Source organism: Coturnix japonica, chromosome 2 (assembly GCF_054131305.1).
Source record: "Coturnix japonica strain WE chromosome 2, WE-NBRP24, whole genome shotgun sequence".
Classification (NCBI taxonomy): Eukaryota; Metazoa; Chordata; class Aves; order Galliformes; family Phasianidae; genus Coturnix; species Coturnix japonica.
This window is the reverse complement of record NC_140664.1, coordinates 44742152-44982669: the sequence shown is the minus strand read 5'-3', so window position 1 is coordinate 44982669 and position 240518 is coordinate 44742152. Positions and strand designations below refer to the sequence as shown.

The 240518-nt window shown below is 40.5% G+C and overlaps 2 protein-coding genes across 51 annotated transcripts; both read left to right on the top strand.

Moving 5' to 3' along the window:
- The first annotated feature begins 49288 nt into the window (after nt 1-49288).
- Nucleotides 49289-197166, top strand: EPB41L3 (erythrocyte membrane protein band 4.1 like 3). Of its 50 annotated transcripts, XM_085539653.1 has the most exons (25): nt 101367-101460; nt 130747-130958; nt 135564-135761; nt 155755-155859; nt 157973-158015; nt 160940-161015; nt 162214-162432; nt 162522-162609; nt 165863-166015; nt 168015-168112; nt 169068-169243; nt 171819-172039; nt 175244-175810; nt 180417-180470; nt 182369-182404; nt 182572-182637; nt 183118-183309; nt 186192-186266; nt 188709-188831; nt 189370-189747; nt 190522-190653; nt 191062-191160; nt 192844-192924; nt 193189-193305; nt 194624-197166. In XM_085539653.1, exons 2-24 carry the CDS (start codon nt 130758-130760, stop codon nt 193297-193299), a joined length of 3492 nt encoding a protein of 1163 aa, XP_085395779.1. In that variant the 5' UTR covers nt 101367-101460; nt 130747-130757; the 3' UTR covers nt 193300-193305; nt 194624-197166. The 50 variants fall into 50 exon arrangements, with proteins under 50 accessions (XP_085395810.1, XP_085395789.1, XP_085395815.1 ...); XM_085539684.1 differs by lacking the exons at nt 101367-101460; nt 175244-175810 and adding an exon at nt 49289-49420 and having other exon boundaries at nt 130768-130958; XM_085539663.1 differs by lacking the exons at nt 101367-101460; nt 186192-186266 and adding an exon at nt 49289-49420 and having other exon boundaries at nt 130768-130958.
- Nucleotides 197167-222551: 25385 nt separating this feature from the next.
- Nucleotides 222552-229325, top strand: ZBTB14 (zinc finger and BTB domain containing 14). Its single transcript, XM_085539652.1, has 3 exons — nt 222552-222775; nt 225334-225417; nt 225886-229325. Exons 2-3 carry the CDS (start codon nt 225415-225417, stop codon nt 227227-227229), a joined length of 1347 nt encoding a protein of 448 aa, XP_085395778.1. The 5' UTR covers nt 222552-222775; nt 225334-225414; the 3' UTR covers nt 227230-229325.
- Nucleotides 229326-240518: the final 11193 nt, after the last annotated feature.

Genomic DNA, 240518 nt, shown 5'->3' with positions numbered 1-240518 from the left:
TTAGCGCACACTTGAGATTACTTTGATTTTAGTAGGCATATCATTTATGCAAACAAAAATCATTCTTTAGAAAAGACTTGATCAGTTCTGATGCACAAGAATCAGAAATACCAGGATCAAAGTAATAATTAAAAGAAGATACAGTTATACACAATTAATTGCTCATCAGCAGACCTAGCAGGTCTGTCCTGTGTTGCTCCTTCACAAGGAAGGCTCCTAAGCCTATGCTAGAAGGACAGATGGGAATCACCCATAGCCAATTTGGAAGCCCCTCCCGACTCTGTAAGCAAGTTTTCCTCTACACTCGGTCAACCCCACCTGCCACCATCTCAGCCAGACCAAGCAATGCTATAACCATTTCCATGTGACACAGAACTACTGTAGCACCCATGCAACAGCTTTCCCATCACTAAGCCATCCCCAATGCAGTAGTTACCTCCTTCCCCCTCCCTACCTGCTTGTCTTTCTTTCAAAGCCATGCAAAAGCAACACTACCAGCTTTACACCAAACTGTGTAACTGTGGCTATGATAAAGTGCTGTCCAGATACTGTCCCATTACTCCATTACAGACAATTTCTCATGTATTCCTACAAATCCCATCATCTCAGCAATATCTCACAAGCCAGAACACTATTCTAGGTGTTTGCTTTCCAGCTGTCCATTAAGGAGATAATCTTTAATCAGAAATACAGTTCATCACATCACTCCTGCCTCTACTTATAATAGTCTGAAGCAATAACCAGCCACAACCTTAAGGATTTGATTGCCTGCAACATTAAGAGTTTACTCAGACTAACAGCTCTTCCTAAGTACCTCATATCCACTTTGAAAAGCCAATATTGATTATTTGCTCCTTAAAAAAAAAAAATTAAAAAAAATTCTCCAAATGTACTGCAGTACCTGGAAGTCTCCATCATAAATGATTTAGTACCAAACTCCATAGAAGGTCTACAGCTAAGCATTTATTACCCATTTTAACTTATGCATATTTCCAAACAGCATAAGCATCCAGGTCACTTGCCATCATGTGCCAAGTTCATGCCTGCCAATAGCCTCACTAATTAGTCTGACAGTTTGTGTAATAAGAACAAAGCACTCAGTATACAGTGTACTTTAGGCTAGAAATGCACATGGCAGAATGCGGACTGGACAAATCAACTCTCAGGCTGAATTTAAAAACTATCCAATCTTCATTGTTTTCACTTGCCCAGGAACCAGAGTTGATTTTTTAGAAAAACAACCTGCATCTATTCTGCAAGTTACACTCCAGATGTATTTACTTTACTAACTTCTTTTACTTCAAGCTCAGCTGTTCAGTTTCTAATTGCCTGAAAGAGGCAGCAAGGGTCATCATTTAACCAAGTACTTTATACATAAAGCCTGTTTCACAAGTTCTGTGTCACCAGAAAGTAACAATAAGTATGCAGCACTCAAACTGTTCTGAGAACATCACATTTGTGGTATACGCACAGAGGTTTTATGCCAGTTAAGTATTGCTTTGCAAAAACACCCCTGTTAAACATGCTCCGATTCTCTATTGAGGCATCTGAAACAGTATTTTCTATTCTTCAGCCGGAGCAATGCATCAGTCTGTACCTGGCAGGATAAGATTGAATATTCTTTCAATAAAGTATAATAATCTATGTTTTTACATATCTCCTTGGAATATTATAGGCTTGAACAATAAAAACTGATCTTGTGTATTGGTATAAATACAAGTAACCACTAAGTTGCAACTTGGATGACTCTTCTGCTGTGTAAACAAAAGCTGCTGCAGAGTCACACTCCCATTGCAGTTTACCCTGCTCTGCAGACCTATTAAGACAGGAAAATGAATGCTTTTTGTTTTTTCCCCAGTCCCCTTACACAATGGGACCCCAGTAAAATTAGTGCTTGAGTTTAGTACACAAAAATGCTGATGATTCATTAAGCAGCTCATATTATGCATACCTTCTGTTAGAGCAACACAGATCCTTCCTTCAAATGTGATATAAAAGCAGGAGAATGGAAACTATAATGCAAGAGGTAGCTAGTGCAAAGCCATATGGAGGAAGAGAAATAAAGATATCAGCACTTGGCAAATCTCCTCTTACATATCACATTCATATGCTCACCACATTTAGACATAAAGAGTGTATGTAATACTCCAACACCAGAAGAGAATGTTTTGGTTGTTTTTCCCACCATTCTTTTAAGAAACATGCCTTTACAGACATGTCTATGTACAGCAATAATAAGCCTTCCTTAGCAAATTAGCAATGATGCACTGATAATACCAACTTTGGATTGTAGCCAGAAATAGTAACATACCATGTAATTTCACTACAGTACAGTGAACTGTCACGACTGTGAAATTATCAGCTGGTGACTCTATTTATACACTATCTTTGTGTCCTGTGAACACATAGCAGGGCAATTGAACAGAGCAAGAAGTATTTGGGATTCTTGTCTGTTATCGAGAAAAATAATTTCCTTCTCAAATCGAAGAATAGTTATGAGTATGTAGGAAACAGTTATCCTTGAAGCTCCTTTCTCTCTATTCACTGTAAATGATGTCCATTAAGTTTTCCAAGTTTCCCTTGAGCTTTTCTGTTTCAATTTTCTTTAGAACATTTCCACTTGCAATACTACAGTATGTTCAACAGAGAGAGTCAAGAACTACTGCTCGTATGTCACCAATTGCATCCTGTAACATGCTCCTGTAAAACTCTTATTAAAGTTCTCACCTTTTCATCTGGTGGCAAAAAAAGAAGACATTCCCTTCCCTGACAAGGGAAGGGTAAAGAGCAGCCTATTCCCAATTACTACTGTTAAAGCATTTACTTACATGTCAAGAATAATAAGGAAAAGTTATACTGCTTTCTTGGATTTCCACTGTTGCAGGATGCATTGCAAAGGAGTAAATCCCCACAGAGGTTTACACAGGGAGAAAGAACACACAGCATTTGCATCACCTTTCTCAGGATGGAAAAATAATGGACTTTGTGGTAGGATAAGTTGTCTCATGGAAACTGAAGTTTGTTACTTAAATTCAACCTGGTACTGGGCAGCAAGAAAAAGCTTTCACAGACCAGCCATCTCTAACTCAATGCACGGTGCTACATACACAAAGTTCAATACACAAAAGGATGGTAGAAAAGGCAGAAAAGGAAGTTACAGCACTTTTTAGATTGGATACTCCAATAAACAAATAAATAGGTACTCCTGAAATGACAAGATTGTTTATAGAAATAGGACAATATTACTCAAATATTCAGAAGAAAGGAAAAATACTACTTAATGCTTCAAGATAAGCAATTACTTACTACACATTTGTAGAACACACATCCAGCATGTATATACTCATACTTTCTTTAGAAACTGCCTTGGGTTTTGCTCAGTACCAAAGACAGAAACAATACTGCTCAATTATCAGTTCAAATACACTATAAAATGTTATTTATAGGAGTTTAGCTTTTATTATGGATTTTTAAGAAGTAGTAATTTACCTTTCTATACAAAGGAGATGAGAGAGTACATCAAACTATAAATACTGTTAATAGCAGAGCAAGGCATAATGCCATTAGAAGTTATGGAAACTATCCCACCTTTATTTCTTCAGTTTCTGACAAAGATTTTTAAAAGAAAGAGTAATTGAACTTTTCCATCAGAATTCTGGTGTGGATTACATCTTTGCCAAGAAGGAACGAGCCCTGATTACTTGCAAGAACTACCAGTTACAGAGCTACTTTAGAGGCATGGAATAATCCCAGATCCTCAAAAGTCAGGCTTCTAATGAACAAGCAGCTGTGCCATCAGCACAGAGGAGACAAAAGCTTATGATCAGTAGCTTTAGAAGCAATTCAAATAGATCGAGACATCAACTGTAGTTGATCTATTTAAATTCATGAGATCATATTTGGAAACACAGAACAGAGCTGCAGGAATATAAAACTGTTTGAATTAAGCCTTACAGAAAATGTATCTTTTTTGAGCCTTTTCAACATCTTAGTGCAGTCTGATGCCATTACGTGCAACATCAGTATGTGAAATATAGAACACTACAAACCTAGCAATCAGTGAACATTAATTACTTTAAAATGCTCTAGGTTGAAAGATGGCCATTTCTCAGGATTAAGAATACAGCAAAAAGGGCCTTAAATTGCATATTGTACACATACGCATATAGAAATAGTATTTGTATATGCATAAGCATTCCTATACACAAATAACCTAAACATGAGTTTTACTCATGCAGATTACTGATGTGTTTTCTACAGCACAGTATAAATCAGCTCATTTACACCCCACATTCATATGTTTCTTTCAGAATGAAAAGGATCCCAAAAGACATCACAGACACTCGCAGAGACCAGAAAGCACTCAATCTCATTAGCAGGTTGCTGAGGACCCACCACTTCACTCTAACAGATCAAGGAACTTCAGAGCACTTCCCAGCTCCCAATATCCTCTTTTTGGCTGCCCAGATTAGGATGCCTTCAATACCATGCAGGTACTGAAGCAGTTAGAAAGCCTAGGGAAAGTCACTGTAGACTTCCTGCATACCTAAGTGAGAAAGTAGCAGATTACAGGCAAGACAGTTATTCTATAAGATAAAAGGGAAGCAGATTCAAACAGGCAGCAAGGCAAAATAGGCTTCCACAGATAAAGAGAGGGACAAGGGCAAAGAGAACTCCTCATTATATACTCAACCAGCACTTCCCCATCCAGCAGCAATACTGTTAATCCGCAAGGCATCACTCTGGAGGTTATTAAGTGTTTTCATCTACAGGCCACCTTCCCCTGAGACATGCTACAAAGTACTCCAGGGGCAAGGTAAACCTGCATTACCAGTGCTCATCTGCACTTCTTGGGAAAACAAAACAGGAGATTTACACTTCAAAGCTACTGATCTGGCATTTAGCCAACAAATACAAAGTTCAACTTGAAGTCGTTATCAAAATCACATGACAAACCTGAAGAACAGTCTTAAGGCTAATAGGAACTAAGCTGCTGTTTTCAGTTTTGTTTTTTGTTTTTTTTCTTTCAAGAAAGTTTCATGAAAGCAAATACTGAAGTATTAACAAAAATAACATGCACAAATCACAAGCAAGTGGGACACCATCATTACTATTCCCAGAAGTGGTGGCTTATTAGGCCTATTACCTGAATTTGATGACATTACCTACTGGCTATTATTTGAGGTCTGTATTTTTAAAGACCTAGTACAGACAACAACAGAATATCCCAGACTATTAAGTAGCTCCACCTTGGACTCCGATGCTTTCAGAAACATACATTATGCAATAACTTTGTGTTTGAAGCCAATTTATAATAAAAACAGACATTAGTGAAATATTAATATAAAACATTTATGGTCACCCCTCACCTCCTTATAAAAGGTACCAAGTATTTGGCTCAAATAGGCAGATTCTGCTCCTTTCAAGTTCTCTAATTGCTTTGGAAGTAGAAGCAGTTAAAAATATTAAGAGCAGGGATTTAAAATAGGAAAGATGTAAACAGTTCATAGTCTAGAGCCATAGCAAACTGAAAGTCCCTGCTATATATGAAGTCAGCACTAACAGGCAGTAACAAAGTACAACTAATACCTGAGAGAAGGAATCTTTAAAGGAGATACCCTTAAAACACGGGCAGGATCATAAGCCACAGTATAAGCCTAATTAGCAATTAGACTTCCTGCATGTAAGTTATATACTTCACTCTCACAAAAACTATATTAAAACAAGCCACAACTTTCCCATTTCTGCTTCTTAGCACATGACGTCTTATTACCCTTAACCATTTCCCAAATACAGTAGAATAGGCCCTTACTCTAAGGGCCACAGATAAGTATAAAAAAACTACAGCTCTACAAAAAAAAAAACAAAACAACAACAAAAAAAACCCACAAAAAACAGACCCTCTAGATTAAAAAAATAAAGTGTAAGCAAACTAAACAAAATACCTATTTACCCAGGAATTCCTTAAAACAGGACAAATGTTTTTTATTTGTATTGCCCTACAGGCAATACATTCTTTAAAGCTTTCACTACAACTTACACCAAGCATAGGCAGAACTGTGTTCCTGACATGAATTTCTATACCAGGTCCTATTCACACAACTGAACCTTCCTTATGAATGTGAGCTACCTGCACCTGTGGTGAATAAAGCAGTCATTCAGGAGAAAAACACTGAAGCTCAGCTACTGAAGCTTAAAATATATCTGATAAACTGGGGAGAAAATAGGACAAACACTCACATAGCTGAAATGAGTATTTCCTTTGAAGACTGACTGCTTCAGACTGTTTTCCTTATTCAGAATACCTGGGGCTCTTGGATACTCCCAGGTAAGTGTTAATGAATAAATGCCTAGGGCTGGTTACAACCTTCTTGTATAAGAGTTTTTCTTTACATATTCTTTCTTTTTCACTTTTGTCCTTTATGTTCATTGAAATTTGTTGGAAAGTGACTCTTGGTGGTGTTTAAAGACACAGTCAAACTGAGAAACTGCATGTGATAAAGCTTTACAGAAATGGGAGGTCTCTAATGCATTGTAAGGTGAGGAAAGTCAAAGAGAATTGCTCTGAGGCTTAGTCCAGCATTCTGATATTAATATATTTGCAAATGTTAAATACACGCCCTTTAGCAAGCAATAAAATTAGGTAGAATAAGAAGAGTTTAGAAAATGATTTTTACAAGAGTTGACAGACCTTTGAAAAGATAAGAATGCTAGGGCTGTAAATAACAGCTTTGTGTGAATTGCTGGTACTACAGAATGTTGCTTTCTCTAATTGTAGTTCAAAGGAAGAGTGTAGATTATACTGCAGGAACTATGAAACTCTGCATTGTAATTCTCTCCCTAGTATGTTATGAAACTTTTTTTTTAATCATAAAAGATAAATTGTATCACCCCACTAGGACACATTAACTAATGCTGTTTTTATATAGTGGCAGGGTATGTTTTATGGAAAACTCTTCATTTGAGCTTTATTAAAGGTCAACTAAAAAATGAATTGGCAAGTAAAGCAGGAAGATCCAGAAATCTTACACAATATATCCAGAGGCCAAGCCTATCTTTTCATAAGTAAATATGGTACAAGCATTCATCTGCAGCAGTAGGCCCAGCTGACTTAGGGAGGCCTAGAGTTCTTTTCTCTTAGGTAACTTTCTCTCTGCCTTAAATGTCAATGTAAAGGATGCTTTTTGTGGAAGGATTGTTTGTGCTGTCCCTTGGTACTTCATACCTGATACAGGCAAGGGCCGGCAACTGGGTAACATCATCAAAAGCCACCACAGGAATGGGTGAACCACAAATGATGAAGCACTTTATTATATGGAGGAAGAATGGAGAGTTCTGGAGACCTCTGGAAGGTCTCAGACCCTCGTTCTCATTGTAGGATATGGGATGAAGATAACTGTGCTTAGTACTGTGATTTGTGCTGTAGTTGGTACAACCTCATTCCCACGGGTAACTTCAACCAAACAGGCTGTCCTCACCTAACTCCCTTTCAAGGCAACTTGTGAAACCCTGACCTCCATAGGAATGTACAAAGGCAGTAACTGTAATGGTCTGTATTTGAACCAGATGAATCTGTATGGTGGGCTTTTAGAGCTACCAGTGGATACTGAAGTCAACTTTTTTTTTTTTTTTTTGTATTACTGTTGCTGCTTTTATGAACTTTTATTATTATTTCTCTGTTAATTTAGTGAACACAAACAAACTAAACAATTAGACAAAGGTTCATCCTTATCTCTAGTGCAGTCACAGGCCTGTTAATGGGTCTCCTGATGGATTAAAAACTAATGAAATTTGGTGCCTCCCATGTGGGCAGAAGTTACTTGTGGTTATGCAAGGTGGTCAGTGAGTATCTGCCCTGTGATGGATTTTCTTCTCTGAAGTCATCTAGACTTTTCAAACGCTATCACAGAAGGACAAAAACTTTTCTATGTCTTTTGTTCTATGGCATAAACATGTTCCTGACTTTGGTCTAGGCCAGCTATAAAATATTTTCATGGTAATCAAAAGGCATTGTTTCAGAATTTAATCACTCACTGAAGACTCATCTTTTCCCCATGGTGAGTGCTGTCTCTTGAATAGCTGACTTGATTACATTTTCAGAAAGGTAGTCTTGAAAAAAGCAGTGGTGTTAAAGTATTGTTCCTCTTCCCCGTTTTAAGTTTGGATTAACTACATAGAGAGACTCTCCAAGCAGCCTAGAATGATTAGCTGTTTTGTTGTACTGCCTTTTCAAAATGTTATCAGAGAAAAAACACTCTTTTGTGCGGAAACTGTATTCCCTTTACGGATTTGATACCTTTCTTTACCATTTATAGATGGTGTGGTGAACGTTTAATCTCAGAAATGTTACTCTTTCTACACTTTAAAGTACAAAAATCTTCTAAGTCTGGACTCTCCACAAGAAAATCTTTAAGATCTTGTATGTCGGTGCCCAAGCTGACACTTCTATCCAAATCAATATCTCATGGGTCCCAGCCAGGAGGATGTTGGTACCTTAGCTTATGTGAGCACTATTAGGTCACACCTTGAGCTGGTGATGGAGCACTTGGTGAAGGGGTATGCCTGGCCCTGAGAGCATAGGAAAATTGTTTGCACCTGTGCTCCCCATGTGCTCCTAAGGGGTGGGTCCATGGCAGAACCATGCTGGGCTCATATAAGGGCCAGCCATGGAAGGGAGAGCAGCTCCTAGGCCTAGGTTGCTTCCTGAGAAGGGATGATGTATAGCCAGCAAGCCCCTTTTACCAGTGGGGGTGGGTTTGACTCTTTTTTTCTGTACATGATCATTGGTCTATCTGTGAATTCTTTATCTGGTATCACCAAGAACCTGTCAGAAGCAGTTTTGCTTCGTTGTGGGTGAAACAGCCCCAGTGACTCTCTTCAGTCGTTGGGTCAGTTACATAAAACCAACCAATGGCTGGTAGGCAAGTAGCTCTGACCCAATAATCCCCTTTTTTGTTATGTATCGGAGTTAGGTATTTCTTCTCTTAGTATGCACAAGGCAGAGGTTGTGCTAGTAGGTCTCTGCTTCTTTATGCAGAATATGCAATCTGGGACATGAACTTGGACATAGGCCTGCACTAGTTTTTATAAGGTGCATGATAGAGAGTCTGTAGCATCATTTCTGAGAGAGGATCAACGGTTAGTTTTTCCTTGAGGAGAGGCTGAGAGAGCTGGGCTTGTTCTTCCTGGAAGGGCATCAGTAGGGTCTTATCAACGTATGTAAATAACTGAAGGGAAAATGTGGAATAAATGGAGCTAGGCTCTTTTCAGTGGTGTCAATGCTAGGACCAAAGGCAATGGGATCAAACAGGAACACAAGAGGTTTCTACTGAACTCCAGACAGCACTTCTGTGCTGTTGTGGAGGTAATGGAGCACTGGTACGGGCTGTCCAGAGGCTGTGTGGTGTGCTCCATGGGGATCTTCAGAAGCCACCTTGCTGTGGGCCCAGGTGCCGTGCTCCGAGTGGCCCTCCTGGAACATGGCTAAAGGGACCCAGAAGGCCCTTCCTCGTCAGTCATTCCATAGTACTGATTTTTCTGAGCATTTTCCCACTAAATCCTTGTGAAGCACATGTAAAGCTTTCAGGTTAGATATTTCCTACCCATAGCTGGCAGTTATTTAAACAGCTGCATGAGGAATAAAATAATCAATTATTTACTAGCTTCTAGAAGTGGCAAGGCCATTTATTATAGAGTACGCAAGAGATATTAATAATGCTAATGTAATTGACAAGAAAGTGCTAGGAAAAACAGATTTCTAGCCCCCATTCTTCTCCTCAGAATTTTGTTCTTTTCTTAACTAGCACCTTGTGGGACTATCCTTTAACAAACATTCTAAAACCGACAGCTTGTAGTACTTAGTACCTTCTCTTTTTATCTGCCTGGCCTTAGTCCGCGCACACAGCACTCTTCAGACAACAGTGTATTCTCTGATTTGGCTAACTGGGGAGACATGTCAATGACCCTGTGTGCTAACTGGCCAGTCATCTCATGACCTGGTAGAGAGAAGAAAACATCTGAGGCTACAAGTGAAATACCTAGGAACTGCTGTATTAAATGGCTTTTTAAAAGAACCTCTCAAGTCTGCCTTCCAAATGAATAGCCAGAAATCACATAGGAGATCTAACAGTTAATTTTTCTTTAACTTTCTGTCTCTAGGAATATTGTCCTCTGATATTTTCCAGTTCCTGAAGGATAATTTGGCTGCCTGTGCAAGCTCAGTTTGAGTGTGATTCCACAGCTGCAGAAGCCCATTGATATGTGGTGGTGAGCAAATCATTGCGTTTTTTTCAGGGCTCAGCTGTTTAAAATATACTGAATGCAAAATCACTGGTAAGTTACAATATGTTTAAATTACTCTAATTAAAGCTTCTGTAGTATGGCACAGTTCATGATATTTCATTGCAAATTATAGCTCATGCACCTAACATGGCAAGCAGGCATTATCCCTCTTATCTCTTGATTCAAAGTGTAGGAAGAATGGGAAGAAACAAACTTTTCAAGCTAAATTGCAGACTTGGTAGCTGAAGTCTTTTCACAAATTCTTTAACACTTCAACGGTGAGACAAACAGTTAAATTATGGGTCTGAACTGCCTTATACATTGGTGGGAGAAAGAGAAATTCCTCCTCAGAAAGGCTTTAGTCTGTTTCTATTTTTAACAGGTGGGCTATACCGTATGAAAAGGCACTCTTAATGTCAAAGACAGCTAAACGTCATATGCTTTAAGCTGTGTATCATATGGTGAAGTTTGCAGTTCTTCATGTTGCAGTCAGGAATGAGTTGAACTTGCTGTAGATGTTAAACTACTAGGGAAGGATGTTTGGGAAGCATTGGTTTGGGAATATTGCATTACAACAAGGACTAACAGAGAGCTTAGAACATTGTGCTCCTTGGCTATATGAAACTAGAAGATGTCACTGAATTTCTGCAGTGCCTTTATCAAGTTCCTTACTAAAGCATGAATTGTGTTTCCTGTCTCAGCACAACCAAAGATGGGCCTATGTAAAGAATAGTTCACTGTAAAGAAACATCCAAAGAAGCACCAATAAAGGCTTCCATCCAGAGACACTGGAATCACCCAAACTGTTTATGAACTTATTCATTGCTGTTAGAACCATTCCCCATGAATCTGCAGAGATTAACTGCATGTTTTACCATGCAGCTTAACTACTGGTCTCAGAAGACTGGCAATCCTGCGCTGGACAGACAGCATCCTGTCCTGCTGGGTGTGTAGGGTACAAAAATGACATGGCCACGGTGGTTCATGGTGCTCCATCCATGATGACAGGGTAGGACTTACTAGCCTGGACTTTGATTAACAAATACTGCATCTGTGCCTGGTTTGACTTAGAACTGATTTACACTTAAAATTATTTGGGTTGGAAAGGAGCTTTAAGATTGTCTAGTTCCATCTCCCCTGCTATCTTAAGGGACACCTTCCTCTAGACCAGGTTGCTCAAAGCCCCATCCAGCCTGGCTTTGAATGTTTCCAGAGAGGGGGCATTTACAGCCTTGCTGGGCAAGCTATTCCAGTGTCTCTCTACCTTCACAGTAAAGAATTTCTTCCTAATATCTAATCTAAATCTACCCTCTTTCTTTTTAAAACCACTTCCCCTTGTCCTGTTGCTATAGGCCCTTATAAAAAGTCCCTCCCTAGCTTTCCTGTAGGCTCCCTTCAGGTACTGGAAGGGTGCTATGAGGTCCTGCTGCAGCCTTCTCTTCTCCGGGCTGAAAAGCCCTGGCTTTCTCAGCCTGTCCTTGTAGTGGAGGTGCTCCAGCCCTTTGATCATATTCCTGGCCCTCCTCTGGACCTGCTCCAACAGCCCCATCTCCTTACATTGTGGGACCCAGAACTGGATGCAGTACTCCAGGCGGGGTCTTACAAGAGCAGAGTAGAGGAGCAGAATAACCTCCCACAACCTGCTGGTTGTGCTTCTCTTAATGCAGCCCAGGATACAGTTGTCATTCTGGGCTGCAAGCACACATTTAGTGTCACCTGCAAACTTGCTGAGGGTGCACTTGACCCCACTGTCCAGTCACCTACAAAGATGTTATTTGGCTTGGGATGAGTGTATAGAATCTTGTACCTGGATATGTGCCTGCTCTAAGATAGCCTCTTACTGAGTCTACGCTCAGGCTTTATGGAATATGTTTCCTTTAATAAACTGAATGTAACAAAAAGAGACCAAAACATAAATACCATAGAGGAGGAGGTAGTTGGAGTCCATGAGCAGCCCCAGAGCTATCATGTTGGGGGTTGAAACTAGATGATCATTATGGTTCTTTTCAACTCAGGCCATTCTATGACTATATTGTTAGGACTAGAGAGATTAGATATTTTGTATGACTGTAAGATGAAGGCAGGAGTAAGCTACGCAGAGGCAACACAGAATTACCACCCAGAATTATTCCAAAGAGAAGCCCAAAGCACAGTTGGGTTCAACACTGAAGAGATGTGAAAGGCAATAAGATATAGGTACTTTGGAGAGGAAAGAAATGCCAAGAGAAGTGTTGACTTTATAACAATATAGAGCAGACAATGTAGTGACAAAGGACATCAGATTCTCAAGGTCTCTTTCTTCAGCCATTGTTGGCAAGGTTCACCTCCCACCTCCCAGTCTCTATTCTTAGTAACAGCATCTAGAAAAGTAAAGTAGAGGGGATATAGGCATGTACCCCCTCCATGACGGAGGAAATTTGTGTTCAGGAAGGGAGCTAAGGTGAGATAGTCAATGTCATGCAAAATTTCCTTCAATCCAAGGCAAGCTTTGCTATGACTGATAGAAGGCAAATATTCTGTCTACTTCCAAAGAAGTAATGAAGTAAAAAACTTTCAGCTAGTCTTACCTCACTAGATGGGAATGTCAGGAGCAAATACTTGCAGAAGTCATTTCCAGGTACATGAAGAACAAAGAAGTGTTTGGAAACAGCTAGTACAGCTTTACCATGAGCAAATGGAGACTGACCAGCTTTGTTACATTCTGCAGTAGAAGTAATGGGCTTTGGGGATAAAAGGAGAACAATGGCTTTAATTAATCTTCTGCCTTGATGAGATCTCCCATAGTAAACTTGTAGGCAAGCAGGCACACAAATAGATTGTATGGAAGTACTGTAAGGTAGATTAATAACTGTCTGGGTTGCTGGAGTAAAACAGTAGTGGTCAGTAGCTGAAATTCCTGGCAGCCATATAGAATCAGTATTGGACATGGCTTATAACATTTCATGACTTTACTGATCATCCGGATGAGGAGATGGAGTGAACTCTAAGCAAGATGAGGAGCCTCAGGACACTGAAACAGTGGGATGACAAACCTTTTCATGCCAAGCAAAGATAATAGTGAAGTCCTACAGTTAGGATGGTGTAACCAGTGCCTGCGCTGGACCCTGCTGTCTGGGCAGCAGGGAATCTTGATGGAAGAGTTTAATACAAGTCAGCAATGTACTTTTATGTCAGTAGGAATCATCTGCATTAGTGCATCATGGATAGAGAAGATGCTGAGCAAAGTATTTCTTCCTTTCTTCTCGGCACTTGTGAAATCACATCTGGAGACCCATGTCCTATTTTGGGCCCTAAGCTCTGTAATTTTTTAATATACAGGTGTGCTGGAGCATGCCACAAAAATGGCTTTGGGGTTGGAGCACAAACTTTTTCATCTTTAAAAAACAAAGAGTAAAGAAGATTGAATTGCTGCCTTCCTCTTACATGGAGGTTAATTAAAAGACAGGACAGTGACAGACTTGTCAGTGTGTGATGACAGGGCAAGAGGTAGTACTGCAGCCTGGGCAAATCCAAGCTCAGGAACAGGCTGGCTGGAGGAGCTGAGCAATCTCCAGGAAAGCTTAAACCTCCACTGACCAAATCCAGATTGGTCATTTGGCATCTGCTTTAAATCTGTGATGAACACTGTGACTGAATATTTGCCATCATCTTAAAGAGCATGTAGGCAATTGTTTTGGTTTTTTTTTTCCTTTAGGTAATCGCTATTTTATAACTTGTTCATCATTGTACTGAAGCTGAACTTTCTCTTTTCTTCACTGATTTTATTTTTCAGAGATAATTTCTGAACTTTCCCTGTTCTCAGACCTTCTTTGTCTCCAGTGTATATTCTAAGAGACTTGTTTCAAGATGATTTTGGCTTATTTCCCTAGACTCTTTCTTGGAAATTTATCCATCCTAACAATTAAAATACCTTTAACTCTATGAATATTAAGCATTTTCATCCAGATTCTGATCTGCTTCCTAGTCCTATGTATAAAATTGTATTAGCTATCTAGTTAAAAATAACCCCTAAGTGTAGAATATATATAAATCTAATAAAGTATACATTAACTTAAATGCTTGGGGGAAAAAAAATAAATCCCAACACCGAGAGCTACTGGTTTTGCTCATAATTGGCCTTTAGGTAAGCGCTCAAAACTGGTTTTCTTAGATCCTTCTTGTATTTTCCTCTCTATAGCCTACATTAAATATGTAAATTGTGTGTGTTTTCACTGGCTTTAGCTTCTTCAAATTTGCCTCAGAAGTATCTATTTTTTTCATATTGATTGGTGTTTAATCTTCACATTGATATTCGAATTGTACACATCCTCATTATTTTGGCACAGAGTTTGCTGCAACTATCTCTGAAAGGTAATCTGGTATAACATATTTTACAAGTTTTTGTAGGCTGACAGGATGGAGACTGCGCTCCCTGTTGTTAAGGTAGAAACTATGCACTTGTTTTCAGAACAAAACATTGCCTTGTACTGATAGGAACTTTTCCTTAAAAAACAAAAACAAACAAAAAAAACCCCACAACAACAATAAAAAACACAGGACAGGGATTTGGTTTAAATATTCATAAGTGAGCCTGTTCTATAGGAGCAATAAGAAAAATCAGTGGATGTTCTAGGAACTGGCTACAGTAGTTATTAAATATGGTGGTTTGTTGGTATAAATTCAAAAATCTATAAACAGGTATTGCTTAGGAATGTGTCACTGAAGGCAGGTATTCAGAGGCTATGTTACAATCAACGCTTCCCTTTTTCCACTGAGCACGGGCAGCAAAATAGTTAAGGAGAAAAATATGGAAGAAAGGGAAGCAGCCCCATCCTTTGTGGGAAACAGAACAAGAAGCAGAAAGAAGGGGAGAAATAATCTTTGTAATTCTTATTGATCTCCTTTTCTATTGTCACAAGCAAGAAAGATGAGCTATTTATTGACTGAACTTTGGATAGCCACTCTGATTAGCTCAGCTTTCACAAGCAAATCTTACAGTTCAGTGGAAAAGCTGCATGCTGTCAGAAAGTGTAGGAAGATGTGAGGTTACTAAACAGATGTCATTTTTCTTCTTTACCAAATAGATTCAAAAATATTCAGGGCTAACCTTATCATAGTTGCTGAGAAAACAGAAGGTGCTGACATGCTTCTGAGCTTACGTTTCTCTCATTTTTATTGACAAACTCACAAAAAAAAAAAAAAAAAAAAAAAAAAGGAAGCATTTAAAGTATATTAACTTATCTGAATGGAGTCCAGTTTGCCTACTGAAGTTCTCGGATCAAATGTAATGGTGTTCCCACATTCAAGTTTAATTGAGCAAATGTATCTGTGGATTAATGCTACTTAAGTTCCAGCCTGGCATCCTATGGTTCCCAGTGTATCTCCCTGAGAAACAGCATTTACCAAACTTACATGTTTTGACCGCATTGCCAAATTAAGTGGGGACCAGGGACCAGTTTCTGTTGTCTGCCCCATATCATTGTAGGGACATTCTGTAGATTAATGCAGGGAGGCCAATATAGCCCTTGATATCTGGCATCCCAAATGTCTCAGCTTGTCTATAATAAAATGGAGAATTAAATATATATATATACATATATATAAAATTAGCTACCAAGAAAATTCCAGGGTAATATCTGTAACCCAGTGCTGTGATTTAACCTCACTAGGCAACTAGCACCACACAGCTTCTTCTTTATTCCCCTCTAAGTGCGATGGGAAAGAGAATCAAAATGGGAAAAGAGAGAGAATGCATGGGTTGAGATAAAGGCGGTTTAATAAGTAGAGCAGAATCTGCATATGCCAGTGAAGCAAAATAAGGAATTCATTCACTTCCTGTTGGCAGGCAGATGTTCAGCTACTTCCAGGAAAGCATAACTCTTCACGTGTAATGGCTACTAGGGAAGGCAAGCACCGTTGTACTGAACGTTTCCCCTTCCTTTACCTCTATCACAGCTTTCATTGCTGAGCACAGTGCAGCGTGGCACGGGACATCGCTTTGGTTACTCTGGGTTGACTGTCTTGGTAGTGTCCCTTCCCAGCTCTTTGTACACCTCCAGTATGCCCACTGATGGAACAGCATGAGGAATAGAAGAGTCCTTGATTCTGCAAGCACTGTTCAGCAACAGCTAAAAACACCCATGAGTTATCACTGTTATTTTTATCAGAAATTCAAAACATGGCACCATACCAGCTGCTATGAAGAAAATTAGCTGTATTCAATTCCAAACCATAATACCTACATTTCATCTGCGGCAGAAAACTTGTTCCTCTGCTAAGGGGTTTGGTTGGAAATAAGACTATAGTCCACACTCAGTGAAAACTTATGCAACTGTTTACAAGGGTGGATATTGATAGGATGAGGGGGAATGGTTTTAAACTGAGACAGAGGTTAGATACTAAAAGGAAGTTTTTCATACAGAGGGTGATGATGCACTGGAACAGGTTGTCCGAGTAGGTTGTGGATACCCTATCCCTGGAGGCATTCAAGGCCAGGCTAGATGTGGCTCTGGGCAGCATGGTCTGGTGGTTGGCAACCCTGTACATAGCAGGGGGTTTGAAACTGGATGATCATTGTGGTCCTTTTCAACCCAGGCCATTCTATGATATGATTGAAATTAGGAATTTTCCTTAAATATAGCAATGTTTTTCATGCAGTTCTTTTTTTCTATGAAAACAGATCTCCTGCATCCTTTTGCTGATCTATCTAAAGAAGATGATAATTTGCATCAGATTCTGCACATGGAGAAAGGTTAATGGGTGTAGCACCCATTAACTGGGTAACAGGTGACCAGAATATTAGCATGCTCTGTTTACCTTCTCATTTTAAGCCTTCACTCTAGTACTTTAAAGGCAGGATTGAAAATATGAAAGCTCAGTTCTACAAGAAGAATGTGGAACCTATAGACAAGTGGTATAATATGGAAAAATGAAATAATACCAAGTAAGTTAAACATATTACCAAAAACGGGGATTAGACATCCTTTTAAAATCTGTAACCAGCCACCCAAAACCTCATATCTAACTTTAACTCCAGGATCTTTTCTGCCCAGCTGATTGAAATCTATCCTAATGCAATTCCAGCCAATCCTCCCCACAGCTGCTCTGAAATACCTACCTGTGACTGCATCCTTTCCGTGACTCAGCACACTTGGGGCTCAAATCTAACCAATTTACATATATCTAATCAGGTACCAATTTTGGATTTTCTTCCTTCAGTCCAGTTTCCTCTAATGAGATGATCAGTGATGAAGAGATTCAACAAGGAAGAATTACATTTTTCTCTCACCCTCTGGAGCCCCACTGAGAGCGTAAAATTTTCAGTGCAACCACTTTCTTCTGGAAGAAATTCATTTCCAATTTTTTTGTCGCATCAGTTTCAGTACTAGAAATCTGGTGGACTTTTGCTGGCATTTTCCTAAGCTTCTTAAATTCATTACAGCTTAAATCCAGTAGATAAATATTCACAGGATTTTTTATTTAAAACTTCTCCTTTTGGGGGTGCTTTTTTTTGAGCAGACTTATGAAATTGCTGCTTGGAATGAAATGCAAAGTAACAGCATCTTGGATTAACAAACATCAATTTTAAAAATAGCTGCTTTTAATTACCGAGCTCCAAAGCTCCAAATCAGAAAGTCAGTGCAACATCAAGGGGCTGCTTTTCTCTATTGAATGTGAATAATATTTAAAAGTGAGATGTCTTCTAACCCTTTAATTTACACCTTCTAGGGATGGTTCTGACTCACAGTTTTAATTTCTCCCTATTTTTCTCCCCATGGGTTGCAAACACATTTCAAAGCCTAGAATAAATGTAGAGACCTAATCCAAAATTCTTTTGCAAATCTCCCTCCTACTGAGAGGAATAATAGTATCCGAGAGTTCAAGACTAAGGACAGAGTTCTCTTTGGTCATTCCAAATGTCTCTTCAAAATCTGAGTGTTGTCTGTCAGGTGGCTGAAGCTTTCCTGGCTGTATTGCTCTGCAGTAGCATTCTTTCAATTCAAGTAGTTCATAAAATTAGATAAGTACTCAGTCTATAAGTGGCTTTTTTACCTGATACATAAGACCTGGATGTGACCAACATGCACAAGAATGAAGGGCTTGTATTAAAGGTAACTGTTGTAAAACTCTTGTATTCCTCCCAGAAATTTGAAAGAAAGCTATTTTGTTTATGTAATGAGTGCCTTTTCCTTAACTGGTTTTACAAATCTCCTAGTCTCAATGTTGATGTAACAGAGATGAATGAATCTCATTCACAGCTGAGACAAGATTCATTCCATTATTTGTTACATCTTACTGATGACTTGTAACTTTCAGTAGATGAGATTTGTTCTTAAACAATAGAAAAATCATTTTTCCACTGTGATTTTTATCTGAAGCCAATTGACTTCAGAGGTGCAAAAGGCAAGTGGTGTGGTGGTGATCACTAACCTTCTGACAGTGCAGAATTTGCTATTGGGGAATGTTTATTAAACAATGTTAACTTGAACTAAGAATGACTTTGAAGTTTGATCTTTAGCAGGAAGAACTATCTAATGATTAAACCATGGAATTAGTCTCTTAGGACCATAACTAATAAAAGCCTTGGGTGCTTATAACTAGGATGCTGCAATTCCTCATTCTAGACATATGCTGACCACAACAAAATCCAAGGACTGAGGGAGATGATTTAAAGCCATTCACTGAGCAAAGAGCTCCTTCCAGACAGCTCACGGAAAGGATAAGTAAATCAGTGAAGGCTGGACTCTGATCTTTTTAGAGGTTAGGTGCCAGTGGGAGGCATACAAGCTGTGTTGGAGCAGTACAAGACTCACTGAACCAGAAGGGAGATGTTGAGGAAGCTGACTCCACTTTTCCTAGCCTCGATGCATAGCTTAGAGTATGCAAATTCTGTTTTTGCAGGGCTGTTTTCCTCTGGACAGTCACAGAAGCATGGGAGAGACCCTCAGATCAGAGACCAGACTGGGGTGGCTTACACCTCACTGGAGATGCAGTTTGGAAAGTGAAAGTGGCCTGTGAGAGCAGGCTGAGTCTGAAAGAGATGAAGAAAGGTCATTGCTCACCCCTATGCACAGCAGACTGAGTTGGACAAATGGACTGGAGTGCATATTTTTGTCTCTTTTTTTCTCCCCACTACAGAAGTCTAGAAGCTTTAAAGAAGACATCCTCCTGCAGTTGTGTGATGGGACTCCAAAAATGCTTACAGCTTGACTAGCCTAAGGGAAAGGAAGTATTGCTACAGTATGTTGTTTAATGTGCTCTATGAATCTCAAAACAAGCTTTTCTGTAGCCAGATACACCATATTTTACACAAGCAAAAAAAATTATCCGAGTAAGTCAAAAAAGGAGCTTTAGAGGTGAAGAATATGCAGATTTGGAGAGACCTTTTTTTCAAAATACATTTAAAAGTAGCTACCAAAATACTTCTACTTTTTTTAGTGTAGCATTCTGAGATGGTTTTCATGCCACCAAAAAATGTAGACTCTGGAACCTATATATTGGAAGCCATTTAGATATTCCCTCCTATGAGCACAGCCTGAGTTTGAGATTCAGTTGCCCAACCACAGGTGTCCAATGCTTTTCCTGATGCTCAGTGTACCCAGAATGTCTGCACAGTACAGGCAGATGCAATACACCACCTTCAGGGATCTCATACTCTGTTACAAAGACAGCTGAACAGGACAACCTATGGCCAATAAAAAGGCTCCAGGTGTTCATGTCAAGGCATACAAGTTGCTGTTTTTTGAGAGGCAGCATTTGTTACAGATCCATAGGTGTCTGAACATTGTGTTGTGTGTCCTGCCTCAGACATCACAGAAGATTTCTGCATTACGCTGTGTTTTGTGGGAGGAGACGGACACTGAAGCAGTGGTTCACATTCACAGCTTCTCAAGTGAGGAATATTTTTGTTCTGTGAAAATTTGAATCATAAAATTATATTTTATTATGTGTTGAGAAAGCACCACAACAATTTTCAGTGCTTTATTAAAGGTTTTTAATATGGATGATTGCATATATCCCAGCCAAAATCTTCATCCTACATAGGTATTTATCTCAGCTAGCAGATTTTGTTTGCTCAGATCCAAATTAGAAAGTATTTAAAGCAGATAGCACATCTCTAAAAATATACTGAATTTACAATGAAGCTTTAACATTCTCTTGCTAAATTTCACACATCTCATTTGATTTCTAAAGAGATAAGGTAAACAGAAATTTTCTTCACCAGCTCTCACGCACTGCTTGCAACAATAAATAGGAATCTTTCCCATACTACAACTATGTATTTTAAGTAGAGAGCAAATGGCCATTCCCTTGCACAAAAGGAAATCGAATTCCTGACTGCAGTTTGTGCCTATTTTGTTCTCTTTATTGGTAGGAATGTAAGCTTCTATGTAAATTGAACTGCTGCTCTCCTTCAGATACAGTTAAATAAAGCAGAAGGATGGAACCAAATTACTTCTGTCCATCTTAACAAGACTTTCTAATAAAATTTACTTTACATGGCCTTGAATCTGCCTGGTTAAATTACCACTTCAGCCATGTTCACATTCTTGCTAATGTATTTTAAACATGGTGCAAAAGGTTAGGGTAATGGAAAACGCTGAAAGCGGGATGCTCAGAGTGAAACCCAATAGCTGACTGTGTTTGGATAATTTTCCCTCCAAGTAACAGTCCATTAAATCCCTGAATTGTTTTATTTGCTACTTGTGAAAGTCTTTGCTTTGTCTTTGGGTGCCAGGAGCTAATGAAAAAGCCCTCAGAAGAGTATTTGCAGATTCTGTAGAAGTGTCACTAGTATGACATGCAGAGCTTGTACAATGCCATAATTTTCAACTTCATAGAAACTTGATACAGTACTTCACAAAAGGTATTTTTAATGAGATTATAAATATTTATTTATCTCAATTAAAAAAAAATAAATTCAAAATTTAGATTTAGCAAAATGTCCTTGTTATTTTAGAAAAGTCGATTTACATTACATAAATTTGGAATCTAAGTATAATTTCATTATTTTTTGCTGCTGAACATGAGTATACAAAGAGACTTTCAGTTTTCGTACCACACCAGTACACTTAGATATTTATCATAGGTCAGGTTTTGAAATGCTTGGCAGTCCAAAATGGGAAAGGATTTCTGAAAATCAACATATATGATTTCTCCTCTCCCTCACCCCTTTGCTTGGTATGACCTCAGCTGCTAAATGTTCACCTCTTCTCCATATCATGGTTCTTTCAACTACAGCGGATTAATGTGTACTTTCATAACTTAATTGGAATAACAACAGGAGCTACTGCAACCATCTGAAATGCCTCTCCTGAGTTATGTGCTCATAACCAGACGTTATCAACAACCATCAAACAAAGGATTACAACTGTCATTAAGTTTTTACATTTGAGTACGTTATTCTCTCACATTTCTGTATATTTTTCAGGATAACTGCAGTGCTATCCCATTTGGGAAGAAATGGGATTTCATATAATGCTTAGGGAGCTGGTTTTATGGAGCACTGTGTTTTGGTGAGAGAACCCAGGTTGTTGTAGTGTATTGGGATTTTACTTTTCACACGTGGATCTGGCTTCCAGAACGTGCTGAGAAGATGCCATGAGGAAAAAAACTATAGAGCTCCAAACAGCCCACAGCTGGTTTAAAGTAATGACAGAAGAAAAGATGACTGTGTCATCTAAGGTCTGTGCTTGGGAAGGTGAGAGATTTCAAATTAAAAAAAAAAAAAAAAAAAAAAAGCAGTCTCCTAACATAATACCAGAAAATATAGGCAGCAGATTTTAAGTAGAACTATGAATTAGCTGCAGAAATGAATGCTACACAAAACACCCTTCAAAGGCTGGTAAATAAACTTAATTTTTTTTCTATTAAAAAAAAAGCAACCACATGAGTTTTAAGATTTTTACTTTTCATCAAAGTGGGAAAATCTTAGATTTATTTCCAGTTTTAAAAATGCCTCATATCAAATGCATCATATCACATTTATAGGTTATGTAGTATAGATGGGGCATATAGCTATAGCTCTTCTCTTTAAAGTAACTTGGTCCTAAAATGTAACAAGTCAGTAAAAAAATGTTGTTAGAAAATACTATCTCACATTAAATACAGTTCCCATCTCAAAGCATTTACTGTTGAGAGGGCTCCATTTCTGTGCTTGAATGGGTGTGGTGTTTCCTCCTACGTGACAGAACATACTTTGTGGATGGTATGCTCTGGCCATTAGCTTAATGCAGCATTGTGAAATACATTCTACACTTGTACAGCAGTATCTTGAGCCCTTTGTGCAGTTTTGGATACCACAATATAAGAACATAAAGCTATTAGAGAGCATCCAGAGGAGGGCTACATATTCAGCAAAGAATCTAGAGGGCAAAAAGTGTAGTGCAGCTGAGGTCCCTGTTTGCTCAGCGCAGAGCAGAGGAGCTGAGGGGAGCCCTGATGGCAGCTGCAGCTCCTCACAGGGAGAGAAGGGACAGAGCAGAGCTCTGCTCTGTATGACAGCAACTGGGCCCGAGGGAATGGCATGGAGCTGTGCCAGGGGAGGGGCAGCTGGGGGTTGGGGACAGGTGCTGCACCAGAGGGCGGTGGGCTGCTCAGGGCAGTGGTTGTGATCCCACACTGATGGAGTTCCAGCATCATTTGGACAATGCTCTGAGACATAGGGTTTGAATTTTGTGTGTTCTTAAGTAAAGCCAGGAGTCAGAGTCGATGATCCTTTGTGGGTCCCTTCTAACTTTGAATGATCTATGACTCTATGAATCTGTGGTATCTTTTACTTGATCTTCTCTAGCAGTGCTTAAAGCCTTGTCTGTTAACAGAGCACCATGAATGAACAGACAAGCTGAAGATACCAAAATGAGCACTTGATTATATTTTATTTTTTAAAGCTGACTAAAAGACGTAATTTTTCCTATTTGTAGACCCAAACTGAATGCTGCTCTGGAGTATGGTTGCTATAGCTGGTACCTCAGTGCTCTGTCATCTGCACAGTAAATAAATGCTTACTGATGTTTAGAGGAAACCTCAGTATTCCAATCTGAGCCAAATTTCCTCATATTTGGCAGTAATAAAAAGAATCCAGCTCCATTCTCTCTGCACCCTCCTTTCAGATATTTACGGACATTGATGTGATCCCCCTCAACCTTCAAGCTAAACAGTTCCACCTCTCTCAGCATCTCCTATTGGGAGAGATTCTCCAGCAACTTCATCTTCTTTGTGGGCCTCTGTTGGATTCTCAGTAGGACTCTCTTCAGTACAGACTTTATGGCAGAAACTTCACAGACAGCAATCCTAGTGAAGTTTTTCATCTTATTGGAAAGTTTGTTTGCCACTGTGAATCTCAGTGTTATCTAATGCCCAAATGCTCAGCCCCAAATTTTGTGAGGAGAAAGCAAGAGTGCTGCAGATCTTGGCACTGACCGAGCTGTTTCATAAGGAATAAAACCTTGTTTTCTCAGTTGCACTTTGAAGGCTTTTTAATACAGATTGAAATTATACTCTAGTCATTCTGATGAGTTTGCTGTTCAAGAGACTTTTCAGACTATTTTTAGAAACTGAAGTCTCTATAGACTCACAGTAGGGCAGTCTGAACTGCTGACATTTTTTTCCTTTGAAGTACCAGGCATCAGCTATCTAATACTGTGTGCCATTATCTTCTTAATCTACATAGCCTTCATAATATATATGAGTTCCTTATTATTTTGTTCTGTGAACCAGTTTCATGAACTGTGAAACCCAAGTACATGAACATGGCCAATTCTGCGGAGCATATCTTCAAATACTTGACTGAAGTAGGAAGCAGCACTTGTGGCCTGGTCATCTCTGAATCATTCTCTCACCAGGAAATGCAGGGTAAAATCATCAGTAAAGTATATGTTCACAGAATCACAGAATCACAGAATTATCAAGGTTGGAAAAGACCTAGAAGATCATCTAGTCCAACCATTATCAATACTTCCCAGCTAAATCATATTCCTCAACACAACATCCAAATGTTTCTTGAACACACCCATGGTCGGTGACTCCACCACCTCCTTGGGCAGTGCATTCCAATGCCTGACTACCCTTTCCGAGAAGTAATACTTCCTAATGTCCAGCCTGAGTCTCCCCTGGTGCAGATTAAAACTATTCCCTCTAGTTCTATCACCGATTACACGAGAGAAGAGGCCAACCCCCATCTCACTACAACCTCTCTTCAGGAAGTTATAGAGAGCAATAATGTCTCCCATGAGCCTCCTCTTCTCCAGGCTGAAGATGTTGCTAAGAGCTGGATCATGATACCCCTCATTTCTGCAATATTTTTGTTGTCAGAGATTGGAGTATTTAATCGGAGTGCCTTGGTACAGACCGGTACTCCAGAAGTCCACTGCCACCCATGGAGGGAGGACACAGCCCACTGCATTGGTTTGGTGCAAGGTGTTCCTGTATGAGGATGCATCCTTCAGGTAACCATCACATCCGACTTGAAACCAAACCTACAGCCACCATACATATTTTTTGGTGAAAAATGTAGCAGGAGAAGCCAACGAAGCTATGGAACCCTACTATTCACTTTCAAAGTGGCATATGTCAGAGCCATGCCACTGTCTCTAGGCATAATTTGGAATAAAAACTAAAAAAAGCTCTAATATCTACCCACCATTTTCCATTTCCTCTTTGTAACTCCAAGAAAGGGCTTTGGAAAATATGTTTTTGAGTCAGGCACTGGAATATGTCTGAGTGTGAGGAGCTTATTAAATTAGTCTGCTCCTTTCAGTATTAAAAAATAAATAAATAAATGGATTAAAACTCAAGTCATTTCATGGTCTGAAAAGAATGTCAATAAAAATGAAATAATGTTTGTACAGTTTACTAAGGTGGGTTAACCTTTCTAAGAACACAGCAAATGCTTTGTGGAAAAAGAAATTACATTCACGTGTCCTTTTGGCTTCACGGCAGTAGTTTTGTAATATATCATGAAAGAGCTGCAAATACACGTATTGAATTGCAAGTATGCTGATCGTTGCCCTGTGGCGGGTTGACAAAACTCAGCAGTGAAAGTACACAGCAGAAGTGTCTAAGAGATCAGTTGCTGTGTCAGTTTTGACATCTGTTTTGGAAGAATTGCTCCTGTCTCCCAACCGGTGTGATCCTCAGTGTACAGTAGCTTTCAAAGTGTTAGCTAGTCCACACTGCACCGAGAACACCGACACTTTGAAGTGTCAAAAGCTGCTCAAGATATTTTAGCAAAATATATAAGCCTGTTTCTTTTCACAGAGGATTCCAGGCGAGGCTATGGAAGAGTGAAATGTCTCCTGGAAGATTACACCCATTGCTATATTAGTGACAGAAAATCTTCCAGTCACCATAGCTTTTGAAAATGATGATCTGAAGCATGAGAGACTGCGCTCCTGTTCTTCCTTTCACTGGGTGGCTGAAGCTCAGGAAGCATCTCCACTGAAACAGAATGACCGGCTGAAGGAAAGCAAAGCTGTGCACATGAAAAAGAGAAGATATATACATACAGAAAAGGCAGGGTAAAGTGGTACAGTATGGGGAACACTATGCAGTTTAATCACTTGCCTTCACACATTTGTTCTGTTCTGCATAATAGCTTATTGTAATCTAAAAAATTAGTTAATTATGAATGTATTTTCCTCTTTCTGTTAATTTTTGAAAGACTTTCAGAATTAGAATTCTTAAACCAAACTCATTTAATGTACAAAAAGACAGAATTGCTGCTAATTAAAGATAACAGAAAATCAAACACATGAAATAATCACGTGCTGTACTGAATATGATTATGACAGCCACTGTACTGAATACTGTGAGACATACATTCTATGGTTGATGAGAAAATATGCTATGTCTTTTCTGATATTGCATTTTTTTTCCCCTGCTCAGTTAGCATTTATCTATGCTTCAAATACTGCCATACTGCAGATTAGTTGCAGGCAACAAACCTTCCTTTAACTTGCCTCCAATCCCCCGCTTGATGTAGCACTTAGCCTTATGCATTTTAGTACAAACAACAGCAAGGAAGTACTCTCCACCATTAAATGATGCACAGACACCAGAGCCAATGCTTCTATTGACTCTGTCTATTTGAACCGCTATGGTTAGTCTGTCGATGGACCGAGAACAGCATACAGCTTTCATCATTGTACTTCATCCTCCAAATTTGTTTCCCTTACTGATCATTATTAGCAGGTCACAATGGAGTGGAGCTGGTTAATAAGCAAGGTATAAAAGAAATCATTTTTTTAAGTTTGGAAACATGTCAACTCAATTGATTTGAGAGAGATTTTTAGACAGTGGATTATCTCATTAGCATCCAAACTTGTGTGTATCTCTCAAGACTCATTTCAGTGGTATCCCTTATCCTTGTCTTGATGATATGAAGAGATAAATACTACCTTGGCATCAAATTAGATGCCAGCTTAAATCTGCAATCTGAATTCAAGCTAACCTTTGAGAAAATCTGAGAATATGTGAATAGATGCTCAGTGAGACAAAGCTTAAATCTCTGTTATTATAATGACACTGATAGTGACTGGCCTGAGCATACCCAAAGGAATATATCATTAACCTCAAAGCCTAAGCTTAACCTCCCTTTATTCTGTGTAAATTAATTGAGAATCCAGAGGGTCATTTAAGAAGTAGCCAAGAGGGTCTAATTTTGTCTCAAAGGTGACCCTCATTTATGAGGTTGTGGATACACACTTGTATCAGCTTAATGTGAATAGTCACACTGAAGTGAGAATATTTGGAGAGTCAGTGACCTTCATATTTCAGGCCATTGTGACTAGCGCAGAAGTAATAGAAAAAGGATACAGCTCTCCTCTTCGGGGACTTAGAAATGTGTTAGGATATATTGACTACTGGCAGATGTTAACTAAGCCAGGAGGATAAACATAGTCTTCTAGTGATTCCCTTTGTAGACACTGTTTATCTGTCTTGCTTACTGTAGCTAAACTGGTGCAAGCTTCCAAGTTGTGCTACAAAGCTTCAGTGCAAGGAATATGTCTGTTCTCTCTTACAATGCAAAGCTGCTCTTATTATCATGTAATGGAGTCCACACATAATGGACTCAGGCCTTGCTCCAAAAGCATACAAGGAGTATGAAAATGGAATTTAACTTTCTCTTGCCAATTTTGCTCACTGTCGGAAGGGGACAAAAACCTATTATTTGTGAGAATCAGACCCACTATATTAAACAGCACAGGCGAATGATAGAAATCTGTTCAGGAATGAATAAAGCAGACAAAAAAGCTAAGAGTTAATTAGAATTGTAATGTATATCACTCATCTCTCATATCAAGGACCTTATGATTAAAAAAGAGTTTACAGATTTCAGTTTCCCTTGCATGAAAGTGTTATCCAATCTATTTTTATCTGCAATTGTTCTTGGCAATCCACACTGATCTGGAAATGCTCTGGATCTTGGCCCAAAGCCCTCTAGTAAATGACCTCATAAAAATATAGCCATAGAGCATAAATTTGGCAGAAAGGGAATGCAGCTTCCAAAAGGTGAAAGCCCCCAGCATACCCAGTTTGGCATCTGGAGCCAAATGTAGTACAGGTGGAGCGTCTCTGTTACTTACGAACATGAAAATGGTATAATCTAACACCTGTTTGTTGCCCAGTTTATTCTCTTGTACATTCCTACTCCATTGCAAGGAAAGTCCAAAGCAAACACTTAAACACCTTTAACATTAGTTGGGACAGCTCTTTACATTGTAATATTAGCCTTGTTTTTGTAGCTACTTTTCATCATCACAGTTCTGAAGCCACAGATCCAGGAACATGCACAGCACCATTTGTATGAGAGATCCTAGGTTACTTTTGTTTACAGAAAACGAGCAAAAGAAGAACTAAACAGAAAAACAGTGAAAATTTCATTCATATTTCTCAACACGTGTCACTCAGAACTACAGGCACTGCTAAAAAAGACGCAAAACATCATAGCAAAATGTAGATCGTTACTAACAGCTAAGGGCTGATTTTCCCCCAGTAAAGGATCACCAGCATGACAGTGCCAACGGTCTTCTGTTTCTCAAAGCAAAAACATGTTGTATCTCCAGTATATGCTGCTCAGGCAGTGTAAGGCTGAGACAATATTTCCATGCTGAGATTTATTGCATTTTCTTGTAAATCAAGTAGTTGCAGAACAAATTATTTAAATTTTCTTACGTAACATAGTACATCTTCCCACATTTTTATAGGTTTAAAGGAAAAGATTTTCTAAAACAAGGAACGTAATAAAAGTTTCCTTTAAAATATGTCTACTTAAAAATTCAAACAGAAATGCCTAAAATTCTGACTGTGAAAAGTAATTAAAGGAGTATTTTCCGTTTTTCTTCAGAGTATTTATTCTGTGCTCTTGACAGTCCTTTAGGCATAATCTCCTTCAGCTTTTCCCATTACAGCCAATTATTTTATTATGTCAGAGCAATACCCTGGAGTCCCTTCAAAACATAGGTTTCCCTTGGCTCAGGGACTGCCAGTGCTGCAAAAAAAGCCAAATCATTTCATCGGGGAAGACTGACTAAGGGCTCAGTCCTGAAAACACAACACATTTTATGATACATGAAGTGCTGAGGGCAGCACAGGCACAGACACCAGTGTGCAATGCATGTCCTTGAACAGGGCTGCTCCCAGTACTCAGAAGTTCTGATCTGACAGTAGGGTTGTGTGGATGGACTGTGGCAAAGTGTGGTGGATCCAGTACAGTGGTAGGTTTTCTTCTTTGTTGCATTTTGTTCATTTCCCCCTCAGACCTACCAGTTTCTCCTTTCTCTTGATAAAATTAAACCACGTAAAAAGTAATTTTAACATTAGTTCAACTGAAAACAGAGCTGGGCCTCATTTAATTTCACTGAAGTTCATTCATATTCATATATTCATTTCTCCCTCTGCCTTTTGTTTTTCTTAATGTGACAGTCGCATAATGCACCCACCTCTCCTCTACAATGAGCAGTAGTTGTTCTTCGTGCAAGGAAAGAACAGTCCTCATGGGTCCTCCTTCTCAACATGAGATGCCACACAGCATGGACATGCTTTGACAAAGGGAGCTGAAGCATTGGCTTTCTTTCACAGTGCCTCTCACTGACCAGAAATTGCAAGATGTGATCACTGTAGGTGTCTGAGAGATAGAAACAATATATACATCTGATGTTTCAGAAATGAGACAATAAGCACACTGTGTAATATATCTCTCATCACCTTTATGCCTCCTTACGTTCCATTTTCCAAGTCCATGAGAAGACTAAATGAGTTGTGGGGCTTTTAAAGAGTAAAGAAGGAAGATTTTAGTGTAGCGGGATCAGTGTCCATCTGATGTGTGACCCTTTCAGCACCCAGTTGCTAAAAGGAACCCCCCAGAGAGCCCACTACCCCCATAAGCTTTGCTTAGGGAAAAAGAACTCACCCTTTCCATCCTGCTGAAGGAGAAGCTATCATTATCTTCAGCAGTGAGTGCAACCTCCCAAATCCTGAGAGTAGAACCTTGGCTTCAAATCTCATAGGAGTGCGTGAAAATGCCAAGTGGATGAGAAGAAAGGTTGCAGTCAGGGCAAGGGAGATTGATGTCTTGTATGTCTTGTCCAAGCTTATAGTGAGTTTTTAGAAAAAAAAAAATAAAAATCATGACTTGGCAGTGTATTGATGTTTTCATGGAGTGTCCCAAAGGAGGCAGAGCCACAGCTGCTGTGTCGGGTGAGCGTCTGTCTGGGTTGCATTTGCTCTGCCACCTGTTGCAAATGTGAAATTATATTGCCTGTTGTAGAACCACAGACAGACTGTAATAGCAAGTAAATAAGTAAGGGCAGGACTGCAGCTCTGTTGGCCCCATCTTGACCAACTGCAGCTCATATAAGAAGGCTCAGAGGAGAATAAAGTGCCAAAGCCATGGCAAGAGGCTTTTCAGCAAAAGTGAAGAGCAAATCCACTGCCTACCCATGCAGATAAACAACAAGGAAATAAATAAATACACAAATAAATAAATACCCTCCTTAACATCTTTCTTTCTAGCAAAGAAGTATATCTGAGCTCCAGTTTAATTCAGAGGATTGCAGCTTATTTCTAGACACTGAAATTTATACAGGAACCAGCAGGCTTTTCTGTCTAAATAAGGTATGGGAGAAAAGCTGCAAGGCATATGGTACCCTTAGAAATCTTATTGCATATTACAGTGAAGATGGGAGAAAAACATCTACTAATGCCTAACACGTCGCTGAATAATCCACTCTGTTACCATGATAGCTGCACTGGTACTTTGAAAAAAATCATGCTTGTATGGATGTGGCATGATGAATGACAAAAATAACCTTGGATCTTCTAAGAGCTGCAGAAAGAACTAATCAATCATGTTCTGTTTCATTCTTATAAGGCAGCTATTGTTACTGATAACAGGTAAGTAAATAGAATTTATTCTCCCAGTGGAGGAAAGCTGAATTAGTTGCATGATGATAAGCTTCCATACTGTGAACAAATTGACTGTTTGCAGATACTTTAAGCTTGAGGGTATGTGCATGGTCAGAGGTATCCTTTCTCATGAAGCAGTGCATTGGGTTTTAAAGACTGGCTAGCTGATGAAGCTCGTCCATCACAGCTTTGCAGTCTGCCTTCTGGTGCCTCCCTTCCTTACAGACCTGAGTGGGTGCTTGCCATTTGGAGAGGCACTCTCTGCTATGGTGCTGAGGATCAGGCTTCATCAATGCAGGGGGCAAACCCTTCTGTGCGGCGCAGTCCTGTGGGTGCTGGAAAGAACACTCTGCTTAGGATCTTGGTAAGCTCCCATGTGTGAAATGAATCTGTTTGACCAGACAAAATGAGGTTTGAGTGCTCACGTGCAGGTGAATGAGTGTGAGAGTGAGCATATGGGCTGGGTAGGTTCGTCTCTTGTCTCTCATACTTCCCAGTGGGCATGTTTGACAACAGATCAAAAATTATGCATTATCAAGGTCTTGAAAATTACATGAAAACAGACAGTAATATAGATCAAAAGACCCTCTTAATGTTTCCTCCAAGCAAGCATTCATCCCTAACTGTACTTGGGCAAGATAGCCCACATAAATGTCTGAATTACACAGTAACAATAAAGCAGAGATGAGGCCATTTGGAAACCCAGAAATCTCTGTATAGTCTGTCACTATAAGAATTTTATGAATGATCAGTTACTAGTCAATTCATTCCTCCCTTCTGCTCTTTCTCACAGTTTCCCTGTTAACTTACTACAGCTCAGTAAATCCATTTAATTACTGTGGAGCAAAATAAAATGCCTGCTACAGAAATATGCTTTACAAGAGCTGCAAAAATTGTCAAGACTCGTTGCAAGAGCTATATTCACCCTGTGCATGGAAGCAGCCAAAGGTCTAGCGGATAAAATATCATATGATCATTTAATTAAAGACTCATGGTGAGCACACACAGAGGGAGCGTACTGAGTCTCTGTCAATTCTGGATATATTACTTAAATTTTGAGTGCTTTGTTCTGCAGCCTTTTGTTTTGTTTTGTCTTTATTTATTTCTCCTTTTTTCCTACTTTTTTTCTTTTTATTTCTTCTTTTATTTATTCTACTTCTTTTCTCTTTTTCTTTTTTATCTTTTTTCTTCTTTCTTTCTTTCTTTCTTTCTTTCTTTCTTTCTTTCTTTCTTTCTTTCTTTCTTTCTTTCTTTCTTTCTTTCTTTCTTTCTTTCTTTCTTTCTTTCTTTCTTTCTTTCTTTCTTTCTTCTTCTTTTTTTTCTCCTCTTTTATTTGCCTCTCCTCTCCTCTCCTCAAGGAGATAATCTGGGGGTTATTCTGGAGGAATTCTTGACTCCTTCAAAAAATAGGTATGCATCATTTGAACTTCAATACTAAGCAATGTAATTGTTTATCCTCACAAGTGCTGCATACATGTTTGCTTTCTGATCTCCTTTGCTACAGGAGCAGTGGGGGGTATGCCAGACTGTGAGCCAGCTGTTTGACAATGAGGGAAGGTGTGATTCACACGTTGGTATTGGATTTCTTAGATACTGCCTGACAGTAGAAGGGTGGATATACTCCTGGGATCTAAACAGAAGCAGTGGTTAGAGACCCTCTGTCTCTGTGCTTTCTCTTTCAACTTCCCCTTTGTTTTTGGTTTTTTTTTTTACCTTATTGTTGGTCTTTGACATCTGTCTTCCTCCTTCACTCAACCCTGCAATCCATCCTTTATCACACATGTGCCAGGGTGATGGGATCCTCCCAGTGCTGTAGTACAAGCCAGCCACAGGTGGAAGGTTGAGCTGCCCTCCCTGAGTCCCACTGAGAAAACAACCAAGCTGAAATCATTCATTTATGATGTGGGCCAAAATAAACCATTAATGGTACAGTCAGTTCCCTGCCAAAAGGAGAAAGAAAAAGGTGAGAAAGATGGCAGTACTTCTGAAAGTGGAAAGGACAATAGATTCTTTCCTAATCCCATCCTCAGAAGCTGTTCTGTCACCAAAACAAAAGGGGGAAAACTCATCTGGCAGAAAACTTTCACATGGATCATTTCTCTGCTTTTATTGAGACAGTCAGCAAAATTGGCTGTCAGCTGGAGACTGCTGGTCTGTGCCATGGTGGGTGCTGCTTTCCGTGTTGCCTGGTGCAGTGAACCTGGTGTAGGTAGGGAACAAACATCTTGGAGAATCAGTAGAGGCAAGAACTTGCTTGGCTCCTCCTGCAGTCTTTTTGCGTAGAAAATTTTCTGCTCAAATCTCCGTTGTATTTCCTAAGACATTTAGATGAGCCTTCACTCTAAACAAATGGCTTCATGGCCTTGTTTGCAGACCAGTATTAAGGAGTCAGTGAGTTCTGGGGCTACTTCAGCAGTGGAGCTCTGAGCTTGGCTGAAAAAAGGCATTTTGTGATTCTCATCCTCAAAGAGCCACATAATGCTACAGAATTGTGATCCAGACACTAAGCTTTCATTAAAAACAAAATAAAACCCGTATATAAATAGAAAATGAAACAGGTCATTGTTGCCAATCAGAGTTTGCAGACAGTCTGAAATAGCAGCTCTGAGCAATATATTCTTCTCAATGTGATGCTAACTAGGAAATCTAATTATCACAATTTAAATGTCAGCATCATTAAATATTTTGTTACTGAATACTCAAGCAGAAACATCCAGCTAATGTGTTCTTACTACATTCCCAAACCACCACCCACAGTTTTCACTGTGAGCCAGATGCATTGTTTGTCCTCTGCTCAGACACTGAAACCTCCAGATTCCTTCCCAAAATTCTTAGGTGATAAAGTCATTCGGTCTTGTCAGTCCAACAACCTGGAAGACATCTTGGAAAAGAGCAGTTTGGGAGAAAGTATATGAAATTTAGTGCTGAAAAAAAATGTATATCATAAGGAATACTTTGTAGAGACTGACATTTATTTAATATAATAATGAATTTAATATTCATTTTTATATTGTTTGATACATTAAGACATTCGTGATCAAATTTATCTGGATCTGCCATGGTGATTCAGACAGCTTTGTTCTAGTTTGTCGAGGAGCTGGTAACAAAGATGCTGGCTACAAATATCATGCAAGACATAAAGGTAAATATTTGTTAGATGAATAGCAGACAGTAGCTGTCAGTTCTTCTGTGTAAGCACTTTTCCCTGACTGTCACGTATGCTGTGTCATTTCACCTGAAGTAAATGGCCTGTTAAAAACTAGCAAATAACCATGTGATTTATTTCACCATCTATCCAAAGCCTTTCTGAGCTGAGGCTAAAGAAGCTTTCCCCGAATACCAGAATCAATTGGCCCTTTCAAATAAGGGTTGAACTTTCTGACTTACTCTTGATCAGCAGGATTAATAAACTTAAACACTTTCAGTTACAGATATACAAGGAGAAAATCGCACTGAATAATCTCCCAGAAAGCAATCCAATGTGGAGAAATGTAGTAAAAAACACAATAATTTTTTTCTTGATGACAGCTAAAGGAAAGCTAGGAAGGCCTGAAAATGAAGTAGCATTGCTATGACTAAACAACTGAAGTACATGAGAGACTGAGAACATGAAAGACTGGCAGCTTGAGAACAGAACAGCAAGCAGGAAGCCTGAGGTCCATCAAAAAGACCAGCAGAACTTAACAAACAATTGGAAATGCCACCAGAAATATTGTGGAAAGAGAAACAGGAAGAGTAGGAAATGCCCAAATACAGTAAAGATATACAATGGTACGTAGCATGGCTTCCAACTTCTGAATAGCTGGGTTCCCCTGCAAATCCTCTAATGCATGGCTCTGTGCTCTGCTGTGGTGACCAACACATGTACCATGCACAGCAGCTCCTGTGCCAAACCAAGTCTTGTGGCTGAGGCCAAGCACCCAAACAGCTTCTGAACATGCCTGTGGCCAGGAGCTGAACAGTTCTGGCCATGGCAACAGTGGAAATCAGCCCAAGGCACTTTTGCTGCTAGATATGATGTTGGTCAATAGGAGAGGCAGACCAAGAGGGAGCAGCCAAGACTGCTGGTGGTGGAAACCAAACAACCACATCTCCCAACATGGTTGATTTCTGCATGTTGGGACGAGACCCGTGTTAGTGAAATACATGGCTCAATGGTGATGTCACAGTGGAAAAGCAGATAAAAGAGATCTCTTCAAGTCAAGGCAGGAGTACTTAACACAATCTGTTTTTCCGTTAGACAATATCACTGCTGTCAAAATCAAATTGAATGCTTTGTAGTTTCAAGTTAGAAAACTCAAGTTTCTTAGCAGAATCATTTCTAGATAAGATTACAATCCAAATTGGAATTCCCTTTAAAATGGAAGACAGTATATCTGTGTTGCTGTGCCAAACTTCACCAGCTTGCCAATTTGCTTCAAATAAGAAAAGTGTAGTTTGAACAAGTACCCACTCTGCACTCCAAATAGATCCTAGTTGTGGTTTTAGAAATAACAAATCAATGAGCATTTTAACAGAGAGATTATTTCCCATCAGTGTTATCCCCTAATAGAACTGGCTTACTGTACTTCTCTTGCTACATCCTCCATAGAGGCCTTTTATTAAGTTTATCAGATCAAGATGTCCTTTTCTCATTTTACTGATTCTTAAGCAAAAAATGTGTGCTGCTGATTACTTCATGCCACCTCCAGTGGCTTTTTGAAAGCTCTTTGAATGTAGCTTTGCCATAACTTTTGGGACACTAAACTAGTGAAAATTAAGGACTGGTAGATCTACAGAGCCTGTAGATCTCCAAATTTGCAACCCTGGGGAGAAACCATATAATAAGAATTCATACTGGAATAGCATGGGGCTTCTAATGATATTTTGTTCTTGCTCTTCCTTCTGATCTCTTTCCAGTATGCCACAGCTCAGAACTGAGAGTATGTGTGGTCTCACCACAGCCATCCAGAAAGACAGAATTAGTGGTCTGATCCTTGCCATGATCAAAGCTTGTAATGATGCTTGTAAAATAAATACAAATTGACTGGGATATGAACACTGTCAATGGGACTCGTTTTGAAGTAGTATTTAAAAATCTACTATGCCATAGAGGAAGAAATTGGAAAAATAACCAGATATCCCATAGAGGGCCAGAACTGTTTTGCATCAGCCTACCAGAGCACTTCAGGGAAGAAAAGTCTCCAGAGGTGAGGGGAACCCTAGTCCCTGGAACCAGTCTGCAGCAATTAGAGGATGGTCCTAGCTGGGAGCACAGTATTCCCAGTTTTCCAAGTTAGTAATATTTTACTGTGTGCCACGCTGCACATACTCTTGCCATTCTGATCTTACCAGACTGTGAACTATTCTCTTTTAGTCCCAGGAGAATCTCACAAAGGAGAATTATAAACAAACGAATAAAACCCCTCTCTTTGTTCCTGTGTCCTCTGACTCTTCAGTGAAGTTCTCTTCCTGTGAAGAAAAGGCCTGAACTGGAGCTGAATGGATGAGCTGAGTTGAATAAATACATTTTGATGAGCCAGGATCTCAGAAGTCCTCAGTGGTAGAAGCTTCTGTGCTGTAGATCCAACAAAACACTTAAAAACAAATTCCAAGGCACTCAATTCTAGTGTATCTGACTTAATAAAGGTTCTTTATTTGGAATCATCCCTCTTGCAGAGAAAACAAATGAATGGCTTATCATTAGAGAAGTGATTTCAATGAAAATATTTCTCCATTTTGAATAATGTTTTCACTCATAAAAAGGGTATGAAATCAATGGTAGAGGTCTTTGCTAAAGTAAAAAGGATATGTAGTCTTCAAGAGGTCCTTTGCTAGGCTCAAAAAGATTGCATATGTAACACAAGGATGCTTCCATTTTGAAAACTATTTTCAGTGAAAAGTATGTGAGGCTTTTTAAACAAGAAAGCATGGGTTATTTGATGAATCTTTTGTTCTAATAAAGTATTCTTGCAAATGGCTAATTCACTAAAACACAAAATGAATGTGTTCTTTCCCATTTATGTATGATATTGTAATTTTACTTTGTTCAGCCACTAAAAAAGATATTTCATTTTTTGCCAAAATTTCTTTCATTCCACGTGAATAACCACTTATATAAAATAAGGTGGATACATAACACATACTTGCAAAGTTGTTTAAAATATATTTGTTTGGTTTTTATTGCTTAGTTGTAGAAAATAGAGGAATTAGGATGGTATCTGCATGATTTATTTTGCAAGGAGCCAAGAATGCTGGCCAGAAAGTAGCTATGTCATGTTTACCTCTTTTAAGTGCCAGCCCAGTAGCTGAAGCCACTTGGAGATAATTGCAGGCTCTAGAGTTACGCTGAGGCCAACAGTGCAGTGCAGTGCAAAAGGTCCATCTGCAAGAGTTCAATTGATTGAGACAGACTTTAGCAAAATAAAAGGCAAATAAAAGAGTGAAAAGATGAGGAAATTCAACGGCTGTTTGTTAGACATTTTAGTAAGTTTGGTTTTCGAAAACATCATGGTCAGTTGTGTTTCTAGACAGTACAAAAGTTCAGTGGTGGGAATTCTTATGGAAATAACATTTTTAAGTAACTATTGAACAATATTCATGGAAAGCTATTTTGGAAAGGAAAAACAAACAAACAAATAAACAAAAACAAACAAACAAACAAACAAAAAAACAGTAGCATTTGCAACAGCTAAGGAACAGAAACCTATCCTGTACCTCATGCTATGTGCCTAAACAGCTAACAGAGAGAACTCACATGTATTTTCTTCACATTATTAATTCACTTTTATTTCCTATGAAGCTCTACTTTATTATCATTTCTGCAAAGTGGAATTAATCTGAGCTAGGAAGAATGGTCCTATTTCTTTTCAGAAAATATATTTAGATAAGAAACAAACATAGGAGTCATCGCCATTCTGTAAGAGTTACCCAGATACACTGTTTGCTTATTAACTGTAGAAGATAGAGTTTTCAATTTTGCTGGAGGTGCACAGTTTTTGAAAACACTGCTTATCTCTCTATGTCCAAAACGCTTAAGAGGGAACATAGAAACTTTCCTTCCTGTAATGCCATATGGGAGATGGTCTGAAGCACATACTTGGTTTTGCCAAGCAATTCCTGCAGCATTGAGAAGAATCTGAAAAGGCCATAAAGCACTGTCCAAAGAAACTGCACCCCTCTGGAAAAAAATAAGCACCTACATCTGGCAGCTTTGAGGCATTATGGATCTCATCAGGATTAATATTCATGAGTCCTGTGTTTGGGCTTGGGGTACAGTGGGTGAAATTGTGTTGGAATCTGACAGCATTACGTTCACCTCTCTCAAGTCTGAGCTGGGCCGTTAGCATCTGTATCAGCCACATCAGCCAGGCACAGTCTGGAACAAAATTTGAAATATATTTTAGATTAGCTGATGGTTTCCTGCCTGTAAGCAAGATGAAACAGATTATATCTGCAGTCCCAGAGTGCTTCTTTCATTCTGGAATGGTAATACTTTCTAGGCCAGAATACAGTTTTAAACCAAGGAACAGACAAAAAATGGATAGTAAACTCTCCCAGTTTTTAATCATATTGTCTTTTGATAGAATTTGCTATAGAAATGTTTGTAGGACTGAGGTTATAAATCTAGGATTTTGATTATAGAATTCTGAAGTTAAGAATATTGAGTTTATACTGTCAGATCTTTAATTCTGAGTCATTTCTTCCCTGTTAGTAGATGAAGAGACTTTGTCAATGAAGGCTATTGATTTTTTATTTTTATTTTTATTTGTTTTCCGTTATGGAGTTCAGGCAAAAGTATTTTCATTTGTCAGAAAAAGCATTTCTGCAACAACAAAACTTGTTTTAAAGTTGAACTTTCGCTGGTTCTTCTACAGTAAAATCCTTGTTATCCCGTGGTAAAGGTATTCCACAGGCTTTCCATAGAGAGGCTTAATTCAGAATGGATAATGAATAGAAGCGATGCAACTCATAGAGGCTTCTGGAATGGGTGAAGGATATTTTATTGTAATATAAATTGAAAGTCTGTGCACCAAACTTGAGCAAAGTTATCTTCTCTTGGATAGAGCAATTCATAGTATCATCAATCCATCTTCAGTGTGAGAAAAAGTTCCTCAGCGCTATCACACTGATTGAAATGTTTCTCAGCCATCATCTTTCATCATGGTAACCTTTGGTAGTCAATACTCATCAGCCGTTTTCATTCTATCTTGTTATTAATTTGAACGAAAATCACAATCCTACTCCAGTAACCCGCTTCATTAGCTTTATAAATAATGAAGTTTTAGTCAATAAAATTCTTATTCAGAGGAGCGCTTAATGGTTATGTTTGAAAGTGATTTTGTTCTTTTAGATGCTTTACTAGGCAGGGTGATCAAGGACTAAAACTGCCTGCAATTTTTCTAAAGAATGTGATACATAGTAAAAACAGTTTTGTAAATAACAAAAATGTGAACGATTCTCTTATCGAGCTGAAAGGACAAAGTATAAATGCCAAGTGACAGATCCAACAGTAATATCAATTTTGAAGGCATGGAAATTCCACTGAACTGGCACAGCTGCAGATTTATCAAAGAAATGGTAACTCATAAAACACGCGGCTGACCTTCTTCTGAAAGTGCTTATCACACTTATAAGATTTTATATCTATTTTTCCAGATGGACCAAGACAAATCTCAGGTTCTCCACGATCCAAGACTCCATCATATGATACGTATGGTAAGCATGGACAGGTGTGGTGGGAAGCAGCTTTGAACAACCTTTAACACACAAATTATTTTGTGAAAAAACAGACTGATAAAACAGATCTTCACCACTCTAAATAAAAGGTGGTATGCTAGATTACATGTCCTGTAGGCCATGATATGGTGGGACAAAATACTGTACGTAAGTCATAGGAAGGGTTTCAACTTTAACTAAAATAATAATTATAATTCACTTACTTATAATAAAATAATACTTTTTATTCATTAAGAAAATCACTTATTTTTCCAGTTTTTATATTAACATCACTCTGAAGGCAAAGAATCATAGAATCATAAAACCACAGAATGGCTTGGGTTGGAAGGGACCTCAAAGCCACCCAGTCCCACTTTGTGCCACGGGCAGGGCTGCCCCCCAGCAGCTCAGCTGCCCAGGGCCCCATCCAACCTGCCTCAAACACCTCCAGGGATGGGGCACCACAGCTTCTCTGGGCAGCTGTGTCAGCCTGTACCAAGAATTTTGGCCTTGTATTTGAACTAAATCTGTCCTGTTTTAGTTTCAAAACATTCTCCTTTGTCCAACCACTATCACATTACTTGCAACAGTCTCCTTGTTTATAAACTCCCACTAAGATCCTTCCTGCACTGTTAATATCCCAGGAAACAATCCTATTGCTCTTCATATGTATTGCTCCCAAAAAGCACATTATTTACAGGCAATGTTTCTGCATGCTAGTTCTTTATTTAGACCTAATCTCTGTATTAGTGCTCAGGTTAGAAATCCTTTGTAAAGGGCCAAGTTTCAAAAGCTGTACCTTTTGCTCATGGACCCACTGTCTTTCCAGAAACACTTGAAAGTTTATGGTATCAGTTGCAGAAGAGTTTTTTCATCAGATGAGTAATACAGATGCTACTGGTGTCATAGAAGAACTGAACTTAGATCTATTCAGTTTATTGCTTCTGTAATTGCATGATTTTAGTATGTGAGGTTAGTAAAGCTTATAAAGCTTGTCAGATATGTAAATATATTTGTAGTCATTGAGCCTAATTGATTCTGTTCTGTATTTCCTAATGAGTTGCCTATTGTTTGCAGGATCTACTTCATCCTTCAGTTTATTTGAAGTCTTTTGTTTTCTAAGTAGGGCCCTCATGAATGTTAACTATCTCTTTTTATAATGTGTAAGAAGATTATTTGCCCTGTTTTAATCATTAGTTTTGATCCTTTTACTTAAAAATTAAAATGAAGTTTTAAGAAGCTTCCACACTGATGCTCACACAAGACAAACATTACCTCAATAAGGAGTTACCACCTTCTGTCTTTCAGTCACTAATGTGAAGTCACTAACTTAAACCACTTGCTTTTGTAAACATGTTTTCAGCTGTCAGGAGATCTATCCCTTCCTCACCAGAATATGAAATCAGTGGGACAATTAAGAACGGTGTGGTCCAAAAATGTGTATAAACCCATTAGATGGAAGGTAACACCTGTGCTTCAAGCATATTTTGTTTTGCAGTATGGTGCATTCAGCAGGCTATCAATCTCCAGAATATGCAGAGCTCCCTTTGTAACTGATTCATGGTAAATGCTGTAAAAACACATAGAGCAACCTGAAGGGTTGTTACAGTAGCTATAACAATAAGTGCCATAGGGAAATGATATAGTCAAAATATAATGACTATCAAGAAGCTCCTTTTCTGATCTTCAGAATGCTCTTGTTCCAGTCATATTTATCTTCTACACTACAAAAGCCTAAGCTTTAGAAGAAAGTAGGCATCTCTGCTTTCCATTTACCCAAACCAGGACAAACCAGCCCCAAGACAGCCTTAGCAGTGGATGTTCCCAGCCCCTACAGTTCAGTGCTAACCCTGACTGAGGCAGGGCTGAGCTGAGTGCTGATCCCTGGCCCAGTTCATCAGTGGGCAATCCATCCCATGGCAAGGAAAGGTTTGAGTTCCTGCAGCAGAGCTAAAATGCAGGTACAGATGCTATAGGGAGGTGTAATTGTAAGCCTCAACATGGCACACTGATAAAAAAAGGGGGAAAAAATAAAAAATAAATAAAATAAAATAAAATAAAATAAAATAAAATAAAATAAAATAAAATAAAATAAAATAAAATAAAATAAAATAAAATAAAATAAAATAAAATAAAATAAAATAAAATAAAATAAAATATAAAATAAAATGAAGGAAAAGCAAAATATTCAAGGCTTACCTCTCACATCTGAGGTCTGGGAATGCTTCCCTCCTCAGCTCTTCCACAAGCTTTCATTCTGAGTCCTCACATTGTGTGCTTGAGAAATGGGGGAGGCACAGTGGTGCATTGTTGGAGTACATCCAGAGGAAGGCCACAAAAATAATCCAAGAGATGGAACACCTCCCTACTCAGGCTGAAAAAGCTGGGGCTGTTCAGTCTAAAGAGAAGGTGTCAGGGAGGCCTGATAGTGGCCTTTCTGTGTCTAAAGTGGGGGGCTACAAGAAAGAAGGGGACAGACTCTTCAGCAGGGTCTGTTGTGATAGGACAAGGGGAAATGGTTTCAAACTAAAAGAGGGATGATTTAGGTAGGACATAAAGAAAAAGCTTTTTATGATAAGTATAGTGAGGCTCTGGAACCGGTTGCCCAGAGAGGTGGTGGATGCTCTGTCCCTGGAGACATTCAAAGTCAGGCTGGAGGGAGATCTGAGCAACCTGATCTGCTGTAGGTGTCCCTGTTCATTGCAGGGTTGGACTAGATGACCTTTAAGGGTCTCTTCCAATACAAAAAATTCAAAGACTCTTTGGATATCCATGTCCTTAGCATTGCAATGGGTTAGTGATAGGGGATACTCCACATAGATATTCTGAATAAATATTCATATGTTTAACTCTGAGTCACCTATTCATTCAGAGGATTACAGTGTACATTTCAGTTTCTTTGCATTGCTAGACTTCTATGAGTGCTGGCACAGAAATGTGTGCAAGGGTTTTCACCTTCAGGTTGGAGCTAATTCTGCTGTATTGGTGGAAAAGAACAGATTACAAACAGCTCAGATAACAGATTTGCAATTTCTGTGATCAAATTAAAAAATATTCATTTAAACTTTACAAATAACATTTTCTTTGAGAATCATAAACATGTTCACAAGAGGTGATAGCTCTTCCTCAGACAAAAAAAAAAAAAAAATAAAAAAAAAATGGGCATCTTTAAGGAAAATGCAATAGCTAGCTTTGCTGCTACAGTGTGGCACAGCATCCTGAAGGAATTCATCATGTCACAGGGGTAGAACGCACTGAAGCTTCTCTTGAAGCATTTCTACAGACAGCCCCAGGAAATCAAGCTGTGACACACATCTGGATAGCTCTGTACTCAAATGGCATCACATTTAAAGATGAGGAGTTGGCAAGAAAAAAGCAGTAGTCCGTGAAAGATTACTCATTGCTACAAATTCTCAGTTCAACAAGAACCATGAATAGACTGAGCAGTTAAGTTAGGTAAGAAGGCTTTTTGTCAGCACATTTCTTTCACACCGCAAAGTATCCAGAAGTATCACCTAGAGAACAATGTAAAAGACAGTCGCTTAACATCTTACCATCTGGAAAGAGCTATCGTTTAGGAACCTTCAAAATACATAGCAGGAAATGAGAAGTAACTGTAGCATGACATGATCTATTGTTTGCACTGAAATAACAGGTATGGAAGATTGATACGTTCAAAGAAATGAGAGCAGCTTAAAGAATTCATCAGGCTAGAATTTAAGCAGCTGAAAGAATTATTCATACAAATTTGGTGTTGCTTTACTGTTTATCCCTAAAGGAAGAAAGGTTTCATAACTTTGTGGGAGAATGTGGATAGCTCCAAGGCTGTAATAGACGTCTTTTTCATACTGTTTTGCAAGAAGTGTTCTAATTGATGGCAGGATGGGACTATACACAGCTTTTTGGATGACTGATTTAAGAACTGTAGGTTATATGATGTTACAGTTAAATGAGAGTACTCCTTGAAGGAAGCTGAGGTTCAGAGAGTTCTAGTGCTGCTTCAATTAGAAACAGTTCTTACAAGTCAGACAAAATCTGGCTGTTAAAATAAATAAATAAATAAATAAATAAATAATAATAAATAATAATAATAAAGTTACCCTCTAAAGTAAGTTAAAGGGACCATAGAGTTAGAAGCTGTTTTCTTTGTGAAAACCCCAGCTTTTCACGACTGGAAGGAAAAGAGCTATCTATTCTTGGCTACCTTTTGGGGGCCACACACACATTGTCCATCTGGCTGCCTGCTCGCTTTGTGCTTCTTTCCAGCCACAGTCTAATGCAGAGCTTCAACCAAATCAATGCCCTGTTTCCTGTTTTTGCAACCAATTTCCAGCAAAACCCCTCTAGTCACATAGCTGAGCTCCATACCCAGCCTTCATATTATTGTGTTGTACCTTGGGCGGTGGCTTGTATTGTTTCAATTACCACTAAGCAAATGCATCTTTAATTTCTCTTTCATTTCATTTGAAAGACAATCAGCATGCCCTTCCACTTCAGTGTGGTCTGCAGTCGTCTAGACTTCACACATGCAGACAGCCACCAGTGTTGTCCAATGAGACAAACTGCAGCAAAGGCCTCTTGCATATTCAAGCCAACTAGACTAAGGACAGATGTTTCTCTGCTTTCACTACATTTTCAGTAGGGAATGATGAGCCATTAAATGGCAGAATGGCCAATCTGTTCTACTGCCATCTCCTTCACCTTGACACAGCTTTCTGATTTGAAACTGTCTGATTTGTTTTAATGGTGGTGAATGTGTTTCATCAGAACAGATTTTTTTTTATCTTAAACTAAAAAATATACCTACTTTACATCACTAATTGGAAGATCCATGTGGATTTATTTTATATTTCAGATTAACGCAGACATGAATTTGATGCAACAGATGACAAAACATTATGTTACAGCATAATATGGTTTTAATAAAATGGCACACTATTAATGATGTGTAACATATTTTCTTCCATCAAAGTCAGAAAAAAAAATGTCAGTGGAGTATTGCGCATTTTTCTCCTTTAGAAGGTGGGAGAATGCTGTACTCTGGTGCATCTGAATTAATCAGATTATCTCAGAATGGGTGAGGATGGAAGGCACCTCTGGTCCAATCCCTGCTTAAGCAGGGCCACTCAGAGCAGGGTGCCCAAGACCACATACAAATAGCATCTGAATATCTTCAGAGAGGAAACTAAGCAACCAGAGTCAGTGTTTGACCACTAGCACTGTAAAAAGTGTTCAGATAGATAGAATTTCATATGTTTTAAGTTGCATTCATTTCCTTTCACCCTGGCATTGGGCAGTACTGAAAAGAGCCCAGTTCCCTCATCTTTATTCCCTCCCTTCAGATATTTATATACATTGATGAGACTCCTCTTAGCTGTTTCATCTCCAGGCTGAACAACCCAAACTCTTTATGCCTCAGAAGTTCATATCCCTTAATGATCTCCAGGGCTCTTCTCTGGACTCTATCCAGCATGTCCATATATCTCCTGTACTGGGAAGCACTCCAGGTGTAGCCTCATCTGGCCTGAGCAGAAGAGAAGGCTCACTTCCCTCCATTTGCTGGTAACTCTTTTCTAATGCAGCAAGGGTACTTTTTGTCCTTCTTTGCTATTAGGGCATGTTGCTTGCTGATTGTCAGCTTATTGTCCAGCATGTCCTGCACAGAGCTGATTTCCAGTTGATCAGCCACCAGCCTATAGAAGTACCTGGGGTTGTTCCTCCCCTCAACTACAAGACTTTTCACTTCCTTTTGTTGAGGTTCCTGTCAGCCCATTTCTCAGCCTGTCCAGGTCTCTCTGGATGGCAGTACAACACGCTGGTGCATCAGGCACTACTTCAAGTTCTGAGTTTTTTTGCAGCTGGCTGTGAAATTGCATCCTGCCCCATCATCTAGATCATTAATGAAGGTGTTGAACAGCACTGGCCCCAGTACTGAGCCCTGGGGCACATCACCAGCCAGAATCTGCGCCAATGCTCGTAAACCTCAAAGCCTGGAAGCTTTTATGTATGATTTGATGAACATACACAACAGGTTGCTATTTTTCTATTATTCTATTATTTTTAACAAGGAATCATAGAATCATAGAATCACCAAGGTTGGAAAAGACCTAAATGATCATCCAGTCCAACCATTCACCTATTACTGCCACTAAACCATGTCCCTAAGGAAATGACATTGGTGAAAAAATGTTACTGTGACACACTGAACGAATGTCACTGAAGTAAATTCCTGTCACTGAGTTTGCATTCAGATGGTGTAAGATCAATTTAAATATCAGTTGGTATGATGTGGCCAATTACAGTCATGTTTAGTTATAAATGACCAGCTATTTCACCTGGTCAAGACCATTGTCAGTGCTAGACTGAATTTTGAGTTTTGTACGTATTTAACACTGTGTAAGTAGCCTGTAGATGTGCAGTTAATGTGATAAACCTGTTGGAAATAAAAGTAATACTGCAGTGTTTCAGAAGACTCTGGAGAGAAGTATCATACCAAACTACTCAGTGTTGGTACTTCAGGTTAGTCTCATTTCAACTTCACAAGAAAAAGAATGCCAAGATTTAAAGCATTGTGAGAGGCCTCACTGCACAAGGAAATCAATGATAAAGTGCTCATTGATTTCAATAAATCAGTTTCAGTCCAGGAGATGTGTATTTACTGGGGCAGGAACACTGTCTTTTTCCATCTTTTTTCTTTTTCTAAATACCACACACATTGACGACGGTATAAAAATGAGGCAGTGCATAGCTCTAATCTCAGCTAACAATGGGCTTCAATTCTAAAGCCATCCTCACTGACCGGCAAATTACAACCACAGCCCTGGTCCCTATAACAAAACCCATCCATTCAAAGTGACCAGCTATGTGCAAAGCTGTTTTGGCAGCTGAGAGTTTCATTTACTGGAAAGTGAGCATTTCAAACAAATGATGTTTGATTTAGCTGCAAGCATGCAAACTATCAGGTCAGAAACTTGTCGGGATCTTATTTGCTGGGCAGCAAGAGGCACACAGAACCATAGAATGATTGAATCATGTAGGTTGGAAAAGACCACTAAAATCAAACCATCCCCAGCATGCCCACTAACCTTGTTGCTCAGTGCCACATTCACATGCTTCCTGAACACCTCCAAGGACAGCGACTCCACCACCTCCTTGGGTACCAGGATCCTGTGCTGCCAGCCCTTGTGCTGAGGTATCTCAGAAAGTCTTTTGGCAGAGAAAATGCCTGCATGGTACCTTCAGTCCTCCTTTTGTAGTGAACCCTCTTTCAACTCTAAATCTGCTCCTCTGGGCTCACCCTCAGAGTGCAACCTTGCTCTGCTCCCCTTCTACCGCTCCATCTCCCTGGTTGTGCATTAATAAACATTGGCAGATGAAGAGTTATTAATTAGCTTCATTTAAAGCAATAAATAAATAAATAAATAAATAAATAAATAAATAAATAAAAGCCACTGTCAAAAATGATATGATATGAAAGGCTCATAAAAAGTTGGATATATGAGGCTAGCCCATGCTCAGAAGTACTGATAGGTGTGGGAATAATGATACTCTCTGGTATAAATGGCCCTACAGAGCTGTGCTGTAAATATTTCCCCTTGTCCATCACCCTGCAGAGCCAGCCCCCCAGTCACAGGAGGAACAAATCCTTGAAACCCTTGTTGCAGAGTTTCAACTTTATGTCACCTATTAGTAGGAGTTGTCAGGCCAGGTTCCTGTAAATCAGATTAACATCCCTCTAATGCAGCCTCTGAGCAGGTTCCTTAGCACAGTAATTTCAGAGAGGGGTGTTGAGGACAGTAATTTTAGTAAAGAAAGACTCCTATGCAATGTGCTAAAAGCACTAACCACAATAGAAGCAAAAAAAAAAAAAAAAAAAATCTCACCTCAGAGCTGTTACAGTTTATTAAGTAAATACATAATGAATGTATGCAAGCCACCTCCCAAATGTTGCTTTGGAAATATGAGCAGGAGTACTGGAAGAGGGTAAGTGTGATTTATTTATCTTCTACCTAGCACTCTCTCATTTCCTGATGAACACAATGGCTTGGCACAACTTGAAGCCCCAAAAGTCAGATTTCTCTCAGCAGACATCCTGATCATTCCAACAGATATTTTAGGAGCTTGCCATTAGTTCCTTTGTTTAATTCATGCCCCCCCAACAGGGGCTCACACAGCCTTTTTCCACAGCATTGACACGATGTACTTCAGTCATTTTGTCCAATGAAATGGACTGACCTCAGCATCTGCCACTGCATGTGGAGAGAGAGTTTGCCCCAGGAGCTTTCCTCCTCTTAGCACACATTTTATGTCATGTTTTCTATATGTTTTGTATTTTCCCAGAGTCTCTATGGCCTCATCAGAAATAAGAATCCTGTCATGAAATGGGATGTATCCATAGAGGACATGGGTTAGTGTGCATGGTGGTGATGGGCTGATGGTTGGACTAGATGATCTTAGAGGTCTTTTCCAGGTCTTTTCTGTGATAGAATCATCAGGGTTGGAAAAGACCTTTTAGATCATCTTGCCCACTAACCCATGTCCCTCAGTGCCATATCTGCACGGCTCTTGAACACCAGCAGGGATGGTAACTCCACCTCCTCCTTGGGAAAGTGCCACTGTCTCACCATTCCTTCTAAGAAGAAATTTCCCCTATGATTCCATAAAGCTCCTGAGACAGACAGTGGTCCCTAACCAATGCCATGGCTTCAGTATAACAATGGGATCAGGCTACTTAATGAGATCCTGCCTCCGGCTCTCGGAACCCATCGTGCCATGTATTATCAATTTGCAAAGCTGTAAAAGTCGATAATTGTACCTAATTCCTCATTAAAAAAAAAAAAAAAGAAAAAAAAGAAAAAAAAAAAAAAGCAATCAGGAAATCTGCTTGCTGCACAGCTCCTTTTATTGCAGGATCTCTCACTCCGCCAACCTAAGCATAGTTTATTGCAGAAAATTATCTTGCACGCCGAAGAAAAATTTCCTTGTTGGGACTTCAACCTTCACCATGTGCAGCTGGCATTGCATGGCTCCTCTTGGGGGCATCTCCTTTGAACCCCAGGGCTTCAGATAGGTTTCAGCAATGATTAGCACCACAGGTTAACTTAAGGCAGTAGTGACAGCGGCAGAGAGTTTTCCTTTGGCTGCTGTGCTTTCTAAAAGCGGTGATGCTGGCTGCCTCCCACAAGGACACGTCAGCCATGCCGTGACTCCCAGCCCTCGGCAGGTCAGGCTTAATCCTGGTGTTAGTGACTGGGGCAGGGACACATGGCCTGGGGACGGTGGGCAGAGCATTGCGGCTGCTCCGACTGAGATAAGCCGGCCCTGAGCTCATTTTCCCAAGGACATTTCCCAGTGTGCCATCTCCAAAAGGGCTGAGGATTGCCCATGGGGACAGCACTCTTCCAGAGATACTCCCAAATTCTAGGGGGATTTGTACTCCCTGTAGGTGACAAATTGGCTGGCACAGCTACCCAAGGAAGCTGTGCTGCCCCATCCCTGGAGGTGCTTAAGGCCAGTCTGGATGGGACCCCGGGCAGCGGAGCTGCTAGATGGGCGGCAGCCCTGCCCACGGCACGGGGTGGGACTGGGTGGCTTTGAGGTCATTTCCAACCGAAGACGTACTGTGATTCTATGATGCTCTCGCATTCCAACTGCGTCTGAAGTGCACGTGCTTTTATCGTTCCCCCGTTCCCGTATCACACCAGCAACACAGACTAAAAAGCCCTGATTGGGACCGCTGCGTGCTTAGAGCAGGAAGAACCGACACCCCGCATCATCACCCCTACTCCTGGCAGTCCAGCACAATGGGGCGGCCCCGGCCCCGGTCCCGGGCGGGCGGAGGCGGGGCGGGGCGGCAGCGGGGCCAATGGTGCTGCGGCGGGGCGGGCCGCGCGGTGCTGTGCCGGTCCGCGCCGTGCCGGCAGCCGGAGTCCGCCGGGTGCTGCAGGTGGGAGTTCGGCTGCGCGGTGCGGAACTTCGGCGGGCCGGGGTTGTGCCCGCGCCGAGAGGCAGCGGGAGGAGGAGCGGCAGAAGGAACGGATCCCGGCCTGAGGTTCAGGTGAGTCTCCGCTAAGCCCCGCTGTCCTCTCTGCCTTTCCGCGGCACTGCTCGGTTCAGCTAGGCGGGTCGCGATGCGCGGCGGGGCCGCCGGGCTGTCCTTGGCTTGAGGTCAACGGGGAGGGCCAAGGGACGAGCGCTGTCCCGACTGCTCCGGTGCTCTTCCCCTTTTTTCATCTTTATTTTTTAATTTAATCTTTTCCTCTGCGTTGTCGCTGCTCCCATCCCACCTCCGCAGCCGATGCCCTCGAGCAAACCTCGCTCCTTCTGCGGCGGCGGAGCGGCCACGTTGCGGGAATGCAGCAGACGAGCCCCCTCCCTGCGGCTGCCGGTGCCGCGCAAGATCTGCGCGGGTTTTGCGCGCTGCGAGGCGGGGGCGGCTGCGGGGGCGCGAAGCGAGTGCGCGCTGCGCGGCGCAGTGTGGAGCGCAGAGCAGCCCGGGGAAACCCAGCCGCAGCCGATGGGATGCTGACACTCGGTTTTGGAGGGGGGGGGAGAGTGTGTATGTGTGCGGATCCCGGAGCAGCTCGTGATGGAGCCGCAAGCATTTGCGCGCGGACGGCGGTGTCAGTGCGTCCGTAGCGCTAAAAATATCGGAGAGTGGGGATTTAAGCGGTGCACTCCCGTTTTTTGTTTTTTTTTTTTTGTTTTTTTTTTGTTTTTTTTTGGGGGGGGTGGGTGACGGGGGGGGGGGGGGTTGTTTGTTTTTTCTTTTTCTTTTTCTTTTTTTCTTTTCTTTTTTTTTTTTCTTTTGCCCTCTCGGCCATTAAGAAAATAGACGACAACTGAGCTGTACGTATTTGCATTTCTGTAGTAACAGCAGTTCGGTAGAAAAGTGATAGGAACACGGGAATTGAAAGTAGCGTTGGAGCCCTGGAGTGGCTGCGGGATAGCGCTGTGCATCAGCGGCTTTGGACTGAGAGCGCGGAGAGGCGCCGGGAGCGTGCGGGAGCGCACGGGGCCGTGCAGGGAAGCGCAGGGTGCAATGCAGGAGCGGGAGCGCTGAAACTCTGCATTTTGTGCACAGTTCAGCACCGGGTGGCCATTTTTTTTCTTCTAATTTTTTCCTGACAGGCTGTTTGGACGCCCAAATGCTTATTTAGGACTTGGAAATACATGGATTCCTCCTCCGCATGTTTCAGTAGGACTGCTTCAACGCAAAGCGTTTGCATTTTTTTCTAAAGCTGTAATCGATGGTTCTTAGGCAAGCTCTGAGCCTCGTTAAGATGTACTGAGCTGTTCCCGTGAAGGGTTTTGACCTCTGGAGTTTGTGAGCTGTTCCTTCCAGGGAAGGGTGCTGTCCCTGGCTGGTGGCTGAAGCTGTAGCACATCGTTTGGTGCGCTGCCAGGTGCAGCCCTTCCGTCAGAGTTTGGGATAGGCTCAGGCAGTGTGCAGAGCGTGCTGAGAGGCTGCTGTTCCATCGTGTCCTCCATTTTTGGGCTATATCAGAGGAAATCTAAAAACAGTGGGTCGTCGTTCCTCAACCTGTGACTGCATGACTTTCCAAGAAATGTTCTTAGATGTGCCCATAACTCTTCTTGGCATTTCTTTTTTCTTTTTCAACATTAGGAGTTGTAGCTCCCATTTCCTCATAGGACGTTACTCTGATACCCTTATTTTTGTAAGTCGGAAGGATCCCTCTAGAACCCGAATTAAACATCTTTTAACATCAGAATCTCATTATTATGAAGGATTGGTATTGTAACAGAATGTCCTGAGGAGACACCCCATTAACGTTCCTAGAAAAGTACCCTTCCTCCCAGCCTTGCCAAGTGCTATAAATGTGTGTTATTAATGCAAGTTTGTCAGGAAAATGGCCTTTTCTTTGACTTCCCCCCTCCTTATTTTTAAAATTTATTTTATTTTTTAATGAATTGGAGAGAGCAGGAAAACAGGCTATCAGTATGTCACTGCTCTCTTGCCCTTCCTGCAGCAGCATTTATCTGAGCATATGAAGTCGCTTTAAGAGGTAATTGTCATAGAAGTCTCCAGCTCAAATATTGGTTGCACATTACTGCCCAGAAGTAGCTTAGGAAGGCACTTTACTATCTCATGAAACCTTATCTGCTGTTCCACAACTTCATAACAAACCTACTGGAACATGAAATGACCTTGGAAAGGCATCGTTCAATCTGACACGCGGCATTCTCTTAGTGGGAACAGAAATACTCCACAAAGAGCTGATATTTTCAGACTGATGCCTTTGAATTAATCTTTTTTTTTTTTTTTTTCCCTTTTTTTCCCCCCTCTTTGAAGAGGGGAAGGAGATGGGTGGAATATTGAATTGGAAGGGAAAATATTTTTTTAAAAACAAACCCACTCAGCTGAAGTTGAAGCACCACTCAGCTGGAGAAGAGGTATATTGAGAATGCCTATGTGACGGTGACACTTAAGGCATGGGTGGAAACAAGGCTTCAATTTTAATCAAAGGAAAACAGCATTTCAGTTCTCTGCCAGTTCATATTTGCTCAATCATGAGCTCTTCAAAAGCCCAAAATATTAGTAGGACTACTTGAGAGCTAGTTGCATGTGCGAAATGAAGAAGCGATGAAGTCTGAAAGAAGCATTACATTTAATTTTTTTATTCTTAACTTCAAAATATATTACTTCCAATCTGGGATAATTCCATGTTCTTTCCTCCAGAATCCTTATGCTTCCCCAGATGCTGCTCTTCCAGAAAGGGTGCAAGAGCACTTGAGATCATCAGCATGTGTGTGCAGCTCCTCACTACCAGGAGAGAAGAGAGCCTTGCAGCTGGCAAGGAAGTAATGGAGGCCATCTCTGGCCAGTAATCTTAATTTGGTGTTTTGGTTTGGTGTTTGCTTATTTATTTGTTTGGATGCTGGACTTGACACTTCAGGTCTTGCAAAAGACTTGTGGACTCTTGCAAGCCCCTAGTGGTTGCTTTACCTGTCAGGAAGATGGTGCTGCTGGAGGGTAGCACCTACTCACAGCCTCCAGTGCTTCAGCCTCAGGAGTTTGGGCTACGAGTGCCACCTGCTGGGTGATGAGCACATCTTATATAAATTATATATTTTTTTTGCAGATGTGTATGTACACACACACTACTTTTAGGTAAAGGTTGATGTACAGAATGATGTACCTAGGGGTGTATAGCTTTCTTTAATGGATAAGTTTTTGGGAGGACCCACCAAACCTTGCCAAGAGCTGAGTTTCTCATCCTTATGAGGAACTGTAATAGCCCGTGTTTTGTGAAATTCAGATGGTACTTGGGTTTTATATTACAAGGATGGAAGGGAGATGTTGATGGTAGTGTTGGTTAACCTTGCCTTTGCCAAGTAAGGGCGAACTTCCAGCTGTACAGCTTGCTTCACATGATGTAGGCTGTCATGATCTGCCTCCCCAGTTGGATCTGATAAGCTGTGGAGGTGGGACTGGAGACCTGAAATAGAAACTGAGTAAACCAAACTCAGCTTTATTGCTTGTATGTTAAATCTCCACAGCACTGTCAATTTCATCATTTATCATGGTGACTCTATTATTTCTATAACATTTTGTGAGCGCCTTGTTTTAATACAAAATAGCACTTCTAATTTAATCATCTTCAGATGTATGGAATTTACAGGATATTCCTGGACATCTTCTTTCATTTTAAAGAGAGCTTTTTCACATTCACACTTGATTTGACTAACATTTTCACAGAGGAGTATATTATGAAAGTTTTTCTCATGTAATAGAAGTTCCACTGACAGGTGAAGACATAAATCTGTTTCAAATATACCTGCAGCAATGCTTTCCCAGTTCCATTAGTTTCCATTTCTATGCCTGCAATGCTGCTCAAGCATCATTTTGATTCCAGAGCCATATCCTTCAGGTGGATCCAGGGTGAAATCAGTTCAAGATGCATAGCCCTGTTCCTTGTTGGACAGCTGACCTCACTAAGGCTTTATTGTTTATTTATTTGGTGAAGCACTGGTGCCAGTGAGTCTTTCAGCTTGCCTGTGGATTAGGAATGGATCCAGGATGAACCATAAAAGTTTTGTGGAAACTTCCAAAAGCTTTTAGCTGAAGAAACTGTATTGATGTACTTTTGTGATAAACGGATAAAATGCTTCACATGGTTTTTGAAGCGTATGCCTCCACTTGTACAGATTACACTGGAGACTGTGTGGCAGTCACAGATGAGTTGGTGGAGTAGAAAGTGAGTAGTGTAATTGCAGAGTTCACCTTAAGGCGTGATGCAAGAAAAAAAAAGCACCTGGCATATAAAGAGGAATTACAGTACAGGCCTTTGAGGAGAGGGACCCAAAGTATTAATGCATAAATAAAGCTCACTGTCCCCTAAAACGTTCACAGTTAATTTGATGCTTGACAAATTGTGATTTCAGTGTCTGGTGAAAAAGCAATTGACCCTAAAATTGCTGCCTGAAGCTGAACCAATGTTTTCAATTTCATAACTAGAGTCATGCAAAAATAGTATGTGAAGAGGAGCATGGGGAGTGCAAAACGGCTCTGTTGCTCTGTGGTCTTGTTCTAATGCATTTCCTCTGACCCTAACCCAAGCAATTGGCAGGTAGTTCAGGCAGTAGATGCTGCTGTAATGTTCAAAGCAACATTAATCCCATCCTGGCATATTATTTTTTTCCTTATTCTTCTTTTTTCTTTCCTCCCCTATAAACCTTTTGAGCTGTTAATGAAAACCTGCCCATTACACCATTACAACTTCTTGTTCTCACTCAGAAATGCATGTGCAGTATTGTCAATGGGGATGCTGCAATACTTTCCTGTTCCCCTCCCCATCCTAAAGAAACAAGTTTGGCATCTCTCCTACTTGCATGCAGTAGGGTGCCACCTTCAAGTCACCTTTTGTTTTATTCCCTCTTCCTTTTTTTTTTTTTTTCTTCACACCATGTTATCACGCATTCCCAGCTACTCACCCTTCACATTACCCCTTGACTTCTTGTCTTCTGGCAAGTTCATCAGTGTTCATCTTGTTCCATGTCACCATCACAGTCTTCCTTTCCTTTGTTTGAAGTCATGCATTTAGTCTGGTTGCTCAGTGGCCATTACAGACATTGGGAGTATTTTGGAATACGTCTGCTCCAGTGAAATTGTCTTCCCATTGAGTTCCACTTCCCATGCAGGAGGAAGAGGCAGGTAATACCTGAGAGCCATCTGCAGTTACACAGATAGTAGTGATGCATAGCCACATTTCTGGGAAAGGGCAGTTCTTTACAGGATTAATGAGCAAAATCAGAAGTGGAGGAAAATCCTTTGCAGCCTCTTTTCCCTCTCCCTGACAATACGTTTCACATGAAGGAGTTGGAAAAGCTCCTTTTGTAAAAGCACTCCTACAAAACTAGCAACAAAAACTTATGGCCAGCAAAGTGAAATACATGAGCAGTCAGCATCCTTCTGCAGTCTTCCTTGCTGTCTTACTAATGGGCTGTGGAAGCAGAGGAGGAGGTAGCTCATCAACCATTATCAGTAGGAGGCTGCAAATGAGTTGTCTGTGCCAATTGTATTTCCCTTTTTGATACTAACTGAGATTTTTTCCTTCATATAACATGATTTCTGCAGTGATAAAAAAGGAACCATCTCAGGATCAGTACAAGAGGCTCACTGCCTTCATAGCCTGCCTGGGGCTTCAGGAGGTCAAAATGTTGCCGTGACCACTTCAGAAAACCTTCAAGTTGTGTATGTACATGTATTCCTGAGGATGGATTGCTTGAAGAGTGTGGATGGCCCAAGCCTTTCAGATGGGAAGATTTCCCAATCTGTTGTGAGAGATTTGTGAAGACTGTTGCATTCCTTGGCATTTTGTCAGCCTTGGTACTATCTGCATGACAGCCAAAACCTGATGCTGATAAAGTTGCAGGGATTTTCTTCCCAGTGTCCTCCTCTGTGCTGCAGGCTTCAGTGCCTTCGCTATCAACTGCCCTGGGACCTTTTGCTCCTCCTGAACTTGCAGACGCAATCAATTTCTCCATTCCAAAGAAGAACACACATTTTGGTTCTCTTACACATGTATGGGCAATTCGCTTAGGTAAACCTACAGCAGTAGGGATTTTATAAAGTTGTCTTCAAAGCAGTTTCTCTCTGAGATAATAGCAGTAGTAATAATAACAGTAAACTAACCTGGTTAAATGTTTTGGAGCTGTTACCAAAGGAAATCGATTCTAAGCCGGGGAAAACTAACATTTGTTCTTTGGATTTTTGTTAGTAGGAAAGAGCTGATGCTGATTGTGGTCATTTCAGCTTGGGTTTTCTTGATGGTTTGCAGATATATAACTGCACAAAGATACACAGCTGTAGAATAGGTTTCAAGTCACTTAATTGTAGGGAATAAATCATCAATCCCCTCTTCCCTGAGGATATTGTCAGTCACTGTGGTGTGGGTCACTTCTGACTGTTTTTCCTGCCAATAAATCTTACATCTAATTGTCAAGGATTTAAAATTATCTGCAGCATCAGAGTATAGCATACCTTATCTCATATCTGATGTTGTCTGCTTATTGCTGTCTGATGAGGGAGAAAAAATGTGCAGTAGAAGAGTTGTTTTAATCTCAAAGTGATGCCAGCCTTGAGAGATAATTGATAAACTGTAATTGTTGTTTTATCATTGTGCTATTTCTATGGTGCCTGTTTTCTTCCTTCTTAGAATATATTGCAATCTGGGGGGTGTTCAGTCCATTTAATCCCATGCAACCTTTACATAAAGCTGTAGTGTAGTGTTTTTCATTTAATCCCAACTGTTCTCTTTTTTCTTCTTTTTCCCTTTCATTTTCCTGCTGATTGCTACGGCCATGCGACAACCATGGACTCGATGACTGACACGGTACTGCCTCCTGGGATGTGGACAACTTTGGTGAGTCTGCAAAATAAGTTTAACTTGAATTTTCTGGAGAGAAAAAAAAAGAGTGTTTTATTGAGGGAAGGAAGAACAATGCTATTTATTGCAAGCTAGGCTTGATGAAAGCTTGATCTGTTTTTGGGATGTTGGTTGTGTGGAAGCAACAGGCAAAGCTTACTGAATTGCAACATGTTCTTTGGTGGATTTATATATATATGTATATATATATATTTCTAATTTTGTTTTATTGTTGGCAAAGGTGAAGGAATTAATGTGCAGCAAATTAATTTGAAATAGTGTCACGTCATATGATAACCATAAAATGACTTTGTGAAGCAGTGGCTTAGAACATTTTAATTCTTCTTTCCTGGCTTATTCAATTGTTTCTGTAAATAATTCAGATAGAAAAGTATGAATTCATTGGCTGGCTTTTCAGAAAAATACTGTGCAGTCCATTGTACTGTCCTTACTCTGGTGTTGCCTGCAGTGTAAACTTTTAGAGGTGGTGAACTGAGGATTCATCTGCATTAAATATCGGATCAGAATTTCCTATGGAATAAGATTTCCATCCCAAGTAGTCTCCACTCAGATATGTGAAAAAGAGCTCTGTCAGGATCACGTTCTTTACTTGAATGCAGATCATGTGGGGAACCACTGTTGCTCCCTGAGGATGAGATTCTGGTGTTTGGGTCTTTCAGTTGAAGATGACTAGGCAGCTGCAGGGAAAACGTTTGCTGCAAATGCATCAGCTCTAAGATCTCCACCAGAAAGGCAGCTGGAAATGTCTGAGTTCAGCCAGCACTGTCCATGGGAGGAAAGCTGCCTTCGAGAGCTGGCTGGGGGTGGTTGGCAGCTTAGAAGCCTTGGGGTTTATCTCTGAGCTACTTACAGGTTGTAGGAGTGACTTGTTACTACTAAAGGATTCAATCAAGGAAAACAACTTGCCTCACCTTTCACCTGTGTGGGGATGGCCTTATTTAAACACAGGCTTAAGTCTGAGTGAGGAAGCTGAGGAGCTGTGTATGGTCTTGTATTGTGGTGGCCCTGTTCTGAGTGAGGTGTGGGAGTAAGCATGGAGCAGGGTGTGGGCTGCTCGCCATCAGGTTGCAGCTGAGTTGAGCTTCTGCACGCTCTTGGTTTTCTTTTTGAGTCCTCTGAGTGTATGTGCTCTGCCACACCAGTGTGTTGTATGGGTGCAAAGAGCCTGAGATTGGAAGATGGAACTAGAGCATAAGACTGTCTTCTCAGGTACAGCTTTGGAGAAATCTGAGATAAAAACTGATATTCTACTTGTGAGCATTTCCAGAGTATTGCTGTATAATCCTTTTTATTGATCTGTAGCTCATGCTGGAAAGCCCTGGTCTCAAGGCAATATTCACATTCAGAGTCCCGGAGGATAATGGCGCTAATCATGTTTTGTGTGACCTTTCAGACAGGATGAACATATGTTGCACTGCTGCAATTCTCTCCTTGGTTCCTTGGTTGCTTTTAGGCATCTTTGACTCCTCAGCAGTGTAGCTAGGAGTGTGGTTAGGAAGCCTTCTGCTTAACTGGTACAAGGTAATTCTGTGGCTGCAGCAGTGAGATCTGTGAGCATGCTGCTTCAGATTGCCACTCTTTGATGTGCTAAGAAGACTTGATCAGCCTGAGACAGTAATAGCTCTTGTACACAGGAATGTAAATAATGCATATTTATCTTGACTGTATGTACTACAGAAAGCTCTTTAAGTCTGAAAACTACTGGAGTGCATTCCTTGTAGTTTTGCTTCAGTGTGCATCTTGCTTGCCTTTCAGGATGTTTTGTAGTGTATGTGTACACTTGGCTCTTGTGCTGCACCCATGTGAAGAGATGTTGTTTTTGTGTTTGGAAAGGCTGTAATTGAACGTTGCCATTACCAGTGCATATCAGAGGAAGACTGGTGTGATTACATGGATGAGCATTTCCACCACAGATTCTGTGCTTAGTTTAATTTTTCACTCTAGTTCTATGTTGTATTTAGATTTTTGGCAAAGTTGAAGTCTGTTAATCTAAATCAAAGACAAAAGTATAGCTTGCATAAGCAGGTAAATATCAAAGCTACAAGGGCTGAAAGAGTAGAACTGACTGGGCGTGGTGGTAATGGGTTGGTGATTGGACTTGATGATCTTAGTGGTCTTTTCCAACCTTTATGATTCTATGATGCAATCCTGCCTCCTCCTAAGTGTTTGTAGTAGAAGGATAAGAGACAGAGGGCAAAAGTGGAAATGAGAGAAGTTCAAAAAGGTTGAAAGGAGATACGTTTTCAACATGAGAACAGCCAGGCAGCAGCACAGGCTGCCCAGGGAGGCTGTGCAGTTTCCATTATTGGAGATTTTTATGGTCCAGCTAGACAAATCCCTGAGCAACCCAATCTGATCTCAGATGATCCAGCTTGGAGCCAGAGGGTGGACTGGAGACTTCCTGAGGTCCCTCCTGGCCTGAATTATCCTGTGATCCATTAAAAAGCATCTGAATTTAGCATGGTCTTTATGCTTGGAAGACAAGTCAAGTAACAAGGTCATGGAGAGGAACGGCAGCAAGGCTGGTCATAACTTCTGTGGGAGGATGTAATGTGCAGAGGAAGGCAGCATCTAGCCAGATTCCTTCTGGAATATCCCTGGCTTGAGCATTCTCTGAGTGGTTCGTTGCTCTCAGTTTTTAATTGCATGAAGCAGTTGGCTCCTTCTGATGAATCAGTGTGCTGTGTGCTATACTCCAACAGTAGCTGTAGCACTGGTTTCCAAAACATCGGAGAAAAAAAAAACAAGTGATGTTTGTTAACATCAGTTAACAGATTTGATTTACTTCACTGGAGTGAACTTTTAGAGTACCTTCCTCATGGAAAGGCTGTTACGCTTTGAGAGGCTTTTTTTAGCTGACTTCTTTTTATGAAACTTCAGCTATGACTATTCCCATAGTTATTGTTAGTTCCATAGTTGCTGGGTTAGTCCAGCAAACACTTGAAAACAAGCACAAAATTTACAAAGTAAGCTATTAGCAGTCTACAGCTTATGAATGCACAAGTGAACAATTGTTTGAATCTTCCAGATTTCAGTTTTGGGGTTGTATTTCTTGTCTTGTTAACTAGATTTCTTGTTGTTGTTGTTCCTTCCTGAAGCAAGTTAGTTTAATTTATAGATTGACTTTCCTGCTTTATGTTCAGAGGCAATAAAGGTGAATATGAAGAGCAACAGTTGAGAATGAGATTTCAAAGGCTTTTCGCTCCTTTACCTTTTTTTTTATTATTATTATTTTTTTAAAAATAATTACTATCCCATCTGCTTTCATACACATAGCAGGTGAGCTGTCATTCCAACCTGCCATGCCTCAGTGGTGATCAGATGGGGATCAGTGGGTGAGGTCCTAGGGAGGCCACAGATTATTGCTCCTTCCGTATTCAGAGGTTGAATGCATTATGGTCATAAAGCCATCAGGACTGTTGCTTCAAGAAAGTAGAATTTCAAGTTTTCAACCTTAATGTTATTGCTCCTTCATGTGCACAGTAACTATCATCAGATCTGTGTTAAGTAACTATTGTGACTTAACGTGCACTTTTTCCTCTAGTCTTAAATACCACATTGGATAGTGTTCCTTTTATTTTAGTTTCTTTTATATGTGTGCAAAGTCTCTATTTCTTCTAGTGAGAACTATTGGTGATGGGTGGGTGGTTGGACTGGGTGATCCTGTGGGTCTTTTCCAACCTTGGTGATTCTGAGATTCTTTTCTGTTGTTTTTTGTTGTTGTTGTTTGGTTTATTTTATTTCTTTTTTTATCATAACTGTTCATTTTCAGTTGTTGCATGGATAATAGCGCTGATGAAGAAGCATTTAGTCTGACACATAAAACCATAGCTGTAAAGAAAATGAAGCAGAGAAAATTGCAGTGGCAAAGGTTTCTAAATTATAGCTGTACAGGAAGATTGTGATAAGGAAGTAGTTAAACATTACTTTTTAGTAAAACCTGCAACTGTGGCTGGTACTTCAGTTGTCTCCTCCTTTTGCTGACACTTAATCTATGGGGCTGCTTTTCCTGATAATAACATAACCACTTCATTGAATCAAAAGCCTCAGGAAGCAAATGGGCCTGTGTTCCTAGGTGGTTGTAAGTCAAGTGCCAAATAAATACTAATTGTTCTCTTATTTTCTTTTGAAATAAATACTAGGTGCTAGCTATACTCTGAGAGCACGTGTCTGTGTATTTCAATATACCTGAATGGAAAATGTAGTATGACTAAAAAAGGATATTCATAACTGTAGTATTAATATCAGAATTACCAGTATGCTCGCTGGCATCAGGTCTTCCACATAGCCCCAGCATAAGTGAGAGTCGTCCTGCCTGTGCTGCTTATGGAGTTGCTTATTGGCAGTAATGTGAGGGTAAGTCTGTGACCTCTTGGCAGCAAATCTCACATTGAAGGAGCTTTGGTTGATTTCAGAGAGTTTCCTTTAGGTGCTGATGTCACAGCAGTGATCCACCAGATCCTGGAGGCCAGCTTTTATCAGCAGAGATGTGGGACAATGTTGATATTCTACATAGGTCTCACATGGAAATAAGCAGGGATGGTCTTTTATGGAAAAACATGTACCTTTTTCTTTCCAGTTGCTGTATGTTTTTTGCTTCTGGAACTTGCATTCAGGATACAAGTTAGTGAACTTGAGTTAGTAACAATTTCCTTAGTTGAGGCCTTCCCAAGTGGCTCAGAAAACATCCTGCAAGTGACAAAGGTGAGCAAAGTTTGGGTTGCTTGTTCTGTTTGAAGAGATCAGGTTGCTGTTGGGGGGGAAAAATAGGCTTTTGTGAAGAAGCTAACTACCTGCGTGCTTATCTCAACCTTGATGAAGCTGTTACTATAGGTTCGTTAGGAAAAGAGTCAGGTGAAATCAGATGCCGAGGCTGGGCAAAGGTTAAAGCAATCAACGATAGCTCAGCTGTCAGCAGAATTGTATTGCTGGGAATCCCATTCGAGGTTTTGCACAACATTATTGTCTGCTTAGCTTTTAGATGTTCCTGCTAGCATGTTCTTTGGCAAGCTGAGAAATGGTCAAGGGTTGTCTTTCGGTGATTTCTGCCTGCCCTTTGCATTGTGCAGCCAACCTGGAGGGTGGCCACATTTATTGCAGAAGTGGCAGTTGTTTGCGGTGAAGCCTAAGATAAATGCATTGATCCAGTTACAGAAAAGCTGCTGAAGTTGTAATTTTGGCAACTTTTTTCTCTTTTCTCACCAGAGTAGTTGCAGTGACATTTTGTGTTGTTGCATCTTTTTCCCTTCTTCATTTATCACTAGTTGAACACGTGGTATCACTAGTATGAGAGAGGGAGTTTTATCAAACATCACAAAGGAGTTTTTTTACTAGAACTAATGAAATACAACTGAAATTGGATTCTTCCTATTTATATTTACGTGCATTTCTGCCAAATTCCGATACAGGCAGAATTAGTACAGTTTACTATTGAAAATACAATAATATCTAACTATATCATATTTCTCTCTTGTCTCAACCCAGCACTATGTTTGTTATACGGAACTTTAAACTAAGCCTATAATGAATTTTTAAAGCATTTCAAGTCTCTTATTCCAAACTAATGTAAATTCTTTTGCAGTTGTCTGTTATTGAAAATTACCTTTTTTTTATGCAGAGATATAATTACTGGCTAGTATATGTCTTTGCAGTAATGACGGTCACTGCAGCTGTTTGGTCATGTTTATGCATGATGAGTTATTTCAATAGGATTGCAAGAATTTTGCAGCGAGTTTCATTTTTCAGTGTTGGGAAGTGGGCTCCATCTAGTGTTTAATTCAAAGATTAAACTCAAGTTCCTTTACTCAAATGCCCTTGCAGTATGGGTAAAGGGCATGGAGGAGGAGTTGCGATAGGCATGGCTTTCATTGATGATTCTTTAGAATGAGACTATTCTAGATACAGTCAGTATGCAAATAGAAACCTGTAACTCTGCCTGTCTTGCATGAGCACTTGTTTCAGAGAAACAGAAGTAATCTTTATATGAAGTAGCATGCAACTAAAGAAATTTAAACAGCATGGCAATAATGTGATCCTCAAACATCTTGTGTAGGTTGCTACATAGATTTTTACACTATTTAATGTAGCATGTTAGAAAACAGCATGCTAGCCTATAAAATCAGGATTGGAAAACTAGTTGAGGATTCTTTTAAGAAAGAATGAATTTTGAAATGTGTACTGTACGCAAATATTCATTCAACAGGATGATTTTTCAATATGTAATGCTTCTCTTAAGGAGTATGTCATATTTGTCCATTATTCTGTTTTCTTACCATTTATTTTTCTGTAATACTTGGTTCTTTGATAAGGGCTACTTGTTTGGGTTTTTTTATTAACGTTTTTAAAATGGATATAATATTTCTGACCTAATTGTTTTCATAATTGCTTTATGGCTCCCATCTCCAGTGATAAATAATGCTGTAAAACAGACAGAAGGCACAAAAGGGAAATGACTGTTTTAAATGTGCAAGGTAGTGTTAATTCATCCAAGCAACTGTTGTTTTTGTTAATACTGGATCAGACTGACCAAGCTGTAATGCTTAAGCCTGAGCATAGACTTGCCTTCTCTGCTGACCTTTTATGCTTTCAACTGTAGAACAGAAACAGGAGTTCCTAAATGTTTATAATGTGGAGGGTGCAGCAGCAAACATAGAGGAAAACTTGATCTACCTGAGCGCTGCAATTAATTACTGGTACAACGAGGGCTTGTTTGCTAGCCATTTTTCTTCTGCTTCATGGGATTTTTGAGGCAACTCTCATGAGTCTGAGCTCCCTTGCCACCTTACAGCTATAGTTTGAGACTGATGAGGCAAGAGGGAGATGGGTGCTGGATACAGACTCTTTTTGACCTACAACTCAGGAATGTGAAGAAAGTCTGCAGGCAAGATCCTAAGACAGCTTTTGGCTTGTTGCCTGCGTGTGACTGGAGCATGCAGTAGGGGCCAGAATCCAGTCCCATGCTGCTGGCAAAAAGCCTATTATTGTTTCATCTGTGAAATATTTGGGGCCTGAGCTTTTCAGCTGACACTTGCGAGCTGAGCATGGACAAAGCTAACATGAACCATCTGGTGCCTGGAAGGAGCAATGAGATATGTGATATGACCAGGGCCCTGAGCAAACAGAGAGCCCAGAAGAACCCTCCTTGCTTAGCACCCTGGCACCCAGTTCTGTGATCTTCTCCACCTTGGGTAATGGCCTGCTTTTCCAGAGGGGCCTTCTGCTTATCCCCTTGCTGATTCATGCAGAGGAGGATGTTTTCCCTTTCCCTTTCGAAGAGCAGCATCTGTGTTGTTGAGGGAAAAGACCAGGAGAGATGGGTGAAGGGGGGAGTCCATCAGGCTGTGCTTCTTTCACTTGGTGAAGCAAGACTACCAGCAGTAATATTCCTATATAGGTGTAACCTTCTGTTTCTTAACCCCTCAGACATGGTACTCTCTGGGTGAGACTTCTGGATTACCTAAGCCTGCTGGACAGGTGCTATTTTGTGACTAAATTCCATCTTCTGTGGGCAAAAAGAATAGCCCTCATTTCTTTACCTGCAGACTTAAAATTTAAAATCTTAAATAACATTACATCCAGTTTTATTTTTTTACTTATCCTGTCAATGGGCTGTGAAAGCAAATGTAAATTTGCGTCACTTGATGCTTTTCAGTCTTCCTTACGCTGATCCTGTAGATAAGCATGTGCATTTGTGGTGATGTTTTTATGAATTGATTATTTGGAAGCAGTGGTTTCTGTAGAGTTTCTAAACAAAACTTGGGAATATTTTCACTGTACTTGTTCTGTAGAAGCCTGGTCTAGCTTTAAGTAAGCCCAAATGCAGAGTTTCACTGTGCCTTCAAAACTTATTTGTGAAGTTACAGATTGAAGAAAAGTCAAGGCAGTGTATTTCTTTTTGGAGTGCTTAATAATACAGTGTCAGCAATTCAAGCACTATGGTTTGCATTGTAACCACCGGTGTGCTCGTAGCTGTGGCCGAGATCGACCACAAAGGCCTTCCAGGGTTTCAGTTGTTTTGCTTAGACAGACTTAAGCCTGGGAGGAAGGAAGATGACTTTCCAGTAGCAGTTTGTATTTATTGGAACTAATTTTTCATCTGTATTTTATTTCAACCCCCCCCTCCCTCCCCCCCCTCCCTCCCCCCGGTTTTGCTTCCACACTGATGTGCAGTGGGACAGAGACTTCAATCATGTCTCTTTTCAGTAATTCTATTTTGCCTTAGCTGGGGAGCTAATGTGGTGTTGTCTCAGTTTGTCTCTTCTACTGCAGTAACTATTTGAGGTAGAATCTAAATGACTGAGGAGTGTATTCCTTTCTGATTTGGGCCGTTTCGGATCTGATTGCTGTTCCTATGAACACAAGAGTATTTTATACAGGATATGTGTTCTGCTAGAAGAAATCCCAGCAGCTCACCCTTGTAATACCCCATGCCTGCTACATGCTTTGTCAGGGGCCTCAGTCACATTCATGCTTTCCGTGGCAAGCACTCTTGCTGTTGGGGTCACATGATGAAGGGAGGTGATTTGGTAGGCCCAAATGCCAAATAGTTGCTAAAGTGGAAGAAAACGTAGAAGGAGAGATTCATTGTTTGGGTGAGCTGTTAAAGAATTTATGGCAGCAATTCGAAAGGAAAGCAAATGATGTCTTGAGAACTTGGGATTGGAAAGATTGTTCTGACACAAGGAAATCAGATCTGGAGCTTTCTGCTTGTTTCTGTCACTGTATTAAAGAGAGAAAATTGTGAAGATTGAGATAGGGAGTGGAAAAGAGCAGAAATGATTAATGGGTTCAGGTGGTGCAGGTTATGAAGATGTAATTAGTCCTAGCCTATTTAACTTGGAGGTGGGGAAAAGCCATAAATAAAGGGTGGAAATTAAGAGGTAAAATATTAAGAAAACTTAACTGTTTTGTCTCAGTGTCTCTGAGTAAAATTAAGGTGCTAACATGTTAGATGCTTAAGGAATAGTCTTTCTTTTTACTGCAAAGGTAACAGGCAGTGTACTGTGGAAGTAAATAAGAGACGGCAGTTGACATCAGCTAATTGAAGGGCTAGGCAGGCTATTTTGAGAGAGAGTACACTAATACATCAACTAACTAGATTAAAGGTGTTAAGATGACAAGATCCTTAATTTAGGTCAGTGTTCCTTTCCACACAAAGGCAGACAGTGGTGGCCATATGGTCTGCTCCTCACTTCTAATGTTTCTGTGGGTGGTGAACGTCGCATTGCATTCACGTTGTGATAGATGCCCAAAGCAGCAGTTGCTCACCTCTTTTTCTTGTACTTTCTTCTCATTTCCCCCACACAAACAAGGTCCCAGTAGTTTATGATCTAGACCTGGGCAGTGCTTAAGTTCTGCACTGGTTTTGGTTACTTGACTTGAACTCTGTTCTACCTCCTGTCCCTGCAGGGGAGCGAAGTCTTTAGCGGTTCTGAATCTCAGAACTTAGCTGTACAACCTGTTGGGTTTGTGCCATGTAAGCAAGTGACCCAGGAAATTTACGAACTGGAAAGTGGCTGCTGGAAGGACACCAATTTAAGCTACAGGAAGGGAAATTGGGAAGACAGTTTTACTGTCATCTGACTGGGAGGATTATCTTTACTTTCATCATTAGTTATCTTTTTGCTCAGGGGAGAGGTGGATCCGCTAACATCCTTCATTCTTAATGTGCCTGTAAGAGCTAATGACAAAAATCATTGTAATTTAGTTTTGTTCTCGCATGTTCTTCATGGTGAAGTGATTTGCTGTTGGTCCCCTCTGTGCTTATAAATGCAGTAATGGTTTTGGAAGGAGAGCTGACTCTAATTTGTAGGCATTAAGTTGGTAAGAATTTGCCTGTTGTCGCTGATGTAATTTCTGCTTTGTCTGACCTCATTCACCTGGCATTAAAATCATATTACTGAATCTCAATTTCAAAATTGCTTCAGCTAATAGGAAAAACCCTTTCTGTAAGTGTTTTGTTGGCTTGATCCTATCTGTATCCTTAATGTCCACTATGGGACTATATCCAACTCTTCAGTGCTGACAAGTGCTTTTTAGCTTCATTTATTTATTATGGAGAAAACAACTTAAAAGCTTAGCTATTAAAGCCACTTTTTAAAGGAAAAAGTAATGAAATTGCCCCATTTGAAGACACAGGTTATATAACTTGATATTGAAGTTTAAGTAGCATTATTACAGCCAAATATCCCCCATTAAAATCACTGGAGGTTCATTTTGTTTCAAAATTCAAGCGTAGTACCTTCTACCATAATCCTAGTCAATACAGTGGCTAAAAAAAAACCACTGCTCTGCCTGCTGTGCATTGTACAGGCTACACATGCTTGTTGTGGCCTGCTTTGCTAGACCAACTTCTCCTGCAGTAAGTGTCCCTCATGCTTGGAGCCCAAGCATATCTGCAGCTACTGCCCTTACAGAAGTAGGTTACAGTGATCTGATTGCTGTGTAAATAGCAATATAAAACCAGATCAGACTGGACTATGCAAGAATAACACTTTTTTTTTTTTTCCCCTACCTCTTTTAAACTTTGTCCTCAAGATAGAAAAGGGCAACACCTACCTGGAAATTTTGGACTCTGAAAGACTTGGGGTATTATTTTAATATGCCCATGTGTGTTCTCACATATTCATAAAATAGTTTCCTGCCTTTATTTTTATTTTATTTCTTTTTGTGCATTGTTGACTTTCTGAGGACACTGTTCTTTAATTCTGACTAAAGGACAAACCAGCAGTGATCAGTAGTGGGGGGGGTGGAATGCTGAGTTAATAATGTACGGGTGGAGGAAAGATTTCAGTAATTTCATAGACTATCTTACTTTCTGTTTGATTTGATTGCTTTCACACTCTGATTTGCATTAGCATGCAAATATTTCTTCCTTGCTGTGCTCGAAGTTGAAAAGGATAAAATGAAGGAAACTACCAACAGATGTGATGAAGACGAATCTTTTTCCTTCCAAAGGAAAATATAAATGTTGTCCGTATTAGGAAAATGAAGGAGTTTCTCTCAGGGAAAAAAAGCAGTAATCACAAAGTCTTGAGTACTTAAAGATTACTTTGGTCATTACATCAAACTAGCTCAATCAGAGCAGGAAAAGTGCAGTATTGATAACTGATGGTGCTTCTGGGTGAGACACTGAAGGCATTGCTCTCACAGAAGTGTGTTTATTAAAATATCTGGTCTTACCCCAGAGCTGCCAGTAGCTGTTTGATGCCAGCTCTGAGTGGGAGCAGTATGTCCTTGCCACCCTGTCTGGCTTACTTCACCTGCTGTATTTAAATGGGTTATTTATTTTCAAATAAAAAATAAACCCTTCCTTTTAGGATTTTTGGTAATGAGAGTTCTGACATCAGGACTGAAATACACTTTTTTTCCCCCTTCTCCAGAAAATGAAATACCAGCATAAGGAATGAAGCACTGAACAACATGAAATATTTTAAGAGGACTTCTAGTGCAGGGAATTGCATATTTCTTTTTCTTGTCCTGCACTAAGTCCTAACATCTGCCATTTTACTGTTGAGATAAACTGATCTTTTTATTACTTTGCAGAGGGAATGTTCCTTGTAAAATCTTTGACTCAGTGCTAAGAACAGCTTGATTGATAACTTTATACGTATGTTGTAGGATGAGTTTGATTGCTTCACATTTGAAATTTAGTGTAGCTGATGTTGTAGCAGCACTATTCCATATATTATCAAAACTACTTGCTGTAACATTTCCAGTTTTTATTAAAAACAAACAAAAACTGCTTGAATTATGTTAGCCAGAAGCTAGAAGGTTTAAAAGGTGTGTACAGAATGATGGGTCACTGTATGGAGGTAAAGAAGAAGAGGTAGAGACTGCCATAAAACTGCAAGTTTAATTAGGCACTATTTATGCACACATGCTATGGTTGCCTAAGACAGTGTGCAAGTAGTCTCGTTAATGTCAGCAGGACTGCTTAAGTGCTTGAAGTTAAGCGGATTTATAATTGTTTGTTGGATTTTGTTCCAAGCATGTCTTGCAAAAATACTACTTCTAATAAATTCCTCTTCTTTGCATCACATAGTAGGAAAGAAAATCTTTGAACCACTTACAAGGAGACGCCAAGACAGGAATGGGAAACCACTTGACCTCCAAATGCAGTCTCTGTATTCAAGTAAATCCATAGGTGTACATCAGGATGCTTTCCCCTAAGCTTGCTTCAACACTAGTCCTCTTTCCCCCTCCACTGCATATGGGAGTCTCCTTTGGATGCCCCCCCTCTAAATGATTATTTGCTCTTTACCTCTACTTGCCATTTTGCCTGGAACACTGCTTGTCCCATCAGACCCTTGTGTGGCTTTGTCTGGCATCTGATCCTTGAATGGCTCTGCAGTTGTGCCACCAACTTTATCCATTCTTGTCACTCGTCTGCCCTGGAAGGTTGTGTGGACTGAATGCTGAGAGCAGGATAGATTGCTGGTTTTCCATGTGTTCCATTCTTCCAATTTAAATGCCATGTTTGCATCAGTGCTTTTTTGTTTTCTTCCCTGTATGACTCTTACGTCAGAAGTGCAGAACTCAGGTCTCCCCTTGAAATCAAAAGCAATCCTGAGATGCTGTGAGGAACATTACTGATACCATACACAAACTGTTTTTTTCAACTGATTTGAAGTTAAGCATCCAGAAAGCTTCCCTTTGATACCGTATGGATGTAGGCTGAGAACTAACTTTAAAACATTCAAGCAGTAGGACTGCATGGCTTGTTACAACTATTCAGAGTGGTCACCAAAGACAATTTCTGCTCTACTCTACTGAATCTTCCGTGCCTTTAATGAATGCCTGATGCCAACACCAGATATGCAGATGGCCTTTCAAAGGGAGAAAGAAATCACTGCAATGAGGTTTACATATTTATCTGCTAATTTGTACTATCCAAATGTTCATGTTTATCAGAAGAGATCTTAATTATGTCATTTTAACACAGTTAGATTTGTTCTTTTGTCAGAGCACAAAAGAATCCTCAACTGTCCAGAGCTTCACATTTCTTCTGTCTTGTATGTTGTTGTTGTATCTTAAATGGGAACACACCAAAGTAAAACGGAATGCTTTTTGTTGCACTGTATGCCATTACATACATATGCAATCCTCCTGTGTTGAGTGAATGTGTCACAACTGTTAATAAAATCTTACTTTCCTTCTGCCTCCCCAAGAAGTGCTGCTGCTTCTGTGCTGGCTCCCTTTCGAAAGCCTCGTCTGTGTTTCTTCCATGGTCAAAAGGCAGCTTGATGATAACCTAGGTTTGATTTTTGGTCACAGAGAGGTAAGACCCTACCGAATGAGTCTGACAGAAGGCGTGTGACCATTCTGACGTCATTTGGGATAAATTAACTCTCTCCACATCCTAGCATGCCATGTTTACAGTGAACAGATCTACTATTCCAGCACGAGCAGGTCTTTGCCTTGACTGAGCTCCTTATTCTGCCATCCCTGTTTCAGTTCTCTCTGCAGCTCATGAGCTTCTTATTTACATGTAGGTCCCTTACAGAATGACAGTGGAACATCTGGAACAGTTCTTTTCCTCTGGCTCTTGTACAGAACAGAGCTAGAAAAATGATGTTAATAGCTATCAAGTTTTAATACTAGTGCCTCACATTTGGGGAACAGCCCCTTTCACAAAGTAGCATCTGAGTGGGCTGCAGCTGTGATCCCTTCATGCCATGGTGTGCCTCCCCCTAGTAATGGAAGTAATGAAACACTAAGGGGCTCTCCCATTAGAAGGAATGGCATTTTTGCACTTATTAATCAAATCCAAGCTGGGCTCTTCAACCTGTTGCCTTGGAGCAGAGAGTGGTCTTTTCTGCACTACTGGAATTACACAGTGGTTTCTTCCAAATGTTTTCCCTATCTGGGATGGTGCACTTTGAGTCCAATTAATTTGTTTGGTTTTTTATTTGTTTTTATTTACTTTTTTTTTTTTTTCTTTTAATAAGTAAATGTCCTTCTCTCTTTCTGTCCCTTTGACATAGACTGTACCTGGTGCTGATTTGAGAGGTATGTGAGCTTTTTGGGGGGAGAGCCTGAGACCAGTGCTCACGGCCAAGTTTTTGGGACGCCATCATAGCAGCACAAAGCATTTAAAAAGGCAGTCTGCTGATTTTTTTCCCAATATCCTGTCCCAAGGGATCCACAGGATCCTGGGTGATGTCTGTGGCCTTTTGCCACATGGAGCAAACTTTTTTCTCCTTAATAGCAACCATCTGGGAGGACTGCTGGGAGGGGCTCCTGGTCATCAGCAGACTGCAGTATCTACCCAGCCTCTTTCTTAGCTAAGTGCGGGAGTCCAAAGCAGCTGTATGAGCAGGTTATTTTTTTTGTTTTGTTTTTTAAAAATTACGTGCATGGAAATATTTCTGCCAAAGAAAACTGCATTTTGCCTATTTGCGCCATTTTGTGTGTATATGCATATTTTGCTATAACTTCCGGCTGTATACTAGAAGTAGGTAACAGATATTTAGTCTTCAAAGTGTTCCAAGAGTTCCTTCCCCTTTCATCTTTTTTCCTTTTAAAATTGTTTATAAGAAAATGCATCACAAAGAGATTGGAGTCTTGTATTCCCTCCTGATTTTCCCCTTCCCATAATCATTAAACACATGCATGAAGTACACCAGATGCTTAGTCTCTTATTTTAGCAGAGGTATTGCTATGGTTTCTGTGCTGCACTTGGCAGATGTCAGTATGGTGGCCGCTGGTGAATAGGGCAGTTAGTACTTAGTGGCACTGGAGATCACTAAGGAATTGAGAAAGGAATGCTTTAGAAATGTCAAATGAGGTCCAGGAGCTGGTAGCTTCACAGAGGAAGGAAACTGCCTTTATTCAGCTTTGCAAACACTGCAGTGGTGGAAGTCTCCAAAGCTCAGTCAGTGTGGGTGGTGGCTTAACACTATTTAACTCTTTGCTGTGAATATTTGCTGTAAATATCTGCTCAGATGAAATCAAAAGGCTGTGATCGGTTTGTGTTTTGTTCCTCTATTATGATCCTCAGTATTAGTGTTTTTGCTCTATTTCCTCATTTGGAAGTAGTCACCCACACTCTCTGCAAGCGTAATTGCTCTTGTGTAATGAGATCAATGGACCTTCACCGATTTACAGTAGTAGAGAATAATTTGGCTCATTATGCTTTTGATGAGATACAATCTGGGAGGCTATCACTGCATGGACAGACAGTAAAATAAACATTAAGGAACAGTAATAAAGAAGACCCTCGTATCCTCAGCCACTGTGCTGTGGCTATGGCACAAGGATCTGTCATTCCAGAGGAACTGAGCAAAAATATCCATGGGTCATTGCCAGGATTCATCTGAGGCATAAGGTTTTTTCTTCTTCCTCATTCTGTTGCAATCAAGTCTGTTTTACCTGTCAAGGCTGCAAGGCTCTGGGATTTGGGCTTGGTTTTATGTATATCCTGCTGACAAAGGGCAGCTTTTTACTCTGGCTTAACAAAGTTATTGAAACAGAAACCCTAACAAAGTCCCTTAGAGCACTGCTGGGTTGGATGGGTGCTTAGAACCGCAATCAAGATTTGAAATGAAACTAGTCACCCCAGAATTGGTTGTTCCTGCAATTTGCTGGGGGGAAGTAATCAATCACTCATTGACAGCCAGCTGGCTATGGGCACAGATTTCATGTTCCTGCAGTTTCTGTGCTGATACTCAAAATCTCTGCTATAGTGACAGTTATGGTACAGGCTTCTGCTGCCTGTACTTGGTGTTCCTTTGGGAAGAAGTTAAAGATGCTTCCTTGTTGTTATTTTACTCACAGAAAATGAGTTGCACTTGTGTTTGCAATGATACTGGTGAACTATATGCAATGCATTCCCAGTGATGCAAGTTCTGGAAAGGGTACTGGGAAATTAAATGAAGCCAGTTGTGGTGAGGTGTGAAGATGTAAGTGAGCACTATACTTCAAAAATAGTAACATAGGTTATGGAGAGGTCCTCTTCAATAGTCTTAAGAGTTAAGTTGTTCTTGTTTGTCAGGTTTATACATATCTCAAATTAGTGATGAGTTAAAACAGAAAAGTGCATTTTGCTGAAAGGCTCCTATTGAGATTTAGAAAGGAGGTTATGAAGGCGCTCTGCTGCTGGCCATGGTTATTGAGTATTTTTTTCAAAGCGCCTTTTATAAGCAATGTGTATTATTAAATACTAATATTTTCTCCCCTCTTCATAAGACTGTGTATGACAAATTAGATAACGTTTCACTTCTGACTTATTCACACCTTGCTAATAGATTTTTTCCAAGGTTTTTCATTTTGTACAATATGTGTGATGTTTTTATCAAGCATATAAAGAGGAAAGCCGTGAGTTTCTAATTACAGTGTAAAAATTCAAAGTGCTTTGACATAAATGCCACTAATGAGTAAAGCTGGGTTATTTCTACTCTTAGTAATTGAGGAGTTCGCTGCCTCTTTGGTTTTGCATAGACAAGGAATAAAATGTGCTCACAATATTAGAAAGTATTGTGTTTTACAGACTTTGTGGGTTACAAAGTACTCAGCAAAACAAAAGATAGGTTTGGTGAAGTGAATAATCCTGCAGTCTCCTATTCAGAAGGTTTGGGCTTAATTTCTAGGCTACGCTACTTCCAAATAACCCTTTTCCTGCCCTCAATTAGTGCTGATTACCAGCCAGCAATGTTTTGGCGGCACAGAAAGGCTTCCTTGCCATGAACTGGAGGAGTGTTCTGTGTGTAGTAACTGCAGATAAAACATGTATGATGAAGGGCAGCCTTGAAGGTGCAGCAAGGGGAATCCCTGCTAGCTGTGTGCTTCAGATGTTTATCTTGCTTGTCCAACAGCTGCTTTTAAATGGGTCCTAAGAGTACTGGAGACTGTGCTGCAAATGAGTACTCAGTTTGTGGGAAGAATGTGTTTGCAGGATTGTAAATGGATTGAAGCTGGCAGGGCCCTCTGGGTCCCTCTGGCCCACCTCACGCTGCAGCAGGGCCACCCAGAGCAGGACACCCAGGCCCACATCCAGGCAGCTTCTGGAGACCTCCAGGGAGGAGACCCCACAGCCTCCGGGCAACCTGTGCCAGTGCTCCGTCACCTGCTTAGCACAGAAGTGCTGTCTGCTTGTTGAGAGGGAACTTCTTGGCATTTCTATGACTGAAATCTGAGTGACATCTCTATGCATCAGAAGCATTAACTTGCCTAAAATGCACTGGATCTGGCTTGATTGTGTGGCTTCATCTGGTTTGGGATACAGAAAGTGCAACTTGTACATCGACATCTAAGCATTTTTCATTCATATCAGATATGAGAACGTCTCGTGTGTGTCTACAGCACCTGTGGGAATTACAGATTGGTAAAAGTAGCAAAATCGCTTCTCCTGTGATTACCAGTGTGAGGTCAAGCTGCCACCTTGTTCCTGCTGCATCCTGGCCTGTAGAGATATTTAGGCATAATGTCCTCCTGAACACCAGCAGCAGGTTGCCCCTGAACTCCCTGAATGAAGGTGAGCTATCTGGCATTCGTAGATCTTTTTCAATTACACCAGACCTTCTTTGATTTTCTTGGGAATTTCAACTGATCTACAATGCACAATCATAATTGACATGGATCACCAATCCAGAGCAGCTCTTGTGGCCTCAGCAGCCTGCTCTGAGCACCCCTCATAGGGCTGGAGCTTCAGTACCTCTTCTGGCTTCATGGGTGTGTGACACAGGATGGGAAGAGCTCTTGGATGTTCCCAAAACATGTTGCTTTGGGCAGTTAAGGCTATTATCCTGAATGATTCTCAGAAGCTACCCAGTGAGTAATGAGTCTCTTATCTTTGGTGATAAACAGCAAGACTTGAATCTCCACATGATAACTGGATCGTTTCTTTCTGTTCCTGAAAATGAGCGACTGATGTGCTCAGAATGTGACATGATCCTCTAGTCTTGAAGTTCATCAGCTAGTTTAGGTGCTTGCACTGTAAATCTATCATAGGGGCTGCTGTTTACAAGTGCAGTTCTGGAAGCAGAAAATGATCATGTATGTAGTATGCAGAATAACTGTAGGGAGTTAATAAGCAGGGTTTTAAATGTTTTCAAAGAGTTATGTAGATCAGTTTCCATGCTCTTTATATTGCCTGAAGAATGTTGTTTTGAAATCTTTTATGTGTGTCTGTTTTTTATTTTAGATGAATTTCATTTCTTGCTGTTTAAGATTTCACAAGTGAGTATGCTCTGCTTCTGTGGAAAAAAAGGAAATACAGGTTCCAGATGTGATTTCCATCTCTGTGGAAGCGCATTTAAACCTAGTGACTCTTAACAGGCTTAAGTCAGCTATGCTTCACTCATTTTTTCTTCCTTCCCCTCTTCCCCTTCCCCCCTTTCATACCTAACTGATGAATTCTCAAAGTACTTCAAACTTTGTTTTCCTGTTCTTTTCCTCTTTTACTGGCAGCTAGCCATTCTTTTGGTGTGGTACATATCAAATTGCAGCTTACCAAGGCTCCTCAAAAATAAGTGTACAAGGCTCATGTGTTGTGATGTTCCTAAGGCTTGGGACAGAGTACTTGAACTCTTTGATTATGAAGTCATTGAAGACTAAGGCCTGAAAAGCTTTGGGGAGTTTTGATTTCAGCTAAAACTTGAAAAATTAACCCCCATGCCCAGCATTGCTTTATTACTTCTTTTTATGCCCTTTGAACAGCCTTTTAGAATCATTTGCTTTAGAAAACTGAATGATGAAACATTCTTGAAAAAAAAAAAAAAAAAAAGCAGCAAATTGAAGGCTCAAATAACAAAGGGTGCAATTTTAATGTTCCTGCTGCTAATGAAATGTAATTTAACAAGTAAGTTCAGTCATTTGGTTCTGAACCCCCAGAGTAAGGTTTTATTCAGTGGCTGTCAAATTTAAGATAACCTAAGCCTTGTAGATGAAGCAAAGACCATGTTTACAGCCCATTTATGCTATGAGCCAGACTTTCAATGTGGAGCCCTGCCAACTTGTGCCAGATGAGGATCTGGCTCCATACAGAGAACATGAGGTCTGTGTTCTGCAGCTTGTTTTTTGACCCTGACATTCAAGCCAGTAACCACAGCTATAATTGAATTGCTGGCAAACAGCAATTTATATTTTCGTGTAGTAGAAACGTGTCAAACACAGATGAGGCTCATGTGCTGTGCTGTGGGATGCTGGGCAACCTTCTGCACAGTGCCCTAGCAGAGGGCTAGATACCATGGGTCCACAGACAGTAACTCTCAGACATCAGTATTTGCAACTATAATGCTCTGGGAGCATGGAGAATAAGGAAGATGCAAAGCTGGCTGAAACATATACCCAGGGATGTTGTTAAGGTATTTTGTTTGAGGAGCTAAAGTGTAAAGGCTTTGATGTGGGCAGGTGGTGGCATGCCAGCTGAGATCACTAGCTGCTGTTGGTATGTGGAGCGCATACAATCCCTTCTGAGGGAGAAGCCACCCACACCACTTAGCAGCTCAATTAAATACAGTAAAACATTAGATGGCAATTAGCATTTTCATGTCAATACTTTTCTTATGTTGTGGTGGTTGATTTACCTTCTGTGAACTTAAGAAACTGTTCCTTCCGTGTTCTGGGCAAAGTGTTGTTAAAACAGGAATCTCAAATAGATGAGTCAGCTAAATATATTTTTTTATTTTTTTATTTTTTTTTAAATAATGATCTGTTCCTTTCTTCAGCATCCTATGTTTTCTTCATCTTTCATGTCTCACGTTAATTCTGTTCTCTTGGATGTGGTCATTTTCATTCATTAAGCACACTCAAAGTGGTGGTGGTGCATTGCCAATATCTTTACAGGATGTTCCCTCAAAAAATTGTCCATTACCTTCATAATCTCTTCGGGGATGGACAGGAAAGAGGGGAAAAAAAAGAAGCTTATCATCTCTATGTACTTCACCTGATTCCACAAAAGATCAATCATTCCTCCTTTTTCCGTGTCTGGCTTAGTACTTCCTGCCTTGTACTGATTTTGTACATCTTCCTTCAGGGGCAGTTAATGCTCCCAGAAGTAGTGTGGGAAGAAAACTCTCCTATTTCTTCTGCAGGAAGATGCAGAGTGGACCTCTGCAACCCGTGCTGGCTGTGCAGGTCAGTCAGAGAACCTACTGCTGTTTATTCTGATCTGCTGGGTGTGAGGGAACAGGGGTCATGGATTTGGTTTTGGATAATGTTGAAGTAACCAGGTTTCCTATGCCAGTGGGAGAATTGTGAAGCTGAATGGAGATTGGAATGAATCCTAGTGCAATCCCAGAAATAGCTGTAGACACTGAGCACTTGTCTTGCTTGAATTGCTACTGGAGGAAGCACAGAGAATGGATTTCTTGTGTAATATAGACAACTTGGCTGTAACTTGGCTTCTGTGTATTTTGCTAGAAAGGAGTAGTGAAACTAGCATATTGAGTTCTAAGGAAGGCTTCAGGAACACTTAGAACTGCATTGCTTGGACTGCCTTTGAAAGCTGTGGAAGCTCATCAGCTCCCCACCAAAGCAGCAGATGGCTTGGACCTGGGCTTGGATGGGCATCCACAGATGTGCTAGGATGCAAGTTTGGGTGGTTGCTGCCACCAGGTGACTTTATGCTCCAAAGAGTCCATTGTTTTCCCCCTTCTAAATGTTATTCCCATTCACTATTACAACATCAAGCAAATAATTGAATTTTTGAGAGATTAGCAAGGAGAAACAACAGAAAGCTGTATTAATGAACTGAAAAAAGCCTTGTGAGGAAACCTTGAATGAGCCCAGTGTAGGATCATCAAAATAGCAAGTAGAGAGACAGACAGAATGATGGATCCAGAGAGGAAGGAGACATGGCTTATGCATCTCAGAGAAGAGGAAATTGAAGAGATTTCTTGTGGATGGTGTATAGATAAGATGGGTCAGGTTCATCTCATAGGTGCAAGGCAAAAGTACATAACAGATAAGTTGCAGCAAGGGGATTTCCTGCTAGCTTTGAGTAATCAAATTTCACTGTAAATGTGATCAGGTATCACTGCAGGCTTCCTAGAAAGTATGAACACTTTTCATGCTTGAAGGTACTCAGAACTTGATAAAGCAAGTATGTGAGCAACCTGATTTAACTGAAGATAGCCCCATGTTGAACTATGAGGTAGGACTTGTTGATGTGCAGAGACCATCTCCAACCAGAATTATCCAATGATTCAAATAAAATTCTGTTTTATAAAGTTTGTTGATTTTTAGTGCATATGTCTAGTGAACGTGATCTTGCTCTCAGGAAGGAGATGAGAATATATATTTTAATAATGATAAAACAATTTTGACAGTCCTTTCTCAAAAATGTTATTTTTCTCGTGGTTTCAGCCAAAGCCTGTAAACCTGGTGGGATGCCTTGCTTTATGGCAAGGCCATATTGCACAAAATGCCACATGAAAACTTTGTGTTTGCACATTCACAGAAGTTTAATACAGTTCTTCAGTGGCGACACTTTTGAATAAGTTCAGTACGCTGGGGATGGCTGAAAGGGAAAGCCTCAGAATAGCAAGTATGACAAGGATCAAAATGTAGGGAAGGAAGGAAGCAGAACAGAGGAAGCCAGAGGAAAGGCCCAGAAGGGGCTATCTTTGCCTTATCCCAGGTAGGACTCATTCATTGGTCTGTCTGGAAGCCAGCCAGCCTCCTACCTACTTTCTGGGTTATGCCTTTACCCACAGAAGGGCTGTAATGAATGGGGATGAGATAATGCCAGTGATGGTAAGAGTAGATTGAACTTGACTAATCGTTCAGCCCTACACTCTTCCCCAGGGTCCCTGTTGATGCCAGGTTATTTTATCCAGATTTTCCCTTTCCTGCAGTTTGAATGAAGATCTGAGCATCACAGTGCAAAAATGATGAGCTGTAGCTGAAACATATTGGAATTGTACTTGAAGATACCAAGTGGCATGGGCACTTTTTCCTGGGTGGCACAAGCTGCACATCCCAAACAGATGGATGCTTTTGATTTTAGTGTGTGCAGTTCAGTCTCTTGAGTAAAACAGTGGCTGGGAAAACAGTTATTAACAGTATTAATGGCTATTCTTATGGTGCTCATTTATTAAGCGTACAGGAAAGCATGTGAGAAATTGATAGCTCTGCATTCATATCACTTTTTAAGATACCATTTGTTCTTTTCATTGGGTAAGACAGCGGTTCCTTCCTGGCCTGAAAAAAAAAAAAAAAGTGAGTATGGAAATAATACATTGGCAGCTGAATTCTGGGACTGCTTAAATACTAACATCTAAACCTCAAATCTCATTTAATATATACTAGTGTGTAATTTTGCCTATAAAATTGCAGTTACGTTACTATTTTAGTGCATGTTTTTTTAAAAAAACCTTTTTAAATGTTTGCCCTTGTGATGTGTCTACCTGTGGCTTATCAGTCTGTTTGCATGCTCAGCATTATCAGTGTTAGAAGGAGGCCCATGAATGTCTTTGTCCTGCTCCATTTGCTGAAAGAGAAGTAGCAGTGTTCTTTCAGAGGACAGGTCGGTCTTTCTGTTGCGTGGGCTTCCGCTATCCCTTTCAACCCCTTGATAGTGAGTGCATACTTCTATGTACGTTACTGCCTTTATTTTTAGAGTTGTTTCTTTCCTTCTGCTGCCATATCTGTCTGTAGAGTTGTCACGGTTTGAACTAAAAATCCACCTGCGTCCGTGACAGGGGCCGTAGGCCCCGGAGGGGCCCTAGGCCGAAAGGAAAAAGTTAATTAGGAAAAGAAAACAGCGGCAACGATCTAAGGAGGCACACTTATTTACTAAATACTATAACGAAATACAGGATAACACAATATAATACAATATAATTGAAATTGAGCTAACGAATCAAGCAAAATAGGAGAGAGAATGAGTCCCGTAACCGAGAGGCCTACTGTGAATCTAGGCGAACGGCTGAAGGCTCCCACACACTCCCCTGAACGCCAGAACTCGAAAGACCTCAGTCTGTTCTGCGACAGAGTTAATATAGAGTCCAGGTCCCGTGACCTATCGTGTTGTTCCCTGGGAGATGTAGTCTTCTTCTGTAAGTTGCAGATTCAGTAAAATTATTCATGCTTAATATGATGTTATGATGTGGAATACTGATAGCAAAAATTACAAAATTATTAAACCATGACATTCCACCCCTTATTCTACATCATTACATTATGTTTATACATACATACACACTCATATGTATAATTGTGAATAATCAGCAACCTTATTTTTCTCAACAATTTATATTTATTCCATACAAATCCCTAAGTTGAGAACAAAACTCTATAACCTAACCTACTATTTATTAATTTTGAGAAAAATGGCAAAACTGCCAGAAAAAGGAAAACATGTCAGCGGTAGAGGGGAAAGGCAGCGCTAGTAGGGCGTCCCCCACATCAAGGTGCACTCATCCTTTCCCAGCCACCACAGCAGATTTCCTTTTGACTTATACTTCTTTCCATGTGTGCTCTACACATGCATGGCCAGTGCAGGATATAGAGTCCAGATGGAAAACTTGCTTACAGAATGCCTAATTAAGGTATATAGAGAAAAAGTGTTTCCTTAACATTAATCCACTCTATCTTAAGTCCTATACGTAATTGAACTATTCTGTACCTAATTGAAATATTTTCTGAGACTCTACCTATATATTTACAGGAAAAATCATTGGCTGCACTCCCCCAACATCAAATTCCCTTGTGGTACACATTGAACATTCCCATTTTTGTCCATCACCCACCATGTGCACCCAGGTCCCTGGGCAAAGACAGTACCCCGGAGAGGTTTGCCCTTTCCAGACGCTGGAAGGACCCAAACTGTTTTTCCCAACACACTCTTTATGTGTACTACAGGAACCTTATCTCCCTCCACGGTACGTAGGGAGCTGGATTGGTTAGGACCATTACGATTACTAGATCCTCGAGTGTTGACCAACCAGGTGGCTTCTGCTAAATGGTTCTCCCAATTTTTATACGTTCCGCCACCCATTGCTTTCAACATAGTTTTCAATAACCCATTGAATCGTTCAATCTTACCAGAAGCTGGTGCATGATAGGGAATATGGTAAATCCACTCGATGCCATGATTTTTGGCCCAAGTGGTTACAAGGGAATTTTTAAAATGGGTCCCATTATCTGATTCAATTCTTTCCGGAGTGCCATGCCGCCACAGGGTTTTGCTTTTCCAACCCTAATATGGTGTTTCGGGCGGTAGCATGGGGTACTGCGTATGTTTCGAGCCACCCAGTGGTTGCCTCCACCATGGTGAGTACATACCGCTTACCATTGCGAGATCGTGGCAAGGTGATATAATCAACCTGCCATGCCTCTCCATATTTATACTTTTGCCATCGCCCTTCCCCCCAAAGAGGTTTCATCCTCTTGGCTTGTTTAATTATGGCGCATGTTTCACAATCATGAATAACCTGAGCAATAGCGTCCATAGTTAAGTCCACCCCTCGGTCTCTGGCCCACTTATATGTTGCATCCTTTCCTTGATGACCTGAAGTCTCATGGGCCCACCGAGCTAGGAATAATTCACCCTTGTTCTGCCAGTCCAAGTCTATTTGAGCCACCTCTATTTTGGCAGCTCGATCAACCTGATGGTTATTTTTATGTTCTTCAGTAGCCTTACTTTTAGGCACATGAGCATCTACATGGCGCACCTTTACAACAATGTTCCTTATTCGGGCAGCAATGTCTTTCCACAGTTCAGCAGCCCAAACAGGTTTACCCTTTCGTTGCCAATTATCATCCTCCCACTGTTGCAACCACCCCCATAAGGCATTTGCCACCATCCATGAATCAGTATAAAGATGAAGCATTGGCCACCTCTCCCGTTCAGCCACATCTAAAGCCAGCTGAACAGCCTTTACCTCTGCAAATTGACTTGATTCTCCTTTACCTTCAGTGGCCTCTGCAACTTGTCGTGTGGGGCTCCATACAGCAGCTTTCCATCTGCGATGCTTCCCTACAATACGACATGATCCGTCTGTGAATAGGGCAAATTTCTTTTCGTTTTCTGGTAGCTCATTGTATGGTGGTGCCTCTTTAGCACGTGATACCTCTTCTGTAGGTGGTATTTCAATTTTTTTACTCTCAGGCCAGTCCATGATCACTTCTAGAATTCCAGGACGACTGAGTTTTCCCATTCGAGCTCGTTGAGTAATTAATGAAATCCACTTACTCCAAGTGGCATCAGTAGCATGATGGGTGGAGGGAACCTGTCCTTTAAACATCCAGTTTATTACTGGCAAGCGAGGTGCTAGAAGAAGCTGAACCTCTGTCCCAACTACTTCAGAAGCAGCCCGAACCCCCTCATACACGGCTAAGATCTCCTTCTCAGTTGGAGTGTAGCGCTCCTCAGACCCTTTATATGCTCGACTCCAAAATCCTAGGGGTCGGCCTCGGGTCTCTCCTGAGGCTCTTTGCCACAAACTCCAGGTGGGACCTTTCTCTCCAGCAGCAGTGTAGAGGATGTTCTTCACATCCTGTCCCGTCCGTACTGGCCCCAAGGCCACGGCACGGGCTATTTCTTGTTTTATCTGCTCAAAAGCCTGCTGCTGCTCAGGACCCCATGAGAAATTATTCTTCTTCCGTGTTACCTGATAGAGAGGGCTCACTATGTGGCTGTAGTTTGGGACATGCATTCTCCAAAAGCCCACTACTCCCAGAAAAGATTGGGTCTCTGTTTTATTTGTGGGCGGAGACATAGCAGTGATTTTGTCAATCACATCTGCTGGGATGTGACGACGTCCATCTTGCCATTTTATGCCTAAGAACTGGATTTCCTGGGCAGGCCCCTTCACCTTGCTGCGCTTAATGGCAAAACCAGCTTTCAAAAGAATTTGGATTATCTGTTTCCCTTTCTTGGAAACCTCTGCTGCTGTATGGCCCCACACCACAATGTCATCAATATACTGCAAGTGCTCAGGAGCATTACCCTGTTCCAAAACAGCTTGGATCAATCCATGGCAAATTGTTGGGCTGTGCTTCCACCCCTGGGGTAAACGGTTCCAGGTATACTGAATACCTCTCCAGGTAAAAGCAAACTGTGGCCTACATTTTGCAGCCAATGGGATGGAAAAGAAGGCATTAGCAATATCAATGGTGGCATACCACCTAGCTTCTTTTGACTCCAATTCATACTGGAGTTCTAGCATGTCTGGTACAGCAGCACTTAATGGAGGTGTGACTTCATTCAGGCCACGGTAATCTACCGTCAGCCTCCATTCCCCACTGGTTTTACGCACTGGCCATATGGGGCTGTTAAAAGGCGAGTGCGTTTTGCTAATCACTCCCTGATTTTCTAATTGGCGAATTAGCTTGTGAATGGGGAGCAATGAGTCCCTATTGGTGCGGTACTGCCGTCTGTGAACCACTTTGGTGGCAATTGGTACCTCTTGGTCTTTTACCTGGAGCAACCCCACAACAGAAGGATCATCTGACAGACCAGGTAAAGTTGACAGCTGCTTAACACCATTTGTGTTTACAGCAGCTATCCCAAAGGCCCATCGATACCCCTTGGGATCCTTGAAATATCCCATCCTAAGGTAATCGATTCCCAGTATACATGGAGCCTCTGGACCAGTCACAATAGGGTGTCTCTGCCAGTTTTTACCAGTGAGGCTTATTTCGGCCTCCAACATAGTCAATTCTTGGGAACCCCCAGTCACTCCATGGATATATATTGGTTGTGTCCCTTGGTGACTTGAGGGCATTAGGGTGCATTGTGCACCAGTGTCCACCAAGGCTTTATATTTCTGTGGTTGAGATGTGCCAGGCCACTTAATCCACACAGTCCAGTATACTCTGTTGTCCCTTTCCCCCCCCTGGCTGGGGGCAGGGCCCCTCTATTGTTTACCTCGTTGACTTGCAGCAACTGGAACTCTCCCCTTCTTGGAAGAGTTCACCTTGGTAGTTGTTTCACCTTGTAATTCTTTCACTCGTGCCTGAAGTGCAGAAGTGGATGAATTACACCACTTCTTCATGTCCTCCCCATGACTACAGAGGAAAAGCAACAAGGCAAGACGTGTAGTCTCATTGTTGATTCGAGGTGACTTATCATCGTCATTTGCTTGAATACGAGGACGTCTCTTTTTAATGGTTGAGATTTTCGATGATACAGGTCGAGAGGAACTCATGTTGTTTAGCTTCCTCAATAGGCGATTGTGGAAATCCTGGTTTCCATCATCTTGTACCACCGTGGATTCATCTACATCAGGCACATTAGCCAATTTGTCAATAATATCATTTTGTGTTCCCTCCACTTCGTTTAACCTTTCCACAATTTTGACAATGGCTGAAGTATACAGATTAACTTCTGTGGCGCTTATAAATAATTCAAGTTCCTGAAGTCTGCCAATTAGTTCATTCACAAAGGGTTTCCTGTCCCCTTTGCCATATACTAATGCAAGTGCACTTGCATGCTTTTCTGGAGCTGCTTTTGTAAAGTCACGCCACATTTGTCGTGGAACGCGGACTGCTTCAGGATCATGTAATTGGTCTGGATCATTACGATTGAACTCGCGGCTGTATAGCATTTCCACCAGAGCATTTTCTCTCAAAAATTGGATACCTTTCTCAATATCAGTCCATTTCTTTCTCTCAGGCTCCAAGTCCCGTTTAAAGGGGAATCTATCTCTTACCGCTATCAACATCCGCTTCCAAAGGGTGTAGGACCGATTTTGGCATGTGCCAATACCTCTGTCCACACGTGGGTCCCTGGAAATGCTACCCAGTTGGCGAGCTTCACTGCCATCGAGCCATGCACTGTTGGCACCATTGTCCCAGCAGCGAAGTAACCAAGTGACCATATTTTCTTTTGGCTGACGTGTGTAATCCTTTCTTAGATCTCGAATTTCACTCAGTTTAAAAGATCGATCAATAATGGTCGTAATACTTTGCTCACCTTTTGCTCTATCAAGAGTCCCAGGTGTTGATGGTGGCAACTGTGTTGATGAGGCTGCCCCATCTACAAGTTTGGACTTGAGAAATTCTCGTAAAGAAAAAGTAGCTTTTGGCTCCTCTTCTGACTCTGACCCTGACCCTGATGCTTGTGTTATTTCCTCCAGGTAACCCTCCTTCTTTTTCCTCTCTCCTAACTTTCTCTGCTCCTCTAACTTCTTCTGCTCCTCTATCATCTCCTGCTCCTCTATCATCTTCTGCTTCTCTATCATCTTCTTATACCCCTCTAACATCCTCTGCTCCTCCAACTTCTTCTGGTCTTCTGACTCCCCCTGCTCCCCTGAGTCTCCTGAGTCCTGCTCTCCTAACTCCCTCCGCTCTTCTAACTCCTTCTGCATTTTCTCTAACTGAGTTGAAACTTGTTTTGTCTTTCGCCCTCTTACAGGGGCAACCAACATTGTATCTGGTGTCCCAGATGGTTGGTCCAATTGGACTACCTGTGCCCCCGGTGGCTGGTCAGATTGGACTACATGTGCCCCCAATGGCTGGCCAAATTGGACTACATGTGCCCCTGGTAGTTGGTTAAATACATTCAACTCACCCTGGAGGGCACATAGCTGGTCTCGGAGAGCGTTCCGCTCAAACTGGACAGCACCAAGCTCAGTCTGGAGGCTGTTGTAGTTGGACTGGAGAGTGTTGTACCCGAACCGGAGGACGTTATGCTCGGCCTGGAGGGCAGTGTGCTCAGTCTGGAGAGTGTTGAGCTTGGTCTGGAGGGCATTGTGCTCGGTCTGAAGAGCGTTATGCTCGGACTGGAGGGCATTATGCTCGGACTGAAGAGTGTTGTGCTCGGTCCGAAGGGCATTGTGCTCAGTCTGAAGAGCGTTATGCTCGGACCGGAGGGCATTATGCACAGACTGAAGAGTGTTGTGCTCGGACTGGAGGGTGTCGCAGTTGGATTGGAAGGCATCATGCTTGGCCTGGAGGGTGCCGCACTCAGACTGGACGGCGTCATACTTGGACTGGAGAGTGTTGTGCTCGGTCTGGAGGGCATTGTGCTCGGTCCGGAGGGCATCGCGCTCAGTCTGGAGAGTGTTGTACTCGGACCGGAGGGCGCTGTGCTCGGACTGGAGAGTGTCGTGCTCGGACCGGAGGGCGCTGTGCTCGGACTGGAGAGTGTTGAGTTGGGATTGCAGGGAGCTTTTCTCATCCCAAAGTTTTTCTGCGTCAGCTCTAAGATTCTCTTTCTCGTACCAGATTGAGTCTCGTTGGTACAGGAGATCTTTTCTCTCAGCTTCAAAAACTTTTTCTCTCTCTACCTTCTCATCCCAAAGTTTTTCTGCGTCAGCTCTAAGACTCTCTTTCTCGTACCAGATTGAGTCTCGTTGGTACAGGAGATCTTTTCTCTCAGCTTCAAAAGCTTTTTCTCTCTCTACCTTCTCAGTCCAAAGTTTTTCTGCCTCAGCTCTAAGACTCTCCTTCTCGGCCCTGAGACTCTCTCTCTCAGCTTCAAAAACTTCCCTCTCAGGAATGGTATTGACTAAGGCCCGATAAGCATTAGCTAGGCCCAAAATCATTTGTGCCTCCTGAGATCTGCCTGAGCCACAACATTCCTGCCTCAAATATGCAATCAAACTCTCAGGATTCTTCAAGTGTTCAGGAGTGAAGCTCCATAACACTGAAGATGTCTGTCCTTTGAGAATCTCTTCAATTCCCTGCCACTCAGTATTCTCTGGTTCTAGGGAAGACTTCCTCCGGATGTTATAAATCCAGATACTGAGTGAGATTATTACAATAATCAACAGTAAGATCAGGGAGATTAAGAGTGTGGCCCACTGATCATTCAAAAACTGCATAAAGGATTCATAGAAAGAAAGAGGAGCACGCTTAAAAATCACCATTTCTGTATAATTAGTTGCATTAGTTGCTCCCTCTGGAGCTGTATGCAGATACGAAGTGAGCATTGCTAACCATGCTTTCAATCCATTATACAATTGTATAGCTCCATAAGAAAAAGTGGCTAGCTTAAACATGGCCCAATATGTTCGGAGCGTCTCAAAAAAGGAACCAATGGCACACAGTCCCTGGTAAAACAAATTTAGTAGAGAAAACATTTTTTTTTTTTTTTTTTTTTTTCCCTCCAATAGAGAGAAAAAAGTAAAAGAAAACAAAGCTCAGCAGTGTTTATAAAATATACCGGAGTATTGGCAGTCCGCCTGGACTTTCAAGGTCAAGCTCGCAGGTGCAGAATCGCAAACACGAGATAGCTCCTTAACAGGGAAAAAAACTCGTAGCTCTGTTAAAAGCTAAAAGAGCAACAGAAGAAAACACAGAAAAACAGCAACTCAATTTGCCCGCATTCTCCACCAAAATCTGTCACGGTTTGAACTAAAAATCCACCTGCGTCCGTGACAGGGGGCCGTAGGCCCCGGAGGGGCCCTAGGCCGAAAGGAAAAAAATTAATTAGGAAAAGAAAACAGCGGCAACGATCTAAGGAGGCACACTTATTTACTAAATACTATATCGAAATACAGGATAACACAATATAATACAATATAATTGAAATTGAGCTAACGAATCAAGCAAAATAGGAGAGAGAATGAGTCCCGTAACCGAGAGGCCTACTGTGAATCTAGGCGAACGGCTGAAGGCTCCCACACACTCCCCTGAACGCCAGAACTCGAAAGACCTCAGTCTGTTCTGCGACAGAGTTAATATAGAGTCCAGGTCCCGTGACCTATCGTGTTGTTCCCTGGGAGATGTAGTCTTCTTCTGTAAGTTGCAGATTCAGTAAAATTATTCATGCTTAATATGATGTTATGATGTGGAATACTGATAGCAAAAATTACAAAATTATTAAACCATGACAAGAGTATTGCTCCTGCCAAGTTACACTTGTTCTAGACACAACATAAACAAAATTAAATCTAAGAAATGGGAAGTTACTTGGATTTGCTGTGAAAAGTGTTCTTGGTGTTGCAAATCTTAATCCAGGCTGTCTAAGGCAAGGGTTATCTGTTGCTGAAGTGTACCGGGCATAGTGTGCTTTTTAGCTCTTAATGAGCTCTGAGATGGTATAGGAAAAGAATTAATAATACATGCATTTCAGTAGATTAGAAAATCATATTTTCATACTGATGTGAGAAAATGGTAACTAGAGTGATTAAAAAAATGGAGAGTGAAGAAAAGAAAGGACAGAAGTAGGTGGCCCAGATAGCAGATGGTATTAAAGACAGAGAAGATTTTACACCTCAGGTCTGTCATCATCCTAAGTTTGTGAGTCCTCTGATTAAGACTGTTAGCAAATCATGAGGAAAAATGAGATGTTCTGAGAATGTAAAATAACTTGTGATTGAGATGTTACTTTGATGCTAAGAAAAGGGGAGGGGGGGAGGATGGGAATAAAACAGTTGGCAAGCATTCACAAAGTGACTGTTTTCATTCTATTTGTTCTAAAGAATAAATACTTTGAGACTGATCTTCAGTAATATGTTAGTCAAATGTTTTAACTTTTGTTTTTCTCTTCTTGAGCAAGAGTCACAGAAGCAGTGGCAGTGATTTGGATGCATCCTGGTTTCAGATCCAGTGTGGGCACAGAGACAGAGAGATGTAGCTGCATATTGCACCTATTTTGTTAACAGAAAATCCCAATAAAACCTGATTTTTGCTAAGTTGAGAAGAATGTGTAAATATTCTAAGAATACTTAAACAGTTGAATACAAAAAGAGACAACAACTTTCACTGAGACACAAATACAGTTGAGCATAATAAAATTCATTTTAATAATGCTTCTCTTTTGTGCTGTGTAGGATTGCTGTGTTTCTGGTGTGATGAGCAGAGGTGTTGGCTCTCCCTCACCTAGATGATCTTGTGCAGTTGGTAGATGTGTGGTGCCACAAGCAATACGAAGGGAAGGAATTTGATTACTTAACTGCAAAACAAACCACAGATAGGCTCTAGTCCAGTGGGCCCTAGTGCTTGGGAATGCAGGGAGCTGTGCAGCTGACAGGTGGTGACATTCTCAGACTCACTGGAATAAAACACCCACTAGAAAAGCAGTCCCAAACTGCTTCTAATCCTATCTAATGGCAATAGCTGTGTTAGGCAAAGTATTGCCAGCTGGTGGACAGAGGAGATCCTTCCCTCAGCCCTGGTGAGGCTACACCTGGAATACTTGGCTCAGCTGTGGGCTGGACCTGTGCACCCTGCTCTGTGTGGCCCTGCTGGAGCAAGGCATGGGCTAAACAGATTCAGAGGGCTCTACCAACCCACTGCTCTTTGATTCGTTGTGATTCTGAGCGAGTGATCCCAAGAAAATGCTGTTATCCTTGATAATGCACAGGGCCATATCTTGCAGTGATTTCAGACAAGAAATGGATTATGTTGTCTTTCATGTGAAATGGTAAACACTGGCAGTGCTTCCACTGGCTGATCCAGTTGCAGAATCATTTCTGAAGTTCCTAGCAGAGCAGTTCTGGTGCTGTGCAGGCTGTACCCTGGTTTCCCTCTTTGCTGCTGATGTCTCAGCCCCTGCTCTCATCTCTGGCCTCACTCTGTGCCCTTCCTGCTTCAGCACCACAGGAAGAATGCCCCTGGGGCCATCTGGCTACAGCAGGAGAGGAAAATTAAGCTTGAGAATAATAAATACTCCATACCGTGCAATTCCCAAGTTCTCCTCCACAAGATGATGAGGCAGGTTTGGTGCAAATACTGACTATTCAGTATCTATAGGTGGTATGCTGAGAGAAGGTACAGATGTGAAATGCATCAGCGTATTTAAAAATATTTTTCAGTTTTAAAATAAAAACACGGATGTGAAGGAGGGAAAGAAAGGTGGGTTATGTTAAATCCTTCTGGTGCTCCAGTAGGGCCCATTTAAAATTGCCATTTTTATTTTCCTAATAGACTCCTCTCTCTTTTGCCTCAGAGCTATTTTAATTGAATTTGCTACTTCTGCCTGCCATTTAGCTGCGAGCTGCCCTGGCTAAAAACAGTTCCAACGCAATAACAAACCAAGCTGTTTCACTACATTTCCGGTGTTAAAAGCAGCTGACCTTCGTGTGCTGCTGGGAGTGGGGGGGCAGCGCAGTAGGTTCAATGCTGACAGCTGCACAAGAGATGTGCATGGGAACATGTGCATTGAACTTGGATTTGAAATTATTGTAATTGGAATCACTGCCTGTGTTAAACACGATGGCCATCTTCTGCACCCAAATGTGTGCGTGCCATTTCCAAGTATTGACTGCATTTAGAATCAGATTATAAAATGCTCTGTAATGGTACGCTATAGTACATCTGGGAGGAGCGTGCATTATGTATCAGTTATTTTATTACTAGGCATAAAAGAGCCTTTTTCTCCTTTTTCAAAATTATTAGGGGAAAAAATGAGAGATTATTTAGAAAAAACAAGAGAGTCAGTGAATGTAGCATTATGAGTATTGGCTAAAACGTGAATAAAGAGATGGGTGTCAACATTTTATTTCCTATAATACGTATTTTTATGACTGTACAGCTACTAAAACTGTCATCATCTAGTTTGCCAAACAAAGCAGTGAACTGATGCCCTGGTCATCTTTGTCACCATTTCTGTTGGATTTATTGGGACAATGCTTGGCCATTAGGAATATTTGATCTCACAAATCAGGCACACTGTTGCATCATTAACCTGACAGGTTTTCTCTTCTGTTTTGATGGTCCAGGTGTTCACTCATAGAGTTGTCAAGATTAGACCTATTCTTTTGCAGAAAGAGAATACTATTTGCTTATGCTGAACCAGTCAGATATTATACACATTACAGAATGTTTTTTTCTAGCTCTTCTGTGCTCTCTGGGACTCCTGATAGCCTTCCAGGCTTTCAGGCTCTTGAGTGAGTGATAAGATTTTCAAACAGAGGGTTACAAAGCCCTTGTTGCTTCTCAGTGATTTGGTTTTAAGTGGGAAAGAATGCCTCAAGATAAGGGAGTTTAGTAGCACCAAGAATAACCTACATGCACAAAAGCAGTGAGGCTCCTTTTTTGCATATTTGATAAGCTACTGTAATGCCTAGCTTTATAAACAACACCACTGTTAAGGCAGAGATTAGATCTTGCAATATTTCATATAAACCTTATAAGAGGCTGCTGGAAAGCAGGGTGCTTATTAGGAAGCCTGCATGAAGAAGGGAGCAGAGCTGCTGCTTGCCCCTGTCCGTGCCTTTTACCTCACTCTCAGGCTCTCATTTCAGCTGCCTGGCTCTTCCTTTTCACATAAGAACTACCAAGGAAACCCACGTTGAAGTAGAAACCTGCCAAATGCATTAATGTCACTTTTGGCTTGGCTGAAACAGTTGAAAAGGGCATCTCTCAAAGCAGATTTTAAACATGTTCATTTAAGCAAACTGCATGGTCTAGCTCTGATCATGAAAATCATTGAATCATAGAATTGTTTGAGTTGGAAATGACCCTTAGAGTCATTTTTGTGGCTCTTCTCTGGACATGCTCCAACAGGTCCATCTCTCTCCTGTACTGAGGATTCCACATCTGTACACAGTATTCCATGTTAGGTCTCACCAGCGCAGAGCAGAGGGACAGGATCACCTCCCTTGACCTCCCAACCATGCTTCTTTGATCATTCTATTTCTTACAACACCTCCAAAAAGTATTTACTATGAACCATACTAGATGTTATGCTAGGCTGGTGCATTCTCAGTGTAATGATAAACACTGGACAAACATTTGGGTTTCTCTCATTGTCACACACACAATTAGTTCATTTTATGTTAGAAAGTAAACATTACCACAATTGATTGAAAATTACAGAGAAGTAAAAAAATAAATACTATGGTTTATAGAGATGCAAGGGATCATAGAATCATAGAATGGCCTGGGTTGAAAAGGACTAGTTTCAAATCCCCTGCTATGTGCAGGGTCACCAACCACCAGACCTGGATACCCGAGGCTCAGCCTGGCCTTGAATGCCTCCAGGGATGGGGCATCCACAACCTCCTTGGGCAACCTGTTCCAGTGCGTCACCACCCTCTGAGTGAAAAACTTCCTCCAAATATCTAATCTAAACCTCCCTTGTCTCAGTTTAAAACCGAGATAAGAATAAGTCCAGGTAGTTTATGCTGGTGCTTCATGGGGGAGTTTGAGTTATACAATCCTAGACTGCTGTTACTAACTAAAAATAAAACTGAAAGTTTTGGGGTTTTATTGTTTGTTTTGTTGTTTTTTTTTATTTTTTTTTAAGAAATGTCATACGACTCAGCATGATTCATCCCACCTCCTCTTTCCATGTTTAATTTTCTTATTCTAGTAGCAGACTGTTGTAACACTGCTTCTGCTCCACAAGTTGCTGTACTGTTCTTTGAAGCCACAAAGCTTGTGAGAAAACAGGAGATGCATAGGTCTAGGATGGAGGAAGAAGGGGAAATTGAAACTCTCAAGAGGTTCCTGGTCACTTTTATTTCATAAAATATGTGTATGTAGAAACATAATAGGAAATAGTATAAGAACATAGGAAAACTGAGGAAGGGAGTATACAATACTGTTGAAGATGGCACTGCAGTGTATTGCAATGCTGAGCAAGTGATGAGAATTTTAGGCTAGTTTTGGTTTTGTCTACTTATCGGTATTTACAGCTTATCTGTTCCACAGAACTTTTGTTTCTCAGGTTAGATGCATTACCAGGCCTTCATAATGTGCCAGCCTCACCACGTGCTGGTACTCGTGTCCTCCAGAAGTCATGTTTAGCCCTGGGTTTTCTAGGGTGCCTGAGATGCTGGCTGTGTCTTTCATGTTTCCAGCTCTTTTGTTGAAGCTGTGGAGACTGCATGTCTCTCCCAGCTTGGTGGCCCAGAAGATGTCACCTGGAGGTGCTCATCAGGCTTACCCAATGTAGATGCCCATGGCACAGTTGTTTGAAGCTGGCTTTTCCACTTAGAATGTATCATCCTGCTTTGGCAGGGGAATTGGACTCTGGAGGTCCTTTACAACCCCTATGATGTGATCTCTGTGATCTCTGTACACACAGTGTGCACTCATTGTCTGTGTATAAAACTCTGAAGCATCCGTGATTTCACAAGTGTAGCTATCTCTGTTTTCTGCATGTGAAATAGATTGTACCTGAAATATTCCTTATCCCTTAGTCAGTAAGCTTTGCACATGGTAAGCAACCGCTCCAGTGCAAATTGGTGAGATTGAGTAGGATACCATACATTCTTGCGCAACCACTTTGCATGCTAGCTTCTCCTCATAGCCATCTATTGTTCTGGTTTTGATTTTAAGTCAGCAATCAACCCCTTATCTTTTTCTATACCACCTTTAATCAGTGAAAGTGTTTTACAAGTTTCAGATATGAAAAAAATCAAACAAGAAGTGGTTAAGAGCAATCAGTGAAACAAAGATTTCATAACAGCTTTGTAGTGAGGATGTGCGAGAGAAGAAGGCTGCCCGGCACAAATACGTGAGGCCTGCTTATGGTACAGAGGGTGCTGAGGACTCAAAAGACAACAAAAGTTTCAAGATGAAATGTGCTATGTATTATTACAATAATTGCTCAGTTCGCATTTATAAATACTGTGTGATAACTGTTCTTTTAGGCAGGTTTTCCAGACATGTTAATTGCCTGCTGAGCTCACTGAGTTCCCTGGCGGATGAATTCTATACAAACTTCAGATACGCCACGCAATGTGATGCCTGTGAAGTTGCAAAGTGAAAATTTTACTTGATTGACCTAAATAAAATTGATTATATCAGCTAGAACTTCAGTAAATGACAACGGGGAACATAATTTTAGCTTTAGAGAGGCTTTGATGAAAGTAAGTGAATAAAATATCCACACCGGTGACGCAGCCTTTGCAAGAGACCTTGTAATCCATATGTATTTTGAGATACCAATCAATCGTTGAAAAAAACAGTGGATTTTTTTTGTTCCTTAGCTTTATAAGTTAGTCAGCAGGGAGCTTAATGTCAGAAGTTCCTCCTTTAATCAAAATAATGAGTGTGTGTCACATTATTTGATTCCATGGGAATTATGGAATATAGAAAGCTTACTTCTCTGAAAGGGTAGAATTTTTATCACGTTATTCTAGGAAATGTTCATTAGAAGGTTAGTATTATTAATTGCAATGTTGTTGTTCTTTTTAAACATAAAACAAACAAACAAAAAAAAAACCTGCCCGTAAGGGATTTACTGATTAAATGAAAACTCTAAAACTCATTTCAGAGTACTGCACAGAAATTGTTTGACTGTTCAAAGGGTTTTGGCATCCTTTGTACAACTCGAAATAAGTCAGCAGAGTTGTGGCGGAGACCTGAGGCTAATTATCCACTGTTAGTCCTCTTTATTTCCTGCCTTTTCAGTTGTATAGAACATGAGAATGAGTGTTGAGGTTTCATCATTCATCTGTATAGTCAGCCTCAGATTCCTTCAACAATTGGCAAAATCCCCCAACATGGAAATAAAGTGAGACTTTGTATACTTAATGCAAAGCAGAGTGGTGCAAGGAAAGACATGGAGACTTCCATACCATAAGACACTGCAATGGCATCTTTTATGTTACACATTCAAATCTACACTGTGTAGCAGAAATAAGAGGAAAGAATAGTGGTGGTGGTGGAGCTGTGGTGGTCTGGAGAAGTCTAGAGTCCAGTCTTGCCTCTCTAAGGGAAATATTTTGCTTTGGTGAACTCAGCCATTAAATGTCTTGCCTAGCCGTAGTAGCTGGTCAATTAGCCTATTTGACTAATCAAAGCATATGTTACCACAGGCATATCAGCATGTGCATAGCTGCTGATCAGCATGCCTATAGCTACTGCATATGGTTGCCTTCCCTTGTCTGGCAGAAATAGCAAAAAGGATATTTGGAGCATTGGGCTTTGGTGGTGGTCAGGACTGAACACAGAGGGCAAGGGGCAGTAAAACCCGAGGAATGCCACCACATCGCTTAACTTTTCCTATGCTACTCAGCATCTTTCCAGCTCTTTCCAGTTTGGCTCCCCATAACATGAAAGGAACACAGGAAAGCAACTCATTGAAATCATCTGGACACTTGGAAAGCTATTTCATGCTTCCGTTAATCTGGCTTGCTTACTTTTCCTTTTAATTTTTTCTTCCACTTAAAATAACTTCTGGAGTGTGAGCTAGATGCTATATTAAAAGCAGTGAAATAACCCAAACCTTCAGAAGTGCATTCAATATGAAAGTGAAAAGTGGAGGATTTTGGTGCTTCTTATTCCAAACGTAACTCAATAATAGAGTTTTCTGGCTGTTGCAAAGGAAACTTTGTGCTGTACATTGTATAAATGCAACACTATTTATCAATGCCACCGTATTTTTCCTTTGAGGAAACATTTATACCTTTCCTTGTTTCTGTAGTTACATGTCCTCTCATGAGAAAACCACGTCTTAAAATGAAAATAACCCTTTCACAACTGTATTTCACTTGTCTGGCACCTCCGGCATCAGTGGAGTTCCATATACAGTGAGATCTGTTTTCTTCTGTTAAAAACACGTATACTTTGTTGATACCTGCTAACAGGTCCAATGGCAATTTCAGGCTTTTCCTAAGCAGCTTCAGGGGTCAAGATACCAAAGTACAAGTAGATGTGATCAGTGCTTAGCTTGTGGATGAACCACCTCAATCTCATCAAAGTTCTGATGACCAGTGCTGTTTGTGAGCCCTGATGCTGTTACCATCATCTTATCTTGCAGCTGATTCTGGTCCCACTTTTGTTAGCTTGCTTTGGGAGAGGAGCTGGTTTTAAAACCTTGAAAGTCATGGATGTCTGGCTGCTCTTACTGGGACCCTGGGACTTTAATAGGACCTAGGAAATAATATGGTTGACACTTGAGCAAAATGAGTTTACATATCAGAGAGAACATAGCCTGAATCTATTTTGTTCACAGTCTTTCTGTTAATACGTTATTCTTGTATATCGTTTGTAACTGCTGAGAAGCGCCTGCCTGTAGCTGTCACCAGAGGCGCTACAGTGGCCTCCAGATATTTTGAATCCATGTTTGCATGTTCATTAATTGGGTAAGGGACAGGAAAGCAGTACGCCTTCCTAGAAGATTGATTTTTGAACCTGTATCATTGTTTAGATTTCCATTTCAACATTAGGAACTCCAGCACACAAATTATTTCCTTTATCCAGAGGCAGTGCCAGAATTTCTACATTTATTTTACTACTAAGAACAAATGTTACACACAAAAATGTTGTGGAAAAGAAGCCAAGTATTTCTTACAAATGGATGGTCCTTATACAAGCTTGTGCTTTCCTATCAGGCTCACCTTGATTAACTTTCCTGAAGTGGTGAGCCAATGTGATGCTCAAGGCATTCAGGTTGTCGCTGGGCAACTCTGCACTGTGTGCTGGAGCAGACAGTGCTGGAGCAGACAGACAGATGTTTGCATACAGGCTATTGGGGGCAACTACACAAACTTGCTCCCAGAGTGCTGATTCGGGGCAGCTGTGGTAAATTAAACATTTGCAGTGGGAGGTGCTGTCTATGATAGCCATTATCTGTGAAATATAAAAGGCTTTTCAAAAGGCTGAGAGGCTGAGATGCCTTTCGTGAGTACTTTTTGGTGCCTAGGACACAAATGTATATCATTGTCTTTTGTGAGAACATAATTTGTTTAGCTTGTTAAAGATGATGAATTTTTTTCTCTTAATGTAACAGTGACGTTTTTGTGCTTTTGATGGGCTTGCTTTTCAATGAGAGATACAAAACCAGATCCCCTGTGTTGTTTTGAAGGTTTGTGTTAATCTGGTTATCAGCTGTGTTAGAAACAAGTGGAATGTATTATTTTTCTATCATAGCATATCATCTGCTCAGTGTGCATACAATCACAGAATCATTATGACTGGAGATTACCTCTAGGATCACCTAGTCCACTTATCAGCCCATCCCCACCATGCCCACTAACCACATCCCTCAGTGCCATGTCTCCATGTTTCTTGAACACCTCCAGGGACTGTAACTCCACCACATCCCTGGGCAGCCTGTGCCAATGCTTCATCCCTTTGAAATGACAAATTCTTGTGGTTTTCAATTGTCCGTGAAACCATGGAAGGCTTCAGGACAGGGACGGGACACAGGAAGAAAGGGCTATGGACATAGGCTAGATGTGTTCACTCTTAATATGAACTTCTTAAATATGCTTTTTTAACTATGCTTCTTGTAATACTTCATACTTAATACTTTAATACTTAATACTTTAAATACTAGAACTTTTCTTACTCGTTATTAACCTGCATCAGGATAAGAGGTGAACTCTGTTGGGTGCTGTACAAAGGCTCATTAAAGTGCCTACCCTACCTGGCCAATTTTGCAGCTCAAGAAGATAAATGGTACAAAAGCAGTGTAAGGCTGTGCCTATTAACTGGACCACAGAGAGTGATTTTGTTATAAGTGTCTTGAGGAAGAGGTGTCTTAAAAAGACATTCGTTATGATTCAGGATGCCGTTTTCTATTTCTGATGGTGCTTAATACATATGTGCATTAAGTCTCCTTTGAGTCAGTAAGACTTTATGCTCAAGCTAAATTCCTCTCTGAATTAGATGCTTCATGAATAGTAGAGTATGTATGGGGCTGCAGATAGTTTTGTAACTGAAATCCAAGACTGATTTTAGTGGCATGGAAAGGGGGGGAAGGTATCTGCTTTCCTGTTTAATGCACCTCAGACAGAGAGAAACAGCATGCGCTGTGATAATGAGAACAAAAAGCTGGCACTTCATGGGCTAAAGTAGTTGGACTCAATAGGAAGGATCTCAGTAAATGAGAATGGCTTGTGTTGACCTTGGTGAGGTGGTGACCATCTGGGAAGCTCTCAGCCACAGGGTGGCCAATGGAAAATAAAAGTTGCCCTTGCCTCATTCATTGTTAAACTGTTTAGGAACCCTACTTAAATTAATTAGTGTTCACTGCATATTGCATATCTTCTGTATTTTTCATTTCCTAGACTCAAAGTATATGGACTTAGAGTGCAGTTAAATTATATTAATGATTATGTGTAGCAAAAGTAAACTGAAATGGAAAGCCTTATTGAGATAACTGAAATTTGTTACTATGAAAACTAGTTCATGTCAGTTTGGAGTACAGCATCAAGTACATCCCAAAACATCTTAAATTAATTAGACTTTGGTTACCTTCGGTTCATGAAGAGGGCAGAAGATGTATAGTGGGAAGTAATCTCTTAATAACCCATCTAATTCTCTCAGTCAGAAAGTAGCTACAGATATGAAAGTGACAAAGGGCAGTGCTAAATTAATTGCAGTAAATCTTTGCAGGATTTCATTTGTAGAAGCACTGGGGCAAAATTTACTGCCCCCAGAAGTCTTAAAATGGGGTGGGTTTGACACTGACTGGCAGAACAAGACTTAGATTGGAGAACAAAGCATGTAAATCTGTATGCCAACCCATGCTGGTTGGTCTGGATGTGGCTCTGGGAAGCCTGGTCTAATGGTTGGCAACCTTGCACACAGCAGGGTGGTTGAAACTAGATGATCCTTGAGGTCCTTTTCAACCCAGGCTATTCTAGGATTCTATGTTGTAAATATATTTGGCCTGCCATTTGAGATGCACTAAGGGAAGAATCATGTCTCACCTGAAGGTTTACATCTTCTTTATTTGAAGCAAATGGTAATAGTGGCCAATTAGAAGTATCCGAGCATAACATTTGCAGTGAGAGAAGACAGAAATAGAAGGTTTGGTCTGATTTCCAAACCTAACCTTCAGATGCTGTATCACAGTGATTGCTCTTAATTATGAGAATTTGGTTTCATTGCCATGCAGAAAGCGGAGCTGCATGAGTCATGGACAGAACAGTTTGCTTTTAATAAATTGAAGTGGATACGGTAATAAAAAAAATCAGTTTGACTCCAAAACCATCTACTTGTCTAGACAGATAGTGCCAAGCCCGCGTCTGCTGAGAAATATCTTCCTAATACTTCTGTAATAATGCTACTACTTCTACAGTGCTTCCCATTTTTCAAAGTGCTGTACCCAGTTAATTCACTGTTGGCTGTGCTTGAGACAGCCCTTTGCGGAGTTTGATAGCATTTTTGTGTCTTGCTTTTCTGTAATGTGCTATTTTGAATGCCATGGCCAATCAATTAGGGGATCACAAGAATGTTTTGGGCAGCAGTTCCCAGGGTTGGTCAATAATCCTTGTCCCAGCTCTTCCAGGGTTGCCTATTCATCCTTTCCTGGCAGAGACCCTGTGACTCCCCATTCCCCTGGTCTATAAAAAGCCCTTGTCATGGCCAAATAGCCTACACAGGCCTATTTTCCTTATGTCTGCTTTCCTCAGACTGGTATCCTATGAGAAAGTGGATTTGCACCTTTCTCCACCTGTAATTTGCCTGCTTTGTGTCAGAGGTTCTCTTTGCCTTTGTTCTTTCCTGGCTTTTCATGCCAGGATCTCTTTCCTCCCTCCTCCTGTGGGGCTTTCCCAAGAAAGTCTTTCCCCTGTGTCCACTGAGGGGGAGAAAAACTGAAGGGCAGAAAGGGGAGGGGAAGCTTCCTGAGTATCTTAGCAATTTCCTCAGCCTAGCATCAGTCTTCTTGGTGTCTCTGTTGCTTGTGTCTGAAGGGAGACCGCAAAGAGGTTGGAGATAGGCTCTTTTCAGTCATTCCCAGTGCCAGGACAAGAGGCCATGGGCACAACTTGGAACACATGACATTCCCTCTGAACAGCAGGCAGCACATGTGTGCTGTGCAGGTGACAGAGCACTGGCACAGGATGCCCAAAGGCAGTGGGGTCTCCTCCTTGGGAATCTTTGTAAACCATCTGGATGTGGGACTGGGCACCCTGCTCTGGGTGGCCCTGCTGCAGTAGAGCTGGGCCAGAGGGACTCAGAGAACCCTGCCTCCCTCAGCCATTCTGTGAGTTTGTGATATGTTACAGGGAAAGAAGTACGTTGCTTTGGAGGAGATGGCAATGAAATTCTTATTGTTAGGGCAATGGTATGGTGATAATAAAGGGAGGAAGAATAAGGGAGTTGAATGGGGTTGGAGATGGGGGAACAACAGGTTTTGGGAAGAAGAAAGAGGATGACACGGCAGTAGCAGGTTGGGAGGTTTCTGTAGTCACTGAACTGGAGAGGAGCTGGTCCCTGACTAAGCAGCATGCATGGAGTACGTGTCTAGAGCAGCAGGAAATGAGGGGAGTTCAAAGGCTGTGCACTGAGGGAGAGCAGTGCAAGTTGCAAGAGCATGATATCCCTTATCCCTCCTGAACTCATACTGTTTTTAAAGAAGTGAAACGTAGAAGTTAAAAAAAAACCAAACAAAAAACAAGCAGAGTGCAGGCCAGCCTTTCTCCATGGTGTGCAGCAGGGTTGAATGTCTGCTGCCAGAGGGAGGGCTGCCTTGGACTGCATCAAGTCTTGTGCTTTGGGTGTTTGCTCCTGATATCTGAGTCTGAAGCTCGACCTTCAGAAACACAAGAAAATAGCAGAAATGAAGCTACTGTCACATCACGGGGCAGGAGGTCAGTCTTGTCTGGCACTGCTCAGGCTCATCATCTGAACTCTTTTCATCTAAATAGACACTGCTAACATTCCATCAAAGCATGAGTATTATTCACTTTTCCCACCTGTGTGGAAGGAGTCTGCAATTACAGCTTGCTAAAAATCACTGGAAGAAGGCGGTTTTAAAATCATACTCAAAAACTGCTGATTCATCAGACATAAACTTTCCATGGAGCTCTGTATGACAGAAGCTGGGGCACACTGGCCAACTAACCCACTTCAGAATTAGAAAATAACATTCAAAGAGGAAAGAAACAACACTCAGCAAGACCGTGAGGGCTAAGAGCACTGAAAGTCAGGCCCATAGCAGCAATGCAGAGGTCCCAGCTACTTAATATTGACTGCAAAGATTTCCTGCCTGAAAAAAGAGCCTATTAATACCACTCAATGTTTTGAGGTTAAATCAATGTGCTTAAAGCTTTTAGGTCCTCAGATTAAAGATGCTATTAGATACGCAGCATATCCACAAAGGGGAGCTCAGCGTGCTATTTCTGGGGGGCATATCCCTGCTCAAGGGCAGCAGATGTGGCCCCAAAGCACCATGTCCCTGTGTAAAGCACTCCCACAGCTCACTCTTCAGACTCTTATTTGATTCAAACTCCATCCTTTTTTTCCTTTTTTCCCCCCAAACCAAACCTTGTTAATACTGCTGTATGTCTCAGCTGTCAGGTATATTCCCTTGTAAGTCACATGGCTTCCGATACTCCTGTTGAGTATATGAGTTATTTTATTTTATTTAAGTTGCATGTCTAGAGCTACGCTCTCTCTTAGCTGATGGCACACATTCTCCTTTCAAAACCTCGTGCCTGGTGCAGCACTCCAGATCTAAGTGGCAGCTCTGCATTAGGTACAGAGTAACGTGGTTCTGCAGATCTGAGCTGTACGACATCCACTGCTGAATGTCAAAACCTCTTTCCTTGTAGAAATCCCAATGAGATGCTGCTAATTAAAGGAGATTTCTTTCCTCAGCCCTGATTCATAGCAGAGGCCGGAATATAGTTTTGGATCTTAGCATTTATGGGGGTTCTCAAAATAAAATCTAAAGAGGGAATAAGCCTCCTTTACCCATGCGTTGCAGCAGCATGAGGGTGTTGGGCTGTGTTTCTCCCGGAGGCAGCCAGGACTGCAAAACTCCAAAGTCATTTTCAGTTTTACATTACCCTTTTTTGGGTCAGCAGCCAATGTGCGCTCGGAGCTGCATTTATTTCTGTTTTGGTGATGATGCTGAGCGAAATAGAGGCCAGATTTTAAAAGCCTGTGGTTCGTCATTGGAAATTAAAAAGCTGATACCACCCCCACTCTCCACACACACACACACACGGTAAGAATCCCGCGGGTAAATCAAAGCCAGACCTTGTCAGCACCCAGCTTGCTGGTTTCGAATTCCCAGGCACTCTCCCTATCCTCTCTGCTTGCAACCGCAGCAGCCAAACTCGCCTACGGAGCAGAAATCGCTTCGCTGAACCACGAATTGCGCAGTTGCCCGGACGCAGGTGGGGATCCCGGTGCCCGGCGGGGACCCTCTTTTGCTGCTAGAGAGCGGCACCCCTCGCTCTCCGCTCGCAGCCAGCATCCAGCTTTTACCGCTTTCCGCGGCGTGGACCTTTTTATTTATTTATTTATTTATTTATTTATTTTGTGCCTTTTTCCCTCCCTCTCTCCGGAGCAGCCTGCACAGACAGCCCTGATTTGCTGCGGAGCGGCGGAGGCTCGCTCAGGGCAGAGCCGGGCTGCGCTGCCGCTCGCTGCTGACGCGTGGCCGCCGCCGGGAGCAGCCCCAGCCCGTTGCTGCTGCTGCTGCCTTCCCCAGGTACCGTCCCGGCCCCGCTATGCGCCGTGCCCTCCGCCAAGGGGAAGTGGAGGGTATGCCCTAGAGAGAGGGGTTACAGATTGCAGCCCTCTTTCATTTATTTTCTTGGTTTTAAATATATACCGGTTTATATAGACGTACGTAGAGCTCGTTCCTAGGAGCCATTTTTGAAGTCAGCAGCCGCGGAGGCCCCGGGGGTGCCCTGGGGAGAGGCAGCGAGCGGAGCTCCGGGGTAGGGAGCGGGGAGGGGAGGGTGGTGGTGGTGAGCGGAGAGCTGCCCAGGGCCGGTGCGTGCCGTTTTATTATCTTTTCTTTTTTTTCTTTTTTTCTCTCTCTCTTTTTTTTTATTTTTTAATATTTTTTTTTTCTTTTTTTTACAGCGATTGCCATTTTTATAGCAAACTTCACCGCTCACCCGCTCCTTTCCTTCCCCACCCGGCCTTGACTCTTTCCTTCCTTATACCCCCCCCCAACCCCCCCCTTATTCCACATTCCCCCCCCACACCCCCCCACGGGCCGTGGCTTCTGCAATGCGGTGGGTGTGGTTATGCACGGAGTACAGCGCGGCTCCGGACCGCTGCAGTGCCAGCACCGCCCCCCCCGCCCCCCATACCCGGGCCCCTCCCGGCCGGCAGCCGCGGTCCCCCCCCTCCCCACCGGGGATTGGCAGCGCTCGGCGGGGCCGCTCCTTGCGGGGGCATCGCGCGTAGAGCTCGGGGTGGGCCCCCAGGTGCACGGCGGGGCAGCGGTGGTGCCCGCACGGGGCTCCCAGGGGGAGGAAAGGAAAACAGCCAAAGGTGCGCCCGTTGGGATGCTTGACATCAGTGATGTGATAATTTGCCCACTGCGAATGGGTTTTGGCTTCGGAGACTGAGACTGGGGATGGAGGGGAGGGTGCTCTCAGGGTTTCTTGCTTTTCATTCAAAGAGCTGAAACTTTACCAGGTACAGAGACATGCTGGAAAACTATTTGCCTCGTCATCGTTACAAGTAGCAAAGTGTATCCAACATGGCTTTGCAGTTTTCTGATTGTTTCAGTAGAGGAGGTCACTCAGGATGATGCTCAGAGCTTCGGGCATTGCTTTGCAGTTTGTGGTTGTATTTGAGGCAGTGTAATTACAGCTTGGTCAACTGGATACCTACTGCAGCAAACCTGCTTTAGCAGGAGTTTAAACTGGTTGATCTCCAGAGGTCCCTTTTAGCTTCTATGATTTTGTGATTCTCTGATTTGCTGAGCTCTATGTGTATGTTGGTTGTAAGTTGAAGGGAAAGTGCCTGCTTTGTTCATCTGAAGTCTTTGCAGTCAAAATAACTGCAAGTCACAGGGCTGCTTGCCAAATAAGAGGTGTATCCCATGTACATCTGTGGTTCTACAGTGTGGTGGTCTGAATGTCACCTCATTCCTTTAGCTTTTAACAATTCCAGCATTTTCTATGTCAATAGAAAGTTGGAAGATTCGTGTATGTACATGTACATTAGGTATATACATGGGAACATAAAGTTTCAAAGCAACTAAGCAAAATACATTGTTGACCACTAAATGGTGGTCAGATTTGATCAGGTTTACACTTTTTCTCTAAAACTTGGTCAGTGAGTCCTTAGTGGTGTAGGAAAGTTGAAGTCCACCCTGCTGCATCAGGATGTGATGACATCTCTGGTCCTGCCGCACCCCTATGTATGCTCCTTTGCACAGATGAGCAAGCACTGCTCTCTGTGGGCTGGAAACTTTCAGCTCCTGTGCTGGGGATGAGCCCTGCATGTCAATATGGCAGAGGAGAGCCCAGGAACACTGCATTGGGGTGAAAGCTGTGGGACTGCTGGCACTGGATCAGGAAGGCTCCCGGAGCCTTCAGCATGCCACAGACCTGCTCGCTGCAGAGGAAAATCATCATCCCCAGAGAATTGGCCAGCATTAAGCATCCATTGCATTTTGTCTCATCTGATGGGAGCCTGCTTCTGCGGTGGGCAGGTTCAGCCTCTGAGAGGAGGAGGAGGAGAAGGAGGAGGAGGGCTGGGGGCCGCAGGGTGGGGCAGGGCTGTGCCTCTCTTCTGAGGAACTGCAGCAGAGCTGAAGGGCTCCAATTTTACTTTGGGTTTTCTTCTCTATTCTAAGAAGGAGAAAGTGAAGGTGAAGCTGCGACTTACGTAATTCGTGAATTAAACTGGGTGAGGTCTTTTTTTTGTCTGTAGGGGAAAATCTTTGATGGCAAAGAGCTGCTGTTTGCAGGGTTTTATTTGAAGGCTGTGGGTTTCTTATAGTTAACGTGTGCTCGGGCTGCGGGTTTGACCCACGGCAGCATGCTATCATCTGCATTTTGTTATCTCTGTTGTCTGGTGCATGAGTTCTTTGGAAGCTGTGCATGGTGGGTTCCTTAAACCTGTCAAATATCACTTGGGTGTATTTAGGGCATGATGTGGAGTTCACAGGAACTTCTTGAAACGCATTAAATGTGTTATGCGCAGCAGGCAGCATACAGGCTTGTTTCATGGAAATCTCATGTAGCAGTAAATGGCTGAGGGTTGTCTCAAAGAAGACACTTAGAAGTGCTTATAAAAGATTACTTGGGGCTCATGAGATGAAGCATCCACCTTATCTCTTGAGTTCCAGCATTTTCAACATGAAAGCCTTGACAACTGTTTCCCACATGGAAATATCCCCACTGTGGCTGGGAATGTGCCTGAGTGTCTGACTTGTCATATAGCTAACTGGAGGCTGGATTGTAGAGTCTGAACATTCGGAGCAGCATTCAGGGTTAATCTCTCTGTAATCAAGTGAAAATAAACATGCCCCTATCAGTGAAAAATAAGATCGCTGTCTGATAAACTGAAAATATGTTTATTCTGATGGATTATGATGGGTTGGCTTTTATTTGGTGCAAATTAGAGAAGGATTATCCCAGCTCTATAGCAGCTCTCTTAATTTTTAATCTCCAATGTTTTCCATTTCTAGCGATGGGGTAGTGGTCCAGGGCTACATGTGGATACGTAGCCCTTACTGTTTCCTTTGCTGGATGGACACCTGAAGAGAAATGCATGTTTTCTTTGGGAAGGTCTCCAGCCAGTGAACCAAACAGCACCAGCAGCGGAGAGGAGGAGCATAACCCCTCATGTTGGCTTAGAGAAGAGAAATCCCACAGTCTCTCTGCTCTTGCCCTGCCCTTACCCATAGCTGTCACTGCAAGCAGCAGTGTGGAGGGAACTCAGAGGGTTGCTGGGAAGTGGGTGCAGTTATAAAAGCTGAAATGATCAGGATTTGGGACAACTGAGTTAATGCAAGGCAATGTGCCATGTAGACAGCAAGCTCAGGGTCTCCTGCACCCTTTCCTGAATAATCAATGTAATACAGTTTGAGTCATGGTCAATTTGTTGGCTCTGGAGGAAAATACCAGCTTTACTTTTTTGTTTGTTTGTTTGTTTTGTTAGCAGAGCTGGTTGTTTTTCAAGTAAAATGGATGAAAGCTAAAAATAAATAATGTTAATCTCCCAACTTGCTTATGGATCAAGTTATGTACTATAGGACACAGCATATGAAAAGGCCATATGGGAATAAAAGTTTAAAAGGTTCATGCCAATTAAAAAGAAGAGGAAAACCCTTTTTTAGATAGACTTCTTTCATTTTTACCCTTTTCTGTACCAACCTTTGTTGGTACATTACTTACTGTACCAACCTTGCAAGTACTTTGTGCATCACAGACAGTGAACCCCTTTCAGCTGCTGTGCTACCTATCAGAACCCATTTGTTGGCAAGCTAAGGAACAAAGGCAGCACTGAAATGTGTGTGAGTATCTGGTATCCCCTACCAGATGTGGGATCCTGCTGAGGAAAGCCTTTAGCTTAGAGGGTTAAAGAAGAATGTGGAAGACGGGAGATGAAGCGTGTGTGGGGCAAGGAGTGAAAGAAATTGAAAGCATCTGTGGATATAAAGAAAAAAATTTGGAGGAGGGATTGTGTAAAGAGAAGAGTTAGTGAGATGCAGTGTTGGATACATGCGCATGCATCTGTTTGTGTGCAGTTTGTGTTTGCTGCTGAATGTGGTGGAAGTAGCAAGTCATTGCAGTGCCTTAATGGGCTATAGGGGAGAACACACATCTACCCAGCCCCACTGCCCAGCATGGCTCCTGCTTCCCCTCCCTTCCCACATCCCCTTTCTATGACTTCTCTCACTCCTGGGAGCCCTTTTGTTTGGGTCCCCATGGTGCTGCTGATGGCAGCCGAGTTGCATCCCTGATGGAAGTCACCTTGTTTACTCCTCATCAGTCTGAGGGCAATTATGTCTTAACGCCTTCTGGTTTCCTAGGACATACTGACTGCAAATAAAATCTCATTTAATAAGCCAGTAAATGCAAACAGGCTGTGGAAAAAATAAATAAATAAATGCTCCTCCAGACCTAGGAAACATATGTTTATGCTAGCTGAGAGACCTGTTCTTGTATCCTGACTTGCATAGGGTAATGTCTTTGTGCATCTTCCCTTGATAATTGGTAACCTTGCCTACGAAATGAGGCTTGATCCGGTGTAGACAGTGGCATTGTGACCTGACCCTACAAATTGTAGCTCAGATCAGGAAGCTGTAATCTCTTGGAGGACCCTGGAGATGATTACTTCACCGCATCTGCTGAATTCATCTCTGTTTTTTCTCTGTTGAGTTACAGCTGTTGCAGAGCAGCATTTTGGGTTTGCAGTGCTCAGCCCCTGTGCTGTGTGGGTGCTATAGGCATCTGTCCAGATACCTGAAAGTACACATCTGGGCAGACAGAAACATTGCTGTATGGAAGTGCTTGCGTCAAGAAACGTGGTATTTCTGTTTCTTTTCCTAGTAGCTTATGCTTAACCTTATGGCATTAGCAAATACGTGGTTTGGCTTAAAAAACAGAAAAGCGTAATCTTAAATGTCCCAACAAAACAAGTGATATATTTTCAGTTTTCCTAGATGGTCTTGGAAGCTCATGCACTGGTTGCAGAGTGATTTCCATAGGGAATCTGGCAGCTGTGTTAGTCAGAAGTGCACAGGGATGACTGGGAGGAGGACAGGGTCTGCCCATGATCAGCCCCAGTGAGGAGTAAAACCCCGCTATAAAGGTTGACATTACATGGAGTTACCTCTTACTGAGTAGTTTTCTATAAGAGGTAACTACACTTGCCATTTTATTTTTCAGTATGTTGCCGATTTAACCATTTATCACAGTAGGCGAATGCCAGTGGAAAATCTTTGAAGAAGCTGCAGAATGGCAAGCCCAGCTGCAGGGTTTAAAGATGGACTGAGATTGTCATTGTTGTTTTTTTTTTATGTGTGTGTTGGAACCTACATTTTCCCTTTCTTCTCTCTTGGATCATTCCAGAAGACTGAAAGTTTGGGTTAATTATATGTGCTTAAAGGAAAACACTGTAATGTAGTTTCCGTGTACTGGAGCATTATTCTGGTACAGCTGGAGCTGGCAGCCTTTCATTCCCTTACCACCTCCTTTTCCTCCTAAAAATAGCAGCGCACTACAGTGAGATTACAGGAGAGGCAGAAGAACGTTTCCTGAGCAACAGTTTTTGCTAGATGGCAGTTGAAAGCAGCACCAAGAGCATGGAGGAGACAGAGGGAGATAGGAGCAGGGAAAGACTCAAGTCAGAAAGAGGCAGAACTGGGGTGGAAGGGGTGAGGGAGGTGGGTGGGAAGCATCCTATGCTGACAGCAAGATGTGCTGCGCTGCCTGGGGAATCAGGGGACACCTCACCACCTGAATCATTTAGAGGTTGCTGAGACAGAACACTCAGCAGCGCGGGGAGCAAATGCGCGGCGTGGATGGGAGGCGTGGGCAAGGTGACCTAATTTCCATCTGATTTCTATGATTTATTAAAGTGTTTTGTGAGCATTCTCTTAGCAGAATTAGAGACAGAATTTTTAGGCATGGCAATTAGAAGTCCTTTAATTCTGTGCCAGCGTGCTGTCAGGGTTTGATCACTTATTTGCAACAACAGTGGGAACCCTCCATGGCAGCAAGGAGAGGTGGCTGCTGGGCTATCCTGGGTGTTAATTCTGGTGCTGGCCCTGGGTTGGCTTCTGGTTTGGGTCCTGTTCTCGATGTCACTAGTACTGCACCCACCTCCTTCTTGAGTATATTTAAATGTGTCCAACCAGGCTTTCTGTCTGCATAAATTTTGTCCTTGCTTGCATTGGTACATAGTGAAATTGTTAATTCAGTAATAATTAACAATCAATCATTACTGTTATGCTGAAATACTGATATTAATTTCCTTTGACAAACCATCCTTTCTTATAAGTACTGGAGATGTGGTTGTGTCTGATCAGTGCCCACTCATCAGAGCTCTTGCAAAGCCAAACCAAAACATAAGAATTTCACAACATTTAAAGATAAAAAGGAGTGTTTTATCATCATCTACTAGTGGTGTGACACAGATTTCTTGATTTGTTCTTCACTATGTGAATTCACAACTACTTTACTTGGACTCATATCAAATATAAAGCAGGAATATCGTTCTTTGCAGCTTCTCTACTACAATGGTAGGGCAGAGCAGTAAAGCCAGGCCTTTTCTCTGCCTGAGGGGACAGTGATTGAATTAAGGATGCTGAAGTGAAGAATAAAAAAAGCTCCTTCTCCTTCGATTTTTTTATTTCCCACTGCTTCACTAATGGTATGGACATAAAATGTCTCTTTCCAATATCTGGCAAATTGTCTGATTTTTGGTGTTACCCCTAGAATACATTTAAGGCCAGGCTGGATGTGGCTCTGCGCAGCCTGGTCTGGTGGTTGGCAGCCCTGCCTGTGGCAGGGGATATGAAACTAGATGATCATTGTGGTCCTTTTCAACCCAGGCCATTCTATGATTCTATGAATCATAATAGTTGTTCCTACACTATATGGGCCGGAGGAGTACTAGCAGCTTATGCAGAAAGAGTACCAGTATTAAAGCTACAGGGTGTATTGCTCCTCATTACAAGTGACACAGAGACCCTGGAGTGTGTTCAGAGAAGGACAACAAAGCTGTGAGGGGTCTGGAGCACAAATCTTATGGGGAGCAGCTGAGGGAACTGGGAGTGTTCAGTCTGGAGAACAGAGGGCTCAGGGGAGACCTCATTGCTCTCTACAATGACCTGAAAAGAGGTTGTGGTGAGGTGGGAGTCAGCTTTTTCTCCCAGGTTGTAGTGATAGGATGATGAGAGGAAATGGCCTCAAGTTATGCCAGGGAAGGTTGGATGTTAGAAAATATTTCTTTGTAGAAAGAGCGGTAAGGCAGTGGCACAGGCTGCTCAAGGAAGTGGTAGAGTCGCCATCCCTGGAGGTGCTGAAGACATGTAAAAATGTGGCACTGCGGGACATGGTTAGTGAGCATGGTGGGGATAGGCTGATGCTTGGACTGGATGATTGCAGAGATCATTCACTTCAGTGATTCTCTGTCTGCAGTCTGCCTAGTTCTGTATTTGCTTCTTAGCTCCGTTTTTGTTTTTACGTATCTCCTATGCAGATGCAATTGTGTTTTCCCCAGACCTTTGTTGTTGTGAATCCCCTCTGACTGCCTGTGTTTTGTGCTTCCCATCATCTGAAGCAACTCTTCTTAACTCTTGTTGGTGTTTTTCTATGTAATAGCAAGGTAGCAGTTATGAAAGAACTTATCCCCTATGACCTGGTCCTCAGAGGTTGCTTTGAAGAACACGATCATTGCAGTTGCTTCCTTCTTCTGACTGGTCTGTGGAAATTGCTACAAATGTATCTCTGTAATCTTGCAAGAAATCTTCTTGGGCTGTATTCCAAAGTGAAATATGCTGATGTGTAATGGATGATGCAGTAACAAACCAGAATGTACATTATAAAGATACATCATTCTCTAGCTCCCAAGCGTTTATAAGGTGATAAAATAGATACATTTAGTTCACTAAAAAATGTTTTGCTGCATTCCTTCAAGTCATTCCAGGGCTATTGCTGTTCCTAATGGGCAGAACTGCGAGTTTGCTTCCTTAGTAGTGTCTTCTGATCTTGTGATGATGTTCTAAGAGGAATCTCTGTGAGATGGAACTTTGCACACAAACCAAGGTCTCAGCCATGGAAATGCATTGTCTGTTAATTTTCTAAACAAAACTAATTCAGATGGATGCAAGTGCTTTTGCTTGTTTTGTATCTGGTTTCTACTGGCTGTGTTTTGATTTTTGTAATGTTGATATGATAAGCAGTTATTTCTGCATACGTGGCACTGTTTAAAAAAAATACTCATCATTAAATATATCTTATTTAAATGTTGACTGCTGAGCCTGAAAGAAACTGTCCGGAAAATCAGGAGGAGTAGCCCAAACATTAACAAGAGTCTGAATAAGTGTTTGAATGATAAACAGGATTATTTCCTACTTAAAAGCATTCCAATTGGAGAAGCTGGCTACGCCAGAGCCACTCTTTGGCTAGAACATGTTTAAGCCCAACATCTTGAGACACTCAAGAGAGGAATCCTGCTTTCTAGTGGTATTTGGCCTTGGTTTTAAAACAATGTACTCCAAGCTACTATTCTGAAATTACGGTCCCTGGAAAACCCAATTGAAGTAAATCAGTGGAAATTTTTGAGACTAGTATTTCTTTCTGAACTCTAGTTAGGCACTCCATAGGGAAATTATTTATTAAGACTATTACAGAGGTAGAAAAATTGTATTCAAGAGCAATATTTAATGTCTCTTAACATAGCAGCTCTGCAATACGTATGGTATCTTCTGGAATGGGTGTAGTAAGGCAGGATAGTTTTTTTTCAGTTACTCCTGAAGAATTTGCTGGTTCCATTGATGGTAGTGAGCAGTGGAGTGGCTCTGCAGACTGTTACATTGTGCATCTTTGAATGGAGAAGGCAACTGCTAGAAAACTTAGCAGGAGCTTGGAATGTGTGCAACCTTCCATGGAGGAAGAAGGAAGGACTGATAGTGCATGAGGCTTCCACTCAGGCATGGGTAGAAGACTCCTGGACCTCCTTTGTTTTTCCTGCCAACTCTTCTGCTCTTTTGAAGTGCAGAAGAGACCCCCAATTTTTGTTCCTGATTCCATCCTGCTGCTGCTCCTTCTTTCCCACCCCCAGGAGTCCCTGCACCAGGTCTCCCTGTGGGTAAATTCTTCTTGATCCTTTATTGTAGACACCACAAACATTAAGAATTGGGCTTGTCAGGTAGAAATTTAAATTGCAGCAGACACACCTCTTGTGGAGTTATCCTGCGATTAAAACTGTCAGTTCAAGCGAAATGTTATTTTCATGGGCTCCTAACCTTTCAAAGTATTGGTGGTTGAAGCTTAAACGTGCTATCTGCTTTCATCAAAATTCATCTTTAAAGATATGTTTCATGTAAGGAGGGAAGTAAGTTTCACCTGTAGTTCAGAGATAATTGAAAGTGTATTTGTTTCCACTTGAAAATTTGACCTTTCTTGCCTTGCCGTAGGAGCAAGCCAGAGCTGTCCAGACTTGGAGTTTTCACACCTGTCAGGTGTGATCTCGTCGCTGAGGAGTGATGCTCTCAGACTTAATGAAACCAGAATGATGTGTCTTTTGATAGTCTCTCAAAATAGCCATGCAGAAGCTGATAAAGGTTGAGAGGTTATCAAAATGTTTTGCAACAGTAACACCTTAAAGCACTTAGCAGAAAGTTGGGAAGAAAATCGGCGACCTTGAACAGTGGGGATGCATTCCTTTCCTGTGCCCCCACTTGATTTAAACAGCAGAAAAACTTCTGCATGGGCACAGCCTTTATCTCTCATGAAACCATCCTGCAGCTCCAGAAACATGAAAGCTGCATCTGAAAGGCTGAGTTTATATCTGCCATGTGAGGCAGAGAGCAACACCAAGGCACGTTGTGACTTCTAAACATGTTAAGAGGAGACGAGAGGTGGGCTGACCTGCAGGATTCCTATATTGGTTGCTTCAGGGTTGTGCATTATTGGGGTTGCTGATGTTATGAATGGAGCCCACTCACTGTTTTCTCTGCAGCAACAGTGCTGTCATTGCCGACATTTCCCCGCTCAGGAGCCAATAATAGCTGAAGATATGGGATCCTTCTTTTTAGAGCAGCGGGATCCGAGGTTCATGGTTGTCCATCCTCCAGCTGAGCCTTTGGCTGTGCAGACGTTTCAAGCTGTATTTCTACCAGGACTGAGTATAACATGAGTTTGTGCATATTCAGTGGGGTTTTTGTGTCACAAATCCACAGGGCTTGTGGGCCGTCACCCTCCTGAAGTGGGCTCCGACCTGCTCTGTTTAGTTGCCCTAATGGTATGAAAATCTACAGGGTTTGCTTCAGACATCCTCTCTCCTCCTTTTCCAACTGGGAGACCAGTATTTTTCTCATCAACAGGTCTTCTTGAACACCACAACAATAGCATCTAAATTCTTTAATTGAAAACTCTGGGCTCGGATTGAGCAGCTCTGTAAGCCCCAGTAGATGTGTAGTTGTTGCCAATAGATTTGCTGCACCAAATAGCAGAGTGCTTGCGGCTTTCACCCCTCATTCTCTTTGCAATCTACCTATTGGCACTATAAAAATGTTTTAAGTTTAATTATTTGGCTGTTTAATTTTCCTCATAAAAGATGAGACAACTTGTAAGTAAATGGAAGATTTGTGACCTAAAACCTATAAGCATAAGAAGCTTTGGTCCTAGCCTGTGGTCTTAGAAATTGGAAAAAGAGCTTTTTAGAGACTGCTTAGAAAGAAATGATGGATATTGGTGCCATCCCTGAGGATGGCAGCTGGAAAGTTTAATTATAGGTTTGAAATTCAGTTAGGGATTAGGGAAAGTGTTAGCTGAAGGAGTGAATGTTACTGACAGCTGTTTGCTGTAGGCCTCAGAGCAGCAGTGTGCATAAAGAACATAAAGCGTGGAGCCAGGACTGTGGGGGCTTTAAGCACTCAGGCACTCCAGGTCGCTTGTTCTTTGATAAATGAGCTCAGTCTCTGTGAAATCATTGTAAAGGTTTACAAACATAAAGATGGAGGCAAAAAAAATCCTGTGTTTGTTTTGAAGCCCTGTGCATGGGCACTGTGGCCAGGTATAAACAAAGGGAGGGAGAAGAAGTGGAAGGGATGGGGTGTATCTGCACTGACTGAGGGATCTGAGGCATCAGGTGCTAAGAACCTGGTATTGCTGCCCTATGTGTTTTTGGACATGCTCTTTGCCCTGGCTTTATTCCATTCCTAATTAGTACACAGTGATCACCTGCTGAGACCTGCTTTGTTAGGAACCAGAGTGTAGGGGATAGGACCACCTGGAAATGTGCTTCAGGCTCCTACTGCAATTGAAATGGATTGGAAAACCTGTGCTGCTGAGCATGGGGCTCACTCTAAGCATACTGAGAATGGTGTTGCAGACATACAGGAGTAGTTGGAATAAAAAGTTTGCATCCTTTTTCCTTTAAGAGTGAGAAATATTTATGCATCTAATTAGTGTATTCTAAGCAGGATTTTTTCTTCTCAGAAAGAGTGGTATGGCATTGGAACGGGCTGCCCTGGTCAGTGGTCACTGTCCCTACAGGTGTTCAATGACTATGCAGATCTGGCACTGAGGGATGTGGTTTAGTGGGCAATATTGGTGCTAGGTGGATGGTTGGACTTGATGATCTTAGAGGTCTTTTCCAATGTCACAATTCTGTGATTGTATATGTAAGTCCTGTTGTGAGGGTCAGCCACTGGTGCTGAGACCTGCCATGTTACATATGGCTCGGACAGCTATAAGCAAATACAGTGTTAAAGATGAACCAGTCTTGTCTATCTATTTGTTTTTTGTTTGTTTGGTTTGGTTTGGTAGTGGTTGTTGTGGTTTTTTTTCCTCAGGACTGGAATTTTTTCATTCAAGTGCATTTGGTGTGGTGTGAAAATAGTATCTTGGTTTTTTTTTTGGTGGTGATGTTGGTTTTTTTATTCCTGTGGTACAGGTTTCTTACTACATACGTTCTGTTTGAATGAGGAGGAGTTGGGAGGGATGTGTGCCAGACATAAGGTTGCTAGGTGCACGCACGACTTAAGGGATCTGCTTTTTAGCACACCGCAGTTACCAGAAGGCATCCTTGGAGAGGACAAAGAATGATTACAGAGCTATAGGGAAAAAAAAACCTTTTTATTTTGAAGTGTGTTTAAAACAGACACACAGTGGTGACATTTCAGTGGAGTCTCTATCCTTATGTGGAAGGATCGTAATATATATGGAAAAGTTTGGATTTATCTCTGTTGGCTGTGAATTTTAAGACTTTATTTTATCAGCTTCAGTAACAAATCTGCTCAACCATACAGGCTTCTGTGGCCTAATGATATTCTGAACTGAGTGTTAGAGGAGTGGAACAAGGAATTCTTTTCCTCCAGAAATCAAACTAGTTGGAATGTTTGGCGTTATTTATAATACATACAATAGATTTATGGTTATACATGATCTTCCTTGACAATCAAAACCTTGTACAGAACAAATAATGTGTGTATGGTTTAATAAGTGACAAGTGTCCCATATGAAACATACAACACTGTAGCTGCATGGCAGCAGTAATTCAGCCTTCCCATGCATAATCAGTATGACTGCTAATAATGTATGGATGCAGTATAGAAGGTAGTCCAGCTGGCTTCTTAAAAAATAGCTGCGTGATATTAATACCAAACATTTGCAGCTCTTGCATGCTTTCTGATCTCAGCTCCAGCTCTTTTTGACAGTGCAGTTAAGTGGATTGGTACTTTCACGTGAATGTGGACAATGGGCTCCTGCTAATGCCTCAAGCTGGGGTGGGTATGGGGTGTTCTGGGGACTGCCGGTGCTACTTTCCACTCGGTGAAGGAGTAGAAAGGTATTTACACATCTTTCTTTTTTGGAGAGCTTATGTTCCTTGGGGAGTTCTCTGGCAATGAAAAGAAAGCATTTCATGTGGTATTCAAAATGCTGGACAAGAATTCACAGCAGGCGTTTCCTGTCCTCTGGAGCATGAGCAGGGAGAAAAAGAAAGAGAGAAAGAAAAAAAGCATCTTATAAAATATGGTTCTTGTTGGGAATGATGGAATATAATTCAGCCTGTTTAGTTACAGTTTTGTCAGTGTAGCTTAAGCAACATACTGAATTACGAGTGAAATAATATGGAAAAAAAAAACCAACACAACATCATCTTTCTGAATAAAATGTTCTTTTGTGGGACCGTAAAAGTTTGCAAATGGGATAAAATAGTGGAGAGCCTTGGGTTAGTGTTTTGGGAGTTCTGCCCTTTCTTGGATGCTTGCCTGTGAGTGAGAGAAGGAATTCTTAACTCACTCAGTTTGCAGGCTGCTGACTTTTTTTTTTTTCAGTTGATTTTTCTTCCCCTCAGCTTGGAAAACCCATGAATTACAGCTGTAATTCTGAAACTTAGATGCTTTTCTGCACTCATAGGCCCCTGTCATGTTTCTGGTCTTATTTAGAACTAGTGGATTAGAGAGAAGTCTCAGAACTCCACCCTGAAATCTTGCAATCTGCTTTCCTTCTTAAGAATATGTACATATCCAAGTCCACACTTGTATCTATTTAAACCAGCTGCAGCTAGCCTTTCTGCAAGTTTTCAGTTATCTGAATACCAGCCATTGTCTAGCAATGGGTTTGCCACTTCCTGAAGTGTTATCCTATAGCTCCTTGGTCTGTTTGTCCCAATAGACACCAGCTGCTGATACCAGCAATGGGAAGAGCAGACGTTCTTGGTGGTGTGACATAGATTTAGGTTTTCTTCCTTCACAGCTAAGTGTGCTGCAGTCCCTGCAGATATTTGTATGGCATGGAACCACCTGCGTGGCCACAGTCCTATGGGGCATTTGAACCTCCTATGCAGCCCCTTTAATTGCTCTTCTCTTTTCCCTCCACAAGTCACATCTGTTTCATTGTTCTCAAAACACCGCTTTTGCGCTGGAAGAATGCAGTCAGAATTATGTAGTAATTCCATTTGGAGCACCACTGATGCTCCACCTGCTTGAAATGCTTGGACAGCCTTAACAAAAGTTAAGAAATCAACACTGAAGCTGTTCTCAAAATGCAATTTAAAAGAATCCTATGTAGTCTTCTTGTTTTCTGTTTTTCATGAGCATTTTAAGCTGTCTTGATTAACATGAAAACACAGTTTTTACTGACCATTTAGCTTTAGGTTCATCTGGAGCTGAACTAAGCATTTGCCAGAATATCAGAAGGGAGCTGACACTTCTATTGCAAATAGCTTCTCCCCAAAAGCACTACTTGTGTTGAAACAGTTTGAGTTCTGGCTTGCAGCCATAGGTTCACCTAAGCGTGCTACAGGAAGTGACAGGTAGACAGAAGTAATACATATTTTAATGTGCTTGACTCGGCTAGAGACTGTAAAATGGAATAGACTTTGCTGTGCTTTGCTAGCAGATGTGAGATTGCTCCCAATTTATTAATAAGTTATGGCACTGCCAGCACTGCCACTGGGGTCACCTTAATTTCCCTGCAGCTCTTGAAATCAGACGAGAAACTGGAGTTCCTGAGGTTTCTCAAAGGCATTATCCACTCTTGTGAGCCTACTACAGAGAAGACGTGCTGAGATGCCAGCCATGCCAAGTAGTTGTTAATAACACCTGCTGGGTACTGAGGTGGGTATTTCTTAAATGGTTGTTTCAGTAAAGGATGGAAGCTAGAAGTGAAACTAGAAATATTTCCTGTAAGTATCCCTAATACTCTGATAAATGAGTATTTTGTTTTGACTGTATTTGATATATGGGAAGCCGCAGTTGTTGTAACATAAATCATGGGTACTCTGTCACTGAAACTAGATCATGTACATTAATGAATACATTACTTGTTGGAATGTCAGTCAGCACAAAAGAAAGAACTTCTAAAATGTAAAATAGAAAAGAAATCCAATAATAAATATCCGCCTAGTAAAATTCTTTTTTGCTTACTTTTTACTTAATATAATACAGTTTAGATTGCCTTCTTCCCCTTGGGAGATCTTTAGACAAGAGAGAAAACAGTGTAGGATTTTAAATAAATCACAGGTTAAAACTAAGCTCATAGTGTTATAATGTTGTGAAGATGGTGAAGTTTTTAATACCAGGAAGCACGGAGAATGTTGTCTTAAGACACTCTTTACAGTTGTTTCAGCACCACTAAATTTAGTTGATCCCGAGTTGAAAGTAAGGCTTGAATACTATTGCTCAGACAAGAGGTGGACTGATTGGAAAGAGAGAATAGAAGAGGCAGAGTCTATAAGAGGGCTAAAAATAGGATTTCTAAGAAGAGGCAGAGGAGAGAGGAGTCCGAGGGGAAAACAGCAGTTGTCTGCAAGCTGGAGAGCCATTGCACACATCCACCGTCGTCACAGCAAGAAGTAGTGTGCTTACATTTCAAGTAGGAAGAATTAGGTCAGACATTTGGGAAAGTTTTCTTGAACAGTAAGGCAAGGGAGTCAGTGTACATAATAAATTTCCTGTGGGGAATAAGGACATTTTGGCATTATAGGACATGTCAAGTGACATGAATACGTAATAGAGTGAGTTTAGAGAAGGAACTTGGAAAGGGACCGTGAAGCGCTGACGTCAAGATGCAGGACATTTTGAAGTGAAGAGCAGTATAATTAAGACAGAGCAAGTATCTGATCTATTTATTTTGTTGGTGTCTTTTTCTTACTTGCATGGCTGTCTCTCTAAAGTTTGGTGGCTGCTGCTGAAGGAATATTTAATGCTGTTCTGAAGCTGGGGGGATTATTTGATTTCTTGCTTCTGTGCAGATGTTGTTAAAAATGGTTTTGTAAGTGTAAAGATAGATCTGTGCAGCCTCAGCTGTGCTGAAGTACATGCATATGGTGCAGGATGCAGTGAGCAGAATTGGTTGGACCCCAGCTGCAGGGCGCTGCTTCCCCAGGGCATTGTTGACATCTAGGGAGTGGGTTGGATTACTTCATTCATTTTTTAGTTTGCATGTAATAGCTGTATGAATATTGGCATGGAGATTTCTGTCCTTGCGGAAAACAGACTGCAAAACAGGGGAAGGAGAGGTGAAATTGAACTGTCGTTAATCTATCATCAACCATAGCTACTAGAATGAATTTTTGGTCATTTGTTATGAAATGAGGAATAATTCTTTCTATTATCTGCATATGTAGTAATTCCTGAGAAGACTGAATTGTACATTATTGTGGTATCAAAATTGTTTGATAAATTAAACTTCAAAATCATAAATTCCTTCCTGGCAAATTTTTCCCACGAGACTATTACCTTTTCCCCATGATGCTGAGTAGTGTAGAGTATAAAAAGTTGAATTTTACATGCTGTGATTTGGAGGGTACCAAAAGAAATGGGTTGGCATAAAACAATCAGTAGATATAATGCACAGCAGTTCTTTGTCACATGCCCAGGGAATGTCGCATTGGTTCCAAAACAAAGTCAGCAGGAAGGATGGAAAAAGTCACTGTTTATGCACCTATTTCACTGGTTTGGGCACTTTCATGATTAGCGCAAGAGACAAGTTTGAAACACAGCACACAGAACAGACATTAATTTATTAACTGGAGAATTCTTAAATTAGGGTAGATAGGAGCTAAATGAGGATTTTTAACCTTAAAAGAAAGCAGTCAAACATTAACCAGAGCTATGTAAAGAAAAAGGAAATGAGAAGGGAAATGATGTATGTTGTAAAGTCATGTATTACTGAGTTAAGAAATACCAGCATCTAACTAAATTACCTTCATTTCTGGTTTCAAATGATCAACTTGACATTGAATCAGTTTCTTTTTTAAAATACTCGGTCTCTGTTGAATAACCTAAGATGATTTCCAATGACTTTTTTTTTTTTTGTCTTTCTAAATTTCCAGTGATCTAAAATGTGTAAAGAGCTTTCTTTCCTCTTTCTGTTGCAAGAATTGGTTCATTTGTTCACTCTCCTGCTTTTCTGACTAAGCTGCATCACTACTATTTTCTTCCTTTCCACCTCCTCTCTCTCTTCCTACACCATTTTTTTCTGATCGCTTTGTTGTGAGGCACTACAAACCACCTAGCTGTCTTCATTGCTTCAGCCACTTCTGTTCTCTCTGAGGTGCCATCTCTTCTATGTGCTTAAATCCAAGACAGACATACATGTTGAAGAAGAATGGCCAGGTCAGGTGACATCCATCTTCAGTGGAAGCATAATCCAATATAACACTGAGTCAGGAGTTCATAATGTAATTACAGCTGGGTGTATGGCATTCTAGGGTTTGATGGGCGGATAGAGTTAAATCCTCTTTAAAGATAGCTGTTTTTGTTATCAGACTGTATTGGGTGCTGGTCTTCATGTTTGCATGGCTCAGAGCAACTGCATAGATGCTATAGGATTTTGACTTTAGTAGGACATTGTGAAGATACAGCATGCTTGCTTTTAATTAGCTATGGGGTTCATCATGCAGTGGGCCCTCAGGATATAGCTCCAGTGCATGGAAAAACATGTGCATGAGCTCTCTGTGTTTTGGAAACACACAACTAAAATTGTCCTAAAACGCGTAACTGAAGTGTAGCCAAAGCTGGGAGAAAATCTCGCTTACTCAGTGGTTTTAAGTTAGATCTCTCCACACTGCAGATGCCTGGATCCACCGTAAATATTCCTGTCATTTGAGCTTTTCCATGTTGACCGACTTGTTCCTAGAAGTCTGCACTCCCACTGCACCATCTGTAGGATTTGGTTTGCATCCAACAAATCATTCAACAGCTGGTGGTTTGGGGAAGCTGAACGGGTGGAGTTGTCATTCTAACAGTGCACAGGCAGTGGGAAGAGCTGCTGGTATCTGCTCTTGAGATTTTTTGAGGGCCAGGGGGGACACCTTGTAATGCATTTTAGCACAGGGTCATCTGGAAGGGGCTGAAAGAATGTTTTTGCAGAGTCCGTGTAAATCGGTGTCATGAGCATGCCCCTCTGCCAAACAAACAGTGGTTGTATATATGTAGCAGGCAGTGAGGCAACTAAGGAGTGTGATTTCTGATACAGATCTCTGATACAGAGTTCTGGTATAAGAAGCTGACTGTCTGATGTCACGTCTTCGGTTGTTGAGACTCACAAAGTTTTAATTTGTTTGAGGAGCCAGTGGTTTCCTGACATGGTGCTCCCAAGTTGAAAGCTTATCACTTGATGCTGAAGGGTGTGTTTTACATTAAAAATCAAAATATGAAGTGAATAATCTGTTTTGGGAAAACAAAATTATTACAGCTAAACACAACTGTGATACCTCGTAATATAGCCTTGCTGCTATGGGCTTGTTTAATGTCACTAAAAGCTGAAAAACGGGATGAAAAATTAGTGTGGTATTTGGGGGAAAAATTGAGCCAAACAGAGGAGGAGAGCAGTCAGCCCTGAGCCCCAGAGCTGTGCGCACAGAACAGCTTTTATTTAGGGAGGGCCCAGTGCAGGTTCAGGCACTGCTCATCTGTTTTTGTTTTGTTTTGCTGCCTGTAACTTCTTCCTTCCTGTTGTGTCTACCTGAGTTTGATGGGTTTTTGGTTATTTTAATTTTGTGTTCCAGTTACTAAGATGCCCACAAAGCCAGAAAAAACACATCGATGTTTTAAACTTATCTTTTGTTTGTTTATTTTCTTTTGTTTTACTTTTGAGCTTTCCCATCATCTAAGGTAAAAAGATAAATCCACGGTGGGATGGAGTGGGAAGCCTATGGAGGTGATGGGCTAAGATGGTTTGCACCTTGCCTTTCTGATGCCCATCTTCATGTGAGGCTGAGAGCACAGCCTGGTTGGATACTGTATGAAACTGAGAAAAGCGTTCACAGGTGCTACGGTATTTTTGCCTGAGGTTAAAGTGAAAATCAACCACAACTGCCATTTCTCAGTAACTTACGCGCCTCTTTTTATGTTTTTATATATATATATTTCATATCCAAAAGCGATTATCTTTTCTCCTTCCTATAAGAAAATATGAACTGTAAAGATCTTTGCCTGAAGCCCACTGAGTCTCTGTAGCACTCGTAGCAAGTTTTAAATGGTGAATGATACACAAGGGGTCCCATGTGAATGTTTTGCTCCAGAGCAATTCAGAAAGGTCAAAGCCTCATGTAAACATAAGCCAAGTAATCAAAGTCACTTCTCTGCAGAAAATCACTGTGTGGCATTGAGGGTTCTTTCTTGTCTTTTTAAGTTCTTGAATAAAGAATTTATCAATCAGTTGTAATCACAGCCCTGTGAGCAGCTTTGTTGTATTTCCTTTTGCTTGCATTTTTAATTGAAAAGAGGGAAAGGTAAAGGTGGGGGTGTCTACATGGAATTCTCTGATCAGAATCTCCTCCTTTCTCACATCACCTCCCCATAGTTTTCCCATTATTTCAGGAGATTCTGGGTGTGGGGGAAAGTGGAGGTCTTTACAGAGAGTTTGGTGGGTGTTTGCTTGCAGAGTACTGTTCCGTCGTTCCTTTGGCAAATTTCTATATTCCTATGGAGAAAACCTCTTGAATCAACAGGATGTTCAAAATTCAGGGTCGCCTTTGGGTGTTTAAGGTAATATAGCTCCCAGAAGATGATCTGGGTCTTCATGGAGAAGTGTGTGTTGGTCATGCTTTATGAAAACTCTTTGTGCAGGAAAGTCAGAAGACATTATAGCCATTCTAGATTTTACTGTTGTGGAAGCGACCCATCAAGAAAACAAAACAGATCTGAGTAGTTTCACTAATTTGTAGAAACAATAGGAAAATGAAATAAAAATGTAGTCCTGTGCTTCCTGTGCTATGAACCAGAAACAGATATGTGCATCTTTTGAATGTGGAGTTGTCACCTCAGGTGGAAAAAGTAGCAACATCAACAGAATATAATTGTTTATGCTTTATAAGGTTTCAAACAAAGAATGTTGATGTTGCTGTTTATCTGTGCAAAGTATCCAGTAGTGACTGCGTTTAGCTATAGACATCCTCCTTTTGACTGTTATAGCTGGTGTGCTGTCTACTCTAAATCCCACTTGATGCCAATCAAGTTCTTGCATGCTGTCAGCAAATTCTTGATTACTTTCTGTCTGCAAGAAGCTTGTATGCATTGCAAGGCTCTTATCAGTTCTCTTCTCTCTATTTGCTTTCCCAGAGTAAGCAAATTCAGCTCCTTAAACCTTTTTCCACTCATCATGTTTTCAAAACCTCTTACCATTCTTTCTACTCTCTTCTTTACTCTAATACATACATTTCAAAAAATATGAGGCTCTGGATGAAATGTACATCACTCTGATGTTGAAGAAAGCAGAATAGCCCCAATTCTGTGTCTCAGAAAGAAACCGGTCTTGCTTGTGTAACTTCAGACCCTTATGCCTAGACAGTTATTCCTCATTGCATTTCACTTTTGATGTCCCCGTTTCTGTTGCAGTTGCCCTTATAGAATGTAGGCTGCTTTTCTAACCTTGAAGTCTATTGAGTAATGCCTTAGTATGCCCCAGCCTCCCCTGGTGTGGTTCTGAGCACAGTTCAGGTACTTATCTGTCCTTCATTAATGCTCTGCGACAGGCTGTGATACCTCAACTGATGCATTCTCTCCAGTTGTCATTGTACTACTGGCACTTGGTTTGATTGTTGTTTTTCTAAGCACTTGTTCAGCCATTTTTAATTTTTATTTATTTTTTTAAGATAATTTAAATTATTTCTGTGGTTTGTTCATGAAAAAGTCATGTGGGGACTGGTTTAAAAGCTGTGCTAAAGATAGACTCTGTCATCTGCACCACTTTCTACACTTTCTTTTAATCAGTTGGGACAGATGCCCTGTCAGAGAGAGCAAGAGAGACACTGCATCAGTTTGACATCACGTTTTGATAAATTTATGATGACGTTGTTTCTTTTCCAATCACATTATTTTTATAGAGTTAGAAATCCTTCAGTGGTGTGTTCCAATAACTTCTATAAAGAGTATGCTGTAATTACTGCCTTTTTCTGTCCTTACCTTCTTCTGTTAGATCAGGTGCTGTGTTAGACCTTATCTAGCCTGTCTGGCATCTGCAAAATGGTGGCAAATGGTTCAGAGATGCTACATCTGCTGGATTTACAATACAGTAGATAGTAAAGAGTCACAGAGGTTCCTAGAGTGTGTGGGAGAGAACTGTGTCACACAGCTGTTGAAGAAGCCAGCAAGGGGAATCAAAATCCTGGACCTGCTGTTTTTTTTTGTAGGGGATGTAAAGGTTGGAAGCTGTCTGGGGCAAAGTGATCCTGAGATGCTAGATTTCTCAATTCTTGTAAAACCACATAGGGTAGTCAGCAGAACTGCCACCTTGGACTCCAGAGAGCAGACTTTAACCTCTTTAGGACCATGGTTGAGAGGGTCCCTTGGGAGGTAATTCTGGGGACAGTGAGAAGCTAGGGAAGGTTGGGAGTACTTTAGGAAAGTAATTTTAAAGGTGCAGGAGCTGACCATCCACATGTCACTAAAGACTAACAAAGGGGCAAGGAGGCCAGACTGACTGAACTGAGATCTATGGCTGGAAATCAAGAACAAAAGGAAAGTTTATAGTCTCTGGAAGAGCAGGCAAGCTACAGGTATGTAGTGAAGCTGTGCAGGGAGAAAATTAGTGAAACCAAAGCCCAGCTAGAACTGAACATGGCCACTAAGGTAAATGACAACAACAAATATTTATATAAATACATCAACAGCAAGTGGAAGTCTAGGGAGAATCTCCTACATATACTCCGCATTGGGGAGGCCTCACCTCAAGTACTGTGTTCAGTTTTGGGCACCTCAGTACAGAAAGGACATGGAGGTGCTGGAGCAGGTCCAGAGAAGGGCAACAAGGCTTGTGAAGGGCTTGGAGAATATGCCCTGTGAGGAGTGACTGAAGGAACTGGGGCTGTTTAGCCTGGGGAAAAGGAGGCTGAGGGGAGACCTTATTTCTCTCTTCCAATACCTGAAAGGTGCTTACAGTGAGAGTGGAATTGGTCTCTTCTCACTGGTGAGAGGATGAGAGGAAATGGCCTCAAGTTGTGCCAGGGTAAGTTTAGGTTGGATATCAAGAAAAACTTTACAGAAAGGGTAGTTAAGCACTGGAATAGGCTCCCCAGGGAGGTGGTTGTGACACCATCCCTGGATGTGTTTAAAAACCCTTTGGATGTGGTGCTCAGGGACATGATTTAGCGAAAGGTTGTTAGGGTGGTATGGTTAGGCTGGGGTTGGACTTGATCTTTAAGGTCTTTTCCAACCTGAGAATTCTGATTTTGTGCTTGTTGGCAGTTCCCAAAGCACTATAGGGATGTTTTAAAATGCTTTCTGATGACTTGATAACCCATATTACTGATGTCTTAATCTCTTCTTTCCTTATTCCAGCCTGCACTTGCATGTCCTCTGTGTTAGGTTGAAAGATGTGCTGAGTATCTGATTGCAGGTAGCCTCTGTGAAGTGGCATTGAATAATTTAGCCTTTACTGTGCCACGTTTGTGTTAAGTAAGGTACCTATTTTTCCCCTTTCGCTTCCCTTCCCCTCTCTATAATGTATTTATAGAATCTTTTATCATTTGCTGTGCCCTTGCTGGTTGTAAGCCACTTTGCATCTTAGTCTTCATCTCTGCTTTTATGTCTGTAGTGTTTTTTTATGATCATCATATGAGTCATGTGTCCTTGGTTCTGCTTTGGAGTACAGTCCCTTTTGTTGATGTTTTTTTCCTGTCATTAAAAAGCTCCTGACACTACCTTTCTCTACCCTGTAAGAAGAGCACAATCTCTCCAGGAACTCCTGTTTCATTTTCTTTCATCAGACCTTGTGGGAGGTAGCAGCGGAGAGGTCCGCTCATGCCCAGGATGTGGGAGGTTTGGGTCCATAAGGACCCAACACAGCCCTATGGACCCAGACCTCTCCTAGAGATGTTGAGTGGTCACAGGTATCTCCTTCTGATACTTTATTCAAGTACTGTCTCAGTTTTTTCTTCTTTCATCTTCATCAAGAAACTCTAAAGATAATCTGTATCTTGAACCTCCCAAGAAGAACAGACAAGTAGTTTAAGTTATGCTATATCTTCTAACATCTTCACCCAGTTTAGCTGTTGTATTAATTCCTGCCTGTTCTTCCTGAAGTCTCATCTGCACAAATGCGTTGGGTCTGTGACTTATGCCACCATATCTTCTAAATCCCTGGTGCCACAGTTGGAGCTCATCCTGGTATTTCCTTATATTTAGCAGCTTTTTCTAATGATTTACTTTTTATCTCTCTTGTTATTACCTTTTTGATTTTCATGTCTTCAACATGGTTGGTTGTTTTTTTGCATGTGCCAATTCTGGTATGTGTGTATATGTTTAGGTATATGCATCCATCATCTTGTCATGTTTAAGATGTAATCTTAAGCTCTTAAATAGGTAGAACCACTATAGACTGTAGGGCTTGCACATACTGGGGGCTGGAATCTCAGAGCCATTACAGACAGGCAGTCTTTATTAGGCTTTTTGTGGCCTAGGTCTTCTCTGCGTGAAGGCAAAATTCACGAAAATTAAAGACTATCAAAAACATTCTCTTTTTTTCTGGTGAGAAACTAATGAAAGAAGCTGATACTTAAAGCAGTTTCATGAAAACAGTTTATATTTGAAGCACAGAAGACAACAATCTGGCATAGAGTCTTTTCTTAAATCATGTATTGACATTTCTGTTACTCTTCTCAGTGGCAGTATTCTTCTCCATATGGTCTTCTCATCAGCATCTTATCGTTATTGTATAAATATGCCTCTCATTATGTAGAACATTATTTTTAAATTATGGCATCATTATTGTATTATGTAACTTCCAAAGTTGGATCTTTTCAGTGATTTATTGTACTTTTCATAAATTGTAATTAAGGAACTTTCCACAAAGAGAATTAATTAGATCAAAGAAGCATTTAAGTGTAAATCATTAGTCTTTGTATTACAGGAAATTGTTAGTGGCTATGCATAGTTCATTTAATTATACTTGGTTCAATTTTGTTTAGTCACTGTATCTTGATTTGTTTTGAAGTTAATTTGCAATTTCTTCTGTAATGTGATTTCAGTTTACTTAATATATCAGGTATCCATAAACACGTGCAACTGCAAATAAATAAAGATTTATTAATGACTTCACGGTAAATTAAACCACAGCTTCTGCTGTAAATAGGCTGTGAATTCACTTGTATGGGTAACACAGAAGATTTACACTCTTAAGGATGGTAGGCAAGAATTCAAATGTCTTTTTAAATGTATGGATATATGTTGTAGATTGCTGCCCTCATTTAGTGGAGGGAGCCAGATGACAGAGAATCTTAGAATCATAGCATGGCATGGGAAGTGTGCTCCAAACCCCCCGATCATCTTCATGGCCCTCCTCTGGACCCTCCCCAACAGCTCCACAGTCTTTTTCATTCTGGGGGCCCCAGACATGAATGCGGTACTCCAGATGGGGCCTTACCAAGGGCAGAGTAGGGGGGTATATTCACCTCCCTCACCCTGCTTGTCACTGCTCTTTTGATATGTCCCAGGATACAGCTGGCTTTGTGGGCTGCAAATGCATTGCTGGCTTCCATCAAACTTTTGTCCACTTGGACATAGCTTGGGCTTGATCTGGTGAGAGAACAGTTGGTGGAGGTGAACATGGTTTTGGCTCCCATATGAAGAGCCAGCTTTCATGACTAGTAAGGTAATGTCTCAAATACTGTCTCAAATGGCAATATGTTGTTAGTTCTAAATAATAATAACTGTATGTATTGGTTTTAGGATGCAGGCTCTGCACAAGTGGTTTGAAGGTTTAGAAGAGTACTTATTAGTGAGAGGGAATGAAAAGATACCTTATCTGTTATTCGATCTCATGGAATTACTTTCAAGCATGCCATGTGATTTTTGAAAGCATTCTTTGTACCTTGATAATATGTTAATATTTCCTCAATTATTAATTTGCATTGCTCTGAACTTTAAAATTTTATGTTACTGAAAGTATATTTGTTTTAAACTTAGTTTTTTAAGGTTGAATTAAGTTGGTTCTTGGCATAATTTTTTCTTTAAACAATATAAAGTTGATTTTCATTCACTCTGAATTTGGTATCCAAATTTATTTTAGACTTAGATTATCCAGCATTAGCAGCATCTGTATTAGGTTTGGACTGGGCTAATCTTTTGGAATCTTTGACTGTGGGATTGTAAGCCAAAACTTAGATATCCAAGAACACATCTGGGTTGCATAGTATTACCTCATTTGTGTAAGGTACTGTTCTTAGTTTCTTTTCATTAGTTTGTTTTCTGTTGGCCGGAAGGAGAAATTTGATACAGGGCTTGTGCTGGCAACAGAATAACTTTAAGGGACTTCAGTGATGTTTTTCTTCCTGTACTGGAATTCACATTAGAAGTCATGATTTTAGTATATAACCAGATATAGTAAATAAACTAATAAAATACAACTAACAGACGCTTTTCTGATTTAATTTATTTGACAAGTGTGCAGACACCACTAGCTGTTCTGTCAAATGCAAATTTCATAAAAACAAAAGGAAGGTTGTATTTATATGACTAGATTTCTTAAGATTACTGTTATTTCTTTAAGTAAGTACCTACCTCTTTCTAGGAAGATTGTTATGCCATTTATAAAGCAGTGAAATGCTTGAAAAGTTTTTTACAGATAAACGGTTGTTTTCTTAGGAAGGCAAAACAACATAGAACTTTGCACTAAAAGAGAGAAAAATGTTTTGCTGTCTTGTAGTTTACGTATTTTCAGCCTGTGCTAGATGGAGTGAGGCACATCTTAAAAATCTGATGAATTCAAATGGTATCGTGGGCTCAATCAGAAAACGGGTGGCCAGCAAGGAAAGGAAGATGATTGTCCCTGTCTACTCTGCCTTGTGAGGCCCCATTTGGAGTACTGTGTCCAGGTCTGGGGCCCCCAAAACAAGAAAGACAGAGAGCTGTTGGAGAGGGTTCAGAAGAGAGCCTCTAAGATGATCAGAGGGCTGGAGCACCTCTGCTTTGAAGATAGGCTGAGGGATCTGGGCTTGTTCAGCCTGGAGAAAAGAAGGCTGCGGGGTGACCTAATTGCAGCCTTGTAGTACTGAAAGGGAGCTTATAAAAAAGAGGGGAGACAACTCTTTGAAAGGGTAGATAACAGCAGGATAAGGGGAAATGGTTTTAAGCTGAAGGAGGGAAGATTTAGGTTGGATGTCAGGGGGAGGTTTTTTACAGAGAGAGTGGCGAGGTGCTGGCACAGCTCCCCAGAGAGGCGGTGGATGCCCCATCCCTGGAGGGGTTCAAGGCCAGGGTGGATGGGGTCCTGAGCAGCTGGTCTAGTATTAAACAGGGAGGTTGATGGTCCTGCTGGTGGCGGGACTTGGAGATTCCTGATCCTTGAGGTCCAGTCCAACCCAAGCTATTCTGTAATTCTGTGAATTCACAAGTAATTGCTTTAAAATGGGTTTGCTTTACTTCTATTTACATTTGTAAGATAGCAGTGTGAAATTAATAGTATTTTGTTCTCAGTATTTGTTTCTAAACATACTAGTGTGCGTAGGGAAATAGAAAAGATGTTTGGAAATGGGTAACCTTGGGTTAATTAAATCCATCTGGTGGCTGACTAATGACAGGAATACTGTATCCAGGGAATCATTTAATGCTACAAGATTTGATAATGCACCAGAAGTTTTCTAACAAAGCGTTTTTAGAGCAAACTAGGACTCGCATGTAACTGGAGTGAAAACCAGTCCCCCAGAGCAGCTCATAGAATTGCAAAGGTCTGTTGCAAGCAAAGTGTCCCAGAAGAACTGAAGAACTCCACTTTTTGTTCCTTGAGATGTAAAATTGTGGCTGGGACGTGAAGTAAAGCTTTTTTTCAGTTCATGCTGCAAAGAGTTGACTTTTATGGGACTAATTTAAATGAATATGTTTCCTTGCTTGTTAAAATCTAGGAACAAATATCTTCAGTAGGAAAGAAGCTATATAGGGTGAAAACAGCTTCTAGAAAATAAATGAGGAAAGGAAGTATTTTAATTTGCATCAGCTGGCAAGATATCTGATCCTATGTAGATCAGTGCTTGAAGATACTGCTGTTGATGGTGTTTTAAAGCAGAAGCTGTGATAGGTTTTTTTCTGTTACAGTGCTCTAACAACATGTAATATCCAGAAGAAAAAGAAGACTTTGTACTAATGTATATTTATACTTTCTATTTGTCATTTATATCATTGACCGATTTTAGGATAGATTTTGGAGCTGTAAATTAGCTTTATGTTACTTGTTCAAAATTTCTGGGGGGGAAAAAAAAAACAACAAACAAAACCAAAAACAAAAGAACGAATGCATAGTTTGTTGTTATTGAGTTAATTATTTGATTAGTTTGCATTTAATGTTTTCTTGCACTTGGGCACAACATGGTCAGGAGGTGGGGGAAGGAACTTCTGAAGTTTGAGGAGACCTGAATGCTTTTAAAGCAAACCAACCACAATAGCATCAGATGAAGAATAGTTTGTTACATGTTGATCTGACAGATGGGCAAAACAAAACTGAGAGATTAATGTTATTCTGCAGTTTAATTTTTAGAGCATACAAAAACAGTGGCTTAATAGAATTGAAAATGGAGAATGAGTTTGTTTGCTCTACATGCGAGGAACTTGCTTAAGCCTCCCTTGTAGCAAGTAGAACAAAATAGCTCTAGTAAGTGATTTATCTCGGCTTAAAGCAGACATCTAAAATAGGTCAGATGAATCACGCTCTGAAATGTCTGTTTTTCTTCTCTGAGTGTGAAGTGAGTTTAAAGTGACCATCTCAGATGTGTACATGCAGAGCTGGATTAGATGATACCTTCCAGGCTGTCACATTTTACTAGGCAGTAGGTAGTTACTGCTTTTGTACTGTTTAATACATTTCTAATGGGTGTTTTTCATACAGCTGTGCCTGCTTAAATGTAGAAATTTGATGTATTCTTAATGAAGTGTGTCATGTGTTAGGACTATGAAAATGTGCCCTGAAACATAAATCTACCATATGCATTGCATATTTCGCCCTTGTGAGTGTTGGTGTGCAGCAGGTATGACCGTGCATCCACCTCCACATGGGCACTGTAAAAACAGAATGCAAGCTGAATACTGTGAATTAGCTGTATGGAGAATTGTGTTCCCTAGAGACATTAGCCTTGAGAGGACACAATGCATAAATGAGTTCGAAAATACAAATTGACCTCATTTACAATGTTCTCTGTCAAGCAGTGCAGCTTATTAATCATTCTGACAGCATCAAAAAGGAATCCTGTTCTTTCTCCGGTAATCTTCAGCAAGTCTGTTTCTCCTAGTAAACATTGTAGCGTAAGTTAAGAACTGATAGTGACTTCAGAGGGGGTGAATTAGCAGATGTATATTCTGTGAAGCTGCATATAATTACACAGTAGCTATGGTTACCAGGTTAAAGAAATTATGTCCCGATGATGAACAGAAATGGATTGCAGCAGGCTGAGTCGGCTTGGAGTTGCCTAGAAGTGAAGCATTCGAGTACATTTGTAGTTATCGTAGACTTGTACAAGTAACAAAAATCCAAATATGCTCTATTTCCTGAACTGACACTGTCTGCTTTTCCAAATTCTTGTTTTCATGCAGTAGTTTTTAAACTCCTGTTTTGCTTTTATATAGCTCTAAGAACTGGGTGCCAAGCACATGTTTCTAATGAGGCTATTTAGTTTCAAAATTCAAGATTTTGAATGAATATTGCCAACATTTTGAATTGCTTCTGGACAGTGCTAAGTTCAGGCATAATTATTTTGTATTCAAGAAGAATCATATACTCACTTTTATTTAAATCTAACTCTTAGAATGACTTAATGGAAGTATTTATCTCCCCCCCCCCACCCCCCCCCCACACACACCTTTTTATAGACAGACCATGACTGAAAAAGAAGTAACAGAAATGTGGGTAAATTCAAGCAGGATAGACAGAATTGGTCACAAGGACATGATATGTTTGCACTGCTCTTGGTGGGTCCATTTCAGTGTTTCCAGCATCTGTATCACCTAGAAACATCAAAATGACTTGAGTCTGTTTCCAGAAGCAGTGCAGGTGTTGAGGAGGGTTCAAGCCCTGTTGCTTTAAATGTAAAGAATGAAAGACTGAACGTTTCTAAAAGTTTCCATATGCTTATGGTTTAGAAACCCAAGCTACAGTGAGTTGTGTTGGAATTCAGGCATTAACACCAACTTTTTTCATTGTGTAACTCTCTTATAAGGAATTGTAAACAAGGTAGAATGGCACTTCTGCATTTAACTTCTACATAATTCCTGTAACGTTGTCTGTATATTGTAAGGAATAAAGTAAGAATGAACAGGGTAAGATTTTACAGCACCATGCTCTTTTTTAGATTACAGCTTACAAATGAATGATTGCATGATCTTGCTTAGTTGGTTGCTCACCTTGTTTTTCAGAATAACCAACCATGACGACAGAGTCGGGATCAGATTCTGAGTCCAAGGACAAAGAGCAGGACCAGCAAGAAGCCCCTGCACAGCCAGGGGCAGCAGCAGAGGTCCCACTGCAGGAGCAGCAGCAGCAGCAGCAGCAGAGTGAAGAGCACCAGAACGCACTCGAGCAGTTCTCAGCTGTGGCAGCGCACAGCACACCAGTGAGGAAAGAGCAGGTAGGAGTGTGGTATTGCTTCTGGGAAACAGTGAGCCTGTTTGGTGTGATGTTGTAGATCATCATTGGTTGGTCTTTTGCATTGAAGCATAATAACCCTCATGTAGGATGTCTAGAAGTTCATGTCTTTCTGCCTTCACTGTGCTGCTTTGGGCCAGTCTTACTAAGTGAGGAATGTTTTCCTTCTTACATTTGCGTTGGTAGCAGACATTACCAACTTTTAAGAAGCTAAAAATATTTTCAGAGTTCATTTTTTCTTTGACACCTGGAGAAAAACTGATTTCATGCTTGCTTGTCTGATGTGTGATCCATGAAGAATCTGTGGTCTGTTAAGCTTCTTGTAGTTCTGAAATGACTGCCTTATAATTGCTTTAACTTCTCACGTAATAGGTTTTAGAAGAGCTATCACATGATTTTTTTCCATTTGGTTCATTGTTGCACTTATTAAATTTGTGGCGGCTGCTTTCTTCTCCTGTTAACAATTTCCAGTCAATAGGATTAACGGGCATTGTTATTCACTGGTAAGTGACACAAAATTAATGAGGTACCTGCAAATCACATCCCTTAGATCAGTAAGGTTATGCCACCTCCCCCCACCCCGCTTTGATGGCATTCACCTTTGAAGAGCGGAACAAGCTACTCATGCTCCCCCTCTGTTCTTTACCCAAAAAAAAAAATAATAATCAGGTACTTTGTGAAGTCTTGTTATTTTTCCTAGTTGGGAGGCAGTGCTGGTAGAGCAAGCAGAAGTAAGACATTACTTACTAACATTTTAATCCTTTTTTCTGCAGAACTACAGCCCAGACTTGCTGTAGGTGATAGAAAAAAAATAAGCATAAGCTGTTTCATATACAAGCAAAGAACTTCAGTCTCTGAAACAAGCCAGAAGTTACCTGTAGTCGGTCTGAGGGAAAGAGACAGGGCTGCTTTCAAGGAGAGAAGAGCACTACACAAACAGATCACTTATATAAAATTCAGTTCCGTCAGGCCTAGGCATAAGTATTATCTTTTTTTTTTTTCCTTCCAGACCACTTAAAAGCAGTACTGACCAACAGAACGATTGGCAATGAGTTCATTAAAAAAAAAAAACAACACAGAAATCGTGGGATTAATGAATGTCATTTTCTGTCTTGCTGTCATTTGTTCCTCAGCTGTGGGAACCATGTAGAGTAAGCTTTTGGTTTTTGTTATCACTTGTATAAGAGAATCTTGGGAAGAAAGATTGAAGTTACTGATCCATGGCAGTGACTTTTTGTTTTCATACCATACTCATGAGAAAGAACATTTTAATAAAACAAAAAGGCTTCTTCACAGTAGGATTAGCAGTTACTACAGAAATTATTATTTCATGAAATATGATAGTTATAATCTTACTGTCTTCCTCCCTTTCTGTCTACTTGAAGAGCAAAAATGTATCACACATGTTGGATACTAACATTTCTGAGAAACTAACATAAATAGATGGGATTAATGTGTTGTGCAAGTTTGGTAATCACAGAAACATACAATGGCCTGGGTTGAAAAGGACCACAATGATCATCTGGTTTCAAACCCCCTGCTATCTGCAGGGTAACCAGCCACCAGACCAGGCTGCCCAGATCCACATCCAGCCTGTCCTTGAATGCCTCCAGGGGTGGGGCATCCACAACCTCCTTGGTCAACCTGTTCCAGTGCTTCACCACCCTCTGAGTAAAAAACTTCCACCTAAAATCTAACCTGAACTTTACATCTTAGTCTAAAACCATTCCCCCTTGTTCTATCACTATCCACCAGTGTAAACAGTCGTACTCCCTCTTTTGTATATGCTCCTGTCAAGTACTGGAAGGCCATAATGAGGTCTCCACAGAGCCTTCTCTTCCCCAAGCTAAACAAGCCCAGTTCCCTCAACCTTTGACTTTGTACTCAATACAGAAGTTGTGAAGCATCTGAGATTATTACTGCTGAATCATGTGACTCCAAGGGCTTGATATGAGGGAGAATTCCAGCTTCAGAGGGGGATGAACATGCTGTGTCGTAGTAAGATATATCAGTGTAAATAAAGATGAAAAGCTTATGCTTGAAAAATACAAACCCTGAAGCAATTTGTGCTTCACTGGAATTTAGTCCATAACACTGAAAATGCTGTAGAAACGTTTGTTGCAGGGGTGAACAGGATTCCAGGAAGAACATACTTACACTTGCAGAGTTCAGAATAATCCACTAAGTAAGTGGGATTTTCACTGGCCACTTTTTTTTTTTTTTTCTAAATAACATAATGTCAGTTTTCTTTAGGAAGAAGAGGCTTAATTCACTCTGAAGGTACCTCAGTGCCTAAACATGTCAGCATAGTTCATGAGATTTTCTCTAATAGTTCTTGTCATGTTTTGTTCTCCAGACAAATGAGAGAAAATCCATTGTGTGATTTTAACCTAGACAGATTCTCCAGATCTTAATGTCAGTAGGAGTCTAGCAAAGAAAACAATGTCAATACTATTTTGTTTATTAAAAATATAATGTATTTATAAATAGGCAAATGGCTGCCTTACTTTTTAGCTACAGTGTCTTCATGAAGGAAAACAATCAACAATCCATAGTGATTCAAAGAAGTTGTTTGCAGGCTGAAGAGGCTTCTAAAATGTAAAAGGCTGCTGGGTGCCCTTGTTGTTATGGATTCATCTTTGAAGCAGTTTTCCTATCTTCTTTTAAAGGATTAATTCCACGGATCTGTTGTGGCGGTGTTGTTTAATTTAAGGGTTTTTTTGGGTGCTGGGAAGAAGGTTACTCTCGCATGAGAAATATAGTGAGCCATCTGCAATGATGACATAGTACTTCCAGCCCTGGGATGCCTTTTGCACCTGCAGATGTGAAAATGCATCTTCTGTGGTAGATTTCCGTAAGAAAGCACACAGAAGTGATCAGAATGCCTCTTCCCATCAGTGCTGGGATCCCTAAGTGGAGACATCTTGAGCCTTGTTTTCTTCATGATGCATAGTCCCAACTGCTTGCCAGCTAGCCTCGGTAGTTGTAGAGAGGTGGTTTGGCCTCAAGTCTTGTTTGGAGCCTAGAGGCCCTCTCTCTTTTTGTCATGGCAATGATGGACATATAAACCCCAGCAAACAGCTAATCTTATGATGTGTGCAGTGCCTTCATCTACTGCCAGCCTTCAAAGCATGAAAGGACCTTGGGGTCTGGACATCCAAGTACTGACAGGAGAGAGTCCTCCAGGTCTGTGGATGGACAGGGGTATAGTCAGCTGGTGGATTTTTAAAGCAGCTTCTTTGTTCTGCTCCATATCTTCCTTGTCCTGCTTTCTTTTTATCTCCCCACTCAGGAATACCCAGCAGACCTTTGCTCTGCCCTCCCTTGTGTAGGGAAAGGAGGAGCACGGGGCCACAGTTGCATCTTTGCTTTGGTGGGAGTTAGTGCTCTGACTGATTCCAAATGCTCCTTTTCCCCATTCACCTAAATAAAAAGGGAAAGCTTGCAGCTTGTTTGGATGAAATCTCCTGGGAAAAGTTCTTTGTGATTTAGCAACATGCTGTTGTTGCTGGTTATATGATGCAAGGTTGTTTTGCTCTCAAAGCAGATTAGAGCCTTTCGATGGATTTGCTCTTCTCTCATGAAGGCTTATTACATGCAGTGAATGGAAACAGATGAAGGATTAATTTATATTATTTCCAGTGATGCTTGTTTCTTCTTACACAGAAATCATTCAGAGCCAGAACTGCTACTTTTTTCTACCATAGTGAGATAACTGAATGATTTTTTTAAATATATATTTTTAAAGGTCTAGCTTAGGTATTAGTACACTCCTGTTGAGATTTTGCTTGGAGGTTATCAGGGGCATAACTGATTTGAAAGGTAATGACTGTGGCATAGTGCTGTTGCTAGGAAGGGTGAAATGCAGTAGAGCTGTTCTGCCTTTCATCTTTTGCAGTGAAAAGGACCACGAGCTGTGCTGCATCGTAGCAACTCTTCAAATGGTCTGACCCACAGATAAGCCCAAGGAAACGTAACTGTAGTTGTTTCTTTTCTTGCCCTTTCCCCTGCAGAATATTTGTCTTTCAAATGTTCTGCTTCTTGCCATCTTAAAGGACTTACTGAGCATCTGCAGAGAGCACAACTCAGCCTCTCGTCTTGTAGTTGTCATCCATTAGCCAACCAGCTGCACATAAAAGATGTTTGGCCTCTTATTTCCATCCTGTTTGCTTAACCCTTCACTCAGGTGTCTGGGGAGCCCTTCTCTCTCAAAGGCACCTCAGAACCCTCTTGCAAATTCTCATCGTCATTGACTGGTCAGGCTTCTGATTCAGGGCACCTTTTCTCACAGACAGCAACATTAGTGCAAACCTGATGGTCTTTTCCTATTTCATCTGACACAATGAAAATGCTGTATGATTTAGTAGATACAGGACATTAAAGTTATAATCTGTGGGGAATATTGGTTCATTACAATGTTTACCCATTGTTCAGCATTTTCAGTAGACCAAAAAAAGAAAAGTCCGAGGAGTCTGAAAGGTATTTTCTAAGTATAAAAGAAGTAGAAACCTAAATTATTTTCATTGCATTCATAATGCATTGCACTGCACAACCGGTTTGTCTCAGTTATCTTTCTTTCTTTTTCTAGACCACAGACAAAGAGCAGGAGTTTGCAGCTGCAAGTGCAAAACAGCTTGAATATCAGCAGTTAGAGGACGACAAGCTCTCTCAAAAATCATCATCAAGCAAACTTTCCAAGTCTCCTCTAAAGATTGTCAAGAAACCTAAAAATATGCAGTGCAAAGTGACACTCCTGGATGGATCCGAATATGCATGTGAAGTAGAGGTAAATCGCTTTTCTCTGGGTTTTTTTTCGTTCTATCTGGAGGAAAATATTTGAAATTAGACTTGTAATATAATATTATAAAAAACAATAATAATAATCTTAAAACTGAATTCCCAGTTTAAGTAAAAATGTGGACAAGTATTTCACCAGTGCTGGGTAAATAGGTGTTTCCATTATTTTTACTGGAGTTAGAAGATGTTGCAGATATTTTATCTTCAGTGGGGAATAGCAAACAGTCCTTGGAGCAGTCAGGGACTATGGGTTAATATTATTTTAGTGTACGCTACAAAATGCAGAAAATGAATAATGGGCCGTAAAGCCCATAAAGAAAAAGAAGGATTTTGGTCTTGTAGGACATCTCTTTTCCCTTGCATATTGCTGAGTTAAGAGTTGTGTGTAGTCACTATCTGAACAGTAGTTTTGACCATTGTGAGGTAGGTGGGGGCAAAAGAGATGCCACAGGGACACAAGGAAAATGTCAATTAGAGTGTGGAATATTGTGCTTCTCCACTGTCTGAGAGTCATAACTACATGTAAACATCACGGTGGAAAGTTTCCATTGGATTTCTATGAAAAAACTTGCCTTCCTTTGGGGATTCTGCCAGGAGTCTCCTTTTGAGAAGAGAGCAGTCTTTGCTACAGTCACTTAGGAACTAGTCAGTCTGTGGTTTCTGGCAGACCCATGCTGTGAGGATGTCTTTCTTTGAGCACCAGATGACTATGAAGAAGGAAAGGCATCAGCAGATGTAGCACGTTTGGGTGGATTTACTTCTCAGTTCGGCTGTTCCAGCCATGTCACCACATTTGGGCAGTGAACCTGTCTGTCTTGAGCCTCCTCTTGTTTAGGAGGTCACACACAAGGCTGAGCTCCAGCCAAGAGCGGCATCCTCCTGGCAGAGGAATGATGTGTGTTAGAGGGCCCAGCACTGCCAGCTCTCCCTTACGTAACTGCAGAGTTAGCTCTAAGAAAGGGTCGTGATCTTATTGTTCTTACAGCATCTTAACAGACATACTTTCAACCGTCTGCTAGTTGCACTGGCCAAATCCTGGACTGTTTCCATCAAACTAGCAATACCTTCCTGGTCACATACTTTGTGACTATTTAATTGCAGTTTCTCTGACCTCTACTCCTTGTTTTGTCTGTTAAAAATAAAGTGCAATCCATTAAAGCAAAAGAATGATTCTACTGGCTTTCATGGAAAGAGTGAGGCTTGTTTCGGCTTTTACCATTTGGGTAGAAAGTCTGAGTCACTTCTGGAATACAGTTAAGCAAATTTTGCAAAACAGGAGTTGTATGGAAATCTTGTCTACAAGGCTGAGTTTTATGAGAGTATAAGATGGAGCAGAAGGGGAGATTTATTATATTAGACTCTCAGTTCTACAAAAATAAATGCTATGAATAACACTTCATTTTGGGAAGTTTCAGTTCGCTAAACTTGGACTCCACTGGAGGTAGTGTCAAAATGCTATCATATAGAAGTCATTGTGTTTCATTGCTTGTCAGATTTGTCTGCTTTGTAAGTTATGAATAACTCTTGAATAATGTCCTCCATGTATACTGTATGAATTTTTTTCTATGTAGATTGCTAAAATATGTTGCAGTTCTGTTCATTTTCTTCAGTAAGATGTCTGCTTCTAAGATAGTAGATGTCCTCGGCAGAATGCAATACTGATGAGAACAGAGCTCCCAAAAGGATGAGTCTTCAAATGACAAAGCTCTAATACTGTGATGATGAGCAGACCATGGGGAGTGTCAAAACAGAATTTAGCAGTGAAAAGTCAAAAAATTTTCAGTAAACAAATGCAGGTGCAGTGATCTGTTTACACACCTTAAACAAGTGACCCAAACTTTGTGTCCTTCTTAGATGATATTGACAGCTTCTTGTGTTTATTGAGGATGCAACTGTGGATACCTCTACAGCACAGCCCTCTCTTTGGCCCATGGGTAGATCTCCTAGGAAAAGCTACTTTACATGTCCGTAAAGTTCCGCTACAGTGAAAGGAGTCCTTGCCCAGCTAAGAGATAGGATGTGGTGTTCGCTTGCTTTATGCACTGGGAAGAATAAGTACATATAGAGGGGTTTAGTAGACTGGAGAGGCTGAGCATCTGTTTCTGAAGACATTTCAGAAAATCATGTGGGAAACTGAAGGTGAAGTTTTCATCTTGGGTAATAATACAGTTCTGTTGCTTTTTCAACAAAAATCTGGTGCTGCAGTATGAGAAACAGTGTCACATTTCAGAGAAATGGTATCATATTTTTGAAGTACTCCACAAGTGAGCTTGTTATATCCTCTTATACTGGAAAAAGTATATGTTGGTATATCTGAAGATCTAACAAATTATGGAAATCATTAAATTCCCTGAAGTGAATTCCTTAAAAAAGGGGGAAAGCAGGAACATGCCAATCAAACATTTATTGTTTCTGTTCCTTGTGTTTTACACGCATGAGTGCATCTTTCAGCATGGACAGTGCTGCGGATTTGGTAGACGGGAGTTAGAAAGTTCATCCCATGTTGTCAGCTTCCATTCCGCAGCTCTGCATGTCCTGCTTCTGCCTACCCAAGTCTAACAAAGCAGTGTAATTTGTAAGTGCTGAAAATTTAGAAATACCCTTTTTGAGCTAGAACACCAGCTCTGTTGGTGAATTTTGTTTTGGAAATGAGCCAGATATTTATCTCTCTCGAAGTGTATTCCCTAGTCAGGGAGTTGGAGATCATTATAGAATCCATCAGTTACTCTATAGAGTGGTTGCTAGTGACAAATGCTTTTATATACATTAAATATTCATGTCACTTAAAGGAGCTGATTGCTCTCAAGTAGAACACAACCTACAGCTTATCAATTATGTGTTCATCCAGTTAATGACCTGGCAGCTGAAATGGCACATACTCAGAGATTTAGATGCTTCTGAGATGGGTTTGGTTAATTCATTATTCCTTTGAAGTCCCTTGTTTCGCAGCTCCCTCTTTCCTATTCCGTATTCAGTGCTGAGAGTCTTCAACAGCTTCCACTGTTTCTTTCAGTTTCTCTTGTGCCCAGAACACTGCATATGTGACACCAGGGTTTTTTTTTTTGTTGTTGTTGTATGAGATATATCTGCAAAGCATGGGGTAGTGGAGGTAACTTCAAAGAGGAGGTTAACAGCAGTTCATCTAATGTGTTATCCTTTCAGTGAAAGGATCTGAAGGAAATGCCAGATAAAAGACCTCTCCTGTGGCCCTATAATATTACTGTCAGTGTGTTGTATCTATCCTGACCCAGAAAGTCTTTCATGCAGTAAGACATTACAAGCCAAAACCAGGTTAAATAGCTAACCCAACCTGTTAATTTATCCTTTTCCAAAAACACAAAACAGAAGCATTACCATCTGTATTGCCACAATACTTCTCAGCTGGGAGCCTATGGATGGGATCAGCCAGCTTATTTTAGAGCGGTGGTTTCTTTCCAAGGTGGAATGGATAGCTAATGGCATTTTATGTGTCTGGGAATGGCTTTTGGAGCAGAAGTGTTTGTTGTATGCTGAACTTCTTACTAATAGTGTCCAAGTAGAGCAGCAGTCTAATGTGTTTCCCTCTTGTCCTAAAGCAGCTGTAGATTTCTAATGGGTACTCAGAGACACTGGCATAGTCTGCTTGGATGGTGTTGGCAGTTTTCCACTGAGATGTTCTCTCCTGGAAGCTGTTCTCCTTGCACTGTTCATGCTGTACTCCCACCTGGCACCAGGACCAGAAATGTTTTGTCAAAAGCGGTCAGGTCCATAGCTGGGGCAAAAGCTGCTCTGGCAAAGAGAATGCCAAGGACTTCTTTGTTAAGCAAGCACAGCCTATGTACTGCATTTATGTTTAGTTCTTCACACCAAAAATGTAAGATCATAGAATCATTAAGGTTGGAAAAGACCTATGAGATCGTCTAGTCCAGCTGTCCACCAACCACCAATATTGCCCACTAAACCATGTCCCTGAATGCTGCCCTTTCCTTAAACATCTCCAGGGTAGAAGATTCAAGACTGCAAACTGAATTCAGATAACAAAGGCATTAGTTGAGGTTTTTCTGAAGGTGGGTGGAAATAAGCAGAAATAACTTGTCTGAATTTTTCCCACTTCATGTAGGGATTTTCAAGTGCTCTACTACATTTACATTATTTCTAGGATTTCTTTTTCTCATCTTCCTTGTCTGCCTCATCTTATTTTTCTGTTGTCTAGACTGCTGCATTTTAATTAAAAGACTGAACTGGGACAAGCTGTTACCCTCTCCCTTAGATGTTGCCTAACTTGAAGTGTCTTTTTAAAACAGGTTGAAATTTGCCTTTGTGATTTCTACTCTAAACATATAGATGTTATTGATCACTGTGTGAGATCAGAAAGCAATAACAGTCTTAACCAAATGAAAGGCAAAATGATTAGATTTCATTTTCAAGGGCACAACTGTCTGAACTCATTGGTAATTTATACTCTTCCTTCGTTCTTCATCCACTTGGATTTTATAATCAAACAGGAAAATAGTAAATGAAAAAAATGTTTCCTAGCAACCTTGCTGTAACATTGCTGCAGCACGTGCCAAAGTGGTTGAGTTGCTGTATAATTTGCATGAACTGGAGAACGCTGAAATCTGATATCTCAAGGAGCATTACTATACTCCCTGTTCTTAGTCAATTGGGGTTATCTGAGATTGCACGGGATTGTTACAAACGCACTGTTGTGGGGTTTTTCTGTCCAATTTTTGCAGTCCACTGCCCATTTCTGCCCATAATAGTAGCTGTTTCTACACATGTTCTTAGCAGTAGGTTTCCCCTCATCTTCAGGGTACCATACTTGAATGGGAAAGGTGAGGTGTTTTATTTCCATACATTAGAAACCAGGGTTTATAACCTGAACAGAGGCAAGCTAGAATGAACAGGTCACTCTCTGCCTTGCACAAGTGTATGCTGAAATTCCTTGTTGGAGGCAAAATGTGCATGAACTGAATGGCTTCTCATTTAGCACAGTGTTGTGTTTCACATGAATTTTGCCTGCAAAAAAGTGGGTGTATGTGGATGCTTCCTTAAAAAAATAAATTACTTAGGATGGTTGTTGCACAAGTTGGAAGAACAGGGAATAAGTTCTGTTAGCATTGTCAGAAATTGAAAAGTTAGGAAAAAAATCCAGTTCTTGTAGATTCCTTACTTCAGTGCTGCACGTGTTCTGGTAATCCACTTCTCACTTGTAATACTACCTCTCAAGAATAACTCCTTCTGTATCTTTGTGCTGTGGTGGCGAAAGGAGTGGTCCCGCTGTTCTTTGCCCCAGGAGGTATCTCAGCATGGACATATGCTCTGCTTTTCCATGGACAGTTTAATAACATTGCTTTCTTACCCATTTTAAGGTAGACATGAAGGTCAGGAAGGAAATTGCTGTAATAAGATGCACTCTGCTTGCTGAAGGATACCGTTTCAGTTACCCCCTGCATGTTTTAATTGTTTAATGAATTCCACACAGTCTCTTGCAAAGGGCCTTACATGTGAAACTTATTACTGCATGCAAAAGGGAATTTTTTTAATAAGTCTTTTCCTTTTGACCTACTCGCTGCTTACATTTCAGTTAATTTAATATGAAGAGCTTTAGGTTAGGTTTGTGTTAGGTTTTTTTTAACCTTACCCAGGACGTGTTTCACTAAATGTGACTGGGCTGGGATGCGTCGTCGGCATTATACAGAATGTTTTCTGCCCTCAGACCTGCTAATTAGGACTGACTTAGATTAGCCAGGGGATTCAGCTAAGATCTATGTTACCTGACACGTGTCAGTAGGAGTCTGAGTATTGCCTGAATATGTTCCAACTGAGTGGAGTTAATACACAACTCCTCTGGCTTATGTTCTCAAAGTGCTGTGTACTGCATTTTAGAAGTTAAAATACTTGTCAATTCAGGAAACATAGTCTTCTGTTAAAGGATACCCATGTTGTCCAGCTTGTAATAATGAACTATGAGGCTGAGCCAGACATAAAAAATGTTTATGCTTGCTTTTTTTTTTTTTTTTTTTTTAATTTTTTTTCACTGAAGCTCAAGAAATCTTTTTTTAATTATTTTTATTTTTTAAGACATTTCATGGTAAAATCAGCATTTTTGAAGTGCCACAAGTTGGAGGATGCTTCTGTGCTCGTGTGGCTCTTACGGGACTGGAACTTTTTCTCTTTGCCCAGAGAAGCTCAGCTCCTGTCCCCCAACTGGGAACATCTGGGTTGCATGATACTGAGAGACAGGGTCTGTAAAAACCTGATAGGAAAGCACACCTGGATGATTACACAGCTGGATCTCTTGTATTCCTTCCTTCTGGTTAGTATGCAGGTGTGCTGCAGAGACTGAAGGAGAATCAAGTATTAAATGCAAGTCACTCCTTCGGCTGTTGCACCAAGTAAACAGCAAGTTTGACTTTAAATTTTACCTTTCCACTGAGCAGAGGACATGGTTACAGTGAAAACAAACACCAAAACTTCTAAGAAAAAAATACGTAGTACATTTGCTCTCCACATCCGTTTCCTGCATCTAGTCCTCTTTTCTCTTGACTTTCATTAAGAGATTCTGAAAATGATTTGAGGAGTTAAATGATGCGTGTAGGAGACAAATGTCTTCATTTTGATCATTTGGAAGCGCTAGCCATTTTTTGTAATGGCATAAACTATCAAGAGAGATTGACCTACATTGACATATAATTGCCCTGAAATTGCATTTTTTAGAGAATAAATGTTTAACTGAAAATCTATGAGTGATATGTTGCCTCCAGATCCCTCCCCTTGATTAACCAGTTGGAAAGAAGCCAGTCAGGGGCTTGCTTTCCATCTGTCGGACTTATATTTGTATAGTCATTTGGATTTGGTTGTTTACACTCAAACCCAGATACTGCAGGCCAATTGCTGGATAACTTGGGTTGATCTTTTACCCCAGAGTAGAGATCTCTGTGCTCCAGGGCCTGTCATCCTCAGCATCATTCCTGTTCTTTATTCTCCTCAGCAGGCAGGGAGAGGAGTTTCTGTCCTCCTCACTGTGCTTGCTGATAGCCTTACTGGGGTGTGGCTGCATCAAGGCCTCTATGTTAACTGGTCTTCTCCAGATGCATTGCCCTTGGGTGATGCTCACCCTCTCAACCCTGCAGCTTTTTACAGGGATGCAGCCAGCACCCAGACACTGCAAGTGTTTTTTAAGCACTACTGGGATGAGTCAGAAATATCACAAGTGGAAGGGTCCTCTTACCCCTTTTCCCTTCTCCAAAATGACTGACAGATGGTAATATCTCCTGCCATTTCTGCACTCTGTGTCCATTCCTCATTTACCCCATCAATTCCCATTCTCCCAGTGAAGTGGTCGTTTTTTTGCCCCTGCCCCCATCTCACTTCTGCCAAGCTTCCCCACTCTCTGTGGTGTTTACTGCCCCTTTTCTGTTTTCCTTAGGTACCTCATACTGCTGCAGCTTCCAGCCATTCTAAGTAAATCTCCAACTCTGTTACTAGTTGATCCAATTTTATACCTACTGTACCCATGTTAATGCTTCATTGCTATTTCCAGAACAAAACTAAATCAGTGCTCACTTTATCATCTCCTAAATATTAGTGCCTTGTAAAATCCTAGCACCTCGTACATGTGATTTTTTCCAGGTGAGCCCCACACAGTGTTCTCTGGGCTTTTATGATTTGTTATCCCTGTCTGCTGACAGAAGAAAATACCAGAGATGGGACTGGGTAGCCTGCAAATCAAAGCTGTGATAGATAGGAATGTTTGTCTCTTGTATCTCTTGGTCAGTTCTGTTCTGGCAGAAATGGGTTTGATCCAAAGTGGATAAAGCTTGAGTGTAGCCTGCAACCACTGAGAATAGGGTAAGCTGGAACTAGATTGTCTTTGAGGTCCCTTCCAACCCAAGCACTTTTAAGATTCTAAGTTATCTCTCTTGACAACTGAAGCACTGATGATGTGATGCTCTCTAAGGCACTCCAGATTTAAAGGCCTGATCCTCATGCCACCTCTTCTATCCCAAGAGTGTCTTTCTGTGCTATGGTTTCTATGTGATTTTTTTTTTTCCCCTCTAGCCTGGTAATGTAGGTCAGGGAGAGCTCTGTGGCTTTAAAATTCATATGGCGAGATTACTCTGTAAATCGGACTATGTCGACAGTAGAGCTTTTTTCAGTTGAAAATAAACCAAATGTTTATAGTTGATTTTTGCTGATAGTTGCCAAAAACTGCATACAGTGGGGGTAGTGGAGGGTTCCCCTTGATATACACTTGTACATGTTTCACAGTCATGCAGGAATGACACGTGTTTGCTGACCCCCCCCCCCTTAGACCAGGTAGAACAAGGGAAATATTTATATTGATGCCTCCCAGACCTTCTTGCAGGAGGAGGTAGTGCAGTCAGGAGGTAAATGGATCAACTGGATGTCTGGTTAAACACCAGACCCAGAATATCTCTGTCCTCCAGTACAACAGCAGAGGTGGTATTTTCACTTTTGAAAAGCCTCCAAAGCTATGAAATATGGTTTATTATTATGTTAATATTAAGTTAATATTAAGTTTGCTGATGACACCAAGCTGAGTGGTGCAGTCGATACGGTGGAGGGAACAGATGCCATTCAGAGGGACCTTGACAGGCTGGAAAGCTGGGCTCGGGTGAACCTAATGAGGTTCAACACGGCAAAGTGCAAGGTTTTGCACTTGGGCCGGAAGAACCCCAGGCACCTGTACAGGCTGGGAGGAGTTGTCCTTGAGAGCAGCTCGGCTGAAAAAGACCTAGGGGTCCTGATAGATGAGAAACTTAACATGAGCCAGCAGTGCGCTCTGGCAGCCCGGAAAGCAAATGGGATCCTGGGCTCCATCAGGAGAGGGGTGGTCAGCAGGGATAGGGAGGTGATCATCCCTCTCTACTCTGCTCTTGTGAGGCCCCATCTGGAGTACTGTGTCCAGGTGTGGAGCCCTCAGTACAAAAAAGGTATGGAGATTTTGGAAAGGGTCCAGAGGAGGGCCACAAAGATGATCAGGGGGCTGGAGCACCTCCCCTATGAGGACAGGCTGAGGGAGTTGGGTTTGTTCAGCCTGGAGAAGAGAAGGTTGCGAGGTGACCTCATTGCAGCCTTTCAATACCTGAAGGGAACTTATTCCCAGGAGGGGAGTAAACTCTTTGAAAGGGCTGATAATAGCAGGACTAGGGGAAATGGTTTTAAGTTGAAGGAGGGAAGATTTAGGTTGGATGTTAGGGGAAAGTTCTTTACTAGAAGAGTGGTTAGGTCCTGGAACAGGCTGCCCAGTGAGGTTGTGGATGCCCCGTCCTTGGAGGTGTTCAAGACCAGGTTGGACGGGGCCCTGGGCAACCTGATCTAGTAAAGGTGTATGTTTGGTGGCCCTGCTAGGCAGGGGGGTTGGAACTACATGATCCTTGAGGTCCCTTCCAACCCGGGTAATTCTGTGATTCTGTGATTCTGTGATTATGTGAAAAAATATAGCAAACATCTGAGACTAATTCAATTCTTGTCGCACATATTGCTGCTTGAGAAATAATATCCACTGTTTTTTTCCTGAAGGGTAGTGCTGGTAAGCTGTTACTAGATCTCAGTTTTTGCCATGTGAATTTTGTTGATGCATTTTGAGTGCCTAAACATTTGACAGTCATCGCATTTGACACATATTTCTGTGGCTGTTTTGCACGTACAACTGCGGCTTTGACATACAAGCCGTGCTCTGAAGCCTTTGTTATTTCTCAGGTGTTGCCTTTTGCTGCTTTGCATTGCCACTTACGCAGTGCGGGCTTTATTTATAAACATGCATTGTGTGTGGCGTACCTGTCAGTGCGCTTAGAGCTCATGTGATAGCAGTATTAAGAGTGATCGCTGCTGATGCAGAAGGCAAAGACCCTAATTTGGTTCGATTCCAGCGTCAGGACTAGGTCACTAATCTTCTTACTGGGATTTAGAAATCGCCTGCTTTTTTTTGTTTGTTTGTTTTGTTTTGTTTTTGTTTTTTGTTTTTGGATTAGTGCTGGCTTTTTAGGATTGCAAGCTCAAATTGCGTTAAAGACGATTGCCCTGATAAAAACTATGCCATGTTATACAATGTTACCAATGCTAGATGCTAGTATGTAATTATATCATAGACATATTTACCTAAACACTTAAATATTTAGATGGTAGGTGTTAAAAGTGATTGGTTTTAGGAACAGTAATGCATTTCAAGGTACTCTACACAACAAATAAGAAGCTGGTAAATTATAGTATCACTATGAAGGGGAGGAAAAATCATTTTTCCCTATATATTGAAATATGTTCTAGGTGACTGTAAGTTTCTCTTATGTGGCATTTATTCTCAAGCAGAGATGGAATAGTATTTCAGGTTTTATTTCAAACTTCCTGAATATGTTAGTCGCCTGCAGGGATGTACTGGCAGGTTCACACATAAAAATGTTAATAAAGAACTTTTTGGAGAGCTTGAATTATCATGCAGCCTTTCAGGCAGAGCTCTTTGTATGAAATGAATTCATATTGGGGGAAGAAAAAAAAAAAAAAAAGCCTTTTTATCACATCTTATACTAAACTAAAGCTTTCTGAAATTGTCAAGTTCTAATTCTCTACACATTTGACTAAATTGTTTTGTAGGCTTTTTTTTCCCCCTGTGTATTGTGTTTAGGTGTGTGACCTGGGATGTTTCCAAATGCAGCCTACCTGTAAAATTTAGTTAGTAGCTATAGTTAAGTACATGAGAGATTAAACAGCATTTCCTTTTGGCAGTCAAAAAAGTGCACATTTTTTGCTAATAACTTACTATTTTCTTCACCATCCCAAAAGGCTACTGGGAAATTCCTGTTAAGTATCTCCTTGCTATGCAGCACAAACTGCTTACAAACTGAGCGGAGAGTGTTACATTGCTAAGTACATCCAAGAGACATGCGGCCGCATACATGTTCAATTATAATATTCTGTGTATACCAAAGCATATTTTTCTCTAAGAAATATAAAAATAGTTGAAGTAAGAAGACTAAACACATTCATTTCTTTCTTTCAGTTTATTTCAATTTGTCTGTATTAATCTGCCCATATAGGAGATGCAGTAGGATGTATGTCATTTGCTCTGTCCATTTGCTTGCTTTTTCAGTTTATTGTACAGCTTTCTAGAAGTAACTTCTGTGAAGATTCTGCTCTGTAGCAGAAGTGACTTTCTTTACTGTATATTATGTTATGCATAGAACATGTTTCTTAACATTTTTTACTTTCAGAGGAAACAAAATGTTGATTTTCTGGAATTTTCAGCAAACACAGCAAGGGACTTAGAGGGCTAATCTCCAGTGGTTGAGTTATGCTTTGTTTTTCAATGACCTCATCTTGCTACTTATATACATGTTGTGTGTGGGATACACTTCATTAAACCAGGAGAAAACTTGCTGATTTTCTGCCAGTTAAAGCTACAGGAGAGATTCTCCATCCTTCTTGAATGCTACCCATTTATGTTCCTGCTGAGGGCTACAGTTGAGAAATCATAGATCCCCAGAGAAATTCTGAGATTTTTTCCTTCTCTGTCACCTTTCTCCTTCATCGCCTTTTCCCAGTGGAGAGGGACTAGGGGACATGAAGCAATACAAGAACAAATCCTCTGAATGAAAAATGACAAACGTGTGGAAGGGCAAGGAAGTCAAACTTCTTTGCAATGGCTTTGCACATTTATCTTCCTTGAGAAAAATTAACCCTTTGCTAATTTTTTGTTCCATTTTCTAATGAAAAGTACTGATTAGTACAAACAAAATGTTTTGTCTGTTGGAAATGTTATGGCCTAAAATGCAATGATTAGGCCTTTGTATCTTGGCCAGTTCAAACTCTTCCTCCCTGGAATATGGGAAATGTCACAATGAGTAGATTTTTAATCCACATGAAGATAGAAGTCAGTTCTTTACCAGAATTATTGCGATTGACTCTCCATAGCTGGTGACTCTTGAGGTCATGGTCAACTGCTCCTCCACATTTGGAATGACACCAAACATTTACATTCTCATAAGGTTGTGTATGTTTGCAAGTGCAGATATTACATGCATTAAATTATGCAAATATTGGCATATACCCATAAAATTCTGACATATTTATGAAGTTCAGATCCCTTCTACAGAGATAGGGTTCTCATTACAAAAATGAACTAGGAAACTTGCAAGCACACGCCTCCTATCCTCACAAATGAAGACTGCACAGGTTGTGCTTTTTCCAGGATTATCTCAGTTTTTATGGACGATATATAACTGGTGAATAAAGACTGTGCACACTGTCAGAAGGCTGGAATTCAGTGACTCTGAGGCTTACTGTACATATCTCATCTGGGGGAGTTTGTGGGAAGAGTGCTTGCTGTGGCAAGTACAAAGTATTCCTGACAAACAGCTAATCATTTACACTTTTTTTGGTGTGTGTTGCAAGAGTAATTGCAGAAGCTGCAAAATGGGGAGTATGAAAGTTCTCCTGTTGTGTGGTAGTTAGGTGATGCTATATGCATCTTAAATTTTTGGGGTGTTTTCTTGTGTTTGCACCATCATCATGGTCTGTGCAGTGTAGAAACTGAGCTGTCAATAGAAAGGCAATTTAAATTGGAACAGTAACAGGAAATAAAATCAGCAGTCTGAACATAGAATCTTTTCATCGTGCATTGTAGGTTAGAAAAATTAGCTAATACTTCACTATCAAAAGGAATGAGGGAAAGGGAAGAGGTGAGTACAGTCACATGTCAAAACGCATTACTCCATGCAAGACTAGAGACAGCCCACACATTTATACAGTGTATTGTTGAGATCCATTGGAAAGTGTAAATGGTAATTAGGAATGTGAACCAGATAACCTCAACATCATTTAAAGTCCAATTATTTCTACCGGGATTTCACGGTACTGATCTGTTTGTTCTTCTTCCAGCGACAGTGCCCACTGGAGTTATTACAGTAATTGTACGGAATTTAAGGCCAGGCTAGTGCTAGTGTTGCTTGTTCACTGGCAGCGTGACAGCTTGTCTGAGGAAAGTGGTCATGTTTGTGCAGAAAGAAATGTGCACTTTCCATTTGAAACTCAAGTCCACAGCTGTGAAAGCGGTTTGTCTCTCTGCTCTTTGGCTGAACGGCAAAGAGGCAAAGTTCCTGCTCAGTGGGGTGCATGACCTTGTAGCTACTATGCAGTGCAGATGCTGGGTATGGGGTGGCACAAACAAATCCCATTATAGCTCACTGGCTGGGGGACTCGACTCTGTCCCTGGATTTCCTTTAGCTATAAACTCATTCTCAATGTGATTGTTTGTAATTGCTTTCAAACAGCACATGCATACCTTTATGCTGCAGACAGCTTCCTCCTTCAGCCTTTGCTCAGCATTTTGCATACACGTGAGACTGCAGCATTGTCTGCAGAAAATAGAGTTGCTCTGAAAATATGACACTTTGGGGGCTGCACTAGCTTTAATTTCTAGGAAGCAGAGGGGGTTGTTTTCTACTCTTCAGCTGTTCATATTATTTCCCTGTCAGTGAGAGGAGGGTAATCTGCTAGTGAATAAAAATAGAGCATGAGAGTAGACTAACACTCTGTGCTTTCATCAGGTGTACAACAATTAACCCCTTAGCAGCTGTGGAGGTGCAGGGGAGTGCTGTCATCCCAGATGTGTGGGATGGAGGGAGCAGAGGAGGCCAACTGGGCTAGCACCTGGTCTGAGCAGAGTAATGATCAGCACTGTGCCAGGTCCACTTGTCATTGTCAGGACAATTGCTGCATTGTTAAAGCAGGATGCCAGAATGCCAAATGGGCAAATTCTATATGGTGGGGGTTCAGGGGCTGCACAGCATAACCAAAACAGGAGCTACAGAAGCTTAAAAATGTTCTTGAGAGGTGGTGCCTCTTAGAGGCGGCAGCTCTGTGTCCTAGAATCAAAGAATTACCAAGTCTGGAAAAGACCTCCAAGATCATCTAGTCTAAACAACTGTCTTCCACCAATATTTCCCCACTAAACCATGTTTCCTTGTACCACATTTCTAAACATTTCTTGAACACCTCCGAGGACTGTGACTCAACCACCTCCTTGGGCAGCCCATTCCAGCACCTGACCACTCTTTTGGAATCCTAATCAGTTGCCTCTGTTGTGATTAGCTTTCAGCTGGGAAGTACCATCCAGCACATAACATTTGAAATCTTCCCCTTAGAATCATAGAATCATTACGGTTGGAAAGACCACTAAGGTCATCAAGGCCAGCTGTCAACCCATCATCACCATACCACTGAAAGATGTCCCTCAGTGCCACAGCTGCATGATTCTTGAACACCTCCAAGGATGGTGACACCACCACCTCACTGGACAGCCTACACCAGTCCTTCAGCACCCTTTCTGTGAATAGATTTTAAACATCCAGCCTGAACTTCTGGTGCAATGTGAGGCCATTACCTCTTGTCCTCTCACTGTTACCTGGGAGAAGAGGCCCCCACCTCACCACAACCTAATTTCAGGGATTTGTAGAGAGCAATGAGATCTCTCCTGAGGCTTTTCTTCTTATGTCACAGTGAGTCGCAAAGAGGGTTTGTATGTTCTCACTAGAGTCTGCATGACAAGAATATTTGTGTTGCATCCTTGTATTATGGTGTTAGCTGCTCATTTCCAATGCAGTTTTCCTAGCTGCTTATTACATTATAGTAACATGTGGTTTTCTTAGCCTAATTGCTACAATTGAGGCATTGCCTACAGGTCCTGATGAAAATAAGATAAACAAAAGTGAACAGCGTGCCTTGGCAGCAAAGATGGCCAGTGCAATACTGGGCCACATCAAGCAGGGAGCTAACAGCAGGTGAAAGGAAATGATCCTTCCTCTCTGCTCAGTACTGGTAAGACCTCACCTGGAGGGTGGGTTCTAGTTCTGGAGTGTACTGGAGAGAGTCCAAGGAAGGGCCACAGAGGAGATGAAGTTCCTGGAGCATCTCTCATGTGAGGAGAGGCTGGGAGTGCTGGGATTGTTCAGCCTGGAGAAGTGAAGGCTCAGGGAGAATCCTGTAAATGTCTATAAATACCTGAATGGATAAGTAAAAAAGACAGTGTTCTCAGCAGTACCAAGTGAAAAGAGACAATGAGCAAGAACTGAAATACAGGAAATAGCTTCTACTATGAAGGTGGTCAGACAGTGATATAGGTTGCCTAGACTTTGGAGTCTCCGTCCTTGAACATAGTCAGACCCTCTCTGGACATGATACTGAGCAACTGGTCCTGCTTAAGCAGAGGGGTTGGACTGGATTGTCTCTATATACCCCTTCACACCTCAGTCTTCCTGTATCCACTGATTATATTAATATACAATACATATTTTTTGTCTGAAGTGACAATGTATGAATAACAGTAACATTTTTTTTTTTCGTTTTAATAATGTTCATTCATCTTAAATATGTTACAGCTTATGGGTTTAATCATAATAAAGGAAAAGTTTCTCATTATTTTTCTGCATTAAATACCAGACATCCAAATGTTCACCAGAGAGAATAATCAACTTTCTAATAATCTTGTTATCCTCGTCGAGCTAAAATGAAAAACTGAGTTTTTTTAGCTCCCCATTCAAAATGATGCACAATGTGTTACCTTGGTCTGATCATCTCATATGGAACAGGGGTAGGATGGAGGGGTGTTGGCTTGAAGAAGTTCCCTTAACTTGTGGATGAGTGCAGTGGACGAACACCCTTGTTCCATATGCCAAATCGTTGCAGTTTTTGCTGAAATACTTAATTTGAATAGAATCATAGAATCTCCCAAGTTCAGAGGGACCTGTTAGGATCATTGAATCCAACTGCTGGCTCCACACAGGCCCACTCAGTTATCAGGCCATATGTCTTGAGTGCATTGTCCATATACTCCTTGAACCCTGGCAGCTTGGGGCCATGACCACACTCCTGAGGAACTTCTTCCAGAGCCTGAGCATCCTCTGATGAAGAACCTTTTCCTGATAATCCAACCTGAAAATGGCACTAATCTTTTTTTTTTTTTTTTTTCCCTCCTTTCCATTGCTTCAGAAAAAGGCTATCATCTCAAAGATTCAGAAAGGGAGAACATCCCCTGAATGGATGAGTGCATTGTGTGGGGATGAGGACATGGGGGACAGGGGCTTAAAGTGGTAGTAGCCAGCCAGTGAGAACAGGAGTAGAGGAAAGGAGTTTCTTAGATAGGGTCAGTGGTGCTCGGTAGCCCAGAGAACTGCAGAGCCAGGTGGGTGGTAATGGAGAGTGGAGCAGCAGCAGCAGCACGAATAGCTGCTGTGTAGAAAATTGAGGATAAGCTGTTTCTGGGGAAGCCAGTAGGTACTTGGAGAGTCTTTTGTGAACTTCTGCCTCCTGAGGAGGAAGAGGCTTGGGTCCAAAAGCAGAGGAGAAACTGGCGAGGAAAGATGCTGTTTCTCCTCTGCCTTGGGTGTGGGAATTGCTGGTGGGTGAAGACCTGCCAAGTTTACTGTTGTTGGCTCTTCTCACTGGAAGCTTGACTAGAAGGCTGTTTTTTCTAATTTTGGTTTTGGATGATTGCTGTGGGCTTTATACAGTTGCAGGAGAGAGCCTGTGAAAAGTTTAATTTTTGCACTCTGACTCATTTATGCTGTTCAATGTATGTTTTGCATTCTTTTTATGATTTTGCTTTCCCAAAGCATGAACAAAGTGTCTGATTTTTCTCATCTCTACATTTCCTTTCATCCCATTCATGTGTGAAATGTAACAGAATATTTCTGGGGGACACTCTTTCCATACTGACCTCTCACAAGAACTATTCGTTTGTGTGGCCAATATTATATAGCATGGATTTTGATTGCTTTTTTACTGTGATTTACTTATTTATCCACTAAAAACATTACAAAAGCACAAGGAACATTCTTTTGGCCTGCTGAGAATTGCTTGACGTTTTTTATATTAAGCTGCGATTCACAGTAACCAGGAGACTTTCTTTGCCTTGGTCTTGTCATGCCAAAATAGTGGAATGCAAAGGTTTAGGGTGGGTAACTTGACATTTCTCTACTCCTCCTCCCATTCTCTCCCTGCTGAAGCAATGATGCCCACACCTTATCTGCTATGCTAATTTGAGTACTTGGTAAAATAAAAGTAATTAACAGGAGTGTGGGAGGTCTGCTCATTTCCTTTAATTATGTATTCCCAGCTAAACTTCTTAATTTCCTCTGGATTTACACAGATGCTGCCTCTCACTGTGTTTTTTTGCTTTACAAGGGCAGCAGTGGTGGCTCCATTTTCAGGCAGTGTGCATCCCTAAGTGATAGGAGCCCCATAAATCCTGCTCCATTGATGGCTCTGACCTGGGAAGAGGCACTTGGGCAGCAGCTCGTCTGTCTTAATGCTGATGGGCTTCTCTGTGAACAGTAAGGAAAGTAGCCTTTGTAATGTTAACTCTCAGCCATCACCCAGGGAAGAGAACATCCTGCCCAGGGAAGGCTGCCAGGTACACATGGTGTTTCTGAAGCCCTCTTGCAGCACCAACATTTTCCTGTATTCAGATGCAGTAGGATTTCTGTGAAAAGTGCCTCAGGGTAACTTGGGTATCATCCTAGGGAAGGAAGAGGACAGATTTTGTCACAGGAAAATAAATTAATAAATAAATGAGCCAGGCAAGTTATTTCAGGCTTCTCATATTTAGTCCCACTTGCCCACAATGTGTAGAAATCCTGAGCATTTTTATGATAACACAGCCGCATACAACTGTTTTGTGCAGCTCCCTGTTAAAACATTGTACCTTGCAGTCACTAGCTCCTATTTCTCAAAGCTGACATCTGTGTAGCTGCACAGATCAGCCATGTAAAACAGCTCTCTTGTTGACCTTGTGAGACTCCTAAATTAGGACATCGAAGTGTCATGAATCATATGTAGGTGGTGCAGTGATGCAAGCAGTGGTATGTACAGTAAGCTGCTTATTTATCTCCATTTGGTGTAATGACTTAGTCTGTCACCAAGTAGAAATGCTTGGCAAAGTATGGCATTGTTTATTTGCAGCAGAGATGTGACCATTTGGCTTGAGGGCTCTGGCTTTGTTCCTCTGTGCACACCAGTAGTGGAACTGTCTCCATGAAGCAGCAATACAAAACCATCAAGCTTTGTTAGTTACTTCCAAGTCTGGGGTGTAAAGAATTAACGTTTGTTTGAAATTATGAAGGTGCATTTTTACTTCCTGATCCAGGGCTGGATGCATGTGACTGGGCGTAAGTAAGTCTACAGCTGCTTGATCAAATGATGCTAGAAGACTCAGTAAATTCAGTTAGAGCAATACTCTTATGGCATGCTTCTGTGGCTAGTTTTTCTGTCATCTGAAGAATGCATGTTAGACTGTAGCAGCCACTCCTACAGTCTCCCTATCAATAAAAGTGTAGAGTATGTTTCCCTGAACCCTATCTAATGTACCACTGGAGCCTTAACAGAAATACTGATTTTAACAAAAATTAGGTTATGCTCTGCAACTTACTCCAGCATTGTTCCTAATGTTTTTACTGACTGTTAGCAAACCTCTTCTTATTTATTAAATTTTCTGTTGGCTTGTTATCACTTCTAAAATAGTTGGAGGCCAGTTTTGTTGGCATAGCCCCGTCAGTTTGGATTGTGAAATATTCACACGCCCCAGCCAACCCTGCTGGACAGGCAGCATGTTGTAGGTACAGCTGTATTGACAGAGCTGTATTTTCCTCTGCTCCATTTGTCTAGCTCAGAGAGCTGGTGCAGTACTGAAAATGCTTGTGCCCACTTAGGGGCTCTGGTGACACTGCCATCGTGGTGGGGTGATAAGGGGACATAGCTCCAAGTGGGTGACCTTTGAGGAATGACAGGCTGTAATGAATATATTTGGCGTCACTTGATCACAAATGACCACTACGTAATGCAGACAGAAGACAATGTCTGCAGCGCTCTGGATTTGCCCTCATTAATTTAATGAAGATAAATTTGGAAGAAGCATTCTGTCTTCTTTTGTTTCAGCTTTCTGCTGCCTTTTGAAGTAATTAATGTATTTCCATTCTGCTTCAAGTCATGTGTGTGTTACAGATAAAGAAACTGCCGGGCTGACATCAACTAAAATATTTATGTATGTGTGTGTGCATGCTTGAAATGAAGTGGGGAGATTTTTTCCTTTAGCTGAGGCACACGTAGGGAAGCAGACAATGTCTGATGGCCCAAATAATGTTGAATTCCTTGTTATAACTAATGCATATTAAAGTTGGCACAGGTACTTATGAATAGGACATTTCTGTCAGTGGTTGTGAGGTTGTTGGGGTTTCTTTCGGAAAATTCTCTCTCCATATCATATATTACACTGAGAATAGGGATGACCTGAATTTTTACTGTCCAATAAAAAAGGCTATGATGCCTCTGCTAAAAACTCTTGCTGTAGACAGTGAGTTATCTTCTCATATAACATTCTAGCGATAAAGAAGGTCAGTGGAACACTGGGAAAGTACTTTTTTACCCAGTTTCATTCCATGTGAGATTCTAGGCACTCTCACTGATTTCAGTAGATGGTGTGTTTGTATTTCCCTGTATATTAGGCAGAAAAGGATCTTGGAATTAATCCACAGTATTACCAAAGCAAGAAATGCCTACACATTTGGCTTTTCCTCCAAAGGATTGCCCAAATCACAGCTCTGATAATCCATTGCAGGGAATAGTTTGTACCATTGTTTGTTACCACTGTTGCAAACATAGTACACACTCTGGTTTACTGAGATAAATCCTCAAAATGAATCTGAGGTTGCTATTTGTGAAAGACAGAATAGATCTCTTAATTGATGCTTGTAGTATGGCATGTACTGACTCATTTTAAACTCTACAGCAAGACCTGAGTTCTTATGAAAACTGAATTTGCCCTGTTCCATTGATTCTTATGAAGCTCCAGATCAATATATCTGAAAAAATGGATCAGTTGAAGTAAATCATTTCTGGGTCAGTTTTGAAGATTAAGCAGCAAAGATGCTATTTTAATAGTGATGTTTATTTTTCAAACATGAATTTTCTTTTCTCTTTGTTTCGCACAGAAACGTTCCAGAGGCCAAGTGCTATTTGACAAAGTGTGTGAGCATCTGAACCTTTTGGAAAAAGACTACTTTGGGCTAACGTACAGAGACACAGAAAACCAAAAGGTATCCTTCAGAATGGTGATTTGCCTTTGACATATGGACATTAAAGCACCCCCATACAGTTGGAAACAGTACAGAAGCTGTTTTGTCTTCTTATCTAGTTGCATATGTGTATCTTAAGTTATTATGTTTATAAATCCTAGAGCATCCCCTGGGCTTCCTTGGCTTCTGTCTGTGTAAGCATGAAAGAATTCAATCATTTACCTCGTTCTCCTTCTAGTTTGATTTGTTACATTACTGCCATCAATGAAAGTCAGTTCTATGTTCCTGTATGCTGCTAAGCATATAATACTAAAATGTGGTTTATTTAATAAAATTAGCTTGTGGTACAGATAGGCAGGAGTTGCTTCACTTCCAAGAAATCTTGATTTCCAATCATGACCTACTTTAATATAGCATTGTTCTATTTGCCTAAATGCATAAGCAATTGACAGCAGTAATGAATCCCATTCTGCATTTCTATAGCTCATGTTTATCATTAAATGAGCTTGTGTTAACAGTATTAACAGAGTGCAGGATGATCTAAAGCTGGGGTAAAATATGAACTATTGTGGACAATATTGTGATGAAAGGGAGAGGAGCAAAAATATACTTTAAGTGGTGCATGGTGCATTTTTTTATTTTTTGACCTTTTACGATAAATATTTTTAAAGAATCCAGTAACAAAACTTCTAAGCATGATGTAACCAGGTGAAGTTATTTTGTGCTTTGTATGGTTTCAAAGGTCTTCCCTGATAAGGCTGGAGTTATTACTGCTTCTTTAGGTCTTTATGTCAGGTGAGATCAACAGCAGCAGCTTTGTTTTCTAGGCTTCCCTTTGTTTCAGCTATATAGGATGTGTAAGAAACGCGTGAGTTCTTTTTCTTCCCCTTTCTTACTGATTTCTAAATATGAGGATTCTGTTTCTGTTTCAGAAAGTCACTCAAGCAGACACTTAAGTGGTCCATGCTAGTCTAAGATAATACTTAACCATACGCTTAGTTTTCCACTGTAATAAAAGTTAAACAAATGTCTAAGTACATTTCCAGAGAGGAATGCTTTCCTATACTGGAAAGAAAAAACAAGCATTCATTTTAAACAGGTGGCTTAAAAGTGATAAACGTCTGTAGATCACCAGTTACTTCAGAGAGCTGAACAGCTGAAAATGGTGTGACCCCGTGTTTATAGATCAATAATGTGCACGTTTCTTGTATCGAAGTACTTAGCATCTCACCTCCATCCTCGGCCACACCTTCCAGCCAGAAAATATGTGCTCACATCACATGTCACATTTGAAAATAGAAATCTTGATGCATATTTAATTTATTGGTGCATGGTGTGCTTTTACGGAAAGCTTAGAAATAGCTGGAACTCCTCAGGCTCATGTTTTGCACTACTAACTGCATTTGGACAGCTGCAAAGTGGTTGTTTTTCTTGGGTGTAGGGGTTGTTGTGTTCTGCCTGTTTGATATTTCTGTCATATTTTTTCTATGATACATTTGTTTTTCTTTCTTTGGACAAAGTGGAACTTTCCTCGGGGAGGTGAACTTTTTGTTCTAGGCTGTGCAAGGCATATTAAATATTAATTTGATCCCATTAGACGATAAAACAGAGCTATGGGGTACTCAGCTCCCCGTATCACAGAGGCAGGGCAGAGAACTTTATGAGCTACCAGTTCTCGCCTTGGTGGCAGCAATAAGAGACCTCAAATTCCTGCTTGCCTCTGGAGGAATTTGGTTTCAGCCATCAGTGCTCCTTGGAGCCAGGGAATAGTAGTAAATCACAGCGATAATCCCTCAGCTCTTCAATAGGGTTTTGTGTGATCTCCTTGCAAAGCCACCAGCCTTGGTTTAACATGCATGAGAACAGCCCTGGCAGTAACTCTGCCCCTGGAGATGCCCTTATGTTTACAGGGAGTTACAAACGGGACAGTGTCCTATGGCACGCTCGCATGTCTTCTATGGAGATCAGTAGCAGTCCTAATTCTGTAAGTTACCATTACCCCTGCCCACTGTTGCTCCAGAGAGAAAAGGGTGGGCATGCAGGTTTTCTAGCTTTGTCTCATGGCACTGTTTTAAAAATGATGTTGATTGTGTTTTCTAACTCAAACTGAAGAAAGGAAACATTTTCTTTTCAGAATTGGTTGGACCCTGCCAAGGAAATCAAAAAGCAGATCCGAAGTAAGTTTGTTATTATTTGTGTTTTTCTTTCGGTGGTTTGGGACAACTTTTCCTTCTGGTGTACCCAGACCCCAAAATTTGAGAATATAAGCCTTTTTGTCTCCAAACTGTTTTTATCTGCCTTCCACTGCTAGCACTGGACAACCTTAGTTTTACAGCCAGTGTGGCCTCCGTGCGTATGGAAAGCCACCTCATAGAGACCTGTGGGCAGGAGTGCCTGTTTCCTTGTTACCCTCCATCATGCCAAGGGTCACGCTGGTGTCCCTGATGTGGTGTCCCATGGCTTGGTGGCCCTAGCTGGAAAATCCTGGTGGCAGGTGGGCTACAGAGCTGTAGTATCACATATTCCATTGTGATCACATCCCCTCCAAGAGCCATCCATAGGAGAAGTGTCCTGTCACTGTGAGGTTCAGAGGCCTACCCCACTGCACCTTCCTGTGGGGAGTAAGCTTCTCACCTCGACCCTCTGCTCACAAGGACAGTGGGGCAGGTGGGCCACAGACCCTTAATTCCAACCTACAGGCAGAATCATGGATTCATAGAATTTTTGAGTTGGAAAGGACCCTCTAAGGCCATCTGTTTCAGCTCTCCTGCATTAAGCAGGAAAACACCTACAGCTAGATCAGGTTACGCAAAGACTCATTCAGCCTGACAATGAGTGTCTTTAAGGATGAAACATCTACCACCTTTCTGGGCAACCTGTTCCAGTGCCTTACTACCCTTACTGTAAAAAACTTCTTCCTTATGTCTAGTCTGAATCTCCCCTCTTTTAGTCTGAAAGCATTTCCCCTTGGCCTTTCACAACTGATCCTGGAAGGAAAACTGTGTTAGGGCTGCCAGGCTTGAAACTTCGCCTGCCCTTTTTTTCACCCTTGCTTTTTCAAATTGATTAAATGCTTGTGTGTGTTACTTTTTTTTTTTTTTTTCATAGGAAAACCTGAGTACTTTTTGGCTTTGCCCATTTTGTAAATACCTGCACTTGGTGGTTCACATTTCGTGGATCAGTCCTGGCAAATGAGTCAGTCCCCTCTCTGGGATTCAAAGGGTTGAATCCTCTGCTGCTGTGAGCAACTGCACCTTTCACTCATGTTATTTTCATTATAAGTAAATAAAGAAGAGCCATGAAAATCTATGCTCCATTATATGGTTTTTTCAAGTCTGAGAGGAGGGTGCTGGAGACTTTGTTGAGTCAAGTTATGTTGATAGTGCAAGGAAAGCAGCTCAGCTTCAAACTGCTGATGTGAAACACATTAAATATGTGCCCAAGCTGTGAGTTGGACAGTGAAAGGTTGTGACAGCAAGAGATTAACCAGGGCAGAAAAATGTAGAGCTGGACATGGAATGGGGACAGTTGTATTTGCAGGAGATGACAGTGATAATTTACTCGCTTTGAGAATTCACCATAGAAGTTGGAAGCAGGAAAGACATGGAAAAGTGGGATTCTTATGCACAACACTTATCATAAATGGCACAAAAATACATGTATGCTGTATATCACTCAGATATTTGTGATTATACTGTAAACAGTGGCAGTTTCTTTCCAGTGACTGAGAGAAACAAGGTTGTCACTGTATCTATGGCTCTGGTTGTGCCCTGTTGGTTTTAACGTACTGCGTGTTGTTTAAGGCCCTCTGAGTAAGGGGAGAAGGCTTCTCAATCAGTTATCTTAACAAGTCATGTTTTGCATGGAGTGAGATTTCCTTGAGGTCTCTAAGTAAACACCTCCAAACTCTCAATCAGGAAGACATCACAGTATTTCCAGTGAGGGAAATTCATTCACTATGTCCAGCCTATAAGTTTTCTATACCAGATGCACTTTGAAAACCCATGTTCATTAACAGGTGCCTAGACTGAAGGTGCCTCTGGAATGAAGATCAAGAGTTCATCAGGAGTCGTGTTCTTCACAGCATGCACAACCATTTTCGTATTACACAGCCAATACAGGAGTTTCAGAGAGATAGATTTACTTATTTCTAGTTAATCTGTAATTAGATTATTTTCTTCAATAATTTCTGAAATATTGAATATATTTCAGAAAACTTAAGTATCATTACTTCATCTTTGGTTTCTTGGGTGCAGAAATATTGTAACTTATGGTGGAAGTACGTATAAGGTGTATGTTCCACAATGATGGCCTCAGTGAAAAGTCCCATTAAAGAGATACCACCATGGTGCTTCTTAGCACTTTTTGGTTTGGGGCTTAGTTGCTGCTTTTTGTTTGCTTTAGAGGCAAACATTAGTATAACCTCTCTCTTATTAAAAATCAGTGTTCACATTTACATTGCAGAATTCAACACTTTTTTTCTTTTCCCCAATCTTTGTATTCTTTATGAATAACATCTACAACTCATTCTCCAGAACACTTTTTGCTAAACAGTTGCAGTGATGCAAGCCAGTATCCCACAGGTCACCTAAACAGACAGAAATTACTAAGTAGGAATTCTCTCACTCTGTGCTCCAGCCACAGTCTCTGCATTTGTTCTTGCAGCATTTTATCACCCAACAGTGGCTGCCACTCTGCTGCTCATTTGAAACCTGCTTTGCCATGTTTCCAGGGCCTGTTTGTTTGAAATTATTGCTTCTAGAGCTTGTATAAGCTGTGTTTTCAGATGGTTAATTCCAGTAAATGTTTTTTTTCAGACTGAATTTTTGTAAGTATTAGCAGTGAATTGCTACTCCCTTTGGGTCCTCGCCTCAGTGAAAATCTGTCTAAATAAGAAAAGAGCTGTAAGATCTGATCTAATACTGTAATTGTGAAAGGGAAAATTACTATCTCTAGAATGATACACGAGAAAGAAGATAATATATCCTATTCTTATTAATTCCTTGACTGGATTATTTTTAAATTTGCTGGTAATCAAATAGTATGAACATCTCCATTTGCACTCCCACTGCGCTTTCAGTAAACCTGTGTTCTTTTCCAGGTGGTGCTTGGCAGTTTGCATTTAATGTGAAATTCTACCCTCCAGACCCTGCCCAGCTATCCGAAGATATTACCAGGTGTTTAAAACATTAAATACATTTCTAGAAGGGACTTCAAATCTGTTCTTGAGAGCGGTTATTCTCTAATTATCCAAGAAAGGGGATGTTTTGTATACCCACTGACTTGCTTTCTCTTGTGAGCTTATGGAAATATGTGATGCTTTGGCAGAAAAGACACTGTAAACAGTGTTTGGTCCCCTGAGCTCAGACGACATTTTTCATTTATTTATTTACAGTTTAACCCCCAAATCAAGCTTTATCAATGTCACTGTCCTTGTGAATTTACTTTGATTTCCACAGAGATGCCCAATGTTTTGTTTTGCCAATGGTAACAAGATTTTATTGTTAGCAAAATCATAACCATGAAAGAAAAGAGGAGAAGAAGAATGACTGTGAATTTTGTGTACTGTTTGGCTAGATGGGTGGTTGGTGTGCATGGTATCATGAATGTGGCAATAATGAGCTCTGATGATGGGAATGATTGCTTTTATCCCTTGTGTAATTAGGTTCAAGGTACAGGAGACTATATCTTTGATAAAGATCTTTGGAACATTCCCTTATTCCTCCCATTTGGTGCAAATCCCAGTATCAGCTCCATGCTGGGGTAAGCCATGATGGCTGAGACACCAAAAGTCATACCTAACCGCCAAGCAAGGACCAGTTGGCATCAAGCTGGCAGCAAAGCTCTTGAAGTGGTCAGGATTTCTTTCTCACCCTTCAACCTCCCAAATGAACTCCATATCTTAACCACAAACCCAACACTCTTCACTTTTTCCTCATTTCTTCTAATCAGTCCTTACCTCCATGTTTTTAGCATTATTCGCTGTTTAGATGTATTTTTGATTAAAAAAACATCTTTTTTTTTAATGGCTTGGATTTAAGCAGCCTATTATGAAATGTTATTTTATGTTTCTCTTTAAAGAAAAGAGTTATCATTTAGATGTATCTTAATGATATGTTATGCAAACTTGTGGATAATTCTCCTGGATCACCAAACAAAATGACAACACATTTTATCAAGATATCTCCATGCAACTTTATAATGATTAATTAAGCTTTGCTACCCACAAGTTAGGCAAAGGGTATTTTTAATTCTTAATTCTTGCTAATGCTTCAAGAAGCTTTGGGCTTGGACATTTTCAGCCTCTCAGATGTGGCTCCTTTGCTGGTGGGACTGGAAGAGCTGTATGTGAGCAATGGCGGTGCTTCCTTGCAGGTACTACCTCTGCTTGCAGCTGAGGGATGACATTGTGTCCGGCCGGCTGCCCTGCTCCTTTGTCACCCTCGCCCTGCTGGGCTCCTACACTGTGCAGTCCGAGCTTGGTGACTATGACCCCGATGAATACGGAAGTGACTATGTCAGTGAGTTTCGCTTTGCACCAAATCACACTAAAGAACTGGAAGATAAAGTGATCGAGCTGCACAAGAGCCACAGGTAGGTGGATGGAGGCTGTAGGTGTTGCGTTTCAATTCATATTCTGTTTTCTTAATATCGATGCTCAAATTGTTGTTTGTTTTCTTCAGGGGAATGACACCTGCTGAGGCTGAGATGCATTTTCTGGAGAATGCCAAAAAGTTATCAATGTATGGAGTAGATCTCCATCATGCCAAGGTATGGACTACATTTCTTCCTGCTGGGAACCCACAATCGTCATCTTTCTCACGTACCTGAATTTGCATGGACTTTGATTTATTCTTTCTTGTTGTTCTGAGACAGGCAGATTGGGGGATAAATCACTACTCAACATGAGGAAAGGTGACTCCTGGGATAATGGATGTTTCAGCCTATAGACTGTATGGTGTTTTTCGTCAACACACTGTGCTGAATAAACAGTCAAACCCTTTGGGGAAAAAAAAAAAAAAAAAAAAAGCCAAATGGACACAGTAATGAGAAAGGATATTAGAAGCTATCTGGAGAGTGATCAATTGTCATTTCCTTCAGCTACATTTTGCAATTTAATAAGGCCAAGTATGGCATTTTAGCTAAATAAACAGATCATTTCCAACATGCATAGAACTCTGAAGCAGTTGTTCAGCTGTGCTGAAGACCTAATCAGATTGATAGTCACAGGGAAACAGCAGCTGATCTCTCTTCTGACGTGTGGTCATTCCAGTTGACTGGAAGGGTAGTAATTCTGCTGGAAACATTGTTCCACAGTGAGGTGATTTCTGTAATGATTAGCAGGTTAAGTTAACCAAAAATGGTCATTTCTCTTGTGGCTTGGGAGAGCCACCTGCCAGCTTTGTATTTGTGGCTTTTCTTTATTTTTTGCCCAAATAAGTAATTACTTCACCCTCTGCTCTTCAACTTTTCTTCACTTATCAAAGTAAGGTTAATGGATGTTAACATCTTTGAGGTTAGCAAGCACCCTTGGCGAATAAGTACCAAACAAAGACTCCTGAGCTGAGCAGAGTGCTGCGTTTTCTGTAAAGGTCAAATTGCTGTGAGCCTGTTTTTATGCTGCAGCAGATCCTTTCAAGAACTGAGATAAATTTGCAGTTCAGATCTTGAAAGGGCCTGCAGCCTTTTCCCTGAGGCGTTTCATAGGAATTGTGCATGTGTGTTACAGAATTCAAGGCAGTCTTTTGTGTTCTGTTAATTACCTCTACTGAAAATGAAAAATCTGGGTATGGCTCAGTGGGCAGCACTTGACCAGGAGGCATGCCGCTGCTCTTCCTGTGTCTTGCAGATAGGCACAGAATCTTGAGGCACTTTTGGAGCAGAGATAGAAATGTATTGGTGAATGTCACTCAGTAGGTTTTTTTTTCCAACATCCTTTGTCCAACACAAAGAAATCTGAAGAACGGCACACAGTGAGTTCCTGTTCTCAATATGTTACGAGCTTCATTACTAAAATTTGACATAGCATGGCATTAAGGCCTGAATATTTTTCTTTTTAAATACTGGATAAAGGCTGTGAAATTTAAGTTAGGATGTCCTGAGATAACCTTTCTTTTCTCCTCCTTACAAATACCAGTATCCATTTTTACTTTTCTGTTCTTCATCTTGAAAGCCACGGAGAAAAGTAAGTTGGTAGGCAAGCCAATGTCTCTCTTAAGTAATTTTCTTAATATTAAAAACTGCATTGCTAACTGAACTGTGTATGTCTGTGGATTAAGAAACCCAATAGCAATGTCAGAAATTGAGCTAAAAAAGGAAAAATTAGAATTGGCATGAGAAGTAGCATTTAGTTTTAATTAGGCCTGCTGATGTGATGGGATGGTATCAGGCTGCTGGACAAGTGTCTCTGTGGGTGCCTTTTTGAAGTCATGTGGTGGCAGATGTCTCAGTGTCAGTGTCAATTCATTAAGGCTGTGCAGGTACCTGAGGTATTCAACAGATGCTGGGCTTGCCAACTGCTGTTAAAGCTAGCTCTCAATTAGCTAGCACAGGGCTACAATTAAAATTGTGTTCAGATAGAAAGATTTGTCCTCTGGGCTGTCAGCACTCTGACAAAACCTTCCATTCATATGTGGAGATGCAGGTATGTGGAGCTCAGTGTCTCCTGGTGTTACAGCAAAGAGTGTTGTGTTCTATGGCTCCCCCCCAAAAAAGCCCAATTTCCCTCTTACCCACGTTTTCATTTGCACCAATAATATCCCACTGAAAAGCAGCTTCTGACACCTACAAACTAAAGAAGCTTTGTCTGCATTGAGATCTGTTGCAAAGTTCTGTATTGAAAAGATACCTTTCTGGGGTACCACCATCTTTGTTGGAACACAACATCCTTTACTGATTTGCTTTTTAACACTAGAGTGACCTTGTGGTACTTAATTCCATGTTATATATCTGATTTTGAAACTTTTTTTTTTTTTCCAAGCTGTGCTGTTGCTTTCTTTTTATCTGAGCGCATATGCCTTTGTGCTCATCTTAAACATAATTACACTTCTACTGTGTGAGAAAACTAGCGGCAAATTAATAATTCATTTTTTGATTATCACAGAGTGACATCTTCATAGCTGCTGTTGTTAAACTTGTAACTTTAAGTTATTTTCAAATAATTACCAAAGGAATCCATTCTTTAAGACAGACATTTCTTTTCTCCAACACTGTTAATGCTTAGCTAAATAAAAAATAGCATTATGCAGGCTAGCGGTGATAGTGAACACCACAATCTTCTATGAAGATTGGCATAAACTACTTGAAAGCTTCTAAAGGAAAGAGAAGAAACTTAAAATACACATCTATTTAAGTATATTCTAGTAAGATTTTGGCCAAAGCTTTTATGATGCTAACATGTCTGACCTACATCTTGCTTCCCTGTCAAAATGAGTTATAAAACACCCACATTTAAAATAACCTTTCTGGTCTTAAATGCCCAACTTTCTGCCAGCTGGTCATTTCACATACAACAGCAGAGAAGTGAGTAAGTGAAAACACTGAACATTAGCAGAACAGAATTAAAGAAGCAAGAAAATCAGCCAAAACCAAGATGAGGTAACTACAGAAGAGAAATGGGTCTGATTCACAGCATTTACTCATGGAGAGTGGGAGATGCCGGGACTAGTAAATGTTTATGCTGTCCTACTTATTTTCAATCTTGCATTTATCCTAATGACATGTAAGAAGTAACTAAAGTGTATAATATGGTTAATATCATTATTTTAATGCCACATACAATGATACTCCCTCCTTTTGTAGTCTTTCTAAAAGATATCTTCTGAAACAGTGAGGTTCTCTCATCTGCCCAACCTTACTATTCCTTGCCTGAATGCAGTCAATGAGTAGCGTAGCTCTCAGCAATAATGTGTTTGTAGCTGATGCATTAAGAACAGGTAACTGAAGTAGAAACACAGTATGTAAATATCTGCATTGGTATTTAAAGAGAGAGTTATTCAACAGAGTGCATTGTCTGCTCTTCCAGGATTCTGAAGGAGTGGAAATCATGTTAGGAGTTTGCGCGAGTGGCCTCTTAATATACCGAGACCGACTCAGAATAAATAGATTTGCCTGGCCAAAGGTTCTGAAAATTTCATACAAAAGGAACAACTTCTACATCAAAATCCGACCAGGGGAGGTAAGGACATCCTGACACACATCAGTGAACAAACCTTTTCCAAAAATCCTGTGTTCTCATTGATTTGTTGATTTGTCATGTCTTTAACATTCCTCTTCATTTATATTTTTTAATTTGTGCTGATTTGCTTAGGAAAGATTAGGTAAATACTTTATTTAAAATACAGGTAAAATCTTCGGTGTTTTTCTGTTTACATCCCTGAACTCATGTAAACAGTAAATATAGCCATCTGCATGCAGAAAAAAGTTCATCCATATTACGAATACTTTGGGAATTTAAATAACGTTTTGCTTATTTGTGGGGTGCTCATCATCCACCATCATCTTGTGTATTGAATTAGTGTCTATTCATATTACCTACTAAGACATAGATAGGACATACCAAATTTTACAACCATATCAGATTATACATTTGGAGCCCAAGTCAAAATCCGGAGACTGATAGAAATGAGGCCAACATCCATCATTCGGCATTCTGCTGGCTACATGCTTTCGCCCTTCCAGGCTCATAGAAGCTCACGTTCTGACACTGGATGTGGTGTGAAATCTCGTACCCTGAGTGCCCTCTCGTGGCTCAGCCTGATGCATAACGAATACACCGACTGTAACGTGTTGGTTTACCTCCTATTAAGCATGTGCAACCAAAGAAATAGGATGATAAATCCTAGTGAAAAAAAGAAAACAGAAAAAGTTCAAGATCATCATAAGCAAAAACAGTGTCTCAGTTTCAGCTGCTGGTACAGCAGTCAGTTTCCAAAAAAAAACAAACATATCCATTTTAGAGGTTGAAGCTATACAGCAGGACAGAAGTCATTTGGTCAAGGACTCGCATTTCTCCCTTGATGCAGTATTACACTGGGACTCCTGACCCAACTACTGCCTTCATAAGTGACCTGGGAAATCTGTGGGAGCTACCCCCATTACTAGGAGCTGAGCAGTTTTACAGTTGTTATCCAAAATCTACAGTCCTGCATCACAACAGGCACAGTTTTAACAATCAATTTCACATCTTGAGTTTAATTTAAAAGAAAAAAGAATAGCCACTGGTGCTCCAAATCCTGCACTCAGGCTCTCCTTTTGAGCTTTGCTGGTGTTGGTATGTAGCTTTCTGTGACCAGGTCATAGTTACTTCTGCAGAATGATCAGTTCAGTCCATTTCAGATTACATTTGATGATAACATGATTCACCATCCCATGTGTTGTCTCTATCATCTTCACAGTTTTTTGCTATTTCCTGACGTGTTTCTCTCTTGTCAATTCCCCATAAAGATCCAGGCTTCCTTACAAGTGCCCTTCTACCTACCTTTCCCTGATCACAGCAATACTGTTTCATCTACTCAGCTATCAGCATGTAGTCATCAACATTGTACAGCAGTTGCAGCTGTCACAGCTTTTGCATCTGTAATCTAAACCTTCAGCACAACTGAGAGGTCACCCGCTGTTCCCAGCTAACTCTTTCAGTTACCTGATCTTCTTCTCATCTGTCCCAGGAGCCAAATTAGCTAAAAACACTGGGATTTACTAACTCTAGTTCTCCTTAATACAAGGCTGTGTGAGACCAAATCAGTCCCAGGGGACTACTGCTCCCCTCCAGGCTGTTATCAGGCTTCCTACTGTTCTTTAAACTGGTGAAGTTAAAACAGGGTTAAAACATTTACGTTTTGTTTGTTTTTTCTCCAAGAAATTTCTTAATTCTTAACTGATTATTTTGTTAATAGAGTTTATAGAGCATCACTGTCACAATCAAAAATATTTTGCTTATTATCTCGCTTTTCCCCATAAAACAATCCCCAGGGGCCGCCTGTGGTTACCACTCCCAGTTTCCTTCTGAAACTGTAGCCTGTAGAATGCATATATATGTGATTATATACCTCAGCATATACTTAACCATTGCAATTAGATTGCACAGACAGGAAATTAAGATGAACCTGTATACCTGTGCACACTGCCTAGATATAGTTGAGCTGTGTCAAATATGTATTCTTTCTTTTCCTACCTAGTTTGAGCAGTTTGAAAGTACTATTGGGTTTAAGTTGCCAAATCATCGTGCTGCAAAGCGCTTGTGGAAAGTGTGTGTTGAGCACCATACGTTTTTCAGGTATGTGGATGTCTTTTCCTAAAGGTGTGGTATAAGATGAAAAACTGTTGGCAGAGACTAAACCCTTCAAATCAAATTGTCTTTTTGATCAAGAAGTGGCTCTGAGCACTCCTTAAGAATACTAAACATTTAAAATCACCATATGGTTCTTCTTGCTTTATCTAAGCGTGATAATATCAGTCACTATAAGTAAAAAGCCTAAGGACTCTTCTTTGCATACATTTCTCTGTCTAGGTAGAGTAATGTATATGGAAAATTACTAGGGAGTATGTATAAGAGTGAAAATAAGAAAAAAAAGAAGTTGACTTAATTACAGATGAAGACACAGTAACATGTAGTATATTTTTTGGTCACCTACAGTCCCCAGCCCATTGATGTGACTTTTGCTTTACTGAGGGATTTCACAACCATGCATATACAGCTACCTTTTTGACACCTAAGAAGACCTGAAAATAGGTGTTCAACCTGAAAATAGGTGTTCAGTACTTAAAATTCCCTCTCAAGTCATCTGGATAAGTGAAGAATTTCTCTCCTTTTCTAAAATTATTGATTCAATCTCTCTGTACGTTTTTTATAAAATGTCAACTTAGTATCACAAGATCTAAAATGAAATTGTACATTTTTTGATGTTTTCTGGTTTTTAGTAGAAAGTCCATTTCTAAAGCATAAACTCCATAGCAGGAGAATGGATTCTTCAGCAAACTCAATAGCCGCAATACAGAGGGTGGGAAGGCTCTCACCTGAAAAATTTTGCACCTCTGTTAATGAATCCTGCACTAAATTCTTAGCTCTTTAGCTTAGAGATTTTACAGTATTATATATCAGGCATTATTTGATTCCTTTTTTGGCATAGACCTGTGAGATGCAGATCCCAATGGTGTTCTCCCTCCTGCAAAAGTAGTATGCTGATCTTTGGAGGATGTGAAGTAATCCCTGTGCGCTCGGTGTGTTTTAGGCTCCTTCTACCTGAAGCACCTCCAAAGAAGTTCCTCACGCTGGGCTCCAAGTTTCGCTACAGCGGTAGGACACAGGCTCAGACGAGAAGAGCCAGTGCACTCATAGACCGGCCTGCACCTTACTTTGAGCGGTCTTCTAGTAAACGTTACACAATGTCTCGCAGCTTGGATGGGGGTAAGGTCCTCTTTAGTTGGCTTGCTCAGAAGTTACAGTCGTGATGGTCACTGCTTTAAATTTGATGTAAACTTCTTGTAATTTCATATCCCCTGAGCTTCTGCTGAGAGGAGTATGTGAGTACCTGCACGCTAACTACATACCAGTGATGGAGGTTGTAACAATACAGCCAGCCCTTGTGCTACTAATGGCCTGCGCAGCACACAGCTTGTGTGGGAAAAGAAACACGACTTAACAGTTGTCTGCATTGGAACAGTTGTCTGAACTTGGAAATTAGGTCCATGAGATCTTGTAGTGGGAGTGTTCACGTGGGCAGTAGAGGGTAAAACCGTTGGGAAATTTCTTAGATGATGGTCCTAAAAAGCTTGCTGACTTTCAGCAGGGCATCTTCTCTGTTGTCCTGGAGCCTTTTATGAAATGACTGCCTGCAGTGGTTTCTCAGGAGCCATCTCCCACTTGGGAAGCCAGTGAGCCCCAAAGAGATGAGCAGGAAGCCATGTCCTTGTGTCATGACTTCTGCTCCCTTTCAGGAGAGAGAAAAGAGATCTGACACCAAGACCTGACAGTATTATGGGGAATGCAGTCTGTGGGTTGCCACAAGCAAGCTGCAGATAAATAATGTCCTAAACTTACTGCTACTGCAGCTACAAAGTGTTTGCCTGCAGGGTGTTCTGGGTCCCTGCTCTTCATGGGCCCTGTTCCTTGGGCTCACCCCTGCCAAGCACTTTCTTGCTTGGGAAAAGGACGGAGTACCAGATCTGCCAGACTGGGGCTTTCTCACTTAAGCAAGTCTGACTTCAGCACTCTGTCAGGATTTACAAGAGTAATTCTTTGGGTTTTGTTTAATTTGGCCTCTTTTTTGATTTTTGTTTTGTTTTGTTTCATATGCAGGTTTTTCTATTAAGTATGTATTTAAATTCACAGATGAATTATTTTCCTTCATAGAGTAATAACATGAGCGTCTTAGTCTGATGAGCCCTTTTTACAAACAACACTTTTGAGCATTGAAGATGGAAAATAACATAGGCAGGTTAATAGCAGGTCCCCCTCCTTCTCACTTTCTCTGTGGTTCATGGAATCAAGGTTTACTGCTCCTCTAGGTTAGGCCAATGTGTGATGTGTAGTCTCATCTACTTCATCAGCTGCTACTGTCAGCTATTGAGTAAAAATAGGTTGCAGTTCATTTTTGTAGAAAAAGAAAAATAAATATTGAGACTAAATTTAGAATCACTGTTTTTTAAAAAAAGAAAAAAAAAATTCTCCTGCCAAATATTACCAGCGAGTTTCAATGAATATATCTGATGCTAGGGAGAGGGGAAGCATTGATTTAAAAGTAGTAGTGACAAGCCTTCCTTTCTCCCCCTAAAGGTGCTGCTTGTCATTAATTATTTTGGAAACCTCTAATTCTGATGTGCTTCTTGCTTGTTACCAAGCAACTGGTGACCTGATTGCTATGCATGTGTCTCAAAGCAGAAATTACCCTTCTGCACTATTTTGTTTGTAACATCTAAACAAGATGTCTCCCTTTACTTGTTTTGCTTTCTTCCGCCTCCTAAGCTCTTTCCCAAGAGGCAAAATATCTGAAAGCTTTTCCTGAGCATTTGTTAGACTCTGCTGGGTTTTTATTATGGTAATTTGCCTAAGTGCAAATGGGGAAAAGATTTTTATTTTTTTTTTAAATTAATGCTTATGATTTGTTCACTAATCTTTTTACTGTAACACAAACATGCCAATAATGTTCTGCATCATGATTAATCACACTGTGATCCTGGCCCTGTGGTTTGCCACACATGCAAGTAACTTTGCACGTTTGATTAATCCCAGTGAATCAGTAATTAATTGCAGATCAAAGAGCAGGATCTGGGTATATATTAGTGTTTGTACTACATTCTATCTGTATATTTACTCTATTTTGAAATCCTTAATATACGGTTAAGCGCCGTGAATTAGCGAGCATTTACATCCTAGAAAACTCTGGTTTTATCCATTGAATCAAATACCATGACTTCCCAGAATTTTTTAGGATATCGAGCTCACTTAACTGACAGGATACTTGATAATAGAAAGATCAGATTTCTTGCTTCTGAGATGCTTCGTGTGTGTTATATCAATACTGTCATTTCCTGCAGTGCAGTGCATTATTTACCCTGCATTTGATCTGTACTGCTCTATAATGACAGATTAAAAAAAAAAATAAAAAATCTCTTCCCTCCCAAAGGCTGATGTTTTCCCATATGTTTCCTGCCTGATATATATAGCAATGCATTATTCTTTTCTGATGTTTTACTACAGTAGCAATGGCTTGCTAACATTTAACAACTGTGTAACGCGCACATTAGCTGCAGTAATGTGTGTATATGCATCCATAATATATGTTTATGCATATGAAAGTTAAAAGCTTTATTTCAAGTAAACAGTTTATTTAAATGTATGCACATGCTTCTGGTATCCTGACACGAGACGTAGCTTTGTTTTCAGCAATATCTGAATGTTTTACTAACCCAGCTTTTTAATTTTATGCAGCTTCTCAGCAAAAGCCATTTCAGACTTTCCCTCTTTAAATATTTGCTTTTAGCATCAGTGAATGAAAACCATGAAATGTACATGAAGGATTCTGTGTCTGCTGCAGAGGTTGGTACTGGCCAGTACGCCACAACAAAGGGCATCTCTCAGACCAATTTGATAACCACTGTGACTCCGGAGAAAAAGGCAGAAGAAGAGAAAGATGATGAAGAAGGCAAAAAGAAAAGAGCAGAGGAAGTCACCCCAATCTCAGCAGTACGCCATGACACAAAGGTAGAGTTCTTAGGGTTTTCTTTGTTAAACTGATCTGTTTGAAGAGTGCTCGGACCAGCACGGAATTGTTAGGGAGAGAGAAGATACTTCCTGCAGCTAGAGGAATGTAGAATATACACAGTATATGTATGTGCATCTAAATGTTTTGAATCAATACTTCTATAATCCTTTTGCATTTCATACGATTTAAAAGCCAATTATTGCCTCAGAATGTACTTTTTGAGAAGCAAATCCACTGAACAGTGGATCCAGAAATAGCCTAGACATGCATATTTTGCTCTTTTGGTCTTCAGTTGTAGTTTGACTTTAGCATGTCCATCACATATTTATTTTTTGTCAGGGCAACAGATTAGTTCTATGTCTGTATACATAGCTCTGTTCTTTAAACTGTTGTATTTTTCTCATTCCTTTTCCATAGCAGCATATTTGTTTTTATATATTTCAATGAGATTTTTTCCTATTACTTTTGGCCATTAGCATACTATTATAAGCTAGTTATCTGGCTTACAAAAGCATTTACTTTACTGTGAAGTTTTCACTAAAGAAAACAATTTTTATTGATGATTCTCTCTCTACTCAGTTGCTAAATTTGGCTTGTCTGTCTCCAAGCTCAATCCCACCACCACTGCATATAAGTAACACGCACAGATGTGGATTCTAAGAAGAGTAAATCAGAGAGACAGAGAAGATGCTGAATTTCTAAGAATGATAGTGAGGATAAGTGAGTTAGAATGAGAAAAGACTGTGTAGAATGCCTTCTGTCTCATACTTTGAAGAGAAAAAAACAATATGGAGAATTGAATATAGGATATCATGTAAAAAGTTTGCTAAGGAACAGATTTACTAATCAACATTTATGCTCTGCATTTGTGAGGAAGAAACTTCAGTCCTTTATACTCACAAAACTGATCATGAATGCCAATCTGAGAGTCTGAACTTCGAGTCTTACCACATAATGAGTGTGAAAGGTGCAGGTCCTCAAGTAAAGAGCTGCAGTTAAGGTACAAAAATCAGAAATGAACTGAATTACCAAAACTGCAGATGAGCAAAGACTTCCTGCAATTGTAGAACTAAGAAGATAATCTCTGTAGAATTTAACTAGAGTCTCTTTGAAATTCCATTAGTTTCTGCATGGAGAAACATGGAAGAAAATCAAATATGCATAAAATATCCAGTTGAAACTAATTCTGTTCCGAATGTTTGTTAATTTAGGTCAATGGAGAGGTTCAGCTGTATTTCAAAGATCACATGTTCCTTGTAGATGGCTAGAAATAGTCAGAGCTAGGAAAACATCTTGATGATTCTTAAACACATACAAATGAATGAATTTTACTCCCCAGAAGGTGAGTTCAGTTTAAACCACCCATTAACAGAGTTTCAGTCCAGTAATTATAGAGGGATCTTAGTCCTGCTTCACATTGGACCTGTCAAAAGTTTGTCATTCATTATAAAGAGAGTAGTCTCAAGAAACACAGGATATGATTGAAATCATATTCGTGTTTAAGAATATATACATCAACCTACACTTTTTCTACCAGGATGTTTTTTCTTTGTTTTATCCATACTTCTTATTCATTGTTCTAAATATTAATGCTGCAAAGATGTCCATATGTGAATAGTCTGCATTAGCAAAGAAGAAATTTACTTTTGGCTTTTTTGCCTTTACAACATGAAGAGAAGTTCTGTGTATTTACCTCATACAAAGTCCCATGAGTCCATCAGCATTAGATTTTGGCTCAAGTTTACTGCATTAAGTTCACAAAGATACTTGTTTAAGTTAGGCTTGGTTTTAGTTGCTGATTTCTGGAATGTAAGTTGCCTGAACTGATTGATTTATTTTAAAAATAAAACAAAATGTGAACTGTTCTTGCTAAGGAAGAGAGAGAAGCAAAATATTAGGAGGAAGGGAATTGACTCCTGTATGTAAACCTTGGGCTGAAATCACATTCCTGCTGTTGGGATGCCTGGTAAAGATTAGGCTTAGCAGCTAGCTTGATGCCACCTGTATCTAAAATTGAGATCCAGCTCACTGGCTCAGATTTGGCACCAAATTGATAAAGGCTATTTTGGCTCTGAAGTCATTTTGGTCCTGGGAGTTTGGAGTGTGAGGCAGTTGACATGCCTTTGGTAAGCTCTGCAGGAAGGCAGGCAGTGAAGCAGCTCAAGTATTTGGCTTGGTCAGTGAGCCAGTTTGTCACTTCTCCTAAGTGTGCCTGGTTGACTTTGGCCAAAATGCCTAAATTCCATCAGCAGCAAGACAGGTTGGTGGCGCTGGGGCATTTTGGTGGTGACTGTGTTTGAAGATTAGTTGTGGCTGTCTGCTAGGAAGTGTGTTGTATGTCAGCTAGATGCAAGTACCCTCCTGAATTACGTCCCTCTTTTTGCCCTTGAGTTATCTTAAAGAATGGTTGAATGTCCTACAAGTGTTGCACTAAAACAAAGCCTGCTTGTTGGTAGTCATTACTGATTACAGTAAAATGCATAGCAGAAGCAGCAGGTATATTATATATATGCTGGGTGCATGGGCTGTGGGAGTTGGGCTGAGGAACTGCTGCTCGTTGAGATATCAAACATACCATTTCTTCTGACCTATAGATTTATCTGCCACCAAAAGCAGAATATGTTTGGATTAGTTTTTGGATATGGCATTTTTTCATATGTTGTAATGCACTAATTTGGGCACACAGATTTTAAAATCCTTGAGATTTTAATAATTATCAATGGTGTTGTGCCAGGCATAGATAGGAATCACGTGGCCCCAACTCTGTCTCCCCATGACTCGAGTAAGGGCAGCATCTCAAGCACTGTTGATATTAGGAATATGTTCCCCTGTTTGTTGTACTTCATGTTTGAAAGCTCCCTATGATTTGAAGAACATTGTACAGTAGGTGGAAATTAGCAGCACCATCACCTCCACATATAGCTGTGAGGATTTTGATTTAAATTGTGTATCGCAAATGACTAGACAAATGCTGAAATAAGACATTGCCTTTTGTAAGCTGTAACCATTATTCACTCATACATGTGGTGTGCAGCATGGAAACGTGCAAAATTTAACTTGGTTAAAAGCTGTAGTGTTAAGATGCTGTTTATGATTTTATATATATATATTATTTATCATCACGGAAGAAAATTAACTAATGACAGTTTTCTTTTTGTCCTTTTGCTTTTGCGCCTTGTTTGCTGCTCTTTCTCTGTCCCCAGCCACCTTTTCTTGGCACTGACTCACACCACTCCTCGCCGTCCCCGCAGCCTGGTCCCCATGCATCTTCAGCCAAGCTTCGCAGGAGATGCAAGGAGAGTGCTCGAAAAAAGCCCTTAGGCTGCGAGTCACCCAGAGAGGGTGCTTCAAAGCATGGGGAGGTAGAGCCGGACTCCGACAGAAAAGGGAGAGTTTGCTCTGTGGAGCAAGACGTGGCTTTCGGCTATAAGCAAAAAGCCGGCAAAGGCGGGACACTGTTTTCCTTCTCCTTGCAACTTCCTGACTCATTCCCTTCCCTCCTGGATGATGATGGCTACCTGTCGCTCCCTAACCTCTCCGAAACCAACCTCCTGCCTGCCAGCGTGCAGCATTACCTTCCCATCCGCTCTCCTTCCCTCGTGCCTTGCTTCCTCTTCATTTTTTTCTTTCTGCTCTCTGCCTCTTTCTCAGTGCCATATGCCCTCACTCTCTCCTTTCCTCTGGCTATGTGCCTCTGCTACCTGGAGCCCAAGGCGGCCTCCTTGAGTGCCTCACTTGCCAATGACCTGAGTGACAGTTCAGAGGAAGAGGTGTGTACCTCGGCATCGAACACTCTTTTTTGTGTTCAGTGCTTCAGTCCTAACCAGTGTTAGATTGCTGCAGTAGTGGTCCTACTTTCAGAGCCTCATTTCTGTCTGTGCTGATATGTTAGAAGGGATGGGATGTTTTTGGTTTGGGGTTATTTTTTTCTTTTTATTAATTTTTTTTTTTTCATTTATTTTATCCTTTTTCTTGTGTTGGGAGTGCAGCTTGGGGCCCAGGGTTAGGCACAACACTGTGTGTAAGTGGCTTGGTTCAAACTGTGATGGCTGATGCAAAGTGACCTTTGCTAAATAAATTGTCACCAGTCAGCATTGAAGCATCCGACCCAAGATGCTTCTCTTTTTTTTCCTGTGTCTTTACACTAGGGTGTGTTAGAATAGCAGTCTAAATAGAGGGAAAGAAGTACAATTTCATGCATAATTATGTAGGTCTCTCCAAAAGTAATGCCTCCTATTTATTTCCATGGAAATGACTACAGATACAAAGAGTACAATAACACTGATAGAGCAAATTCTCCACTACAAAACACCGTTTTTCAATGTAACCACCACTGTTAGCTGTGTATTTTCACCAGTGATGAACAAGAGCCTGCATGCCACACTTGTAAATAAATGTACCAGCAGAGGTGACCCACTGTCTCTGTCATCACTGCTGAAATGCACCACATTCCACCTCACTATGCTCATGTCCACTGTTTGGACTCCATTAATGTTCAGCAAGCATCTGTGACTGTCAATGAGTGCCAATTTTGCCCATGGAGAAATTCAAATCTTCTCCTTTGTTTCATACGCATTTCCATTTCAGACACCATTCTTTCAGACTGCCCCTCTGCTGCCATCTGTCACACAACACCAAAATGTAATGGAGTACTGGTGAAAAAATTCAACCTCTGCTACCATACCACCACCTCTGACATCGTGGGCCAACACATTGAAATAGGAGACATCACTTTCAGAGCAGCCCTCATATATATGCATGCATATGTATGTATGTTTATATAAACAGCTAGTCAGTGAACATCCTTACCAACTTCAGAGTGTTTGAAATGGAAGCAGACTCAGCTTTTTTGCAAGAAGCCATCAGCTGTGGCACAAGCCTAGAAAGGGTTTTCTGGTCCAGTGAAACCTGGATCTGGATTGTAGGCCTCAGTCCCCAATCTTATTCAGGTAAAATCGTTTTCCCATACTTAAATCCAGTGTATTGGTGAGAGTTCACATTGGAACAGCTGTTGTACAGCTGCTACCAGAGCATGCCACGTGGGCAATGTTAACATTTGCAGTGTTAAATTATCACTGCCAAAATCACTGCCTCAAGTCACCACAGTTATCATCACAGTTGATAAACCAACTGCAGAAGAAGAATCTGTAGTGTTTCTGAGGGCACTGAACATGGTGATATATCCAGAAGAAGAAAAGGAACCTGTTCGTTTAAGTAACAGAGTTACTGGTCTCTGTTTTTGCTGGTGCCTAGAAACTCCTTGTGGGCAGGATAAAATAATGGGTTACTTTTTTCTCTTTTTTTCCCTGTTTGCTTTCTCCTCAGATGCACAAGTATGGTTCTGCTTTGTGTGTGGAAACACCAGTTCAGATACTTGCTGACCAGCTGGCTATTTGTAAAAAGTTGTATTGGCTGCTGGTCTATGCCATCGCACTGGTTTCCTCCAGTGAACACCTTGTGTGTCTAAATGTTTGTGAAATCTACCACAATGATATGACTTGGTGCAGGATTTCTTTTACTTTTTGTGGAAAGCCAAAAGTTGCATCAGTTTATCTTGCAAAAATATTGTCTTTAGACACTTTTGTCTCCGTAATGCCTAACAAAGAAGTAATAAGATGCAATTTCTGATTAAAAGTGTCCCAAATTTTGCTGTCTCATTTCGTGTCTTCACTTTGAAATGGCATTTATGTCTCAATTTGCATTAGCTCTGCACTTGAATTAATCTAATAGAAAGAGCAGCATTAATACAGTGCCAGCTCCAGAATGAGGCAGCATTTATGTAATGCATTTGTCTGCTCTTCTTTCAGATATGAGCACTTCTTTATGAGTGAAGTTTGGAAGTGTTACAAAGTAGACTTTTTAACGTAGCTCCTTTATGAAGGTGATTACTCTGGCAGTGCTTTCTGGCAGACAACACAGACTTGTGCCTAATCCGGGGGGCATTTCTTGTTCAAAACATTGCATGACAGTGAGTATGTTTTAAACTTGGGCATGTCTGCATTACATTGGCAAAACAAATCACAGCAGTTAACAATCACAAACTCGAGGACATGCAGCCACAGCATTTCAGGAGGTAGCTGCTCTCTTCCCTTCCGGCCCCTCATATGCCCATGAGCACAAGCAGCAGCTGCCTGTTGTTTTTGCACTGCAGCCCGTCTGATTTGAGCCCAACCTTTCTTGCTCCTAAGGAGACCTGCATTTCTGAGACTCTTAATTCACCATTCCTTGCTCTGAAATAGTCTTCACTTCAAGTGACCCAGAAATGCCGATTTCTGCTCTGTGGCTGTTGATTGGCTTGTTAGCAGACATGTACATTACTGTAACCTGAGTTTTACGCCTTATTTAGGATTGTATTGCTGTTCTGGGGAAAGAAGTAAAATCTTTTTCCCTCAAAAAAACTGTGCTTTCAGTTCACAACATATTGCACACAGTGATGCAGGAGGCACTTAAAAGAGCTACAGTCAGTGTCTCATACCTTGTTGAGCTCAATCCTCCCTTAAACAATGCATCTAGAGGAAGTCTGTGCAGTCAGACATGATCTGTCCTCTTTGGTTTTTTTACGTTCTCCGTTGGTACCCAGCTAACATTGCTGTTAATATTTCACTAATGCTACCAACTTCAAGTTCTTAAATATAAAGTATGTGCTAGACGCTACGTGTCTTGACAAAAATCTTTTGTTTCTTTTTAGATGCCTAGATTCATCAATTCCTCTTTTTTATATAATTATTTTTTGTTAAATAGGAGTGACAATGCATTGGGTTGGTTGTTGTTTGTTTTTTTTTTCATACTGCCATATTTTTACAAAGAAGGAAACTTCTTTGCTAATAAAGAAACAATTTTCAGGTAAACTTTTTGTGACACTTTAATGAAAGCAGTTTGCCTGGCTAAGTACACTATTTTGGCAGTATAGTTCTACTTAAAAACAAAAGCAGTCAGTCTAGTGAGTAGTTATTGCTTGAAAAATTGCATCTAGCTTGTATTTGTACACTTACCCAGTAGTTCAGAATATCTGCTTATTTTTCTGCCTGTCGCACAATTACAAATTATTTGAAGAAAGGAATGGTAAAGAAAAAGCCAGTGAAAACATATCCAAAAAAGTGTCTTTATGAACCACTGCAGTTGTCATAAAATGACAGAAGATAAAAATGCAGAGTTAAAAGTGAGACTGCATCCATGTCTCTTAGTTGCCTATTTCTCCCATTTCATGTTGATGTGATCTGAGGATGAGATGTACAGTTCATCTGAAGACCACAGAAAGACAGTAATCAAAATAAGAGCTTCCACTGATGCTAAAACAACTCTTATGTTCTATTCTGGGGCATCAGGGAGTATTTTCTTTGCTTAATAGTTTTCTGCAACCTTATATGACATCAAAAGCAATCATTCGAGCTATCTTCCCAGCCTGTAGTAGCCTACACTTGATTTATGTCTTGACATGAGTTCTCCTCTGAAACCTTCTTCATGGTGTCAGTGTTCTACCAGAACAAAGCAGGGACAGATCAGTCTGAGCAATGCTGTGCTTTGTTTCCTTTTTATCACTTGTACCTAGTGAGTGTTGTTGGGGGGGAGGGAGTTACTTTTCTTTTTCTCCTGCTTTTATTCATATTCTGAAATGGAATGAGAAGTGTTTTGATTTTTTTTTTAATGACAGTTTTGTTTCCTTTTGCTGTCGGTAACAATATCAGCTGCTCTTTACTGGAACCAAGTGGGATCTGAGCCCTACCACTACTCCATAGACAGGCGGGGGCTATGGTTATTTCTACTCCTTGGTAATGCAGACAGCCTCATAGTGTGTAAATGTGGAGACGAGACAACTTCTGTACAAATGAGGGGCTGAAAGTCAGGTGACTGTTCAAGTAGCTTTTTTGCTTTGTTAATAATCTTTTCCCCCTCCAGATAAAGGATCAAACACCGCATTAATCTCTATTGGCCAGAACAAAAATTTGATTAATAATATTTTTTTTAAAATTATTTTGGGAGGAAAAGTTTGTTTAGAAAACATTAATTTATTTATTTTAGTTTAGTTTAGATTTAGATTTTTAAAAGCCACCTGGCTTTCTTAAGAAAAAAAAAAAAAATTACTATCCAAATGAGACTTTTCCAGTAATGTTTTGTTTGGCTTAAAAATTTGTTACAGTAAAGCCATATACTGTGTACAGTACGCCTTGAGTCTTCCTCTGAGTCTGTTCTGTTTACTAATATAGCACTTTTATTTTGCTTCTTTGACTTGTGCGTGGTTTGAAAAGCAATGCTAATGCAGTTCACAGGGATGTTGAATTTAATGGCTCCCTGTGTGGCCTGCGTGTACTGATGAGATGGGTTTATTCTTTATTCCTGCCTTCCTCTCGGAACCCGGTTACTTGTCTAACAAAATAGACTGACAGTGAGCAGACGGATACTGCAGCTGATGGTGAGACCACTGCCACCGAGGTTTGTACAGCCAATGGCCCCCAGTTACCAAAGGGGAGAGCCTTTGGTTTCATCTCTCCCTGACCCCAGGCATGAGTGCTGAACTGCATGTCTCCTCCTACAGTGTAGGGCCCCCACTCTGTGCATGTGTGAAAGCTTCCCCTGGCCAACGGAGTTCTCAGGGCACCCTTCACATTCATCTTATTCCTGTACTTTATCTGGAGGCTGCTGAGATTGCACTGCCTTGTGCAGGTAGTGGGATGATAGCAGCATCACCCATGCAAACACTGCCTACCTTGCTGGTCATGTCCTGGTGTTTGGTGCTTCCTTCTTTGATGTTATAATCTGCAGCCTTTTGGAGAGAGAGAGAGAGCAGGGGGAAGGAGATATAGCAGAGTTTTCAAGTTTTCTGAGAAAAGGTATTTCCAAGTTATAAATATCTTCAGTGAAATTAATTTCACATCATCTTCAAAAATGCATAGATTGCAGTCCACATACTATCTTCAGATGTGGAACATTAAAAAGTGGGTTTTTCTTGACACTGATAAGCTTCTTATCCACAACATAGTATGTAGGCTGTGCAGGCAAATTCAGCCCCGTGTGACTCCAGTGAAGTGGATATAATGCTTTCATAATTAATATGGTTGCAGATGCAAACATGAGCTGAATTTGGTCTGACATCTGGTAGAAGACAGAGCCTTACTGCAAGCACTACTGTAGCTTTTCAGTAAGATCTCATTAATATTTCAGACCATTAAAATTATCGTTAAGGAATAGTTCTGCATATGACGCGTCAGGACGATTTAGCCTTGGCTGTAAATAGAATAGATTTGAACTGAGTTATAAAGTAGTCAACAGATAACGATTTTCCAGTAGGTCATTTCACTAATTAGAACAGTATGAAAAATTAACAGTTAAAATAGAGGCACAAGCATTAACAATCCAAATGGCGCAACAACATAGTGCCTGTTGAGGCCAGGCAGGAGCACAAAATGCTTTAAAGAGTCACTTGCACTCCATAGCTTCAGGCTTTGAGTCATACAGAAAGCATAATGTAATCCTAAAGCCACGATGTTTAAAATGTTCAGTTATTTAGCAAAAAATCACAATAATCTTCTTATGTGCCATCTTTATTTTAGAGATGGAAATTTTGTGAACCTGTTTTTCTCATGGACATTCACTTTTCAAAAAATTTGTATACTTACCATCTGAAAATGAAACCTTCTGAAAATGGGCTGTCTTCATGATCCATTTTGCATTGCTTTTGAAAAACTGAGATGAAGTGAATATTCTGTGTTTGCAATATAAAATCTCCATTGTGGATAAGTGCTGAAAGAATATATGCAGTCTGAAAATGAAGTAAATTTAAAGGAATACAGAATGAAACTGAGGTTAAGGAAATAGCAGTTTTTGCAAATAAGACATGGTTCATTCCTTACAAAGTGTTGCACATGTTTACCCTTGGTCCATTTATACAAAACATTTCCTGTGACCTGGGAGATGTCATCGTATGTTCAAACTTTGGGATTACAGATATCTGAAGTTGTTATTGCCATTTGGTCTTTAACTAGCACTGGTCTCATAAAAATTCCACCTTCTACTCCATAGGTAACTAGAGGAACTATGAAAGTAGAGTGCGCCAATGATAATGAAGAATTAAATAATGGAAGTTAAACAGCGGTAGTGGAAATTTTAAGGGGAAATATTGAATACTCTTTTGTTCAAAATTAACAGCTTTGGAAAGAGGAGGCCTGCTCTGAATTAGGAAAACTGCAGTCAGCCGCTTTGTCTGTGCATTCTCCTTAAGCCCTTAATGTAGAGAAAATGTGCTCTGAACCTAATTCACTGACCAACTTTTGTAAAGCTTTCTGTAATATGGATGGGTAAGGTATTTTTTCAAATCTTTCTCATGCTGGCAGTCGGATCAAGAGGAGGACGGAGATCTAAAGGCACAGGTACAGAAGCAGAAGGTGCAGATGTTACTAAAGTACTGATGTTGGAGGTGTTCATATCTCCCAGCATGTTACTGTTGGTTCTCTGTGAAGAAATGTGTAGAAACAGCATTTTGTATCCTTTCAATACTGTGTCCCTTACCTTTCCCTTTCTTTTTCACTTCTTTCAGAATAGTCTGATTAAGCGAATACAGGGTGAAAATGTGTATGTCAAACATAGTAATCTTATGTTAGAGGTTGGTATTGGTATATACCAGTGCATGTGCGTACATGTGTGTTAGTTTTAGTGGTAAACTGTGAATCTGCACTATGATGCATGACCCGTGTATTCCCACCTGCTAGTAAATTAAGTAGATTTTTTTTCTCAGATTATGACGACTCCTCTAACTTTTACTATAAATATATAGACACGTGTGCGTATGTGTGTGTGCCTCCACGCGCATATGTATGTTTGTTTGAAGCCTTCTTTATCAGGTGTAAATTGTAGTGACATGGATAAGCTCCTTAAGAGTATATTTATACTCACTTGAGTGAGATATGCTATGCTGTTACCTCTCAAAATGCCACATTTTCACAGAGTGTTGTGTTAGTGCTGTGCTCCCCGGCTCCCCAAGATGTTACTTTCCTTTTTACTAACCGAGTTACGTGTTTTGGCTCTGAAAATTCATCGGCTTAGGATGTATTACAAACTGCTCTATTCTTTTAAAACTATCTAGGACCTAGACAAAACCCAGGAAGATCTGATGAAACATCAGACCAATATAAGCGAGTTGAAACGAACCTTCTTGGAAACCTCCACAGAAACGGCTGTGTCTAATGAGTGGGAGAAGAGGCTTTCCACATCTCCCGTTCGGCTTGCAGCAAGGCAGGAGGAGGCTCCTATGATTGAACCACTAGTGCCTGAAGAGGTCAGCAAGATCTGAAAGGCTTCATAATATATTTATGCATTCATTTTTATCTACAGTAGCTCTCAGGAGATATTAGAGGCCCCTCCATACTTGCAGGTGCTCCTTTTTCTCAGGACACAGGCTCTAGCAGCAAAAGTACAAGGAAAAGCAGATAGCTGATATTTATATGTATAATGATAGACTGCAGAATTCACTGCTAGCTACCGAGCGAAACTGGGTCTCTGCAAGGGTGCAAAATGCAGGCTTCCTTACAGGTTCGCTAAGCTTGAGGAAATCTGACCATGCGTGAAAGAAAACATGACAGTGATTGAGCGAAAAATTAAATAATGGTGACTGCTGACTGAACAGTGGCATAGCAACATGGGTGGGAGGTACAGTACCAGGCTTGACAAGAAAATATAGAGTGAAGGGCAGAACTCTTGTCAGTCTCTAAAGGTGAAGAAGAAATAATGATGATAATTGGACCTGCTTGCCCACTTCCGTAAGGGAGCTAATAGTTGCTTCTGTCTGCTGGTTATGCATTGAAGAGTCAGTGTAGATTGCTAAGCGTGCACATTTTCACGCAGGAAAGAAATTTTGCTCACTGAGCTGAGGGCAGTGGTCCAGGTGTAGTAGTGCTCCTCATGAGTACAGAGCAGAGGAGAACAGTTATCTCCTACTGTCTTGTTCAGGAATCATAATAGATCTTCTAAACATGTTTGTAGATGAAAATGCAGGTCTTCTGTCCTAAAAGTAAAATCGTAAGTCAAATAAACAGAATGCATCTAAATGCATCTAACATATTAAGGAGGTAAAGACCTGATGAAAAGTGAGTGGCTGGATTGCTGAACCCAAATCATAGGAGTGTGAGTGAAGCAAATAACCCCGAGTTTGTTTCATGTCTTAATTATTTTGCAAATGTAATAGCAGAATGTTGATTAAACTGCACAAGCAGTAGCAAAGCATTATAGTTTTGTAAGTTTTACCCTGAGGAAAGACATCCTAACTTAACCATCCATTTGGAAATAAAAAGGGTGAGAGATATCCTTATCTGGTAGCATTCTTACTGGAGGAAAAGGACATGCTCAAAAGCAATGTCCAGTTACTATATCTTACATGCATCTAAATGAAGAAAATGCTGTGAAAAATATGAGTGGATTTGAGTTCTCAGAGCCTAATTCTGAGGTGACTTCTGGTAACATGACATCCTTTTTGTCTGTGCTAGGCAGGATGGTTTCACTTTGCACATCTTGCTGATAGAATAATTTGTCAGGAAAATCTTTGGCCATGCACAATCAAAATCAGCATTGTGGCACTTACTAGGAAATGCAGAGGCAGTCTGGATCCAAAGCACTTACACCTTCCTTGTGCGGTAGCTCAACATCCTCAAAGATACTACAAACTTCACTCACAATAGCCATTTTAAAGGTGTATTCAGTTCTGTTACAACTAGCTCTTCAAGGTTACTACAATAAAGGAAGAACAGAGAGGAAAGTAAAACACACACTTGGAGTGTTTGATATGTTTGTGTTTGGTCAGATTGAGCCTGTCTGGTCGCCAGTTGGTTCACACAATAATGGGAAGAAATTCTTTCGTTTCATTTAGTTATGAGAAATGATTTTAAATGGCTACTATAATGGTGGCCAGATGGCTGCAGAACATGAAAACTGTCATATTAACAAAATCCTTTGCAATGTTTAGGCTGGTCTGGATTGAATTAAACTAGCACTTTAGAAATGCAGGAATCACAGAATCACAGAATGGCCTGGGCTGAAAGGGACCTCAATAATCATGAAGTTCCAACCCCCTTGGCACAAGCAAGGCCCTCAGCCTCCACATTTGATACTAGACCAGGCTGCCCAGGGCCCCATCCATCATGGCCTTGAACACCTCCAGGGACAGGACATCTATAACCTCTGGGCAGCCTGTTCCAGCATCTCACCACTCTCATAGTAAAGAACTTTCCACTGACATCAAACCTAAATCTTCCCTCCTTCAACTTAAAAACATTTCCCCTTGTCCAGCTATTATCTACCCTTTCAAAGAGCTGAGTTATGCCTCTCATTGCAGCCAGGTACAAGAATAACTTCTGCATTCCCATCTCTAGTTTATAGATGTTCTGTATCTTCATTGAATGTGTACATTTCTTCATGAGTACAGAGCGGTATATGAATTTAAAACAGTACCCTTTTATTACAGTGCTTGCATTACTTGTGTTGACACACTGAATGAGTACACTTGCCTTGAAAGTGGATACAAAGGGTCTGGCTAAAAATCTGCATTGCTCTCTGGGTGAATACCAGCCAAATAAAGAACATGGCCAACCCAGAAGCAGGAAGAATGGCAGGATGTCTGAGGAATGCCCATGCTCAAAGGGCTTAAGAAAGCTAGCATTAGCAGTATTTTAAAGTTTCACAGTTAGTCAAGTTGAAAATTGATTCTCAGCCTTGGGAACTGCTGTTCTTACAGCACTGGAAAGGCACCGATGGGGTAAAGTCAAGGATATTAATGTCATGCTGTAAGAGGAAGCTGGAAATTTGGACAAGAGATAAAGCCAGTGTGAGGCAGAGGGCCGTGTTCTTAGCCTGTAGATGGAAGCCACATCCAGTTGGCACCAGACAAACTTAAGTGAATGACATAGGATAAAATAAATGCCACACATCCACACCCAAGTATTACTCAATGTGCTGATTTTCCTGTTACACAAACTTTGTACTCATGTCTATTCTGAATTCATTGGAATGTCCCAAACAGAGAGAAGCCTCCATTGTAAAATTATTTTAATTCTTTTGCCTAACTTACCATGTAGTAAATAATTTATAAAGAAATATGCTAAGCTGTTGTATAGTACAGTAGACTATATGCCCTCCATTTACTGAAACCATTTGTTCCCCTGACATTAGACCAAAGAAGAAAGAGAAAAATCAGAAAAACTCATAGTATTGCAGAAAGGAGGTACTACATTCCTTGAAATGCAGGTAAAAACAAATACTTTCTTGAAATGCAGTCAGATAGGCTGACAGTTATTTATTTTATTATCTTTTTTTTCCCTTCCAAATCTTTTATTTTTTAGCATACTTATTTCATAATTATAGAGGCAGATGTTTTGGGGGCCAAATTCAGAGGAATGTGGCCTCTTCAGTGCTTATGGCTACCTAATACAGGTTGATTTCTTTGCTAGTTACAGCTCTACTTGCACGGTGCTGTTTGTGGATGTTGTTTGCAGTTGTGCATGCATTTCCAGCATAAAGTTACACTGAGAACTTTGTGATGAATGGGGAACTTGTGTCATTAGAATGAATTTCCTATATACTGTCAAGTGAATTCAGATTATTCTGAGTGATGGTGAACTTTGTGTTCTTATTGGTTTTTCTATTAGCCGAGTGTGATAGAGAAGAAGCTGCAGGAAGGAGAATCTGCTGACACTTTGGTTACTTCTCATCAAATCATTATCCAGAAAAGTATCCCATCATCCCTAGAGGTTATTTCTAATTCATTCAATTTTAAATAACCACATTTGCTTAGTTAAATGCAGAAGTTACAGTCTCATGGTCAAATAAGTGGATGCCAGTTGCATAGTCAAAGCAAATCATGTTGCATACTTGTATAAGGAGAATAAAAGACACTGCCTTCAGTTCAATATCTTTAGTAGGATGGCATTTACTGTCTTGTACTATTAAATTTAAATAGTGCTGAAGGGGGTTGATGTTTTCTAACAAAAGCAGACTGCAGTGCAGACTGCAGCTACATACAAATGCATACTGTTCTAAAATCTCATCAGAAGTGTGGCTGTTACAACTGGGATACAGTTGGGCTTATTTGCCTTATTTCTGTAACTTGTTTTCAACTGTAACATTATGAACCATGGGGATATATGATTTTTAACCTCAGGATGATTCTGATGATAATTTTACTCTGCTTCAAATTACTGCAGAAAAGTGTGGCAAATGCAATTTATTTATTTATTTGTCCACATTATATGGGCCTCTAATGGGAAGAAACCTAGAAGAAATCTAACTCTGCCTGAGGTGATGCTGTTTATTTGTTTGATAACTACTCTAAGAAGTTCAGTGGTAAAATTATTATATGCTTTCCAGAGAGACAGCATTGATTTCTTAAAAGACTTCGTACTTTAGTACTCCTGAAACACAGATAAACCTTCAGATATTCTAATTTAGCTTTTATATCTCAAATATAGGGCACTGAGGATTGGGTTATTATAGACAAAGTACCTTCTGAGGTAGCTGATGGTGAATCGAAAAAAAATGTGACATACAAAGTGGTGACTGTGAGCAGTAAAGCTGGCATTCCGCCCGAGGTACTAAAATCCAGCACAGTTCTGAGCTTTGAGGACTTGGAAAGTGAAATACAATCCAAAGATGAGAATAAGCAGAAAACATTCACCTTAGGAAAGTCCTATGATGCTGTGTCTGGGAAAATTGTTACCATGACAAGTAAAACAAAAGAGGGAGAGAAAACAGTACAGCCTTCTGTAGAAGTTTTGCAAAAAAAGGAGAAGGAAGCACAAGAATCTTTGAAAATCATTCCAGTATTGGCCAAGTATGGGATCGTAGAGCCTGTCGCTGAGGAGAAGGCCGATGTGCAGAGCACAAAAAGAAAGCTGTCTGACTCCCTGACACCTATAAAGGAAGCGGAATCTCAGTTGCAAAGTCCCGAAGAGGAGAGCTTGAAAAAGACACTAAGGATGGACCAAGATTTGCAGTTACTGGGAAGCTTGCAGCTTGGCAAAGCAGAAAAACACATTGATGGTGAAGCTGCAAAAGCAGGGGCATTTACCTGGAAAGATAAAAGTGTGTCTGAGTGGAGATACTCCAGAGAACAACCATTTACCATTGCTACTGCTCACTATGTTGTTACTGAGTCGTCTGCATCAAAAGTAGTGGTAACAAGAGGCTTTGACTTCATGCCACAGTTTAAAGATTAAAGCATGACTTCTTTTAGGCAATGCCCTCACACTACCCTGCCTTTCAGTTCTCCTGCTGCCTGGCTTTATGTTGACAGCAGCCAACCCAGCTTATTTTTTTCTCATAATTTGAAGCCATACCACAGTGTAAAGCAGGCATTATATAAGGCTTTCAACTTTTCTGGTTCATTTAAAGATCCATGTTACTGACGTGTGGTGTTGCCGCTGTTGCTTGTTAACCAAAGGGTAAAAAGGTTTGCCTGAACGAGCAAAACGCCGGTGCTAACAACTATGCTTTGTAACTATTGCTTAATACAGCCAGTATAAATTTGCTCTAATTTATTTTCCCATCCTTATCCCGTTCCCAGCCTCTCTGTGCCCTGCAACCTTCTCTTCCTTTCCTCTGTCTCTGCCTCCTGTTTTGTCAGTTAATTTCTCTGTGCATGTGGGTTGGCCTTTCATCTGTGTATGACTCTCCATTTCTTTGTCTGTTTAGACTAAACAGTCCACTGGTGAAAAAACCCTGGATGGCTCAGATATCTTCAGTTTAATAGAGTCCGCCAGGAAGCCGACTGAGTTCATAGGAGGGGTTACTACTACTTCCCATAGCTGGGCGCAGGTGGCTGTTTCATTCCATCCCTCGGTGTTATAACTGCACAATGATGACTTTTGATTTGCTTTTGTTTCCTGTTTTTATGCATAATTCAGAGCCTGTATGCCTAACGCATTGCATTGCTGTGCCTTGTCCTTTGTTACAACAGACCACAACAGAAACTTCACCAAAAGGGAAAACAACAACAACAACAAGTGTTTTGGGTTTTTGTTTTTGTTTTTGTTTTTTTTAATCTCATTTCACTTTATTTTGGTCATTTTACAGGGTGCTGTATTTTGCCTTTATAAGACTCGCACAAAACTACCAAGGATAAAAACACTGGCATTTTTCTTCACTTCTAAAATCATAATCTTGTTTTATTTTTCATTTCTACTTTTCTGATTATGTCCTTAGAGTGAAAATCCATCAGCGCGAGAGAAATAAATTGGCAAAATGTAATACCCCGTTTTTATTTATGTTCACAGTACGTTAAGCTGAGGAGCTGCTCTGTGTAGCATTGTCTGCTTTCAACATGAGGATTTTTTTTTTTCTTCTTTCCCAACAGAGAATAGACACGACAACATCTCAGGAGATAACTTCCAGTGAACTGAAGCAAGCAGCTCAGCCACACCAGGACGCAGTGACAAAGGTTGTACAGGAGACTGTGGTTATCGAGGAGAGACGTGGGATGAATGTGCATGCGAGTGGGGATCCCGCTACAGTGGCTGGACTTGCAGATGCCCAGGCTCAGGCAGCATCTGCTAGCGCAAAAGGGAAGGAGGGCACTGCTGTGACTAAGGGGGCTAAAGAGGAAAAAAGGGAGGCTCACAAAGCTGTAACCAAACAGGAAGGCATTGCTGCTGCTACTTCTCATGAGCAAGCGGAGGAGCACAGTACAACAGTCCACGTTTCAGACTCTTTGGAAAGAAAACCTCATTTTGAGGTAACTCGTTAAATCAGTTCTTGTGCTGAGTTTTAAATGTATGTGGTAGTGGACTAAGTCAATTCCTCTCATGGAAAGTAAAGAGTACAAGACTTCTATGATTGCATTTTTACAGCAGGCAGTTTGTTTCTCCTCTTATTTCCTCCTTGCATGGCACCTGCAAAGCTTGTTGCTGGTTTCCATCCTTGGCTAAATGCCATGCATATTTTACCTAAAAGCGCTTTTCATGCTGCAGAGAAATGCCTCATTTGCTGGCTTTTTATGCAGTGGGCAACAAGGACTCAGCTGGCATTCTCTTTGGGAAAATCCATCAGGATTGGCAAAGTTTGCATGTCCTCAAAGAAAGAAAATTTTTTTTTTTTTCCATTCTTGATACAGTCATACATTATTGTAGTCTGTCTGAAGCAATCTGTGCTTCTTGTTTTAGCCCCATTAGAAAGATTTCAAGAAACATTTTGCAGAAGGGTAGAGATACCTTGTTTTGCTCTTTTTTTTTTTTTTGTCTGAAAGCTGAATGGAAAAGCAAGCCTGAATAGGATTTGTTCTCTTGTCATTCTGAGAACATATGTAATGTTTACATCTTTCCTGAAGCTCGTTCTCATGTAATCCGGAGTAGTGTCAAACTGCTGGTGCTATATACATACCATTACAACAAAGAGATTTTTTTTTCTCTTTTGTTTCTTAAAATGCAGAGCACTTTTTTATTAAAAATCCAGAAACTTTACTAAATTTTCCAATCCCTTTTTTTTGTTTGTTTGTTTTTTGTTCACACAGTCACCAGTTGTGAAGACTGAAACAATCAGTTTCAGTAGTGTTTCTACTGGGGGGGAAAACCTTGAAATTTCAACAAAGGAAGTGCCAGTAGTCCATACAGAAACAAAAACCATTACATATGAGTCTTCACAGGTAAGAAATCCTACAGAAGCCAATGTCTAATTAGCATGGCCTTGAGGAACCCATCTCTCTTCATCCATGTTTTGCTGTATTCCTTAGTATGAACTGTTGTTTGGGAACTCAATACTAGCACGGAGAGTATGTGCACGGAGAGTACCTGAAGGTGACTGGTGTGTCCTGATGTAGGGCCTTTAGAGAATGCTGATAAAACTATAGGTTTCAAAGTCCCAGTTTCTCATCTGTCCTTCCAGAAGAGAAGTCGTAATGCAGAGAGAAATAAAGATGCATAACCACCCTAACAGCTGTTATTTCCCTGTTGTTAAATAACTCTCTATGAAGAACAGCAAAAATAGAGAAACTCAGTTCTTGACTTCCTTTGCTTAAGGGTATACTTTTGATTATTGTTTTTTGGTTCTCTAGGTGGATAGTGGTGCTGACTCAGAGCCTGGTGTGCTGATGAGTGCACAAACTATCACGTCTGAAACCACCAGCACTACAACCACTACACATATCACCAAAGTGAGTCCTCTGGAAATGGAAAGCTTTTTTTTTTTTTTTTTTTTCCTGAAGGAAAAATGTGTTTTCTTAGCTTCTGTTATTTTAAAGCATAGTCACATGCTTATAAGCTCAAACAAAATCCTGTCTGTTTTGGCTTTCACCTGTCTTTGGGTATACTAGCTTGATTAAGGTCAAGTGCACAGTGCTGCACTTGGATCAGGGCAATCCTAGGTATTTATACAAACTGGGGGAAGATCTCAATGAGAGCAGCCCTGTGGAGAAGGACATGGGAGTCCTGGTGGATGAGAAGCTGGACATGAGCCAGCAGTGTGCGCTTGCAGCCCACAAGGCCAACTGTGCTCCCCATGGGTTGCATTAAAAAAGGGGTGGCCAGCAGGGAGAGGGAGGTGATTGTCCCCAACTACTCAGCACTTGTGAGGCCCCATCTGATGTACTGTGTCCAGGCCTGGGGCCTCCAGTACTGGAAGGACTTGGAGCTCTTGGAGCCGGTCCAGAGGAGGGCCACTAAGATGATCAGAGGGCTGGGGCACCTCTCCTGCAAGGAAAGGTTGAGGGAACTGGGCTTGTTTAGCTTGGAGAAGAGAAGGCTCCAGGGACTGTTTACATGGGTTGATATGATAGGATAAGGGGGAATGGTTTTAAACTGAGATGGGGAGGTTTAGGTTAGATTTTAGGTGGATGTTTTTCACACAGAGGGTGGTGAAGCACTGGAACAGGTTGCCTAAGGAGGTTGTGGATGCCCCATCCCTGGAGGCATTCAAGGCCAGACTGGATGTGGCACTGGGCAGTCTGGTCTAGTGGATGGTGACACTGCACACAGCAGGGGAATTGAAACTGGATGATCATTGTGGTCCTCTTCAACTCAGGCCATTCTATGATTAACCTATCACCCAAGGACTTAAGAGTGGTCTGAAAAGAATAAACCCTTCAGGTATGTCTACACTGCTGTGCAGATACATTTGAATTAGCAGCAAATACTTTCTGAATCAGGGACCAGTGTAGCCAAGTTGTCATCAAATGATTCCAAGGAAGGAATGATTTTTCTCAGCATGAGGTTGTCAAGACCATACTGCTTTTGAGTCCTGCACTATTTGGTCTGCGCAGTTTTGAAATGGTATTGTAAATCTGTATCTTATAGTCATAATTCAGTCAGCTTAGACACTGAGTTGTTGTAGTGTTGTTGTGCTGTAAGGAGCTAGCAGAAACCCTATTTGTACAGTGACAGCTTTCTTACTAGTAGTCAGTGAAGACTGCATTTCATCCTTCTGCAGTGCAATTCACCCTTCAGTAGATGAGCTTTACAAGGTCTGTACAGCCTCTCTGTTCTTCTAAAGCCTGCAGTGTGTCTTACCTAGGTTTTAATATGAGCTCTCTGTCTGTATGACCATTCTTTTTTTCATGGGATGAATTTACCACTAATACCTGTCATTTTTGACCTACCCCAAATATCTTTCTGGATGTGTGCAGGCTGGTTAAAATCACATCGTCATCTTTGTCGGAAGGAACTCTGGAGAGGTCCAACCCCCCCATTCTGAGCAAGCTCCAATTGCAGTATGGGGCTGTCATCTGTGTGTGTCCAAAGTTGGTTTAGTCGGATCACATCTGAATGTGTGATAGTCCTGCAAATGGGTTGCAACACTCTTTAAAGCAAGCTACTGACATGTATTTATCATTCTCATTTAGACTGTGAAAGGAGGCATCTCAGAAACAAGAATCGAAAAACGAATAGTCATCACAGGAGATGCAGATATCGACCATGATCAGGTAAAATCTCTAAGCTGTTTAAGGCTACCCTGAAGGCCGAAAAACAGAACATTACTAAACATTGTTTTAAAAGATACTGTTCAAACCGACACGCCTTAAATTAAACTGAACTAGTAGTTAAGTCAGTGATGGTATATTTCATATTTTAATCATTTTCCTCATTTGTAAACTGTGTAATATCTCATGAATCTCTCCACCTTGCTACTGATCATGCATGTTCCACCTCCTTTTTGTTTTTGCCCTTCTGTGGTTTCCTTGGGATAGGCGCTGGCTCAGGCAATTAAAGAAGCCAAAGAGCAGCACCCTGACATGTCAGTGACCAAAGTAGTGGTACATAAAGAGACAGAAATCACACCAGAAGATGGGGAGGATTGACCGCAGGTAAGTAGACTAGATGATTTTCCCAGGCATTTACTGGGCTGGCATGTTGCAAAGGTTGTTTTCCTACCATAATTCACCTCTAACTCCACTTTCTCTCTATGACATTTGCAAGTTGCATTTATGCTGTTTATCAGTTCTGATGTTTGAATGCAAAGCCCATTCAGCTCTGAATGTCTTCATTTAACAGTGCCAGCTGGAGCAACAGAAACCACTCATTTGCTTTTGTTGGCTCTCTGCAAATTCCTCATTGTCCATGCTTTGATAAAGTCTAATTTCTAATCCTGAAGTCAAAAAAACTCTTTTGTCTGCTTCTATGTCATTTAAGAATAAACTTTTGTTCTTAAAGAACAATAAAAGAACCAGTTAAGAACAATTAAATATCATTTAAGAACAAACTTTTGTTCTTAAAGGTATGCATTTTGTTTAAAAAATGCCAAGGGTAAAACCTATAGCTGCTTTTTCAGTGTTCCATGCAGATATGTTACAAGTTAAGCTTTATTCCAAACTTGCAAAGGTATGGCCTAACTTGCTTTTGATTTTTGTTTTGAACCCAGTGAGCTCAGTGTGTCAGCATTTGGATGTCTTGGCTTTCTTGTATTTCAAAGGACATATTATGTTTTAAAGCAGCATTGTTTATCAGGATGAGATGATGATGCAGCTTTCTTGTGTTGAGCTTTGTTTATTTTCCATAAAGGCATGCTCTCCAATTGTGGTTGGCCAAACAGACATCTTAATATTCCTATATTTGCTCTATGCGCAGAAACATGTCATGCATACTAACCTGCTACCTAAAAGCTGCTAACGCCGGCACCATTGCACAAATTGCTTTGAATGCTGAATGCAGAAGGAAAAAAAAAAAGGAAAAAAAAAAAAGCTACTTGTCTAATTTGTTTCAATCTGTAGCAGCATTTTATTCTTAAAACAATATATATTCCCTAGCATGGAATGTGGTGTAATTAACGGAGTATGATGCACAGCAACTTTTGAAGCTGTTTTGCTCTCCTGGTTTTGGATATGGAGACCTAAAGAAAACTGAATTTCAATATCTGTTATTTATTTTGGAAGATGGAGCCAATCACTGAGGAGTGAGTAGCCATGATTCTTGTGGCATTCTGCTAATTGTTTCAGAGAAAATGGAAAGGAGCTCAGTTAAAGTCTATTGATGTCAGTAATTCTTTCCACTGGCATCACTGGACTTCGGATTTGGGCCAAGATCCTTATACTGAGATGATACTGTTTTTATGCAAGCAATTGGATGAAATCTCTTTTGTAAGATTACAGTTGTTCCAAATAATTAACTCTATCCTCTCTCCTGCAGGAATGATCTAGATTGCATATGAATCCAGACAGGCACACCCATAGGAATACGAGAGCCTCTATGGAGTCTCAGTTCCAACTTGACTGACTTGTATCTGTGTATGGAAAATTTCAGTACAGAAGAATTGATCTTGACCGTTAATAAAGAAACTGGCAGAGATCTCTTCCCATAGAAAGCAATCTGAATCAGCAGCAGTTATATTGCATGAAGCAACGATAAAATTACAGAAAAGCAGCATTTTTAATTTTCTTAAAATGTCTAAGTTTTCAGCTATACCTGCACGTTCATAAACAATATAAACAGTGATCTCATGTAACACATAAACAGTTCATGCCTTTCACAGTTTATGAAAGTCTAAACAGATTAAAATTTGTTAGGTGGCAAGCCTTTTGTTTATGGATAATTGTAAATGAAGATTACCCCCAAAATGCTAGAAGCTCTGTAGGTACTGTGTATAATGTTTTACCACACATTAGATGTGCCAATAACACGGTTTATTCAGTAAACAACTTGAATCTCATATTTGTTTCATCTTGTTTTGTTACTGCCCGATAAACAATGACGAATCTTTACTCTTATCAAAATATTTAAATGCTTACAAAGTGTGCTTTGTATACCTGACTGAATACCTTATGAGGTAGTAATGATTTTAGCTTATTAACTTTAACGATTTTTGTCAGCGTTGTTCAGAGTCAGCTTCTGGTCACCCTTCACAGATCCTAGCCTTGTAAATTATATGTAGTTATTTTGGGGAAAAAAAAAAAAAATCTGTATTTTACTTAGTTTGCAGCATTAGAAAGTTATTAATCTAAAATAACCACAATGGTTTTCTAATGATTTCCCTTTTTGTTATCAGAGGAAAAGAAAATATCTGTTTGAGAATCTGGTGAGCATTTACTATCTAGTTCAGAGTCAAGCCTTAACCTGTACAGAACGTCCACTGAAAACTCGTTAGTGTTCAGCTATAATACCCACTGAAGGGATAGAGTCCATTACACTGTCAGCTGCATCACAACACATGGTGAATGTATGTTTCTGCATAGTGAAATAAAAGTGGTAAATGCATCCAAAATTGTATTGTTCTGTGTCTAAAAGAGCCCAGTGTTTCTCACAGGTTTTACGTATCTGCACAGTAGACACATTTTGTCTTCATTGGCTAAGACTGCGCTGTACCGACAGTTGGAATTGCAGGGGGACCAAAGGGATGACCCTGTTTACCTGTGGGTAAATGTTGTTTGTGAAGGAAAAGAAGCATTTGGTTTCTTCTGTTTTCTGTAGTTGTGTACTGTTCCACTGAGGCTTAATGAAGGATTTTGTGGTTGCTTAGAAAGTAAATGCCTGTAGCCCTTCTCTTTTGGCATTTTTGCTCTGAAACATGGATTAAATTCTCTCTTCAAAGCATTATTTAATCTTCTATTTCTTTTTCTTGCTCTTTTGCCACATCTCATTGACACTCCCCTGATAATTCAAGAGAAATTCTTAACAAATAATCCACCCTTCAATATGTATCTCCTTGCAGGATTGAAAGAAATAGATACAAGCAGACTTTTCAGGACATAAAGGGCCACATTTGCCCTTCGTTGTTTACATGGGGCTCCCTCTCACTGAAGTCGATGGATTTGGCTTCAGTCAAGGGCAAGGCTTGACCCAGTGACTTGTTAATAAATGTTTATTTTCTTAATTTAGAAAGAAAAAATAGTATATATAGAGAGAATAATCTGTAGATTATAAATAAAAATCATATCCCAAGGCTTCAGAAGCTTTGCCCTCAGTCCCCAAAATGTCTTCCTTCCACCAGCCATCCTTCATGCCTTTAATCCACAGTGCGATCTGTGTAACTTCCCATACTGCAGTCATTTCTTACCTCTTGCCTGATGAATAACTCAAAGGTTACAGTCTGTTGTGATCTTAGGCTGACCTCTCTCCCCACTTGCCCTTTATATTTAGATACGAGTATGTCCTTGCCCTCTTTGGTGAAGGTAGGCTCAGCTTTCTGGTGTTGCTAGTGTCCTGCAGCAGCCATAGGTGGAAGAGGTGCTCACGCAGCATCACAGCAGACTTCCTTCCAGGTTCTCACTACTGCATCAAGAGTTTAAAATAGACTCTGAAGCCATATTGATATTCCCTCAGGTGCCCCTTACGTTGTCAGCTAAGAAACAGCATTGTATTACCTCAGAGAGAGGTGAGGCAGTTGAAAAGCCTTCTCTCCAGAGATAGCATTATATTTTAGCATGGCTTGAGGAGATTGTACTTTGGTGATACTACACAGTATGTATGCTGTCTAAAGATATTGTATCTTAGAAAGGTAGTGTCCTTGGTAAGGATGCTTATGGCTAAGATACGGCCTAAGCATGTGCAAAATGTGAGGAGATTAGAGTGGACAGGCAAGGACATCTCAGTGTCGCTGTTGGCAGTAGACCCTTGTTTGGGGGATGGTTCCTGGGAGCAATAGTCTTGGTTTTTGTTAGAAACTGTTTCTTGGGTTGTCTGCCTAATGCTGTGCCACATGAAATAAAAAACACCTGCCTGTTTCTACCAACCAACTTTTGTCTCTGACTCTTCTCATTTATTGTTGGTCTTTGTCCTGTGTCTTGATGTAACACAACTTGTGAAGCAAACCAGCAAATGATATGTTACTTGAAAGCACTGTTACTAACACAGACATCAGTACAAGAGTCAGCCTCACTTTACAACTGGTGCTCCAGCACTATGAGAAGTGACTGCTCTGCATCATTGATGTAAGGGATCACGATGGCCAGGGAGAGCTTTGCACACCAGGCAAGAATCAACAAGTTGCAGTGGAAGTGCCCAGTCACAGCCTGAAGCAATGGTTGAGCACCTGGTATGGCTAATCCAGGGAGCTCAGGTGCAAGCAATGCACCTGAGTGACTGGAATGGGTGGAGGCTAGAGCCATTCCTCCTCTCTCATTTATGGTTTAGAAGTCAAGAGAGTTGAACCTTGTTGAAACTGTACTCTTTTTGAGTTGTTGTCAGTTATCTGAAGGGGTAAGTCAGTCTTCTTTTTTTAATCATCTTGTTCTAGAGTGTTTGCATCCTAGGAAAAGGCTCTGTCATTGCCTTTGCTTGCCCTGTGCAAGCAATCGCCACAACAGTAACCATTATAGGCACAGAAATAAACAACACATTTGGCATTTTTAAGATGAAATGATATAACATAATAGTTCTCTGACTTTTTTTGTTTTTAAAGGTGTTGTCTTTCCCAGCTGCAAATAACAATATTCTGTGTACAAGCATCTCAAAAACTGTTAATGGGCCTCTAAATCCAGATACTAGATTAAAGCAAGAATTTAACAGCCTAGTCCTATTCAACATCTTAGCCCTGAGGCAGATTTAGGCAGCTGGGCCCTGTTTTGACTTTAGACATTACAAACCATTAGGAACAGTGATATTTCCTAAGGTACTTAAGTCCCAATCAACAGCTCACTGCTCTGACAATATGATTTCACTTCGTCTACACACTTTAAGGAAAACCTTTAATTGGATAATATTCCATTCCCATGCCTGAGATCCACTTTATATTAGAGAGTGACATCTGGCTAATGACAATATATTAGAAACATATGTTAGCGTTTTCTGTTTTATCTCTTTGATAACAGGAGATGAGTTGAACCATTTGAATTTTTGCATAGATCCTAAATTGTTGTGGTGGTTTGGGGCATGTAAATGGGCGAGAATGAGAAATGGTAACTTCACTGCTTGTTTGTTGTTTTTTTTTAAAGACAGAGAAAATGCTTTGCTCTCTCTAAATCTACAAATTCCATTGATTATATTAATCTTACACTGTAGATGATGTTCAGCTGTATCTTTCATCATTGGAATTATACCACTTCAGGAAAGTAGTTGTCAATGGTTGGCCAGAGTCCTCTCAAGACAATTAAAAAATGCCAGCCTTCCTCATAAAAACTTGGTCATTTGCTTGAAAAGAGCGTTATTAGTTATGCATCTTTTAGTTCTGTCTAAGGATTTCAGTTGGAACGAACAGTAAGGCATACTGCTATTAGTTATTATATAAAAATGCTTTCTACAAATTCCTGTATTTGTTAACTAAAATCAGATTGTTACATTATCTTGGAACTGATGTTACATTAGCGCTTGTTCACAATCTAAATTGTTCTGTATTCTGACATCTGATTCCCTCCTCCACCCTTTCTCCTATATTCTCCTTCACTATTAGTCCTGCTTTTCAACTGGAACTAATAGCCTCCACAAATAGCATCTGCACCAGAATGTAAAAAATCCTGTTCTGAAGGAAGACCAGTATGCTCACATTATGCAGAAATCTTAGCTTTCTTCAGACCCTGCTCCCAAATGCAGCTATAAGCTCCATAAATCAGTGACCTCACTCTTACAGCTGAAACAACCATCGCTCACTGTATGTAGGATTAATGGCCTTGTCTTTAAGAGGCATTACAATGACGTAGCCAAAGAGTACTGAGATCAGAATTTATTTATTTATTTATTTATTTAATTTAAATGGAAGTGAGTTATCTGTTCTCTCTGGTACAGAACATAAATGAGAGCCATCTGTTTCTTTTTGTTGAGAGCTTACTAGGAATTTCTTTCTCATTTTCTGGATATAACTGTACTGTCTTCTGTGGCAAAGTGTGCCACGGTTGTTTACTTCTGTATACAAGCAAAGCTTTTGCAGTGATGTTGGCTAATCTGAATTGCAAAATCCAGAGCTTCAAATGCGTGGAGCTTTGGAACTGACTGAATTAAAAAGCACAGTTGTGTGTTTCCATACAAGTCCTGCCTTATACTGGATCCTACTGCTGCACCTGTTGCTTTCATGTTCTGGGCATGTGATTTTTGGAGGATAAAACTGCATAGTCTTGGAGTATTTGAAGTAATTATAGAGTGTAAGATAAAAGATTATTAGGGAAAAAGAAAAAACACACTGAAAGTCTCATTGAAAGACACATAGTTAATTCAACAGGACGAAAGAAAAATGAAAGCAATATATCTGGAATTACGAAAGCAAATGATTAAGAAACTTTCAAAGTCTCTTCCAGAAGGAAGAGATCAGCTAATATGATGCTCTCAATTTCCTTATGGAGTGCTTGCACAGATACCCTTCCTCTATGAAGTTATGAGGTTGTTTCTCTGGCTTTCTGACCGAACTCAGTAGATTTGGTATATTAAGGTGTCTAAAGGAATTTATGTTCCTTTGATCTAATTTCAAATACATATACAACTCAGAGAAATATGAATCTAATTATATGGCCACAGAAGTGTTGATGTTTGCTCCACTCAGCATCAGAGCTGTTAAATCCTATGCTACTAAACGAATGTGCACACAGATATGTAACATTCCCACAGAACATCTGCTTTGGTGTCCTCATGATCTGATGAGGAAGCTTCTGCAAGCCCTCGGAAGATTGTGTGTAACAGTGGCTTATCCCATCACTTCATGTTTATTTAAAGCTCTTTGGCTGTTTTTGCTTTCTTTCCTGTTTTTAGCCTTAACCCAACTATGTTTGATCTATCAAGCTCCTCTATTCTACATCTTCTCTCTCGGTTTCTGAGCAAACTGCATGTGCTTCTTCTCTTTCTGTTCTTTCTGTTATTGCATCCTCTCCTCTGAAATTGAAATATTATCTGTCCTACCATCTTTACCATTCATCCTTCACAAATTCAATTCCTACAGTCATGACACATCCAATCTCTTAAGTGCATATTTCTCTGCTTTTGTATCTGTGTTCAAACTTCAGGTTTTATTTGTGCTTATTGCTTGTGTCTTCCTCAGAACTGTTTTCATCAAATGGTATTTTAATTTTGATGTTCATTATTTTTTTATAGCCATTCTCCTCCCTCTTCAGCCATCGTCTGATCCCTTTCAGAACGAGTCTAATCTCTCATGCTGACACTTGGCCCTTTTATATTTTCTGGTCTGTTAGCTTTGATGGCTTGTCATCTGCTTTCAGACCTTTCAAACCACGTCTCTAGTTTTTCTTTCTAACCTGCCATTGAAAAGCATGCACAGTGGAAATCATGTAGATCATTTTCTTATTGCAATAGGTATTCTATGGAATAGAATAGAACAGAATGGAATGGAACAATGGTTGTGAGGGATCTTCAGAGTTCATTGGATCCAACAACCTGACCACTTCAAGGCTAACCAAAAGTTAATGCTTGCTATTGAGAACACTGACTAGAACACTGACAGTCATGGGGCACCAAACACTCCTAGGAAGTCTGTTTCAGTATTTGACCACCCTCACACTAAAGAAATGTTTCCCAACACCCAGTCTGACCCTCCCCTGCTGGCAGCTCTGTGCCATTTCCTTTCTGCCATTGGTTTTGAGTAGTGCCTGCTTCCCCTTATCAGGGAGCTGCAGAGCTGTGAGATTGCCTTTAAGGCCTCTTCTCAAGACTGGACAGCCCAGTGTTCTCAGCCTCTAATACCAGCTTTGTTGCTCTGCTCTGGATGCTTCCAAGCAAGGACCTTCACATCCTTTTTATACTGTGGTGCCCAGAACTATAAACAAAATTCAAGGTGAGGTCACGCTAATGTGAGAATTGACTTTTTTGGCCAGCTGGCTGTTCCATGTTCAATGCACCTCACAATGCATTTTGCCCTCTTGGCTGCCAGGCATGCTGCTGGCTCACACTGAGCTGCTGGCACCAGCAACCCCAGATCCTTTCCTGCTGAGCTGCTCCCAGTCGCTCATCTTCCACTCTGTGCTTGTGTCCAGCATTACTCCATCCCAGGTGCAGCACCTGATGCCTTTTATAAATCTCTGCTTGGGTGTCAGCTGCTGGGCAGCATTTTGCCCTCTCATCTTTTCTCAGGTGCCTTGCTGACGGATCACTGCTCATTCAGACTCAGGACCAATATTCCACTGGTCTCTATGACTTGTCTTCTCTATTAGACACATTGTTTCAATCCCGTCCTCCTGACTGTCAAGATGCTCTTTTACCATACCCTAGAAGAGACTCTCTTCCTTTCACTCTGTATTTCTGTAGGGATCTTCAGTGTTCACAATAAATGTCCAGGTTTTTTTTGCCCATCCTGACTGTCATCTTATTCCCAAATGTGGATTCAACTACTCCATTTTTTTAATCTCACTTACTGAAAGTAAGGTTAGTATTGCCTTTCCTTAACCAAACTGTGAGCATTTATATAAAGCCAAAGCACTATTCAGTGAAAACAGCTCTGTTGCTCATATTACCACATTACCACTCCTGTGTGAAAGTAAAATGGAAACACTGCAGGAAATGTGTTATTTATTAGTTTATTCATATAAAAAAGTTACATTGTTGCTATGCTGACACCTACTCTGGTCAGGCTGGACAGGGCTCTGAGCAACTGGATCTATCTGCAGATGTTTCTGTTCAACGCAAGGGGGTTGGACTTTAAAGGATTTTTAAAGGTCCTTTCCAACTCAAATGATTTTATGGCGCTATTCTAGGATTCTATGATTCTAAACAGTCTGAAGATAAATGGTTGTAATTTAGTAAAAGTGAATTTACATAAATAAAAAGGTATCTCCAGTAAGCCCCAGTGCTACAGAGCACCTGAACTGGAGCTGGCTTTCACTTAATCTGCTAAGAATGAGGGCTGAGGAATGTGTCTGTCTTTGTACATTCTTGTCCACTTGGCCACAAGACCTTTACACAAACCTTAGGATTATTCATATAACACAGGCTGAACTAGCTGAGTATCAATTCACTGATTACACGCATCAATGCATTTGTACTGAAATGGTGTCTCAGTGTTATTTATCCCATCACACCACTGAGCTCTTCTTCCATGTATTTAGTGCTGAATTTATGTATAAGTCTGAGTGTTTTCAGGGCAAAGAAAAGTCAGGACAAGATAGATAAGCAGAGTGAAAGTTTTGCTATAACCTTGTGGGTTACAAAAACTTTGACTGATATTCTACAAAGTCCATTTGTATTGTCAAGTACATCAATCAGTTCAGCAATTATGGCTAATGTATACTGGGACAACAGTAGCAAAAGTTGGCTCTCTAGACAAGTTCTATCATTATAAATCCTTGTTTGGCCAGAAATGAAATGACGTTATAGAGATCTGAATTCAGTTTCTCCAACAAAGTACACAGTTTGCTCCAAAAGTAATGCCCCCTACTTACTCCCATGGAAATTACAACCAATACAAAGAGCACAATAATACTATTTGTTGGAGTAAATTCTCTGCTGCAAAACTCTATCCATCAACACAGTCACCCCCATGAGCTATGCATTTTCACCGATGAAAAATAAAAAATTATTTTTCACCGATGAAAAAGAAAAAGTAACAACAGCCTGTGTGCTGCAGTTGTAAAAGTTTGTTCCAGGGGAGGTGACATATTGCACTGTTGCCACTGCTGAAACATATTACTCGCTGCCTCACTGTGCTCACATCCATTGTTTGGTCTCCATAAACGTTCAGAAACATCAGCAAAGGACACTAGAAGTTTACAATGAATTCTCATGGAGGAATTCAACAACACTCCTTTGCTTCATACACACTACCATGTCACATATCATTTTGTCAAACCACCCCTGCTGTTATCTGTCCACAGCAACAAATACAATGAAATATCAGTGGGAAGGTACAATCTCTACTGCCATACCACCAACGTCCACCTCTGCTGCTGTGGACCAGCAGAATAAGATAGGAGGCATTACTTTCAGAATATCCATTGTAGTTTCGAAACCAGTTTTGTTTTTGTTTGGTTGGTTGGTTTTTTTTTACAGGCAATGTAATATGCCAAAATGGAAGAAAATGTCTGCATTAAAAAGAAATCCTCAAACAGCAGCAGTGTTGTTTAAATGTCACAGTGCTGAGAAAATTTCTATATCTGCTTGAGGAATGATATCTTCTCCCGCCTAAGGTAGTTAATGAAAGGTTAATTTCACCTGAGTCTAATGGTTGAATCCATTTCTAAAAACTGTGAGAGTAAGGAAAATCTAGATTAAATCAATTAAGAATTATGGAATCATAGAACAGGCTAGGTGTGGAAAAGGCCATCCCTACAATACTGCTAGTTTCAAAACCATCTTTTCAGTGTATTAGTACTAAAATATCAAAATATAAGATCAGAGAAATACTGACAGCAGTCTTATTATTTTATTATATCTTTAACATATGTTTGGGAGATACTTGGAGAAAGAATGGCTTCAAACAATGCCAATTGGTGTCTTAATGATCCAGTCTTGAAGTCGAATGTCACGTGATGTCCAGATTAATTTCATAGGGTATGTTCATTTGCATTTGTCCTTACATAAGCAGTCATTAAACACTGCAAATGTGTGTAAGTAAACTCAAAATATTTCTATACAACATAAGTAATTTTTCATCCCTGTACTGACTGATGTGAAGTGTCTATTGCTGGAAATCCAAAGTGATACAATTTCAGCTGTACGTCCTTAACTAACATCAGTCATGAAAACTGTGCTTGGTCAAAGCAGATCTCTGTGTCCTCAGCAACAATGTCAAGTTACATATTAGTCAGCAGAATAAGCATGATGGTTAGCACCAACAATTAAATCTCTCATATTCCTCCTGGAATAAGCAATGCTTTGCTGCTGGAGAGAGAAATAATAATCTCTTGTGACAAGTTACACCAAAGACTTTCTAAGATGGAAGCCTCATCCTCTGCATCTATTTCTCCTCCATAAGAGAAAAAAATTAGAAAGAAAAACAAACAAAAAACCCCAAGATTTCATTCTTGATTCTTTTGAGAAAACAGTGACTAAGTCATAATAGAAGTCATAACCTACAAAATCCAATATCTCTACCACCCCAGCGACTGAGATTTCATAGACATCCACATCCATACAAGGTGACAGGGAAATTTTTCTCATTCCTACTTGTCAGCCAGTACATGTGGCCTGTTCAGAACTTGTCATGATGGCAAGAGGGTGTGGGATCTTTCCACATTATAAATATCCATCTATTGGGCCTTAGTCCCCATGGATCTCACTGAGCACTAATCTTTGAGTGAGCTGAGCAGAAGCTGCCAAAAGAGAAGCTCAAACTGAAATAATGCAAATTCCTCCTCCTCTCCTCTCCTCTCCTCTCCTCTCCTCTCCTCTCCTCTCCTCTCCTCTCCTCTCCTCTCCTCTCCTCTCCTCTCCTCTCCTCTCCTCTCCTCTCCTCTCCTCTCCTCTCCTCTCCTCTCCTCTCCTCTCCTCTCCTCTCCTCTCCTCTCCTCTCCTCTCCTCTCCTCTCCTCTCCTCTCCTCTCCTCTCCTCTCCTCTCTTCTCCTCTTTTTCCAGTAGTGGATGCAAGATGTCTATGTCTTTTTATCAACAGCTATTTCCTACAAATCCCTACAGCATTTATAGTTGGTTATATTTGATTGCTATGCTACTGGTAAGCATAAGTTCCTAAATGAAGAGTGTGTTACTATTATTGTCACTAGAGTTAATCGTAAAACAAATGTCAGCCTGAAAGTCAGCATATCCCATTCCAAACATAAAGGTATAAATGTCTGATTTCACAGCTAGTGGAGAACAAGTTTGATTATTACTTATATACATTCAATAGGAACTTCTTTCAGACTAAGCTCAGTCATTTGGCATAGAGACAGACAGCTCATTCTCAGATTTATATCTTCATATGTAAATCTATGGGTGTTGAACAAGAAAATCTTTGAGGTCCCTTCCAACGCAAGCCATTCTATGATTCTATATAGGTGGCTGCAACAGTAAAAATAATATCCCTAGCTCACACACAATAAAGCTTAGCACCTTTCCCCAAAAGGATGTAGCAGCTCTCAATAAGGATAAAAAATATCAGGACTGATGAGAAAGGGCACTCTTCAGCAGTAAGAAAGACATCAGTGTCATAAGTGTGTACAAACAAAATGGGTACTTCTGAATATATTTTTGCTTCACTTGCAAAGAGATGCCTGTTCTGTTCTCAGTCTCTATGTCCTGTCCATCAAGGGTAAACTTCTACATGCCCACATTCTACGTTGCACTATTGAATAACATGGTTTGTTAGCTATGTTGCTTTTATAGATCACAAGATTACCAGAACATTAAAGGCAAAGTCTTTACTACTCCTTTATCTTTACTGTTTTGAATCCTGTCTGAAATACAGTTCTCTGATACCTAGCAGATCAGATTCAGAACCTTTCTCAAGCCCCAAAATTCATTTCAGAGTCAACTGTCTTGTCTCAGTTATTCTCAGAAGACTGCTTCTGAGGTAATTATTCTTTCCTAGATTTTGTACGTGGTGGATTTCTCTGTCTTCACTGCTTTACATCACTGTTCAAAGCTCAACACTGCAAGAGAGATGGGAATATTCCTGGTTAATTACCATCTTCAACAGACATGCAAGCAAAAATGTGTGCTTCGAATGATGACACATCCTGTACAAACTCAGTGGGTTCAACTTCTGCAGTGGATGTGGCATTTGTAAAAGAAGTGGTAGACTTTGTGAACACAGCTCTAAAAGGCCATCCTGGGCAGAGAAAGTTACCTGTGTTTGTAAATAGTAAATATAGGGTATTGCGATATGGATATATTTGCCTTACAAGCCATATAGTATGTTTTCACTGGACTCATTTTAGGCAGGCAGAAGTGTCCTGTGACAAAATACTAGCTTGGTGTAAAAAAAATGTCATTTGGATTTTATATTATTTTCTGTCTCTTTGTCTCCCATCAAGTACTAACAAGTGAGAGTTGAGAAACACAGTTTCAAATATGCAGGGGGAAACTATCTAAAGACATGGAAATCTGTGATGTGTTATTAAAGAATGCATATTTCTTCCCACAGTAGCAAATGGGAAAAGTGATAGGTGTAGGAGAAAACATAACATCTACCTAAATCACAAGAATAAACAGGAGTGTTTGTCTCTTATAAGGGATCATTTAGGTTGGGAAATAAAGTCTGAAGACTCTGAGGTCACAATAGCTCAAAGAGATCTGAAGTATGTAACTGAAATAGAGGCTATTAAATATAGCAGATGCATAGCAGATATACTGGGTTGTGCTGAAAGCAGGAAAAGTCATTTGGAACTGAACATTCATTAAGTGATTTCATTACAAGAACCAAATTTGTGAACAAAACTTGTAGGGGATGTTATTTGTGTTGTTAATTAAAAACATTTGGAGTATGACTTGAAAGCAAATGAAGGAAGGAAAAAGGAATTCTACTGTGGAAAATCTTGTTTAGACAGCAAACAAATCTAGAAGGTCCTCCCATTTCCAGATGCAATCCTTTGGTTATCTGTTTAACTTTATACAGAATGTATACATTCCACTGACATTAGCAGCTAAAATTATGTCTTCTAAGGCTGCCTGCCCTTTAAGACCAGAGATCTCCAAACGCTTCATGAAACAACCTGCGCAGTTCTTCTTTGAAGTATGATCTTCCCTCAGAATTTTGCTTCAGAGGATCTGTATTTTTCTAAGAGGGATTTTTCTACATGTTAACTGGCAGTAACTCAAAGCAAATGTCAGAAGAACCTCATAATTACAGCACAGACTTCAAATAAAAACAAAGCCAAGCATGGTTTGAAGGCTGTAGTTATTTGAACGTCTAAACTGTTGAAGCTGATTTAACTGTGTGAAGGTAGCTCATAAGGCAAGTATTCTTATGTTTTGTTCCAAGCTGACAAGTTTTCCTCTTATAGGAAGTAGCAAAGTCCTGGAATCTCCTAACTGTGCCACCTGATTAAAGGAAATATGTTTATTGATTTATTTCACAGAGTGTTGAAGTCCAGTAAAAACAAAGGAAGTAATAAAGAATTTAGGCTCATCAATATTATAGTATACAACTTAGTTCACCACACAGTTTTGTTGCCCTATTTGTGAGCCATGACTCCTTTTTGCAAGACACAATAAAAAATACAGAACAGAAATGTGAATTTTTCCACCAGAGAGGAATAAAAGAGATCATTGGGTAAAAGTACACAGATGGATACAAAGGGATACTGCTGGTGAAATATCCCAGCATACATGGCTTGTTACTACCAAGAATTTTGTAAGAAGAATTTTTTAAGGAGAGCTTGAGGAATACTTTCTTGCATGTTTATAGAGAATTCCCAGAACAGATTCAAAACAGTACCTCAATGGGCCCGGGAGAACACTGGGAGAAAATATATGGTCTGAGAACGTGGGATTCTCTTAGCCAGAAAGACGGCAGTGCAAAAGACAGAAGAGAATTAAGAGTGGGAGGACAAAACACCAAAGACCAAAGATTGCAGTGGGAGAGGATATAAAGACAATGTAAAGACCTGAAAGTGGAGGCAAAACCAATCCTCTCTGCAAAGTAAAGAAAAATCAAATACAAAGGATAGAAGAAATTTAAAAGCCAGGCTGGCTAAGAGGGATTAAGATACATATTTTGGCAGGCAGAACTAGTGATGAAATATAATGATGGAAGCCAAAAGCAACGATGCAAGAGACTGAAGCTTAATGAGGTGGAATAGAGCCAGACAACAAAGAATTTTATTTGATGAAGACCATAACTGGGAAATCAGTCCCATGAAGAATTCTGAGCTAAACTTTTAAATTGAGCAGAGGTGAGGATGAGGAAAAAGACAGCCAAAGTTGGCCATCAACACGAAGGTCACTGAAGTCAGAGGATGGGGGGACTTAAGAGGAGAAATATGTTCAATGGAGAATTGTAGGACTGTATCAGAGACAGTGACCAACAGGGCCATGGTACTCAGGAGATGATAAGAGAGGAGTTAGATGAAGTCGAATGCTATCACAGTCAGACAAGATGACAATGCTTTAAAATAAGACTGGAAAGGGAAATCTGTCACATCCTTACTCTGGTCTGATTTGAAAAAGTGATATTATGAGGGGAAAATGGTGTCCTGCATGGGGCTGTATCAGAAGTTGCATGGCAGTATGTACCCTAGGTTCACTTCTATTGTTTGTCAAAGGGAGCTCCTGAGAACAACAGATTGCATATTTCAGAATAAGCAAAGTAATTGGCTGAGCAGAATTCATGTTTTGCATTGCTCCTACAAAACAAGAAAGCAAAAAAAATTAACAGTAAAGGACCGCAAGAGAATATAGCCTGCAATGCCTAAGGCTTTTGTGACCTATTTAGTCTGAGTTGAACTGGTAATTATCACAGCAAAACACGTAAACATATATAATCATGCTAACAGTTAATGTAGTATGTTAATAAAGTAATAGAGGGCATACTGATCTAAAGATCCAACAAGTTTTCCTGACTTGGAAGATGCATGAAATATTTAAATGCTGTGAACAAAATGTCACTGAACAAAATAATGTCTTTAAAAAAGTATACTGGAATTGTCAAGCTATATGCTTCCTTTTAAAATGCTAATTTTCCCTAAATTGGGCTTTTGAGAGTGTTGTAAGGTAGCTCTATGGATTGTATGCAGTTTATCACCTTAAAAGTATTTTCTCTCCTAAGTGCCAAGGCAGGATGTGAGGTACCACATAGGATAAAAATGAAATAGTGATGATTACTGAAATACTGTATGGATACCCTGTAACTAAATAGAGGACTTTCTGCTATTGAAACTAGTGAAATCTACAGAACCTGTATCAATATAAGAGGTGAAGTTTATAAGCTGTTGTCACTTTACTCTTGCTTCTGCCAAGTTTTGGACTGTTTGAAAGACTTCTCTGAAAACAGGACTTTTATCATTGAAGAACCAATCATTTGGGCTAGAGTGCTTTTAGAGCATGCTAGGACTCATCCCATAGGCATCAGTGGGAGATGGCAACAATGCCTAGCAGAAACAGCTGCCATATTCCCCCATATTTAAAGTAATAATTATCCCAGCACTTAGATTCGCTTAAGTATGCATGGGAATTGGCCTCCTGTCATTTAATCAGCTATGACAAGATATAATTGCACAAATATAAGGCTGAATCCCCCCCAAAACAACTTCTACATCCACTACTACCCACACACCTTACTGATAACAGGAGCAAATATGGAAACTGCTGAAGTTAGTCTGAAGAAAAAATTAACTATACATATGCTTAAATAATCCCAATATCATTTCAGTTAATGTTACCACTACATACAGCACTCTTGCCATATTATGTGGAATGTCTAATTTTGCCTTTGACAAGCTCAGAGAATGAAAGTCAAAATTTAGACACAATCTATCACACATCTGCTTTATTTGCACTTATCTCTATGAATTGGGTATGAACATCAGCAATGGCTAACAGTACTTGATTTAAGGAGAGATGATACTTAGGACAGAAAAACCTATAGTAGTTGATACTTCTACAGTTCTTCTTTATTCTCCTTAACCCTCCCTCCTTTATGTTGCATACAAATACTGGAACTGAGAAAGTGTTGTCATGGCGTGTAGTGGAAGTGCTGAGTCATCACCCAAAACAGTGATTGAACAAATGATGAGAAGTCAGGGCCAACCCAGGGAAGTTCAGGTACAAGCAATGTACCTGAGTTACTGGAAGGGATGGAATCCAGATCCACCTCTTCCCAGACCTCATTTAAGGGTTGGCAGTGGAGGTGAGGGTATCTCTTTCTGGATATCCCTGCTCATCTGTGGCCTTCCAGAGGTAAGCAGATCACTTCCTTCCTTTTTGCATCTATAGCTGCTGCACCTGGACTTGTTCTCATTTGCTGCAAAGACTTTGCTACCCTGCTCTTATTGCAGTACTTTCCACCCCATTATAGCACTGCAATAGTGATTCCTGGCCTGTCTACATATATTGTCTTTGAAAAATTGCTGTGCCTTTGCCAGTATCACAGTCAGATGATTGGTATCTTCATTGTGAAAATCCTCTGAGGTTTTCCAGAAAGAGGTTCTTATTTTCAGAATGTTTTTTTTTTTTTTTTCCAAGACCATCTCTCTGCTTCCATATCAAAACAAAACAGGAAAAGAAACAAATCAGCAGAAGCCAAAAAGCAGAGAATGATTCTTAGCCATCCACATTGAATTCCTTGAGTAATAAACTGTGACTGAACAATAAATACAGATTAGTTTAGTTGCTAATATATAAAATAATCAGACTGTAAGTTTGCAAATTATGCTGCAGAGGTACAATAAACAATTAATGTAACCCTACCTTATTTTGTAATCATGGCACATATCAAGAAAAAAAGGATTGCTATATTGCCAGAACAGGCTGTAGTTGTACCACTATCAGCTCTGGCAGAGAAGTCAGTGGGCATTTAAATCCAAAATATACATTAGGCAAAGCAGAATGAGTAATGCTTGGGATGACCGTGAGGCATGACTGTTATTAAGTCTCTTTGAGCTCACAGAGACTGAGCAATGTTCACTTGCTCTACATAATTTGGCAGCCACAGCTGCTAGAAGTATTTATATGGTTTCTGTGTCTCTGATGGACAGTAGCTGTAAATATACATAAACAGCTCAAACCAAGCATATGTAGCTCCTACTTATTTTCATGGGACTAATAATTCATATAACCTGCACTAAGTTATGGAGTAACGTTTCCCGCAATACATGCAACTTGTGCAGCATTGAGGCACACAACCTGATTTTAACTGCAAAGCCCACATCAATATGACACTGTGCATCAGTTTACAATATGCACACACTTGTAGTGAAGACACAAACAGCTGAAAGAACATTAATCAAGCAAGATAGTAAGAAAAACATCCTTGGGCATAATGTCTGATAATCCTATATATGTAGAATCCTATATATGGGCTTAGGCAAAGTCCAGCTAGGAGAAGTAGTACACTGCAGCCAATCACCATTCTAGTGCTTGGCAGCTATACCCTGTGGATCTCTTTCAATATCCCCCTTTTATACAAGCACTTCAGAACTGGAAACTCAAATGTTTCCTCAGAGTACTATAACCTCCTGCTGTGGCAGATCAATTCCAAATTGATTTTTTTCTTTTATTATTATTTTTTATTTTTTGCCACATCTATTGTTTCATACTTTTTTTTATGTTGTAGGCGTTGCATCTCTATTTGTGGTACTTTTGTTCACCTGGTGCTACTGACGTTATGTTACCTTAACAGTATTTTCTGCTCATCATCTCTTTGATGCCTTCATCTTTGCAGTCCTCAAAAGCTTAGAAAATTGGAACAAGGCAATTTGTTGAGGACTGCACACACAAAAGAATAAATAAATAAAGATTGATCATAGCTCGAATCTATTAACCCTTTCCAGAACTTTTCCTTCCAGATATGTTTTTGAATTAAAAGTCAAAATTATTAATTTGGATGTATTCAAGAGATTACTGAAAATATTTATACATAGGATTGATTTCTACAGACAAAATCACTAACAGAATGGTTTGGGTTGGAAGGAACCTTTAAGATCATATAGTTCCAACCCCCATGCTATAGGTGGGGACACCTCCCTTTACAACAGGTGGCTCAAGGCCCCATCCAGCCTGGCCCTGAATGTTCCAGGGAGGGGGCATCCACAGCCTCACTAGGCAACCTGGTCCAGTGTCTCACCACTCTTGCAGTAAATAATTTCTTCTTAATACCTAGTCTAAATATATCCTTTTCCCGTTTAAAGACATTTCACCTCATCCTGTTGCTATCTGCCCTTATAAAAAGTCCCACCCAAGCTTTCCTTTAGGCCCCTTTCAGGTACTATAAGGTCCCCTCAAAGGCTTCTATTTTCCAGGCTGAAGAGCACCAGCTCTCTCAGCCCATCCTCAAAGAGGAGGTGCTCCAGCCCTCTGATAATCTTCATGGCCCTCCTCAGGTCCTCCCTCCAACAGCTCTATGCCCTTCTTGTGTTGGGGACCCCAGAACTGGATGCAGTATTCCAGGTGGGGTCTTATGAGAGCAGAGTAGAGGAGCAGAATTACCTCCTTCAACCTGCTGGTCATGCTTCTCTTAATGCAAACCAGGATACATTTGGTATTCTGGGATGCAAATGTACACTACTGATATGCTGATTAGTCTCCTTTGACAATACTACTTGATACTATACTTCTGAAAGCAAGCTACCTTAATCTGACATAGTTGTAATTTTGAAATATAAGTATTTGGGAAAGATATGAGAAGCTTCAATACATTTGATAGAAATAATTGCTTTCACTTAATTAAATACCGTTTTTCCAAAACCCAGTCCTGAAAAAGCAAAGACAGTAATTATGCTATGTCACATCTATTAGGAGATTTTATTTGTCTATACTACCTTCAAGTTAAATGGAGAGGTAGTTTTGTTTGCATCTTCAAAGTAATGAGACTGTTAATTTCCAATAAAAGTTTTGGATTTATCAGAGTAAAATATTTCTACACCTGAAGAGAACTCTATCCTTAACACAGCATGACTCTGTTGCCCATGGAAATCAATGGGAACCATGTGTTCACTTAGTGTTTTTTGGGTGAGATCTCCATATATTTGGCATAACAAATACATTCAGTATAAAAATTACAGGAGTATACTGGAATTAGAATGAAGGCCTAGATTTCTCTTTCATACTTTTACATATGACATCTAATTTTGCGATTGTCCAGAGATAAAGGTAAGTTGATACTGTAAATAAAAAAGTCTTCCCTCTCTACCCAGAAAATGTACTTATGCTGTTATTTTACTCGGAAGTAGTAAATTAAGTTCCTAAAATCTGTACTTATATTATTCCCTAAATATGAACTAATGTGCTCAATAATACAGGTTAGTGGGTAAGTTAGTTCTCTCAATACTCTGCATTATAAATTAGGGTTCACATTTCATTCCCTTATGCATGGCAGCAATTCTCACTGACTGTAAACCCAATGCATTTTAGCAAGTTGATGGATAGTGATTTTTTTCCCCAGTATCACCTGTTTTCCTAACAGGCAAATGGTAGTCTCATATTTGTCTGCATCTCAGCTAACACACACACATACAAGGTAAAAAATACCACACCCACATTGTATTCCTCAACTGGGCTATGACTGATATCCCACATCTGCATTTATGAATAGAATATTTGTTCTCGATATGGTTATGTCATCTGCATAACCCCACTGCCTTTCAGAATAGGACAAGCCTGATGCCCTAATAGAGTATCTTCTCTCCTTAAAGATTAAGAGTTCTCATATTCTTGGGAAGATGAGAGTTCCACACTTCCATGTGACACTAATACAAAGCGCCTTTCACTCTGCCAGCCCTTCATGTAACTGGTTCCTTATTGCACCTAAAGGCTAACACACACCCACAAAAAAAAGAATCCTATTCATCCTGTAGATCAAACAATAGAAGAGTCTGTAATTTTTAAATATTCAAGATTATAACTTCAGTAATGGCCCAAGTTGTGAGGAAAATCTGAGTAACTGAGCAGGTAAGAGTGCATCATAATGAAGACTACTAGAGTAGCCTTATTTTTTGTCATTTTACACTTGGAGTGATCAATTTCAAAGCATAATTTTTCTTCAAATGTAGGTTTTTGGCAGTTGAAGTATTTCATAGACTGGCAGGCTACACAGAACAATTGCAGTCATCTAATTTGACTTCCCATGGAAAACAGGACACATGTCACTTAATAATTTTGCTCTGAGCCAATTAACTAGTGTGTGACCAAGTATGACTTTCAAAGACATTCATTTTTCACTTGATGATTTCAAGAAATGGAGAATCCATTTGGTTTCTTGCTGGTTTGCTCTAACAGTTAATCACTCCCTCTGTTTAAAATATACGTGCATCATTGCCTATCTGAACAGATTCAAAGTTTAAGCTTCCAGTTATAGGTAATTCAGGTTTTTCGTCTTTGGACTAAACATCCCTTTATTCAACTGGTATTTTCTCCCCATTAAGTAAAGAAAGTCTCTTTGTCAGTATAATCCACTCATCCTAATGCATTCTCATTGAGGAAGGGAAATAGCCTGTGCTTTTAAAGTGTCTCACTGCAAAACACTTCCTGCAGCCCCTAAAATAATCCTGAAGCTGTATTTTTCTCCCTTTTTCCTTGCATACTTTTCCCAACAAAGGAATGTGATCTGTACTCCAACAGCAAATGAGAAACCAAACTATTTGAATCACAAGCCATAACTGCACCAGTAGAAGAGGATGCAGATGGTAAGGTGTGTGCTTCACCATGGGGCCTGCCACTGTGACAAGGCCAGGATCCTTCATGGAAGCACTGGGCCTTTCTCCACAGGTGCTGACTCTGGGAACAGCTTTAAGCTGGGAGGGGAGCCAGCTAGTACTACTGCCTTTACCAGATCCATGCAGATCAGCATCAGATTTGTGCTCCTCCTCTGACTTCCTCATATCCTTAGCTGTTTCCTCCCTTGCCCCCCTTGTTCTTATTCTTAGTCTTATTCTTCTAAGATGGAAAGGCTGCAATCAAGAGTAAGCACCAAAAGAACTTTAGTGTCCATTTATGTGTATGCTGTTACTTTATGTATGTCTTTGTTTAGAAGGTAAGTAGATGGAAACTAGTTTGGATGACTGATAATGTAAAACAATGCCATACTTAATACAATCAAAGTAACTGCCATTCTGGGGAAAGAGAAGTGGTTACAGGTTCCTTCTTCTATATTTGTCATGACATATCATGAAGGTTCTGTGTTTGTAATGGACCTCAGAAATTTGTTTGTTTCAACTATTAACTACTCATGAAAACGTTTTTAGCTTTCTAGTCCTGTTTATTCCCCCCAAATAAATCAAACACTTCTCCCTTTCTTGCCTTTATTTAAGGCTTTCTCGCTCTTAAGCAGGTTAAACTCACTGATATTTAACAGTTCTGACAGAGAGCTGAGGTTTTTGCCTCTAACCCAAATCCAGCTCAGTCCAAATAATGTGGCGATGTTTTCTTGGGGTGATTGTTCTTTTTTTTTTTTCCCCCCAGTGATCTTTTATGACTTTGCTACTGGATGAGATCAGTTTTGAATTCTGCTTTCATTATCATAACACTGTTTCAACAAATGCTCCTATCCAATAGTGAGATCAAAATGAAAGATGGTAACAGGCTAAAAACACTCTAATCTCCTTAGAGAAAAGGACTGAAATTGAAATGTGCAAAATTGGTTATTCAGCAAAAGTGCCCCATACAATTTCCAGTTATTTAAAAAGAGAAATTCTGGAGCTACCAGCAAGTGAGTAGAAAACCCCATTAACGCTGAATCTCACACACAGAACTACACAACTTGTTCACTGTACAAAGCTCTCCACCTCTATGTCTCTATGCATGAAATTCCCAATATATATTCAATTGTTTAGAAAAACATCCACAAATTAACTGCTAGATTAAAAGCAAACAAACAAAATCTTACAAATTCAGAATTTAAGCCCATCTCTGCCATGGTGTTGATTTTTATATTGCTTGTACTGTAGAAGAGATGTGAGGAGGAAAGCACAAGAAATCATTTTTGTTATGTAGCAGTGTAGATAGGGTGAAGGCTGCTATTAGGAAGTTTGCCTTTGTGTTCTGTTAAACGAAGTGTCTCAGTAATTTGGTAACCCCTCTGCCCATTCTCACACTAGAAGATCATTCATTTAAAAAACAAAAATTGTCTACCCTTCTTGAGCAAACAAACTGGACACCAAGTAAATAGTTTACTAAATGGCAGTGTCTTTTGTTAACTGCATGTTGAACAAATCTGCCTTGAACATAAAATATGACTGAAATGCAAGGTGCCGTACTGGTGTTATGGGACCAGCTGGTATATGCACTCTGTAAATCAAATAGATACCTCATCTGTGAGTCAGAAATCTGTCCTTTCTGATAGGTCAGTCAGCCATAAGGAAGCTTTTATACTCTTGTGGATCAGTTGTTTCTTAGGAATGTGTCTGTTAACAACATTACCAGAATATGCAATACAAATAGGAAACAAGCACAGGAGCAGTTCCAACCTAGTGAATATTAAGTAATTCACTGAACTGTTTCCTATTGCTTTTAGGAATGAAAGATCAAGAGATATCCAAGATAAAGCTGAATGTGTAAATGTAGGCTTTTCTTCATTTGATACCATATTTGACTGGGATCCACATGCTTGCAGCAAACTTTATTCTCTGGGACATCTCACTTGTGTTCATTTTCCTCTTTCTGTTGGTTTCTGTGAATAACAGTAAACTCTGCTGCTCCCTTGCGTCACTCGCTAGCACCAGTACCACATTATAGGGGTCAAAAAAGCATAAGGCAGGAATATGATGATACAAGATGCAAGAAACTGAAGTTTCCATTACGTATCTCTGGCACTGGCATTAAAAAGTGGCATTCATCTTTCTTCTCTCACTCCCTGCATGGTTTGCATCAGACAAGGACGTCATATAGACTCAGGAGTTTTAGGAAACTGATAGGAAGGGGAAGGCAAAATGTGAGGGTAGTAGTGATATAGGGAAGAAATTGTAAAAAAAATGAGTAAAGAAATAGCATGCAAAACCCATCAACATCATGAAGTATGTATTAAAAAAGGACAAGGTGGAGACAGAAACAGAGACTCAGTGTCAGTAATAGGTGTGCAGTATTATTATTATTATTCTGTCCCTAAACAGGACTTGTGTGCCTCCTAGCATAGGTGCAAACACTGGCACAGCTCAGTTGGTGGGGTAGCAAGATGGAATCAACTTCTCTTCTGTCGATACAGTGGTACCTAGGGTTGTGCCACCAACTTCCATCACCTGTATTCTGTTCCTTCTCATTTGTCTCTACTGTTCTGTAGATGCTTGAAAATACAAAATTGAGTAAATGATGCAAAAGCGTGACTGAGTCACATGTAAATTTGTGCTGGGAAATTTGCCAGGTTGCTATGGGTAACACAATCTGCAAGGAGCATCTGCTCAGTGACTGTCCTCCTCAGTTCCAGGACATTCATTCTTCAGGGACATGGACAGTCCTTGCTGACGTGTAGGACTATGCCAACAGGCTCAGTGATTCCCTTTCCCAGATACTGGGTATTTTCTATCTTTGTTTTCTCTTACCGGCTTCGCATGATGAAATATCCAACCCAATGTGATATCCAAATCAAATGGAAATTCATGTCCTTGTATGATGACAATTTCTGCAAGACTAAGGTGGAATTTGAATAAAGACAATATATTCATAACAGGCAATAATAATATGGTATTTGTATCACTGTAACTCATACAGACTTTATCAACACCACAAACACACAAGAACACCCTGACTCTTAAACACGTTTTAAAACTAGTCACTGCTTTCAACACTTCGGAAGCGAATCTTCAGCATTTCTTGCCTGTTATCTCCCAGTGGCTGTAGAATGTGGCACTTGTCATTCTACACTCCTGCTATGCGGGATGGACTTGTTCTAAAACAACAAGCCCATTCTACAAAGGTCTCTTTTTCCCCACAGATATCCCCGCAATGAAAACATTCTGAAAACAGCCTGCTAATTCAACAGTTCCACAGTACCCACAGTCTTCTGCGTCAGATATAAAACAGTGAATCTACTTCAAAGCCTGACTATTAATCTCAGTTAGCTGGGTACAGGGTAACTTCATAGGAAGAATGTTTCACTCAGATATAGAGTCAGGACATTTTTGCCTCCTGGTCACACTTTTTCTGCAGAAAGGTATTTTCCAGTAGACTGAGAAAACACTTCCTTTTGGCAAAGTGACATGATATATACCACCCCACAGACGTGCTGGTAGAGATGTGTTTTCCTCTTCTTGCATTTTCCTGTTCTTACCTTTTACCTTCTAGAACGCACATTTCCAGCCCTAGCTCTTTTTACTGGACCTGTGATCTTGACCTTTCGTCTTCTATTTCAGAATCCTAGCACAACATGCTCAGGTTCAGAAGAACACTGCGACATTTTAAAAGTTCTGTTTCCACACAAATCATTTCACTGAACCATGAGGTCAGCATCTCAGAAATGGTTTATGAAAGCATGGAGGTGGAAGATGGATGGTGCAGTGATTGCTTGTATTTCTTTCTAGTAGGTCACAGGTATCCAACATTTTGGCTTGCCCGGTCTGCATAGAGCAAAGAGGAATTGTCTTGGATCACACATAAAGTAATGTCTTCCTATTTATTTCCATGAAAATTACATCAGACATAAGGAGCACAGTAACACTACTAGATAGATCAAATCCTCATTCTGTGCTCTACTCTACTGTAGGCAATAGCATTTTCATTTTGTGCTTTTGAGGAATTTGCTTGTAGCACATCAAAATGTCTCATGCTGCACAACTGTAACACTGAAAAACTAAATGAATGCACTAACAGGCTGTTTATGTATTGCATTGTGATTTTCAAATCACTATTTGAAAGCAGGCCATAAAACCTTCATTTTACTCAAGTAGTAGAGTATATGATGTTGGAAAATCCAGTTCTTTAACACACATACTATTGTTCTGTCCTTTTCCCAGCTCTGTAAATTCTATGACCTACTACAGTGGTTTCCACTTGTAAAATGAAGTAAAGCAAAGCGAATTTTTCATCTGATATAAAATGAACAGTTAATTTAACATGAATAAGCATTGGAAATGTCACCATTTTAAACATATAGAAGCCTCTTACTGTTTACACTGATGCAGCAGATGTTGTTTTGATACACGTATTTAGTGATACAGGTGTCACAAATGCTTTTGTCTCTTCAGAGAAGACCGACAAAGAATGTGTACTGGAACAAAGATTCTTTTATTTACTAGGATAGGTCTTAGGTGTTGGCTAAAGAAAACCAGTGATTCACACAGTTGCAGGAATTATTAAGAATGTGCACAGACACTTTACAAACGTAACAAATGAAAATTGAACTTCTTTTTTGCTATATGAGGAATAGCCTGAAGATAACTGAAATAAAACAATGCTGATGCACCTTCATGTAGCTGATTTATCTCTATGAAGTGATCCAGGAGAAGCTGACTGTGCAATGTTTAAAATAAAGAAGAGAAAGCAAGAATACTAAAATATATTGTCTCAAAAATATTGTTGAAACGTGTACTAGGAAAATACAATAATGGATGTTACTTAACTGAATAGGATAGAGAATGTAATTGAGCATACAGAGGAAAATTTTCAACACACTGCTAATGTAAGAGAAAACCCAATATAGCGTGGCTTTCACAGCCCTTGCTAGCACAGATGTGGAACAGGACCAAGTGAAATGTAATTACATAGAAGCAGATTGAGTAAATATATGATTTCCTACTCCAATTATTAAGTTCAAAGAGAAATTGGTAATTGTTTTAGTAAGACGTGAATTTCATTGTTTTGACTTTTTCTTTTTTCAGTGGTGGTAAAGTATTGTTTCTTGACTGTGACAATTAATAAACACAATACATGCTTGATTTCTACTCCGGTTAGGAATGGGGAAAAAAAAAAACAAACCACAAAATTCCAGTAACTGCCTAAAAAATGAAACTGCAGACAAAATCTGAGAAAAACGGCAGGAAAGGCAGATCAATTAATAAAAATGGAAGAAAAACAAAAAGGAGAACAGATAACTTTCATTAAATAGCTATAAAGTCATGCAATCATCATGGAGTTGGCAAGAAAAAACCTGGAAAACCAACTTATCTACAATAACATGGAAAGCACTAAAAAAATAAAAACATAAACATAAAAAAAATAATCAAAAAAATAAAAAAATAAAAACATAAAAGATCTAAGAACCACCACAACAGAGTCCCAAACTCTAACTTCACTTCTAACTGAACAAAACATAAAACAAACAAGTCAAGACTGCACAATGGTTCAGATGATTTTAGGATTTGCAAGCAGATGCAGGTATGTGCTCTCCTAGACTTTTTACCTGTGATCAGAGAATGTCTCGTGGGAGAAGTAGTGTTTGGTAACTGTCTTTACCATATTGATCACTGAGGCATTGAATTCATGATTCTCAGTGATGAGAGGAAAATTGCTACCAAATAGTCAACCCTGGATTGGAGGATAGTAGATCTCAAGCTGTTCAGGAAACTAGCTACTGAGGTGCCTAGAAAACTGGCTTTGAAGTCTCTGGTGTCCATCACTGCAGGTCATTTTTCAAATACAAACTTCTGAGAGCACCTGAACGGGAAATATGACAGTGTCCAAGTTTAACAAGCAGGACCCATCCCTGGAGACTTTAAAGAGCAGGCAGGAGGGGGCTCTGAGCACCTGACTGAGCTTCATTGCAGATGAATTTGACTAGATGGCCTTTAAAGGTCTCATCCAATTCTAAGGATTATATGATTTTATTTTCAAATTCCTTTATCAAAATGGAAAGCACGGCTTCCTATTCTTCACTGTTCAGAGACCTGTGTTTAGCCAGATTAACAAAATGCATACCACTACCTGCTACCACTTTAGACAGCACTATCCTCCCCATGTCCCAGTTCCAGTTCTACACTGTTAGTAGTGCAGTGTTTGGCTGTTGCTGAGTGATAGGTGTGTGCCCGGGGCCATGGAGAAGAGCAGTAGGCTTTGAAATGTGTACAGCAGTGCAGGGCTGCATGCAGCCCATGGGTTGGAAATGCCTGTAGTAGGTGAACAGTTTCTCTGAAACTTTAAGCCACAGATACGTAAACAATTGAAGGGTCACCAAGAGCAGTTTCTGCACTGGCATCATAATTTAGATGCACAGGACGCACAGGAATACTATCCAAAGGGATCTGAATAGGCTTCAGAAGTGGGCCCAAGGGAACCTAATGAGGTTCAACAAGGTCAAGTGCAAGCTGATACACTTGGGTCAGGGCAGTCCCAGATATGAATACAGACCAGGAGAAGAATTCATTGAAAGCAGCCCTGGGGAGGACCTAGGGGTTCTGATGGACAAAAAGTTGGGCATAAGCCAGCAGTGTGCACTTGCAGTCTGGAAAGACAACTGTATCCTGGGCTGCATCAGAAGAGGGGTGACGAGCAGGGAAAGTGAGGGCATTGTTCCCCTCTGCCCTGCCCTCCTCGGCCCCCATCTGGAGCACTACACTCAGGCCTGAGGCCCCCAGCACAGGCAGGATGTGGAGTTGCTGGAGGGGGTCCAGAGGAGGACCATGAATCACAGAATCACAGAATGACCCGGGTTGGAAGGGACCTCAAGGATCATGTAGTTCCAACCCCCCTGCCTGGCAGGGCCACCAAACATACACATTTACTAGATCAGGTTGCCCAGGGCCCTGTCCAACCTGGTCTTGAAGATGAAGATAATCAGCAGGCTGGAGCACCTCTCCTATGAAGAAAGGCTGAGTGAGCTGGGTTTGTTTAGCTAGGACAAGCCTCTGTACAGACCTTGCTGCAACCCTCCACTACTTGAGGGCAGCTTCCAAGCAGGAGAGGGACCAACTTCCGAAACAGCCTGATAGCAACAGGACAAAGGGGAACAGCTTTAAATTAGAAGAGGGGAGATTCAGGTTAGGCTAGGAAGATTTTATTCACAAAGCAGTGAGGCGCTGGCACAGCTGCCCATAGAAGCTGTGGTGCCCCATCCCTGGAGGCGCTCAAGGCCAGGTTGGATGGGGCCCTGGGCAGCTGAAATGGTGGGGGGCAGCCCTGCCCACGGCACGGTGTGCGACTGGCTGGGCTTTAAGGTCCCTTCCAACCCTGGCCGTTCTGTGGTTCCGCGCCCCAAAGAGCCGAGGCTGCACTGCGGACACCTCCTTCCACCATCCCTTCTCATTTCACCGCGCGACCGCGGAGCGCTGACAAACCGCGGTCCCGCCGCTTCGGGCACGACTCCCACCCTCCCCCATCTCCGCAGCTTCACGCTCCCGCGCCGCCGCCGGGTGCGAGCGCCCCTTCCCGCCCGCCGCAGTGCCTGGCGCGCGGCCCCGCCCCGCCAGCGCCGCCCCACGGCGACTTCCCTGCCCCGCTCGGGGCCGAGCCCGCGCCCCGCTCGTACACACACACACACAAGCAAGCGCGGCGGGGCGGGTGCCCGCGGCGCAAGCGGTTCCCTCAACTGTTTCCAGGGTTGTTTCCGAGCGCTTTCCGAAGCTCCTCTTCGGAGGAGGACGTGGGGGGGGGGGGGGGGGGGGGGAGGAAGGTGTGCGGGGAGCGCGCTCGCTGCTCTCGCTGCTCTCTCCGCTCTCGCCCCCGCCTCCTCCACGCTCCCGTCCCGGCGCGCCCTGCTCGCACCGCGCATGCACGCTCCCCCTTCCCCCCCCCTCCCGCCCCCGGCGCGCGCGCGCGCACTGAGTGCTCGTGCAGGAGGCGGCGGTGGCGGCTGGAGAGACGCGCGCAGACCCCCCCCCCCCCGGCCCCCTCCCCACATTCCCCCTCCTCCCTTCCTCCCTCTCCCTCCCCCCCTTTCCCCGGTCCCCTCTCCCCGTCCCGCGCGGCGGCAGCGGCGGACGGAGGCGGCCCCCGCGCTCCCCGGTTCCGCGCGCGCGCGGGCGGCAGGTAAGCGCCAGCCCTCACCCTCCCCCCCCTCCCCCTTCCCTACCCCCCATCTCCGTTGTGCTGCGCGCGCGCGCCCCCTTCCCTCCCCCTCTCTTCTTCCTTTCCTCCCTCCGCTCAGCGCTGCGCCGCCTCCAGCACCGCGGCGGCCACCGGAGCGGCTCTGCCCCGCAACAAAGGGGCGCGCGGCCGCGGCCCGGAGGCGGGAAGCACGAGGAGAGAAGCCGGGAAGGGCGGGGGGGGAGCGCGCAGCCCCGCGAGGCGCGGGAGTGCGGCCGACGCTGCTCGCGGGCGCCCCCGGCGGCGGGACGGCAACGCGGCTTCCCGTTGGGCCCGGCTGGGCTGCGCTGGGCTGGGTTGGGTTGGGCCGGGCCCCGGCGGGAGCCCGCCCGCGCCGCGTCCTCGCCGGCGGGTGCGTGGAGCGGGCGTGCGCCCGGCTGCGGGCGGGCACGGGCACGGAACGCCGCTGTCCTACGCCCAGGAGCTGCGGAGACGGTCACGAGCTCAGATGGAAGTCCCAGCAGTAGCCGTGGTCACGGCAGTGAAAAGCCCTGCGAGGGGACAAACCGCCCCGGTCACCCCGTGCAATGCGTAGTTTAAAACGGGGTGCTCCTCCAGTTTGCTGCAATGCTCCGGTCAGGTGCCTGCTGCACGCTGCTGCAGAGTTTGGTTTCTTTCCCCTGATCCCAAACTCCTGTGTGCTCCCCAACACCAGTTAATCCTTCAGCAACTGGCTGCTGTTTAGCAAGTCTCGACATAGTTTCAGCCTTTCAATACCTGAAGGGAACTTACTCCCAGGAGGGGAGTAAACTCTTCGAAAGGGCTCATAATAGCAGGACTAGGGGAAATGGTTTTAAGTTAAAAGAGGGAAGATTTAGGTTGGATGTTAGGGGGAAGTTCTTCACTAGGAGAGTGGTTAGGTCCTGGAACAGGCTGCCAAGGGAGGTTGTGGATGCCCCGTCCTTGGAGGTGTTCAAGACCAGGTTGGACGGGGCCCTGGGCAACCTGATCTAGTAAAGGTGTATGTTTGGTGGCCCTGCCAGGCAGGGGGGTTGGAACTACATGGTCCTTGAGGTCCCTTCCAACCCGGGTCATTCTGTGATTCTGTGATTCTGTGATAGTTGCAGCAAAACTATTTTGTTTAATGAAGACAGAAGGGATCGCTGCTAGACTGTCAGCAGTGGCACTTTGCAAAGCTGGCTTGCAAGGGGCCCTGCCTGGATCCGATTGGAATAGCTGGTCATGCTGTCATCTGCACTGGGCTGATGGATTGTATATAAGGACCAAAAATGTATTATTAGGGTGATTAGGCACTGGAACAGGTTGCCCTGAGAGGTGGTGGATGTGCCGTCCCTGGTGACACTGAAGATCAGGCTGAATGGGGCTCTGAACAACCTGACCTAGCTGCAGGTGTCCCTGTCATTGCAGGGCAGTTGGACTAGATGGCCTTCCAGGGTCCCTTCCAATTTAGTTTCTAGATTCTATAATGCTTCACCCTAGATCAGCAGATCCAGACAGCCCAGGAAAACACCATACAATATTTCTCAGTTTTCTTTTGCCTGCTTCACATATTTATATGCTCCCTTTCTGACTTTGTCTTCCTTTCTGATCTGTCCTAACATCTGATTTCATAGCACAGATAATTTTAGTGTTCTTTTTTGTTTATTTTTAAATTCAACTTTGCCATACACTGCAATGCCAGGCTTGCAAAAACTGTTGTCTGATGCTGAGTGTTTCTACATCATATTAAACACCCGTTGCCAAGGGTGGAAGCTGCATACCTGCCAGCTGCTTCCGTTTCATATCTGGTGAAGGGGAAATAGGAACTGAAGAGTGGCATTCACAGTAGCTGCATGACAGGTGGTGGAGGGAAGTGTCTGAACCAAATATTGGCCTGCCTGGTTAAATGGTTGGCAACCCTGCCTATGGCAGAGGGGTTGGAGCTCAAGGTTTTTAAGGTCCCTTCCATCCTAAGCCATTCAATGATTACCTTCCTCCCCTATGTGTTTCCTGCCCCTGTCACAAAGGGCTGCTTGTTGGAGACTGGGACTGAATAATATCAGTTCTGTATTTCTCAGCGTTCCTGTCCCAAACATCTCCATTGTTTGTTTGGAGTTATGATTTTCTGGAGTGTTTCTGCATCCATCTGTGATCCAGTGTTCCATCCTTAGGGCTGCTTTGCCTGCTTGCCATGTTCTTGTCTGGTCTTGCTCACTTCACTAAATCAGTAGAAAACTGTCCACTCTTTTTGATGGATTAATAGATTGACTTTGTTGAGTTCTGTAGAGGTTTTCCTGACTTTTGGATCCAGGGAAAAGTGAGTAGCAAGAAAGCAGTCAGAGAAGTGAAGGAGCCAGCAGAAAGTAAACATACTTTATGACAACATAACTATCATCAGATGAGTTTGTGCAGTCATCTGTAGAATCTGTCTAAATAATAACTGAGTGTTTTAGCACTGTGCATGGTATCATTTTAAATAATTGAAAATGCCATGCTTTAATGCGCTAATGTAAAACACATGTTATCATTTCTTGATATGTTAATGTCTTTCTGTCTTTCAGGCTGAAGGTGGCCCATTGTAAGGGTTAATCGACCATCAAATATTTAATAATTGTTTGTTCAGAAAATTTCCTGCATTGTTCATGGTAAGGCTTATATTTCATATTTCACTTCTAGTTTGTTATGCTGCCACATTTCCTTACTGTTTTCAATACTAATATTTACTTCAGTTGTTAAGAAGTACTGATACTGTTGGGTCACGTACTTAGAGCAAATTGAAACTTCTCAGAAGTTTTCAATTTTGGATGACTGAATCAACATATGTTTTAATAAATTAATTTCTTAATACAAAGAAAACACATTATAAGTATCTGTGTCCTATAAAGATTATAATCTGAGGAAATACATTTGCAGTTGTTTATATTTTCAATAGTCTTTATATATTTGTAATCTCCAAAGAGGTTTTGAAGTAATATTTTGATAACCTGAAAGGCTCCTCTGATCCTGTTGAGCCCAAAAAAATTTCATTTGTTTTAGAGTGTAAATGGCATCAGAGGGTGGAATTTTATGACTTAGCCTATTTTATCACAAAACTTTCCCTTCTTATTTTACAGGAGTTTTTCATCAGTATGTCTGAAACCATTAAATACAATGATGACGATCACAAAACTGTGTTCTTGAAAACGTTAAATGAACAACGTTTGGAAGGAGAATTTTGTGACATAGCTATCGTGGTCGAAGATGTTAAATTCCGAGCACACAGGTGTGTGCTTGCTGCCTGCAGTACCTACTTCAAAAAGCTTTTCAAGAAACTAGAAGTCGATAGTTCCTCAGTAATAGAAATAGATTTTCTTCGTTCTGATATTTTTGAGGAAGTTCTTAATTACATGTACACTGCAAAGATTTCTGTTAAGAAGGAAGATGTAAATTTGATGATGTCTTCGGGCCAGATTCTTGGTATTCGTTTTCTAGATAAACTCTGCTCTCAAAAACGTGATGTATCTAGTCCTGAAGAGAACACACAGTCCAAGAGCAAGTACTGTCTGAAAATAAACCGTCCTATTGGGGAACCTAATGATACTCAGGATGATGAGGTAGAAGAGATTGGAGATCACGATGACAGTCCATCAGATGTGACAGTGGAAGGAACTCCCCCCAGCCAGGAAGATGGGAAATCACCAACCACTACCCTGAGAGTTCAGGAGGCGATTCTGAAGGAGTTGGGAAGTGAAGAGGTTCGAAAGGTAAACTGCTATGGCCAAGAAGTAGAGCCTATGGAAACAACGGAATCAAAAGACTTAGGATCTCAAACCCCTCAGGCTTTGACATTTAACGATGGCATAAGTGAAGTGAAAGATGAACAGACACCGGGCTGGACAACAGCAGCTGGGGATATGAAGTTTGAATATTTGCTTTATGGTCATAGGGAACACATTGTGTGTCAGGCTTGTGGTAAGACCTTTTCTGATGAAGCGCGACTGAGAAAACATGAAAAGCTACACACCGCTGATAGACCATTTGTTTGTGAAATGTGTACAAAGGGTTTTACCACACAAGCTCATTTGAAAGAGCATCTGAAAATCCACACAGGTTATAAGCCTTACAGTTGCGAGGTATGTGGAAAGTCTTTTATTCGTGCACCAGACCTAAAAAAGCACGAAAGAGTTCACAGTAATGAGAGGCCATTTGCATGCCACATGTGCGATAAAGCTTTCAAGCACAAGTCCCACCTCAAAGACCATGAAAGAAGACACCGGGGAGAGAAACCTTTTGTCTGCAGTTCCTGCACTAAAGCATTTGCTAAAGCATCGGATCTGAAAAGGCATGAGAACAATATGCACAGTGAAAGAAAACAAGTTACTACAGCCAATTCCATCCAGAGTGAAACAGAACAGTTACAGGCAGCAGCTATGGCTGCTGAAGCAGAGCAGCAATTAGAAACTATAGCTTGTAGTTAAAACAAAAAAAAAACAAAACAAAAAAAAAACAAACCAAAAAAAAAACAAACAAAAAAAAGAAAATTAAAAAACAAAAAGACCCTGAAACTTTATAAAAAATAATATAAGATAATAAAATGAACAAAATCTATTGTTGGTATACATTTAGACCAATAGTTATCTTTTGGAAAAAACAAAACAAAACTATTTTTAGAGGATTTGAATGCTGCGTAGGAACAGAAAGCATTGTTTGGTTAAGTATTTTAAACAATTCAAAGATGGGTATTGTTAGAATATAAAATATTTTTTTGTTGTCATTTAGCATTATAATGCACCAATACCTGATTTACTTTAAGATTATGATCTAGTTCTCTATAAAACAGGGATCATCACTGGAGGATGTTTTGCTTTATTGAGTGTGGAATACTGCGTATGATATAGACATCAAAATCAGTGAGTGATGTCTAAAAATGCTGATATAGAATTAGAACCACGGAAAGGAAATACTTGTTTTTCATAATTTTGAAGGTGTTAAGCTTATAATTCTTGAGAAACAAGCAATGTTTCCCTATGCTTTTTAATTCCTCCTTTTTTTTTTTTTTGTCTTTTTTTTTTTTAACCCAAAGGTAGGTGCTAGAGATTAGTACAACAGAGTAATGGGGGACTGTGATCAAAATGAAATTTATTCTTTTTCCACTTCCTCAAATATCCTTTCATTTTAATTGAGGTGGCAAGTTTTATTAAATAGGAAGTACTCACTTTCCTAAAAAAATTGTGTTGTTCACCATGGTCCAGGCTGGCAAAGAAGGGTCATTACACTTGCCAGCCCCTTCTATGGGGAAGAAGTGTCTGACCTGTTTGTTTCTGTGTTAGTTCAGAAATCTTACACAGGCCCCAGGAGCTGGAACAGAACCACAAAGAAAAAAAAGGTGCAGCATGGAGAAAGATATTTTCCTTGCTGGGGCCTGGTAGAAATGAGTTAAAGCTCATTTACAGCCTGACACGGTAGCTTCTGTTATACGGCTGTCACTCCACCTGACCTAACACAGTCAAGGCAAATAGCAGCACAGGAGAATTAACTGCACTGGCAAGTGACCAGAATTCACTACCAGACCTTAGGGCACAGCCGTGGCCTATTGCATACCTGCCAGCAGTGTTCAGACTGGGGTTTTCTATCTTAGCTGGTCATACCAGCTTGTAAGTTCTTGCGCACCTTTAAATAATTCCACCTTCTGGCACAGTGCCACTCAGCAAGAGGACAATTTCATTGGGTGATTTCAGTCATAATTGATTCAGAATCAGTGTTCACTTGTAGTCGGTTAGCTAGTTGTCTGTCATGTTATTTTTTTTTTTTTCAGACAAGCTGCTGCTAATTTAACTGTTAACTCACAGAGTCAACAAAATACATCATCTTTGGATTGCAGTCTGCTATGTGTAGTTAACAAGAGAAGACACAAAAACAGTGATAATGTGATCCAAAGGGATATCAAGCCTTTATTTAAAATTTGTAAATACTCAACAGTTGTCAACACTTCATTTGAATTAGGAATGGGCAAAAATACATTATTTTTGGCACATGATTGGACAACATTGATCATTTGCGATACCTATAGCATATGAAAGTGTTAGACCAGTTTCTGGTAAGTTACTGTGTAGTAGATCACATTTTGCATTTCTAAATAGAAATTGAAAATAGCATTTTTGGAACTGTTCTACCAAACTTTGCTTATTGTTTTGTTTGTTTGCTTTTATACAGCTTCATTTTTTTTTTTTTTCATGTACCCATCAGGTTAAGCAACTATCTTAAAATGCCAATAATCGTTTGAAAGCTGGTCTGTAAATAAAACGTGAATTTAATATTTTAGAAAATGTAAACTTTGGACATTTACCAATATATTTTTTTAAAATGTTGCTTCATTTTACATTCAGTAATATTAGTTTGTAAACAAACTATACATTTTGTATCTGTGCAACATCAGAGGATGTGTATTCATTGCATTTTATTGGTTCTCTTGAGGAACATGATAAATGACCATTGTTAAAATGTTTTATTGTATATGATCACAGATAAAGATAGTAGGTCCGGAATGGGATCTACTTTTTTCTTTCTAAGAAAATTAGTCTCGTTATGTTTTCTTATCAAAAACTTTGTTCACTTTTTCTTAAGTGTTCAAACTGGGGTTGCTAAGCCTGCATAAAATAAATCTGTTGTGAAAAGACTTCAAAAGCATAAAAATGAAAAACCTAAAATTTCTCTGGGTCTCTTAAGAAGAGTGCAAGAGGTAATTAGCTGAAATTGCAGCAGTGAACATTTACATTAGACATTATGAAAGACTTTTAAGGGGTGAAGTAATTAATTTTTAGAATAGAATGCCTGGAGTGGTGCTGCAGTCTCCAATAGTGGTGATATTCAAGAACGGGTTAGACAAACATCCGTTAGGAATGGTTGAAATATGGTTCATTCTGCCTCCATGTGAACAGATAAGCTAAATAACCTCTGAAGAGCCTCTTTAACTTTGGTGTTTGGTTTTGTGGTTTTTTTTAGGATGCTGGAGAATTAATAAATGAATACTTGAATGGAAGGAAAGCTTAAGGCTTACAGTTCAAAAAATATATATATTGCCCCCTGACATTTGTGCACAAGCAATTGGGATGTCAATTTGAATCATGGAAAAACAGGCTTGCATTAAAAGCCGGGCAATTGAACGTGTGATACTGGATTTTGCATCAGAGTAAATTTTGCTATTGTTTAAGTTTACAGCTATAAGAGTTATATAAGGTTACAGCTCTAAGGGTTGTGCAATGTTTGTGGCATTTTAAAATTGAGGCAGATTGATATTCAGGGACAGCATTCAGAGACAGAAATAGGTGCTGTTGCCACATGTGCCCCGTACATGGCATAAACACTTTACATGAGACTTGACCTAAAGTGGAATTAATTAATTAATAGAATGAATCCCACATCATCGGTTTCAAAAGTCACATAGGCCTCTTATGTGTTTTAGCTGCAGAGGAGACAGAAGAGCACTACATTTTCCAGAGACTAACAATGACAGTATTGATCATGAAGGCAAAGGCTCTGTTATTTTTATAAGGTTGAGAATTTCATCAGAGTTTTCTACTACTGTGTGTTTTAATGATGCAAACTTTGTTTTTCCTTTTTTTCTTTCCTCCTTCCACTTCTCTTTTTCTCTGTGAAAGCTAATAGACTTTTTCCTTCCCTTCCAAATATCTCTATTCAAAGCAAAGCCTGGAATAATTTTGAAGTTCTGGAAAAGATCTGAGGAAAGGAAGTGTCAAGGTAACCTTAGCTGTATGCTATTGTTAGTGTATCCTAAATTAATCCTGTTATATGTATATGATCTGGAGGGATAGTAGCTTATGTGTTCTGGGGATCTGACTGTGAAGCTCAAGTAGATATCTGCTTTCTATGACACTGCTGCTCACCACTTCTCTCCTGTCTTTACCAGAAGATGCTATGTACAGAAGCAGATGTATGGCAGCACCAAGACATAGTGGTTTTCCAGCATGGTTAAAGGACAAAGTTTTACTTTTGCTTTTAGAAGGATGGCAGTTCCTTTTCAGAGCTTACAAGACAGTGAGTGAGATCTTGACCAATTAATGGGAATTTTGCTGTTGACTTTATTGGTGCTGAACTAGCCTAATATTTCTAACGAAGTTTGTAGACAATGGACAGATTAGCATGAAGGGATGATAGAATCCTATAGAAACATGGAAGGCTAAAATTACATTAGGTATAAATTAAATGGTTTTCTTTGTTTGTTGCTTCAGAATTACATAGCAAAAATATAATGCACGGAATTATTCCTAAGCAGACATTTCTCTATCTAATGTTTAAGAAACCTAGGGCAGTGATGTCTTTGTTACACATGGAATAGCAAAAACTCTTTTAAGTCTTTTGTCTTATTGAACATGTTGTCATATTGAACGTGTTATGGCAGCAGGTGACCATGGGGCTTCAATGGAGGCCTGCATATATTAAAATTAAGCGTAGGAATGAATAGTTGTTTGCATGATCAGGACTTTTATATATACATACATACATACATGTATACATGCATAAGCTATATATAAAATACAACATTGTGTCATCTGATGTTCTGGTGGCCCAAATTGGTGTGTAAGATTACTTTAGCCTCTCCACTGGTGTCAAAGTCTCCTGAGTTGTAAAAAGATCTAAGTACTAAAGAAGCACAGACTAACTTAGGGTGAAAAGAAATACTTGAAGTGTTTGCTATTCTGTGATATTAACTGTGTGCTCTTAAAAGCAGGTGTTTACTAAAGACAAAAAATGAACAAAGAGAGCTTTGGAAAGAATACCTTCCAGCCCTTCTGCACTCTCAACCCCTCTGCTACACACACTTCTTACCAGTATTTAAGCAAACATTAGAATATTAAGCAATTTGCAGTTGAGAACTTGCATTTTCATTTTCTGCTTTAATATTGCAAAGAAAATGGTTTAGACCTAGAGATCAGAGTTTTAAGTGTTGATGTCATGTGAAAGCAAGTGCTTCATGCTGACTTCAGCAGCAAAATTTTGAATTGTCCAGCTTCTGTTTGTTTGTGCAAACTGCAGAATGCTCATCAGAATTTTGCTGTTTAGGTACCCAACCTGGAGTTCTTCTGGAGATCTGACTCTGGTTTCTAACTGAGACATAGCTTAGGGCTGCATTCATAATTCCAGTGAGAAAGGATATTTAAATTAATAGAGTTGGGTGAGATATAGAATAAAATATCAGATGGTACCAAAAAGTCTACACTAAGCTTAAAACATATTTTTAGAGACAGATCATGTATTCTGAAGTCTTTTATCAAATTTTAGACACCTCTCTGTCATACAGAAGTTGTACGTATCTGAATGTGCATCTGTCACTAACAACTTTTTTTTTTTTTCCTGAAAGGAAGGATTTACAAAGAAGTGCCGTACCGCATAATTCCACCTAGAAGGTAGAGATTGATAAAAAAAAAACATTGATTCTGTTAGTCCACAGATCACAGTGGTATGCTCAGTAAGCCAGAAATATGCATGCTGCATTAAAAATTCCATTACAGCAGCTGATCAGTCATTTGTCTCCATATAGAACTAAAACAATTATAACAGCATTCATTTCAGAACAGATGGAGGATTTCCATGAATAGCATTTGTTAAATATGTATTTTAATAGTTGAGACATATTTTCACAGGAATGATTCTTAAATGTAATATAAGAGATCTGAAATAATAGAATATCTAAAAATAGTGATTTATATAATATTGATATATTTTTGATTTATTTTTCTCCACTATACTTTTATATTTTTTATTCGTAAGCCTTACTCCTTCAGATATTTATAAAACTGAAACTTTATGACCTTCAACTGTTCAGATAGGAACAGAACAGTGCTGAGAGCTGTTTAAGACAGAAATAGACAGAAGTCTTTCTGTTTTTCAACAATCCGCAGCTAAGTATCTAATTTTATAAAGATAAACTTGAAAAACATGTAGCTCTTCTGAATAAAATGGTTCCAAGTCTAAAACATTTATTATTAAGGTAAAGCATGTATATCAGAAGGCTTGGTTAACAGCAGGAATACTGTGCACCTGTATCCCAGATTCCTTGTAGGGTACATATGCCTGTATTTATATAAAATCTATATGTACTTGGGATATCTATGTACATTTAAAAGTTGGTAGCTCTTGAAAGGATACAACGAGACTGTACGATGAGACTGGTGCTAATAATTTATTGAAAATCATAGTGAATGGAAATTCCAAATATGTTTTCTTTTACATAATGTTGACCACTTTGGATAAATATATATAGGACAGTAGGAGCGTATTGCATACTCTGCGTGTATTTAGATTTAAAGCTGAATTTTAATGTAGAACTAAAAGAAACTAATGGAAGTATGCGCTGAATATAGATGGTCTCAGTGGAATCGTAAAATTATGAGAATTGTGATAAATAATTTCAACTCTTCTGTTTATAGGAAAAAAAACACATTTTTTTTATCGACTCCCCCCTAAAAAAAAAAAAAAAAAAAAAAAAAAGCAAAAAAACCATCATAACAACAACAAAGCAAACTGCTTATTTCTGTAGCTGTCTGACTTCCTCCTAGTGGGCTATGTATACATTTGAGTAATCTGCATGTACAAGCAAGTTAGCTGCAGGGAAGCTCAATTTTTAGAATATTTTAGAGACAAAAATACTGGAGTTTTCATTCTTCACTAATGATGCTCCTGATTTTTCTTCAAGGTCAAAGATACCAGAAACAGCACTTGTATGAACAAGTCATTGTAGTGGCATTGCAGAGTACTCAGGCAAGAGGATGTCATCTGCTAGAATTCCACTCTAAGATGAAAAATTCATTTTTTCCTTTTGCTCTAGAAATTAAAAAAATCAAACCAAAAAACAAACAGACAGTACTATGTAGCTTCAGGCAGGATTCCTCCTTGGGGGAAATTATCAATTGTCTGCAGATTATTGGTTATTTTCTATTTGTCATCAGCATAATTGTAGTTTACAGAGTAGAGTTTTCAGGACTGTGTGTCTTCAGATGAAGATATTTCTTCTACCTGGCATACTGTCAAAGCTTGTTAGTGTGTTTCTGTTGTGTTTGAGGTTGCATAGGCAAAGCACAGGATAAGAGTTGGAGTAAAAGCAAGAGTGAAAAATATTCTCAAACTTGCATTTATTCAGCTCTAGTACAAACAAAATGCAGATTTTTATTTGCTGTCTGTAAATACAGTTATATTTAAGAATAAGTTTTCACTTGCTTACAAAGTCAGTAGCCTCAGAGAATGCTTGTTTTGTGTTTATTGGCTTAACCTCCAACATTTAGAATCTGTATACAGATTGTTTGTCCTGAGTGTAAGAGCCATGAAGTATCTTCTGATACTTCACAGTAGAAGTGTCTAGTGGCATTGACTGTCTGTGTCTAAGCAGCATTTAATCCTGCTTTTTGTATACTAGGGAATCTCTTTTCCTTGTGTCCTAAATAAGCCCATTATCATTCCCCCAATTCCTTTTAAAAAAGATTAAAGTTTTTTCTAAGCTGTGCTTAGGGCATTAAAGATTATTTTTTTTCCTCAGATGCTGATCACTTTGTTAAGAGGTAAAATGAATAGAAAGTGGCTTATGCTGTTCAGAACAGAAGTTTGCAATGGGATGTTTCTCTATGTTTGTTTCAAAATTGTAGCATTGTTTTGTTGTTGTTGTTGTTGTTGTTTTTTCCTTCTCTATTTTAAACTTCATTTTTTGAGAAGACAGTCTTCTAAAGTAATAGTTTCCTGTTTATGAAGAACTTGCATCTGACACGTTCTTGGCGATTCCAGGTAAAGTATTCACAGGTAGGTCAATAGTCAGATACAGAAAGAAGAATGGAACTCACCCAACTGGTAAAGGGGATCTCTTGCTATACAGCACTCCTCAGGAAGCAGTGTAGATCCAAAAGATGTTCTCCTTTCAGTGGCTGGCCCTTAAATGAGCCAATCATGTGGCTGGCCTGTGCCCCCTGGACCAGCCACACTCCTTCACTAGGTAAGTGCTCAATCACCAGTTCAAGTTTTCCTACAGTATAGCAAAGCAGATTTTGTGTTGTAAAGATGAATTCTCCTTGGTGTGGGAGTCTTGTTTCTTCTCCCCTCCTTTTCTGCTCAGAGAAGTGTAGGTGAACTTTTGTGTCAGTGCAAGTGGGGAAGGTATTTGGGCAGGGATCAGGATGAGAGGAAAGGAAGGGGAAGGAGCTGGACCTTCTCATTTCAACTGTAGTAAAATGGGTGACAGCTTGCTCCTAACCACCTCCTTATCTCATCTGGACAAATCCCAATCCTAAATTATATTATTTTTTTCTTGCTGAATGCTTTTGCACTGAAGACTTTTCAGTGGGGCTGAAAGACATTTTACCTGTTTATGTAGAGTTTATTATACCTAGAATTTTCATAAGGGTAATATATTGGATTCTCTGTGCATTTTATTTATTTATTTGTTTAATCAACTAGTGGCTACTACCTCGGCTCCATAGAAAATCTATTCTCATTTTTCATAAAGCATAGGAACAGGCCTAGTACTCTTTTAACTCAAATATATTTACAATTGTAGATGATAAGAAAGAGGTAATGCACAAGGCCTCGTGTCCAAAGCAGAGCTAAATCATGAGATGTTTCCCTGTGTGCAAGTTAAGGGAAAAACTTAAAGGAGGTTGAGGTTTCAGATCCATGGAGATAGAATAGGGCCTGAGTTGTGGTTGCTGCAATTTACTGCTGCTCTGGCAGTACCACTCTTGCAAAGTCTCTGTGAACTGCTTTATGGAGAGCTGAACCACTTGAAAACTAATAACTGTTCTGAGGCAATTTTTTTCTTAAGCTTGTTAGCTCCCTGAAGTACAGGGAGTACATGTTTGCCTCAGTGCTATGCCAGTGGAAGAGCAATACCAATTTAGGTCGAATTTGGGCACTGTGGAACTGCCGCATAGGATAGTAGCTTTATGTTTAGCCTGCCACGGTAAAACTGCAAATTTTCTCTAAGAGGCATAATTCCATTTTCTCCTCTTCTGTCCTCTCCCTTTCCTTGTAGTGCATTTTGCACCCGTTTCCTCTCTCGTTTGCCTCAGATTTAATGGCTCTTTTGGCTTTAGGATAAACCAACTGTCTGAGTTTCTGTAATGCAGCAATTTGCTGCTTCAGAGACTTAGCTTTAAGATGGCCTACATGGTCAAAGCAGTTCATTAGATTTGATCCAAGTTAAGTGGCAGAAGCATGTAGCTAGTCGGGAGAAAGAATGAGGCAGGACTTAACCAACTTTGGCACCACATTCAGTGCAAGGGGATAAAGCAGAGCACTTATTCTGAGAGGCAATCAGGCAACAGAAAAGACCAGACATATCTCCTACATAAAATCCTCTGGTGGCAAACTTAGGAAATATTGAAGAGAGACATGTATGTGCTTTATTTCTAGTTTTGTTGTTTTGGGGATGAAAATGGAAAGAACATAATTTGGTGGTGTGTGCCATGTTTTTGTCATTGTTGTTTGTTGTTTTGTTTTAGTTTTTTATGTTTTTTTTGCAAATAATAACTTTTGCAAATAATATAAATCAAGCAATCATTTTGGCTTTTCTCAATAATAAAAATGAAGTATATAGCAATGGATTCTGTATTTTAACAGATGATATCTGCTGATTTCATGCTAAAATCTATTTTCTGTCTTCCTAATTTAGGCTTCTCTGGCAAACTTGAAGTTTTAAAGATGAGTGGCTTTGATTTCCTTCCAAGTAAGTATGAGTTCATTTGAAGGCCTGAATATAAAAATTATAGATATTTGTGCATTTTCCTTTGGTGCTTCAGATTAAGGAGTTTTAACTATAATTCTTCATCTGTGTAGCTGATGCTGCAGAAGGCCTTCTTTGTTCTGAGTTGCCTTCTTTCAGTGAAAAGAAAACTTTCCTGGAAATGTTATTATGTTCTCTGATATTTCTCACAGTGTTATGTGCTTTACTTTTAACATGACATTTTGTCCAAATCTGAAGTGCTAATATTTAAATATTTTCTGTTTATAAGAGACTTTATATCACTGCTGTTACTGTTTTGTTATTTTATCCAGTAATACTTTACTTCTTTATCCAGAAAGATTTACATTTTTTTTCCAAGTAATATATGCAACAATCATGGCTACTGCATTTTTGCTCTTAAAATATACTATAGAATGTAAACCAAGACTTTTAGACATAAACTTGGTGGAGTGAAGTACATGAGACCTTATATTCTACTTGTAAAATGAGACTTGTTTTTTTATAAACAAATGCATTGTGACTGTCTCAGGATTCTTTATCTGAAATGAAATTTAAAAAAAAGTTTAACTACTCCCTGACTATCCAGCAAGTCTTTAGCTTGATGCAGAATGGTTTGGTCTTGTCAGGGACTGTATGTGAGGTTTTTTAAAGTCTCTTCCTATGCTTATGATGCCTCTGCTAAATCTGTTAGGCTGGAACTTGACTGGACTGAATTCCTTGCAGTAGAACATAATTCTAGTGTGATCTAAAGGCTCTAGTTATTCAACTGTGACTCATTCATCAATTTCAGCGGACAGATCAATTGTATACAAAGGTGTGGCATTTAGGAGCAACAATTACTTTGACTTTGTTGATTTTTTCACAGTTGCTTGTGTGTTGATGCTTTAAGTGAATCATTCAGTCTCATATTTGGACCTTCTAAATTTATCTAGGTCTTTGTTCCTTCCTGGACTTTTGCTTTTGGTTCTGCTTCTCCCATCTATTCTCCCAGTAATTTTTACTCCCATCTGTAACATACAGATACCAATTTAACCTCTGATGGGACTGTAGGAGATTAAAACCTTAGCAGGTGTGAGGCATGTTGTGTTTATGGCTATGTATCAGATTTTCTAGATGGGGAATCTATAGAAGCTACAGAGATTTCTTGGCTAGAAAAGTCTATTTGGGGATCCCTTTACTTCCTGTAAGATATTCAAGGGTTTTCTGATTTTTAAATAACAACAAAAAAAGTAAAACTTGACTTCTGTTACTCATAGACTCTAAAATTTAACCATGTTTGTAAATCTTGAGCCTGGACTAATGTGTAGTTTATCAAGTTAATTAAGAATAATGAATAGAATAATGCACTAAAACTCCAATGGGCACACTTACCTTTAATGGTGCTCACTTTCTCCTGTCTCTGAAAATACTTCATGTTCTTGTTGCTAGCTTTTAAGATGTCATGTCTTTGGCTCTGGAAGGCTGTGCATTGCTGTTTTTCTGGAGTACTGATGGAAAGGTAATTGGATTTTTCTTTTTCCTACTGTGTTTATTCCCTATGTCTGTTTGTTACAAACCCATTAATCACAGAGGCATTAATTGTTCTAGTTTAAATCTAGGACACTGAAAATTGTGATCCCCGTGGTATAATGATTTGAATATATATATGTTGCTTGTAATGCCTGTTATATCTTTCCATGGAAACTACATCCAGTACAAAGAACATCATAACTATTTGATAGACCGAATTCTCAGCTTCAAAATTCTGTTTTTTGACATAGTCACCACCATTAGCTGTGCATTATCACCTGCAATGAACAGGAGCCTGCATACTGTGCTCGTAAAACTCTGCCAGCGGAGGTGACCTGCTGTCACCATTGTCACTGCCCCTGCCTCACTGTACTCACAGCAACTGGTTGGTCTCCATATACATTCAGCAAGTGTCAATGAATGTCAGTGGGTGTCATTTTTTATTCATGGAAGAGTTCAGTTCCACACTTCTGCTTCATACACACTTCCATGTCAGATGCCATTCTGTCCAACTGCCCCCCTGCTGCCGTCTATTGCACAGTAACAAAATGTAATGGAATGTTTGCAGGAAGGTTCAGCCTCAACTGCTGTACCCAACAACATCCACCTCTGGCTTGTGTGCCAGTGTAATAAAATTGGAGGTTTTTCTTTTGGAGCAATTGCTGAGGTGTGTGAAGAAATAAAAGTGGCTCTAAGATAGCTTGTTCTCAAAGTTGTAGTGGAAACTTTTAATAAAATATAAATCTCTTCCTAGCATTTGATATGGACATATGACATTTTCTGAATTATCTCTTTCTTTATAATATTATATTATCAAATCTTTTAATTTATATTTGAGTGATTGAAAGCAACTATTCTTTCTAGAAACATTCGGATGCCTTCCTGTAGAACATTAGCTGTACATTATTGTGAACAAAATGTCGAAACATTGAACATTTTCAGGTAAAAAACTCTTTTTCCTTAAAACATGTTTACTAAGCTGCTGAATCCATGAGCTCATATAATTGTGTTCCACTCCATTAGAATAAAGGGTTTATATCAGTTAGATAAGTGCAAAAAATAGGTGGTCACTCAGCTTATCAGTCAGTCAATAGATTTTTTGTCACTATCTAGTTACAGATATTGATGTTCTTAACATAGTGCTCCCTGAATAAGCTAAAACTTATTTTAGAATATTTGAAAATATGTACATGAATTTTTTTTTCAGTGTCTTGATGTTACACAGAGATAATTAGTTCTTCACTCAACTGTGTTTAAATGGACTATATAATTAATGGTTAAAGTATAGAGATATTTATTTGTCTTTTCATATTTCCACTTTCATGCAAATTATTAAAGATAAACAAGGGTGTGTATTATATTTTTATTATATTACCTCATTTTTAAGATGGTTCATTCTCAAGAGCTTTTTAAAAGGGGTAGAACTAAGGTTGTCCACTGATCTGAATTTGTAATTATTATTACACTGTTTTCATTATTCTATTTCATTATCTGCACATTTGCTTAGCATATTCCTTCAAAGATTTTATGAACTGAAAGAAAATTGTGCCTCCATTTGTAGTCTTTTTGAGTAGTAATTTAATACAGAACTATGTGCGGTGCAATTAATTCTGTCATTTTTGTACTTCTGAACTTGTAACCAAATCTGGAATTTGAAAACAATTCCATTAGATGATAGATTAAAAAAAAAAAAAAAAAGAAGAAGAAGAAGACGAAGCCCAGTATCATTTTGGATAGCATTTTTCTTCAGGTGGAAAACATAAATTGCTGGTAGGTTTTAACTTGACAAGAAAAACTAAAGACTCTAAAGTGTGCCTGGTTTGAGTAAGTTGTTAGAGGGCATTTAAAGTAAGATGTGTGTAGAACATTATAGTTAACAGTCTGTATATTTTCAACAAGAAATTGTAGGTTCTGTTATTAAGTTTGAGAAGCTCTGCCATCATCTTGAAAGCCATTCTCTCTGAAGTATAAATATAATTTCCTTTGAGGATATATGTAATAGAAATACATCCTATACATTATATATATACATATATATTAGAAAAGTGAGTTGACATTTTTATTGCTCCATGTGAAGGCTAATTCTCCATTAAATACATTAATGAAGGAGGTAGGGGCCGTGTAATAAAGATATCATAAAAAACACCACTGTGAATTTTCCTACTGTCTTTCCAAAAGTCAGTTTTCTAAAGATGATAGTATACATGTGATTTTTCTCATAATGGTGCTGATATTTCTGACTGTTGTTGTTTTATTCCTGTGTTTTATGTATTTTACATCTAGTATAGTTCTTTTATAATTGAGTTTATTAAGTAGCATTCTGAAATGGAACAATATTTCAGAGCAATTAAGAGTGTAATGTTTAAGTTCATTAATTCAGTTGCTGTGTGAGATAAGTGAAACTGGTATGTGAAGATGAATCTTGAAGGCCTTCCCAAGGAGAAATGATCTTATAACGTGTTTCAAAAATAATAAAATCTGTCACCAGATGATTAGTTTGACTTTAAAAGTGAT

What these genes read in the sequence shown, in the direction of transcription:
- EPB41L3 (XM_085539653.1), top strand. Translation starts at nt 130,758, where the DNA reads ATGACGACAGAGTCGGGATCAGATTCTGAGTCCAAGGACAAAGAGCAG. An exon ending in GAGACACAGAAAACCAAAAG is followed by an intron (nt 155,860 to 157,972) that starts GTATCCTTCAGA and finishes TTTTCTTTTCAG; the next exon opens with AATTGGTTGGACCCTGCCAA. An exon ending in ACGGAGATCTAAAGGCACAG is followed by an intron (nt 182,405 to 182,571) that starts GTACAGAAGCAG and finishes CACTTCTTTCAG; the next exon opens with AATAGTCTGATTAAGCGAAT.